General features: G+C 45.5%; 3 protein-coding genes and 1 long non-coding RNA gene across 6 annotated transcripts; 2 read left to right on the plus strand and 2 right to left on the minus strand.

The window, feature by feature from the left end:
- Positions 1-840: 840 nt before the first annotated feature.
- Positions 841-69,763, plus strand: LOC123786621 (uncharacterized). 3 transcript variants are annotated; one of them, XM_087865701.1, is made up of 20 exons: positions 841-1,221; positions 33,280-33,411; positions 37,727-37,748; positions 39,472-39,560; positions 39,794-39,871; positions 40,206-40,316; positions 40,906-40,969; positions 41,137-41,275; positions 43,296-43,397; positions 44,069-44,129; positions 44,234-44,269; positions 44,349-44,416; positions 44,540-44,634; positions 47,246-47,399; positions 47,990-48,072; positions 49,696-49,849; positions 50,440-50,522; positions 52,127-52,280; positions 52,871-52,953; positions 69,537-69,763. In XM_087865701.1, the coding sequence occupies exons 1-20, from the start codon at positions 1,216-1,218 to the stop codon at positions 69,545-69,547; spliced, it is 1,725 nt and encodes a 574-aa protein (XP_087721827.1). In that variant the 5' UTR covers positions 841-1,215; the 3' UTR covers positions 69,548-69,763. The 3 variants fall into 3 exon arrangements, with proteins under 3 accessions (XP_087721827.1, XP_087721816.1, XP_087721820.1); XM_087865690.1 differs by lacking the exon at positions 841-1,221 and adding an exon at positions 24,028-24,563; XM_087865694.1 differs by lacking the exon at positions 841-1,221 and adding an exon at positions 28,271-28,975.
- LOC148110523 (uncharacterized) lies at positions 60,460-63,597 on the plus strand. Its single transcript, XM_087865747.1, has 2 exons — positions 60,460-60,601; positions 61,507-63,597. The coding sequence occupies exon 2, from the start codon at positions 62,294-62,296 to the stop codon at positions 63,224-63,226; it is 933 nt and encodes a 310-aa protein (XP_087721873.1). The 5' UTR covers positions 60,460-60,601; positions 61,507-62,293; the 3' UTR covers positions 63,227-63,597.
- Positions 64,042-66,775, minus strand: LOC148110524 (uncharacterized). Its single transcript, XR_015726218.1, has 2 exons — positions 66,692-66,775; positions 64,042-64,217 (listed from the first exon to the last, which is right to left on the minus strand). It is a non-coding gene; the product is annotated as an uncharacterized LOC148110524 (long non-coding RNA).
- Positions 69,764-69,797: 34 nt separating the features above from the next.
- LOC123786619 (uncharacterized) lies at positions 69,798-198,467 on the minus strand. The gene is made up of 29 exons (XM_087865597.1): positions 198,340-198,467; positions 194,003-194,024; positions 192,212-192,300; positions 191,903-191,980; positions 191,454-191,564; positions 190,801-190,864; positions 190,494-190,632; positions 188,372-188,473; positions 187,640-187,700; positions 187,500-187,535; positions 187,353-187,420; positions 187,135-187,229; positions 186,114-186,196; positions 184,445-184,526; positions 118,619-118,770; positions 117,950-118,032; positions 114,575-114,698; positions 81,367-81,498; positions 77,030-77,051; positions 75,218-75,306; positions 74,907-74,984; positions 74,461-74,571; positions 73,808-73,871; positions 73,502-73,640; positions 71,380-71,481; positions 70,648-70,708; positions 70,508-70,543; positions 70,361-70,428; positions 69,798-70,237 (listed from the first exon to the last, which is right to left on the minus strand). The coding sequence occupies exons 4-29, from the start codon at positions 191,948-191,950 to the stop codon at positions 69,871-69,873; spliced, it is 2,517 nt and encodes an 838-aa protein (XP_087721723.1). The 5' UTR covers positions 191,951-191,980; positions 192,212-192,300; positions 194,003-194,024; positions 198,340-198,467; the 3' UTR covers positions 69,798-69,870.
- Positions 198,468-225,502: the final 27,035 nt, after the last annotated feature.

Consider the following 225,502-nt stretch of genomic DNA (forward strand, 5'->3'; position numbering starts at 1 on the left):
CAGTTTCCATGTTGAGGGATGGGCAGGGAAGAGGCCAGTGACAGGAGACCCATTCCTCCCTCACCACGCAGGAGGAGTTGGGTGTATGTGTCTGTTGCTTCTTAGGTCCTTTACTCCAGTCCATTCTGCACCAGAGCTCCTGGATCATGCAAAGCCCTCCTTCTTCCCAGGTTGTTGAAGCAGCCATCCTCCAGAAGCATTGGGGTCATGGCTGGGCCAAGGTGTCAAGGTCTGTCTGTCCACATTCTGCCCTGGAGAGGCAGTTACCCGCCTCAGGTCAGCCTGAGCTTCCTTCGTAAATGGGATTGTCATGCCCTGTGCGCAGGGACTGGGCCGAATGATGGCAGGAGAGAGGGGGAGACAGGAGAGGTGGTCCCCTGTGGTGGTCCTGGACAGGACTGAACAGAGCAGAAGGTCTGAGGGCCTGGGGAGAGATAGAGAAAGAGACTGTCAGGGAGAGGGACACTGAGTGGGTGTTGGGGGGATTGGGCAAGTCCTGGAAAGTGAGAGGAACCAAGAGAGGGAGAGGGGGTAGAGAAAAGCAGAGACAAAGAGGAGTTGGAAGGATGAAAAGCAGTTGCTGGTCTAGGTGTGTGGAGGTGGACCATGGACCAGGGGGGTGGAGGTCTAGGTAGGTGCTCTGAGCATTGGGACCGGAGAAGGCGGGAATCCAGGACGTCAGATTTCCCTGAGCCCAAAGCTCCGACCTCTCTGGGGCAGAGCTGTGCAGAGGCCATTTCACTTGGGAAGATGGGCACCCCTCCTTTTCATGGCGTTGTGGGGCCGAGCCTCACGATCTGTCATGGAGAGAGATGGCTTGGATGGACCAGAGCACACTCAGTCCCTCCATCTGAGGGGTCATGACTTTGAGCATTGCAGGGAATACCAGGAAGGCCAGCAGAGGGCGCGCGCGCACCTCCAACAGGAAGGGGGCGGTTTCTCTGCGTGCGCAGCCACGGCCAGCAGAGGGCGCGCCAATGGCCTTTTCTGACCCAAGGCGCCTCAGAGCAGGAAGGGCTCCAGAAGCCTCCCAAGAATCTGGCCCCTCTCTGGCTGCAGGGGATAGAGCGCCAAAGCTGCGGTTTCAGTAGGTTCGGCCCCCACCCTGGGAAGACCCTGGGGCCTTTGCAGCAACTTGTCGCCTCCCGAGGTAGAGGAAGAAGCTGCCTTGTTGGCTGAGTGCTGAGGGGGCGGCTCTGGGCGGCTTCCCAGGACATGCTGGTAAGTGAGCAGCACAGTCGCTTGCATTTTGAGGGCTGTTCCCCTGGTTCAGTCCTCATTTTCCCTGCGGGTATTTGAACAGACCTGTTTTACTCAGGGATCCGTGGCTTGAGGGGTCCCGCGACACCACATCAGAGATGCTGTGGTTGGCTTGTTACAGATGCAGGCTTGTTTCTGGGGAGAAATCCTGAGCCAAATTCAGAGGAATGGGAGCCGCTTTCAGTGGGGACTTGAATGCACTAACTGCTGACTCTCAGGACTTCCTAAAAGAATGAGCTGGGGTCCCACTTCCCTAATTCTGCTGGAACCTGAGACCCAGGTAGAAACACAAACTGCCCTCCATTTTGTAACCTTAAAGGTAGAAACTCTGAGGGATTTATCAGCCGAAGTTGGTTTTGTTTGGGAAGGAAGAAGAATAGAATGTAGGACAAAGAAGCAGTGACTAACCCTTAGGCACATTGGGGAGCATCAGAGAGGCTCACTGTTTTCAGGCGAAAAGGGGGCAGTTTAGAAGGCTGTTAGGAACCAAAAGTCCATTGGAGGCATCTGGTAGTTCAAATCATTGTGGCTTCTCATGGTTGAGTCCTGTTGGGAGGTGGGGGCTGGGGGGAGGGGATGGAGAGATGAGAATAGAGTTCCTGTAGCTGGAATAGTGGAGTATTCACGTGCGAGGTCAAGTCCATGTCTTCCTGTTGGGTCCCCAGTTTATTCAGAGTGATAGTGTGTCCGAGCTCCCCCTGCCAAAACCTCCTGACTGTTTTGTGGCATTTCCCGTTACGACTTTTCACATTTCCCCGTTCTGATCAAGATTTGCCTTGAGGAGCAAAATAAGTCCGTCAAAGACAGATACTATATGATTTTAGTCATTTGTGGAATTTATGAAATAAAACAAATGAGCAACGAGAAGAAAAAAGAGGCAAACCAAGAAAACAGCCTTTTTACTATAGAGAACAACCTGTTGGTAATCAGAGGGGAGATGTTTGGGGGGATGGGTTCAATAGGTGATAGGGATTAAGTCATGCATTTGTGATGAGCACCAGGTGTTGCCTACAAGTGTTGAATCACTAGACTGCACACCTGAAATGAATATAACTGTGAGGTAATTGTAATTTAAAAAACTTTAAAAAAGTTTCCATGGAAGAATTTTTTTTAAAGATTTTATTTGTGCGTGTGTGTATGAGAGAGAGAGAGAGAATCAGGCAGAGGGAGAAACAGGCTCCCCGCTGGGCAAGGAGCCCAGTGTGGGACTCAGTCCTAGGATACTGGGATCATGACTCACTGGATCATGAGCCAAAGGCAGATGCTTAACCGACTGAGCCACCCAGGTGTCCCTGGAAGAATTTCTGATCAGCAGTCAAGTTCTTTGTATTTAGTGGTTTTGTGTTTCAGTGCCAGCAAGGTCTTTTTCTGGTGGTGTGTCTCATGTTGGAGGAAATGTGCATCACAGTTGTAAACTACTCAAGTGACACTTGAAGAACTGGGAAGGTTAGAAGGGAGAAACTCTCATGTACTTCCTGTGTGAAGTCTGTATCTGCTCGAGATTGAGACCAGTGAGCCAGCATCACCTCACTGGGGACACTGTTTCTACAAAGGATTGACAGACAGCAAGTACAGAATCAAAAGCAAGATGACAATTCCAAACCATGTGTTGGTTCTAACCCAGGACCCTAGGTTTGAAAGGAGTCAACTGAAAATATTTATTGGCAGTTGTTTACCTGAAGACAGGTTTCTCCCTATGAAGGCAAACCCGGAGTCACGTGTGCCTCCTGGAAGTGTCTTCCTCAAGTGTCTGGGAGCAAAATAGTGAAATACTGCGAGAATGCACTAAATGAAATCACTGAGTACATCTGGGAATACAGATACACTGGGGAACATGAAGCATTAGAGAACTTGTTGCAAGAATAGGAATACTTCCGGGACATTTCAAAACAGTATTGTTATCTCAAAAGAGCTGTTTAAAACTCCATGTGTTATCAGTAATGGTCTGTTATGTTATAAATTCAGAAACCATGCATTTGGATTAGAATCCGGATGTTCAAACTATGTAATTATATAAGTATAGCACCATTTATTTATTCTGCTTTTGGTGAATAATTGTTTCCAGTTTTTTGTTATTCTGAACAATGCTGCAATGGACATTCTCACACGTTTCCTGGTGTGTAGGTTCAAGATTTTCAATAGGGCATATACATTTTCTAGTATTGGAATTTCTGGTTTGTAAGAATGAACGTGTAGAGTTTTGCAAGATAATGCAGAGTATCTTTCAAAATAGTTGTACCAATTGTACTTGTCCCAGTACTGCATAGATTTCCTATCTTCACCAATAACTGGTCTTGCCAAGCTTAATTTTTTGCCAACCTGATGAATGTAAAAGGGTTACTCTTTGTGGCCTTAAGGTGAATTTTTATGATTATTATTGAGGTTGAACATTTTTCATGTTTTTATTCACCACTAGGATTTTTTTCTTCCATAAAATTCTAGTTTTGCCATTGGGCTATTTGCTTTTCTCTTTTTGTTATGTAGGAATTAGCTTTTCAAATATTCTGGATATTGATCTGTGGTTGGTTGTGCGTGTTATGAATAAAACATTCTTTGTTATCAGTTTTTGAATTCAGATAGCTGAGTTAAAATAATGAAGACTACCTAGATTTCAGAATCTGTTTGGTTCCTGATTTTCATATAAAAGTTAGCTGGAGTTTGAATGATAAAGTATAATTCAAAGATTTCATTCAAATATTCTTGTTTCCTGGGACGCCTGTATCTTTTTCTGGTTTCTAATTTAATTTTTCTCTAAGGTATCTTTTTGTTAGCAAAAGTTCTTTTCCTTTTTTTTTTAAGATTTTATTTATTTATTTGACAGAGAAAGAGAGAGCCCGTGAGAGAGGGAACACAAGCAGACGGAGTGGGAGAGGAAGAGGCAGGCTCCCAGCAGAGCAGGGAGCCTGATGCAGGGCTGGATGTGGGGCTGCATCCCAGGACTCTGGGATCACGCCCTGAGCTGAAGGCAGACGCTCAACGACTGAGACACCCAGGCATCCCAGCAAAAATTCTTAATTTTAACGTTGTCATGCTTACCAATTTTCTTTCTGAAGAATGCTTTTTTGCCTTGGTGAAGAAGTATTTTCTTATCCTGGGATCATAAAGATATCTTTCTATATATTCTTCTGCAAGTTTAACCAGTTTTATCTTTCATTTTGAAGTCGGTAAATCCATTGGAAATTAGATTTTGTGTATGGCAGGAGATAGAGATCTACCATGTGGATGACCAGTTGTCCTGACATCATGTATTTCATACACCATTCCCCAGTGATCTGTAGTGCCCCCTGTGTCATGGATGAAGTTCTCATACATTTGTGATTCTGGTCTGGGTGCACTAGTGGTAGTCATTAGTCTCCCAGCATGAATAACACCCTATCCTAAATCTTACAGCTTCATAATAATTCTTGATATCTGGTGGGGCAGTTCTCCTTTCCTTATTCCTTTTTTTCCCCCCTAAAGATTTTATTTACTTATTTTTGTGCACATGGGAGGGGGTGCAGAGGGAGAAGCAGGCTCCCGCCGAGCAGGGAACCCGATGTGGGACTGGATCCCAGGACCTGGGATCATGACCCGAGCCGAAGGCAGATGCTTAACCGAATGAGGCCACCCAGGCGCCCTCCCCTTTCCTTTTTCTTCAGAAGCATCTTGGCTGTCTATGGGTCTTTGCTCTTCCGTATCAAGGTTAGAATTAGCCTGTCATATTTCTTGCAAACTCATATTGGGATATTAATTGCTGCTGCATAAAATATACAAGGCAATTGGAAAAGTATTGACATTTTTTTATGATTTTGAATTTCTCTGTCTATAAACACGGCATGGTTTTTTTTTTTCATTTGTCTTTAATGTTTTTAATAAATTAAAAATTCTGTTTCTTTAAAGAAACCAAACAAAAACAAAACAAACAAAAGGAATCAGGGTGCAGTTAATAGTTTAGGTAAAAGAAAGACTTTTGAATTCTGAAACTTCTAAAACTCTAGAAATGCTCACAAGATAAAAATGAGGCTATTTCTGGAAAGGTCATACTCCAAAGAGGTTTCCTCCTTTTGCAAGAGACTGGGAAATGCAGAAAAAGGCATGTTCCTTGCACAAAAGAGGTAGGAGGAGCAACAGTGAGAAAAGGAATGCAGGCCTGGTCCGGACATGTGGGGGAAAGCTGTCTCCCCAGATGTTTTCTCTTTCAATTTGGGAAGTATTTATGTTCTCGTGACCAGATGGTGTCCAGGTCCAGTCAGGGTCTGGTGCCTTCTTTAAATGTGTCCCGTGGACCCAAGAGCCCATTCCCTGGGATTTGGCAGCACAAGGTTTGGTTAGCAGTATCCGATAAGGTCCTCTCAAGGGAGGTTGAAGAGAATCTCTGTGGAAGTGTCTTTCCCAAGAGAAAGAATCCCCAGCTTGCAGGGTGTGATGGTCAAGATAATTATCCCCTGGGAGTGGACACTGAAAAGATTGCTCTGCTACAACAATGTTCATTTTGATAGAAGCAACTAGATCTTTGCATTATTGAAATATATCCCCTTTTCTCAACTCCAGGTCAAAAGGGGGCAGAGGTCAAATGCATGGATGTCCAGTGACTATCTCCAAGGTTGGGAGTCAGAGCTCCAAAGGGGATGGCCTTGAGATTTAGAAGAAGTATTGGCAATGCCTTTGGCCCAGGTCATTGGAAAGTCTCTGCAGATTTTGCCAATTGGGTCCCCAGTGTTGCCATTATGGTGTTGGACCAGTTGTGAGGTTAGGGGATAGTAATGTACAATGAAAGTATTGTAAAACCGGCCAAAGATCACAAACTCAGTGAAATGCCTGCACGGTAGAATGGGTTTTCTGGTCATTGTGGTGTTCAAGAGAGCTTTTCCCGGAGAGAGAATTTTTTCTAACAGGATTTTAGCCACAGAAGAGTCATTGGCCTTTCTACAAGGGAAAGCTGTGGTCCAGTGAGATAACATAGGCACATTGACTAACACAAACTTATTTCCATGAGATGAGAAAGTTGCATGAAATCCAGTTGCCAAATCTCAAATGGTTCATTGAGCAGTCTAAAATGCCCAGGGGAGGTATGGATTTGTTTTCCAGGATCGTATTTTGGACAAGTGGGACAAGCAAGGTTGGCACTTTCTGCAGTCTTCTTAGCATTTCCCCACCAATACTGGTTCATCAACCCTATCAGTTTGTCAGTAGACCAATGGTTTAATATTTGTACAGTTGTCAGGAGTGGGAATTTTAGAATTTTGGAGATGGCCATATTGTTATTTGATCCAAACCAGAATTCTCTCTTTTTATCAACTAGTCATCAGATTCCCAACATTGTTTCTCCTTGTCTGGGCCCTGTTGTTGGCCATGTCTGCTCAATTTTTCCCAATTGTCAGTTGGTAGGACATCCCTTCAGAACATGACAGAGGTCTGGCTCTCGGTGTCCTTTTGAGTAGCTTTTTTTGGGCAGAACTATAAGCCAGGTGGTTTCCTTTGGCCTCCAGAAAGTCAAGTGCAGAATATCCCTGGGACCTTAATAATAGCTAGATCTGCAGGCAAAAGCATGGCATCTGATGAATTTTAGACCTAGCAGCCATTTTTTAATCTCATCCCCATTGTAAGGAAGGAAACCTCATTTCTTCCATAATATTCCAAAACCATGAGCTAGCTATCCAAAGCATATACCGAGTATCACCTTACATGTTTGCAGTGCTGCCCTCGGCTACAATAGAAGCTGCCTTAAGGACACAGAACTCATCCTGCTGGGCTGAAGTAGCCAGAGGGAAAGGTGCTGCCTCAGTGTCCTCAAAGGGAGTTGTGGTAGCTTAGCTGGCGAGATATTTATCATTTTCCTCCTCTAAGTAAGAACCATCAGGAAAGCATGAAAAGTGTGCTTTGGTTAGAGCAATTTGCTGAAAATTGTCACAGGGAGTCAACAGGTGACCTGTCGGTGTGAAGTGGCTGTGGGGGGGTTTCATCTGTGAAGGAGGGGAGAAGGGTGGCTGGGTTGAGGCTTTTGGAACCAGAAAGAGTTATGTGAGGAGTGGTACCAGGAGGATTTCATAGGAGGTGAGGTGACTGTCTGGAAAATGTTGAGTGTGAGGAGAGTTCAGAAGGGCTTCTACTACATGGGGTGCAGGGATGGTTAAAGGGGATGGTGTGATGAATTCTTCAGTGGCCTTATCCCAGAGGGCAGTGGCAGGAATGGCTCTGAGGCAGGTGGGTATCCCCCAGCCATAGCATCTACCTGTTGACTCTTATACCTTGTGGGATGATGGTGGTCCTTGTGTTTTGGGGTGAGCACTGCAAGGACATTCCCTTCCGTATCAGAGAGATGAAAAAGGGAAGTTGGTCATTAGGAGTTCCAAGGGCAGGGGCTAATGGTAGACTTTTGTTTAAAGTTTCAAAGCGGTGTCATCCCCCTCTTTCTGAATAATTGTGTTAGGTTTCTCATGTTTTAGTAAAATGTATAGCAGCTGAGCCTTAAAAGAGAAGTTTGGAATCCACTGTTGACAGTAGCTGGCCAGTCCAGGAAAGCCTGGTCATTGGTGCTTAGTTTTAGGTTGTGGGAAATTGAGGATGCCTTGAGTCTACCTGGATCCAGGTACTGTCCTTGTTCTGAGATCAGGTGACCTAAATACCTAAGCTGAGTTTGAGCAAACTGCAGTTTTTCTTTGGAGACTGCATGACCCTTTTAAGGCCAAAAGTTTTCCCAGGTGGATGCTGTCTTCCTGTGAAGAGGTGTGAGGAGGGGAGCAGAGATGCCAATCATCTACATATTGTAACAAAGGAGACACAGCACACTCACTATCATGTGGTGGGCAAAATGGGTGAAGGGGAGAGGGAGATATAGGCCTCCAGTAATGAAATGAGTAAGTCATGGGAATAAAAAGCAGAGCATAAGGAATACAGTCAATGATGGTTCGTAGTGATGTAATGGGATAGACGGTAGCTATACTCATAGTGAATATAGCCTAATGTATAAAGTTATAGAATCACTAAGTTGTACACCTGAAACTAATGTAATATTGTGTGTCAACTGTAGTCAAAAAAAAAAAAAAGTTGGGGGGCGCCTGGGTGGCACAGTGGTTAAGCAACTGCCTTTGGCTCAGGGCGTGATCCCGGTGTTATGGGATCGAGCCCCACATCAGGCTCCTCCGCTATGAGTCTGCTTCTTCCTCTCCCACTCCCCCTGCTTGTGTTCCCTCTCTCGCTGGCTGTCTCTATCTCTGTCAAATAAATAAATAAAACCTTTAAAAAAAAAAGTTGGAAATGTGGGATCTATTTAGATCCTCAGGAGATTTAACTTCAAAGGGGCAGGTTTCAAGAGGTTTAGGAGAGGAGGAAGCAGAGAGAGCTTCAGAGGAAAAGGAAGGTTTGGTAAAAGGAAAAGAGGGAGAGAGGCCTTAGCAAAGTATTAACATCAAGGCAGTTGAGTCCCTAGAGGAATGTCACTCTGCCTGTTTCAAGGACTTGGGCTCTAGGAAGTAAGGAAATTTAACAATTTTTCTTCTGTCTTTGTTTCCCACATCAGATAAGAGTGTGGGAGCAGAGGAGATGAGAGGGTGCAGAGATAACAGAGGGAGATGGTGCTGGAGGTGGGGCCTGAGGTGTGGCCTGAGCACAATGTGGTTGCCTCCCCTCCTTAGACAAAGAAAGTGGGGGAGGAGAAGAAGAGGACTCAGAAGCCCTGTTTTGTCTCTTTAATTGTATGCTTGCATCATTTATTTAATTTTTTAAAATTATTTATTTGACAGAGACAGAGCACAGGCAGGGAGAGTGGCAGGCAGAGGGAGAGGGAGAAGCAGGCTCCCCACTGAGCAGGGAGACTGATGGGGAACTCAGCTCAGGACCCTGGGATGAAGACCTGAGCAGAAGGCAGACTCTCACTTGACTGAGCCACCCCGTCGCCCCCTCATTTAGTTTACAAATTGTATTTGGAGAGATGCAATTTTCGATTCTTGTTAGCATTTGGCAGCTTCCAAATACCTATTGTAATCGGTATCCTGTTTTGTCAATTTTAGAACCATGGCAGTCCATTCAGGTGTGAGAAAATTAAGGTTGGGATGATCAAAAGTTCCTCATCATGGCCATTGAAGTTGTCAATTATTTCAGGTTAGGTCAGTCCATTTATTTAAAAATATGCCTCCAGAGGGACCATAATTTGTTTTTTTTTTCTCATATTGCCCCCTTATTTTATTTTATTTTGTTTTATTTATTTTTTATTTTTTTTAATGATTTTTTATTATATTATGTTAGTCACCATAAGTACATCCCCGGTTTCCGATGTAAAGTTCGATGATTCGTTAGTTGCTTATAACCCCCAGTGCAACATGCAATATGTGCCCTCCTTACTACCCATCACCGGTCTATCCCATTCCCCCACCACCCTCCCCTGTGAGGCCCTCAGTTTGTTTCTCATAGTCCATAGTCTCTCATGTTTCATTCCCTCTTGTGATTACCCCCCTTTCTTTATCCCTTTCTTCCCCTAGCGATCATCCTAGTTCTTATGTTCCACAGATGAGAGAAATCATATGATAATTGTCTTTCTCTGCTTGACTTATTTCACTTAGCATTATCTGCTCCAGTGCCGTCCATGTTGCAGCAAATGTTGAGAACTCGTTCTTTCTGATAGCGGAGTAATATTCCATTGTATATATGGACCACAACTTCTTAATCCAGTCATCTGTTGAAGGGCATCTCGGCTCCTTCCACGATTTAGCTATTGTGGACAATGCTGCTATGAACATTGGGGTGCATATGGCCCTTCTCTTCACTACATCTGTATCTTTGTGGTAAACACCCAGTAGTGCAATGGCTGGATCATAGGGTAGCTCAATTTTGAACTTTTTAAGGGACCTCCACACTGTTTTCGGGAGTGGCTGTACCAACTTGCATTCCCACCAACAATGTAGGAGGGATCCCCTTTCTCCACATCCTCTCCAACAATTGTTGTTTCTTGCCTTGTCTATTTTTGCCATTCTAACTGGCGTAAGGTGGTATCTCAGTGTGGTTTTGGTTTGAATTTCCCTGATGGCTAAGGATTTTGAACATTTTTTCGTGTGTCTGTTAGCCATTTGTATGTCATCATTGGAAAAGTGTCTGTTCGTATCTTCTGCCCATTTTTTTATTTATTTGTTTCTCGTGTATTGAGTTTGAGAAGTTCTTTGTAGATCTTGGATACCAGTCTTTTATCTGTAGCATCATTTGCAGATATCTTCTCCCATTCCGTGGGCTGCCTCTTAGATTTTTTTGACTGTTTCCTTGGCTGTGCAGAAGCTTTTTATCTTGATGAAGTCCCATAAGTTCATTTTATCTTTTGTTTCTCCTGCCTTTGGAGATGTGTCATGAAAAAGTTTGCTTTGGCCGATGTCATAGAGGCTGCTGCCTATGTTCTCCTCTAGAATTCTGATGGATTCCTGTCTCACATCAAGGTCTTTCATCCACTTGGAGTTTATGTTTGTGTATGGTGTGAGAGATTGGTCAAGTTTCATTCTTTTGTATGTAGCTGTCCAATTTTCCCAGCACCATTTATTGAAGAGACTGTCTTTTTTCCACCGGATGTTTTTTCCTGCTTTATCAAAGATTAGTTGCCCAAAGAGCCGAGGGTCCATTTCTGGGTTCTCTATTCTGTTCCATTGGTCTATGTGTCTGTTTTTGTGCCAGTACCATGCTGTCTTTGAATTCACAGCTTTGTAGTACCGCTCGAAATCCGGTATTGTGATGCCCCCAATTTGTTTTTCCTTTTCAGCAGTTCCTTGGAGATTTGGGGCCTTTTCTGGTTCCATACAAATTTAAAGACTATTTTTAAACATAAAACCATCCAGTGTCCCCATGGGTGAAATGCCCTAAAGCATTTTGATGACTGGGATCCCATTTCTTATAAAAGAATTTCAAGGCCATCCTGTTTCCAGAAGGAATCATACCAAAGGCCAGCCCAGTTTCAGAGAGAACAGTTCAGTCCCAAACAGACCAGAGACTGAAGGCTAGTGCAGTTCCAACAGGCACAGTCCCAAAGGGAAGAGTGCAGTTGCAAAGGGGAATAGGACCAAAGCCTACACAATTGCAACTGACAGAGTTCCCACTGGAAGGGTCTGCTTTTAAAAGGACTCAGATTGAGGGCTAGCCCAATTCCATTAGGAGCAGTCCCATTCCCAACAGGAATTAGACTAAAGACTGCACAGATCCTTCAGGAAGAATCTGAATCAGACCTGAAGGCCAAACAAGTACACTCAGGGGTGATTAAAAAAAAAAAAAAAGACCATCAATAGATCCCAGGTAAAGCTTGGAGAGCTCAGACACAGGGTATGAAGCTTGAAATCTAGGAGAAAACTTGGCCTCAAAACCCCAGGTCAGAGGCACCTGGGTGTCAGTGAGTTAAGTGTCTGACTTGATTTCAGCTCAGGTCTTGATCTTAGGGTCCTGGGATTGAGCCCTGGGTTGGGCTTCCCCACTCAGCATGGAATCTGCAGGTGCGCGCTCTCTCTCTCTCTCTCTGTCTCTCTCTCCTCCCCCTCCTTCTACCTGTCCACTGGCTTTTGCTTTCTGTCTCAAAGAAAATAAATCTTAAAAAAAAATTATCAGGAACACTTCTAAATATGGAGAAGATTGTACTAAGCAGAGTTTTTGAATCTGTTTTGGAAGAAAAAACATGTTATTTTTTTAATTTTTAATTTTTATTTTATTATTTTATTATACTATTTTTTTTAAAAGATTCTATTTATTCATTTGACAGAGAGAGAGACAGCCAGCGAGAGAGGGAACACAAGCAGGGCGAGTGGGAGAGGAAGAAGCAGGCTCATAGCGGAGGAGCCTGATGTGGGGCTCGATCCCATAACGCCGGGATCATGCCCTGAGCCGAAGGCAGATGCGCAATGACTGAGCCACCCTGGCGCCCCTATGATAATATTTTTTTATTATGTTAGTCACCATACAGTACATCCCTGGTTTTTAGATGTAAAGCTCGATGATTCATTAGTTGCATATAACACCCAAAAATGGTGCTTGCATCCACCAATTCATACATTTCCAATTTATTCACTTTTCTCTTTTGTTTATTTTCTAATTCACATATATTCATATATCTTCCTGTTTGTTTGTTTTTTTTTAAGATTTCGTTTATTCCTTAGGGAGAGAGAGTGTGAGCAGGAGGGAGAGGCAGAGGGAGAAACAGAGTCCCCATTGAGCTGGGAGCCCAATGCAGGACTCCATCCAGGACCCTGAGAGCATGAACGGAGCCAAAAGCAGATGCTTAACTGACTGAGCCACCCAGGCACCCCTGTATCTTCCTAAGTTGTACATTCATAACACATACTGTCATGCCTCCTTCCTGTGACTTGTAAGACAAGAAGATAGGCCTTCTAAGGAGAATGCAGCTTTGTATAACTTCAGGATTTGTTGTTGTAGGTTATTACTAACTTTTTCCACACAGGTGAAAATATCTTCCCACATTGACTAGTCATTTAAAAAAGGAATGTATCTGTATCAGTGTGATGTCATTTCATCATAGTGTATTTCATTTGATATTTTAACTATGTAGTAAATATAGGTATATTTTAGACATAAGACTCCCCCCCCCATTTCATTTAATTTGAAAAGAGGTATATATCCTATGTGTGCAATTTTAAGGTTTGCACATTTGAAATCATAAATGGAGACCTTTTGCGTATGAAATTAAGGTAATTTGCTGAATAAGATGCAAGGGGGCATAATCATTTGGGGGGAAGAAATAATGGCTTATACTGCACAGACCTGCTATAGTTACTCAATTATATATCTGGATAGGGGCAATAATAGGACAATACCCCCATTTTTTTTTCCAATTTATGAATGATTTCAGAAACTAAATGTGTCACATTTTCATTCCAAGATAAAGCAATCAACAAATCTGTTGTGCCATTATTCTTTAAATTTTTTTTATTCATGTATAAGTAAGTGTTATATTAGTGTCAGGTGTGCAATATGATTCTACCACTGTATACATGACTCTGTGCTCATCACCATCAGTGTCCTCTTAATCCCCTTCATCTTTTTCACCCATCCCCCCACCCACCTCTCCTCTGTCAACCATCAGTTTGTTCTCTGTATTTAAGAGTCTGTTTGGATTCATCTTTTTTCTTTGTTTATTAAATTCCAGATATGAGTGAAATCACATGGTATTTGTCTCTCTCTGACTTCTTTCGCTTAGCATTATATCTTCTAGATCCATCCATGTTGTTGCAAATGGCAAGATCTCAACTTCTTTTTAATATCTGAGTAATGTTTTATTGAATATATACTACATCTTCTATATCCACTAATGTATGGACGGACACTTGGGTTGCCTCTGTATCTTGGCTGTGGTAATAATGCCTCAGTTAATGTAGGGGTGCATCTCTCTTCTCAAATTAGTGTTTTCATTTACCTTGGGTAAATGCCCACTGTGGAATTACTGGATTGTATGGTATTTAGAAATTTTGTGAGGAACCCACATCTTGTTTTCCGTAGTGGCTGTATCAGTTTGCATTCCCACCAGCAGTGCATGAGGGTACCTTTTCCTCCAATCCTCAACAACACTTGTTATTTCTTGTGTTTTTTCTTCTACCCCTTATGATGTGTGTGAGATGATATCTTATTCTGATTTGAATTTCCCCCATGATTAGTGAAAGTAAGCATCTTTTCAGGTGTCTGTTGACCATCTGTATTTCTTTAGAGAGAAATGTCTATTCATGTCCTCTGCTTATTTTTAATTGGATACTTTGGGGTTTTTTTGGTGTGGCATTGTATAAGTTCTATATGTATTTTGGATATTAACTTCTTATTAGACACATCATTTGCAAACATCTCGCATTCAGTATATTGCCTTTGTGTTTTGTTGGTAGCTTCCTTCACTGAGCAAAAGTTAATATTTTGTTGTAATCCCAGTTAATTAATTTTGCTTTTGTGGCCCTTGCCAGAGGAGACCTAGCTTAGAAAATTGTTCCCATAGCTGATGTCAAAAAAATTACTGCATGTATTCTTTTAGGAATTTTATGGTTTCAGGTCTCACATGTGGGTCTTTAATCCATTTTGAGTCTATTTTTGTGGGTGGTGTAAGGAAGTGGTTGGTTTCATTGTTTTGTGGGTGGGCGTCCAGTTTTTCCAGCACCATTTGTTGAAGAGACAAGTCTTTTCCCCATTGTGTATTCTGGTCTCCTTTGTCATGGATGAATTGACCATATAAAGATGGGGTTATTTCTGGACTGTCCTATTCCATTGATCTGTGTATTCATTTTTGTGCCAGGTCATATTGTTTTGATTATTACAGAGTTATAGTATGTCTTGAAATCTGGAATTGTGATACCTCCAGTTTTGTTCTTTTTCAAGATTGTTTTGGTCATTCAGGGTCTTTGTGTTCTGTACAAATTTTAAGATTCTTTATTCTGGTTGAGTGAAAAACTGCTGTTGGTATTTTGATAGGGATTGCATTAAATCTGTGGGTTCCCTCAGGTGGCAGGGACATTTTAATATTGGTTCTCCCAATTGATGAACATGGAATTTGCTCATGGATTTGCTTCTGTCATCTTCAGTTTCTTTCGCCAGTGTTGGATAGCTTTCAGAGTACAGGCATTTCACCTCCTTGGTTCAGTTGATTGCTAGGTATTTTAAACTTTATGGTGCAACTGTCAACAGGACTGTTTTCTTAATTTTGGTTTCTATAACTTCATTAGGAGCATATACAAATGCAACATATATAAATTTTGTATCCTGAAGCTTTACTGAATTTATTGATTGCTTCTAGGAGTTTTTTTGGTAGAGTCTTTAGGGTTTTCTCTGTATAGTCTCATGTCATAGTCTCATGTCATCTACAGATAGGGAAAATTTTGTTTTTTTCATTACCAATATGAGTGCCTTTTATTTCTTCTTGTCTGATCGCTGTGTCTAGGACTCAGTAATATGTCGAGTAAATGTGGTGAGAGTGGACATGTTTGTCTTGCTCCTGAACCTAGAGTGAAAGCTCTCAGTTTTTCAGCACTGAGGGTGATGTTAGCCATGGGTTTTTCATAGCTGACCTTTATTCTGTTGAGGTATGTTTCCTCTATTGCTACTTCGTTGAGCATTTTAATAATGAATAGATGTTGTCCTCGTTAAATGATTTTTCTTCATCTATTGACATGATCATATAGTTGTTTTTCTGTCTCTTGTTACTATGATCTGTCGCCTTGATTTGTGCATATTGACCCACCCTCGCATCCCTGGAAGAAATCCCACTTGACCGGGGGGAATGGTTTTTGTTTTTTAATGCCCTGTTGGATTCAGTTTGCTAAAATTTTGTTGGGAATTTTTGCATCTAGTTTCATCAGAGATACTGGCCTTTAGTTTCCTTATTTTGTAGTGTGTTTATCTGGTTTGAGCATCAGGGTCATGCTGGCCTCATAGAATGAATTTGGAAGCTTATCCTTCTCTTCTGTATTTTAGAATAGTTTGAGAAGAATAGGTATTAAATGTTCCTTAATTATTTGGTGGAATTCAGTTGTGAAACCATCCAGTCCTCATCTTTTGGATCAGAGGTTTTTGATTACTGATTCAATTTCATTGCTAGTAATTGGTCTGTTCCAATTTTCTGTTCTTCATTCCATTTTAGAAGCTTATATGTTTCTAGCAATTGATCAATTTCTTGTAGGTTGTCTTATTTGTTGGCAGATAAGTGTTCATAATGTTCTCTTATGATCCTATGTGTTCTTGTGATGTTGGTTGTTAATTCACCTCTTACATTTTTGATTTTATTTATTTTTGTCCTCTCCTTTTTTTAAAAACATATATTTAAATTCATTTAATTAACATAGACGGTATCATTGGTTTCAGACTTACAGGTCTGTCATTCATCAGTCTTATATTAACATCCAGTGCTCATTACATCACATGCCCTACTCAATGTCCATGACCCAATTACCCCATCCCTCCACCCCCCCTCCCCTCCAGCAAACCTCAGTCGGCTTCCTATGATTAAGAGTCTCTTATGGTTTGTTGCCCTCTCTAGTTTTGTCTTCTTTTAACCTCTTTCCTCTCTCCCCCTATGATCCTCTCTTTTGTTTCTTAAATTCCAAATACTAGTGAGATCATATGATAATTGTCTTTCTCTGATTGACTTTTTTTGCTCAGCATAATACCCTCTTTCAATCCACATCACTGTAAATGGCAAGATTTCACTTTTGATGGCTGCATAATATTCCATCTTAGCTATCTATCTATCTATGTATCTATCCATCTATATATATCACGTCTTCTTTATCCATTCAATATGTGTCGATGGACATCTGGGCTCCTTTCATAGATAGTCTTTGTGGACATTGCTGGTATAAACACTGGTGCCCCTTCAGATCAGTACATTTGTATCTATGGGGTAAATACCCAGTAGTGCGATGGCTGAGTCATAGGGTAGCTCTATTTTCAATTTTTTGTGGAACCTCGGTACTGTTTTCCAGAGTGGCTGCACCAGCTTGCATTCCCACCAACAGTGGAAGAGAGCTCCCCTTTCTCCACATCCTTGCCAACATCTGTCGTGTCCTGACTTGTTAATTTTAACCATTCTGACTGGTGTAAGGTGGTATCACATTGTGGTTTTGATTTGTATTTCCCTGATGCCAAGTGATGTGGAGCATTTTTTCATGTGTCTGTTGGCCGTTTGGATGTCTTCTTTGGAGAAATGTCTGTTCATGTCTTCTGCCCGTTTCTTGAGTGGATTACTTGTTCTTTGGGTGTTGAGTTTGATAAGTTCTTTACAGATTGTGGATACTAGCCCTTTATCTGATATGTCATTTGCAAATATCTTCTCCTATTCTGTTGGTTGTCTTTTGGTTTTGTCAACTGTTTCGTTTGCTGTGCAAAAGCTTTTTATCTTGATGCAGTCCCAATAGTTCATTTTTGCCTTTGCATCCCTTGCCTTTGGAAATGTGTCTAGCAAGAAGTTGCTGTGGCCGTGGTCACAGAGGTTACTGCCTGTGTCCTCCTCTAGGATTTTGATGGTTTCCTATCTCACATTTAGGTCTTTTATCCAGTTTAAGAATGGTGTAAGGAAATGGTCCACTTTCTTTCTTTTCTGCCTGTGGCTGTCCAATTTTCTCAACACCATTTGCTGAAAAGACTATCTTTTTTCCATTGGATATTCTTTCCTGCTTTGTCAAAGTTTAGTTGACCATATTGCTGAGGGTCCATTTCTGGGCTCTCTATTCTGTTCCATTGATTTATGTGTCTGTTTTTCTGCCAGTACCATACTGTCTCGTTGACTACAGCTTTATAAGACAGCTTGAAGTCCGGAATTGTGATGCCACCAGCTTTGGTTTTCTTTTACAACATTCTTTTGGCTATTTGGGGTCTTTTCTGGTTCCATACAATTTTTAGGATTATTTCTTCTAGCTCTGTGAAAAAAGTTGATGGTATTTGATAGGGATTGCATTGAATGTAGAGATTGCTCTAGGTAGCATAAACATTTTAATAATATATGTTCTTCCAATCCATGATCATGGAACGTTTTCCCGTGTGTGTGTGTGTGTGTGTGTGTGTGTGTGTGTGTGTGTGTCTTTCTCAATTTCTTTCATGAGTGTTCTGTAGTTTTCGGAGGATAGATCCTTTGCCTCTTCGTTTAAGTTATTCCTAGGTATCTTATGGTTTTGGGTTCAATTGTATATGGCTTCGACTCCTTAATTTCTCTTTCTTCTGTGTCATTGTTAGTGTATAGAAATGCAATTGATTTCTGTGCTTGATTTAAACGTGCCACTTTGCCGAGTTCCAGTATGAGTTCTGGCAATTTGGGGGTGGAGTCTTTTGGGTATCAGCATCATGTCGTTTGTGAAGAGTGAGTTTGACTTTTTCTTTGCCAATGCCTTTTATTTCCTTTTGCTGTATGATTGCTGAGGCTAGGGCTTCTAGCGCTATGTTGAACAGCATTGGTGATAGTGGACGTCCCTGCCATGTTCCTGACCTTAGGGGACAAGCTCTCAGTTTTTACCCATGCAGAATGAATGGGCTTTTCCTAGGTGGCTTTTATGATATTGAGGTATGTTTTGTCTATCCCTACACTGTGAAGAGTTTTAATCAAGAAAGGATGCTGTACCTGTCAAATGCTTTTTCTGTATCTATTGAGAGGGTCATGTGGTTCTTGTCCTTTCTTTTATTAATGTTGTGTACCCCATTGATTGGTTTGTGCTGGTTGAGCCACCCTTGCAGCCCAGGAATAAATCCCACTTGGTCATGGTGAATAATCCTTTTAATGGACTGCTGGATCGTATTGGCTAGTATTTTGGTGAGAATTTTTGCGTCCATGTTCATCAGGGATATTGGTATGTAATTTTCCTTCTTGGTGAGGTCTTTATCCGGTTTTGGGATCAAGCTAATGCTGGCCTCATAGAAAGACCTTGGAAGAAGACTTTAGTTCTTTAAATGTTTGGTAGAATTCCCCTGGGAAGCCATCTGGTCTGTGCTCTTATTTGTTGGGAGATTTGTGATTATTGCTTCAATTTCCTTGCTGGTTATGGGTCTGTTCAGGTTTTCTTTTTCTTCTTAGTTCAGTTTTGGTAGTTCAGACATCTCTAGGGATGCTTCCATTTCTTCCAGATTGCCTAATTTGTTGGCATGTAGTTGCACATAATATGTTCTTATAATTGTTTGTATTTCTTTGGTGTTGATTGTGGCTCTCCTCTTTCATTCATGATTTTCTTTATTTGGGTCCTTTCTCTTTTGGTAAGTCTGGGCAGAGGTTTATCAATCTTACTAATTCTTTCAAAAGAACCGGCTTCTTCTTTCATTGATCTGTTCTACTGTTCTTTTGGTTTCTATTTCCTTGATTTCTGCCTTAATCCTTATTATTTCTCTTCTCCTGCTGGGTTTAGGCTTTATTTGCTGTTCTTTCTTCAGTGCCTTTAGGTGTCAGGGTAGGCTGCATTTTGAGACCTTTCTTGTTCTTTGAGAAAGGCTTGTAGTGCTATATGCTTCCCTCTTAGGCCTGCCTTTGCTGCTTCTCAAAGGTCTTCAATAGTTGTATTTTCATTTTCATTTGTTTCCATGAATTTTTAAAATTCTTGTTTAATTTCCTGGTTAACCCATTCATTCTTTAGCACGATGCTCTTTAGCCTCCATGTATTTGAATTCTTTCCAACTTTCCTCTTGTGATTGAGTTCCAGTTTCAAAGCATTGTGGTCCCACAATATGCAGGGAATGATCCCAGTCTTTTGGTACCAGTAGAGAAATGATTTGTGACCCAGTATGTGATCTTTTCTGGAGAATGTTCCATGTGCACATGAGAAGAATGTGTATTCTGTTGCTTTAGTTTGGAATGTTCTGAATATATCTGTGAAGTCCGTCTGGTCCAGTGTGTCATTCAATGTCCTTGTTTCCTTGTTGATCTTCTGCTTAGATGATCTGTACATGGCAGTGAGTGGGGTGTTAAATTCCCCTACTATTATTGTATTATTGTCCATGTGTTTCTTTGATTTTGTTATTAATTGGCTTATATAATCGGCTGCTCCCCTGTTCAGGGCATAAATATTTACAATTGTTAGATCTTGTTGGATGGACCCTTTAATTATGGTATAGTGTCCTTCCTCATCCCTTATCACAGCCTTGATTTGAAATCTATTTGTCTGATATAAGGATTGCCACCCCAGCTTTCTTTTGATGTCCATTAGCATGATAAATGGTTTTCCACCCCCTCACTTTGAATCTGGAGGTGTCTTTGGGTCTGAAATGAGTCTCTTGCAGACAGCATATGGATGGGTCTTGCTTTTTTCTCCAATCTGATACCCTTTGTCTTTTGATTGGGACATTTAGCCCGTTTACATTCAGAGTAATTATTGAACGATATGAATTTAGTGCCATTGTATTATCTGTAAAGTCACTGTTTCTGCCTCATTTATCCTAGCACTTAGAACCTCCATTTTTTATTGCATCTCATTAATAGCCTTTTTGATTTCGAGTTGGTTAGATTTTAGTTCTTTTATTTCTCCAGAAAGGGATTCTGTAGTGTCTTCTATGCTTTTTTCAAGCCCAGCTAGTTATCTCTATTGAACTCTACTTCCAACATCTGACTTACGTCCATACTGATTAGGGACCTGGCAATCAGCACTGCCTCTTGTTCTCTTTTTTGAGGTGAGTTTTTCCATCTTGTCATTTGGTGCAGTGAAGAATAGATGAGTGAGAGAACAAAATACTAAAACGGCAACAACGACCCCAAAGAAATATACACCGAACGATACTCTGGATCCTGTGTGTATTTTGGTCTGTTTGTTAGAAAACTAGATCCCAAAATCGTAAAGAAAGAAAAACTTACATATGTACCAAAATAAAATTGAATACAATGGAAAGATAGAATGTAACCGTACAAATGGAAATTAAAAGACAAAAACCAAAGAGGAAAAAAAAGGGAAAATAAAAGAATATACACTGATAGGTGAACAGAACACTATATCCTGAGTGTATTTTGGTCAGTTTGTTAGAAGAAACTACATCTCAAAATTGTAAAGAAAGAAAAGCATATTTATATATACAAAAATTAAACAGATTGAAAAGATAGAATGTATCTGTAAAGATGAAAATTTAAAGAGACTTTAAGAAAACAAAATGAATAAACAAAAAAAAAGAAGAAGAAGAAGAAGAGGGGGAAAAAAGAGAATATGATCAGACAGGTGAAGAGAACTGAACCATACACTAGATTCTGGTTGTATTTTGGTCTGTTAGAGGAAACTGCATCCCAAAATTGTAAAGAAAAAAACTTGAGTATTTACAAAAACAAAATTAAATACAGTGAAAGGATAGAATGTAACTGTACAAATGAAAATTTAAAAAGATTTTTAAGAAAGAGTTGATGAAATAAGAAATGGGTTGAAAAATGAAAGAGAAAAAAAATTAAAATTGAAAGACTCGAGATTCCTGGGGAAACAACCATGAATTCTATATACTATATTCCCCTAGTGCTGAAGTTTTGCAGTTCTCAATGATTGGTATACTCGGTCTTGAATGGATATTCTTGGAGATCTTGGGGAGGGGCCTGTTGCCTTGATTCTCAGGTATTTTTGTCAGGGCTGAATTGTAGCGCCCTTGCCAGGGTCCTGGCTAAGTAATCTGGTCTAGTTTGCTCTATGTGGCTTTTGTTCCCTGAAGGGTTTCTGCCCAGCTTTAGCGGATGTGAGAATGAAAATGGGGGCCTCCCAAACTCCAGTCCCGGATCCGGGAACTCGGGGACCCACCCCTGAGTGCTACCTCAGGGAAAAGCAGTCAATCATTCCTATCTCCCTGGTCTCCGCCCGCTCTCTGTGCTCACCCAGCCTGTGACTGAGCATCTGTATCTCAAGCCTGGATGCCACTGGTGTCTCTAAACCCTGCAGACTCCTGCAGTGCACACCCTGAGCTGTTCCTCCCTGGGGAGGAATGGGGGATTCTGCTGGTTCTGCCATTTGCTGGGCCCCTGCTCAGAGAGCGGTTGCCTGACCATTCTGCAGTTCATGGTATATGGCATCCCTGAGCTAAGAGCCCACTCCTGGGCTCACTGATTCCAGGTGGCTCCCTGCTCCGATGTCTGCGAGCTCTGCCACACTCAGGCACCCCTGTTATTTCTGTGACCCCGGGGATCCCGAGACCACACTAACCCACCTAGGATTCTGCCCTGTTTTGCCACCTGGGCACCTTTCAGGCAGGGACATCCCTCACTGGAGCAGACTTCTAAAAGCTCTGATTTTGTGCTACATTTCTCTACCACTTTCTTGTAGCCAACTAACAGAGGTTCCCTCCCCCTGCAGTTTATCTTCCCGCATATCACCTCAGATTCACTTCACACCTCCTACGTTGGAGAAGGTGGTCACTTGTTCTATTTGGAGAGTTGCAGCTATTCTTTTATTCCATCTTGTGTTGCGTTCACAGATGTTCCAATGGTTTGATAGCTATCTAGCTGAATTCCAGGAACCGTATGAAATTAAGGTCTTCTGTTCCTCCTCCATCTTGGATTCTCTCCAGGAATACATTTTAAATCGCAACCCAATATGTTTATAGATACATAACAAAGAAGAGTTAATAGAATAATATTTATTCTAGCCTGCAATACGTTATGATGGACTTTATTCTACTTCATTTGTCTTTGATGCCATTTGCAACCTATGAAAATGCCCAACAATAGAGAAATGATTAAATTATTCATGGTATTTAATATTATATAACTTAAAAACATGATGCAGGTAGTTATTTGTAACATGGAAAAAACACAGTATCTTGTTGAGAGGGAAAGGGCTGTGAATGAATGTAAATATTATGCTATTTGTTGAAAAACAAAGTTTGAAAGGATACACGGGCCAAAAATTTAACATGTCCTTCTTTCGTAATAATACGTTCCTGTGCTTTCTGAATGTCTACCTTCGAAACATAAAGGCATGCAGCTAATATTTATTGAACATTTACTATGTGTGCCAGGCACTGGACTCAAAGCTTTACATGTATTACTGTTTCATTTCAGCCCCTCCAAACCTGAGATGGTATAACCGTCTATTTTGCAGAGTGGAAATGGAGGCTCAAAGACTCACAGTAAACTGCCTGAGGTTGGAGTGAAGAAAAGGGCAGATCTGGAGCTCAAAGCCATGTGTATCTGACAACAGAGTTCATGCTTTGCATGTTAGGCTGTGCTGCCTCATAGAGAGTAGACCGGAGGGTGCCTGCCAGTTAGCATGGGCCAGATGTTACTGTGTGTAACTAGTAGCCCTGTGTCTTAGCAGCTTCTAACGAGGGAAGTATCTTTCTTGCTCCTGCCAGACACCCACATGGTCTTCCTGGGACCAGGATAAAAGCAGACCCACCGTAGGTAACTGCCAGGTGCTATATGAGATGGACAGAGGGGATGCCAGACTCAGTTGTCCCAAGTGTTCTGTTTGAGGTGGCACCCCTCACTCCCACTCACATCTCACTGGCCAGAGCACGTCACAGGGATGCATCTAACTTCCAGGGTCAGATGACACCCTGACATGCTTGGTGGAGCCTACTGGGGCCACCACATGGTGCCACCTCTTCTAGGGGACTGTGCAGGGGCAGAGGAGGTGCATGGGGCATTGGTAGGAAATGACAGCTGGACTAAGTCAGGATGAGTTTGCTTTATCCTTGACCAGGTGGAATTTGTCTCAGAACCGCCCAAAACCATCACTGGCAAGATTAAAAGGAGTGACCTTTGGAAAAAGGAGTTCAGTCAGATGTAATCAGCAAAACCCTCAGAAACCACTGTGTCATCTTTGCCAAATCCCTGGCTGCCTCAGTTTCCCCACTATGGAGAGTGTGAGGGGGGGAGTGTTGGACGTTGATTTGTAAGAGCACCACATTTCAGCATTTTTGTTCTTTTAAATTAATGTCAGTTACTCTCCTGCTTCCAAGTCCCCGAGTGAGCGCTCAGAATGTGGCTGGGGTAATAAACGGATATCAGCATCCAAGGGGACTTGTGTTGTGCTTTTATTCTGTGAATGAACCAGTGCCAAATGCTGTCCCTCCATGATTCTCCCCAAGCCCCAGCAGAGAGGACTCTCGGGCCAGATTCTCCTCCTGGTTCCAGGGGCCCTGGGTGACTCCTTTTGTCTATTCAACAACCAGGACACAGAGATCTGGGGAGGGACCCTTCCTTGGCCCCAGGTGTCCACCTCTGCCTGGCTTGCCCATGCCCTGCTAGAGGGTGAGGTCAAGGCCAGAGCTAGTGAGGTGGCTGGGGAAGGGGAAGGGGCCGAGGGCAGCCCAGCCTGGTGAGTCCACTTGGCTGCCAGACCATTCTTCACTGCTCCATCCAGCCTCCCATGGATCTGCTCCCTTTGCTGCCTCTGAATGCTGCTGCTGCTGCTGTTGCTTCCAGATGCCAGCCTTTATCAGCACAGGTGTGGGAGGGATCTGCCCTGTGGGGACCCAGGAATCCTGTAAGACTCCTCCAGTCCTTTCCAGGGGTGCCCAATCCCCCATTCCTTCCAAGGTAAGCCCAGGAGCTGCATTTCTCAGCCCTCCCTAGGGGACCCCACTCACTCACCCTTCCCAGGGCCCAGGAATCCCTCAGCCTCGCCAGGGGCCCATAACTCTGTCCACTCTTCATGACCTCCTCCTGCCATCTGGAGCCTGAGAGATGATGTGTGCAAAGCACGCGACTTAGCACAGGCCTGACACAGGAGGGACCTGTGGTTGTCACCAGTGCAACACTGGTGTGACATAACAGCTGACGTGAGGCACCAGATCTGGGAGACACTTGCCCCATGGAGACGATGATACTGATGTCCAAAGGTGCTCAGCATGTGTCTTTCACTTGGCCTCCGCACAGTTACGGACACAGGCGTGGACACTCGCAGTTCACTGAAGGAAACCAGCCCAGGGTCACACAGCTGGTAAGCAGCACAGCTGGATCTCAAACTCTCGGCTCCCGGCCCTGTCTCCAGGGGCCACGAAGGGCTTTGTGGATGGGAGGCTGACACTGGCTTTGGGGACACTTTTCACCTCCATGAGTGATCTCACCTGTTTGATGCCCCCAAACTCTGTTCACTGCTTCTTCTTTCCCTGCTCCCTGTTCCAGTTATAATCAGGTGACCCTGGCCATCCTTCATGGAATTCCCTAGTCCCCCTTATAGCCTGGGCCTCTCTCTGTTCACTTTTGGGCTAGTCTGACTCCACCCCTTCTGTACCTGGTCTCTCCTTCTATAACCAGGACAGCCCAACTCTGGGGCTCTTGAGGCCTGCAATGGCATCTAAACAGAATTTAATACTAATGTTTTGTGATCCTTCTTTTGTTTTTGTTCGCTTGTTTTTTTATCGTTTCTCTATATTTATGTTAAAGATACTGTTTTCCTAGTTTAGCAGAGCTAGAATGGTTCCTATTTACAAGAAATTTGCAAAATAATGAAGTGGTGTTTTGTAGAGCACTGATTTTCAGCTGCCTTGGGCCTGAATGAGTTGGGGAAACATTGTGTTAGTCCTAGAGAGAAACAGTTTAGGAAGTGCCGCTCAGGACAGGGCCCAGGAGAGATGATCACAGGGGTTCATCGAGTAACCTGGGCCCCTGGATCTCCCAGGAGAGAAGCTGGTGAACGTTTTCTCTTAAAATGCTCTCATTCCTGGAGGTCCCAGGAGATCCCATGAGAGTCAGCTTGGATTGATTCCCTGTGTGGTTCATAACGTAAAGCCCAAGCTAATGGGTAGGAGGGTCATAGAGATAAGTGACAGATCTACCGCTGTTTGCAGTATTAAAATGTCTTGGTCAATTAGGGATGATTTTGAGACCGTACAATCTTCTCACACCAATATTCCAGGAATTTCTGTCCAGAAGACGTATTTGATTATAATTTTATGATGCTCATTTCACTGAGTTCCAACATCGCTCTTTTTCTTTGGGATTTCTTTACTCTTATTTACAGAGTTACTTCTCAAATTCTAAACATACGGGAATTTCTAGTTAGCTTTTTATAGTGATTTCTAGCCCATTTTATTACCAAAATGTACTCTGTGTGATTTCACTCCCTGGAAACATTGAAATTTCCCCTGTGGACAAAATAAATCGGGTGTATTTTTGTAACTGCACCCTGTGTGCCTACAGTTAATGTGTCCTCCACAGTGGTATAAGGATGTGGACAGATATGTGGAGATAGCTGTGGGATTCAGATGGTTTGCTTTCAGGACCTACATCTTATGGATGTTCAATCTGCACTGAGTTGCTGAGAGGGGGCTGAAACCTCCCACCCTGCTTGAGTATTTGATTGTTGTTGCAGTTCTATCCTCCTTTGTTTTTTATGTTGTTCAGCCAATGGCCCTAGGACGGGAGTTGGGAAAGGAAGGAGAGAGCGCCCAGAAGAAGGAAATACATAGCCATCCAAGCCTCACTCAAAAGAATAGAAAAATCTAAAATGCAGTTTTTATATTCTCACCTCCAGAAGCTGGAACAGCAACAGAGGGACGGGCCTAATCCACGCATGAGGAAACAGTTGACCAAGATTAGAGCAGAAATCAATGAATTAGAAACCAGGAGTACAGTGGAGCAGATCAACAGAACTAGAAGCTGGTTCTTTGAGAGAATCAATAAAATTGACAAACCGCTGGCAAGACTTATCCAAAAGAATAGAGAAAGGATCCAAATTAATAAAATTATGAATGAAAAAGGAGAGTTCACAACCAACACCAATGAAATTGGAAGGATTATTAGAAACATTTATCAACAGCTCTATGCCAATAAATTAAGCAATCTGGAAGAGATGGAGGCCTTCCTGGAAACCTATAAACTACCAAGACTGAAACAGGAAGAAATTGATTTTTTAAACAGGCCAATTAATTATGAAGAGATTGAGTCAGTGCTAAACAACCTTCCAAATAACAAAACTCCAGGCCCGTACGGTTTTCCTGGGGAATTCTACCAAACAGTCAAAGAAGGAATAATACCTATTCTCCTAAAGCTATTTCAAAAAATAGAAACAGAAGGAAAGCTACCAGACTCATTCTATGAGGCCAATATTACCTTGATCCCCAAACCAGGCAAAGACCCCATCAAAAAGGAGAATTACAGACCGATTTCCCTAATGAATATGGATGCCAAAATCCTCAACAAGATCCTGGCTAATAGAATCCAACAGTACATTAAAAGGATTATCCATGATGACCAGGTGGGATTCATACCTGGGATGCAAGCGTGGTTCAACATTTGCAAATCGATCAACGTGATACATCATATCAACAAGAAAAGACTCAGGAACCATATGAGCCTCTCAATTGATGCAGAAAAAGCATTTGACAAAATACAGCATCCTTTCCTGATTAAAACCCTTCAGAGTGTAGGGATAGAGGGTACATTCCTCAATCTCATAAAAACCATCTATGAAAAGCCTACAGCAAATATCATTCTCAATGGGGAAGAGCTGGAAGCCTTTCCCTGAAGATGAGGAACACGACAAGGATGCCCACTCTCGCCACTATTATTCAACATAGTACTAGATCCTTGCAACAGCAATCAGACAACAAAAAGGGATAAAAGGTATCCAAATTGGCAAGGAAGAAGTCAAAATGTCTCTCTTCACAGATGACATGATACTCTATATGGAAAACCCAAAAGAATCCACTCCCAAACTACTAGAAGTTATAGAGCCATTCAGTAATGTGGCGGGATACAAAATCAATGCTCAGAAATCAGTTGCATTTCTATACACAAATACTGAGACTGAAGAAAGAGAACTTAGGGAATCCATCCCATTTACAATAGCACCAAAAACCATACGTTACGTTGGAATTAACTTAACCAGAGACGTAAAGGGCCTATATTCTAGAAACTATAAGTCACTCTTGAAAGACATTGAGGAAGACACAAAAAGATGGAAAACTATTCCATGCTCATGGATCAGAAGAATTAACCTAGTTAAAATGTCCATGCTACCCAGAGCAATCTACACTTTCATTGCTATCCCGCTCAAAACACTGATGACATTTTTCAAAGAACTGGAACAAATAGTCCTTAAATTTGTATGGAACCAGAAAAGGCCCCGGATCACCAAGGAACTGTTGAAAAGGAAAAACAAAGCTGGGGGCATCACATTGCCGGATTTTGAGCTGTTCTACAAAACTATGATCACAAAGACAGCATGGTACTGGCACAAAAACAGACACATAGACCAATGGAACAGAGTAGAGACTCCAGAAATGGACCCTCGACACTTTGGGCAACTAATCTTTGATATAGCAGGAAAAAACATCCAGTGGAAAAAAGACAGTCTCTTCAATAAATGGTGCTGGGAAAATTGGACAGCTACATGCAAAAGAATGAAACTTGACCAATCTCTCACACCATACACAAAAATAAACTCCAAATGGATGAAAGACCTTGATGTGAGACAGGAATCTATCAGAATCCTAGAGGAGAACATAGGCAGCAACCTCTACGACATCAGCCAAAGCAACCTTTTTCATGACACATCTCCAAAGGCAAGAGAAACAAAAGATAAAATGAACTTGTGGGACTTCATCAAGATAAAAAGCTTCGGCACAGCCAAGGAAACAGTCAAAAAAACTAAGAGCCCACGGAATGGGAGAATATATTTGCAAATGATGCTACAGATAAAAGACTGGTATCCAAGATCTACAAAGAAGTTCTCAAACTGAATATGTGAGAAACAAATCATAAAATGGGCAGAAGATAGGAACAGACACTTTTTCAATGAAGACATACAAATGGCTAACAGACACATGAAAAAATGTTCAAAATCATTAGCCATCAGGGAAACTCAAATCAAAACCACACTGAGATACCACCTTATGCCAGTTAGAATGGCAAAAATAACAAGGCGAGAAACAACAATTGGTGGAGAGGATGTGGAGAAAGGGGAAACCTCCTACATTGTTGGTAGGAACGCAAGTTGGTACAGCCACTCTGGAAAACAGTGTGGAAGTCCCTTAAAAAGTTAAAAATTGAGGTACCCTATGACCCAGCCATTGCACTACTGGGTATTTACCCCAAAGATGCAGACGTAGTGAAGAGAAGGGCCATATGCACCCCAATGTTCATAGCAGAATTGTCCACAATAGCTAAATCGTGGAAGGAACCGAGATGCCCTTCAACAGATGACTGGATTAAGAAGTTGTGGTCCATATATACAATGGAATATTACTCCGCTATCAGAAAGAACGAGTTCTCAACACTTACTGCAACATGGACGGCACTGCAGGAGACAATGCTAAGTGAAATAAGTCAAGCAGAGAAAGACAATTATCTTATGGTTTCTCTCATCTATGGAAGATAAGAACTAGGATGATCGCTAAGGGAAGAAAGGTATAAAGAATGGGGGGTAATCAGAAGGGGGAATGAAGCATGAGAGACTGTGGACTCTGAGAAACAAACTGAGGGCCTCAGAGGGGAGGGGGTGGGGGAATTGGATAGACTGGTGATGGGTAGTAAGGAGGGCGCGTATAGCATGGTGCACTGGGTGTTATACGCAACTAATGAATTATCAAACTTTACATCAGAAACCAGGGATGTACTGTATGGTGACTAACATAATATAATTAAAAAACATTAAAATTAAATAAATGAATACATAAATAAAAAATAGAAAAAAAGAGGGAACAGGGACCTGGGTTGGGAGGGAGCAGAAACAAGAAGGTCTGCCAACGTTCCAGAGAAGACCTGTCGTTGGGATGGTGTGTGGTGAGACGACAGTTGGGAAGGGGATACTTACAAACGAGGTCACACGGGGTGTCCATTATGATGTACCAGGGGCAAAGGCAGCTGATCGGTCGAGAGAAAGTATACAGCCTCTGTGTTGCTAAGGATACCTTCAGTCAGGTTAAGGCTTGGAAGGAGGTGGATCCTCCTCCAATCGTTTAACCTGCTACTGTATCCTGCTGACCTAGTGATTTACTAACCTGCTGACCTACTAACCTTTCTGAACCCTCCTGCCTCCCCTTGAGTACTTGATCTGACCCTGACACTGTCCGAGACCTCCTCTTGTCCTGACAAACACCTTCCCCAACCCTACCCTCTATTTCCACCTTACCCCCATCCCTATTTACCACCCTATCCCCTCCCACCACTCCCTACCCCACCCCCCCCCACTCCCACAACACCCCCGATCTCCACCTCCTCCCTGGTGCCCCAGTGTCCCTTGAAAGGACCAAGACATGAAGGTGCAGAGACTGTTCTGGCTGCTCTTGTTCCGGTGTCCCGGTTCCCCAAACCCAAATCTGAGTAAACATGGCACTTCAGTGGTGTCTTCCTTCTTTTCTTTTTTTTCAAGATTTGATTTATTTGAGAGAGAGAAAGGGCACAGGTGCAGAGGGAAGGGCAGAGGGTGAGGGACAGAGAGAATCCCAAGCCAGCTGTGTGGTGAGCCCAGAGCCTAAAGAGGGGCTCAATCTCAGGACCATGAGATCACGACTTGATCCAAACCAAGACTTTGTCACTTAACTGACTGAGCCACCCAGGTGCCCCAAAGCTGCTGGTAGTGTCTTCCTTCCTAGTGGGTTCTTTGACACGGTGGTTAAATAACAGCTTTTTCCTGGGGTTCTTGATGGGAACTTCAGAAGACCTTCACATTTCCCTGAAGACCGAGCACCACAGGGCAGGTTTCTCGGTCAGCCTGAAGGGGTTGTGGCCACAACTGTCCACACCAAGTTCTACATCCTGTCTGCGCTGCTTGGTCCAAAAACCACAGTGCTGGCAGGATGGAAACCTGAAAATACTAGGTTTATGGTGTCAAGAAGGAAGGATTTGTGAAGATACGAAAAGCCATTGAGCTCTTTGTCTTAAAGAGGGGGCTTAGATGATATGTACATTATATCTCATTAAAATTGTCCTTAAAAATGTCAGGAACTCGAATTTAATAGGAACTATGGGTATTAGACTGGCTTCTGGAAGCCCGGTGAAGCTGCTGCTTCAAGCCTTGTAAGTTTAGGGTCCATCTTATGTGTAGTTTGTTTTCCTATCAGCACATTGTTGATATTTGTGGAGTTTGGCAGCCCTGGGAACAAAGATATCTCAAGCATTGGTGTTGGGACTAGAGTGTTAAAAAGTGAAATGTCCTGGGCGCCTGAGTAGCGCAGTCATTAAAGCGTCTGCCTTCGGCTCAGGGCGTGATCCCGGCGTACCGGGATCGAGTCCCACATCGGGCTCCTCCGCTATGAGCCTGCTTCTTCCTCTCCCATTCCCCCTGCTGTGTTCCCTCTCTCACTGGCTGTCTCTCTGTCACTCTGTCACATAAATAAATAAAATCTTTAAAAAAAAAAAAAAGTGAAATGTCCTTTGTGCTCCATGCTTCCTGGTTTGTTGACTTTTAACAAGTTCTGAGTCAGCCCTTTCCTTCTGGTCTTGGAGGCTGTCCCCAGGGACTCTGTGTCCCACCAGGTCCATGGGAGCCCTGAGATGCCCAGCAGACACTAAGTGACCTTATTCTGCTGAGACATCTGTCATGGGAAAATCACTAGGAGTGGTGGGATCAGGAAGTGAATGAGTTGTCGTCCTTTCTTAGGCCAAGTATGTACAGAGTGTTGATTTCCCCAAAGTAAAAAGGTCCTGAACGTCCTTAGGATTGTCCAAATATAAAGAAATACCTGGTTTCCAGTGTGAATATTTCATTTTGTCATTAAAAAGTAAAACCTGTACCCTCAGGAGAGAAAGAAAGAGACAGACAGGGAACACCCCTAGAAATAAGTAGACTTCTTTAGATTGGCTTGCACCAGATTCTTACAGAGAGATCTGGAAAGTGTCAGTAGTCAGGAAGGATCCTTATACTGAGGCAGAATCATTCCACACAAATACCTCCAGTCAAAATAGACTCTGTTCTGTTTCTTTTGAGTCTTCAAAGGAGGACATTTCTTGGTAGTCTTGATTGGAATTATTCCCCTCTACCCAGTCATCGTCTCAACTGCATCAGTTCAGCTTTCTCACCCTGCCTCATTTCTGGGCTCTTGCATGAACTAACTGGTCTTGCATTTCCCACCTCCACCTGCTCATGGCCACTGTCTCTGAAAACCTAGTGTTATTGGCCCCATTGGATGTCATCCAGTTAAGAGTCAGCTGCTGGTCAGCATCCAGACAGCTGCCAGATGTACCGAGTGCCCACGACTGGGGGTGTTTTACATTCATGACAAGATGGCCTCTGTCTTGTGTGCAATTGATCCCCGTGATCAACCATAGTGCTGACAGCTACTGCTCTCTTTCAGACAGTGGCTATTCAAAGACAGTGTATGTTTCCACCAGCACACATTTTCCTGACCTCAGCAGTGAGGGCTGAAGATGGAAATGTTATAGATTTCAGGGGCTACTTTCTAGAGAGTTGTGTTTGCACAAAATTCAAGCTTGGTGTGAGTTAGTACAAATTGCATCATGAACGTCTTTTCTCCTGAAATACTTATAACTCTAGTTTTTGTAAAATGAGATGTGTTCTTTATTTTGGGGTCCATCTCTAGGAATTTAGTATTCTTTTAGAATTCAGGGGCCTCTGGATGGTTCATGCAGTTAAACGTCTACCTTAGGCTTGGGTCATGATCCCAGGGTCCTGGGATTGAGCCCTGTCTGGCTTCCTGTTCAGAGGCAGTCGGCTTCCTCCTTTCCCTCTGCCCCTCCCCCAGCTCATGCTCTCTCTCTTTCAAATAAATAAATGCAATCTTTTATTTTAATGTTTTCTCTCTTTAAAAAGTTAAATTTTATAATTGCTACTGACTGATTTAGTTACAATACTAAGAAATAGGAACATGGATTCCTTTCATTGGCTTTTTGGAGATAGGTGTTCGAGTAACTAAAACCTCACAGATATCCTCAAAATATACAAGATCACCTGATGATGCAAATCTTTATGTACTTCAGAAATCTGATGTTTTGGACTGTGATTCAGAAACAAAGTGAGCATTGAAAGAAAACATCAATGTTTTCAGAAACCAAACAATAACTATAATTTATTTTTGTTGGAATAACAATCCCATGTTATATTAATGAGTTAATGAGAAACCTCCTGTCTGTCTCACTTATGTCCTTATCTGAACATCTGTCCATATAACATTCTCATTTTTATCTCTAGTACATGTTTTATTCTTGCTTTCTCTTGTTTTTCCATACATGTTGGGTGTATTTTTTGAAATGTTCCAAAGGAGTTTATCCAGGTCCTTCATGGATGTACAATAGAAGTCACTGACTTCTTACCTACTCTAAGTTTACATTTACTTGCATTGTCTATTTTATTTTGACTTATAAATTCTTAAGTTCTGTTAGCTATAGAAAAAATATCTGCAATGTGCTTGTAGGGAAAATAAAATCTCTTAAGATTTGCCTATTAGATTTTTCCTGCAGCTTCCATGTTGTATGATCACAACATCTTTTTAAAGAATACAGTTTGTTGATATTTGACATAGGTAAGCAGCAATGAAACCATCACCAAGTAAGAGAGCAAACACACTCATCAGTCCCCAAAGTTGGCCCCTGCTCCTTTGTAATCCCTCTGTGCTCCTTCTCCTCCAGGAGGAGGCAGTTGAGAGGTGTGCTTACTTCCTGGAGGCTGGTGGGGAGTCTGTGAAGTTGATTCCTTGTGACATATACATTGTGAATGTCGTTGAGATTCTTCATTATCTCAAATGTTATTTCAGCTTGTCCACGTTGTGCCTGACCGTTTCATTCTCGGCCTTGATGGGGCTGGAGTTCTGTGGAACTTTCCCATTCTTACTGGCTATTTGGGCATTTGTGCCTTTCTCATTTACATCTGGAGAACCGTCCTCGCTGTAAGTATACCAAAGTACCTGATATACTTTTATTCATAAATAAGCAGAAAATTTTATAGTCACTGGACATTTTTATATCCATTCAGTACTAAAAATTTCCCTCTAATAATGTCAATTTTGATTATCACCTAGATTGAAATAGTTTTAAATTTCTTTTTTTTGGAACATTACACAGTATTTTATTTTCTTTAATGTTTTTTTTTTATTATGTTAGTCACCATGCACATCCCTGGTTTTTGATGTAAAGTTCGATGATTCTTTAGTTGCGTATAACACCCAGTGCACCATGCAAAACATGCCCTCCTTACTACCCATCACCAGCCTATCCCATTCCCCCACCCGTCTCCCCTCTGAAGCCCTCAGTTTGTTTCTCAGAGTCCATAGTCTCCCATGCTTCATTCCCCCTTCCGATTACCCCCCCCTTTCTTTATCCCTTTCTTCCCCTAGCGATCATCCTAGTTCTTATGTTCCATAGATGAGAGAAACCATATGATAATTGTCTTTCTCTGCTTGACTTATTTCACTTAGCATTATCTCCTCCAGTGCCGTCCATGTTGCAGCAAGTGTTGAGAATTAGTTCTTTCTGATAGCGGAGTAATATTCCATTGTATATATGGACCACAACTTCTTAATCCAGTCATCTGTTGAAGGGCATCTCGGTTCCTTCCACGATTTGGCTATCGTGGACAATGCTGCTATGAGCATTGGGGTTCATATGGCCCTTCTCTTCACTACGTTTGTATCTTTGGGGTAAATACTCAGTAGTGCAATGGCTGGATCATAGGGTAGCTCAATTTTTAACTTTTTAAGGGACCTCCACACTGTTTTTGGGAGTGGCTGTACCAACTTGCATTCCCACCAACAATGTAGGAGGGATCCCCTTTCTGCACATCCTCTCCAGCAATTGTTGTCTCTTGCCTTGTCAGTTTTTGCCATTGTAACTGGCGTAGGGTGGTATCTTAGTGTGGTTTTGATTTGAGTTTCCCTGATGGCTAATGATTTTGAACATTTTTTCATGTGTCTGTTAGCCATTTGTATGTCCTCACTGGAAAAGTGTCTGTTCATATCTTCGGCCCATTTTATGATTTGTTTACTTGTTTCTCGCCTATTGAGTTTGAGAAGTTCTTTGCAGATCTTGGATACCAGTCTTTTATCTGTAGTATCTTTTGCAAATATATTCTCCCATTCCGTGGGCTGCCTCTTAGTTTTCTTGACTGTTTCCTTGGCTGTGCCGAAGCTTTTTATCTTGATGAAGTCCCACAAGTTCATTTTATCTTTTGTTTCTCTTGCCTTTGGAGATGTGTCATGAAAAAGGTTGCTTTGGCCAAAATAGTTTTAAATTTCTATTGAGGTGCCTTCTTGATCCATACGTGTGTTTTTCTTTATGTTCAAGCATAATTAGCAAACGGTGTAATATTAGTTTCAGGTGTACAACATGATTCAACAATCCTATACATTTCTCAGTGCTCATCACAATAAGTGTACTCTCAATCCCTTTCACCTCTTTCACCCTTCCCTCCTCTTACCCTCCAACCCATGTGTTCTTCAGAAGTGTGTTGTTTAATCTCCATTGTTTGGTCATTCTCCAGCTATCTTTATGTTCTTGATGTCTAGTTTGAGTGATTTGTGGTCTGAGAACATACTTCCTGTGGTTTCTATTCCTTTGGTTGTTCAGATGTATCTTATGGCCCCGAGTATGGCCTCTCTCAGTGACTTTTCCATGGGAGATTGTGAAGAATGTCTGTACTTCTGTTGTTGAATGAAGTATTCTGCAGATGTTAATGGATGCCGTGGATTGGTGATGCTGTTCAGTTCACCTGTGTTCTCATGGAACTTCTGTATCTGCTGGATCTGTCAATGACCGATAAGAGGATTTTGAATTCTCCAGCAGTAGGAGTGGATTCATCTATTCCCACCAGCAATATTTTCAGTTTCTGCCTCATGTACTTTGACTCTCTGTTGTTAATGCACGCACATTAGAAATTGTTATGTCTTTTTGGAGAATTGACCCCTTTACCATTGAAGTAATGACTGTCACTACCCCTGACAGTTTTCCTTACCCTGTAGTGTGTTTTGAAGGATCATTTCAATGGCCGGGTTTCTAGTTTGATGTTTCTTTTAACACTGTAAACATTTTGTCCTTCTTGATGGCATGGTTTCTGAGAAGTGTGATGTAGTTCTTATCCTTGTTCCTCTTGGGTAAGGTGTTATTGCTCCCCTCCACCTCCTTCAGACACCTAGCCCAACCCCTGCTCCAGATTTCCAGAATTGTTTCTTTGTCTTTAATGATCTGTAGCTGAATAGTCTAGATCAGGCATTGTTAGTGTTTTTTGTTTGTTAGTTGTTTGTGTGTTTGTTTTGGTATTTATCTGGCTTTCGATGTTTTGAGCTTCCTGGATCTGTGATTTGGTGACTATATTAATTTTGGAAAATCCTCAGTCATTGCTTCAAATATCTCTCCCTTCTCTCCTGTAGGAATAGGTATTCCTATAATTTGTGTGTTACATGTTTTGTATTTGTCCCACTAGTCTTGGATTTTCTGTGCCGTCTTTGTAATTTTTGTCTTTGTGTTCTCTTTTGGAATTTTCTACTGGAATTTCTTTAGGCTCAATGATTCTTTCCTCTGGTATGTTGAGTCTGTTAAGGAACCCATCAAAGGCATTCTTGATTTCTGCTATGGTGTTGTTGTCTAGAATTACATTAAAATCTTAGAGTTTCATCTCTCTGTGTACATTCACCATCTCTTCTTCCTATTGTCCATTTTATTCTGAGATCCAGTATCATACATGGAAGGGACTTGTAATTCCTAGCCTGCTTAATCCCATCATCTCTGCCACGGGAAGTGTGTTTCTAATGCTTGCTGTTGTGGTTTTTACCTGTAGTGTGCCCTGTAAGGTTGTGTTGAAAGGTAGGTATTGTGTCCTAGTAAAGAAACTTAGATAAGTGGACTTTAGGGTGATGTTTTCTACTTAACTGGCTAGGGGTTAGACTGAGTTTACTCCCAGGTGAGACAGGGAGGAGAGAGCACTGGAGTTGAGTATTTGCCCTCAGCTCTATTGCTTAGTCTTTGGGAAACCCCCAATTAGGCTGTGGTGACATATTTCACTTGAGGGCAGACCTTTCTGAGAAGAACAGAAAGCTTTTGAGTTTATTTCTAAATGGGAATTTTCTCCCTGTCCCGGCCAATGGAGAAAGCTTCCCTTCAGAAAGAAAACAAAAATATTAAGTATTTGGTGTGCCCCATCCATCTTTTCACTTTTCCCGCCTGTGGGGCTGGGTGACAAGGGCCACGGAAGCTCAGAGGTTCCTAAGCAGCACGTGAAATTAATGGAATAGCCATGATTTTCTGTTTGCCCTCCACTGATGCACATTCCCCAACAACATTATCATGACTGGCTTGTTGATAGTGTGCTGATATTCCAATATCCTGGCAAGATTTGGGGGCTGGCCTCAGCCTCTCATCATCCTGTAAAACTTTTGAACGGGGAAATATGCTAATGGTGTCAAAATGGGGTCTTGCCTAGATTTTATTGAGCTATAATTTATCTGGGTGACTCGATTCTGGGGAGCCTGGTTCCCCTTTTTCGAAACATCAGCTGTCATTTCTGTTGTTGCTCATGCTTCATCACTCGCCACGTGCCACTCTTTTTCTCGTCGATGGCTTTCATTTCTTTTTGATGACCCTCCATTTGTAGTAGTCTGGGAAAATTCATAACACCTTGTGTGCTGTAACTGCATGTGAATTCAGCAAATAGCCAAGTCTTTGTAAGATTTCAGAAAGGCTTTCTAGAGAAGGCAAGAAGCATATCTTTCTCAGAGTTTTTGCTTGTTCGCCTTCCTCCCTACCGGCCTGCCTTCCTTTCTTTCTTCCTTCCTTCCATTTTATATCTTTCAGGATTGAACAATAATCCCAGGTTCTAAACTTCAGTGTGGATATTGGTTACAAAACAGTTAGGGAAACGATGAATTAATGATTATTTTTTAAATGTCCACCCGATCCCTTGTCAAAATTGAATAGGGTGAACGTTCATTTAATAGAATGTGAATAGATTTTGAGGTAAAACGTAAGTTATACACCTTTGTGCTCTTTATCAAAAATGAATTGTGAACTATGATGACTCAGAGAAAGTCATAGATGAGTTTCATAGTTAGAAATGCTAATTTTGTCTTCTTTCTAATCCTGTGAATTCATTCTGCTAAGTAAAATGATTACTGTAACTTCTTTGGATTACTATTTCAGTATTTATCTGAACTGTAGATTTTTTCTAGTAATATGTTTTGACATCAAACTTAATTTTGTTTCTTCCACTCTTAGATTGCCCCTCGACAATATGAAGGTAAGATTTCTGGCTTTAGTTTTCTTTGTAATAAATTCTCAGTACCGGTGTTTGATGTGGGTGTAATTTGACTAGGGATAAATGTGGTGACTTCTGATGTCTAATTGACTTGTTAAGTCTTGAAAATCTTTCTCTTCTCCATGTGGAGTCTAAGCGATAATGTGGAGGGTGTTGCCATCTCTTAGGAGACCAGGAGGAGGAACACCTCATGGGAGGAGGGAGAACAAAAAGGGTGTAATTTTGCAGAGAGAAGTTTAGGAGGCAAGTGAGGATAGGAGCCTGAGGTCTGGAGTGGGTACTTTGCCATGACCTGGCTCTTGGTGAAATGTGATGATGAGAAAACACTCTGAGTCTATCAAGCAGGCTACACTTGGAGAAGAAGACAGGTATTGCCAGGCAGAGTGTGTGTCACAAGAGAGGTTTAAAGCATGCTTTTGAGTTTGAAGTGGAGGGAGCCTTTCCTGCCAGGGGAGAAGGAGTGGAAAGGAACGTGTGCCAGGGGTGGTAATGTATTGTGTCCGGGCCTCATGGATTGTGGTGATTCCATGGTGCTGTCTGACGGCCGAGGTGGCTGCCTGGCCCTTAGCAAACCCTCGAATGCTGGTGTTTGTCCCTGTGAGTGCAGCAGTGGTGGTGGTGAGAAGAGAGATCTCGGGGCACGAGAGCACTCACATTGGGCCAATAGAAGAGAATCTGCACTTGAGGTAAGATGAGAGACTTATTATTTTTTGAAAGATTTGGTTTATTCACTTGACAGAGAGAGAGCACAAGCAGGCAGAGTGGAAGGCAGAGGGAGAGGGCGAAGCAGGCTCCCAGTTGAGCAGAGAGCTGGATGTGGGACTGGATCCCAGGGCCCCGGGATCATGACCTGAGCTGAAGGCAGTCACTTAACCAACTGAGGCACCCAGGTGCCCCAAGATGAGAGAATTAAGTGCCTGTTAGAGGAGTCTGTGTTCTAGAGCTTACAGGTGTTATCCACTTGTGATAGGGAGCTTCATGAGGGTTGTTTTCCCTTAAGGATGGAGGGTGGCATTCTCAAGTTGGGCTGAGAAAACCTTGTGTTCCAGGGAGTGTGAGTTACCAGGCACTCCAGAGACTCTGTGTAACATGGAGAGTGTACCCAAGTGTGTTTGATTCCAAAGATCTGGTCCTCCAGAGCCCCCAGCCTGGGGTTCCTGAAAGGCAATCTGTGAGCAGCAGGAAGTCATGGAAGGCCTTTGAGTAGCCACTCAGTTGACATTTTGAGCTTTCCTTGTGTGGAATTCCAAGTAGGACCTGGAAGTAGACGTGGCGCTGAGCAGGAGCAAAGGATGGTTTTGTTCATTTTGGGTTGTTTGCAGGGACCTACTTACGTACCTTAATCATTGGAGGAGAGAGATGTTAGTTGAAAGGATGCTTGATTTTTCTGTTACATCTCTGGTGATGACATAAGTATTTGCAGTGATTGAATTTTCCAAGAATGATGCTTACAGATGGGAGAAAAATAGAAGACATTTGATTGTGTTTCTCTATTTCTGAAAACATTTTAAGTAGGAATCTCCCTGAAATAGGTTGTCTTAGGTTTCAAATGCTGCTAAACCTTGCTTTTTCAGGCACAATGGGAATGCTATCAAGTTAGTTACACCCAAGTGTCCAAGAATGTGTCTCTGGGGCTATTACAGTGGGATTATTCGATGTCACTGGTTTTGCTAATTATCTTAGAAATTCTTTTTTCTCCTTTTAGTTACTTTACAACAAATAGCTGAAAAGATCCATCGGCTTAAAAATGAAAACAGGGAACTTGCTAAAGAAATATCCATTTGGGAGGAGAAGGTATCAGTGCCCTTTCAAATATTTTTTGTGATTTCATTTTGGTTACTTCCCCCTCTGGTAGTTCATCCTATTGACCTATTTCACGTGACCCACAAATGATCGCGATTCAAGAGAAGCTTCACAAGTGTAGAGCACTGCCTCTCTATCCGAGAAAGGAGTCACACAGCGTTAGATAGCTTTGTCTAACACTCTGCTATTTTTGAATTCTGATTCCCTTTTCGTATATTTTATAGATCAGGGAAAGAAAGAAACATCGCGCAGAAATGAAGAGAGAACATCAGTTTCTCTCTGACAAAATTCTTAAATTGAAGGTAAGGATCCCTTCTTTGCCTGAATTGTGTTCTAACAACAGAAATAAAAGTAATGAATTATTATTATTATTATTATTATTATTATTATTATTATTATTTTAAAGATTGATTTGCGAGAGAGAAAGAGCGAGTGGAGGGGGGCAGAGGGAGAGAGAGAATCCCAAGGAGACTCCATGCTGAGTGTGTAGGCTGACGCAGGGGTCAGTCCCATGACTCTGAGGTGGGGACTGGAGCCAAAATGAAAGCAGGAGTTGGACCTACTGCGACACCCAGATGCCACCCATGTGCCCTAAGTAATGAATTATTATTACTCATTCAATATGTTTTGTTGAAGGAGAACATCGGAAAGGTTGAACGGGTTAATGCAAATTTAAATGTCGCCCTTCATTTCAAGCGGACTATGTTGCAAGCTATGAGAGAGAAGAATGTCAAGAATGAGGACATGGTAAGAGTTGGCTGTTGAGATTTACCTTAACGTGGCTCAGGAGGCTTTTGGTCATTGGGTGAGGGGAGGGCAGCGTATTCGCTTGCTGTTTACCACAGTAGAGAGTGGGCATCTGGGAACTGAAACTCCTACCGAACAGTGAGCTGGAATTTCACTTAGGACCATCACGATGAGGTCTGCTATTTCAAGGACTAGGAAGTATGGTTTATTTCACAGCTAGGTAATTATCACATCGTTCAGCCCTGCCCTCCAAGATATGTAGAAAATCCCACAAGATACTTGAGTTATGAAGGGTGATAGCCAGCCAAATTGTATAGTCCCTTCCTCTCAATGCTGAAGAGAGAATTTTCAATGTTAATAGGGGAAGATATGTACATATATAATTTATGTATATAATTAGGTATATGTGTTTGTGTGTGTTTGTGTATATGTGTGTATACAAAAGTGTGGGTCTCCTTACTTTCTCCTTGTTCTATTTATGCCTCAAGGGCTTTCTTTGTTGCACTGCATGATCCCGTTCTGTTAGGTGCACTCACATTGTTCTGTGATCATGATTTCTTGAATGTCTTTCCTCATATCCGTCTTCAAGGCCCAAGATGCATTGGAGGATGAAGAGCAGGGAGCCTTGGAGTCCAAAAAACGTGTACTGAAGGGTATGTTATTTTAGGGAAAGAAATCCCCAGATGCTGGCAATGAGTTTGCATTGGGAAGGGAAAGAATGCCTTCCTGCCTTCAAGGTCTTGCCCTTCTCCTTTCCCCAACAAAACCAAATTCTCAGGTCCCATGCCCACTCATACAAAAGAAAACTCATCCTTTACAGAAAGCAAAAAGGTCCTGGAACAGAAGTGCAAAGCCCTGAGTTCTTTGAAAGCAGCTAAGGAAGTGGAATTGAAGCTGCTAAGGAAGAAATTGGGTATCGTGGTGGATTTCTCTGAACGAAGAAAAGTGGCTGCCGAAGAGTAAGCTATTCCTGTGTTAATCGTCACAAACACTGTTGTATGAATTTATGTGGCAGCCAGGCTAGATAGTTGTAGTTCGTTGGGAATTGGATCTAGAGTATTTTTGCCAAATGCATTCTGTAGAAGTACCTGCCCTTCCTACCTTGATCTGTGCAACCTGCATTTTTGTTTCTGTTCCAACTGCTTGTCACACGTTGTGGTGTGATTCATTGGGGCAGAAGAGGGAAGGTACCAGCACTAATCAGCTTGATACCTGGATCCCCTCTGGGTCCATCTACATTGTCCTTTTGGTTTCAGTCTCATCACATGTTCTCATCAGCCCTGAATTCAGTCAGTTTCTTGTTCAGTACCAGACTTGGGTCAAGAATGTGTAGAGAAAAATGGAATTCTCTTGCTGCAGAAACAATGGGAATTTCTTTGTGGAAAGTGGGTTGGGGCTCCAGCAATACTGGATCCCTTCATCCAGTGTACAACCAAAATCGTTCACTGTGGCCCAATCCTAAGAAGGCCGGGGTATTTCCTGTCCACCTGATTTTGTAGGTGTAACTCTCCTGCGTCCCAAGCAAAGCCTGCAGTTTCACTAGGGGCTCACCTTTGCTGGCTGACCCTGAACAGCACTTGTTTCCTTCTAAGGCTGTGCTCATAAAGTCGTTCAGTTTCTTTGCAGTTCACTTGCCTGTTCCAGAACTCATTGATGAGCCCTGGGGAGCTTGGCTCCCACTGCCAGGTTGGCTTTCTCCTGGGCTTCCTTCTTCTGCATCTGGTTCTCCTGTTTCTTCATGCGCTCCTTAGAAGTTGGGTGCATTCACTCACGAGTTTCCACTTTTGTACAGTACTTCCTCTATTTTCCTCAGGAGGAGAAAGTTCTCAGGACCTTAGAGTCCCTCATTCATGCTGAAAAGCAAAACTGTTCCCCCTCTTCCCTGGAGACTCAGCTTTGTGCTAATCCTTCCCACACCGGGGGTGGGGGCCGCTCTGTCTCACTGGCATCTTGGTTCTGTTCATTGGTAAGTTCTTTCTGGGGCAGGTACAGTGTCCTGACCACCTTTCTCTCTTCAACACCTCACAGCTGAACCACTACATTACAGCCACTCCACAGAGCATGTGCTGAAGGATTGCCTGAGAGACCAGAAGCAAATGCATGAGTCCTTCTCTGTCTAGAGCTTTTGTCTCAGTTTCTAAGAGTCTTTTTGCATGTGATTCTTGAGTAAATCAAGAATCACATTGAAACACTTTAAATCAACACCATGAACAAAAGAGTCTGAGGGCGACACAGGAAACCAGCCTTTCTAAGCATCGCTCTTTGCTGCTTTCACTATCAGTGGACTCTGTTAAAGTAGGTTGACTCCATGCAGTTGATAGTTGTCCATCTGACATCTGTTGCCTGGAGATAACACCCTGACTGTGTGACAGTTCACATCATTTTATACTTCAGGACATACCGTCAGCACTAAGATTGGCCTTTTCCTCCACCAGGATCTTTGAAGGAGGAAGCAGGGGTTGTACTTCTAAACCCTAGAGATGTCTGGGAGTGAGTTGCCATGCTGATGAAGCCGTACTCTGGAAGGCTTCCTTTTGGGCTGTCCGTGTCGGGCACAGCCTTGGTCTGAGGATCGGGGCTCCCCATGGAGGTGTAAGACTAATGATGGTCTCCTGCTTCATCCAAATAGTTTTCAGGCCTAGTTTCTCACTTTGAACTGAAATGAGCCTTCACCATCTCAGAGAAAGAAAGACCTATTCTGAGAGGGCACAAAGTGCAGTGTTATTTGGTGACTTGGTGATGAATGAATTGAAGTAGAGAAGTACAAAGACAGCTCTGATTGCAGGGGACGTGGCAGCAGCCAGAATCTGATTTTTCTTTAGCCCTAAATGGGGCCTTCAGTTCATTTCCCTGATGGTGTTCACAGTCTGTGCATTTATGGAAGCCATTCAAATCTAGGCCGCAAGTGTGCTGGGAGGAAAAACGGCAGAAAATCTGGACCTTGGCTACTGGTCTATGTATATACCTTTCCCATTTTAGGAAGCTGGAAAAGACACTTTATGAACTGGAGGCAACAAAGAATCAGCTGTCAGATGCCGAGGAAAATCTGAAAGTAACCAAAGAAGAAATGGACAAGTACAAGTGAGTTCAGACACCATACTAGCGGCTCCTGAAATCCTTGTTTACTTTGAATTTTTCACCTTTGTACAATGTCTAGACTCAACAAGTAATATAAACAAAAATTCAGGGGACATATCCAGAAAGAATTAACAGACCCAAAGAGATAAGTTTTAGAAAGAGCAAAACAACCATGTTAGTAAACACGTCCTGATAACCAGCGCTGGCCTGACTCTGTGGGAACTTGTTCCACGCCAGAGTCCCTGGTTGTGGTGTCAATGGTGGTCATCTTGAGGAAAGCAGTTTGTCGTAGGATGAATCCTACCCATAAACACGGTAGTGCCATCTGATGGCGCTGGTCTTTGCAACCCTGGCAAACGTGGCGAGGATAGAAGTTAAAGGAGAATAGAGCTTCATGACGAAAGATACTTGTCATGTGATAAATTAGGGAAAGATTGAAAACGGGTAAGGAAATTATATCAACTCTGAACCCTGCATGTGTGGAGAAATGAGTAAGGAAAGGATGTGACAATAGCTTTGATCCTGCTGTCCACGTATAGTCATGTGGAAGTGTTTCCTGTGTCAGGATCAATTGGATGAGGGGACAGATAACTGGAGGACGGCCACATGGGCCGATGATTTAAAATCACACCCAATATTGGGCTTTATCTGACGAAAGCAATTGTACCTGACAGACAACAGATCGGAAAGATGCAAGACCAGCTGCAGGAGGCAGAGCTCACCTTTGAACGCAAGGTAACCTGAGCTGTGCCCCAACAGGCCCCTTACCGCCTCCTGCAGGGGACGGAAGTGGCCCTTAGATCCCTGAACATGCGCTTTTGGTGTGTTGGCTTTTTCAGATCGCAGTTCATGAAAAGAATGCTGTAGGGAATTGGGTAAGTGTTTTCTTTTCCCTGCTCTCCATTTGGGGCACAGTCCGGCACAACTGAAGATGGGTGGGTTTTTCTCCCGCAGATCAAGGCTCGGGTTTGGGAGCGGAAGATACAGCAGCAGAGAAGGGAGAACGCCTACATGATACACAGGTGTGCGAGTCTGATGTGCCTTTTTACGGGTGTTTTGAGGGGTGACAACTACACTGTTTGGTGTCCAGTAGAGGACGTGGTGATGTAATTCTTATAGACGTCTGCTCTTTCTCTGTATTCAAGACTGCGCATGATGGAAGGAGAGATGCTGCCTGAGGGATGCATGAGGCAGGAAGCGATGCTGGGAAGACCTGAGATGTGGAGCCCTCCACGGAGAGGTAGGGAGCGCGCTGTGAAACAGGGCAGCCTGACTTCTGCTGGGAAAGCACACGGTGTCCTTCCCATTCCTGTGGGTGGTCATTGTGTGTCCTGGAGAGAATCACGAGCAGTACCTACGGACAGCAGGTTGTCTGAAGGGGTGACAGGTGGGTGTTTTCCTCAGATTCCCCCAGGCAGCAGGGCACCTGTCCCTGTGACAGGCGGAGCTCACGCCCGTCCCCTCACTGCAGAACCTCCCCCGCCCCCCACCACCGCCCAACTGAAGAGATGAGCCTGGAGGAGTCATGAGCCCCAGCTTCCTTCCCACCTTGACTCAGTGGTAAAGAGTCTTTGAGAAAAGAAAAAGACTATTTGAAAAAAAGTCATTTATTTATTTATTCTTTATGGAGGTTCCTTTATTTTGGTTTTCTTTGCAATCTGCAGTACTGCATTTATCAGTGAGATGTGTGCATTTTACTCCTGTAATGTTATCATTATGATGTCACAGCTTTACTTCTCAATCTCCTATTGTTTCTTTGCTCCCGACTATACGATCAGTCTACTCCATTTCTTCTGTTAAATATTTCCATAATAGCCAGTCACACATGCTAGGCCTCATCTGTAGACTGAAAGATTGAACCATGAGCCTGTGGCTTGAGGAAGAATGCATGCTGTTCATTTTGAGGGTTTATTCATTTGTAGCTGGTTTCCCCGGAGCAGTCTACTGCTGTTGCCTTAGCTATGAAAGCACCTGAAGCAGGTGGGGGACAGTGGTCCCTTCCTAGAGGGGGAGGGGCGGGTGTCCCCCTTGTCATCAGGGGTCAGGAGAGACATGAGGGAAATGCTCTGTGTCTAGGAAGGGACACGAAAGTGGGAGAGGGTGGGACGTGGTGGGGGAGGGTTTGGAGGGCTGGGTTGAATTCTGCACAGTCAATGTCAGTCTGAATCCACCTCCATGCATTCTAGGGCATTGGTCTGATGCTGAACCTGGTGGGGCTCCCATAAGGAACAACGGCACTGAGCCTAATAGAGACCCTGGGATGTACAAGTTAACTACTGTGGACTTTTCCACTTTTTTCAGAAACTTCCACTTTTGAGCAACACCCTGTCCTGGCCTTGCGTCTATTGGGTGGGTCGTCCAGTTTGTCTGTGGCGTCATTCACCTCTCAAAATACAAGCAGTTCACACAGGGGCTGACAGGCTTCTCCATTACAAATCGTCATCTTTGGGGGCCTCTCCCGAAGCCACAGGTGGTTAGAGGTGAAGGATGGCAGAACACTCACTGTGTGTGTCTGTGTGTGTGTGTGTGTGTGTGTGTGTGTGTACCCCTGCTCACCCATAGCGCACAAGGGGGAAATAACTCAACGAAGATGACAGCTCACTGCACACTGAAGTCTCTGGGCTGCCTGACTCCCATTGGGGTAGGTTTAGGTGCGATAGGTATTGTGTTCGTATTGCAGTTAGATGATTAACCTGTGACAAGGTCTGTGGTCATCCTCACGACAGGAAACCAGGGGAAGCTCTCCGTCCACTTTTTATTATCTGCTATGCGGATTGGAATGTGCTTAGATAGGCCATGTTTTGTAAGTCACCCCTGTTTTACTTCTGCTGGTAAACGTGCTATACAGAATCCCTATACTTGTACCCTTTCCACAACTATTTTGAAAGATCAAAGCTGTTAGTGTCGTGTCACAAAACACACTCTGACACACACTTTCTGAAGGGGAGACGTCAGCGATTATCCGCATAACCGGTGCCCCACAAGCCCTTCAGTTGGGCTTCTAGGAGCAGGTCATTTGGTCCTAAGTCACAGTGAGAGCAGGTTTCTTCTCTCATCACGCGTTCTCGAGTTGTCCATCGGAAAGCGTATACAGTTTTGTGGATTCCCTAACTTACGCTTCCCATCGTAATTTCCTATTGGACAAAATTACTCTGGAACTCAGTGTGCTGAAATGTCTGAGTGACTGTGTTTTAAGATAAGCACAGCTGCTGAGTTATATAAGGGTTATTGGTATCACGTTCCTTTTGGAAAACACTTTTCCAATTCCCCTGTCAGATCACAGGCCCCTAATTCCTCAAGTGTGTTTGTGGCTATGGCCAGAAACTGCAGAGAGCAGAAGACCCTTGTGTCAGGAAGTGAGGCAGCGTGGGGACAGTCAGGGGCTTGCAGGCAAAGGATTCACCTCGAGTGGCTCGGATTCCTGAGAAGAAAGGGCAGTTTCATCACATTCTCTCTCTTGTTAACAAACCAAAATATTCTGTGTGGTTGAGGAGGAAAGATGAAGTGTTGTCCAGGATCCCGATGCCTCCGTGTCTGGAATGTCCTCCCTCACTAGTTTGCCATGCTCCTTTTTCATCTTTGAAGATGCTACTTCTTGCTAGTGAACATTGGAAGACATGGTTAGAGATGTTTGGAGACAGTAGGTTATTCCTGTAATATCCATTCCCCTCTCCCCCCTTGTTATAGTTGGCAGCAGTGGGGAGGGGTCAAGTTCTCTAGCATGGATGCGGCTCTGCTGGAACGTGGTATTGGAGAAGGAGGCAGATGCTGAGAGCTCTTTCCTTGGGTTTCATATCTTGGTGTTACAACTTCTGTCTGTCTCACCAAATTATTTCCCTGTCTGTCTGCAGGTGGGTCCAGATGTGAGAGGGTTTCCTCGGCCCAACTGCATGCCCTCCCATATGGACCAAACTTTACCAGGCTTCATTGGCTGTGGACCACCTCAGCCTCCTCCACCTTGGTGGACATACGGGCCTCCCCCACCCCTCGTTCACCCACCATGTGGTAAGATGATCTGGATTGCATGATGTGAGTTGTAGCGCGTATTCATCATGTAACTTCTGGTGTCGGTGGAGAAGATGTTTAGGAGGTACCACGAGGCTTTGCAATGCAAGGATCAACCTGAGTGAGGACACAGGAACATTCCTCAACTTTCTGTGGACATCCATTTCGTGGACTGTCTCGTTTCACCATACAGAACTGGGCACCAGGGGTCTGCCATTGAGAAGAAGTGTGACATTGTGCAATAGACAGACATAAAAGCATTGCCCAGGTGCCCTGCACAGACATGATGTTTTGGGCTCTTGGCTTAATGGAGCACAGTCTTTACATCACTTGCATGTGTGGAGGCCCCAGTTGTCCAGCGTTATTGATTAGTTCTGAAATAATCTCTACTGTGCGGAGTGGTCATCTCCCCAAGGGTGAGGGACTGGTCTCTCCTTTGTCCACAGAGGTCAGCGGAGACCTGTGAGAAACGCTCTGCATCTGGAAGGGACCTGAGAGTGGGAGAGTAGAACAGGCTGGGGCAGGTGTAGAGCTTTGGCTTGAATCTTGCGTGGCCAACACCCGTCTGAATCCACCTCTGTCTCTTCTAGGGCCTCGGTCCAATTCAGAAACCTGTGGCGCTCAAGGGGACAAAGGTGGCACCGTGCCCAAGAAGGACCCAGAGAAGGACAAGGTAAATACGGTGGCTGTTTCCAGTTGTAACCATTTCTGGAATCCTGTTCCTGTCTGGGCAGCACCGTGTCCTGGCCTTGTGTCTGTTGGGTGGGTCATCCAGTTTGTCTGTGGCGTCGTTCACCTCTCAAATACAAGCAGTTCACGCAGGGGCTGACAGGCTTCTCCGTTACAAATCATCATCTTTGGGGGCCTCTCCCAAAGCCACAGGTGATTAGAGGTGAAGGATGGCAGAATACTCACTGTCTGTGTGTCTTGTGTGTGTTTGTGTGTGTGTGTGTGTGTGTGTGTGTGTGTGTGTGTGTGTGTGTTTGTGTACCCCTGCTCACCCATAGCGCACGTGGGGGAAATAACTCAAGGAAGCTGACAGATCACTGCACACTGAAGTCTCTGGGCTGCCTGATTCCCACTGGGGTATGTACAGGTGCGATACGTATTGTGTTCGTATTGCGGTTAGATGATTAACCTGTGACAAGGTCTGTGGTCATCCTCACGACTGGAAACTAGGGGAAGCTCTCTGTGCATTTTTTATTATCTGCTTTGCGGTTTGGAATGTGCTTAGATAGGCCATGTTTCGTAAGTCATCCCTGTTTTACTTCTGCTGGTAAACGTGCTATACAGAATCCCTCTCCTTGTACCCTTTCCACAACTATTTTGCATGATCAGAGCTGTTACTGTCGTGTCGCAAAACACACTGTGACACACACTTTCTGAAGGGGGGATGTTAGCGATTATCTGCATGACCGGTGCCCCACAAGCCCTTCGGTTGGGCTTCTAGGAGCAGGTCGTTCGGTCCTAAGTCACAGTGAGAGCAGGTTTCTTCTCTCATCACACGTTCTCGAGTTTTCCATCGGAAAGCATATACAGTTTTGTGGATTCTCTAACCTATGCTTCCCATCGTAATTTCCTATTGGACAAAATTACTCTGGAACTCAGTGTGCTGAAATGTCCGAGTGACTGTGTTTTAAGATAAGCACAGCTGCTGAGTTATATAAGGGTTATTGGTATCACGTTCCTTTTGGAAAACACTTTTCCAATTCCCCTGTCAGATCACAGGCCCCTAATTCCTCAAGTGTGTTTGTGGCCATGGACAGAAACTGCAGAGAGCAGAAGACCCTTGTGTCAGGAAGTGAGGCAGCGTGGGGACAGTCAGGGGCTTGCAGGCAAAGGATTCACCTCGAGTGGCTCGGATTCCTGAGAAGAAAGGGCAGTTTCATCACATTCTCTCTCTTGTTAACAAACCAAATATTCTGTGTGGTTGAGGAGGAAAGATGAAGTGTTGTCCAGGATCCCGATGCCTCCGTGTCTGGAGTGTCCTGCCTTCACTAGTTTGCCATGCTCCTTTTTCATCTTTGAAGATGCTACTTCTTGCTAGTGACCATTGGCAGACATGGTTAGTGTTGTTTGGTGACAGTAGGTTATTCCTGTAATATCCATTCCCCTCTCCCCCCTTGTTATAGTTGGCAGCAGTGGGGAGGGGTCAAGTTCTCTAGCACGGATGCGGCTCTGCTGGAACGTGGTATTGGAGAAGGAGGCAGATGCTGAGAGCTCTTTCTTTGGGTTTCATCTCTTGGTGTTACAACTTCTGTCTGTCTCACCAAACTATTTTCCTGTCTGTCTGCAGGTGGGTCCAGATGTGAGAGGGTTTCCTCGGCCCACCTGCATGCCCTGCCCTATGGACCAAACTTTACCAGGCTTCATTGGCTGTGGGCCACCTCAGCCTCCTCCACCTTGGTCGACATGCGGGCCTCCCCTGCCCCTCGTTCCTCCACCATGTGGTAAGATGATCTGGATTGCATGATGTGAGTTGTAGCACGTATTCATCGTGTGACTACATGTGTCGGTGGAGAAGATGTAGAGGAGGTACCACGAGGCTTTGCAATGCAAGGATCAACCTGAGTGAGGACACAGGAACATTCCTCAACTTTCTGTGGACATCCATTTCGTGGACTGTCTCCTTTCACCATACAGAACTGGGCAGCAGGGGTCTGCCATTGAGAAGAAGTGTGACATTGTGCAATAGACAGACATAAAAGCATTGCCCAGGTGCACTGCACAGACATGATGTTTTGGGCTCTTGGCTTAATGGAGCACAGTCTTTACATCACTTGCATGTGTGGAGGCCCCAGTTGTCTAGCGTTATTGATTACTTATGAAATCATCTCTACTGTGCGGAGTGGTCATATCCCCAAGGGTGAGGGACTGGTCTCTCCTTTGTCCACAGAGGTCAGCGGAGACCTGTGAGAAACGCTCTGTATCTGGAAGGGACCTGAGAGTGGGAGAGTAGAACAGGCTGGGGCAGGTGTAGAGCTTTGGCTTGAATCTTGCGTGGTCAACACCCGTCTTAATCTACCTCTGTCTCTTCTAGGGCCTCGGTCCAATTCAGAAACCTGTGGCGCTCAAGGAGACAAAGGTGGCACCGTGCCCAAGAAGGACCCAGAGAAGGACAAGGTAAATACGGTGGCTGTTTCCAGTTGTAACCATTTCTGGAATCCTGTTCCTGTCTGGGCAGCACCGTGTCCTGGCCTTGTGTCTGTTGGGTGTGTCATCCAGTTTGTCTGTGGCGTCGTTCACCTCTCAAATACAAGCAGTTCACGCAGGGGCTGACAGGCTTCTCCGTTACAAATCATCATCTTTGGGGGCCTCTCCCAAAGCCACAGGTGGTTAGAGGTGAAGGATGGCAGAATACTCACTGTCTGTGTGTCTTGTGTGTGTCTTGTGTGTGTGTGTGTGTGTGTGTGTTTGTGTACCCCTGCTCACCCATAGCGCACGTGGGGGAAATAACTCAAGGAAGCTGACAGCTCACTGCACACTGAAGTCTCTGGGCTGCCTGATTCCCACTGGGGTATGTACAGGTGCGATACGTATTGTGTTCGTATTGCGGTTAGATGATTAACCTGTGACAAGGTCTGTGGTCATCCTCACGACTGGAAACTAGGGGAAGCTCTCTGTGCATTTTTTATTATCTGCTTTGCGGTTTGGAATGTGCTTAGATAGGCCATGTTTCGTAAGTCATCCCTGTTTTACTTCTGCTGGTAAACGTGCTATACAGAATCCCTCTCCTTGTACCCTTTCCACAACTATTTTGCATGATCAGAGCTGTTACTGTCGTGTCGCAAAACACACTGTGACACACACTTTCTGAAGGGGGGATGTTAGCGATTATCTGCATGACCGGTGCCCCACAAGCCCTTCGGTTGGGCTTCTAGGAGCAGGTCGTTCGGTCCTAAGTCACAGTGAGAGCAGGTTTCTTCTCTCATCACACGTTCTCGAGTTTTCCATCGGAAAGCATATACAGTTTTGTGGATTCTCTAACCTATGCTTCCCATCGTAATTTCCTATTGGACAAAATTACTCTGGAACTCAGTGTGCTGAAATGTCCGAGTGACTGTGTTTTAAGATAAGCACAGCTGCTGAGTTATATAAGGGTTATTGGTATCACGTTCCTTTTGGAAAACACTTTTCCAATTCCCCTGTCAGATCACAGGCCCCTAATTCCTCAAGTGTGTTTGTGGCCATGGACAGAAACTGCAGAGAGCAGAAGACCCTTGTGTCAGGAAGTGAGGCAGCGTGGGGACAGTCAGGGGCTTGCAGGCAAAGGATTCACCTCGAGTGGCTCGGATTCCTGAGAAGAAAGGGCAGTTTCATCACATTCTCTCTCTTGTTAACAAACCAAATATTCTGTGTGGTTGAGGAGGAAAGATGAAGTGTTGTCCAGGATCCCGATGCCTCCGTGTCTGGAGTGTCCTGCCTTCACTAGTTTGCCATGCTCCTTTTTCATCTTTGAAGATGCTACTTCTTGCTAGTGACCATTGGCAGACATGGTTAGTGTTGTTTGGTGACAGTAGGTTATTCCTGTAATATCCATTCCCCTCTCCCCCCTTGTTATAGTTGGCAGCAGTGGGGAGGGGTCAAGTTCTCTAGCACGGATGCGGCTCTGCTGGAACGTGGTATTGGAGAAGGAGGCAGATGCTGAGAGCTCTTTCTTTGGGTTTCATCTCTTGGTGTTACAACTTCTGTCTGTCTCACCAAACTATTTTCCTGTCTGTCTGCAGGTGGGTCCAGATGTGAGAGGGTTTCCTCGGCCCACCTGCATGCCCTGCCCTATGGACCAAACTTTACCAGGCTTCATTGGCTGTGGGCCACCTCAGCCTCCTCCACCTTGGTCGACATGCGGGCCTCCCCTGCCCCTCGTTCCTCCACCATGTGGTAAGATGATCTGGATTGCATGATGTGAGTTGTAGCACGTATTCATCGTGTGACTACATGTGTCGGTGGAGAAGATGTAGAGGAGGTACCACGAGGCTTTGCAATGCAAGGATCAACCTGAGTGAGGACACAGGAACATTCCTCAACTTTCTGTGGACATCCATTTCGTGGACTGTCTCCTTTCACCATACAGAACTGGGCAGCAGGGGTCTGCCATTGAGAAGAAGTGTGACATTGTGCAATAGACAGACATAAAAGCATTGCCCAGGTGCACTGCACAGACATGATGTTTTGGGCTCTTGGCTTAATGGAGCACAGTCTTTACATCACTTGCATGTGTGGAGGCCCCAGTTGTCTAGCGTTATTGATTACTTATGAAATCATCTCTACTGTGCGGAGTGGTCATATCCCCAAGGGTGAGGGACTGGTCTCTCCTTTGTCCACAGAGGTCAGCGGAGACCTGTGAGAAACGCTCTGTATCTGGAAGGGACCTGAGAGTGGGAGAGTAGAACAGGCTGGGGCAGGTGTAGAGCTTTGGCTTGAATCTTGCGTGGTCAACACCCGTCTTAATCTACCTCTGTCTCTTCTAGGGCCTCGGTCCAATTCAGAAACCTGTGGCGCTCAAGGAGACAAAGGTGGCACCGTGCCCAAGAAGGACCCAGAGAAGGACAAGGTAAATACGGTGGCTGTTTCCAGTTGTAACCATTTCTGGAATCCTGTTCCTGTCTGGGCAGCACCGTGTCCTGGCCTTGTGTCTGTTGGGTGGGTCATCCAGTTTGTCTGTGGCATCGTTCACCTCTCAAATACAAGCAGTTCACGCAGGGGCTGACAGGCTTCTCCGTTACAAATCATCTTTGGGGGCCTCTCCCAACGCCACAGGTGGTTGGAGGTGAAGGATGTCAGAACACTCACTGTGTGTGTGTCTTGTGTGTGTGTGTGTGTGTGTGTGTGTGTGTGTTTGTGTACCCCTGCTCACCCATAGCGCACGTGAGGGAAATAACTCAAGGAGGATGACAGCTCACTGCACACGGAAGTCTCTGGGCTGCCTGACTGCCATTGGAGTACGTTCTGGTGTGATAGGTATTGTGTTCGTATTGCGGTTAGATGATTAACCTCTGACAAGATCTGTGGTCGTCCTCACGACTGGAAACTAGGGGAAGCTCCGTGCATTTTTTATTTTCTGCTTTGTGGTGGAATTGGTTAGATAGGCTATGTTTCGTAAGTCATCCCTTTTTTACTTCTGCTGGTAAACATGCTGTACAGAATCCCTCTCCTTGTACCCTTTCCACAACTATTTTGCATGATCAAAGCTGTTAGTGTCGTGCCGCAAAACAGACTCTGACACACACGTTCTGAAGGGGGGACGTCAGTGATTATCTGCTGACCAGTGCCCCAAAGGTCCTTCAGTTGGGCTTCTAGGAGCAGGTCGTTTGGTCCTAAGTCACAGTGAGAGCAGGTTTCTTCTCTCATCACACGTTCTCGACTTTTCCATCGGAAAGCGTATACAGTTTTGTTGATTTTCTAACTTATGCTTCCCATCTTAATTTCCTGTTGGATTAAATTACTCTGGAACTCAGTGTGCTGAAATGTCTGAGTGACTGTGTTTTAAGATAAGCACAGCTACTGAGATATATAAGGGTTATTGGTATCACGTTCCTTTTGGAAAACACTTTTCCAATTCCCCTGTCAGATCACAGGCCCCTAATTCCTCAAGTGTGTTTGTGGCCATGGACAGAAACTGCAGAGAGCAGAAGACCCTTGTGTCAGGAAGTGAGGCAGCGTGGGGACAGTCAGGGGCTTGCAGGCAAAGGATTCACCTCGAGTGGCTCGGATTCCTGAGAAGAAAGGGCAGTTTCATCACATTCTCTCTCTTGTTAACAAACCAAAATATTCTGTGTGGTTGAGGAGGAAAGATGAAGTGTTGTCCAGGATCCCGATGCCTCCGTGTCTGGAGTGTACTGCCTCACTAGTTTGCCATGGTCCTTTTTCATCTTTGAAGATGCTACTTGTTGCTAGTGAATGTCAGAGGACATGGTTAGTGATGTTTGGTGACAGTAGGTTATTCCTGTAATATCCATTCCCCTCTCCCCCCTTGTTATAGTTGGCAGCAGTGGGGAGGGGTCAAGTTCTCTAGCACGGATGCGGCTCTGCTGGAACGTGGTATTGGAGAAGGAGGCAGATGCTCAGAGCTCTTTCTTTGGGTTTCATCTCTTGGTGTTACAACTTCTGTCTGTCTTACGAAACTATTTTCCTGTCTGTCTGCAGGTGGGTCCTGATGTGAGAGGCTTTCCTCAGCCCACCTGCATGCCCTCCCCTATAGGCCAAACTATACCAGGCTTCATTGGCTTTGGGCCACCTCAGCCTTCTCCACCTTTGTCGACAAGGGAGGCAACCACATTGTGCTCAGGCCACACCTCAGGCCCCACCTGCAGCACCATCTCCCTCTGTTATCTCTGCACCCTCTCATCTCCTCTGCTCCCACACTCTTATCTGATGTGGGAAACAAAGAAGAAAAATTGTTAAATTTCCTTACTTCCTAGAGCCCAAGTCCTTGAAACAGGCAGAGTGACATTCCTCTAGGGACTCAACTGCCTTGATGTTAATACTTTGCTAAGGCCTCTCTCCCTCTTTTCCTTTTACCAAACCTTCCTTTTCCTCTGAAGCTCTCTCTGCTTCCTCCTCTCCTAAACCTCTTGAAACCTGCCCCTTTGAAGTTAAATCTCCTGAGGATCTAAATAGATCCCACATTTCCAACTTTTTTTTTTAAAGGTTTTATTTATTTATTTGACAGAGATAGAGACAGCCAGCGAGAGAGGGAACACAAGCAGGGGGAGTGGGAGAGGAAGAAGCAGGCTCATAGCGGAGGAGCCTGATGTGGGGCTCGATCCCATAACACCGGGATCACACCCTGAGCCGAAGGCAGTTGCTTAACCACTGTGCCACCCAGGCGCCCCCCAACTTTTTTTTTTTTTGACTACAGTTGACACACAATATTACATTAGTTTCAGGTGTACAACTTAGTGATTCTATAACTTTATACATTAGGCTATATTCACTACGAGTATAGCTACCGTCTATCCCATTACATCACTACGAACCATCATTGACTGTATTCCTTATGCTCTGCTTTTTATTCCCATGACTTACTCATTTCATTACTGGAGGCCTATATCTCCCTCTCCCCTTCACCCATTTTGCCCACCACATGATAGTGAGTGTTCTGTGGCCTCTCCTCCTTTGTTACAATATGTAGATGATTGGCATCTCTGCTCCCCTCCTCACACCTCTTCACAGGAAGACAGCATCCACCTGGGAAAACTTTTGGCCTTAAAAGGGTCATGCAGTCCCCAAAGAAAAACTGCAGTTTGCTCAAACTCAGCTTAGGTATTTAGGTCACCTGATCTCAGAACAAGGACAGTACCTGGATCCAGGTAGACTCAAGGCATCCTCAATTTCCCACAACCTAAAACTAAGCACCAATGACCAGGCTTTCCTGGACTGGCCAGCTACTGTCAACAGTGGATTCCAAACTTCTCTTTTAAGGCTCAGCTGCTATACATTTTACTAAAACATGAGAAACCTAACACAATTATTCAGAAAGAGGGGGATGACACCGCTTTGAAACTTTAAACAAAAGTCTACCATTAGCCCCTGCCCTTGGAACTCCTAATGACCAACTTCCCTTTTTCATCTCTCTGATACGGAAGGGAATGTCCTTGCAGTGCTCACCCCAAAACACAAGGACCACCATCATCCCACAAGGTATAAGAGTCAACAGGTAGATGCTATGGCTGGGGGATACCCGCCTGCCTCAGAGCCATTCCTGCCACTGCCCTCTGGGATAAGGCCACTGAAGAATTCATCACACCATCCCCTTTAACCATCCCTGCACCCCATGTAGTAGAAGCCCTTCTGAACTCTCCTCACACTCAACATTTTCCAGACAGTCACCTCACCTCCTATGAAATCCTCCTGGTTACCACTCCTCACATAACTCTTTCTGGTTCCAAAAGCCTCAACCCAGCCACCCTTCTCCCCTCCTTCACAGATGAAACCCCCCCACAGCCACTTCACACCGACAGGTCACCTGTTGACTCCCTGTGACAATTTTCAGCAAACTGCTCTAACCAAAGCACACTTTTCATGCTTTCCTGATGGTTCTTACTTAGAGGAGGAAAATGATAAATATCTCGCCAGCTAAGCTACCACAACTCCCTTTGAGGACACTGAGGCAGCACCTTTCCCTCTGGCTACTTCAGCCCAGCAGGATGAGTTCTGTGTCCTTAAGGCAGCTTCTATTGTAGCCGAGGGCAGCACTGCAAACATGTAAGGTGATACTCGGTATATGCTTTGGATAGCTAGCTCATGGTTTTGGAATATTATGGAAGAAACGAGGTTTCCTTCCTTACAATGGGGATGAGATTAAAAATGGCTGCTAGGTCTACAATTCATCAGATGCCATGCTTTTGCCTGCAGATCTAGCTATTATTAAGGTCCCAGGGATATTCTGCACTTGACTTTCTGGAGGCCAAAGGAAACCACCTGGCTTATAGTTCTGCCCAAAAAAAGCTGCTCAAAAGGACACCGAGAGCCAGACCTCTGTCATGTTCTGAAGGGATGTCCTACCAACTGACAATTGGGAAAAATTGAGCAGACATGGCCAACAACAGGGCCCAGACAAGGAGAAACAATGTTGGGAATCTGATGACTAGTTGATAAAAAGAGAGAATTCTGGTTTGGATCAAATAACAATATGGCCATCTCCAAAATTCTAAAATTCCCACTCCTGACAACTGTACAAATATTAAACCATTGGTCTACTGACAAACTGATAGGGTTGATGAACCAGTATTGGTGGGGAAATGCTAAGAAGACTGCAGAAAGTGCCAACCTTGCTTGTCCCACTTGTCCAAAATACGATCCTGGAAAACAAATCCATACCTCCCCTGGGCATTTTAGACTGCTCAATGAACCATTTGAGATTTGGCAACTGGATTTCATGCAACTTTCTCATCTCATGGAAATAAGTTTGTGTTAGTCAATGTGCCTATGTTATCTCACTGGACCACAGCTTTCCCTTGTAGAAAGGCCAATGACTCTTCTGTGGCTAAAATCCTGTTAGAAAAAATTCTCTCTCCGGGAAAAGCTCTCTTGAACACCACAATGACCAGAAAACCCATTCTACCGTGCAGGCATTTCACTGAGTTTGTGATCTTTGGCCGGTTTTACAATACTTTCATTGTACATTACTATCCCCTAACCTCACAACTGGTCCAACACCATAATGGCAACACTGGGGACCCAATTGGCAAAATCTGCAGAGACTTTCCAATGACCTGGGCCAAAGGCATTGCCAATACTTCTTCTAAATCTCAAGGCCATCCCCTTTGGAGCTCTGACTCCCAACCTTGGAGATAGTCACTGGACATCCATGCATTTGACCTCTGCCCCCTTTTGACCTGGAGTTGAGAAAAGGGGATATATTTCAATAATGCAAAGATCTAGTTGCTTCTATCAAAATGAACATTGTTGTAGCAGAGCAATCTTTTCAGTGTCCACTCCCAGGGGATAATTATCTTGACCATCACACCCTGCAAGCTGGGGATTCTTTCTCTTGGGAAAGACACTTCCACAGAGATTCTCTTCAACCTCCCTTGAGAGGACCTTATCGGATACTGCTAACCAAACCTTGTGCTGCCAAATCCCAGGGAATGGGCTCTTGGGTCCACGGGACACATTTAAAGAAGGCACCAGACCCTGACTGGACCTGGACACCATCTGGTCACGAGAACATAAATACTTCCCAAATTGAAAGAGAAAACATCTGGGGAGACAGCTTTCCCCCACATGTCCGGACCAGGCCTGCATTCCTTTTCTCACTGTTGCTCCTCCTACCTCTTTTGTGCAAGGAACATGCCTTTTTCTGCATTTCCCAGTCTCTTGCAAAAGGAGGAAACCTCTTTGGAGTATGACCTTTCCAGAAATAGCCTCATTTTTATCTTGTGAGCATTTCTAGAGTTTTAGAAGTTTCAGAATTCAAAAGTCTTTCTTTTACCTAAACTATTAACTGCACCCTGATTCCTTTTGTTTGTTTTTGTTTTGTTTTTGTTTGGTTTCTTTAAAGAAACAGAATTTTTAATTTATTAACAACATTAAAGACAAATGAAAAAAAAACCATGCCGTGTTTATAGACAGAGAAATTCAAAATCATAAAAAAATGTCAATACTTTTCCAATTGCCTTGTATATTTTATGCAGCAGCAATTAATATCCCAATATGAGTTTGCAAGAAATATGACAGGCTAATTCTAACCTTGATACGGAAGAGCAAAGACCCATAGACAGCCAAGATGCTTCTGAAGAAAAAGGAAAGGGGAGGGCGCCTGGGTGGCCTCATTCGGTTAAGCATCTGCCTTCGGCTCAGGTCATGATCCCAGGTCCTGGGATCCAGTCCCACATCGGGTTCCCTGCTCGGCGGGAGTCTGCTTCTCCCTCTGCACCCCCTCCCATGTGCACAAAAATAAGTAAATAAAATCTTTAGGGGGGAAAAAAAGGAATAAGGAAAGGAGAACTGCCCCACCAGATATCAAGAATTATTATGAAGCTATAAGATTTAGGATAGGGTGTTATTCATGCTGGGAGACTAATGACTACCACTAGTGCACCCAGACCAGAATCACAAATGTATGAGAACTTCATCCATGACACAGGGGGCACTACAGATCACTGGGGAATGGTGTATGAAATACATGATGTCAGGACAACTGGTCATCCACATGGTAGATCTCTATCTCCTGCCATACACAAAATCTAATTTCCAATGGATTTACCGACTTCAAAATGAAAGATAAAACTGGTTAAACTTGCAGAAGAATATATAGAAAGATATCTTTATGATCCCAGGATAAGAAAATACTTCTTCACCAAGGCAAAAAAGCATTCTTCAGAAAGAAAATTGGTAAGCATGACAACGTTAAAATTAAGAATTTTTGCTGGGATGCCTGGGTGTCTCAGTCGTTGAGCGTCTGCCTTCAGCTCAGGGCGTGATCCCAGAGTCCTGGGATGCAGCCCCACATCCAGCCCTGCATCAGGCTCCCTGCTCTGCTGGGAGCCTGCCTCTTCCTCTCCCACTCCGTCTGCTTGTGTTCCCTCTCTCACGGGCTCTCTCTTTCTCTGTCAAATAAATAAATAAAATCTTAAAAAAAAAAGGAAAAGAACTTTTGCTAACAAAAAGATACCTTAGAGAAAAATTAAATTAGAAACCAGAAAAAGATACAGGCGTCCCAGGAAACAAGAATATTTGAATGAAATCTTTGAATTATACTTTATCATTCAAACTCCAGCTAACTTTTATATGAAAATCAGGAACCAAACAGATTCTGAAATCTAGGTAGTCTTCATTATTTTAACTCAGCTATCTGAATTCAAAAACTGATAACAAAGAATGTTTTATTCATAACACGCACAACCAACCACAGATCAATATCCAGAATATTTGAAAAGCTAATTCCTACATAACAAAAAGAGAAAAGCAAATAGCCCAATGGCAAAACTAGAATTTTATGGAAGAAAAAAATCCTAGTGGTGAATAAAAACATGAAAAATGTTCAACCTCAATAATAATCATAAAAATTCACCTTAAGGCCACAAAGAGTAACCCTTTTACATTCATCAGGTTGGCAAAAAATTAAGCTTGGCAAGACCAGTTATTGGTGAAGATAGGAATTCTATGCAGTACTGGGACAAGTACAATTGGTACAACTATTTTGAAAGATACTCTGCATTATCTTGCAAAACTCTACACGTTCATTCTTACAAACCAGAAATTCCAATACTAGAAAATGTATATGCCCTATTGAAAATCTTGAACCTACACACCAGGAAACGTGTGAGAATGTCCATTGCAGCATTGTTCAGAATAACAAAAAACTGGAAACAATTATTCACCAAAAGCAGAATAAATAAATGGTGCTATACTTATATAATTACATAGTTTGAACATCCGGATTCTAATCCAAATGCATGGTTTCTGAATTTATAACATAACAGACCATTACTGATAACACATGGAGTTTTAAACAGCTCTTTTGAGATAACAATACTGTTTTGAAATGTCCCGGAAGTATTCCTATTCTTGCAACAAGTTCTCTAATTCTTCATGTTCCCCAGTGTATCTGTATTCCCAGATGTACTCAGTGATTTCATTTAGTGCATTCTCGCAGTATTTCACTATTTTGCTCCCAGACACTTGAGGAAGACACTTCCAGGAGGCACACGTGACTCCGGGTTTGCCTTCATAGGGAGAAACCTGTCTTCCTTCAGGTAAACAACTGCCAATAAATATTTTCAGTTGACTCCTTTCAAACCTAGGGTCCTGGGTTAGAACCAACACATGGTTTGGAATTGTCATCTTGCTTTTGATTCTGTACTTGCTGTCTGTCAATCCTTTGTAGAAACAGTGTCCCCAGTGAGGTGATGCTGGCTCACTGGTCTCAATCTCGAGCAGATACAGACTTCACACAGGAAGTACATGAGAGTTTCTCCCTTCTAACCTTCCCAGTTCTTCAAGTGTCACTTGAGTAGTTTACAACTGTGATGCACATTTCCTCCAACATGAGACACGCCACCAGAAAAAGACCTTGCTGGCACTGAAACACAAAACCACTAAATACAAAGAACTTGACTGCTGATCAGAAATTCTTCCAGGGACACCTGGGTGGCTCAGTCGGTTAAGCATCTGCCTTTGGCTCATGATCCAGTGAGTCATGATCCCAGTATCCTAGGACTGAGTCCCACACTGGGCTCCTTGCCCAGCGGGGAGCCTGTTTCTCCCTCTGCCTGATTCTCTCTCTCTCTCTCTCTCTCATACACACACGCACAAATAAAATCTTTAAAAAAAATTCTTCCATGGAAACTTTTTTAAAGTTTTTTAAATTACAATTACCTCAGTTATACTCATTTCAAGTGTGCAATCTAGTGATTCAACACTTGTAGGCAACACCTGGTGCTCATCACAAATGCATGACTTAATCCCTATCACCTATTGAACCCATCCCCCCAAACATCTCCCCTCTGATTACCAACAGGTTGTTCTCTATAGTAAAAAGGCTGTTTTCTTGGTTTGCCTCTTTTTTCTTCTCGTTGCTCATTTGTTTTATTTCATAAATTCCACAAATGACTAAAATCATATAGTATCTGTCTTTGACGGACTTATTTTGCTCCTCAAGGCAAATCTTGATCAGAACGGGGAAATGTGAAAAGTCGTAACGGGAAATGCCACAAAACAGTCAGGAGGTTTTGGCAGGGGGAGCTCGGACACACTATCACTCTGAATAAACTGGGGACCCAACAGGAAGACATGGACTTGACCTCGCACGTGAGTACTCCACTATTCCAGCTACAGGAACTCTATTCTCATCTCTCCATCCCCTCCCCCCAGCCCCCACCTCCCAACAGGACTCAACCATGAGAAGCCACAATGATTTGAACTACCAGATGCCTCCAATGGACTTTTGGTTCCTAACAGCCTTCTAAATTGCCCCCTTTTCGCCTGAAAACAGTGAGCCTCTCTGATGCTCCCCAATGTGCCTAAGGGTTAGTCACTGCTTCTTTGTCCTACATTCTATTCTTCTTCCTTCCCAAACAAAACCAACTTCGGCTGATAAATCCCTCAGAGTTTCTACCTTTAAGGTTACAAAATGGAGGGCAGTTTGTGTTTCTACCTGGGTCTCAGGTTCCAGCAGAATTAGGGAAGTGGGACCCCAGCTCATTCTTTTAGGAAGTCCTGAGAGTCAGCAGTTAGTGCATTCAAGTCCCCACTGAAAGCGGCTCCCGTTCCTCTGAGTTTGGCTCAGGATTTCTCCCCAGAAACAAGCCTGCATCTGTAACAAGCCAACCACAGCATCTCTGATGTGGCGTCGCGGGACCCCTCAAGCCACGGATCCCTGAGTAAAACAGGTCTGTTCAAATACCCGCAGGGAAAATGAGGACTGAACCAGGGGAACAGCCCTCAAAATGCAAGCGACTGTGCTGCTCACTTACCAGCATGTCCTGGGAAGCCGCCCAGAGCCGCCCCCTCAGCACTCAGCCAACAAGGCAGCTTCTTCCTCTACCTCGGGAGGCGACAAGTTGCTGCAAAGGCCCCAGGGTCTTCCCAGGGTGGGGGCCGAACCTACTGAAACCGCAGCTTTGGCGCTCTATTCCCTGCAGCCAGAGAGGGGCCAGATCCTTGGGGGCTTCCGGAGCCCTTCCTGCTCTGAGGCGCCTTGGGTCAGAAAAGGCCATGGCGCGCCCTCTGCTGGCCGTGGCTGCGCACGCAGAGAAACCGCCCCCTTCCTGTTGGAGGTGCGCGCGCGCCCTCTGCTGGCCTCCCTGGGAATCCCTGCAATGCTCAAAGTCATGACGCCTCAGAGGAGGGACAGAGGGTGCTCTGGTCCATCCAAGCCATCTCTCTCCATGATAGATCCTAGGGTTCGGCCCCACAATGCAAAAGGAGGGGTCCCCATCTTCCCAAGGGAAACGTCCTCTGCACAGCTCTGCCCCAGAGAGGTCGGAGGTTTGGGCTCAGGGAAATCTGACGCCCTGGATTCCCGCCTTCTCCAGTCCCAACGCTCAGAGTACCTAACTAGACCTCCTCCCCCCTGGTCCATGGTCCACCTCCACACACCTAGACCAGCAACTGCTTTTCATCCTTCCAACTCCTCTTTGTCTCTGCTTTTCTCTACCCCCTCTCCCTCTCTTGGTTCCTCTCACTTTCCAGGATTTGCCCAATCCCCCCACCACCCACTCAGTGTCCCTCTCCCTGACAGTCTCTTTCTCTATCTCTCCCCAGGCCCTCAGGCCTTCTGCTCTGTGCAGCCCTGTTCAGGACCACCACAGAGGACCACCTCTCCTGTCTCCCCCTCTCACCTGCCATCATTCCGCCCTGGCCCTGCGCACAGGGCATGACAATCCCATTTACAAAGTCTGCTCAGGCTGACCTTGACTGTAGCAGGGCAGTTACCCACCTCTCCAGGGCAGAATGTGGACAGACAGACCTTGACACCTTGGCCCAGCCATGACCCCAAGGCTGCTGGAGGATGTCTTCTTCCACAACCTGGAGAGAAGGAGGGCTTTGCACGATCCAGGAGCTCTGGTGCAGAATGGACTGGAGTAAAGGACCTAAGAAGCAACAGACACATACACCCAACTCCTGCGTGGTGAGAGAGGAATGGGTCTCCTGTCACTGGCCTCTTCCCTGCCCATCCCTCAACATGGAAACTGTGGGGGATTATGGGGCATCAGGGGTCTTACCAAGAACACTGCCACCATCAGCGACCCTCAGAGCCCACCTGCTGTTGTGAGGCAGCTGGTGAGGTGAAACCAGTGCACAAAACCTGGATTAATGCAGGGCCTCCTCACCGGTCTCCCGGGGCCACTACTGACCCTTCATACATTCCTCACCATAACAACAGACCACTGCCTGGGGATAGACACCTATCCTGCTGATCACCACACACCCCCAAAACAAGCAGACACCATGTACTCAAGGGTATCTATCACCAGAGTTAATACAACCACCAACAGATCTAAATACAGGGTGTGTCCACCTGCCCAGAAGGACTGCTTGGGCCCCTTGCAGTAAAGATGCCACAAAGGGTAATCTTGCTACTATCCTCCATCACCACCACTGCTGCCAGTTTGTTTCTGTGTGTACAGGATTCACACTGTGCTCTTGGAGGGGAGTGACTGTAGGTCCTTGTGAAGGCAGACGCTGACACACAGACAGAACCATGAAAGGTTTATTGGGGGGATACGAGGAGAGACAGAGCACAGGGGACAGGATGGGCAGGGAAGGCATTCAGACCATTAGGCTCATCTGACACCTTTACAACATATATACTCTGCACAGCCTGGTTGTTACCGCTCAGGGAGATCTTCAAACTTCAAACTGACTGTCCTGTAAGTCAAACAGATTTTGGATTATTTCAATGGGATCTTATGTTCTGCCATATGCAATTTGCCTCCTATAGTATATCTGAGGCCTTGGATGAACACCTGAGTGTGTGGCTGCCTCTGTGAGTCTATATGTAATAGAAAATAATTGTCTTCACATCTCAGACATCAATGTCTGAATGTACCCATTCTCAAAAGTATCTTTTATTTCCTTCTTGGCTAGGACCTGAAATTTAATAGAAAAAAAGGAGGTCATTTCTTTGTTGTTGAAATGAGGATCGCAGCTATCTGGGCTGAGATGTTCTACTGCAAGTGCAATTTCAAGGTCTTAAAGGAATACCTTTTGATGATCATCTGCATGGAGCTATTTTTTTAAACAGTGAGTAGGGTGAGTGGCCAAAATCCCAGATATTTGGCACATTCTTTTTTTTTTTTTTTTTTTGAAACAGAGAGAAAAAAACAAAGACAGAGAAAGGGTAAACTTGTGAGCGAATAGGGAAGGGGGAAAAGGAGAGGGAGAGAGAGAAACCCTAAGGGTCTCCACACTCAGCGTCAAACCCGACCTGGGACTCAATCTCAGAACCTTGAGATCACAACCTCAGCGGAAATCAAGAGTCCAATGTTTAACCGCCTGAGCCACCCAGGGGCCCCTGCAGATTCTTTATGTACTTCAACTCCTGTGCCTCTAATGACCTCAGAAACCAATATTCTCCCCATTTCAAAGAAAACAAAGCTGAGTCTCTGAGTAGGCCCCACGGAGAGCTGGCATTCGGGCTGAGACATCAGCAACACAGGCAAATCCGCAGGATACTGTGGCAGAAGTTCTGGGAGATGCAAAGCTGCAGGCGGGGAGGGGACTCAGATGCAGAGGGTGGTGACAGGGCTCGAGCTAGGGCGGCTCCTGGTCAACCCCGAATTCCCCACTAAGAGCCTCACTCAGGCTGAAGTCAAGGCAGCAGCTCTCTGATCTCAGTACTGTCTTCACTTTCTCACACGGGGGCACACAAACTGAGGCAGACAAGAATCCCCAAAGAACCAAGTTAAATTTCCCACATCTCCACGGCATTCTTTCACACAGTTCAGAACCTTCAGAAATTTAGGGAAACAATATTTTTATAGATTATGAATGAACAGCTTTATGCCAACAATGACATTTTCACGCAAATAACTGCATTATTCACACTGTGTGACAGACACACGCAGCAACTCGGTGTGGACCTCACTCTGCCTTCACACTCACTGCTTAAGCTGCTGGCCTGCCAGGAATGGCCTCCGCTCTACCTGAGAGAGACCATCCACTCCCCTGAGCACCTCCATCCTGCTTCTCATTCAAAGTCTCCTGTTTCTGTGTGACCCACGGCTCCCTCTCCTGTCCTTCAGATACATCGCTGGTGCTTCCCTTATACGGAACACAACGTCTGTGTGGTTTAATGAACGTGTCCCTCCCTTCTCTCAGACACCCTAAATTCCTAACGTTAAGACTAGACCTCATTCCTTCCAGAGCACAGTATATGGTCTCTGTACACCATCCGTGCGCACACCTGCTGTGCCGAGCTCTAGGAGAAGAGAGGCTCTCCTTCGCCGCAAAGGGACCTGCCAACCACCTCAGTAGGAGTGAAAGATGAAGTCCATCAAATGGATCTCCTGAGCAACTTGGAGAAAGTGATCACGTCCTCAGCAACATTCACTCCCCCACGACATGAGACGCCTGCACGCAGGACCGCTATTCCTCATGGGGGACGCACCAGCGTCTATCTCTGACCCACGCCACAGAAAAGAAAGAGGACGAGCCCATAGGAAGTGACTGAGCCACATTCCCACAAAACCTCCACACCTGCCTCCAGCATCTGCCACTGTCTCTCATTCTCACCTCCCTGAGCCGACAAGAGGGCTTCCCCCAAGTATCCACAGGTTGCAGAGGATGGGGCAGACCCCAACCCTAATGATGAATCAAGGGACCACAGCCCTGCTTCAGTGGTTTACGTAACTAATGAAATGTCAGCTCAAACTCAACACACTGCACATGAAGTGAGAGGTGTTTCATCCCTCCAGGAACAACAAATGTGGACTCTGGACATGCACAACAGTAAGAAATACATGTCTGCCATTGTGCAATAGAGACACTTCCTTCACACCAATGGCACCTGCCCCACTGCTCAGTGTATGGAAATAGTTAAGCACAAAGCATGTATGACGTGAGAACTTCAGGATGTAACAGTGTCCCCAGCCGGGTTTCCCTTGCAATGTCAAGACCTCAGCACAAACTTTGCATTTGTTCCACCCACACATCCCTAAGGTGACGAACTGGAAACACAGAAGCCTGTAGGCTCCGGCATGAAGACCTGGCATTTGAAAGGTAAAAGGCACCACACACAGATCCCAAGATATACCCAACAGATACAAGGCCACACACGGTTCTGCCCAGACAGGAACAGGATTCCAGAAATGGTTACAACTGGAAACAGCCACCGTATTTACCTTGTCTTTCTCTGGGACCTCCTTGGGAGCGGTGCCACTCTTGTCCCCTTGAGCGCCACAGGCTTCTGAATGGGACCGAGGCCCTAGAGGAGACAGAGGTGGATTCAGACGGGTGTTGACCACACAGGATGAAAACCCAAGCCTCTACACCTGCCCCAGCCTGTTCCACTCTCCCACTCTCAGGTCCCTTCCACATGCAGAGCGTTTCTCACAGGTCTCCACTGACCTCTGTGAACAAAGGAGAGACCACTCCCTCACCCTTGACGATATGACAACTCTGCACAGTAGAGATGATTTCATAACTAATCAATAATGCTAGACAACTGCGGCCTCCACAGGTGCAGGTGATGTGAAGACTGTGCTCCATTAAGCCAAGAGCCCAAAACATCATGTCTGTGCAGGGCACCTGGGCAATGCTTTTATGTCTGTCTATTGCACAATGTCACACTTCTTCTCAATGGCAGACCCCTGCTGCCCAGGTCTGTATGGTGAAACGAGACAGTCCACGAAATGGATGTCCACAGAAAGTTGAGGAATGTTCCTGTGTCCTCACTCAGGTTGATCCTTGCATTGCAAAGCCTCGTGGTACCTCCTCTACATCTTCGCCACCGACACAAGTAGTCACAAGATGTATACGCGTTACAACTCACATCATGCAATCCAGATCATCTTACCACATGGTGGCGGAACGAGGGGCAGGGGAGGCCCGCATGTCGACCAAGGTGGAGGAGGCTGAGGTGGCCCACAGCCAATGAAGCCTGGTAAAGTTTGGTCCATAGGGCAGGGCATGCAGGTGGGCCGAAGAAACCCTCTCACATCTGGACCCACCTGCAGACAGACAGGAAAATAGTTTGGTAAGACAGACAGAAGTTATAAAACCAAGAGATGAAACCCAAAGAAAGAGCTCTCACCACCTGGCTCCTTCTCCAATACCACGTTCCAGCAGAGCCGCGTCCGAGCTAGAGAACTTGAACCCTCCCCACTGCTGCCAACTATAACAAGGGGGGAGAGGGGAATGGATATTACAGGAATAACCGACTGTCACCAAACATCACTAACCATGTCTGCCAATGTTCACTAGCAAGAAGTAGCATCTTCAAAGATGAAAAAGGAGCATGGCAAACTAGTGAGGCTGGACACTCCAGACACGGAGGCATCGGGATCCTGGACAACACTTCATCTTTCCTCCTCAACCACACAGAATATTTTGGTTTGTTAACAAGAGAGAGAATGTGATGAAACTGCCCTTTCTTCTCAGGAATCCGAGCCACTCGAGGTGAATCCTTTGCCTGCAAGCCCCTGACTGTCCCCACGCTGCCTCACTTCCTGACACAAGGGTCTTCTGCTCTCTGCAGTTTCTGGCCATGGCCACAAACACACTTGAGGAATTAGGGGCCTGTGATCTGACAGGGGAATTGGAAAAGTGTTTTCCAAAAGGAACGTGATACCAATAACCCTTCTATAACTCAGCAGCTGTGCTTATCTTAAAACACAGTCACTCGGACATTTCAGCACACTGAGTTCCAGAGTAATTTTGTCCAATAGGAAATTAAGATGGGAAGCATAAGTTAGAGAATTCACAAAACTGTACACGCTTTCCGATGGAAAACTCCAGAACGTGTGATGAGAGAAGAAACCTGCTCTCACTGTGACTTAGGACCAAACGACCTGCTCCTAGAAGCCCAACGGAAGGGCTTTTGGGGCACCGGTTATGCGGATAATCGCTAACGTCCCCCCTTCAGAAAGTGTGTGTCAAAGCGTGTTTTGCGACACGACACTAACAGCTTTGATCATGCAAAATAGTTGTTGAAAGGGTACAAGGAGAGGGATTCTGTATAGCACGTTTACCAGCAGAAGTGAAACAGGGGTGACTTACGAAACATGGCCTATCTAAGCACATTCCAAACCGCAAAGCAGATAATAAAAAGTGGACGGAGAGCTTCCCCTAGTTTCCAGTCGTGAGGATGACCACAGACCTTGTCACAGGTTAATCATCTAACCGGAATACGAACACAATACCTATCGCACCTAAACCTACCCCAATGGGAGTCAGGCAGCCCAGAGACTTCAGTGTGCAGTGAGCTGTCATCTTCGTTGAGTTATTTCCCCCTTGTGTGCTATGGGTGAGCAGGGGTACACACACACACACACACACACACACACACACACACACACACAGACACACACAGTGAGTGTTCTGCCATCCTTCACCTCTAACCACCTGTGGCTTCGGGAGAGGCCCCCAAAGATGACGATTTGTAATGGAGAAGCCTGTTAGCCCCTGTGTGAACTGCTTGTATTTTGAGAGGTGAATGACGCCACAGACAAACTGGACGACCCACCCAATAGACGCAAGGCCAGGACAGGGTGTTGCTCAAAAGTGGAAGTTTCTGAAAAAAGTGGAAAAGTCCACAGTAGTTAACTTGTACATCCCAGGGTCTCTATTAGGCTCAGTGCCGTTGTTCCTTATGGGAGCCCCACCAGGTTCAGCATCAGACCAATGCCCTAGAATGCATGGAGGTGGATTCAGACTGACATTGACTGTGCAGAATTCAACCCAGCCCTCCAAACCCTCCCCCACCACGTCCCACCCTCTCCCACTTTCGTGTCCCTTCCTAGACACAGAGCATTTCCCTCATGTCTCTCCTGACCCCTGATGACAAGGGGGACACCCGCCCCTCCCCCTCTAGGAAGGGACCACTGTCCCCCACCTGCTTCAGGTGCTTTCATAGCTAAGGCAACAGCAGTAGACTGCTCCGGGGAAACCAGCTACAAATGAATAAACCCTCAAAATGAACAGCATGCATTCTTCCTCAAGCCACAGGCTCATGGTTCAATCTTTCAGTCTACAGATGAGGCCTAGCATGTGTGACTGGCTATTATGGAAATATTTAACAGAAGAAATGGAGTAGACTGATCGTATAGTCGGGAGCAAAGAAACAATAGGAGATTGAGAAGTAAAGCTGTGACATCATACTGATAACATTACAGGAGTAAAATGCACACATCTCACTGATAAATGCAGTACTGCAGATTGCAAAGAAAACCAAAATAAAGGAACCTCCATAAAGAATAAATAAATAAATGACTTTTTTTCAAATAGTCTTTTTCTTTTCTCAAAGACTCTTTACCACTGAGTCAAGGTGGGAAGGAAGCTGGGGCTCATGACTCCTCCAGGCTCATCTCTTCAGTTGGGCGGTGGTGGGGGGCGGGGGAGGTTCTGCAGTGAGGGGACGGGCGTGAGCTCCGCCTGTCACAGGGACAGGTGCCCTGCTGCCTGGGGGAATCTGAGGAAAACACCCACCTGTCACCCCTTCAGACAACCTGCTGTCCGTAGGTACTGCTCGTGATTCTCTCCAGGACACACAATGACCACCCACAGGAATGGGAAGGACACCGTGTGCTTTCCCAGCAGAAGTCAGGCTGCCCTGTTTCACAGCGCGCTCCCTACCTCTCCGTGGAGGGCTCCACATCTCAGGTCTTCCCAGCATCGCTTCCTGCCTCATGCATCCCTCAGGCAGCATCTCTCCTTCCATCATGCGCAGTCTTGAATACAGAGAAAGAGCAGACGTCTATAAGAATTACATCACCACGTCCTCTACTGGACACCAAACAGTGTAGTTGTCACCCCTCAAAACACCCGTAAAAAGGCACATCAGACTCGCACACCTGTGTATCATGTAGGCGTTCTCCCTTCTCTGCTGCTGTATCTTCCGCTCCCAAACCCGAGCCTTGATCTGCGGGAGAAAAACCCACCCATCTTCAGTTGTGCCGGACTGTGCCCCAAATGGAGAGCAGGGAAAAGAAAACACTTACCCAATTCCCTACAGCATTCTTTTCATGAACTGCGATCTGAAAAAGCCAACACACCAAAAGCGCATGTTCAGGGATCTAAGGGCCACTTCCGTCCCCTGCAGGAGGCGGTAAGGGGCCTGTTGGGGCACAGCTCAGGTTACCTTGCGTTCAAAGGTGAGCTCTGCCTCCTGCAGCTGGTCTTGCATCTTTCCGATCTGTTGTCTGTCAGGTACAATTGCTTTCGTCAGATAAAGCCCAATATTGGGTGTGATTTTAAATCATCGGCCCATGTGGCCGTCCTCCAGTTATCTGTCCCCTCATCCAATTGATCCTGACACAGGAAACACTTCCACATGACTATACGTGGACAGCAGGATCAAAGCTATTGTCACATCCTTTCCTTACTCATTTCTCCACACATGCAGGGTTCAGAGTTGATATAATTTCCTTACCCGTTTTCAATCTTTCCCTAATTTATCACATGACAAGTATCTTTCGTCATGAAGCTCTATTCTCCTTTAACTTCTATCCTCGCCACGTTTGCCAGGGTTGCAAAGACCAGCGCCATCAGATGGCACTACCGTGTTTATGGGTAGGATTCATCCTACGACAAACTGCTTTCCTCAAGATGACCACCATTGACACCACAACCAGGGACTCTGGCGTGGAACAAGTTCCCACAGAGTCAGGCCAGCGCTGGTTATCAGGACGTGTTTACTAACATGGTTGTTTTGCTCTTTCTAAAACTTATCTCTTTGGGTCTGTTAATTCTTTCTGGATATGTCCCCTGAATTTTTGTTTATATTACTTGTTGAGTCTAGACATTGTACAAAGGTGAAAAATTCAAAGTAAACAAGGATTTCAGGAGCCGCTAGTATGGTGTCTGAACTCACTTGTACTTGTCCATTTCTTCTTTGGTTACTTTCAGATTTTCCTCGGCATCTGACAGCTGATTCTTTGTTGCCTCCAGTTCATAAAGTGTCTTTTCCAGCTTCCTAAAATGGGAAAGGTATATACATAGACCAGTAGCCAAGGTCCAGATTTTCTGCCGTTTTTCCTCCCAGCACACTTGCGGCCTAGATTTGAATGGCTTCCATAAATGCACAGACTGTGAACACCATCAGGGAAATGAACTGAAGGCCCCATTTAGGGCTAAAGAAAAATCAGATTCTGGCTGCTGCCACGTCCCCTGCAATCAGAGCTGTCTTTGTACTTCTCTACTTCAATTCATTCATCACCAAGTCACCAAATAACACTGCACTTTGTGCCCTCTCAGAATAGGTCTTTCTTTCTCTGAGATGGTGAAGGCTCATTTCAGTTCAAAGTGAGAAACTAGGCCTGAAAACTATTTGGATGAAGCAGGAGACCATCATTAGTCTTACACCTCCATGGGGAGCCCCGATCCTCAGACCAAGGCTGTGCCCGACACGGACAGCCCAAAAGGAAGCCTTCCAGAGTACGGCTTCATCAGCATGGCAACTCACTCCCAGACATCTCTAGGGTTTAGAAGTACAACCCCTGCTTCCTCCTTCAAAGATCCTGGTGGAGGAAAAGGCCAATCTTAGTGCTGACGGTATGTCCTGAAGTATAAAATGATGTGAACTGTCACACAGTCAGGGTGTTATCTCCAGGCAACAGATGTCAGATGGACAACTATCAACTGCATGGAGTCAACCTACTTTAACAGAGTCCACTGATAGTGAAAGCAGCAAAGAGCGATGCTTAGAAAGGCTGGTTTCCTGTGTCGCCCTCAGACTCTTTTGTTCATGGTGTTGATTTAAAGTGTTTCAATGTGATTCTTGATTTACTCAAGAATCACATGCAAAAAGACTCTTAGAAACTGAGACAAAAGCTCTAGACAGAGAAGGACTCATGCATTTGCTTCTGGTCTCTCAGGCAATCCTTCAGCACATGCTCTGTGGAGTGGCTGTAATGTAGTGGTTCAGCTGTGAGGTGTTGAAGAGAGAAAGGTGGTCAGGACACTGTACCTGCCCCAGAAAGAACTTACCAATGAACAGAACCAAGATGCCAGTGAGACAGAGCGGCCCCCACCCCCGGTGTGGGAAGGATTAGCACAAAGCTGAGTCTCCAGGGAAGAGGGGGAACAGTTTTGCTTTTCAGCATGAATGAGGGACTCTAAGGTCCTGAGAACTTTCTCCTCCTGAGGAAAATAGAGGAAGTACTGTACAAAAGTGGAAACTCGTGAGTGAATGCACCCAACTTCTAAGGAGCGCATGAAGAAACAGGAGAACCAGATGCAGAAGAAGGAAGCCCAGGAGAAAGCCAACCTGGCAGTGGGAGCCAAGCTCCCCAGGGCTCATCAATGAGTTCTGGAACAGGCAAGTGAACTGCAAAGAAACTGAACGACTTTATGAGCACAGCCTTAGAAGGAAACAAGTGCTGTTCAGGGTCAGCCAGCAAAGGTGAGCCCCTAGTGAAACTGCAGGCTTTGCTTGGGACGCAGGAGAGTTACACCTACAAAATCAGGTGGACAGGAAATACCCCGGCCTTCTTAGGATTGGGCCACAGTGAACGATTTTGGTTGTACACTGGATGAAGGGATCCAGTATTGCTGGAGCCCCAACCCACTTTCCACAAAGAAATTCCCATTGTTTCTGCAGCAAGAGAATTCCATTTTTCTCTACACATTCTTGACCCAAGTCTGGTACTGAACAAGAAACTGACTGAATTCAGGGCTGATGAGAACATGTGATGAGACTGAAACCAAAAGGACAATGTAGATGGACCCAGAGGGGATCCAGGTATCAAGCTGATTAGTGCTGGTACCTTCCCTCTTCTGCCCCAATGAATCACACCACAACGTGTGACAAGCAGTTGGAACAGAAACAAAAATGCAGGTTGCACAGATCAAGGTAGGAAGGGCAGGTACTTCTACAGAATGCATTTGGCAAAAATACTCTAGATCCAATTCCCAACGAACTACAACTATCTAGCCTGGCTGCCACATAAATTCATACAACAGTGTTTGTGACGATTAACACAGGAATAGCTTACTCTTCGGCAGCCACTTTTCTTCGTTCAGAGAAATCCACCACGATACCCAATTTCTTCCTTAGCAGCTTCAATTCCACTTCCTTAGCTGCTTTCAAAGAACTCAGGGCTTTGCACTTCTGTTCCAGGACCTTTTTGCTTTCTGTAAAGGATGAGTTTTCTTTTGTATGAGTGGGCATGGGACCTGAGAATTTGGTTTTGTTGGGGAAAGGAGAAGGGCAAGACCTTGAAGGCAGGAAGGCATTCTTTCCCTTCCCAATGCAAACTCATTGCCAGCATCTGGGGATTTCTTTCCCTAAAATAACATACCCTTCAGTACACGTTTTTTGGACTCCAAGGCTCCCTGCTCTTCATCCTCCAATGCATCTTGGGCCTTGAAGACGGATATGAGGAAAGACATTCAAGAAATCATGATCACAGAACAATGTGAGTGCACCTAACAGAACGGGATCATGCAGTGCAACAAAGAAAGCCCTTGAGGCATAAATAGAACAAGGAGAAAGTAAGGAGACCCACACTTTTGTATACACACATATACACAAACACACACAAACACATATACCTAATTATATACATAAATTATATATGTACATATCTTCCCCTATTAACATTGAAAATTCTCTCTTCAGCATTGAGAGGAAGGGACTATACAATTTGGCTGGCTATCACCCTTCATAACTCAAGTATCTTGTGGGATTTTCTACATATCTTGGAGGGCAGGGCTGAACGATGTGATAATTACCTAGCTGTGAAATAAACCATACTTCCTAGTCCTTGAAATAGCAGACCTCATCGTGATGGTCCTAAGTGAAATTCCAGCTCACTGTTCGGTAGGAGTTTCAGTTCCCAGATGCCCACTCTCTACTGTGGTAAACAGCAAGCGAATACGCTGCCCTCCCCTCACCCAATGACCAAAAGCCTCCTGAGCCACGTTAAGGTAAATCTCAACAGCCAACTCTTACCATGTCCTCATTCTTGACATTCTTCTCTCTCATAGCTTGCAACATAGTCCGCTTGAAATGAAGGGCGACATTTAAATTTGCATTAACCCGTTCAACCTTTCCGATGTTCTCCTTCAACAAAACATATTGAATGAGTAATAATAATTCATTACTTAGGGCACATGGGTGGCATCTGGGTGTCGCAGTAGGTCCAACTCCTGCTTTCATTTTGGCTCCAGTCCCCACCTCAGAGTCATGGGACTGACCCCTGCGTCAGCCTACACACTCAGCATGGAGTCTCCTTGGGATTCTCTCTCTCCCTCTGCCCCCCTCCACTCGCTCTTTCTCTCTCGCAAATCAATCTTTAATAATAATAATAATAATAATAATAATAATAATAATAATAATAATTCATTACTTTTATTTCTGTTGTTAGAACACAATTCAGGCAAAGAAGGGATCCTTACCTTCAATTTAAGAATTTTGTCAGAGAGAAACTGATGTTCTCTCTTCATTTCTGCGCGATGTTTCTTTCTTTCCCTGATCTATAAAATATACGAAAAGGGAATCAGAATTCAAAAATAGCAGAGTGTTAGACAAAGCTATCTAACGCTGTGTGACTCCTTTCTCGGATAGAGAGGCAGTGCTCTACACTTGTGAAGCTTCTCTTGAATCGCGATCATTTGTGGGTCACGTGAAATAGGTCAATAGGATGAACTACCAGAGGGGGAAGTAACCAAAATGAAATCACAAAAAATATTTGAAAGGGCACTGATACCTTCTCCTCCCAAATGGATATTTCTTTAGCAAGTTCCCTGTTTTCATTTTTAAGCCGATGGATCTTTTCAGCTATTTGTTGTAAAGTAACTAAAAGGAGAAAAAAGAATTTCTAAGATAATTAGCAAAACCAGTGACATCGAATAATCCCACTGTAATAGCCCCAGAGACACATTCTTGGACACTTGGGTGTAACTAACTTGATAGCATTCCCATTGTGCCTGAAAAAGCAAGGTTTAGCAGCATTTGAAACCTAAGACAACCTATTTCAGGGAGATTCCTACTTAAAATGTTTTCAGAAATAGAGAAACACAATCAAATGTCTTCTATTTTTCTCCCATCTGTAAGCATCATTCTTGGAAAATTCAATCACTGCAAATACTTATGTCATCACCAGAGATGTAACAGAAAAATCAAGCATCCTTTCAACTAACATCTCTCTCCTCCAATGATTAAGGTACGTAAGTAGGTCCCTGCAAACAACCCAAAATGAACAAAACCATCCTTTGCTCCTGCTCAGCGCCACGTCTACTTCCAGGTCCTACTTGGAATTCCACACAAGGAAAGCTCAAAATGTCAACTGAGTGGCTACTCAAAGGCCTTCCATGACTTCCTGCTGCTCACAGATTGCCTTTCAGGAACCCCAGGCTGGGGGCTCTGGAGGACCAGATCTTTGGAATCAAACACACTTGGGTACACTCTCCATGTTACACAGAGTCTCTGGAGTGCCTGGTAACTCACACTCCCTGGAACACAAGGTTTTCTCAGCCCAACTTGAGAATGCCACCCTCCATCCTTAAGGGAAAACAACCCTCATGAAGCTCCCTATCACAAGTGGATAACACCTGTAAGCTCTAGAACACAGACTCCTCTAACAGGCACTTAATTCTCTCATCTTGGGGCACCTGGGTGCCTCAGTTGGTTAAGTGACTGCCTTCAGCTCAGGTCATGATCCCGGGGCCCTGGGATCCAGTCCCACATCCAGCTCTCTGCTCAACTGGGAGCCTGCTTCGCCCTCTCCCTCTGCCTTCCACTCTGCCTGCTTGTGCTCTCTCTCTGTCAAGTGAATAAACCAAATCTTTCAAAAAATAATAAGTCTCTCATCTTACCTCAAGTGCAGATTCTCTTCTATTGGCCCAATGTGAGTGCTCTCGTGCCCCGAGATCTCTCTTCTCACCACCACCACTGCTGCACTCACAGGGACAAACACCAGCATTCGAGGGTTTGCTAAGGGCCAGGCAGCCACCTCGGCCGTCAGACAGCACCATGGAATCACCACAATCCATGAGGCCCGGACACAATACATTACCACCCCTGGCACACGTTCCTTTCCACTCCTTCTCCCCTGGCAGGAAAGGCTCCCTCCACTTCAAACTCAAAAGCATGCTTTAAACCTCTCTTGTGACACACACTCTGCCTGGCAATACCTGTCTTCTTCTCCAAGTGTAGCCTGCTTGATAGACTCAGAGTGTTTTCTCATCATCACATTTCACCAAGAGCCAGGTCATGGCAAAGTACCCACTCCAGACCTCAGGCTCCTATCCTCACTTGCCTCCTAAACTTCTCTCTGCAAAATTACACCCTTTTTGTTCTCCCTCCTCCCATGAGGTGTTCCTCCTCCTGGTCTCCTAAGAGATGGCAACACCCTCCACATTATCGCTTAGACTCCACATGGAGAAGAGAAAGATTTTCAAGACTTAACAAGTCAATTAGACATCAGAAGTCACCACATTTATCCCTAGTCAAATTACACCCACATCAAACACCGGTACTGAGAATTTATTACAAAGAAAACTAAAGCCAGAAATCTTACCTTCATATTGTCGAGGGGCAATCTAAGAGTGGAAGAAACAAAATTAAGTTTGATGTCAAAACATATTACTAGAAAAAATCTACAGTTCAGATAAATACTGAAATAGTAATCCAAAGAAGTTACAGTAATCATTTTACTTAGCAGAATGAATTCACAGGATTAGAAAGAAGACAAAATTAGCATTTCTAACTATGAAACTCATCTATGACTTTCTCTGAGTCATCATAGTTCACAATTCATTTTTGATAAAGAGCACAAAGGTGTATAACTTACGTTTTACCTCAAAATCTATTCACATTCTATTAAATGAACGTTCACCCTATTCAATTTTGACAAGGGATCGGGTGGACATTTAAAAAATAATCATTAATTCATCGTTTCCCTAACTGTTTTGTAACCAATATCCACACTGAAGTTTAGAACCTGGGATTATTGTTCAATCCTGAAAGATATAAAATGGAAGGAAGGAAGAAAGAAAGGAAGGCAGGCCGGTAGGGAGGAAGGCGAACAAGCAAAAACTCTGAGAAAGATATGCTTCTTGCCTTCTCTAGAAAGCCTTTCTGAAATCTTACAAAGACTTGGCTATTTGCTGAATTCACATGCAGTTACAGCACACAAGGTGTTATGAATTTTCCCAGACTACTACAAATGGAGGGTCATCAAAAAGAAATGAAAGCCATCGACGAGAAAAAGAGTGGCACGTGGCGAGTGATGAAGCATGAGCAACAACAGAAATGACAGCTGATGTTTCGAAAAAGGGGAACCAGGCTCCCCAGAATCGAGTCACCCAGATAAATTATAGCTCAATAAAATCTAGGCAAGACCCCATTTTGACACCATTAGCATATTTCCCCGTTCAAAAGTTTTACAGGATGATGAGAGGCTGAGGCCAGCCCCCAAATCTTGCCAGGATATTGGAATATCAGCACACTATCAACAAGCCAGTCATGATAATGTTGTTGGGGAATGTGCATCAGTGGAGGGCAAACAGAAAATCATGGCTATTCCATTAATTTCACGTGCTGCTTAGGAACCTCTGAGCTTCCGTGGCCCTTGTCACCCAGCCCCACAGGCGGGAAAAGTGAAAAGATGGATGGGGCACACCAAATACTTAATATTTTTGTTTTCTTTCTGAAGGGAAGCTTTCTCCATTGGCCGGGACAGGGAGAAAATTCCCATTTAGAAATAAACTCAAAAGCTTTCTGTTCTTCTCAGAAAGGTCTGCCCTCAAGTGAAATATGTCACCACAGCCTAATTGGGGGTTTCCCAAAGACTAAGCAATAGAGCTGAGGGCAAATACTCAACTCCAGTGCTCTCTCCTCCCTGTCTCACCTGGGAGTAAACTCAGTCTAACCCCTAGCCAGTTAAGTAGAAAACATCACCCTAAAGTCCACTTATCTAAGTTTCTTTACTAGGACACAATACCTACCTTTCAACACAACCTTACAGGGCACACTACAGGTAAAAACCACAACAGCAAGCATTAGAAACACACTTCCCGTGGCAGAGATGATGGGATTAAGCAGGCTAGGAATTACAAGTCCCTTCCATGTATGATACTGGATCTCAGAATAAAATGGACAATAGGAAGAAGAGATGGTGAATGTACACAGAGAGATGAAACTCTAAGATTTTAATGTAATTCTAGACAACAACACCATAGCAGAAATCAAGAATGCCTTTGATGGGTTCCTTAACAGACTCAACATACCAGAGGAAAGAATCATTGAGCCTAAAGAAATTCCAGTAGAAAATTCCAAAAGAGAACACAAAGACAAAAATTACAAAGACGGCACAGAAAATCCAAGACTAGTGGGACAAATACAAAACATGTAACACACAAATTATAGGAATACCTATTCCTACAGGAGAGAAGGGAGAGATATTTGAAGCAATGACTGAGGATTTTCCAAAATTAATATAGTCACCAAATCACAGATCCAGGAAGCTCAAAACATCGAAAGCCAGATAAATACCAAAACAAACACACAAACAACTAACAAACAAAAAACACTAACAATGCCTGATCTAGACTATTCAGCTACAGATCATTAAAGACAAAGAAACAATTCTGGAAATCTGGAGCAGGGGTTGGGCTAGGTGTCTGAAGGAGGTGGAGGGGAGCAATAACACCTTACCCAAGAGGAACAAGGATAAGAACTACATCACACTTCTCAGAAACCATGCCATCAAGAAGGACAAAATGTTTACAGTGTTAAAAGAAACATCAAACTAGAAACCCGGCCATTGAAATGATCCTTCAAAACACACTACAGGGTAAGGAAAACTGTCAGGGGTAGTGACAGTCATTACTTCAATGGTAAAGGGGTCAATTCTCCAAAAAGACATAACAATTTCTAATGTGCGTGCATTAACAACAGAGAGTCAAAGTACATGAGGCAGAAACTGAAAATATTGCTGGTGGGAATAGATGAATCCACTCCTACTGCTGGAGAATTCAAAATCCTCTTATCGGTCATTGACAGATCCAGCAGATACAGAAGTTCCATGAGAACACAGGTGAACTGAACAGCATCACCAATCCACGGCATCCATTAACATCTGCAGAATACTTCATTCAACAACAGAAGTACAGACATTCTTCACAATCTCCCATGGAAAAGTCACTGAGAGAGGCCATACTCGGGGCCATAAGATACATCTGAACAACCAAAGGAATAGAAACCACAGGAAGTATGTTCTCAGACCACAAATCACTCAAACTAGACATCAAGAACATAAAGATAGCTGGAGAATGACCAAACAATGGAGATTAAACAACACACTTCTGAAGAACACATGGGTTGGAGGGTAAGAGGAGGAAAGGGTGAAAGAGGTGAAAGGGATTGAGAGTACACTTATTGTGATGAGCACTGAGAAATGTATAGGATTGTTGAATCATGTTGTACACCTGAAACTAATATTACACCGTTTGCTAATTATGCTTGAACATAAAGAAAAACACACGTATGGATCAAGAAGGCACCTCAATAGAAATTTAAAACTATTTTGGCCAAAGCAACCTTTTTCATGACACATCTCCAAAGGCAAGAGAAACAAAAGATAAAATGAACTTGTGGGACTTCATCAAGATAAAAAGCTTCGGCACAGCCAAGGAAACAGTCAAGAAAACTAAGAGGCAGCCCACGGAATGGGAGAATATATTTGCAAAAGATACTACAGATAAAAGACTGGTATCCAAGATCTGCAAAGAACTTCTCAAACTCAATAGGCGAGAAACAAGTAAACAAATCATAAAATGGGCCGAAGATATGAACAGACACTTTTCCAGTGAGGACATACAAATGGCTAACAGACACATGAAAAAATGTTCAAAATCATTAGCCATCAGGGAAACTCAAATCAAAACCACACTAAGATACCACCCTACGCCAGTTACAATGGCAAAAACTGACAAGGCAAGAGACAACAATTGCTGGAGAGGATGTGCAGAAAGGGGATCCCTCCTACATTGTTGGTGGGAATGCAAGTTGGTACAGCCACTCCCAAAAACAGTGTGGAGGTCCCTTAAAAAGTTAAAAATTGAGCTACCCTATGATCCAGCCATTGCACTACTGAGTATTTACCCCAAAGATACAAACGTAGTGAAGAGAAGGGCCATATGAACCCCAATGCTCATAGCAGCATTGTCCACGATAGCCAAATCGTGGAAGGAACCGAGATGCCCTTCAACAGATGACTGGATTAAGAAGTTGTGGTCCATATATACAATGGAATATTACTCCGCTATCAGAAAGAACTAATTCTCAACACTTGCTGCAACATGGACGGCACTGGAGGAGATAATGCTAAGTGAAATAAGTCAAGCAGAGAAAGACAATTATCATATGGTTTCTCTCATCTATGGAACATAAGAACTAGGATGATCGCTAGGGGAAGAAAGGGATAAAGAAAGGGGGGGGTAATCGGAAGGGGGAATGAAGCATGGGAGACTATGGACTCTGAGAAACAAACTGAGGGCTTCAGAGGGGAGACGGGTGGGGGAATGGGATAGGCTGGTGATGGGTAGTAAGGAGGGCATGTTTTGCATGGTGCACTGGGTGTTATACGCAACTAAAGAATCATCGAACTTTACATCAAAAACCAGGGATGTGCATGGTGACTAACATAATAAAAAAAAAACATTAAAGAAAATAAAATACTGTGTAATGTTCCAAAAAAAAGAAATTTAAAACTATTTCAATCTAGGTGATAATCAAAATTGACATTATTAGAGGGAAATTTTTAGTACTGAATGGATATAAAAATGTCCAGTGACTATAAAATTTTCTGCTTATTTATGAATAAAAGTATATCAGGTACTTTGGTATACTTACAGCGAGGACGGTTCTCCAGATGTAAATGAGAAAGGCACAAATGCCCAAATAGCCAGTAAGAATGGGAAAGTTCCACAGAACTCCAGCCCCATCAAGGCCGAGAATGAAACGGTCAGGCACAACGTGGACAAGCTGAAATAACATTTGAGATAATGAAGAATCTCAACGACATTCACAATGTATATGTCACAAGGAATCAACTTCACAGACTCCCCACCAGCCTCCAGGAAGTAAGCACACCTCTCAACTGCCTCCTCCTGGAGGAGAAGGAGCACAGAGGGATTACAAAGGAGCAGGGGCCAACTTTGGGGACTGATGAGTGTGTTTGCTCTCTTACTTGGTGATGGTTTCATTGCTGCTTACCTATGTCAAATATCAACAAACTGTATTCTTTAAAAAGATGTTGTGATCATACAACATGGAAGCTGCAGGAAAAATCTAATAGGCAAATCTTAAGAGATTTTATTTTCCCTACAAGCACATTGCAGATATTTTTTCTATAGCTAACAGAACTTAAGAATTTATAAGTCAAAATAAAATAGACAATGCAAGTAAATGTAAACTTAGAGTAGGTAAGAAGTCAGTGACTTCTATTGTACATCCATGAAGGACCTGGATAAACTCCTTTGGAACATTTCAAAAAATACACCCAACATGTATGGAAAAACAAGAGAAAGCAAGAATAAAACATGTACTAGAGATAAAAATGAGAATGTTATATGGACAGATGTTCAGATAAGGACATAAGTGAGACAGACAGGAGGTTTCTCATTAACTCATTAATATAACATGGGATTGTTATTCCAACAAAAATAAATTATAGTTATTGTTTGGTTTCTGAAAACATTGATGTTTTCTTTCAATGCTCACTTTGTTTCTGAATCACAGTCCAAAACATCAGATTTCTGAAGTACATAAAGATTTGCATCATCAGGTGATCTTGTATATTTTGAGGATATCTGTGAGGTTTTAGTTACTCGAACACCTATCTCCAAAAAGCCAATGAAAGGAATCCATGTTCCTATTTCTTAGTATTGTAACTAAATCAGTCAGTAGCAATTATAAAATTTAACTTTTTAAAGAGAGAAAACATTAAAATAAAAGATTGCATTTATTTATTTGAAAGAGAGAGAGCATGAGCTGGGGGAGGGGCAGAGGGAAAGGAGGAAGCCGACTGCCTCTGAACAGGAAGCCAGACAGGGCTCAATCCCAGGACCCTGGGATCATGACCCAAGCCTAAGGTAGACGTTTAACTGCATGAACCATCCAGAGGCCCCTGAATTCTAAAAGAATACTAAATTCCTAGAGATGGACCCCAAAATAAAGAACACATCTCATTTTACAAAAACTAGAGTTATAAGTATTTCAGGAGAAAAGACGTTCATGATGCAATTTGTACTAACTCACACCAAGCTTGAATTTTGTGCAAACACAACTCTCTAGAAAGTAGCCCCTGAAATCTATAACATTTCCATCTTCAGCCCTCACTGCTGAGGTCAGGAAAATGTGTGCTGGTGGAAACATACACTGTCTTTGAATAGCCACTGTCTGAAAGAGAGCAGTAGCTGTCAGCACTATGGTTGATCACGGGGATCAATTGCACACAAGACAGAGGCCATCTTGTCATGAATGTAAAACACCCCCAGTCGTGGGCACTCGGTACATCTGGCAGCTGTCTGGATGCTGACCAGCAGCTGACTCTTAACTGGATGACATCCAATGGGGCCAATAACACTAGGTTTTCAGAGACAGTGGCCATGAGCAGGTGGAGGTGGGAAATGCAAGACCAGTTAGTTCATGCAAGAGCCCAGAAATGAGGCAGGGTGAGAAAGCTGAACTGATGCAGTTGAGACGATGACTGGGTAGAGGGGAATAATTCCAATCAAGACTACCAAGAAATGTCCTCCTTTGAAGACTCAAAAGAAACAGAACAGAGTCTATTTTGACTGGAGGTATTTGTGTGGAATGATTCTGCCTCAGTATAAGGATCCTTCCTGACTACTGACACTTTCCAGATCTCTCTGTAAGAATCTGGTGCAAGCCAATCTAAAGAAGTCTACTTATTTCTAGGGGTGTTCCCTGTCTGTCTCTTTCTTTCTCTCCTGAGGGTACAGGTTTTACTTTTTAATGACAAAATGAAATATTCACACTGGAAACCAGGTATTTCTTTATATTTGGACAATCCTAAGGACGTTCAGGACCTTTTTACTTTGGGGAAATCAACACTCTGTACATACTTGGCCTAAGAAAGGACGACAACTCATTCACTTCCTGATCCCACCACTCCTAGTGATTTTCCCATGACAGATGTCTCAGCAGAATAAGGTCACTTAGTGTCTGCTGGGCATCTCAGGGCTCCCATGGACCTGGTGGGACACAGAGTCCCTGGGGACAGCCTCCAAGACCAGAAGGAAAGGGCTGACTCAGAACTTGTTAAAAGTCAACAAACCAGGAAGCATGGAGCACAAAGGACATTTCACTTTTTTTTTTTTTAAAGATTTTATTTATTTATGTGACAGAGTGACAGAGAGACAGCCAGTGAGAGAGGGAACACAGCAGGGGGAATGGGAGAGGAAGAAGCAGGCTCATAGCGGAGGAGCCCGATGTGGGACTCGATCCCGGTACGCCGGGATCACGCCCTGAGCTGAAGGCAGACGCTTTAATGACTGCGCTACTCAGGCGCCCAGGACATTTCACTTTTTAACACTCTAGTCCCAACACCAATGCTTGAGATATCTTTGTTCCCAGGGCTGCCAAACTCCACAAATATCAACAATGTGCTGATAGGAAAACAAACTACACATAAGATGGACCCTAAATTTACAAGGCTTGAAGCAGCAGCTTCACCGGGCTTCCAGAAGCCAGTCTAATACCCATAGTTCCTATTAAATTCGAGTTCCTGACATTTTTAAGGACAATTTTAATGAGATATAATGTACATATCATCTAAGCCCCCTCTTTAAGACAAAGAGCTCAATGGCTTTTCGTATCTTCACAAATCCTTCCTTCTTGACACCATAAACCTAGTATTTTCAGGTTTCCATCCTGCCAGCACTGTGGTTTTTGGACCAAGCAGCGCAGACAGGATGTAGAACTTGGTGTGGACAGTTGTGGCCACAACCCCTTCAGGCTGACCGAGAAACCTGCCCTGTGGTGCTCGGTCTTCAGGGAAATGTGAAGGTCTTCTGAAGTTCCCATCAAGAACCCCAGGAAAAAGCTGTTATTTAACCACCGTGTCAAAGAACCCACTAGGAAGGAAGACACTACCAGCAGCTTTGGGGCACCTGGGTGGCTCAGTCAGTTAAGTGACAAAGTCTTGGTTTGGATCAAGTCGTGATCTCATGGTCCTGAGATTGAGCCCCTCTTTAGGCTCTGGGCTCACCACACAGCTGGCTTGGGATTCTCTCTGTCCCTCACCCTCTGCCCTTCCCTCTGCACCTGTGCCCTTTCTCTCTCTCAAATAAATCAAATCTTGAAAAAAAAGAAAAGAAGGAAGACACCACTGAAGTGCCATGTTTACTCAGATTTGGGTTTGGGGAACCGGGACACCGGAACAAGAGCAGCCAGAACAGTCTCTGCACCTTCATGTCTTGGTCCTTTCAAGGGACACTGGGGCACCAGGGAGGAGGTGGAGATCGGGGGTGTTGTGGGAGTGGGGGGGGTGGGGTAGGGAGTGGTGGGAGGGGATAGGGTGGTAAATAGGGATGGGGGTAAGGTGGAAATAGAGGGTAGGGTTGGGGAAGGTGTTTGTCAGGACAAGAGGAGGTCTCGGACAGTGTCAGGGTCAGATCAAGTACTCAAGGGGAGGCAGGAGGGTTCAGAAAGGTTAGTAGGTCAGCAGGTTAGTAAATCACTAGGTCAGCAGGATACAGTAGCAGGTTAAACGATTGGAGGAGGATCCACCTCCTTCCAAGCCTTAACCTGACTGAAGGTATCCTTAGCAACACAGAGGCTGTATACTTTCTCTCGACCGATCAGCTGCCTTTGCCCCTGGTACATCATAATGGACACCCCGTGTGACCTCGTTTGTAAGTATCCCCTTCCCAACTGTCGTCTCACCACACACCATCCCAACGACAGGTCTTCTCTGGAACGTTGGCAGACCTTCTTGTTTCTGCTCCCTCCCAACCCAGGTCCCTGTTCCCTCTTTTTTTCTATTTTTTATTTATGTATTCATTTATTTAATTTTAATGTTTTTTAATTATATTATGTTAGTCACCATACAGTACATCCCTGGTTTCTGATGTAAAGTTTGATAATTCATTAGTTGCGTATAACACCCAGTGCACCATGCTATACGCGCCCTCCTTACTACCCATCACCAGTCTATCCAATTCCCCCACCCCCTCCCCTCTGAGGCCCTCAGTTTGTTTCTCAGAGTCCACAGTCTCTCATGCTTCATTCCCCCTTCTGATTACCCCCCATTCTTTATACCTTTCTTCCCTTAGCGATCATCCTAGTTCTTATCTTCCATAGATGAGAGAAACCATAAGATAATTGTCTTTCTCTGCTTGACTTATTTCACTTAGCATTGTCTCCTGCAGTGCCGTCCATGTTGCAGTAAGTGTTGAGAACTCGTTCTTTCTGATAGCGGAGTAATATTCCATTGTATATATGGACCACAACTTCTTAATCCAGTCATCTGTTGAAGGGCATCTCGGTTCCTTCCACGATTTAGCTATTGTGGACAATTCTGCTATGAACATTGGGGTGCATATGGCCCTTCTCTTCACTACGTCTGCATCTTTGGGGTAAATACCCAGTAGTGCAATGGCTGGGTCATAGGGTACCTCAATTTTTAACTTTTTAAGGGACTTCCACACTGTTTTCCAGAGTGGCTGTACCAACTTGCGTTCCTACCAACAATGTAGGAGGTTTCCCCTTTCTCCACATCCTCTCCACCAATTGTTGTTTCTCGCCTTGTTATTTTTGCCATTCTAACTGGCATAAGGTGGTATCTCAGTGTGGTTTTGATTTGAGTTTCCCTGATGGCTAATGATTTTGAACATTTTTTCATGTGTCTGTTAGCCATTTGTATGTCTTCATTGAAAAAGTGTCTGTTCCTATCTTCTGCCCATTTTATGATTTGTTTCTCACATATTCAGTTTGAGAACTTCTTTGTAGATCTTGGATACCAGTCTTTTATCTGTAGCATCATTTGCAAATATATTCTCCCATTCCGTGGGCTGCCTCTTAGTTTTTTTGACTGTTTCCTTGGCTGTGCCGAAGCTTTTTATCTTGATGAAGTCCCACAAGTTCATTTTATCTTTTGTTTCTCTTGCCTTTGGAGATGTGTCATGAAAAAGGTTGCTTTGGCTGATGTCGTAGAGGTTGCTGCCTATGTTCTCCTCTAGGATTCTGATAGATTCCTGTCTCACATCAAGGTCTTTCATCCATTTGGAGTTTATTTTTGTGTATGGTGTGAGAGATTGGTCAAGTTTCATTCTTTTGCATGTAGCTGTCCAATTTTCCCAGCACCATTTATTGAAGAGACTGTCTTTTTTCCACTGGATGTTTTTTCCTGCTATATCAAAGATTAGTTGCCCAAAGTGTCGAGGGTCCATTTCTGGAGTCTCTACTCTGTTCCATTGGTCTATGTGTCTGTTTTTGTGCCAGTACCATGCTGTCTTTGTGATCATAGTTTTGTAGAACAGCTCAAAATCCGGCAATGTGATGCCCCCAGCTTTGTTTTTCCTTTTCAACAGTTCCTTGGCGATCCGGGGCCTTTTCTGGTTCCATACAAATTTAAGGACTATTTGTTCCAGTTCTTTGAAAAATGTCATCAGTGTTTTGAGCGGGATAGCAATGAAAGTGTAGATTGCTCTGGGTAGCATGGACATTTTAACTAGGTTAATTCTTCTGATCCATGAGCATGGAATAGTTTTCCATCTTTTTGTGTCTTCCTCAATGTCTTTCAAGAGTGACTTATAGTTTCTAGAATATAGGCCCTTTACGTCTCCGGTTAAGTTAATTCCAAGGTAACGTATGGTTTTTGGTGCTATTGTAAATGGGATGGATTCCCTAAGTTCTCTTTCTTCAGTCTCAGTATTTGTGTATAGAAATGCAACTGATTTCTGAGCATTGATTTTGTATCCCGCCACATTACTGAATGGCTCTATAACTTCTAGTAGTTTGGGAGTGGATTCTTTTGGGTTTTCCATATAGAGTATCATGTCATCTGTGAAGAGAGACATTTTGACTTCTTCCTTGCCAATTTGGATACCTTTTATCCCTTTTTGTTGTCTGATTGCTGTTGCAAGGATCTAGTACTATGTTGAATAATAGTGGCGAGAGTGGGCATCCTTGTCGTGTTCCTCATCTTCAGGGAAAGGCTTCCAGCTCTTCCCCATTGAGAATGATATTTGCTGTAGGCTTTTCATAGATGGTTTTTATGAGATTGAGGAATGTACCCTCTATCCCTACACTCTGAAGGGTTTTAATCAGGAAAGGATGCTGTATTTTGTCAAATGCTTTTTCTGCATCAATTGAGAGGCTCATATGGTTCCTGAGTCTTTTCTTGTTGATATGATGTATCACGTTGATCGATTTGCAAATGTTGAACCACGCTTGCATCCCAGGTATGAATCCCACCTGGTCATCATGGATAATCCTTTTAATGTACTGTTGGATTCTATTAGCCAGGATCTTGTTGAGGATTTTGGCATCCATATTCATTAGGGAAATCGGTCTGTAATTCTCCTTTTTGAGGGGGTCTTTGCCTGGTTTGGGGATCAAGGTAATATTGGCCTCATAGAATGAGTCTGGTAGCTTTCCTTCTGTTTCTATTTTTTGAAATAGCTTTAGGAGAATAGGTATTATTCCTTCTTTGACTGTTTGGTAGAATTCCCCAGGAAAACCGTACGGGCCTGGAGTTTTGTTATTTGGAAGGTTGTTTAGCACTGACTCAATCTCTTCATAATTAATTGGCCTGTTTAAAAAATCAATTTCTTCCTGTTTCAGTCTTGGTAGTTTATAGGTTTCCAGGAAGGCCTCCATCTCTTCCAGATTGCTTAATTTATTGGCATAGAGCTGTTGATAAATGTTTCTAATAATCCTTCCAATTTCATTGGTGTTGGTTGTGAACTCTCCTTTTTCATTCATAATTTTATTAATTTGGATCCTTTCTCTATTCTTTTGGATAAGTCTTGCCAGCGGTTTGTCAATTTTATTGATTCTCTCAAAGAACCAGCTTCTAGTTCTGTTGATCTGCTCCACTGTACTCCTGGTTTCTAATTCATTGATTTCTGCTCTAATCTTGGTCAACTGTTTCCTCATGCGTGGATTAGGCCCGTCCCTCTGTTGCTGTTCCAGCTTCTGGAGGTGAGAATATAAAAACTGCATTTTAGATTTTTCTATTCTTTTGAGTGAGGCTTGGATGGCTATGTATTTCCTTCTTCTGGGCGCTCTCTCCTTCCTTTCCCAACTCCCGTCCTAGGGCCATTGGCTGAACAACATAAAAAACAAAGGAGGATAGAACTGCAACAACAATCAAATACTCAAGCAGGGTGGGAGGTTTCAGCCCCCTCTCAGCAACTCAGTGCAGATTGAACATCCATAAGATGTAGGTCCTGAAAGCAAACCATCTGAATCCCACAGCTATCTCCACATATCTGTCCACATCCTTATACCACTGTGGAGGACACATTAACTGTAGGCACACAGGGTGCAGTTACAAAAATACACCCGATTTATTTTGTCCACAGGGGAAATTTCAATGTTTCCAGGGAGTGAAATCACACAGAGTACATTTTGGTAATAAAATGGGCTAGAAATCACTATAAAAAGCTAACTAGAAATTCCCGTATGTTTAGAATTTGAGAAGTAACTCTGTAAATAAGAGTAAAGAAATCCCAAAGAAAAAGAGCGATGTTGGAACTCAGTGAAATGAGCATCATAAAATTATAATCAAATACGTCTTCTGGACAGAAATTCCTGGAATATTGGTGTGAGAAGATTGTACGGTCTCAAAATCATCCCTAATTGACCAAGACATTTTAATACTGCAAACAGCGGTAGATCTGTCACTTATCTCTATGACCCTCCTACCCATTAGCTTGGGCTTTACGTTATGAACCACACAGGGAATCAATCCAAGCTGACTCTCATGGGATCTCCTGGGACCTCCAGGAATGAGAGCATTTTAAGAGAAAACGTTCACCAGCTTCTCTCCTGGGAGATCCAGGGGCCCAGGTTACTCGATGAACCCCTGTGATCATCTCTCCTGGGCCCTGTCCTGAGCGGCACTTCCTAAACTGTTTCTCTCTAGGACTAACACAATGTTTCCCCAACTCATTCAGGCCCAAGGCAGCTGAAAATCAGTGCTCTACAAAACACCACTTCATTATTTTGCAAATTTCTTGTAAATAGGAACCATTCTAGCTCTGCTAAACTAGGAAAACAGTATCTTTAACATAAATATAGAGAAACGATAAAAAAACAAGCGAACAAAAACAAAAGAAGGATCACAAAACATTAGTATTAAATTCTGTTTAGATGCCATTGCAGGCCTCAAGAGCCCCAGAGTTGGGCTGTCCTGGTTATAGAAGGAGAGACCAGGTACAGAAGGGGTGGAGTCAGACTAGCCCAAAAGTGAACAGAGAGAGGCCCAGGCTATAAGGGGGACTAGGGAATTCCATGAAGGATGGCCAGGGTCACCTGATTATAACTGGAACAGGGAGCAGGGAAAGAAGAAGCAGTGAACAGAGTTTGGGGGCATCAAACAGGTGAGATCACTCATGGAGGTGAAAAGTGTCCCCAAAGCCAGTGTCAGCCTCCCATCCACAAAGCCCTTCGTGGCCCCTGGAGACAGGGCCGGGAGCCGAGAGTTTGAGATCCAGCTGTGCTGCTTACCAGCTGTGTGACCCTGGGCTGGTTTCCTTCAGTGAACTGCGAGTGTCCACGCCTGTGTCCGTAACTGTGCGGAGGCCAAGTGAAAGACACATGCTGAGCACCTTTGGACATCAGTATCATCGTCTCCATGGGGCAAGTGTCTCCCAGATCTGGTGCCTCACGTCAGCTGTTATGTCACACCAGTGTTGCACTGGTGACAACCACAGGTCCCTCCTGTGTCAGGCCTGTGCTAAGTCGTGTGCTTTGCACACATCATCTCTCAGGCTCCAGATGGCAGGAGGAGGTCATGAAGAGTGGACAGAGTTATGGGCCCCTGGCGAGGCTGAGGGATTCCTGGGCCCTGGGAAGGGTGAGTGAGTGGGGTCCCCTAGGGAGGGCTGAGAAATGCAGCTCCTGGGCTTACCTTGGAAGGAATGGGGGATTGGGCACCCCTGGAAAGGACTGGAGGAGTCTTACAGGATTCCTGGGTCCCCACAGGGCAGATCCCTCCCACACCTGTGCTGATAAAGGCTGGCATCTGGAAGCAACAGCAGCAGCAGCAGCATTCAGAGGCAGCAGAGGGAGCAGATCCATGGGAGGCTGGATGGAGCAGTGAAGAATGGTCTGGCAGCCAAGTGGACTCACCAGGCTGGGCTGCCCTCGGCCCCTTCCCCTTCCCCAGCCACCTCACTAGCTCTGGCCTTGACCTCACCCTCTAGCAGGGCATGGGCAAGCCAGGCAGAGGTGGACACCTGGGGCCAAGGAAGGGTCCCTCCCCAGATCTCTGTGTCCTGGTTGTTGAATAGACAAAAGGAGTCACCCAGGGCCCCTGGAACCAGGAGGAGAATCTGGCCCGAGAGTCCTCTCTGCTGGGGCTTGGGGAGAATCATGGAGGGACAGCATTTAGCACTGGTTCATTCACAGAATAAAAGCACAACACAAGTCCCCTTGGATGCTGATATCCGTTTATTACCCCAGCCACATTCTGAGCGCTCACTCGGGGACTTGGAAGCAGGAGAGTAACTGACATTAATTTAAAAGAACAAAAATGCTGAAATGTGGTGCTCTTACAAATCAACGTCCAACACTCCCCCCCTCACACTCTCCATAGTGGGGAAACTGAGGCAGCCAGGGATTTGGCAAAGATGACACAGTGGTTTCTGAGGGTTTTGCTGATTACATCTGACTGAACTCCTTTTTCCAAAGGTCACTCCTTTTAATCTTGCCAGTGATGGTTTTGGGCGGTTCTGAGACAAATTCCACCTGGTCAAGGATAAAGCAAACTCATCCTGACTTAGTCCAGCTGTCATTTCCTACCAATGCCCCATGCACCTCCTCTGCCCCTGCACAGTCCCCTAGAAGGGGTGGCACCATGTGGTGGCCCCAGTAGGCTCCACCAAGCATGTCAGGGTGTCATCTGACCCTGGAAGTTAGATGCATCCCTGTGACGTGCTCTGGCCAGTGAGATGTGAGTGGGAGTGAGGGGTGCCACCTCAAACAGAACACTTGGGACAACTGAGTCTGGCATCCCCTCTGTCCATCTCATATAGCACCTGGCAGTTACCTACGGTGGGTCTGCTTTTATCCTGGTCCCAGGAAGACCATGTGGGTGTCTGGCAGGAGCAAGAAAGATACTTCCCTCGTTAGAAGCTGCTAAGACACAGGGCTACTAGTTACACACAGTAACATCTGGCCCATGCTAACTGGCAGGCACCCTCCGGTCTACTCTCTCTGAGGCAGCACAGCCTAACATGCAAAGCATGAACTCTGTTGTCAGATACACATGGCTTTGAGCTCCAGATCTGCCCTTTTCTTCACTCCAACCTCAGGCAGTTTACTGTGAGTCTTTGAGCCTCCATTTCCACTCTGCAAAATAGACGGTTATACCATCTCAGGTTTGGAGGGGCTGAAATGAAACAGTAATACATGTAAAGCTTTGAGTCCAGTGCCTGGCACACATAGTAAATGTTCAATAAATATTAGCTGCATGCCTTTATGTTTCGAAGGTAGACATTCAGAAAGCACAGGAACGTATTATTACGAAAGAAGGACATGTTAAATTTTTGGCCCGTGTATCCTTTCAAACTTTGTTTTTCAACAAATAGCATAATATTTACATTCATTCACAGCCCTTTCCCTCTCAACAAGATACTGTGTTTTTTCCATGTTACAAATAACTACCTGCATCATGTTTTTAAGTTATATAATATTAAATACCATGAATAATTTAATCATTTCTCTATTGTTGGGCATTTTCATAGGTTGCAAATGGCATCAAAGACAAATGAAGTAGAATAAAGTCCATCATAACGTATTGCAGGCTAGAATAAATATTATTCTATTAACTCTTCTTTGTTACGTATCTATAAACATATTGGGTTGCGATTTAAAATGTATTCCTGGAGAGAATCCAAGATGGAGGAGGAACAGAAGACCTTAATTTCATACGGTTCCTGGAATTCAGCTAGATAGCTATCAAACCATTGGAACATCTGTGAACGCAACACAAGATGGAATAAAAGAATAGCTGCAACTCTCCAAATAGAACAAGTGACCACCTTCTCCAACGTAGGAGGTGTGAAGTGAATCTGAGGTGATATGCGGGAAGATAAACTGCAGGGGGAGGGAACCTCTGTTAGTTGGCTACAAGAAAGTGGTAGAGAAATGTAGCACAAAATCAGAGCTTTTAGAAGTCTGCTCCAGTGAGGGATGTCCCTGCCTGAAAGGTGCCCAGGTGGCAAAACAGGGCAGAATCCTAGGTGGGTTAGTGTGGTCTCGGGATCCCCGGGGTCACAGAAATAACAGGGGTGCCTGAGTGTGGCAGAGCTCGCAGACATCGGAGCAGGGAGCCACCTGGAATCAGTGAGCCCAGGAGTGGGCTCTTAGCGCAGGGATGCCATATACCATGAACTGCAGAATGGTCAGGCAACCGCTCTCTGAGCAGGGGCCCAGCAAATGGCAGAACCAGCAGAATCCCCCATTCCTCCCCAGGGAGGAACAGCTCAGGGTGTGCACTGCAGGAGTCTGCAGGGTTTAGAGACACCAGTGGCATCCAGGCTTGAGATACAGATGCTCAGTCACAGGCTGGGTGAGCACAGAGAGCGGGCGGAGACCAGGGAGATAGGAATGATTGACTGCTTTTCCCTGAGGTAGCACTCAGGGGTGGGTCCCCGAGTTCCCGGATCCGGGACTGGAGTTTGGGAGGCCCCCATTTTCATTCTCACATCCGCTAAAGCTGGGCAGAAACCCTTCAGGGAACAAAAGCCACATAGAGCAAACTAGACCAGATTACTTAGCCAGGACCCTGGCAAGGGCGCTACAATTCAGCCCTGACAAAAATACCTGAGAATCAAGGCAACAGGCCCCTCCCCAAGATCTCCAAGAATATCCATTCAAGACCGAGTATACCAATCATTGAGAACTGCAAAACTTCAGCACTAGGGGAATATAGTATATAGAATTCATGGTTGTTTCCCCAGGAATCTCGAGTCTTTCAATTTTAATTTTTTTTCTCTTTCATTTTTCAACCCATTTCTTATTTCATCAACTCTTTCTTAAAAATCTTTTTAAATTTTCATTTGTACAGTTACATTCTATCCTTTCACTGTATTTAATTTTGTTTTTGTAAATACTCAAGTTTTTTTCTTTACAATTTTGGGATGCAGTTTCCTCTAACAGACCAAAATACAACCAGAATCTAGTGTATGGTTCAGTTCTCTTCACCTGTCTGATCATATTCTCTTTTTTCCCCCTCTTCTTCTTCTTCTTCTTTTTTTTTGTTTATTCATTTTGTTTTCTTAAAGTCTCTTTAAATTTTCATCTTTACAGATACATTCTATCTTTTCAATCTGTTTAATTTTTGTATATATAAATATGCTTTTCTTTCTTTACAATTTTGAGATGTAGTTTCTTCTAACAAACTGACCAAAATACACTCAGGATATAGTGTTCTGTTCACCTATCAGTGTATATTCTTTTATTTTCCCTTTTTTTTCCTCTTTGGTTTTTGTCTTTTAATTTCCATTTGTACGGTTACATTCTATCTTTCCATTGTATTCAATTTTATTTTGGTACATATGTAAGTTTTTCTTTCTTTACGATTTTGGGATCTAGTTTTCTAACAAACAGACCAAAATACACACAGGATCCAGAGTATCGTTCGGTGTATATTTCTTTGGGGTCGTTGTTGCCGTTTTAGTATTTTGTTCTCTCACTCATCTATTCTTCACTGCACCAAATGACAAGATGGAAAAACTCACCTCAAAAAAGAGAACAAGAGGCAGTGCTGATTGCCAGGTCCCTAATCAGTATGGACGTAAGTCAGATGTTGGAAGTAGAGTTCAATAGAGATAACTAGCTGGGCTTGAAAAAAGCATAGAAGACACTACAGAATCCCTTTCTGGAGAAATAAAAGAACTAAAATCTAACCAACTCGAAATCAAAAAGGCTATTAATGAGATGCAATAAAAAATGGAGGTTCTAAGTGCTAGGATAAATGAGGCAGAAACAGTGACTTTACAGATAATACAATGGCACTAAATTCATATCGTTCAATAATTACTCTGAATGTAAACGGGCTAAATGTCCCAATCAAAAGACAAAGGGTATCAGATTGGAGAAAAAAGCAAGACCCATCCATATGCTGTCTGCAAGAGACTCATTTCAGACCCAAAGACACCTCCAGATTCAAAGTGAGGGGGTGGAAAACCATTTATCATGCTAATGGACATCAAAAGAAAGCTGGGGTGGCAATCCTTATATCAGACAAATAGATTTCAAATCAAGGCTGTGATAAGGGATGAGGAAGGACACTATACCATAATTAAAGGGTCCATCCAACAAGATCTAACAATTGTAAATATTTATGCCCTGAACAGGGGAGCAGCCGATTATATAAGCCAATTAATAACAAAATCAAAGAAACACATGGACAATAATACAATAATAGTAGGGGAATTTAACACCCCACTCACTGCCATGTACAGATCATCTAAGCAGAAGATCAACAAGGAAACAAGGACATTGAATGACACACTGGACCAGACGGACTTCACAGATATATTCAGAACATTCCAAACTAAAGCAACAGAATACACATTCTTCTCATGTGCACATGGAACATTCTCCAGAAAAGATCACATACTGGGTCACAAATCATTTCTCTACTGGTACCAAAAGACTGGGATCATTCCCTGCATATTGTGGGACCACAATGCTTTGAAACTGGAACTCAATCACAAGAGGAAAGTTGGAAAGAATTCAAATACATGGAGGCTAAAGAGCATCGTGCTAAAGAATGAATGGGTTAACCAGGAAATTAAACAAGAATTTTAAAAATTCATGGAAACAAATGAAAATGAAAATACAACTATTGAAGACCTTTGAGAAGCAGCAAAGGCAGGCCTAAGAGGGAAGCATATAGCACTACAAGCCTTTCTCAAAGAACAAGAAAGGTCTCAAAATGCAGCCTACCCTGACACCTAAAGGCACTGAAGAAAGAACAGCAAATAAAGCCTAAACCCAGCAGGAGAAGAGAAATAATAAGGATTAAGGCAGAAATCAAGGAAATAGAAACCAAAAGAACAGTAGAACAGATCAATGAAAGAAGAAGCCGGTTCTTTAGAAAGAATTAGTAAGATTGATAAACCTCTGCCCAGACTTACCAAAAGAGAAAGGACCCAAATAAAGAAAATCATGAATGAAAGAGGAGAGCCACAATCAACACCAAAGAAATACAAACAATTATAAGAACATATTATGTGCAACTACATGCCAACAAATTAGGCAATCTGGAAGAAATGGAAGCATCCCTAGAGATGTCTGAACTACCAAAACTGAACTAAGAAGAAAAAGAAAACCTGAACAGACCCATAACCAGCAAGGAAATTGAAGCAATAATCACAAATCTCCCAACAAATAAGAGCACAGACCAGATGGCTTCCCAGGGGAATTCTACCAAACATTTAAAGAACTAAAGTCTTCTTCCAAGGTCTTTCTATGAGGCCAGCATTAGCTTGATCCCAAAACCGGATAAAGACCTCACCAAGAAGGAAAATTACATACCAATATCCCTGATGAACATGGACGCAAAAATTCTCACCAAAATACTAGCCAATACGATCCAGCAGTCCATTAAAAGGATTATTCACCATGACCAAGTGGGATTTATTCCTGGGCTGCAAGGGTGGCTCAACCAGCACAAACCAATCAATGGGGTACACAACATTAATAAAAGAAAGGACAAGAACCACATGACCCTCTCAATAGATACAGAAAAAGCATTTGACAGGTACAGCATCCTTTCTTGATTAAAACTCTTCACAGTGTAGGGATAGACAAAACATACCTCAATATCATAAAAGCCACCTAGGAAAAGCCCATTCATTCTGCATGGGTAAAAACTGAGAGCTTGTCCCCTAAGGTCAGGAACATGGCAGGGACGTCCACTATCACCAATGCTGTTCAACATAGCGCTAGAAGCCCTAGCCTCAGCAATCATACAGCAAAAGGAAATAAAAGGCATTGGCAAAGAAAAAGTCAAACTCACTCTTCACAAACGACATGATGCTGATACCCAAAAGACTCCACCCCCAAATTGCCAGAACTCATACTGGAACTCGGCAAAGTGGCACGTTTAAATCAAGCACAGAAATCAATTGCATTTCTATACACTAACAATGACACAGAAGAAAGAGAAATTAAGGAGTCGAAGCCATATACAATTGAACCCCAAACCATAAGATACCTAGGAATAACTTAAACGAAGAGGCAAAGGATCTATCCTCCGAAAACTACAGAACACTCATGAAAGAAATTGAGAAAGACACACACACACACACACACACACACACACACACACACACACACGGGAAAACGTTCCATGATCATGGATTGGAAGAACATATATTATTAAAATGTTTATGCTACCTAGAGCAATCTCTACATTCAATGCAATCCCTATCAAATACCATCAACTTTTTTCACAGAGCTAGAAGAAATAATCCTAAAAATTGTATGGAACCAGAAAAGACCCCAAATAGCCAAAAGAATGTTGTAAAAGAAAACCAAAGCTGGTGGCATCACAATTCCGGACTTCAAGCTGTCTTATAAAGCTGTAGTCAACGAGACAGTATGGTACTGGCAGAAAAACAGACACATAAATCAATGGAACAGAATAGAGAGCCCAGAAATGGACCCTCAGCAATATGGTCAACTAAACTTTGACAAAGCAGGAAAGAATATCCAATGGAAAAAAGATAGTCTTTTCAGCAAATGGTGTTGAGAAAATTGGACAGCCACAGGCAGAAAAGAAAGAAAGTGGACCATTTCCTTACACCATTCTTAAACTGGATAAAAGACCTAAATGTGAGATAGGAAACCATCAAAATCCTAGAGGAGGACACAGGCAGTAACCTCTGTGACCACGGCCACAGCAACTTCTTGCTAGACACATTTCCAAAGGCAAGGGATGCAAAGGCAAAAATGAACTATTGGGACTGCATCAAGATAAAAAGCTTTTGCACAGCAAACGAAACAGTTGACAAAACCAAAAGACAACCAACAGAATAGGAGAAGATATTTGCAAATGACATATCAGATAAAGGGCTAGTATCCACAATCTGTAAAGAACTTATCAAACTCAACACCCAAAGAACAAGTAATCCACTCAAGAAACGGGCAGAAGACATGAACAGACATTTCTCCAAAGAAGACATCCAAACGGCCAACAGACACATGAAAAAATGCTCCACATCACTTGGCATCAGGGAAATACAAATCAAAACCACAATGTGATACCACCTTACACCAGTCAGAATGGTTAAAATTAACAAGTCAGGACACGACAGATGTTGGCAAGGATGTGGAGAAAGGGGAGCTCTCTTCCACTGTTGGTGGGAATGCAAGCTGGTGCAGCCACTCTGGAAAACAGTACCGAGGTTCCACAAAAAATTGAAAATAGAGCTACCCTATGACTCAGCCATCGCACTACTGGGTATTTACCCCATAGATACAAATGTACTGATCTGAAGGGGCACCAGTGTTTATACCAGCAATGTCCACAAAGACTATCTATGAAAGGAGCCCAGATGTCCATCGACACATATTGAATGGATAAAGAAGACGTGATATATATAGATGGATAGATACATAGATAGATAGATAGCTAAGATGGAATATTATGCAGCCATCAAAAGTGAAATCTTGCCATTTACAGTGATGTGGATTGAAAGAGGGTATTATGCTGAGCAAAAAAAGTCAATCAGAGAAAGACAATTATCATATGATCTCACTAGTATTTGGAATTTAAGAAACAAAAGAGAGGATCATAGGGGGAGAGAGGAAAGAGGTTAAAAGAAGACAAAACTAGAGAGGGCAACAAACCATAAGAGACTCTTAATCATAGGAAGCCGACTGAGGTTTGCTGGAGGGGAGGGGGGGTGGAGGGATGGGGTAATTGGGTCATGGACATTGAGTAGGGCATGTGATGTAATGAGCACTGGATGTTAATATAAGACTGATGAATGACAGACCTGTAAGTCTGAAACCAATGATACCGTCTATGTTAATTAAATGAATTTAAATATATGTTTTTAAAAAAAGGAGAGGACAAAAATAAATAAAATCAAAAATGTAAGAGGTGAATTAACAACCAACATCACAAGAACACATAGGATCATAAGAGAACATTATGAACACTTATCTGCCAACAAATAAGACAACCTACAAGAAATTGATCAATTGCTAGAAACATATAAGCTTCTAAAATGGAATGAAGAACAGAAAATTGGAACAGACCAATTACTAGCAATGAAATTGAATCAGTAATCAAAAACCTCTGATCCAAAAGATGAGGACTGGATGGTTTCACAACTGAATTCCACCAAATAATTAAGGAACATTTAATACCTATTCTTCTCAAACTATTCTAAAATACAGAAGAGAAGGATAAGCTTCCAAATTCATTCTATGAGGCCAGCATGACCCTGATGCTCAAACCAGATAAACACACTACAAAATAAGGAAACTAAAGGCCAGTATCTCTGATGAAACTAGATGCAAAAATTCCCAACAAAATTTTAGCAAACTGAATCCAACAGGGCATTAAAAAACAAAAACCATTCCCCCCGGTCAAGTGGGATTTCTTCCAGGGATGCGAGGGTGGGTCAATATGCACAAATCAAGGCGACAGATCATAGTAACAAGAGACAGAAAAACAACTATATGATCATGTCAATAGATGAAGAAAAATCATTTAACGAGGACAACATCTATTCATTATTAAAATGCTCAACGAAGTAGCAATAGAGGAAACATACCTCAACAGAATAAAGGTCAGCTATGAAAAACCCATGGCTAACATCACCCTCAGTGCTGAAAAACTGAGAGCTTTCACTCTAGGTTCAGGAGCAAGACAAACATGTCCACTCTCACCACATTTACTCGACATATTACTGAGTCCTAGACACAGCGATCAGACAAGAAGAAATAAAAGGCACTCATATTGGTAATGAAAAAAACAAAATTTTCCCTATCTGTAGATGACATGAGACTATGACATGAGACTATACAGAGAAAACCCTAAAGACTCTACCAAAAAAACTCCTAGAAGCAATCAATAAATTCAGTAAAGCTTCAGGATACAAAATTTATATATGTTGCATTTGTATATGCTCCTAATGAAGTTATAGAAACCAAAATTAAGAAAACAGTCCTGTTGACAGTTGCACCATAAAGTTTAAAATACCTAGCAATCAACTGAACCAAGGAGGTGAAATGCCTGTACTCTGAAAGCTATCCAACACTGGCGAAAGAAACTGAAGATGACAGAAGCAAATCCATGAGCAAATTCCATGTTCATCAATTGGGAGAACCAATATTAAAATGTCCCTGCCACCTGAGGGAACCCACAGATTTAATGCAATCCCTATCAAAATACCAACAGCAGTTTTTCACTCAACCAGAATAAAGAATCTTAAAATTTGTACAGAACACAAAGACCCTGAATGACCAAAACAATCTTGAAAAAGAACAAAACTGGAGGTATCACAATTCCAGATTTCAAGACATACTATAACTCTGTAATAATCAAAACAATATGACCTGGCACAAAAATGAATACACAGATCAATGGAATAGGACAGTCCAGAAATAACCCCATCTTTATATGGTCAATTCATCCATGACAAAGGAGACCAGAATACACAATGGGGAAAAGACTTGTCTCTTCAACAAATGGTGCTGGAAAAACTGGACGCCCACCCACAAAACAATGAAACCAACCACTTCCTTACACCACCCACAAAAATAGACTCAAAATGGATTAAAGACCCACATGTGAGACCTGAAACCATAAAATTCCTAAAAGAATACATGCAGTAATTTTTTTGACATCAGCTATGGGAACAATTTTCTAAGCTAGGTCTCCTCTGGCAAGGGCCACAAAAGCAAAATTAATTAACTGGGATTACAACAAAATATTAACTTTTGCTCAGTGAAGGAAGCTACCAACAAAACACAAAGGCAATATACTGAATGCGAGATGTTTGCAAATGATGTGTCTAATAAGAAGTTAATATCCAAAATACATATAGAACTTATACAATGCCACACCAAAAAAACCCCAAAGTATCCAATTAAAAATAAGCAGAGGACATGAATAGACATTTCTCTCTAAAGAAATACAGATGGTCAACAGACACCTGAAAAGATGCTTACTTTCACTAATCATGGGGGAAATTCAAATCAGAATAAGATATCATCTCACACACATCATAAGGGGTAGAAGAAAAAACACAAGAAATAACAAGTGTTGTTGAGGATTGGAGGAAAAGGTACCCTCATGCACTGCTGGTGGGAATGCAAACTGATACAGCCACTACGGAAAACAAGATGTGGGTTCCTCACAAAATTTCTAAATACCATACAATCCAGTAATTCCACAGTGGGCATTTACCCAAGGTAAATGAAAACACTAATTTGAGAAGAGAGATGCACCCCTACATTAACTGAGGCATTATTACCACAGCCAAGATACAGAGGCAACCCAAGTGTCCGTCCATACATTAGTGGATATAGAAGATGTAGTATATATTCAATAAAACATTACTCAGATATTAAAAAGAAGTTGAGATCTTGCCATTTGCAACAACATGGATGGATCTAGAAGATATAATGCTAAGCGAAAGAAGTCAGAGAGAGACAAATACCATGTGATTTCACTCATATCTGGAATTTAATAAACAAAGAAAAAAGATGAATCCAAACAGACTCTTAAATACAGAGAACAAACTGATGGTTGACAGAGGAGAGGTGGGTGGGGGGATGGGTGAAAAAGATGAAGGGGATTAAGAGGACACTGATGGTGATGAGCACAGAGTCATGTATACAGTGGTAGAATCATATTGCACACCTGACACTAATATAACACTTACTTATACATGAATAAAAAAATTTAAAGAATAATGGCACAACAGATTTGTTGATTGCTTTATCTTGGAATGAAAATGTGACACATTTAGTTTCTGAAATCATTCATAAATTGGAAAAAAAAATGGGGGTATTGTCCTATTATTGCCCCTATCCAGATATATAATTGAGTAACTATAGCAGGTCTGTGCAGTATAAGCCATTATTTCTTCCCCCCAAATGATTATGCCCCCTTGCATCTTATTCAGCAAATTACCTTAATTTCATATGCAAAAGGTCTCCATTTATGATTTCAAATGTGCAAACCTTAAAATTGCACACATAGGATATATACCTCTTTTCAAATTAAATGAAATGGGGGGGGAGTCTTATGTCTAAAATATACCTATATTTACTACATAGTTAAAATATCAAATGAAATACACTATGATGAAATGACATCACACTGATACAGATACATTCCTTTTTTAAATGACTAGTCAATGTGGGAAGATATTTTCACCTGTGTGGAAAAAGTTAGTAATAACCTACAACAACAAATCCTGAAGTTATACAAAGCTGCATTCTCCTTAGAAGGCCTATCTTCTTGTCTTACAAGTCACAGGAAGGAGGCATGACAGTATGTGTTATGAATGTACAACTTAGGAAGATACAGGGGTGCCTGGGTGGCTCAGTCAGTTAAGCATCTGCTTTTGGCTCCGTTCATGCTCTCAGGGTCCTGGATGGAGTCCTGCATTGGGCTCCCAGCTCAATGGGGACTCTGTTTCTCCCTCTGCCTCTCCCTCCTGCTCACACTCTCTCTCCCTAAGGAATAAACGAAATCTTAAAAAAAAAACAAACAGGAAGATATATGAATATATGTGAATTAGAAAATAAACAAAAGAGAAAAGTGAATAAATTGGAAATGTATGAATTGGTGGATGCAAGCACCATTTTTGGGTGTTATATGCAACTAATGAATCATCGAGCTTTACATCTAAAAACCAGGGATGTACTGTATGGTGACTAACATAATAAAAAAATATTATCATAGGGGCGCCAGGGTGGCTCAGTCATTGCGCATCTGCCTTCGGCTCAGGGCATGATCCCAGCGTTATGGGATCGAGCCCCACATCAGGCTCCTCCGCTATGAGCCTGCTTCTTCCTCTCCCACTCGCCCTGCTTGTGTTCCCTCTCTCGCTGGCTGTCTCTCTCTCTGTCAAATGAATAAATAAAATCTTTTAAAAAAATAGTATAATAAAATAATAAAATAAAAATTAAAAATTAAAAAAATAACATGTTTTTTCTTCCAAAACAGATTCAAAAACTCTGCTTAGTACAATCTTCTCCATATTTAGAAGTGTTCCTGATAATTTTTTTTTTAAGATTTATTTTCTTTGAGACAGAAAGCAAAAGCCAGTGGACAGGTAGAAGGAGGGGGAGGAGAGAGAGACAGAGAGAGAGAGAGAGAGCGCGCACCTGCAGATTCCATGCTGAGTGGGGGAGCCCAACCCAGGGCTCAATCCCAGGACCCTAAGATCAAGACCTGAGCTGAAATCAAGTCAGACACTTAACTCACTGACACCCAGGTGCCTCTGACCTGGGGTTTTGAGGCCAAGTTTTCTCCTAGATTTCAAGCTTCATGCCCTGTGTCTGAGCTCTCCAAGCTTTACCTGGGATCTATTGATGGTCTTTTTTTTTTTTTTTTTAATCACCCCTGAGTGTACTTGTTTGGCCTTCAGGTCTGATTCAGATTCTTCCTGAAGGATCTGTGCAGTCTTTAGTCTAATTCCTGTTGGGAATGGGACTGCTCCTAATGGAACTGGGCTAGCCCTCAATCTGAGTCCTTTTAAAAGCAGACCCTTCCAGTGGGAACTCTGTCAGTTGCAATTGTGTAGGCTTTTGTCCTATTCCCCTTTGCAACTGCACTCTTCCCTTTGGGACTGTGCCTGTTGGAACTGCACTAGCCTTCAGTCTCTGGTCTGTTTGAGACTGAACTGTTCTCTCTGAAACTGGGCTGGCCTTTGGTATGATTCCTTCTGGAAACAGGATGGCCTTGAAATTCTTTTATAAGAAATGGGATCCCAGTCATCAAAATGCTTTAGGGCATTTCACCCATGGGGACACTGGATGGTTTTATGTTTAAAAATAGTCTTTAAATTTGTATGGAACCAGAAAAGGCCCCAAATCTCCAAGGAACTGCTGAAAAGGAAAAACAAATTGGGGGCATCACAATACCGGATTTCGAGCGGTACTACAAAGCTGTGAATTCAAAGACAGCATGGTACTGGCACAAAAACAGACACATAGACCAATGGAACAGAATAGAGAACCCAGAAATGGACCCTCGGCTCTTTGGGCAACTAATCTTTGATAAAGCAGGAAAAAACATCCGGTGGAAAAAAGACAGTCTCTTCAATAAATGGTGCTGGGAAAATTGGACAGCTACATACAAAAGAATGAAACTTGACCAATCTCTCACACCATACACAAACATAAACTCCAAGTGGATGAAAGACCTTGATGTGAGACAGGAATCCATCAGAATTCTAGAGGAGAACATAGGCAGCAGCCTCTATGACATCGGCCAAAGCAAACTTTTTCATGACACATCTCCAAAGGCAGGAGAAACAAAAGATAAAATGAACTTATGGGACTTCATCAAGATAAAAAGCTTCTGCACAGCCAAGGAAACAGTCAAAAAAATCTAAGAGGCAGCCCACGGAATGGGAGAAGATATCTGCAAATGATGCTACAGATAAAAGACTGGTATCCAAGATCTACAAAGAACTTCTCAAACTCAATACACGAGAAACAAATAAATAAAAAAATGGGCAGAAGATACGAACAGACACTTTTCCAATGATGACATACAAATGGCTAACAGACACACGAAAAAATGTTCAAAATCCTTAGCCATCAGGGAAATTCAAATCAAAACCACACTGAGATACCACCTTACGCCAGTTAGAATGGCAAAAATAGACAAGGCAAGAAACAACAATTGTTGGAGAGGATGTGGAGAAAGGGGATCCCTCCTACATTGTTGGTGGGAATGCAAGTTGGTACAGCCACTCCCGAAAACAGTGTAGAGGTCCCTTAAAAAGTTCAAAATTGAGCTACCCTATGATCCAGCCATTGCACTGCTGGGTGTTTACCACAAAGATACAGATGTAGTGAAGAGAAGGGCCATATGCACCCCAATGTTCATAGCAGCATTGTCCACAATAGCTAAATCGTGGAAGGAGCCGAGATGCCCTTCAACAGATGACTGGATTAAGAAGTTGTGGTCCATATATACAATGGAATATTACTCCGCTATCAGAAAGAACGAGTTCTCAACATTTGCTGCAACATGGACGGCACTGGAGCAGATAATGCTAAGTGAAATAAGTCAAGCAGAGAAAGACAATTATCATATGATTTCTCTCATCTGTGGAACATAAGAACTAGGATGATCACTAGGGCAAGAAAGGGATAAAGAAAGGGGGGTAATCACAAGGGGGAATGAAACATGAGAGACTATGGACTATGAGAAACAAACTGAGGGCCTCACAGGGGAGGGTGGTGGGGGAATGGGATAGACCGGTGATGGGTAGTAAGGAGGGCACATATTGCATGTTGCACTGGGGGTTATAAGGAACTAACGAATCATCGAACTTTACATCGGAAACCGGGGATGTACTTATGGTGACTAACATAATATAATAAAAAATCATTAAAAAAAAATAAAAAATAAATAAAACAAAATAAAATAAAATAAGGGGGCAATATGAGAAAAAAAAAACAAATTATGGTCCCTCTGGAGGCATATTTTTAAATAAATGGACTGACCTAACCTGAAATAATTGACAACTTCAATGGCCATGATGAGGAACTTTTGATCATCCCAACCTTAATTTTCTCACACCTGAATGGACTGCCATGGTTCTAAAATTGACAAAACAGGATACTGATTACAATAGGTATTTGGAAGCTGCCAAATGCTAACAAGAATCGAAAATTGCATCTCTCCAAATACAATTTGTAAACTAAATGAGGGGACGACGGGGTGGCTCAGTCAAGTGAGAGTCTGCCTTCTGCTCAGGTCTTCATCCCAGGGTCCTGAGCTGAGTTCCCCATCAGTCTCCCTGCTCAGTGGGGAGCCTGCTTCTCCCTCTCCCTCTGCCTGCCACTCTCCCTGCCTGTGCTCTGTCTCTGTCAAATAAATAATTTTAAAAAATTAAATAAATGATGCAAGCATACAATTAAAGAGACAAAACAGGGCTTCTGAGTCCTCTTCTTCTCCTCCCCCACTTTCTTTGTCTAAGGAGGGGAGGCAACCACATTGTGCTCAGGCCACACCTCAGGCCCCACCTCCAGCACCATCTCCCTCTGTTATCTCTGCACCCTCTCATCTCCTCTGCTCCCACACTCTTATCTGATGTGGGAAACAAAGACAGAAGAAAAATTGTTAAATTTCCTTACTTCCTAGAGCCCAAGTCCTTGAAACAGGCAGAGTGACATTCCTCTAGGGACTCAACTGCCTTGATGTTAATACTTTGCTAAGGCCTCTCTCCCTCTTTTCCTTTTACCAAACCTTCCTTTTCCTCTGAAGCTCTCTCTGCTTCCTCCTCTCCTAAACCTCTTGAAACCTGCCCCTTTGAAGTTAAATCTCCTGAGGATCTAAATAGATCCCACATTTCCAACTTTTTTTTTTAAAGGTTTTATTTATTTATTTGACAGAGATAGAGACAGCCAGCGAGAGAGGGAACACAAGCAGGGGGAGTGGGAGAGGAAGAAGCAGGCTCATAGCGGAGGAGCCTGATGTGGGGCTCGATCCCATAACACCGGGATCACACCCTGAGCCGAAGGCAGTTGCTTAACCACTGTGCCACCCAGGCGCCCCCCAACTTTTTTTTTTTTTTTGACTACAGTTGACACACAATATTACATTAGTTTCAGGTGTACAACTTAGTGATTCTATAACTTTATACATTAGGCTATATTCACTACGAGTATAGCTACCGTCTATCCCATTACATCACTACGAACCATCATTGACTGTATTCCTTATGCTCTGCTTTTTATTCCCATGACTTACTCATTTCATTACTGGAGGCCTATATCTCCCTCTCCCCTTCACCCATTTTGCCCACCACATGATAGTGAGTGTTCTGTGGCCTCTCCTCCTTTGTTACAATATGTAGATGATTGGCATCTCTGCTCCCCTCCTCACACCTCTTCACAGGAAGACAGCATCCACCTGGGAAAACTTTTGGCCTTAAAAGGGTCATGCAGTCCCCAAAGAAAAACTGCAGTTTGCTCAAACTCAGCTTAGGTATTTAGGTCACCTGATCTCAGAACAAGGACAGTACCTGGATCCAGGTAGACTCAAGGCATCCTCAATTTCCCACAACCTAAAACTAAGCACCAATGACCAGGCTTTCCTGGACTGGCCGGCTACTGTCAACAGTGGATTCCAAACTTCTCTTTTAAGGCTCAGCTGCTATACATTTTACTAAAACATGAGAAACCTAACACAATTATTCAGAAAGAGGGGGATGACACCGCTTTGAAACTTTAAACAAAAGTCTACCATTAGCCCCTGCCCTTGGAACTCCTAATGACCAACTTCCCTTTTTCATCTCTCTGATACGGAAGGGAATGTCCTTGCAGTGCTCACCCCAAAACACAAGGACCACCATCATCCCACAAGGTATAAGAGTCAACAGGTAGATGCTATGGCTGGGGGATACCCGCCTGCCTCAGAGCCATTCCTGCCACTGCCCTCTGGGATAAGGCCACTGAAGAATTCATCACACCATCCCCTTTAACCATCCCTGCACCCCATGTAGTAGAAGCCCTTCTGAACTCTCCTCACACTCAACATTTTCCAGACAGTCACCTCACCTCCTATGAAATCCCCCTGGTACCACTCCTCACATAACTCTTTCTGGTTCCAAAAGCCTCAACCCAGCCACCCTTCTCCCCTCCTTCACAGATGAAACCCCCCCACAGCCACTTGACACCGACAGGTCACCTGTTGACTCCCTGTGACAATTTTCAGCAAACTGCTCTAACCAAAGCACACTTTTCATGCTTTCCTGATGGTTCTTACTTAGAGGAGGAAAATGATAAATATCTCGCCAGCTAAGCTACCACAACTCCCTTTGAGGACACTGAGGCAGCACCTTTCCCTCTGGCTACTTCAGCCCAGCAGGATGAGTTCTGTGTCCTTAAGGCAGCTTCTATTGTAGCCGAGGGCAGCACTGCAAACATGTAAGGTGATACTCGGTATATGCTTTGGATAGCTAGCTCATGGTTTTGGAATATTATGGAAGAAACGAGGTTTCCTTCCTTACAATGGGGATGAGATTAAAAATGGCTGCTAGGTCTAAAATTCATCAGATGCCATGCTTTTGCCTGCAGATCTAGCTATTATTAAGGTCCCAGGGATATTCTGCACTTGACTTTCTGGAGGCCAAAGGAAACCACCTGGCTTATAGTTCTGCCCAAAAAAAGCTACTCAAAAGGACACCGAGAGCCAGACCTCTGTCATGTTCTGAAGGGATGTCCTACCAACTGACAATTGGGAAAAATTGAGCAGACATGGCCAACAACAGGGCCCAGACAAGGAGAAACAATGTTGGGAATCTGATGACTAGTTGATAAAAAGAGAGAATTCTGGTTTGGATCAAATAACAATATGGCCATCTCCAAAATTCTAAAATTCCCACTCCTGACAACTGTACAAATATTAAACCATTGGTCTACTGACAAACTGATAGGGTTGATGAACCAGTATTGGTGGGGAAATGCTAAGAAGACTGCAGAAAGTGCCAACCTTGCTTGTCCCACTTGTCCAAAATACGATCCTGGAAAACAAATCCATACCTCCCCTGGGCATTTTAGACTGCTCAATGAACCATTTGAGATTTGGCAACTGGATTTCATGCAACTTTCTCATCTCATGGAAATAAGTTTGTGTTAGTCAATGTGCCTATGTTATCTCACTGGACCAAAGCTTTCCCTTGTAGAAAGGCCAATGACTCTTCTGTGGCTAAAATCCTGTTAGAAAAAATTCTCTCTCCGGGAAAAGCTCTCTTGAACAGCACAATGACCAGAAAACCCATTCTACCGTGCAGGCATTTCACTGAGTTTGTGATCTTTGGCCGGTTTTACAATACTTTCATTGTACATTACTATCCCCTAACCTCACAACTGGTCCAACACCATAATGGCAACACTGGGGACCCAATTGGCAAAATCTGCAGAGACTTTCCAATGACCTGGGCCAAAGGCATTGCCAATACTTCTTCTAAATCTCAAGGCCATCCCCTTTGGAGCTCTGACTCCCAACCTTGGAGATAGTCACTGGATATCCATGCATTTGACCTCTGCCCCCTTTTGACCTGGAGTTGAGAAAAGGGGATATATTTCAATAATGCAAAGATCTAGTTGCTTCTATCAAAATGAACATTGTTGTAGCAGAGCAATCTTTTCAGTGTCCACTCCCAGGGGATAATTATCTTGACCATCACACCCTGCAAGCTGGGGATTCTTTCTCTTGGGAAAGACACTTCCACAGAGATTCTCTTCAACCTCCCTTGAGAGGACCTTATCGGATACTGCTAACCAAACCTTGTGCTGCCAAATCCCAGGGAATGGGCTCTTGGGTCCACGGGACACATTTAAAGAAGGCACCAGACCCTGACTGGACCTGGACACCATCTGGTCACGAGAACATAAATACTTCCCAAATTGAAAGAGAAAACATCTGGGGAGACAGCTTTCCCCCACAAGTCCGGACCAGGCCTGCATTCCTTTTCTCACTGTTGCTCCTCCTACCTCTTTTGTGCAAGGAACATGCCTTTTTCTGCATTTCCCAGTCTCTTGCAAAAGGAGGAAACCTCTTTGGAGTATGACCTTTCCAGAAATAGCCTCATTTTTATCTTGTGAGCATTTCTAGAGTTTTAGAAGTTTCAGAATTCAAAAGTCTTTCTTTTACCTAAACTATTAACTGCACCCTGATTCCTTTTGTTTGTTTTTGTTTTGTTTTTGTTTGGTTTCTTTAAAGAAACAGAATTTTTAATTTATTAACAACATTAAAGACAAATGAAAAAAAAAACCATGCCGTGTTTATAGACAGAGAAATTCAAAATCATAAAAAAATGTCAATACTTTTCCAATTGCCTTGTATATTTTATGCAGCAGCAATTAATATCCCAATATGAGTTTGCAAGAAATATGACAGGCTAATTCTAACCTTGATACGGAAGAGCAAAGACCCATAGACAGCCAAGATGCTTCTGAAGAAAAAGGAAAGGGGAGGGCGCCTGGGTGGCCTCATTCGGTTAAGCATCTGCCTTCGGCTCAGGTCATGATCCCAGGTCCTGGGATCCAGTCCCACATCGGGTTCCCTGCTCGGCGGGAGTCTGCTTCTCCCTCTGCACCCCCTCCCATGTGCACAAAAATAAGTAAATAAAATCTTTAGGGGGGAAAAAAAGGAATAAGGAAAGGAGAACTGCCCCACCAGATATCAAGAATTATTATGAAGCTATAAGATTTAGGATAGGGTGTTATTCATGCTGGGAGACTAATGACTACCACTAGTGCACCCAGACCAGAATCACAAATGTATGAGAACTTCATCCATGACACAGGGGGCACTACAGATCACTGGGGAATGGTGTATGAAATACATGATGTCAGGACAACTGGTCATCCACATGGTAGATCTCTATCTCCTGCCATACACAAAATCTAATTTCCAATGGATTTACCGACTTCAAAATGAAAGATAAAACTGGTTAAACTTGCAGAAGAATATATAGAAAGATATCTTTATGATCCCAGGATAAGAAAATACTTCTTCACCAAGGCAAAAAAGCATTCTTCAGAAAGAAAATTGGTAAGCATGACAACGTTAAAATTAAGAATTTTTGCTGGGATGCCTGGGTGTCTCAGTCGTTGAGCGTCTGCCTTCAGCTCAGGGCGTGATCCCAGAGTCCTGGGATGCAGCCCCACATCCAGCCCTGCATCAGGCTCCCTGCTCTGCTGGGAGCCTGCCTCTTCCTCTCCCACTCCGTCTGCTTGTGTTCCCTCTCTCACGGGCTCTCTCTTTCTCTGTCAAATAAATAAATAAAATCTTAAAAAAAAAAGGAAAAGAACTTTTGCTAACAAAAAGATACCTTAGAGAAAAATTAAATTAGAAACCAGAAAAAGATACAGGCGTCCCAGGAAACAAGAATATTTGAATGAAATCTTTGAATTATACTTTATCATTCAAACTCCAGCTAACTTTTATATGAAAATCAGGAACCAAACAGATTCTGAAATCTAGGTAGTCTTCATTATTTTAACTCAGCTATCTGAATTCAAAAACTGATAACAAAGAATGTTTTATTCATAACACGCACAACCAACCACAGATCAATATCCAGAATATTTGAAAAGCTAATTCCTACATAACAAAAAGAGAAAAGCAAATAGCCCAATGGCAAAACTAGAATTTTATGGAAGAAAAAAATCCTAGTGGTGAATAAAAACATGAAAAATGTTCAACCTCAATAATAATCATAAAAATTCACCTTAAGGCCACAAAGAGTAACCCTTTTACATTCATCAGGTTGGCAAAAAATTAAGCTTGGCAAGACCAGTTATTGGTGAAGATAGGAATTCTATGCAGTACTGGGACAAGTACAATTGGTACAACTATTTTGAAAGATACTCTGCATTATCTTGCAAAACTCTACACGTTCATTCTTACAAACCAGAAATTCCAATACTAGAAAATGTATATGCCCTATTGAAAATCTTGAACCTACACACCAGGAAACGTGTGAGAATGTCCGTTGCAGCATTGTTCAGAATAACAAAAAACTGGAAACAATTATTCACCAAAAGCAGAATAAATAAATGGTGCTATACTTATATAATTACATAGTTTGAACATCCGGATTCTAATCCAAATGCATGGTTTCTGAATTTATAACATAACAGACCATTACTGATAACACATGGAGTTTTAAACAGCTCTTTTGAGATAACAATACTGTTTTGAAATGTCCCGGAAGTATTCCTATTCTTGCAACAAGTTCTCTAATTCTTCATGTTCCCCAGTGTATCTGTATTCCCAGATGTACTCAGTGATTTCATTTAGTGCATTCTCGCAGTATTTCACTATTTTGCTCCCAGACACTTGAGGAAGACACTTCCAGGAGGCACACGTGACTCCGGGTTTGCCTTCATAGGGAGAAACCTGTCTTCCTTCAGGTAAACAACTGCCAATAAATATTTTCAGTTGGCTCCTTTCAAACCTAGGGTCCTGGGTTAGAACCAACACATGGTTTGGAATTGTCATCTTGCTTTTGATTCTGTACTTGCTGTCTGTCAATCCTTTGTAGAAACAGTGTCCCCAGTGAGGTGATGCTGGCTCACTGGTCTCAATCTCGAGCAGATACAGACTTCACACAGGAAGTACATGAGAGTTTCTCCCTTCTAACCTTCCCAGTTCTTCAAGTGTCACTTGAGTAGTTTACAACTGTGATGCACATTTCCTCCAACATGAGACACGCCACCAGAAAAAGACCTTGCTGGCACTGAAACACAAAACCACTAAATACAAAGAACTTGACTGCTGATCAGAAATTCTTCCAGGGACACCTGGGTGGCTCAGTCGGTTAAGCATCTGCCTTTGGCTCATGATCCAGTGAGTCATGATCCCAGTATCCTAGGACTGAGTCCCACACTGGGCTCCTTGCCCAGCGGGGAGCCTGTTTCTCCCTCTGCCTGATTCTCTCTCTCTCTCTCTCTCTCATACACACATGCACAAATAAAATCTTTAAAAAAAATTCTTCCATGGAAACTTTTTTAAAGTTTTTTAAATTACAATTACCTCAGTTATACTCATTTCAAGTGTGCAATCTAGTGATTCAACACTTGTAGGCAACACCTGGTGCTCATCACAAATGCATGACTTAATCCCTATCACCTATTGAACCCATCCCCCCAAACATCTCCCCTCTGATTACCAACAGGTTGTTCTCTATAGTAAAAAGGCTGTTTTCTTGGTTTGCCTCTTTTTTCTTCTCGCTGCTCATTTGTTTTATTTCATAAATTCCACAAATGACTAAAATCATATAGTATCTGTCTTTGACGGACTTATTTTGTTCCTCAAGGCAAATCTTGATCAGAACGGGGAAATGTGAAAAGTCGTAACGGGAAATGCCACAAAACAGTCAGGAGGTTTTGGCAGGGGGAGCTCGGACACACTATCACTCTGAATAAACTGGGGACCCAACAGGAAGACATGGACTTGACCTCGCACGTGAATACTCCACTATTCCAGCTACAGGAACTCTATTCTCATCTCTCCATCCCCTCCCCCCAGCCCCCACCTCCCAACAGGACTCAACCATGAGAAGCCACAATGATTTGAACTACCAGATGCCTCCAATGGACTTTTGGTTCCTAACAGCCTTCTAAACTGCCCCCTTTTCGCCTGAAAACAGTGAGCCTCTCTGATGCTCCCCAATGTGCCTAAGGGTTAGTCACTGCTTCTTTGTCCTACATTCTATTCTTCTTCCTTCCCAAACAAAACCAACTTCGGCTGATAAATCCCTCAGAGTTTCTACCTTTAAGGTTACAAAATGGAGGGCAGTTTGTGTTTCTACCTGGGTCTCAGGTTCCAGCAGAATTAGGGAAGTGGGACCCCAGCTCATTCTTTTAGGAAGTCCTGAGAGTCAGCAGTTAGTGCATTCAAGTCCCCACTGAAAGCGGCTCCCGTTCCTCTGAATTTGGCTCAGGATTTCTCCCCAGAAACAAGCCTGCATCTGTAACAAGCCAACCACAGCATCTCTGATGTGGTGTCGCAGGACCCCTCAAGCCACGGATCCCTGAGTAAAACAGGTCTGTTCAAATACCCGCAGGGAAAATGAGGACTGAACCAGGGGAACAGCCCTCAAAATGCAAGCGACTGTGCTGCTCACTTACCAGCATGTCCTGGGAAGCCGCCCAGAGCCGCCCCCTCAGCACTCAGCCAACAAGGCAGCTTCTTCCTCTACCTCGGGAGGCGACAAGTTGCTGCAAAGGCCCCAGGGTCTTCCCAGGGTGGGGGCCGAACCTACTGAAATGGCAGCTTTGGCGCTCTATTCCCTGCAGCCAGAGAGGGGCCGGATCCTTGGGGGCCTTCCAGAGCCCTTCCTGCTCTGAGGCGCCCTGTGTCAGAAAAGGCCACGGCGCGCCCTCTGCTGGCCGTGGCTGCGCACGCAGAGAAACCGCCCCCTTCCTGTTGGAGGTGCGCGCGCGCCCTCTGCTGGCCTCCCTGGGAATCCCTGCAATGCTCAAAGTCATGACCCCTCAGATGGAGGGACAGAGGGTGCTCTGTTCCACCCAAGCCATCTCTCTCCATGATAGAGTCTAGGGTTCGGCCCCACAATGCAAAAGGAGGGGTCCCCATCTTCCCAAGGGAAACGTCCTCTGCACAGCTCTGCCCCAGAGAGGTCGGAGGTTTGGGCTCAGGGAAATCTGACGCCCTGGATTCCCGCCTTCTCCAGTCCCAAAGCTCAGAGTAGCTACCTAGACCTCCTCCCCCCTGGTCCATGGTCCACCTCCACACACCTAGACCAGCAACTGCTTTTCATCCTTCCAACTCCTCTTTGTCTCTGCTTTTCTCTACCCCCTCTCCCTCTCTTGGTTCCTCTCACTTTCCAGGATTTGCCCAATCCCCCCACCACCCACTCAGTGTCCCTCTCCCTGACATTCTCTTTCTCTATCTCTCCCTGGGCCCTCAGGCCTTCTGCTCTGTGCAGCCCTGTCCAGGACCACCACAGAGGACCACCTCTCCTGTCTCCCCCTCTCTCCTGCCATCATTCCGCCCTGGCCCTGCGCACAGGGCATGACAATCCCATTTACAAAGGCTGCTCAGGCTGACCTTGGCTGTAGCAGGGCAGTTACCCGCCTCTCCAGGGCAGAATGTGGACAGACAGACCTTGACACCTTGGCCCAGCCATGACCCCAAGGCTGCTGGAGGATGTCTTCTTCCACAACCTGGAGAGAAGGAGGGCTTTGCACGATCCAGGAGCTCTGGTGCAGAATGGACTGGAGTAAAGGACCTAAGAAGCAACAGACACATACACCCAACTCCTGCGTGGTGAGAGAGGAATGGGTCTCCTGTCACTGGCCTCTTCCCTGCCCATCCCTCAACATGGAAACTGTGGAGGATTATGGGGCATCAGGGGTCTTACCAAGAACACTGCCACCATCAGCGACCCTCAGAGCCCACCCGCTGTTGCGAGGCAGCTGGTGAGGTGAAACCAGTGCACAAAACCTGGATTAATGCAGGGCCTCCTCACCGGTCTCCCGGGGCCACAACTGACCCTTCATACATTCCTCACCATCACAACAGACCACTGCCTGGGGACAGACACCTATCCTGCTGATCACCACACACCCCCAAAACAAGCAGACACCATGTACTCAAGGGTATCTATCACCAGAGTTAATACAACCACCAACAGATCTAAATACAGGGTGTGTCCACCTGCCCAGAAGGACTGCTTGGGCCCCTTGCAGTAAAGATGCCACAAAGGGTAATCTTGCTACTATCCTCCATCACCACCACTGCTGCCAATTTGTTTCTGTGTGTACAGGATTCACACTGTGCTCTTGGAGGGGAATGACTGTAGGTCCTCGTGAAGGCAGACGCTGACACACAGACAGAACCATGAAAGGTTTATTGGGGGGATACGAGGAGAGACAGAGCACAGGGGACAGGATGGGCAGGGAAGGCATTCAGACCATTAGGCTCATCTGACACCTTTACAACATATATACTCTGCATAGCCTGGTTGTTACCGCTCAGGGAGATCTTCAAACTTCAAACTGACTGTCCTGTAAGTCAAACAGATTTTGGATTATTTCAATGGGATCTTATGTTCTGCCATATGCAATTTGCCTCCTATAGTATATCTGAGGCCTTGGATGAACACCTGAGTGTGTGGCTGCCTCTGTGAGTCTATATGTAATAGAAAATAATTGTCTTCACATCTCAGACATCAATGTCTGAATGTACCCATTCTCAAAAGTATCTTTTATTTCCTTCTTGGCTAGGACCTGAAATTTAATAGAAAAAAAGGAGGTCATTTCTTTGTTGTTGAAATGAGGATCGCTGCTATCTGGGCTGAGATGTTCTACTCCAAGTGAAATTTCAAGGTCTTAAATGAACACCTTTTGATGATCATCTGCATGGAGCTATTTTTTTAAACAGTGAGTAGGGTGAGTGGCCAAAATCCCAGATATTTGGCACATTCTTTTTTTTTTTTTTTTTTTGAAACAGAGAGAAAAAAACAAAGACAGAGAAAGGGTAAACTTGTGAGTGAACAGGGAAGGCGGAAAAGGAGAGGGAGAGAGAGAAACCCTAAGGGTCTCCACACTCAGCGTCAAACCCGACCTGGGACTCAATCTCAGAACCTTGAGATCACAGCCTCAGCGGAAATCAAGAGTCCAATGTTTAACCGCCTGAGCCACCCAGGGGCCCCTGCAGATTCTTTATGTACTTCAACTCCTGTGCCTCTAATGACCTCAGAAACCAATATGCTCCAGGTTTCAAAGAAAACAAAGCTGAGGTTCTGAGTAGGCCCCACGGAGAGCTGGCATTCGGGCTGAGACATCAGCAACACAGGCAAATCCGCAGGATACTGTGGCAGAAGTTCTGGGAGATGCAAAGCTACAGGCAGGGAGGGGACTCAGATGCAGAGGGTGGTGACAGGGCTCGAGCTAGGGCGGCTCCTGGTCAACCCCGAATTCCCCACTAAGAGCCTCACTCAGGCTGAAGCCAAGGCAGCAGCTCTCTGATCTCAGTACTGTCTTCACTTTCTCACACGGGCGCACACAAACTGAGGCAGACAAGAATCCCCAAAGAACCAAGTTAAATTTCCCACATCTCCACGGCATTCTTTCACACAGTTCAGAACTTTCAAAAATTTAGGGAAACAATAACCTTTATAGATTATGAATGAACAGCTTTATGCCAACAATGACATTTTCACGCAAATAACTGCATTATTCACACTGTGTGACAGACACACGCAGCAACTCGGTGTGGACCTCACTCTGCCTTCACACTCACTGCTTAAGCTGCTGGCCTGCCAGGAATGGCCTCCGCTCTACCTGAGAGAGACCATCCACTCCCCTGAGCACCTCCATCCTGCTTCTCATCCACAGTCTCCTGTTTCTGTGTGACCCACGGCTCCCTCTCCTGTTCTTCAGATACATCGCTGGTGCTTCCCTTATAAGGAACACAACGTCTGTGTGGTTTAATGAACGTGTCCCTCCCTTCTCTCAGACACCCTAAATTCCTAACGTTAAGAATAGACCTCATTCCTTCCAGAGCGCAGGATATGGTCTCTGTACAACATCCGTGCGCACACCTGCTGTGCCGAGCTCTAGGAGAAGAGAGGCTCTCCTTCACCGCAAAGGGACCTGCCAACCACCTCAGTAGGAGTGAAAGATGAAGTCCATCAAATGGATCTCCTGAGCAACTTGGAGAAAGTGATCACGTCCTCAGCAACATTCACTCCCCCACGACATGAGACGCCTGCACGCAGGACCGCTATTCCTCATGGGGGACGCACCAGCGTCTATCTCTGACCCACGCCACAGAAAAGAAAGAGGACGAGCCCATAGGAAGTGACTGAGCCACATTCCCACAAAACCTCCACACCTGCCTCCAGCATCTGCCACTGTCTCTCATTCTCACCTCCCTGAGCCGACAAGAGGGCTTCCCCCAAGTATCCACAGGTTGCAGAGGATGGGGCAGACCCCAACCCTAATGATGAATCAAGGGACCACAGCCCTGCTTCAGTGGTTTACGTAACTAATGAAATGTCAGCTCAAACTCAACACACTGCACATGAAGTGAGAGGTGTTTCATCCCTCCAGGAACAACAAATGTGGACTCTGGACATGCACAACAGTAAGAAATACATGTCTGCCATTGTGCAATAGAGACACTTCCTTCACACCAATGGCACCTGCCCCACTGCTCAGTGTATGGAAATAGTTAAGCACAAAGCATGTATGACGTGAGAACTTCAGGATGTAACAGTGTCCCAGCCGGGTTTCCCATGCAATGTCAAGACCTCAGCACAAGTCTGCCTTTGTTCCACCCAAACATCCCTAAGGTGACGATCTGGAAACACAGAAGCCTGTAGGCTCTGGCATGAAGACATGGCATTTGAAAGATAAACGGCACCACACACAGATCCCAAGATATACCCAACAGATACAAGGCCACACACGGTGCTGCCCAGACAGGAACAGGATTGCAGAAATAGTTACAACGGGAAACAGCCACCGTATTTACCTTGTCCTTCTCTGGGACCTCCTTGGGAGCGGTGCCACTGTTGTCCCCTTGAGCGCCACAGGCTTCTGAATGGGACTGAGGCCCTAGAAGAGACAGAGGTGGATTAAGAAGGGTGTTGACCACGCATGATTCAAGCCAAGCTTCTACACCTGCCCCAGCCTGTTCTACACTCCCACTCTCAGGTCCATCCACATGCAGAGCGTTTCTCACATGTCTCCCCTGACCTCTGTGGACAAAGGAGAGACCACTCCCTCACCCTTGATGATATGACAACTCTGCACAATAGAGATGATTTAATAACTAATCAATAACGCTAGACAACTGCGGCCTCACCACGTGTAAGTGATGTGAAGACTGTGCTCCATTAAGCCAAGAGCCCAAAACATCATGTCTGTGCAGGGCACCTGGGCAATGCTTTTATGTCTGTCTATTGCACATTGTCACACTTCTCAATGGCAGACCCCTGCTGCCCAGTTCTATATAGAGAAACGAGACAGCCCACGAAATGGATGTCCACAGAAAGTTGAGGAATGTTCCTGTGTCCTCACTCAGGTTGATCCTTGCATTGCAAAGCCTCGTGGTACCTCCTCTATATCTTCTCCACCGACACAAGTAGTCACATGATGAATACGCGCTACAACTCACATCATGCAATCCAGATCATCTTACCACATGGTGGCGGAACGAAGGGCGAGCGAGGCCCGCATGACGACCAAAGTGGAGGAGGGTGAGGTGGCCCACAGCCAATGAAGCCTGGTAATGTGGCCCGTAAGGGAGGACATGCAGGTTGGCCAAGGAAACCTTCTCACATCTGGACCCACCTGCAGACAGACAGGAAAATAGTTTGGTGAGACAGACAGAAGTTGTAACACCAAGAGATGAAACCCAAAGAAAGAGCTCTCAGCATCTGCCTCCTTCTCCAATACCACGTTCCAGCAGAGCCGCATCCGTGCTAGAGAACTTGACCCCTCCCCACTGCTGCCAACTATAACAAGGGGGGAGAGGGGAATGGATATTACAGGAATAACCTACTGTCACCAAACATCACTAACCATGTCTGCCAATGGTCACTAGCAAGAAGTAGCATCTTCAAAGATGAAAAAGGAGCATGGCAATCTAGTGAAGGCAGGACACTCCAGACACGGAGGCATCGGGATCCTGGACAACACTTCATCTTTCCTCCTCAACCACACAGAATATTTTGGTTTGTTAACAAGAGAGAGAATGTGATGAAACTGCCCTTTCTTCTCAGGAATCCGAGCCACTCGAGGTGAATCCTTTGCCTGCAAGCCCCTGACTGTCCCCACGCTGCCTCACTTCCTGACACAAGGGTCTTCTGCTCTCTGCAGTTTCTGGCCATGGCCACAAACACACTTGAGGAATTAGGGGCCTGTGATCTGACAGGGGAATTGGAAAAGTGTTTTCCAAAAGGAACGTGATACCAATAACCCTTCTATAACTCAGCAGCTGTGATTATCTTAAAACACAGTCACTCGGACATTTCAGCACACTGAGTTCCAGAGTAATTTTGTCCAATAGGAAATTACGATGGGAAGCATAGGTTAGAGAATCCACAAAACTGTATATGCTTTCCGATGGAAAACTCGAGAACGTGTGATGAGAGAAGAAACCTGCTCTCACTGTGACTTCGGACCAAACGACCTGCTCCTAGAAGCCCAACCGAAGCGCTTGTGGGGCACCGGTCATGCAGATAATCGCTAACATCCCCCCTTCAGAAAGTGTGTGTCACAGTGTGTTTTGCGACACGACACTAACAGCTGTGATCATGCAAAATAGTTGTGGAAAGGGTACAAGGAGAGGGATTCTGTATAGCACGTTTACCAGCAGAAGTAAAACAGGGATGACTTACGAAACATGGCCTATCTAAGCACATTCCAAACCGCAAAGCAGATAATAAAAAATGCACGGAGAGCTTCCCCTAGTTTCCAGTCGTGAGGATGACCACAGACCTTGTCACAGGTTAATCATCTAACCGCAATACGAACACAATAGGTATCGCACCTGTACATACCCCAGTGGGAATCAGGCAGCCCAGAGACTTCAGTGTGCAGTGAGCTGTCAGCTTCCTTGAGTTATTTCCCCCACGTGCGCTATGGGTGAGCAGGGGTACACAAACACACACACACACACACACACACACACACACAAACACACACAAGACACACACACAGTGAGTGTTCTGCCATCCTTCACCGCTAACCACCTGTGGCTTTGGGAGAGGCCCCCAAAGATGATGATTTGTAACGGAGAATCCTGTCAGCCCCTGCGTGAACTGCTTGTATTTGAGAGGTGAACGACGCCACAGACAAACTGGATGACCCACCAAACAGACACAAGGCCAGGACACGGTGCTGCCCAAACAGGAACAGGATTCCAGAAATGGTTACAACTGGAAACAGCCACCGTATTTACCTTGTCCTTCTCTGGGTCCTTCTTGGGCACGGTGCCACCTTTGTCCCCTTGAGCGCCACAGGTTTCTGAATTGGACCGAGGCCCTAGAAGAGACAGAGGTGGATTCAGACGGGTGTTGGCCACGCAAGATTCAAGCCAAGGCTCTACACCTGCCCCAGCCTGTTCTACTCTCCCACTCTCAGGTCCCTTCCAGATGCAGAGCGTTTCTCACAGGTCTCCGCTGACCTCTGTGGACAAAGGAGAGACCAGTCCCTCACCCTTGGGGATATGACCACTCCGCACAGTAGAGATGATTTCAGAACTAATCAATAACGCTGGACAACTGGGGCCTCCACACATGCAAGTGATGTAAAGACTGTGCTCCATTAAGCCCAGAGCCCAAAACATCATGTCTGTGCAGGGCACCTGGGCAATGCTTTTATGTCTGTCTATTGCACAATGTCACACTTCTTCTCAATGGCAGACCCCTGCTGCCCAGTTCTGTATGGTGAAACGAGACAGTCCACGAAATGGATGTCCACAGAAAGTTGAGGAATGTTCCTGTGTCCTCACTCAGGTTGATCCTTGCATTGCAAAGCCTCGTGGTACCTCCTCTACATCTTCTCCACCGACACATGTAGTCACACGATGAATACGCGCTACAACTCACATCATGCAATCCAGATCATCTTACCACATGGTGGCGGAACGAGGGGCAGGGGAGGCCCGCATGTCGACCAAGGTGGAGGAGGCTGAGGTGGCCCACAGCCAATGAAGCCTGGTAAAGTTTGGTCCATAGGGCAGGGCATGCAGGTGGGCCGAGGAAACCCTCTCACATCTGGACCCACCTGCAGACAGACAGGAAAATAGTTTGGTGAGACAGACAGAAGTTGTAACACCAAGAGATGAAACCCAAAGAAAGAGCTCTCAGCATCTGCCTCCTTCTCCAATACCACGTTCCAGCAGAGCCGCATCCTTGCTAGAGAACTTGACCCCTCCCCACTGCTGCCAACTATAACAAGGGGGGAGAGGGGAATGGATATTACAGGAATAACCTACTGTCACCAAACATCACTAACCATGTCTGCCAATGGTCACTAGCAAGAAGTAGCATCTTCAAAGATGAAAAAGGAGCATGGCAAACTAGTGAAGGCAGGACACTCCAGACACGGAGGCATCGGGATCCTGGACAACACTTCATCTTTCCTCCTCAACCACACAGAATATTTTGGTTTGTTAACAAGAGAGAGAATGTGATGAAACTGCCCTTTCTTCTCAGGAATCCGAGCCACTCGAGGTGAATCCTTTGCCTGCAAGCCCCTGACTGTCCCCACGCTGCCTCACTTCCTGACACAAGGGTCTTCTGCTCTCTGCAGTTTCTGGCCATGGCCACAAACACACTTGAGGAATTAGGGGCCTGTGATCTGACAGGGGAATTGGAAAAGTGTTTTCCAAAAGGAACGTGATACCAATAACCCTTCTATAACTCAGCAGCTGTGCTTATCTTAAAACACAGTCACTCGGACATTTCAGCACACTGAGTTCCAGAGTAATTTTGTCCAATAGGAAATTAAGATGGGAAGCATAAGTTAGAGAATCCACAAAACTGTATATGCTTTGCGGTGGAAAACTCGAGAACGTGTGATGAGAGAAGAAACCTGCTCTCACTGTGACTTCGGACCAAACGACCTGCTCCTAGAAGCCCAACCGAAGGGCTTGTGGGGCACCGGTCATGCAGATAATCGCTAACATCCCCCCTTCAGAAAGTGTGTGTCACAGTGTGTTTTGCGACACGACACTAACAGCTTTGATCAGGCAAAATAGTTGTGGAAAGGGTACAAGGAGAGGGATTCTGTATAGCACGTTTACCAGCAGAAGTAAAACAGGGATGACTTACGAAACATGGCCTATCTAAGCACATTCCAAACCGCAAAGCAGATAATAAAAAATGCACAGAGAGCTTCCCCTAGTTTCCAGTCGTGAGGATGACCACAGACCTTGTCACAGGTTAATCATCTAACCGCAATAACGAACACAATAGGTATCGCACCTGTACATACCCCAGTGGGAATCAGGCAGCCCAGAGACTTCAGTGTGCAGTGAGCTGTCAGCTTCCTTGAGTTATTTCCCCCACGTGCGCTATGGGTGAGCAGGGGTACACAAACACACACACACACACACACACACACACACACACACACAAACACACACAAGACACACACACAGTGAGTGTTCTGCCATCCTTCACCGCTAACCACCTGTGGCTTTGGGAGAGGCCCCCAAAGATGATGATTTGTAACGGAGAATCCTGTCAGCCCCTGCGTGAACTGCTTGTATTTGAGAGGTGAACGACGCCACAGACAAACTGGATGACCCACCCAACAGACACAAGGCCAGGACACGGTGCTGCCCAAACAGGAACAGGATTCCAGAAATGGTTACAACTGGAAACAGCCACCGTATTTACCTTGTCCTTCTCTGGGTCCTTCTTGGGCACGGTGCCACCTTTGTCCCCTTGAGCGCCACAGGTTTCTGAATTGGACCGAGGCCCTAGAAGAGACAGAGGTGGATTCAGACGGGTGTTGGCCACGCAAGATTCAAGCCAAGGCTCTACACCTGCCCCAGCCTGTTCTACTCTCCCACTCTCAGGTCCCTTCCAGATGCAGAGCGTTTCTCACAGGTCTCCGCTGACCTCTGTGGACAAAGGAGAGACCAGTCCCTCACCCTTGGGGATATGACCACTCCGCACAGTAGAGATGATTTCAGAACTAATCAATAACGCTGGACAACTGGGGCCTCCACACATGCAAGTGATGTAAAGACTGTGCTCCATTAAGCCCAGAGCCCAAAACATCATGTGTGTGCAGGGCACCTGGGCAATGCTTTTATGTCTGTCTATTGCACAATGTCACACTTCTTCTCAATGGCAGACCCCTGCTGCCCAGTTCTGTATGGTGAAACGAGACAGTCCACGAAATGGATGTCCACAGAAAGTTGAGGAATGTTCCTGTGTCCTCACTCAGGTTGATCCTTGCATTGCAAAGCCTCGTGGTACCTCCTCTACATCTTCTCCACCGACACATGTAGTCACACGATGAATACGCGCTACAACTCACATCATGCAATCCAGATCATCTTACCACATGGTGGCGGAACGAGGGGCAGGGGAGGCCCGCATGTCGACCAAGGTGGAGGAGGCTGAGGTGGCCCACAGCCAATGAAGCCTGGTAAAGTTTGGTCCATAGGGCAGGGCATGCAGGTGGGCCGAGGAAACCCTCTCACATCTGGACCCACCTGCAGACAGACAGGAAAATAGTTTGGTGAGACAGACAGAAGTTGTAACACCAAGAGATGAAACCCAAAGAAAGAGCTCTCAGCATCTGCCTCCTTCTCCAATACCACGTTCCAGCAGAGCCGCATCCTTGCTAGAGAACTTGACCCCTCCCCACTGCTGCCAACTATAACAAGGGGGGAGAGGGGAATGGATATTACAGGAATAACCTACTGTCACCAAACATCACTAACCATGTCTGCCAATGGTCACTAGCAAGAAGTAGCATCTTCAAAGATGAAAAAGGAGCATGGCAAACTAGTGAAGGCAGGACACTCCAGACACGGAGGCATCGGGATCCTGGACAACACTTCATCTTTCCTCCTCAACCACACAGAATATTTTGGTTTGTTAACAAGAGAGAGAATGTGATGAAACTGCCCTTTCTTCTCAGGAATCCGAGCCACTCGAGGTGAATCCTTTGCCTGCAAGCCCCTGACTGTCCCCACGCTGCCTCACTTCCTGACACAAGGGTCTTCTGCTCTCTGCAGTTTCTGGCCATGGCCACAAACACACTTGAGGAATTAGGGGCCTGTGATCTGACAGGGGAATTGGAAAAGTGTTTTCCAAAAGGAACGTGATACCAATAACCCTTCTATAACTCAGCAGCTGTGCTTATCTTAAAACACAGTCACTCGGACATTTCAGCACACTGAGTTCCAGAGTAATTTTGTCCAATAGGAAATTAAGATGGGAAGCATAAGTTAGAGAATCCACAAAACTGTATATGCTTTGCGGTGGAAAACTCGAGAACGTGTGATGAGAGAAGAAACCTGCTCTCACTGTGACTTCGGACCAAACGACCTGCTCCTAGAAGCCCAACCGAAGGGCTTGTGGGGCACCGGTCATGCAGATAATCGCTAACATCCCCCCTTCAGAAAGTGTGTGTCACAGTGTGTTTTGCGACACGACACTAACAGCTTTGATCAGGCAAAATAGTTGTGGAAAGGGTACAAGGAGAGGGATTCTGTATAGCACGTTTACCAGCAGAAGTAAAACAGGGATGACTTACGAAACATGGCCTATCTAAGCACATTCCAAACCGCAAAGCAGATAATAAAAAATGCACAGAGAGCTTCCCCTAGTTTCCAGTCGTGAGGATGACCACAGACCTTGTCACAGGTTAATCATCTAACCGCAATAACGAACACAATACGTATCGCACCTGTACATACCCCAGTGGGAATCAGGCAGCCCAGAGACTTCAGTGTGCAGTGAGCTGTCAGCTTCCTTGAGTTATTTCCCCCACGTGCGCTATGGGTGAGCAGGGGTACACAAACACACACACACACACACACACACACACACACACACACACACACAAACACACACAAGACACACACACAGTGAGTGTTCTGCCATCCTTCACCTCTAACCACCTGTGGCTTTGGGAGAGGCCCCCAAAGATGATGATTTGTGACGGAGAAGCCTGTCAGCCCCTGCGTGAACTGCTTGTATTTGAGAGGTGAACGACGCCACAGACAAACTGGATGACCCACCCAACAGACACAAGGCCAGGACACGGTGCTGCCCAGACAGGAACAGGATTCCAGAAATGGTTACAACTGGAAACAGCCACCGTATTTACCTTGTCCTTCTCTGGGTCCTTCTTGGGCACGGTGCCACCTTTGTCCCCTTGAGCGCCACAGGTTTCTGAATTGGACCGAGGCCCTAGAAGAGACAGAGGTGGATTCAGACGGGTGTTGGCCACGCAAGATTCAAGCCAAAGCTCTACACCTGCCCCAGCCTGTTCTACTCTCCCACTCTCAGGTCCCTTCCAGATGCAGAGCGTTTCTCACAGGTCTCCGCTGACCTCTGTGGACAAAGGAGAGACCAGTCCCTCACCCTTGGGGATATGACCACTCCGCACAGTAGAGATGATTTCAGAACTAATCAATAACGCTGGACAACTGGGGCCTCCACACATGCAAGTGATGTAAAGACTGTGCTCCATTAAGCCCAGAGCCCAAAACATCATGTGTGTGCAGGGCACCTGGGCAATGCTTTTATGTCTGTCTATTGCACAATGTCACACTTCTTCTCAATGGCAGACCCCTGCTGCCCAGTTCTGTATGGTGAAACGAGACAGTCCACGAAATGGATGTCCACAGAAAGTTGAGGAATGTTCCTGTGTCCTCACTCAGGTTGATCCTTGCATTGCAAAACCTCGTGGTACCTCCTCTACATCTGCTCCACCGACACATGTAGTCACACGATGAATACGCGCTACAACTCACATCATGCAATCCAGATCATCTTACCACATGGTGGCGGAACGAGGGGCAGGGGAGGCCCGCATGTCGACCAAGGTGGAGGAGGCTGAGGTGGCCCACAGCCAATGAAGCCTGGTAAAGTTTGGTCCATAGGGCAGGGCATGCAGGTGGGCCGAGGAAACCCTCTCACATCTGGACCCACCTGCAGACAGACAGGAAAATAGTTTGGTGAGACAGACAGAAGTTGTAACACCAAGAGATGAAACCCAAAGAAAGAGCTCTCAGCATCTGCCTCCTTCTCCAATACCACGTTCCAGCAGAGCCGCATCCGTGCTAGAGAACTTGACCCCTCCCCACTGCTGCCAACTATAACAAGGGGGGAGAGGGGAATGGATATTACAGGAATAACCTACTGTCACCAAACATCACTAACCATGTCTGCCAATGGTCACTAGCAAGAAGTAGCATCTTCAAAGATGAAAAAGGAGCATGGCAAACTAGTGAAGGCAGGACACTCCAGACACGGAGGCATCGGGATCCTGGACAACACTTCATCTTTCCTCCTCAACCACACAGAATATTTTGGTTTGTTAACAAGAGAGAGAATGTGATGAAACTGCCCTTTCTTCTCAGGAATCCGAGCCACTCGAGGTGAATCCTTTGCCTGCAAGCCCCTGACTGTCCCCACGCTGCCTCACTTCCTGACACAAGGGTCTTCTGCTCTCTGCAGTTTCTGGCCATGGCCACAAACACACTTGAGGAATTAGGGGCCTGTGATCTGACAGGGGAATTGGAAAAGTGTTTTCCAAAAGGAACGTGATACCAATAACCCTTCTATAACTCAGCAGCTGTGTTTATCTTAAAACACAGTCACTCAGACATTTCAGCACACTGAGTTCCAGAGTAATTTAGTCCAATAGGAAATTACGATGGGAAGCATAAGTTAGAGAATCCACAAAACTGTATATGCTTTCCGATGGAAAACTCGAGAACGTGTGATGAGAGAAGAAACCTGCTCTCACTGTGACTTCGGACCAAACGACCTGCTCCTAGAAGCCCAACCGAAGGGCTTGTGGGGCACCGGTCATGCAGATAATCGCTAACATCCCCCCTTCAGAAAGTGTGTGTCACAGTGTGTTTTGCGACACGACACTAACAGCTCTGACCATGCAAAATAGTTGTGGAAAGGGTACAAGGAGAGGGATTCTGTATAGCACGTTTACCAGCAGAAGTAAAACAGGGATGACTTACAAAACATGGCCTATCTAAGCACATTCCAAACCGCAAAGCAGATAATAAAAAATGCACGGAGAGCTTCCCCTAGTTTCCAGTCGTGAGGATGACCACAGACCTTGTCACAGGTTAATCATCTAACCGCAATACGAACACAATAGGTATCGCACCTGTACATACCCCAGTGGGAATCAGGCAGCCCAGAGACTTCAGTGTGTAGTGAGCTGTCAGCTTCCTTGAGTTATTTCCCCCACGTGCGCTATGGGTGAGCAGGGGTACACAAACACACACACACGCACACACACACACAAGACACACACACAGTGAGTGTTCTGCCATCCTTCACCTCTAACCACCTGTGGCTTTGGGAGAGGCCCCCAAAGATGATGATTTGTAACGGAGAAGCCTGTCAGCCCCTGCGTGAACTGCTTGTATTTGAGAGGTGAACGACGCCACAGACAAACTGGATGACCCACCCAACAGACACAAGGCCAGGACACGGTGCTGCCCAGACAGGAACAGGATTCCAGAAATGGTTACAACTGGAAACAGCCACCGTATTTACCTTGTCCTTCTCTGGGTCCTTCTTGGGCACGGTGCCACCTTTGTCCCCTTGAGCGCCACAGGTTTCTGAATTGGACCGAGGCCCTAGAAGAGACAGAGGTGGATTCAGACGGGTGTTGGCCACGCAAGATTCAAGCCAAAGCTCTACACCTGCCCCAGCCTGTTCTACTCTCCCACTCTCAGGTCCCTTCCAGATGCAGAGCGTTTCTCACAGGTCTCCGCTGACCTCTGTGGACAAAGGAGAGACCAGTCCCTCACCCTTGGGGATATGACCACTCCGCACAGCAGAGATGATTTCAGAACTAATCAATAACGCTGGACAACTGGGGCCTCCACACATGCAAGTGATGTAAAGACTGTGCTCCATTAAGCCCAGAGCCCAAAACATCATGTCTGTGCAGGGCACCTGGGCAATGCTTTTATGTCTGTCTATTGCACAATGTCACACTTCTTCTCAATGGCAGACCCCTGCTGCCCAGTTCTGTATGGTGAAACGAGACAGTCCACGAAATGGATGTCCACAGAAAGTTGAGGAATGTTCCTGTGTCCTCACTCAGGTTGATCCTTGCATTGCAAAGCCTCGTGGTACCTCCTCTACATCTTCTCCACCGACACATGTAGTCACACGATGAATACGCGCTACAACTCACATCATGCAATCCAGATCATCTTACCACATGGTGGCGGAACGAGGGGCAGGGGAGGCCCGCATGTCGACCAAGGTGGAGGAGGCTGAGGTGGCCCACAGCCAATGAAGCCTGGTAAAGTTTGGTCCATAGGGCAGGGCATGCAGGTGGGCCGAGGAAACCCTCTCACATCTGGACCCACCTGCAGACAGACAGGAAAATAGTTTGGTGAGACAGACAGAAGTTGTAACACCAAGAGATGAAACCCAAAGAAAGAGCTCTCAGCATCTGCCTCCTTCTCCGATACCACGTTCCAGCAGAGCCGCATCCGTGCTAGAGAACTTGACCCCTCCCCACTGCTGCCAAGTATAACAAGGGGGGAGAGGGGAATGGATATTACAGGAATAACCTACTGTCACCAAACATCACTAACCATGTCTGCCAATAGTCACTAGCAAGAAGTAGCATCTTCAAAGATGAAAAAGGAGCATGGCAAACTAGTGAAGGCAGGACACTCCAGACACGGAGGCATCGGGATCCTGGACAACACTTCATCTTTCCTCCTCAACCACACAGAATATTTTGGTTTGTTAACAAGAGAGAGAATGTGATGAAACTGCCCTTTCTTCTCAGGAATCCGAGCCACTCGAGGTGAATCCTTTGCCTGCAAGCCCCTGACTGTCCCCACGCTGCCTCACTTCCTGACACAAGGGTCTTCTGCTCTCTGCAGTTTCTGGCCATGGCCACAAACACACTTGAGGAATTAGGGGCCTGTGATCTGACAGGGGAATTGGAAAAGTGTTTTCCAAAAGGAACGTGATACCAATAACCCTTCTATAACTCAGCAGCTGTGCTTATCTTAAAACACAGTCACTCGGACATTTCAGCACACTGAGTTCCAGAGTAATTTTGTCCAATAGGAAATTAAGATGGGAAGCATAAGTTAGAGAATCCACAAAACTGTATATGCTTTCCGATGGAAAACTCGAGAACGTGTGATGAGAGAAGAAACCTGCTCTCACTGTGACTTCGGACCAAACGACCTGCTCCTAGAAGCCCAACCGAAGGGCTTGTGGGGCACCGGTCATGCAGATAATCGCTAACATCCCCCCTTCAGAAAGTGTGTGTCACAGTGTGTTTTGCGACACGACACTAACAGCTTTGATCATGCAAAATAGTTGTGGAAAGGGTACAAGGAGAGGGATTCTGTATAGCACGTTTACCAGCAGAAGTAAAACAGGGATGACTTACGAAACATGGCCTATCTAAGCACATTCCAAACCGCAAAGCAGATAATAAAAAATGCACGGAGAGCTTCCCCTAGTTTCCAGTCGTGAGGATGACCACAGACCTTGTCACAGGTTAATCATCTAACCGCAATACGAACACAATACGTATCGCACCTGTACATACCCCAGTGGGAATCAGGCAGCCCAGAGACTTCAGTGTGCAGTGAGCTGTCAGCTTCCTTGAGTTATTTCCCCCACGTGCGCTATGGGTGAGCAGGGGTACACAAACACACACACACACACACACAAACACACACAAGACACACACACAGTGAGTGTTCTGCCATCCTTCACCTCTAACCACCTGTGGCTTTGGGAGAGGCCCCCAAAGATGATGATTTGTAACGGAGAAGCCTGTCAGCCCCTGCGTGAACTGCTTGTATTTGAGAGGTGAACGACGCCACAGACAAACTGGATGACCCACCCAACAGACACAAGGCCAGGACACGGTGCTGCCCAGACAGGAACAGGATTCCAGAAATGGTTACAACTGGAAACAGCCACCGTATTTACCTTGTCCTTCTCTGGGTCCTTCTTGGGCACGGTGCCACCTTTGTCCCCTTGAGCGCCACAGGTTTCTGAATTGGACCGAGGCCCTAGAAGAGACAGAGGTGGATTCAGACGGGTGTTGGCCACGCAAGATTCAAGCCAAAGCTCTACACCTGCCCCAGCCTGTTCTACTCTCCCACTCTCAGGTCCCTTCCAGATGCAGAGCGTTTCTCACAGGTCTCCGCTGACCTCTGTGGACAAAGGAGAGACCAGTCCCTCACCCTTGGGGATATGACCACTCCGCACAGTAGAGTTGATTTCAGAACTAATCAATAACGCTGGACAACTGGGGCCTCCACACATGCAAGTGATGTAAAGACTGTGCTCCATTAAGCCCAGAGCCCAAAACATCATGTCTGTGCAGGGCACCTGGGCAATGCTTTTATGTCTGTCTATTGCACAATGTCACACTTCTTCTCAATGGCAGACCCCTGCTGCCCAGTTCTGTATGGTGAAACGAGACAGTCCACGAAATGGATGTCCACAGAAAGTTGAGGAATGTTCCTGTGTCCTCACTCAGGTTGATCCTTGCATTGCAAAGCCTCGTGGTACCTCCTCTACATCTTCTCCACTGACACATGTAGTCACACGATGAATACGCGCTACAACTCACATCATGCAATCCAGATCATCTTACCACATGGTGGCGGAACGAGGGGCAGGGGAGGCCCGCATGTCGACCAAGGTGGAGGAGGCTGAGGTGGCCCACAGCCAATGAAGCCTGGTAAAGTTTGGTCCATAGGGCAGGGCATGCAGGTGGGCCGAGGAAACCCTCTCACATCTGGACCCACCTGCAGACAGACAGGAAAATAGTTTGGTGAGACAGACAGAAGTTGTAACACCAAGAGATGAAACCCAAAGAAAGAGCTCTCAGCATCTGCCTCCTTCTCCAATACCACGTTCCAGCAGAGCCGCATCCGTGCTAGAGAACTTGACCCCTCCCCACTGCTGCCAACTATAACAAGGGGGGAGAGGGGAATGGATATTACAGGAATAACCTACTGTCACCAAACATCACTAACCATGTCTGCCAATGGTCACTAGCAAGAAGTAGCATCTTCAAAGATGAAAAAGGAGCATGGCAAACTAGTGAAGGCAGGACACTCCAGACACGGAGGCATCGGGATCCTGGACAACACTTCATCTTTCCTCCTCAACCACACAGAATATTTTGGTTTGTTAACAAGAGAGAGAATGTGATGAAACTGCCCTTTCTTCTCAGGAATCCGAGCCACTCGAGGTGAATCCTTTGCCTGCAAGCCCCTGACTGTCCCCACGCTGCCTCACTTCCTGACACAAGGGTCTTCTGCTCTCTGCAGTTTCTGGCCATGGCCACAAACACACTTGAGGAATTAGGGGCCTGTGATCTGACAGGGGAATTGGAAAAGTGTTTTCCAAAAGGAACGTGATACCAATAACCCTTCTATAACTCAGCAGCTGTGTTTATCTTAAAACACAGTCACTCGGACATTTCAGCACACTGAGTTCCAGAGTAATTTAGTCCAATAGGAAATTACGATGGGAAGCATAAGTTAGAGAATCCACAAAACTGTATATGCTTTCCGATGGAAAACTCGAGAACGTGTGATGAGAGAAGAAACCTGCTCTCACTGTGACTTCGGACCAAACGACCTGCTCCTAGAAGCCCAACCGAAGGGCTTGTGGGGCACCGGTCATGCAGATAATCGCTAACATCCCCCCTTCAGAAAGTGTGTGTCACAGTGTGTTTTGCGACACGACACTAACAGCTCTGATCATGCAAAATAGTTGTGGAAAGGGTACAAGGAGAGGGATTCTGTATAGCACGTTTACCAGCAGAAGTAAAACAGGGATGACTTACGAAACATGGCCTATCTAAGCACATTCCAAACCGCAAAGCAGATAATAAAAAATGCACGGAGAGCTTCCCCTAGTTTCCAGTCGTGAGGATGACCACAGACCTTGTCACAGGTTAATCATCTAACCGCAATACGAACACAATACGTATCGCACCTGTACATACCCCAGTGGGAATCAGGCAGCCCAGAGACTTCAGTGTGCAGTGAACTGTCAGCTTCCTTGAGTTATTTCCCCCACGTGCGCTATGGGTGAGCAGGGGTACACAAACACACACACACGCACACACACACACAAACACACACAAGACACACACACAGTGAGTGTTCTGCCATCCTTCACCTCTAACCACCTGTGGCTTTGGGAGAGGCCCCCAAAGATGATGATTTGTAACGGAGAAGCCTGTCAGCCCCTGCGTGAACTGCTTGTATTTGAGAGGTGAACGACGCCACAGACAAACTGGATGACCCACCCAACAGACACAAGGCCAGGACACGGTGCTGCCCAGACAGGAACAGGATTCCAGAAATGGGTACAACTGGAAACAGCCACCGTATTTACCTTGTCCTTCTCTGGGTCCTTCTTGGGCACGGTGCCACCTTTGTCCCCTTGAGCGCCACAGGTTTCTGAATTGGACCGTGGCCCTAGAAGAGACAGAGGTGGATTCAGACGGGTGTTGGCCACGCAAGATTCAAGCCAAAGCTCTACACCTGCCCCAGCCTGTTCTACTCTCCCACTCTCAGGTCCCTTCCAGATGCAGAGCGTTTCTCACAGGTCTCCGCTGACCTCTGTGGACAAAGGAGAGACCAGTCCCTCACCCTTGGGGAGATGACCACTCCGCACAGTAGAGATGATTTCAGAACTAATCAATAACGCTGGACAACTGGGGCCTCCACACATGCAAGTGATGTAAAGACTGTGCTCCATTAAGCCCAGAGCCCAAAACATCATGTGTGTGCAGGGCACCTGGGCAATGCTTTTATGTCTGTCTATTGCACAATGTCACACTTCTTCTCAATGGCAGACCCCTGCTGCCCAGTTCTGTATGGTGAAACGAGACAGTCCACGAAATGGATGTCCACAGAAAGTTGAGGAATGTTCCTGTGTCCTCACTCAGGTTGATCCTTGCATTGCAAAGCCTCGTGGTACCTCCTCTACATCTTCTCCACCGACACATGTAGTCACACGATGAATACGCGCTACAACTCACATCATGCAATCCAGATCATCTTACCACATGGTGGCGGAACGAGGGGCAGGGGAGGCCCGCATGTCGACCAAGGTGGAGGAGGCTGAGGTGGCCCACAGCCAATGAAGCCTGGTAAAGTTTGGTCCATAGGGCAGGGCATGCAGGTGGGCCGAGGAAACCCTCTCACATCTGGACCCACCTGCAGACAGACAGGAAAATAGTTTGGTGAGACAGACAGAAGTTGTAACACCAAGAGATGAAACCCAAAGAAAGAGCTCTCAGCATCTGCCTCCTTCTCCAATACCACGTTCCAGCAGAGCCGCATCCGTGCTAGAGAACTTGACCCCTCCCCACTGCTGCCAACTATAACAAGGGGGGAGAGGGGAATGGATATTACAGGAATAACCTACTGTCACCAAACATCACTAACCATGTCTGCCAATGGTCACTAGCAAGAAGTAGCATCTTCAAAGATGAAAAAGGAGCATGGCAAACTAGTGAAGGCAGGACACTCCAGACACGGAGGCATCGGGATCCTGGACAACACTTCATCTTTCCTCCTCAACCACACAGAATATTTTGGTTTGTTAACAAGAGAGAGAATGTGATGAAACTGCCCTTTCTTCTCAGGAATCCGAGCCACTCGAGGTGAATCCTTTGCCTGCAAGCCCCTGACTGTCCCCACGCTGCCTCACTTCCTGACACAAGGGTCTTCTGCTCTCTGCAGTTTCTGGCCATGGCCACAAACACACTTGAGGAATTAGGGGCCTGTGATCTGACAGGGGAATTGGAAAAGTGTTTTCCAAAAGGAACGTGATACCAATAACCCTTCTATAACTCAGCAGCTGTGATTATCTTAAAACACAGTCACTCGGACATTTCAGCACACTGAGTTCCAGAGTAATTTTGTCCAATAGGAAATTAAGATGGGAAGCATAAGTTAGAGAATCCACAAAACTGTATATGCTTTCCGATGGAAAACTCGAGAACGTGTGATGAGAGAAGAAACCTGCTCTCACTGTGACTTAGGACCAAACGACCTGCTCCTAGAAGCCCAACTGAAGGGCTTGTGGGGCACCGGTCATGCAGATAATCGCTAACATCCCCCCTTCAGAAAGTGTGTGTCACAGTGTGTTTTGCGACACGACACTAACAGCTCTGACCATGCAAAATAGTTGTGGAAAGGGTACAAGGAGAGGGATTCTGTATAGCACGTTTACCAGCAGAAGTAAAACAGGGATGACTTACGAAACATGGCCTATCTAAGCACATTCCAAACCGCAAAGCAGATAATAAAAAATGCACGGAGAGCTTCCCCTAGTTTCCAGTCGTGAGGATGACCACAGACCTTGTCACAGGTTAATCATCTAACCGCAATACGAACACAATACGTATCGCACCTGTACATACCCCAGTGGGAATCAGGCAGCCCAGAGACTTCAGTGTGTAGTGAGCTGTCAGCTTCCTTGAGTTATTTCCCCCACGTGCGCTATGGGTGAGCAGGGGTACACAAACACACACACACGCACACACACACACAAACACACACAAGACACACACACAGTGAGTGTTCTGCCATCCTTCACCTCTAACCACCTGTGGCTTTGGGAGAGGCCCCCAAAGATGATGATTTGTAACGGAGAAGCCTGTCAGCCCCTGCGTGAACTGCTTGTATTTGAGAGGTGAACGACGCCACAGACAAACTGGATGACCCACCCAACAGACACAAGGCCAGGACACGGTGCTGCCCAGACAGGAACAGGATTCCAGAAATGGTTACAACTGGAAACAGCCACCGTATTTACCTTGTCCTTCTCTGGGTCCTTCTTGGGCACGGTGCCACCTTTGTCCCCTTGAGCGCCACAGGTTTCTGAATTGGACCGAGGCCCTAGAAGAGACAGAGGTGGATTCAGACGGGTGTTGGCCACGCAAGATTCAAGCCAAAGCTCTACACCTGCCCCAGCCTGTTCTACTCTCCCACTCTCAGGTCCCTTCCAGATGCAGAGCGTTTCTCACAGGTCTCCGCTGACCTCTGTGGACAAAGGAGAGACCAGTCCCTCACCCTTGGGGAGATGACCACTCCGCACAGTAGAGATGATTTCAGAACTAATCAATAACGCTGGACAACTGGGGCCTCCACACATGCAAGTGATGTAAAGACTGTGCTCCATTAAGCCCAGAGCCCAAAACATCATGTGTGTGCAGGGCACCTGGGCAATGCTTTTATGTCTGTCTATTGCACAATGTCACACTTCTTCTCAATGGCAGACCCCTGCTGCCCAGTTCTGTATGGTGAAACGAGACAGTCCACGAAATGGATGTCCACAGAAAGTTGAGGAATGTTCCTGTGTCCTCACTCAGGTTGATCCTTGCATTGCAAAGCCTCGTGGTACCTCCTCTACATCTTCTCCACCGACACATGTAGTCACACGATGAATACGCGCTATAACTCACATCATGCAATCCAGATCATCTTACCACATGGTGGCGGAACGAGGGGCAGGGGAGGCCCGCATGTCGACCAAGGTGGAGGAGGCTGAGGTGGCCCACAGCCAATGAAGCCTGGTAAAGTTTGGTCCATAGGGCAGGGCATGCAGGTGGGCCGAGGAAACCCTCTCACATCTGGACCCACCTGCAGACAGACAGGAAAATAGTTTGGTGAGACAGACAGAAGTTGTAACACCAAGAGATGAAACCCAAAGAAAGAGCTCTCAGCATCTGCCTCCTTCTCCAATACCACGTTCCAGCAGAGCCGCATCCGTGCTAGAGAACTTGACCCCTCCCCACTGCTGCCAACTATAACAAGGGGGGAGAGGGGAATGGATATTACAGGAATAACCTACTGTCACCAAACATCACTACCCATGTCTGCCAATGGTCACTAGCAAGAAGTAGCATCTTCAAAGATGAAAAAGGAGCATGGCAAACTAGTGAAGGCAGGACACTCCAGACACGGAGGCATCGGGATCCTGGACAACACTTCATCTTTCCTCCTCAACCACACAGAATATTTTGGTTTGTTAACAAGAGAGAGAATGTGATGAAACTGCCCTTTCTTCTCAGGAATCCGAGCCACTCGAGGTGAATCCTTTGCCTGCAAGCCCCTGACTGTCCCCACGCTGCCTCACTTCCTGACACAAGGGTCTTCTGCTCTCTGCAGTTTCTGGCCATGGCCACAAACACACTTGAGGAATTAGGGGCCTGTGATCTGACAGGGGAATTGGAAAAGTGTTTTCCAAAAGGAACGTGATACCAATAACCCTTCTATAACTCAGCAGCTGTGCTTATCTTAAAACACAGTCACTCGGACATTTCAGCACACTGAGTTCCAGAGTAATTTTGTCCAATAGGAAATTAAGATGGGAAGCATAAGTTAGAGAATCCACAAAACTGTATATGCTTTCCGATGGAAAACTCGAGAACGTGTGATGAGAGAAGAAACCTGCTCTCACTGTGACTTAGGACCAAACGACCTGCTCCTAGAAGCCCAACTGAAGGGCTTGTGGGGCTCCGGTCATGCAGATAATCGCTAACATCCCCCCTTCAGAAAGTGTGTGTCACAGTGTGTTTTGCGACACGACACTAACAGCTCTGACCATGCAAAATAGTTGTGGAAAGGGTACAAGGAGAGGGATTCTGTATAGCACGTTTACCAGCAGAAGTAAAACAGGGATGACTTACGAAACATGGCCTATCTAAGCACATTCCAAACCGCAAAGCAGATAATAAAAAATGCACGGAGAGCTTCCCCTAGTTTCCAGTCGTGAGGATGACCACAGACCTTGTCACAGGTTAATCATCTAACCGCAATACGAACACAATACGTATCGCACCTGTACATACCCCAGTGGGAATCAGGCAGCCCAGAGACTTCAGTGTGTAGTGAGCTGTCAGCTTCCTTGAGTTATTTCCCCCACGTGCGCTATGGGTGAGCAGGGGTACACAAACACACACACACGCACACACACACACAAACACACACAAGACACACACACAGTGAGTGTTCTGCCATCCTTCACCTCTAACCACCTGTGGCTTTGGGAGAGGCCCCCAAAGATGATGATTTGTAACGGAGAAGCCTGTCAGCCCCTGCGTGAACTGCTTGTATTTGAGAGGTGAACGACGCCACAGACAAACTGGATGACCCACCCAACAGACACAAGGCCAGGACACGGTGCTGCCCAGACAGGAACAGGATTCCAGAAATGGTTACAACTGGAAACAGCCACCGTATTTACCTTGTCCTTCTCTGGGTCCTTCTTGGGCACGGTGCCACCTTTGTCCCCTTGAGCGCCACAGGTTTCTGAATTGGACCGAGGCCCTAGAAGAGACAGAGGTGGATTCAGACGGGTGTTGGCCACGCAAGATTCAAGCCAAAGCTCTACACCTGCCCCAGCCTGTTCTACTCTCCCACTCTCAGGTCCCTTCCAGATGCAGAGCGTTTCTCACAGGTCTCCGCTGACCTCTGTGGACAAAGGAGAGACCAGTCCCTCACCCTTGGGGATATGACCACTCCGCACAGTAGAGATGATTTCAGAACTAATCAATAACGCTGGACAACTGGGTCCTCCACACATGCAAGTGATGTAAAGACTGTGCTCCATTAAGCCCAGAGCCCAAAACATCATGTGTGTGCAGGGCACCTGGGCAATGCTTTTATGTCTGTCTATTGCACAATGTCACACTTCTTCTCAATGGCAGACCCCTGCTGCCCAGTTCTGTATGGTGAAACGAGACAGTCCACGAAATGGATGTCCACAGAAAGTTGAGGAATGTTCCTGTGTCCTCACTCAGGTTGATCCTTGCATTGCAAAGCCTCGTGGTACCTCCTCTACATCTTCTCCACCGACACATGTAGTCACACGATGAATACGCGCTACAACTCACATCATGCAATCCAGATCATCTTACCACATGGTGGCGGAACGAGGGGCAGGGGAGGCCCGCATGTCGACCAAGGTGGAGGAGGCTGAGGTGGCCCACAGCCAATGAAGCCTGGTAAAGTTTGGTCCATAGGGCAGGGCATGCAGGTGGGCCGAGGAAACCCTCTCACATCTGGACCCACCTGCAGACAGACAGGAAAATAGTTTGGTGAGACAGACAGAAGTTGTAACACCAAGAGATGAAACCCAAAGAAAGAGCTCTCAGCATCTGCCTCCTTCTCCAATACCACGTTCCAGCAGAGCCGCATCCGTGCTAGAGAACTTGACCCCTCCCCACTGCTGCCAACTATAACAAGGGGGGAGAGGGGAATGGATATTACAGGAATAACCTACTGTCACCAAACATCACTACCCATGTCTGCCAATGGTCACTAGCAAGAAGTAGCATCTTCAAAGATGAAAAAGGAGCATGGCAAACTAGTGAAGGCAGGACACTCCAGACACGGAGGCATCGGGATCCTGGACAACACTTCATCTTTCCTCCTCAACCACACAGAATATTTTGGTTTGTTAACAAGAGAGAGAATGTGATGAAACTGCCCTTTCTTCTCAGGAATCCGAGCCACTCGAGGTGAATCCTTTGCCTGCAAGCCCCTGACTGTCCCCACGCTGCCTCACTTCCTGACACAAGGGTCTTCTGCTCTCTGCAGTTTCTGGCCATGGCCACAAACACACTTGAGGAATTAGGGGCCTGTGATCTGACAGGGGAATTGGAAAAGTGTTTTCCAAAAGGAACGTGATACCAATAACCCTTCTATAACTCAGCAGCTGTGCTTATCTTAAAACACAGTCACTCGGACATTTCAGCACACTGAGTTCCAGAGTAATTTTGTCCAATAGGAAATTAAGATGGGAAGCATAAGTTAGAGAATCCACAAAACTGTATATGCTTTCCGATGGAAAACTCGAGAACGTGTGATGAGAGAAGAAACCTGCTCTCACTGTGACTTAGGACCAAACGACCTGCTCCTAGAAGCCCAACTGAAGGGCTTGTGGGGCTCCGGTCATGCAGATAATCGCTAACATCCCCCCTTCAGAAAGTGTGTGTCACAGTGTGTTTTGCGACACGACACTAACAGCTCTGACCATGCAAAATAGTTGTGGAAAGGGTACAAGGAGAGGGATTCTGTATAGCACGTTTACCAGCAGAAGTAAAACAGGGATGACTTACGAAACATGGCCTATCTAAGCACATTCCAAACCGCAAAGCAGATAATAAAAAATGCACGGAGAGCTTCCCCTAGTTTCCAGTCGTGAGGATGACCACAGACCTTGTCACAGGTTAATCATCTAACCGCAATACGAACACAATACGTATCGCACCTGTACATACCCCAGTGGGAATCAGGCAGCCCAGAGACTTCAGTGTGTAGTGAGCTGTCAGCTTCCTTGAGTTATTTCCCCCACGTGCGCTATGGGTGAGCAGGGGTACACAAACACACACACACGCACACACACACACAAACACACACAAGACACACACACAGTGAGTGTTCTGCCATCCTTCACCTCTAACCACCTGTGGCTTTGGGAGAGGCCCCCAAAGATGATGATTTGTAACGGAGAAGCCTGTCAGCCCCTGCGTGAACTGCTTGTATTTGAGAGGTGAACGACGCCACAGACAAACTGGATGACCCACCCAACAGACACAAGGCCAGGACACGGTGCTGCCCAGACAGGAACAGGATTCCAGAAATGGTTACAACTGGAAACAGCCACCGTATTTACCTTGTCCTTCTCTGGGTCCTTCTTGGGCACGGTGCCACCTTTGTCCCCTTGAGCGCCACAGGTTTCTGAATTGGACCGAGGCCCTAGAAGAGACAGAGGTGGATTCAGACGGGTGTTGGCCACGCAAGATTCAAGCCAAGGCTCTACACCTGCCCCAGCCTGTTCTACTCTCCCACTCTCAGGTCCCTTCCAGATGCAGAGCGTTTCTCACAGGTCTCCGCTGACCTCTGTGGACAAAGGAGAGACCAGTCCCTCACCCTTGGGGAGATGACCACTCCGCACAGTAGAGATGATTTCAGAACTAATCAATAACGCTGGACAACTGGGGCCTCCACACATGCAAGTGATGTAAAGACTGTGCTCCATTAAGCCCAGAGCCCAAAACATCATGTGTGTGCAGGGCACCTGGGCAATGCTTTTATGTCTGTCTATTGCACAATGTCACACTTCTTCTCAATGGCAGACCCCTGCTGCCCAGTTCTGTATGGTGAAACGAGACAGTCCACGAAATGGATGTCCACAGAAAGTTGAGGAATGTTCCTGTGTCCTCACTCAGGTTGATCCTTGCATTGCAAAGCCTCGTGGTACCTCCTCTACATCTTCTCCACCGACACATGTAGTCACACGATGAATACGCGCTACAACTCACATCATGCAATCCAGATCATCTTACCACATGGTGGCGGAACGAGGGGCAGGGGAGGCCCGCATGTCGACCAAGGTGGAGGAGGCTGAGGTGGCCCACAGCCAATGAAGCCTGGTAAAGTTTGGTCCATAGGGCAGGGCATGCAGGTGGGCCGAGGAAACCCTCTCACATCTGGACCCACCTGCAGACAGACAGGAAAATAGTTTGGTGAGACAGACAGAAGTTGTAACACCAAGAGATGAAACCCAAAGAAAGAGCTCTCAGCATCTGCCTCCTTCTCCAATACCACGTTCCAGCAGAGCCGCATCCGTGCTAGAGAACTTGACCCCTCCCCACTGCTGCCAACTATAACAAGGGGGGAGAGGGGAATGGATATTACAGGAATAACCTACTGTCACCAAACATCACTAACCATGTCTGCCAATGGTCACTAGCAAGAAGTAGCATCTTCAAAGATGAAAAAGGAGCATGGCAAACTAGTGAAGGCAGGACACTCCAGACACGGAGGCATCGGGATCCTGGACAACACTTCATCTTTCCTCCTCAACCACACAGAATATTTTGGTTTGTTAACAAGAGAGAGAATGTGATGAAACTGCCCTTTCTTCTCAGGAATCCGAGCCACTCGAGGTGAATCCTTTGCCTGCAAGCCCCTGACTGTCCCCACGCTGCCTCACTTCCTGACACAAGGGTCTTCTGCTCTCTGCAGTTTCTGGCCATGGCCACAAACACACTTGAGGAATTAGGGGCCTGTGATCTGACAGGGGAATTGGAAAAGTGTTTTCCAAAAGGAACGTGATACCAATAACCCTTCTATAACTCAGCAGCTGTGCTTATCTTAAAACACAGTCACTCGGACATTTCAGCACACTGAGTTCCAGAGTAATTTTGTCCAATAGGAAATTAAGATGGGAAGCATAAGTTAGAGAATCCACAAAACTGTATATGCTTTGCGGTGGAAAACTCGAGAACGTGTGATGAGAGAAGAAACCTGCTCTCACTGTGACTTAGGACCAAACGACCTGCTCCTAGAAGCCCAACCGAAGGGCTTGTGGGGCACAGGTCATGCAGATAATCGCTAACATCCCCCCTTCAGAAAGTGTGTGTCACAGTGTGTTTTGCGACACGACACTAACAGCTTTGATCAGGCAAAATAGTTGTGGAAAGGGTACAAGGAGAGGGATTCTGTATAGCACGTTTACCAGCAGAAGTAAAACAGGGATGACTTACAAAACATGGCCTATCTAAGCACATTCCAAACCGCAAAGCAGATAATAAAAAATGCACAGAGAGCTTCCCCTAGTTTCCAGTCGTGAGGATGACCACAGACCTTGTCACAGGTTAATCATCTAACCGCAATAACAAACACAATAGGTATCGCACCTGTACATACCCCAGTGGGAATCAGGCAGCCCAGAGACTTCAGTGTGCAGTGAGCTGTCAGCTTCCTTGAGTTATTTCCCCCACGTGCGCTATGGGTGAGCAGGGGTACACAAACACACACACACACACACACACACACACACACACAAACACACACAAGACACACACACAGTGAGTGTTCTGCCATCCTTCACCGCTAACCACCTGTGGCTTTGGGAGAGGCCCCCAAAGATGATGATTTGTAACGGAGAAGCCTGTCAGCCCCTGCGTGAACTGCTTGTATTTGAGAGGTGAACGACGCCACAGACAAACTGGATGACCCACCCAACAGACACAAGGCCAGGACACGGTGCTGCCCAGACAGGAACAGGATTCCAGAAATGGTTACAACTGGAAACAGCCACCGTATTTACCTTGTCCTTCTCTGGGTCCTTCTTGGGCACGGTGCCACCTTTGTCCCCTTGAGCGCCACAGGTTTCTGAATTGGACCGAGGCCCTAGAAGAGACAGAGGTGGATTCAGACGGGTGTTGGCCACGCAAGATTCAAGCCAAGGCTCTACACCTGCCCCAGCCTGTTCTACTCTCCCACTCTCAGGTCCCTTCCAGATGCAGAGCGTTTCTCACAGGTCTCCGCTGACCTCTGTGGACAAAGGAGAGACCAGTCCCTCACCCTTGGGGAGATGACCACTCCGCACAGTAGAGATGATTTCAGAACTAATCAATAACGCTGGACAACTGGGGCCTCCACACATGCAAGTGATGTAAAGACTGTGCTCCATTAAGCCCAGAGCCCAAAACATCATGTGTGTGCAGGGCACCTGGGCAATGCTTTTATGTCTGTCTATTGCACAATGTCACACTTCTTCTCAATGGCAGACCCCTGCTGCCCAGTTCTGTATGGTGAAACGAGACAGTCCACGAAATGGATGTCCACAGAAAGTTGAGGAATGTTCCTGTGTCCTCACTCAGGTTGATCCTTGCATTGCAAAGCCTCGTGGTACCTCCTCTACATCTTCTCCACAGACACATGTAGTCACACGATGAATACGCGCTACAACTCACATCATGCAATCCAGATCATCTTACCACATGGTGGCGGAACGAGGGGCAGGGGAGGCCCGCATGTCGACCAAGGTGGAGGAGGCTGAGGTGGCCCACAGCCAATGAAGCCTGGTAAAGTTTGGTCCATAGGGCAGGGCATGCAGGTGGGCCGAGGAAACCCTCTCACATCTGGACCCACCTGCAGACAGACAGGAAAATAGTTTGGTGAGACAGACAGAAGTTGTAACACCAAGAGATGAAACCCAAAGAAAGAGCTCTCAGCATCTGCCTCCTTCTCCAATACCACGTTCCAGCAGAGCCGCATCCGTGCTAGAGAACTTGACCCCTCCCCACTGCTGCCAACTATAACAAGGGGGGAGAGGGGAATGGATATTACAGGAATAACCTACTGTCACCAAACATCACTAACCATGTCTGCCAATGGTCACTAGCAAGAAGTAGCATCTTCAAAGATGAAAAAGGAGCATGGCAAACTAGTGAAGGCAGGACACTCCAGACACGGAGGCATTGGGATCCTGGACAACACTTCATCTTTCCTCCTCAACCACACAGAATATTTTGGTTTGTTAACAAGAGAGAGAATGTGATGAAACTGCCCTTTCTTCTCAGGAATCCGAGCCACTCGAGGTGAATCCTTTGCCTGCAAGCCCCTGACTGTCCCCACGCTGCCTCACTTCCTGACACAAGGGTCTTCTGCTCTCTGCAGTTTCTGGCCATGGCCACAAAAACACTTGAGGAATTAGGGGCCTGTGATCTGACAGGGGAATTGGAAAAGTGTTTTCCAAAAGGAACGTGATACCAATAACCCTTCTATAACTCAGCAGCTGTGCTTATCTTAAAACACAGTCACTCGGACATTTCAGCACACTGAGTTCCAGAGTAATTTTGTCCAATAGGAAATTAAGATGGGAAGCATAAGTTAGAGAATCCACAAAACTGTATATGCTTTGCGGTGGAAAACTCGAGAACGTGTGATGAGAGAAGAAACCTGCTCTCACTGTGACTTAGGACCAAACGACCTGCTCCTAGAAGCCCAACCGAAGGGCTTGTGGGGCACCGGTCATGCAGATAATCGCTAACATCCCCCCTTCAGAAAGTGTGTGTCACAGTGTGTTTTGCGACATGACACTAACAGCTTTGATCAGGCAAAATAGTTGTGGAAAGGGTACAAGGAGAGGGATTCTGTATAGCACGTTTACCAGCAGAAGTAAAACAGGGATGACTTACGAAACATGGCCTATCTAAGCACATTCCAAACCGCAAAGCAGATAATAAAAAATGCACGGAGAGCTTCCCCTAGTTTCCAGTCGTGAGGATGACCACAGACCTTGTCACAGGTTAATCATCTAACCGCAATAACGAACACAATAGGTATCGCACCTGTACATACCCCAGTGGGAATCAGGCAGCCCAGAGACTTCAGTGTGCAGTGAGCTGTCAGCTTCCTTGAGTTATTTCCCCCACGTGCGCTATGGGTGAGCAGGGGTACACAAACACACACACACACACACACACACACACAAACACACACAAGACACACACACAGTGAGTGTTCTGCCATCCTTCACCTCTAACCACCTGTGGCTTTGGGAGAGGCCCCCAAAGATGATGATTTGTGACGGAGAAGCCTGTCAGCCCCTGCGTGAACTGCTTGTATTTGAGAGGTGAACGACGCCACAGACAAACTGGATGACCCACCCAACAGACACAAGGCCAGGACACAGTGCTGCCCAGACAGGAACAGGATTCCAGAAATGGTTACAACTGGAAACAGCCACCGTATTTACCTTGTCCTTCTCTGGGTCCTTCTTGGGCACGGTGCCACCTTTGTCCCCTTGAGCGCCACAGGTTTCAGAATTGGACCGAGGCCCTAGAAGAGACAGAGGTGGATTCAGACGGGTGTTGGCCACGCAAGATTCAAGCCAAAGCTCTACACCTGCCCCAGCCTGTTCTACTCTCCCACTCTCAGGTCCCTTCCAGATGCAGAGCGTTTCTCACAGGTCTCCGCTGACCTCTGTGGACAAAGGAGAGACCAGTCCCTCACCCTTGGGGAGATGACCACTCCGCACAGTAGAGATGATTTCAGAACTAATCAATAATGCTGGACAACTGGGGCCTCCACACATGCAAGTGATGTAAAGACTGTGCTCCATTAAGCCCAGAGCCCAAAACATCATGTGTGTGCAGGGCACCTGGGCAATGCTTTTATGTCTGTCTATTGCACAATGTCACACTTCTTCTCAATGGCAGACCCCTGCTGCCCAGTTCTGTATGGTGAAACGAGACAGTCCACGAAATGGATGTCCACAGAAAGTTGAGGAATGTTCCTGTGTCCTCACTCAGGTTGATCCTTGCATTGCAAAGCCTCGTGGTACCTCCTCTACATCTTCTCCACCGACACATGTAGTCACACGATGAATACGCGCTACAACTCACATCATGCAATCCAGATCATCTTACCACATGGTGGCGGAACGAGGGGCAGGGGAGGCCCGCATGTCGACCAAGGTGGAGGAGGCTGAGGTGGCCCACAGCCAATGAAGCCTGGTAAAGTTTGGTCCATAGGGCAGGGCATGCAGGTGGGCCGAGGAAACCCTCTCACATCTGGACCCACCTGCAGACAGACAGGAAAATAGTTTGGTGAGACAGACAGAAGTTGTAACACCAAGAGATGAAACCCAAAGAAAGAGCTCTCAGCATCTGCCTCCTTCTCCAATACCACGTTCCAGCAGAGCCGCATCCGTGCTAGAGAACTTGACCCCTCCCCACTGCTGCCAACTATAACAAGGGGGGAGAGGGGAATGGATATTACAGGAATAACCTACTGTCACCAAACATCACTAACCATGTCTGCCAATGGTCACTAGCAAGAAGTAGCATCTTCAAAGATGAAAAAGGAGCATGGCAAACTAGTGAAGGCAGGACACTCCAGACACGGAGGCATCGGGATCCTGGACAACACTTCATCTTTCCTCCTCAACCACACAGAATATTTTGGTTTGTTAACAAGAGAGAGAATGTGATGAAACTGCCCTTTCTTCTCAGGAATCCGAGCCACTCGAGGTGAATCCTTTGCCTGCAAGCCCCTGACTGTCCCCACGCTGCCTCACTTCCTGACACAAGGGTCTTCTGCTCTCTGCAGTTTCTGGCCATGGCCACAAACACACTTGAGGAATTAGGGGCCTGTGATCTGACAGGGGAATTGGAAAAGTGTTTTCCAAAAGGAACGTGATACCAATAACCCTTCTATAACTCAGCAGCTGTGCTTATCTTAAAACACAGTCACTCGGACATTTCAGCACACTGAGTTCCAGAGTAATTTTGTCCAATAGGAAATTAAGATGGGAAGCATAAGTTAGAGAATCCACAAAACTGTATATGCTTTGCGGTGGAAAACTCGAGAACGTGTGATGAGAGAAGAAACCTGCTCTCACTGTGACTTAGGACCAAACGACCTGCTCCTAGAAGCCCAACCGAAGGGCTTGTGGGGCACCGGTCATGCAGATAATCGCTAACATCCCCCCTTCAGAAAGTGTGTGTCACAGTGTGTTTTGCGACACGACACTAACAGCTTTGATCATGCAAAATAGTTGTGGAAAGGGTACAAGGAGAGGGATTCTGTATAGCACGTTTACCAGCAGAAGTAAAACAGGGATGACTTACGAAACATGGCCTATCTAAGCACATTCCAAACCGCAAAGCAGATAATAAAAAATGCACGGAGAGCTTCCCCTAGTTTCCAGTCATGAGGATGACCACAGACCTTGTCACAGGTTAATCATCTAACCGCAATATGAACACAATACGTATCGGACCTGTACATACCCCAGTGGCAATCAGGCAGCCCAGAGACCTCAGTGTGCAGTGAGCTGTCAGCTTCCTTGAGTTATTTCCCCCACGTGCGCTATGGGTGAGCAGGGGTACACAAACACACACACACACACACACACACACACACACACAAACACACACAAGACACACACACAGTGAGTGTTCTGCCATCCTTCACCTCTAACCACCTGTGGCTTTGGGAGAGGCCCCCAAAGATGATGATTTGTGACGGAGAAGCCTGTCAGCCCCTGCGTGAACTGCTTGTATTTGAGAGGTGAACGACGCCACAGACAAACTGGATGACCCACCCAACAGACACAAGGCCAGGACACGGTGCTGCCCAGACAGGAACAGGATTCCAGAAATGGTTACAACTGGAAACAGCCACCGTATTTACCTTGTCCTTCTCTGGGTCCTTCTTGGGCACGGTGCCACCTTTGTCCCCTTGAGCGCCACAGGTTTCTGAATTGGACCGAGGCCCTAGAAGAGACAGAGGTGGATTCAGACGGGTGTTGGCCACGCAAGATTCAAGCCAAGGCTCTACACCTGCCCCAGCCTGTTCTACTCTCCCACTCTCAGGTCCCTTCCAGATGCAGAGCGTTTCTCACAGGTCTCCGCTGACCTCTGTGGACAAAGGAGAGACCAGTCCCTCACCCTTGGGGAGATGACCACTCCGCACAGTAGAGATGATTTCAGAACTAATCAATAACACTGGACAACTGGGGCCTCCACACATGCAAGTGATGTAAAGACTGTGCTCCATTAAGCCCAGAGCCCAAAACATCATGTGTGTGCAGGGCACCTGGGCAATGCTTTTATGTCTGTCTATTGCACAATGTCACACTTCTTCTCAATGGCAGACCCCTGCTGCCCAGTTCTGTATGGTGAAACGAGACAGTCCACGAAATGGATGTCCACAGAAAGTTGAGGAATGTTCCTGTGTCCTCACTCAGGTTGATCCTTGCATTGCAAAGCCTCGTGGTACCTCCTCTACATCTTCTCCACCGACACATGTAGTCACACGATGAATACGCGCTACAACTCACATCATGCAATCCAGATCATCTTACCACATGGTGGCGGAACGAGGGGCAGGGGAGGCCCGCATGTCGACCAAGGTGGAGGAGGCTGAGGTGGCCCACAGCCAATGAAGCCTGGTAAAGTTTGGTCCATAGGGCAGGGCATGCAGGTGGGCCGAGGAAACCCTCTCACATCTGGACCCACCTGCAGACAGACAGGAAAATAGTTTGGTGAGACAGACAGAAGTTGTAACACCAAGAGATGAAACCCAAAGAAAGAGCTCTCAGCATCTGCCTCCTTCTCCAATACCACGTTCCAGCAGAGCCGCATCCGTGCTAGAGAACTTGACCCCTCCCCACTGCTGCCAACTATAACAAGGGGGGAGAGGGGAATGGATATTACAGGAATAACCTACTGTCACCAAACATCACTAACCATGTCTGCCAATGGTCACTAGCAAGAAGTAGCATCTTCAAAGATGAAAAAGGAGCATGGCAAACTAGTGAAGGCAGGACACTCCAGACACGGAGGCATCGGGATCCTGGACAACACTTCATCTTTCCTCCTCAACCACACAGAATATTTTGGTTTGTTAACAAGAGAGAGAATGTGATGAAACTGCCCTTTCTTCTCAGGAATCCGAGCCACTCGAGGTGAATCCTTTGCCTGCAAGCCCCTGACTGTCCCCACGCTGCCTCACTTCCTGACACAAGGGTCTTCTGCTCTCTGCAGTTTCTGGCCATGGCCACAAACACACTTGAGGAATTAGGGGCCTGTGATCTGACAGGGGAATTGGAAAAGTGTTTTCCAAAAGGAACGTGATACCAATAACCCTTCTATAACTCAGCAGCTGTGCTTATCTTAAAACACAGTCACTCGGACACTTCAGCACACTGAGTTCCAGAGTAATTTTGTCCAATAGGAAATTAAGATGGGAAGCATAAGTTAGAGAATCCACAAAACTGTATATGCTTTGCGGTGGAAAACTCGAGAACGTGTGATGAGAGAAGAAACCTGCTCTCACTGTGACTTAGGACCAAACGACCTGCTCCTAGAAGCCCAACCGAAGGGCTTGTGGGGCACCGGTCATGCAGATAATCGCTAACATCCCCCCTTCAGAAAGTGTGTGTCACAGTGTGTTTTGCGACACGACACTAACAGCTTTGATCATGCAAAATAGTTGTGGAAAGGGTACAAGGAGAGGGATTCTGTATAGCACGTTTACCAGCAGAAGTAAAACAGGGATGACTTACGAAACATGGCCTATCTAAGCACATTCCAAACCGCAAAGCAGATAATAAAAAATGCACGGAGAGCTTCCCCTAGTTTCCAGTCGTGAGGATGACCACAGACCTTGTCACAGGTTAATCATCTAACCGCAATACGAACACAATACGTCTCGCACCTGTACATACCCCAGTGGCAATCAGGCAGCCCAGAGACTTCAGTGTGCAGTGAACTGTCAGCTTCCTTGAGTTATTTCCCCCACGTGCGCTATGGGTGAGCAGGGGTACACACACACACACACACACACACACACACACACACAAACACACACAAGACACACACACAGTGAGTGTTCTGCCATCCTTCACCGCTAACCACCTGTGGCTTTGGGAGAGGCCCCCAAAGATGATGATTTGTAACGGAGAAGCCTGTCAGCCCCTGCGTGAACTGCTTGTATTTGAGAGGTGAACGACGCCACAGACAAACTGGATGACCCACCCAACAGACACAAGGCCAGGACACGGTGCTGCCCAGACAGGAACAGGATTCCAGAAATGGGTACAACTGGAAACAGCCACCGTATTTACCTTGTCCTTCTCTGGGTCCTTCTTGGGCACAGTGCCACCTTTGTCCCCTTGAGCGCCACAGGTTTCTGAATTGGACCGAGGCCCTAGAAGAGACAGAGGTGGATTCAGACGGGTGTTGGCCACGCAAGATTCAAGCCAAAGCTCTACACCTGCCCCAGCCTGTTCTACTCTCCCACTCTCAGGTCCCTTCCAGATGCAGAGCGTTTCTCACAGGTCTCCGCTGACCTCTGTGGACAAAGGAGAGACCAGTCCCTCACCCTTGGGGAGATGACCACTCCGCACAGTAGAGATGATTTCAGAACTAATCAATAACGCTGGACAACTGGGGCCTCCACACATGCAAGTGATGTAAAGACTGTGCTCCATTAAGCCCAGAGCCCAAAACATCATGTGTGTGCAGGGCACCTGGGCAATGCTTTTATGTCTGTCTATTGCACAATGTCACACTTCTTCTCAATGGCAGACCCCTGCTGCCCAGTTCTGTATGGTGAAACGAGACAGTCCACGAAATGGATGTCCACAGAAAGTTGAGGAATGTTCCTGTGTCCTCACTCAGGTTGATCCTTGCATTGCAAAGCCTCGTGGTACCTCCTCTACATCTTCTCCACTGACACATGTAGTCACACGATGAATACGCGCTACAACTCACATCATGCAATCCAGATCATCTTACCACATGGTGGCGGAACGAGGGGCAGGGGAGGCCCGCATGTCGACCAAGGTGGAGGAGGCTGAGGTGGCCCACAGCCAATGAAGCCTGGTAAAGTTTGGTCCATAGGGCAGGGCATGCAGGTGGGCCGAGGAAACCCTCTCACATCTGGACCCACCTGCAGACAGACAGGAAAATAGTTTGGTGAGACAGACAGAAGTTGTAACACCAAGAGATGAAACCCAAAGAAAGAGCTCTCAGCATCTGCCTCCTTCTCCAATACCACGTTCCAGCAGAGCCGCATCCGTGCTAGAGAACTTGACCCCTCCCCACTGCTGCCAACTATAACAAGGGGGGAGAGGGGAATGGATATTACAGGAATAACCTACTGTCACCAAACATCACTAACCATGTCTGCCAATGGTCACTAGCAAGAAGTAGCATCTTCAAAGATGAAAAAGGAGCATGGCAAACTAGTGAAGGCAGGACACTCCAGACACGGAGGCATCGGGATCCTGGACAACACTTCATCTTTCCTCCTCAACCACACAGAATATTTTGGTTTGTTAACAAGAGAGAGAATGTGATGAAACTGCCCTTTCTTCTCAGGAATCCGAGCCACTCGAGGTGAATCCTTTGCCTGCAAGCCCCTGACTGTCCCCACGCTGCCTCACTTCCTGACACAAGGGTCTTCTGCTCTCTGCAGTTTCTGGCCATGGCCACAAACACACTTGAGGAATTAGGGGCCTGTGATCTGACAGGGGAATTGGAAAAGTGTTTTCCAAAAGGAACGTGATACCAATAACCCTTCTATAACTCAGCAGCTGTGCTTATCTTAAAACACAGTCACTCGGACATTTCAGCACACTGAGTTCCAGAGTAATTTTGTCCAATAGGAAATTAAGATGGGAAGCATAAGTTAGAGAATCCACAAAACTGTATATGCTTAGCGGTGGAAAACTCGAGAACGTGTGATGAGAGAAGAAACCTGCTCTCACTGTGACTTAGGACCAAACGACCTGCTCCTAGAAGCCCAACCGAAGGGCTTGTGGGGCACCGGTCATGCAGATAATCGCTAACATCCCCCCTTCAGAAAGTGTGTGTCACAGTGTGTTTTGCGACACGACACTAACAGCTTTGATCATGCAAAATAGTTGTGGAAAGGGTACAAGGAGAGGGATTCTGTATAGCACGTTTACCAGCAGAAGTAAAACAGGGATGACTTACGAAACATGGCCTATCTAAGCACATTCCAAACCGCAAAGCAGATAATAAAAAATGCACGGAGAGCTTCCCCTAGTTTCCAGTCGTGAGGATGACCACAGACCTTGTCACAGGTTAATCATCTAACCGCAATATGAACACAATACGTATCGGACCTGTACATACCCCAGTGGGAATCAGGCAGCCCAGAGACTTCAGTGTGCAGTGAGCTGTCAGCTTCCTTGAGTTATTTCCCCCACGTGCGCTATGGGTGAGCAGGGGTACACAAACACACACACACACACACACACACACACAAACACACACAGTGAGTGTTCTGCCATCCTTCACCTCTAACCACCTGTGGCTTTGGGAGAGGCCCCCAAAGATGATGATTTGTGACGGAGAAGCCTGTCAGCCCCTGCGTGAACTGCTTGTATTTGAGAGGTGAACGACGCCACAGACAAACTGGATGACCCACCCAACAGACACAAGGCCAGGACACAGTGCTGCCCAGAGAGGAACAGGATTCCAGAAATGGTTACAACTGGAAACAGCCACCGTATTTACCTTGTCCTTCTCTGGGTCCTTCTTGGGCACGGTGCCACCTTTGTCCCCTTGAGCGCCACAGGTTTCAGAATTGGACCGAGGCCCTAGAAGAGACAGAGGTGGATTCAGACGGGTGTTGGCCACGCAAGATTCAAGCCAAAGCTCTACACCTGCCCCAGCCTGTTCTACTCTCCCACTCTCAGGTCCCTTCCAGATGCAGAGCGTTTCTCACAGGTCTCCGCTGACCTCTGTGGACAAAGGAGAGACCAGTCCCTCACCCTTGGGGAGATGACCACTCCGCACAGTAGAGATGATTTCAGAACTAATCAATAACGCTGGACAACTGGGGCCTCCACACATGCAAGTGATGTAAAGACTGTGCTCCATTAAGCCCAGAGCCCAAAACATCATGTGTGTGCAGGGCACCTGGGCAATGCTTTTATGTCTGTCTATTGCACAATGTCACACTTCTTCTCAATGGCAGACCCCTGCTGCCCAGTTCTGTATGGTGAAACGAGACAGTCCACGAAATGGATGTCCACAGAAAGTTGAGGAATGTTCCTGTGTCCTCACTCAGGTTGATCCTTGCATTGCAAAGCCTCGTGGTACCTCCTCTACATCTTCTCCACCGACACATGTAGTCACACGATGAATACGCGCTACAACTCACATCATGCAATCCAGATCATCTTACCACATGGTGGCGGAACGAGGGGCAGGGGAGGCCCGCATGTCGACCAAGGTGGAGGAGGCTGAGGTGGCCCACAGCCAATGAAGCCTGGTAAAGTTTGGTCCATAGGGCAGGGCATGCAGGTGGGCCGAGGAAACCCTCTCACATCTGGATCCACCTGCAGACAGACAGGAAAATAGTTTGGTGAGACAGACAGAAGTTGTAACACCAAGAGATGAAACCCAAAGAAAGAGCTCTCAGCATCTGCCTCCTTCTCCAATACCACGTTCCAGCAGAGCCGCATCCGTGCTAGAGAACTTGACCCCTCCCCACTGCTGCCAACTATAACAAGGGGGGAGAGGGGAATGGATATTACAGGAATAACCTACTGTCACCAAACATCACTACCCATGTCTGCCAATGGTCACTAGCAAGAAGTAGCATCTTCAAAGATGAAAAAGGAGCATGGCAAACTAGTGAAGGCAGGACACTCCAGACACGGAGGCATCGGGATCCTGGACAACACTTCATCTTTCCTCCTCAACCACACAGAATATTTTGGTTTGTTAACAAGAGAGAGAATGTGATGAAACTGCCCTTTCTTCTCAGGAATCCGAGCCACTCGAGGTGAATCCTTTGCCTGCAAGCCCCTGACTGTCCCCACGCTGCCTCACTTCCTGACACAAGGGTCTTCTGCTCTCTGCAGTTTCTGGCCATGGCCACAAACACACTTGAGGAATTAGGGGCCTGTGATCTGACAGGGGAATTGGAAAAGTGTTTTCCAAAAGGAACGTGATACCAATAACCCTTCTATAACTCAGCAGCTGTGCTTATCTTAAAACACAGTCACTCGGACACTTCAGCACACTGAGTTCCAGAGTAATTTTGTCCAATAGGAAATTAAGATGGGAAGCATAAGTTAGAGAATCCACAAAACTGTATATGCTTTGCGGTGGAAAACTCGAGAACGTGTGATGAGAGAAGAAACCTGCTCTCACTGTGACTTAGGACCAAACGACCTGCTCCTAGAAGCCCAACCGAAGGGCTTGTGGGGCACCGGTCATGCAGATAATCGCTAACATCCCCCCTTCAGAAAGTGTGTGTCACAGTGTGTTTTGCGACACGACACTAACAGCTTTGATCATGCAAAATAGTTGTGGAAAGGGTACAAGGAGAGGGATTCTGTATAGCACGTTTACCAGCAGAAGTAAAACAGGGATGACTTACGAAACATGGCCTATCTAAGCACATTCCAAACCGCAAAGCAGATAATAAAAAATGCACGGAGAGCTTCCCCTAGTTTCCAGTCGTGAGGATGACCACAGACCTTGTCACAGGTTAATCATCTAACCGCAATATGAACACAATACGTATCGGACCTGTACATACCCCAGTGGGAATCAGGCAGCCCAGAGACTTCAGTGTGCAGTGAGCTGTCAGCTTCCTTGAGTTATTTCCCCCACGTGCGCTATGGGTGAGCAGGGGTACACAAACACACACACACACACACACACACACACAAACACACACAAGACACACACACAGTGAGTGTTCTGCCATCCTTCACCTCTAACCACCTGTGGCTTTGGGAGAGGCCCCCAAAGATGATGATTTGTGACGGAGAAGCCTGTCAGCCCCTGCGTGAACTGCTTGTATTTGAGAGGTGAACGACGCCACAGACAAACTGGATGACCCACCCAACAGACACAAGGCCAGGACACAGTGCTGCCCAGAGAGGAACAGGATTCCAGAAATGGTTACAACTGGAAACAGCCACCGTATTTACCTTGTCCTTCTCTGGGTCCTTCTTGGGCACGGTGCCACCTTTGTCCCCTTGAGCGCCACAGGTTTCAGAATTGGACCGAGGCCCTAGAAGAGACAGAGGTGGATTCAGACGGGTGTTGGCCACGCAAGATTCAAGCCAAAGCTCTACACCTGCCCCAGCCTGTTCTACTCTCCCACTCTCAGGTCCCTTCCAGATGCAGAGCGTTTCTCACAGGTCTCCGCTGACCTCTGTGGACAAAGGAGAGACCAGTCCCTCACCCTTGGGGAGATGACCACTCCGCACAGTAGAGATGATTTCAGAACTAATCAATAACGCTGGACAACTGGGGCCTCCACACATGCAAGTGATGTAAAGACTGTGCTCCATTAAGCCCAGAGCCCAAAACATCATGTGTGTGCAGGGCACCTGGGCAATGCTTTTATGTCTGTCTATTGCACAATGTCACACTTCTTCTCAATGGCAGACCCCTGCTGCCCAGTTCTGTATGGTGAAACGAGACAGTCCACGAAATGGATGTCCACAGAAAGTTGAGGAATGTTCCTGTGTCCTCACTCAGGTTGATCCTTGCATTGCAAAGCCTCGTGGTACCTCCTCTACATCTTCTCCACCGACACATGTAGTCACACGATGAATACGCGCTACAACTCACATCATGCAATCCAGATCATCTTACCACATGGTGGCGGAACGAGGGGCAGGGGAGGCCCGCATGTCGACCAAGGTGGAGGAGGCTGAGGTGGCCCACAGCCAATGAAGCCTGGTAAAGTTTGGTCCATAGGGCAGGGCATGCAGGTGGGCCGAGGAAACCCTCTCACATCTGGACCCACCTGCAGACAGACAGGAAAATAGTTTGGTGAGACAGACAGAAGTTGTAACACCAAGAGATGAAACCCAAAGAAAGAGCTCTCAGCATCTGCCTCCTTCTCCAATACCACGTTCCAGCAGAGCCGCATCCGTGCTAGAGAACTTGACCCCTCCCCACTGCTGCCAACTATAACAAGGGGGGAGAGGGGAATGGATATTACAGGAATAACCTACTGTCACCAAACATCACTAACCATGTCTGCCAATGGTCACTAGCAAGAAGTAGCATCTTCAAAGATGAAAAAGGAGCATGGCAAACTAGTGAAGGCAGGACACTCCAGACACGGAGGCATCGGGATCCTGGACAACACTTCATCTTTCCTCCTCAACCACACAGAATATTTTGGTTTGTTAACAAGAGAGAGAATGTGATGAAACTGCCCTTTCTTCTCAGGAATCCGAGCCACTCGAGGTGAATCCTTTGCCTGCAAGCCCCTGACTGTCCCCACGCTGCCTCACTTCCTGACACAAGGGTCTTCTGCTCTCTGCAGTTTCTGGCCATGGCCACAAACACACTTGAGGAATTAGGGGCCTGTGATCTGACAGGGGAATTGGAAAAGTGTTTTCCAAAAGGAACGTGATACCAATAACCCTTCTATAACTCAGCAGCTGTGCTTATCTTAAAACACAGTCACTCGGACACTTCAGCACACTGAGTTCCAGAGTAATTTTGTCCAATAGGAAATTAAGATGGGAAGCATAAGTTAGAGAATCCACAAAACTGTATATGCTTTGCGGTGGAAAACTCGAGAACGTGTGATGAGAGAAGAAACCTGCTCTCACTGTGACTTAGGACCAAACGACCTGCTCCTAGAACCCCAACCGAAGGGCTTGTGGGGCACCGGTCATGCAGATAATCGCTAACATCCCCCCTTCAGAAAGTGTGTGTCACAGTGTGTTTTGCGACACGACACTAACAGCTTTGATCATGCAAAATAGTTGTGGAAAGGGTACAAGGAGAGGGATTCTGTATAGCACGTTTACCAGCAGAAGTAAAACAGGGATGACTTACGAAACATGGCCTATCTAAGCACATTCCAAACCGCAAAGCAGATAATAAAAAATGCACGGAGAGCTTCCCCTAGTTTCCAGTCATGAGGTTGACCACAGACCTTGTCACAGGTTAATCATCTAACCGCAATATGAACACAATACGTATCGGACCTGTACATACCCCAGTGGGAATCAGGCAGCCCAGAGACTTCAGTGTGCAGTGAGCTGTCAGCTTCCTTGAGTTATTTCCCCCACGTGCGCTATGGGTGAGCAGGGGTACACAAACACACACACACACACACACACACACACAAACACACACAAGACACACACACAGTGAGTGTTCTGCCATCCTTCACCTCTAACCACCTGTGGCTTTGGGAGAGGCCCCCAAAGATGATGATTTGTAACGGAGAAGCCTGTCAGCCCCTGCATGAACTGCTTGTATTTGAGAGGTGAACGACGCCACAGACAAACTGGATGACCCACCCAACAGACACAAGGCCAGGACACGGTGCTGCCCAGACAGGAACAGGATTCCAGAAATGGTTACAACTGGAAACAGCCACCGTATTTACCTTGTCCTTCTCTGGGTCCTTCTTGGGCACGGTGCCACCTTTGTCCCCTTGAGCGCCACAGGTTTCAGAATTGGACCGAGGCCCTAGAAGAGACAGAGGTGGATTCAGACGGGTGTTGGCCACGCAAGATTCAAGCCAAGGCTCTACACCTGCCCCAGCCTGTTCTACTCTCCCACTCTCAGGTCCCTTCCAGATGCAGAGCGTTTCTCACAGGTCTCCGCTGACCTCTGTGGACAAAGGAGAGACCAGTCCCTCACCCTTGGGGAGATGACCACTCCGCACAGTAGAGATGATTTCAGAACTAATCAATAACGCTGGACAACTGGGGCCTCCACACATGCAAGTGATGTAAAGACTGTGCTCCATTAAGCCCAGAGCCCAAAACATCATGTGTGTGCAGGGCACCTGGGCAATGCTTTTATGTCTGTCTATTGCACAATGTCACACTTCTTCTCAATGGCAGACCCCTGCTGCCCAGTTCTGTATGGTGAAACGAGACAGTCCACGAAATGGATGTCCACAGAAAGTTGAGGAATGTTCCTGTGTCCTCACTCAGGTTGATCCTTGCATTGCAAAGCCTCGTGGTACCTCCTCTACATCTTCTCCACCGACACATGTAGTCACACGATGAATACGCGCTACAACTCACATCATGCAATCCAGATCATCTTACCACATGGTGGCGGAACGAGGGGCAGGGGAGGCCCGCATGTCGACCAAGGTGGAGGAGGCTGAGGTGGCCCACAGCCAATGAAGCCTGGTAAAGTTTGGTCCATAGGGCAGGGCATGCAGGTGGGCCGAGGAAACCCTCTCACATCTGGACCCACCTGCAGACAGACAGGAAAATAGTTTGGTGAGACAGACAGAAGTTGTAACACCAAGAGATGAAACCCAAAGAAAGAGCTCTCAGCATCTGCCTCCTTCTCCAATACCACGTTCCAGCAGAGCCGCATCCGTGCTAGAGAACTTGACCCCTCCCCACTGCTGCCAACTATAACAAGGGGGGAGAGGGGAATGGATATTACAGGAATAACCTACTGTCACCAAACATCACTAACCATGTCTGCCAATGGTCACTAGCAAGAAGTAGCATCTTCAAAGATGAAAAAGGAGCATGGCAAACTAGTGAAGGCAGGACACTCCAGACACGGAGGCATCGGGATCCTGGACAACACTTCATCTTTCCTCCTCAACCACACAGAATATTTTGGTTTGTTAACAAGAGAGAGAATGTGATGAAACTGCCCTTTCTTCTCAGGAATCCGAGCCACTCGAGGTGAATCCTTTGCCTGCAAGCCCCTGACTGTCCCCACGCTGCCTCACTTCCTGACACAAGGGTCTTCTGCTCTCTGCAGTTTCTGGCCATGGCCACAAACACACTTGAGGAATTAGGGGCCTGTGATCTGACAGGGGAATTGGAAAAGTGTTTTCCAAAAGGAACGTGATACCAATAACCCTTCTATAACTCAGCAGCTGTGCTTATCTTAAAACACAGTCACTCGGACATTTCAGCACACTGAGTTCCAGAGTAATTTTGTCCAATAGGAAATTAAGATGGGAAGCATAAGTTAGAGAATCCACAAAACTGTATATGCTTTGCGGTGGAAAACTCGAGAACGTGTGATGAGAGAAGAAACCTGCTCTCACTGTGACTTAGGTCCAAACGACCTGCTCCTAGAACCCCAACCGAAGGGCTTGTGGGGCACCGGTCATGCAGATAATCGCTAACATCCCCCCTTCAGAAAGTGTGTGTCACAGTGTGTTTTGCGACACGACACTAACAGCTTTGATCATGCAAAATAGTTGTGGAAAGGGTACAAGGAGAGGGATTCTGTATAGCACGTTTACCAGCAGAAGTAAAACAGGGATGACTTACGAAACATGGCCTATCTAAGCACATTCCAAACCGCAAAGCAGATAATAAAAAATGCACGGAGAGCTTCCCCTAGTTTCCAGTCATGAGGATGACCACAGACCTTGTCACAGGTTAATCATCTAACCGCAATATGAACACAATACGTATCGGACCTGTACATACCCCAGTGGGAATCAGGCAGCCCAGAGACTTCAGTGTGCAGTGAGCTGTCAGCTTCCTTGAGTTATTTCCCCCACGTGCGCTATGGGTGAGCAGGGGTACACAAACACACACACACACACACACACACACACAAACACACACAAGACACACACACAGTGAGTGTTCTGCCATCCTTCACCTCTAACCACCTGTGGCTTTGGGAGAGGCCCCCAAAGATGATGATTTGTGACGGAGAAGCCTGTCAGCCCCTGCGTGAACTGCTTGTATTTGAGAGGTGAACGACGCCACAGACAAACTGGATGACCCACCCAACAGACACAAGGCCAGGACACGGTGCTGCCCAGACAGGAACAGGATTCCAGAAATGGTTACAACTGGAAACAGCCACCGTATTTACCTTGTCCTTCTCTGGGTCCTTCTTGGGCACGGTGCCACCTTTGTCCCCTTGAGCGCCACAGGTTTCTGAATTGGACCGAGGCCCTAGAAGAGACAGAGGTGGATTCAGACGGGTGTTGGCCACACAAGATTCAAGCCAAAGCTCTACACCTGCCCCAGCCTGTTCTACTCTCCCACTCTCAGGTCCCTTCCAGATGCAGAGCGTTTCTCACAGGTCTCCGCTGACCTCTGTGGACAAAGGAGAGACCAGTCCCTCACCCTTGGGGAGATGACCACTCCGCACAGTAGAGATGATTTCAGAACTAATCAATAACGCTGGACAACTGGGGCCTCCACACATGCAAGTGATGTAAAGACTGTGCTCCATTAAGCCCAGAGCCCAAAACATCATGTGTGTGCAGGGCACCTGGGCAATGCTTTTATGTCTGTCTATTGCACAATGTCACACTTCTTCTCAATGGCAGACCCCTGCTGCCCAGTTCTATATGGTGAAACGAGACAGTCCACGAAATGGATGTCCACAGAAAGTTGAGGAATGTTCCTGTGTCCTCACTCAGGTTGATCCTTGCATTGCAAAGCCTCGTGGTACCTCCTCTACATCTTCTCCACCGACACATGTAGTCACACGATGAATACACGCTACAACTCACATCATGCAATCCAGATCATCTTACCACATGGTGGCGGAACGAGGGGCAGGGGAGGCCCGCATGTCGACCAAGGTGGAGGAGGCTGAGGTGGCCCACAGCCAATGAAGCCTGGTAAAGTTTGGTCCATAGGGCAGGGCATGCAGGTGGGCCGAGGAAACCCTCTCACATCTGGACCCACCTGCAGACAGACAGGAAAATAGTTTGGTGAGACAGACAGAAGTTGTAACACCAAGAGATGAAACCCAAAGAAAGAGCTCTCAGCATCTGCCTCCTTCTCCAATACCACGTTCCAGCAGAGCCGCATCTGTGCTAGAGAACTTGACCCCTCCCCACTGCTGCCAACTATAACAAGGGGGGAGAGGGGAATGGATATTACAGGAATAACCTACTGTCACCAAACATCACTAACCATGTCTGCCAATGGTCACTAGCAAGAAGTAGCATCTTCAAAGATGAAAAAGGAGCATGGCAAACTAGTGAAGGCAGGACACTCCAGACACGGAGGCATCGGGATCCTGGACAACACTTCATCTTTCCTCCTCAACCACACAGAATATTTTGGTTTGTTAACAAGAGAGAGAATGTGATGAAACTGCCCTTTCTTCTCAGGAATCCGAGCCACTCGAGGTGAATCCTTTGCCTGCAAGCCCCTGACTGTCCCCACGCTGCCTCACTTCCTGACACAAGGGTCTTCTGCTCTCTGCAGTTTCTGGCCATGGCCACAAACACACTTGAGGAATTAGGGGCCTGTGATCTGACAGGGGAATTGGAAAAGTGTTTTCCAAAAGGAACGTGATACCAATAACCCTTCTATAACTCAGCAGCTGTGCTTATCTTAAAACACAGTCACTCGGACATTTCAGCACACTGAGTTCCAGAGTAATTTTGTCCAATAGGAAATTAAGATGGGAAGCATAAGTTAGAGAATCCACAAAACTGTATATGCTTAGCGGTGGAAAACTCGAGAACGTGTGATGAGAGAAGAAACCTGCTCTCACTGTGACTTAGGACCAAACGACCTGCTCCTAGAAGCCCAACCGAAGGGCTTGTGGGGCACCGGTCATGCAGATAATCGCTAACATCCCCCCTTCAGAAAGTGTGTGTCACAGTGTGTTTTGCGACACGACACTAACAGCTTTGATCAGGCAAAATAGTTGTGGAAAGGGTACAAGGAGAGGGATTCTGTATAGCACGTTTACCAGCAGAAGTAAAACAGGGATGACTTACGAAACATGGCCTATCTAAGCACATTCCAAACCGCAAAGCAGATAATAAAAAATGCACGGAGAGCTTCCCCTAGTTTCCAGTCGTGAGGATGACCACAGACCTTGTCACAGGTTAATCATCTAACCGCAATATGAACACAATACGTATCGCACCTGTACATACCCCAGTGGCAATCAGGCAGCCCAGAGACTTCAGTGTGCAGTGAGCTGTCAGCTTCCTTGAGTTATTTCCCCCACGTGCGCTATGGGTGAGCAGGGGTACACAAACACACACACACACACACACACACACACACAAACACACACAGTGAGTGTTCTGCCATCCTTCACCTCTAACCACCTGTGGCTTTGGGAGAGGCCCCCAAAGATGATGATTTGTGACGGAGAAGCCTGTCAGCCCCTGCGTGAACTGCTTGTATTTGAGAGGTGAACGACGCCACAGACAAACTGGATGACCCACCCAACAGACACAAGGCCAGGACACAGTGCTGCCCAGAGAGGAACAGGATTCCAGAAATGGTTACAACTGGAAACAGCCACCGTATTTACCTTGTCCTTCTCTGGGTCCTTCTTGGGCACGGTGCCACCTTTGTCCCCTTGAGCGCCACAGGTTTCAGAATTGGACCGAGGCCCTAGAAGAGACAGAGGTGGATTCAGACGGGTGTTGGCCACGCAAGATTCAAGCCAAGGCTCTACACCTGCCCCAGCCTGTTCTACTCTCCCACTCTCAGGTCCCTTCCAGATGCAGAGCGTTTCTCACAGGTCTCCGCTGACCTCTGTGGACAAAGGAGAGACCAGTCCCTCACCCTTGGGGAGATGACCACTCCGCACAGTAGAGATGATTTCAGAACTAATCAATAACGCTGGACAACTGGGGCCTCCACACATGCAAGTGATGTAAAGACTGTGCTCCATTAAGCCCAGAGCCCAAAACATCATGTGTGTGCAGGGCACCTGGGCAATGCTTTTATGTCTGTCTATTGCACAATGTCACACTTCTTCTCAATGGCAGACCCCTGCTGCCCAGTTCTGTATGGTGAAACGAGACAGTCCACGAAATGGATGTCCACAGAAAGTTGAGGAATGTTCCTGTGTCCTCACTCAGGTTGATCCTTGCATTGCAAAGCCTCGTGGTACCTCCTCTACATCTTCTCCACCGACACATGTAGTCACACGATGAATACGCGCTACAACTCACATCATGCAATCCAGATCATCTTACCACATGGTGGCGGAACGAGGGGCAGGGGAGGCCCGCATGTCGACCAAGGTGGAGGAGGCTGAGGTGGCCCACAGCCAATGAAGCCTGGTAAAGTTTGGTCCATAGGGCAGGGCATGCAGGTGGGCCGAGGAAACCCTCTCACATCTGGACCCACCTGCAGACAGACAGGAAAATAGTTTGGTGAGACAGACAGAAGTTGTAACACCAAGAGATGAAACCCAAAGAAAGAGCTCTCAGCATCTGCCTCCTTCTCCAATACCACGTTCCAGCAGAGCCGCATCCGTGCTAGAGAACTTGACCCCTCCCCACTGCTGCCAACTATAACAAGGGGGGAGAGGGGAATGGATATTACAGGAATAACCTACTGTCACCAAACATCACTAACCATGTCTGCCAATGGTCACTAGCAAGAAGTAGCATCTTCAAAGATGAAAAAGGAGCATGGCAAACTAGTGAAGGCAGGACACTCCAGACACGGAGGCATCGGGATCCTGGACAACACTTCATCTTTCCTCCTCAACCACACAGAATATTTTGGTTTGTTAACAAGAGAGAGAATGTGATGAAACTGCCCTTTCTTCTCAGGAATCCGAGCCACTCGAGGTGAATCCTTTGCCTGCAAGCCCCTGACTGTCCCCACGCTGCCTCACTTCCTGACACAAGGGTCTTCTGCTCTCTGCAGTTTCTGGCCATGGCCACAAACACACTTGAGGAATTAGGGGCCTGTGATCTGACAGGGGAATTGGAAAAGTGTTTTCCAAAAGGAACGTGATACCAATAACCCTTCTATAACTCAGCAGCTGTGCTTATCTTAAAACACAGTCACTCGGACACTTCAGCACACTGAGTTCCAGAGTAATTTTGTCCAATAGGAAATTAAGATGGGAAGCATAAGTTAGAGAATCCACAAAACTGTATATGCTTTGCGGTGGAAAACTCGAGAACGTGTGATGAGAGAAGAAACCTGCTCTCACTGTGACTTAGGACCAAACGACCTGCTCCTAGAAGCCCAACCGAAGGGCTTGTGGGGCACCGGTCATGCAGATAATCGCTAACATCCCCCCTTCAGAAAGTGTGTGTCACAGTGTGTTTTGCGACACGACACTAACAGCTTTGATCATGCAAAATAGTTGTGGAAAGGGTACAAGGAGAGGGATTCTGTATAGCACGTTTACCAGCAGAAGTAAAACAGGGATGACTTACGAAACATGGCCTATCTAAGCACATTCCAAACCGCAAAGCAGATAATAAAAAATGCACGGAGAGCTTCCCCTAGTTTCCAGTCATGAGGATGACCACAGACCTTGTCACAGGTTAATCATCTAACCGCAATACGAACACAATACGTATCGGACCTGTACATACCCCAGTGGGAATCAGGCAGCCCAGAGACTTCAGTGTGCAGTGAGCTGTCAGCTTCCTTGAGTTATTTCCCCCACGTGCGCTATGGGTGAGCAGGGGTACACAAACACACACACACACACACACACACACACAAACACACACAAGACACACACACAGTGAGTGTTCTGCCATCCTTCACCTCTAACCACCTGTGGCTTTGGGAGAGGCCCCCAAAGATGATGATTTGTGACGGAGAAGCCTGTCAGCCCCTGCGTGAACTGCTTGTATTTGAGAGGTGAACGACGCCACAGACAAACTGGATGACCCACCCAACAGACACAAGGCCAGGACACGGTGCTGCCCAGACAGGAACAGGATTCCAGAAATGGTTACAACTGGAAACAGCCACCGTATTTACCTTGTCCTTCTCTGGGTCCTTCTTGGGCACGGTGCCACCTTTGTCCCCTTGAGCGCCACAGGTTTCTGAATTGGACCGAGGCCCTAGAAGAGACAGAGGTGGATTCAGACGGGTGTTGGCCACACAAGATTCAAGCCAAAGCTCTACACCTGCCCCAGCCTGTTCTACTCTCCCACTCTCAGGTCCCTTCCAGATGCAGAGCGTTTCTCACAGGTCTCCGCTGACCTCTGTGGACAAAGGAGAGACCAGTCCCTCACCCTTGGGGAGATGACCACTCCGCACAGTAGAGATGATTTCAGAACTAATCAATAACGCTGGACAACTGGGGCCTCCACACATGCAAGTGATGTAAAGACTGTGCTCCATTAAGCCCAGAGCCCAAAACATCATGTGTGTGCAGGGCACCTGGGCAATGCTTTTATGTCTGTCTATTGCACAATGTCACACTTCTTCTCAATGGCAGACCCCTGCTGCCCAGTTCTATATGGTGAAACGAGACAGTCCACGAAATGGATGTCCACAGAAAGTTGAGGAATGTTCCTGTGTCCTCACTCAGGTTGATCCTTGCATTGCAAAGCCTCGTGGTACCTCCTCTACATCTTCTCCACCGACACATGTAGTCACACGATGAATACGCGCTACAACTCACATCATGCAATCCAGATCATCTTACCACATGGTGGCGGAACGAGGGGCAGGGGAGGCCCGCATGTCGACCAAGGTGGAGGAGGCTGAGGTGGCCCACAGCCAATGAAGCCTGGTAAAGTTTGGTCCATAGGGCAGGGCATGCAGGTGGGCCGAGGAAACCCTCTCACATCTGGACCCACCTGCAGACAGACAGGAAAATAGTTTGGTGAGACAGACAGAAGTTGTAACACCAAGAGATGAAACCCAAAGAAAGAGCTCTCAGCATCTGCCTCCTTCTCCAATACCACGTTCCAGCAGAGCCGCATCTGTGCTAGAGAACTTGACCCCTCCCCACTGCTGCCAACTATAACAAGGGGGGAGAGGGGAATGGATATTACAGGAATAACCTACTGTCACCAAACATCACTAACCATGTCTGCCAATGGTCACTAGCAAGAAGTAGCATCTTCAAAGATGAAAAAGGAGCATGGCAAACTAGTGAAGGCAGGACACTCCAGACACGGAGGCATCGGGATCCTGGACAACACTTCATCTTTCCTCCTCAACCACACAGAATATTTTGGTTTGTTAACAAGAGAGAGAATGTGATGAAACTGCCCTTTCTTCTCAGGAATCCGAGCCACTCGAGGTGAATCCTTTGCCTGCAAGCCCCTGACTGTCCCCACGCTGCCTCACTTCCTGACACAAGGGTCTTCTGCTCTCTGCAGTTTCTGGCCATGGCCACAAACACACTTGAGGAATTAGGGGCCTGTGATCTGACAGGGGAATTGGAAAAGTGTTTTCCAAAAGGAACGTGATACCAATAACCCTTCTATAACTCAGCAGCTGTGCTTATCTTAAAACACAGTCACTCGGACATTTCAGCACACTGAGTTCCAGAGTAATTTTGTCCAATAGGAAATTAAGATGGGAAGCATAAGTTAGAGAATCCACAAAACTGTATATGCTTTCCGGTGGAAAACTCGAGAACGTGTGATGAGAGAAGAAACCTGCTCTCACTGTGACTTAGGACCAAACGACCTGCTCCTAGAAGCCCAACCGAAGGGCTTGTGGGGCACCGGTCATGCAGATAATCGCTAACATCCCCCCTTCAGAAAGTGTGTGTCACAGTGTGTTTTGCGACACGACACTAACAGCTTTGATCAGGCAAAATAGTTGTGGAAAGGGTACAAGGAGAGGGATTCTGTATAGCACGTTTACCAGCAGAAGTAAAACAGGGATGACTTACGAAACATGGCCTATCTAAGCACATTCCAAACCGCAAAGCAGATAATAAAAAATGCACGGAGAGCTTCCCCTAGTTTCCAGTCGTGAGGATGACCACAGACCTTGTCACAGGTTAATCATCTAACCGCAATACGAACACAATAGGTATCGCACCTGTACATACCCCAGTGGGAATCAGGCAGCCCAGAGACTTCAGTGTGCAGTGAGCTGTCAGCTTCCTTGAGTTATTTCCCCCACGTGCGCTATGGGTGAGCAGGGGTACACAAACACACACACACACACACACACACACACAAACACACACAAGACACACACACAGTGAGTGTTCTGCCATCCTTCACCTCTAACCACCTGTGGCTTTGGGAGAGGCCCCCAAAGATGATGATTTGTGACGGAGAAGCCTGTCAGCCCCTGCGTGAACTGCTTGTATTTGAGAGGTGAACGACGCCACAGACAAACTGGATGACCCACCCAACAGACACAAGGCCAGGACACAGTGCTGCCCAGAGAGGAACAGGATTCCAGAAATGGTTACAACTGGAAACAGCCACCGTATTTACCTTGTCCTTCTCTGGGTCCTTCTTGGGCACGGTGCCACCTTTGTCCCCTTGAGCGCCACAGGTTTCAGAATTGGACCGAGGCCCTAGAAGAGACAGAGGTGGATTCAGACGGGTGTTGGCCACGCAAGATTCAAGCCAAAGCTCTACACCTGCCCCAGCCTGTTCTACTCTCCCACTCTCAGGTCCCTTCCAGATGCAGAGCGTTTCTCACAGGTCTCCGCTGACCTCTGTGGACAAAGGAGAGACCAGTCCCTCACCCTTGGGGAGATGACCACTCCGCACAGTAGAGATGATTTCAGAACTAATCAATAACGCTGGACAACTGGGGCCTCCACACATGCAAGTGATGTAAAGACTGTGCTCCATTAAGCCCAGAGCCCAAAACATCATGTGTGTGCAGGGCACCTGGGCAATGCTTTTATGTCTGTCTATTGCACAATGTCACACTTCTTCTCAATGGCAGACCCCTGCTGCCCAGTTCTGTATGGTGAAACGAGACAGTCCACGAAATGGATGTCCACAGAAAGTTGAGGAATGTTCCTGTGTCCTCACTCAGGTTGATCCTTGCATTGCAAAGCCTCGTGGTACCTCCTCTACATCTTCTCCACCGACACATGTAGTCACACGATGAATACGCGCTACAACTCACATCATGCAATCCAGATCATCTTACCACATGGTGGCGGAACGAGGGGCAGGGGAGGCCCGCATGTCGACCAAGGTGGAGGAGGCTGAGGTGGCCCACAGCCAATGAAGCCTGGTAAAGTTTGGTCCATAGGGCAGGGCATGCAGGTGGGCCGAGGAAACCCTCTCACATCTGGACCCACCTGCAGACAGACAGGAAAATAGTTTGGTGAGACAGACAGAAGTTGTAACACCAAGAGATGAAACCCAAAGAAAGAGCTCTCAGCATCTGCCTCCTTCTCCAATACCACGTTCCAGCAGAGCCGCATCCGTGCTAGAGAACTTGACCCCTCCCCACTGCTGCCAACTATAACAAGGGGGGAGAGGGGAATGGATATTACAGGAATAACCTACTGTCACCAAACATCACTAACCATGTCTGCCAATGGTCACTAGCAAGAAGTAGCATCTTCAAAGATGAAAAAGGAGCATGGCAAACTAGTGAAGGCAGGACACTCCAGACACGGAGGCATCGGGATCCTGGACAACACTTCATCTTTCCTCCTCAACCACACAGAATATTTTGGTTTGTTAACAAGAGAGAGAATGTGATGAAACTGCCCTTTCTTCTCAGGAATCCGAGCCACTCGAGGTGAATCCTTTGCCTGCAAGCCCCTGACTGTCCCCACGCTGCCTCACTTCCTGACACAAGGGTCTTCTGCTCTCTGCAGTTTCTGGCCATGGCCACAAACACACTTGAGGAATTAGGGGCCTGTGATCTGACAGGGGAATTGGAAAAGTGTTTTCCAAAAGGAACGTGATACCAATAACCCTTCTATAACTCAGCAGCTGTGCTTATCTTAAAACACAGTCACTCGGACACTTCAGCACACTGAGTTCCAGAGTAATTTTGTCCAATAGGAAATTAAGATGGGAAGCATAAGTTAGAGAATCCACAAAACTGTATATGCTTTGCGGTGGAAAACTCGAGAACGTGTGATGAGAGAAGAAACCTGCTCTCACTGTGACTTAGGACCAAACGACCTGCTCCTAGAAGCCCAACCGAAGGGCTTGTGGGGCACCGGTCATGCAGATAATCGCTAACATCCCCCCTTCAGAAAGTGTGTGTCACAGTGTGTTTTGCGACACGACACTAACAGCTTTGATCATGCAAAATAGTTGTGGAAAGGGTACAAGGAGAGGGATTCTGTATAGCACGTTTACCAGCAGAAGTAAAACAGGGATGACTTACGAAACATGGCCTATCTAAGCACATTCCAAACCGCAAAGCAGATAATAAAAAATGCACGGAGAGCTTCCCCTAGTTTCCAGTCATGAGGATGACCACAGACCTTGTCACAGGTTAATCATCTAACCGCAATACGAACACAATACGTATCGGACCTGTACATACCCCAGTGGGAATCAGGCAGCCCAGAGACTTCAGTGTGCAGTGAGCTGTCAGCTTCCTTGAGTTATTTCCCCCACGTGCGCTATGGGTGAGCAGGGGTACACAAACACACACACACACACACACACACACACACAAACACACACAAGACACACACACAGTGAGTGTTCTGCCATCCTTCACCTCTAACCACCTGTGGCTTTGGGAGAGGCCCCCAAAGATGATGATTTGTAACGGAGAAGCCTGTCAGCCCCTGCGTGAACTGCTTGTATTTGAGAGGTGAACGACGCCACAGACAAACTGGATGACCCACCCAACAGACACAAGGCCAGGACACGGTGCTGCCCAGACAGGAACAGGATTCCAGAAATGGTTACAACTGGAAACAGCCACCGTATTTACCTTGTCCTTCTCTGGGTCCTTCTTGGGCACGGTGCCACCTTTGTCCCCTTGAGCGCCACAGGTTTCTGAATTGGACCGAGGCCCTAGAAGAGACAGAGGTGGATTCAGACGGGTGTTGGCCACACAAGATTCAAGCCAAAGCTCTACACCTGCCCCAGCCTGTTCTACTCTCCCACTCTCAGGTCCCTTCCAGATGCAGAGCGTTTCTCACAGGTCTCCGCTGACCTCTGTGGACAAAGGAGAGACCAGTCCCTCACCCTTGGGGAGATGACCACTCCGCACAGTAGAGATGATTTCAGAACTAATCAATAACGCTGGACAACTGGGGCCTCCACACATGCAAGTGATGTAAAGACTGTGCTCCATTAAGCCCAGAGCCCAAAACATCATGTGTGTGCAGGGCACCTGGGCAATGCTTTTATGTCTGTCTATTGCACAATGTCACACTTCTTCTCAATGGCAGACCCCTGCTGCCCAGTTCTATATGGTGAAACGAGACAGTCCACGAAATGGATGTCCACAGAAAGTTGAGGAATGTTCCTGTGTCCTCACTCAGGTTGATCCTTGCATTGCAAAGCCTCGTGGTACCTCCTCTACATCTTCTCCACCGACACATGTAGTCACACGATGAATACACGCTACAACTCACATCATGCAATCCAGATCATCTTACCACATGGTGGCGGAACGAGGGGCAGGGGAGGCCCGCATGTCGACCAAGGTGGAGGAGGCTGAGGTGGCCCACAGCCAATGAAGCCTGGTAAAGTTTGGTCCATAGGGCAGGGCATGCAGGTGGGCCGAGGAAACCCTCTCACATCTGGACCCACCTGCAGACAGACAGGAAAATAGTTTGGTGAGACAGACAGAAGTTGTAACACCAAGAGATGAAACCCAAAGAAAGAGCTCTCAGCATCTGCCTCCTTCTCCAATACCACGTTCCAGCAGAGCCGCATCTGTGCTAGAGAACTTGACCCCTCCCCACTGCTGCCAACTATAACAAGGGGGGAGAGGGGAATGGATATTACAGGAATAACCTACTGTCACCAAACATCACTAACCATGTCTGCCAATGGTCACTAGCAAGAAGTAGCATCTTCAAAGATGAAAAAGGAGCATGGCAAACTAGTGAAGGCAGGACACTCCAGACACGGAGGCATCGGGATCCTGGACAACACTTCATCTTTCCTCCTCAACCACACAGAATATTTTGGTTTGTTAACAAGAGAGAGAATGTGATGAAACTGCCCTTTCTTCTCAGGAATCCGAGCCACTCGAGGTGAATCCTTTGCCTGCAAGCCCCTGACTGTCCCCACGCTGCCTCACTTCCTGACACAAGGGTCTTCTGCTCTCTGCAGTTTCTGGCCATGGCCACAAACACACTTGAGGAATTAGGGGCCTGTGATCTGACAGGGGAATTGGAAAAGTGTTTTCCAAAAGGAACGTGATACCAATAACCCTTCTATAACTCAGCAGCTGTGCTTATCTTAAAACACAGTCACTCGGACATTTCAGCACACTGAGTTCCAGAGTAATTTTGTCCAATAGGAAATTAAGATGGGAAGCATAAGTTAGAGAATCCACAAAACTGTATATGCTTAGCGGTGGAAAACTCGAGAACGTGTGATGAGAGAAGAAACCTGCTCTCACTGTGACTTAGGACCAAACGACCTGCTCCTAGAAGCCCAACCGAAGGGCTTGTGGGGCACCGGTCATGCAGATAATCGCTAACATCCCCCCTTCAGAAAGTGTGTGTCACAGTGTGTTTTGCGACACGACACTAACAGCTTTGATCAGGCAAAATAGTTGTGGAAAGGGTACAAGGAGAGGGATTCTGTATAGCACGTTTACCAGCAGAAGTAAAACAGGGATGACTTACGAAACATGGCCTATCTAAGCACATTCCAAACCGCAAAGCAGATAATAAAAAATGCACGGAGAGCTTCCCCTAGTTTCCAGTCGTGAGGATGACCACAGACCTTGTCACAGGTTAATCATCTAACCGCAATATGAACACAATACGTATCGGACCTGTACATACCCCAGTGGGAATCAGGCAGCCCAGAGACTTCAGTGTGCAGTGAGCTGTCAGCTTCCTTGAGTTATTTCCCCCACGTGCGCTATGGGTGAGCAGGGGTACACAAACACACACACACACACACACACACACACACAAACACACACAGTGAGTGTTCTGCCATCCTTCACCTCTAACCACCTGTGGCTTTGGGAGAGGCCCCCAAAGATGATGATTTGTGACGGAGAAGCCTGTCAGCCCCTGCGTGAACTGCTTGTATTTGAGAGGTGAACGACGCCACAGACAAACTGGATGACCCACCCAACAGACACAAGGCCAGGACACAGTGCTGCCCAGAGAGGAACAGGATTCCAGAAATGGTTACAACTGGAAACAGCCACCGTATTTACCTTGTCCTTCTCTGGGTCCTTCTTGGGCACGGTGCCACCTTTGTCCCCTTGAGCGCCACAGGTTTCAGAATTGGACCGAGGCCCTAGAAGAGACAGAGGTGGATTCAGACGGGTGTTGGCCACGCAAGATTCAAGCCAAAGCTCTACACCTGCCCCAGCCTGTTCTACTCTCCCACTCTCAGGTCCCTTCCAGATGCAGAGCGTTTCTCACAGGTCTCCGCTGACCTCTGTGGACAAAGGAGAGACCAGTCCCTCACCCTTGGGGAGATGACCACTCCGCACAGTAGAGATGATTTCAGAACTAATCAATAACGCTGGACAACTGGGGCCTCCACACATGCAAGTGATGTAAAGACTGTGCTCCATTAAGCCCAGAGCCCAAAACATCATGTGTGTGCAGGGCACCTGGGCAATGCTTTTATGTCCGTCTATTGCACAATGTCACACTTCTTCTCAATGGCAGACCCCTGCTGCCCAGTTCTGTATGGTGAAACGAGACAGTCCACGAAATGGATGTCCACAGAAAGTTGAGGAATGTTCCTGTGTCCTCACTCAGGTTGATCCTTGCATTGCAAAGCCTCGTGGTACCTCCTCTACATCTTCTCCACCGACACATGTAGTCACACGATGAATACGCGCTACAACTCACATCATGCAATCCAGATCATCTTACCACATGGTGGCGGAACGAGGGGCAGGGGAGGCCCGCATGTCGACCAAGGTGGAGGAGGCTGAGGTGGCCCACAGCCAATGAAGCCTGGTAAAGTTTGGTCCATAGGGCAGGGCATGCAGGTGGGCCGAGGAAACCCTCTCACATCTGGACCCACCTGCAGACAGACAGGAAAATAGTTTGGTGAGACAGACAGAAGTTGTAACACCAAGAGATGAAACCCAAAGAAAGAGCTCTCAGCATCTGCCTCCTTCTCCAATACCACGTTCCAGCAGAGCCGCATCCGTGCTAGAGAACTTGACCCCTCCCCACTGCTGCCAACTATAACAAGGGGGGAGAGGGGAATGGATATTACAGGAATAACCTACTGTCACCAAACATCACTAACCATGTCTGCCAATGGTCACTAGCAAGAAGTAGCATCTTCAAAGATGAAAAAGGAGCATGGCAAACTAGTGAAGGCAGGACACTCCAGACACGGAGGCATCGGGATCCTGGACAACACTTCATCTTTCCTCCTCAACCACACAGAATATTTTGGTTTGTTAACAAGAGAGAGAATGTGATGAAACTGCCCTTTCTTCTCAGGAATCCGAGCCACTCGAGGTGAATCCTTTGCCTGCAAGCCCCTGACTGTCCCCACGCTGCCTCACTTCCTGACACAAGGGTCTTCTGCTCTCTGCAGTTTCTGGCCATGGCCACAAACACACTTGAGGAATTAGGGGCCTGTGATCTGACAGGGGAATTGGAAAAGTGTTTTCCAAAAGGAACGTGATACCAATAACCCTTCTATAACTCAGCAGCTGTGCTTATCTTAAAACACAGTCACTCGGACATTTCAGCACACTGAGTTCCAGAGTAATTTTGTCCAATAGGAAATTAAGATGGGAAGCATAAGTTAGAGAATCCACAAAACTGTATATGCTTTGCGGTGGAAAACTCGAGAACGTGTGATGAGAGAAGAAACCTGCTCTCACTGTGACTTAGGACCAAACGACCTGCTCCTAGAACCCCAACCGAAGGGCTTGTGGGGCACCGGTCATGCAGATAATCGCTAACATCCCCCCTTCAGAAAGTGTGTGTCACAGTGTGTTTTGCGACACGACACTAACAGCTTTGATCATGCAAAATAGTTGTGGAAAGGGTACAAGGAGAGGGATTCTGTATAGCACGTTTACCAGCAGAAGTAAAACAGGGATGACTTACGAAACATGGCCTATCTAAGCACATTCCAAACCGCAAAGCAGATAATAAAAAATGCACGGAGAGCTTCCCCTAGTTTCCAGTCATGAGGATGACCACAGACCTTGTCACAGGTTAATCATCTAACCGCAATATGAACACAATACGTATCGGACCTGTACATACCCCAGTGGGAATCAGGCAGCCCAGAGACTTCAGTGTGCAGTGAGCTGTCAGCTTCCTTGAGTTATTTCCCCCACGTGCGCTATGGGTGAGCAGGGGTACACAAACACACACACACACACACACACACACAAACACACACAAGACACACACACAGTGAGTGTTCTGCCATCCTTCACCTCTAACCACCTGTGGCTTTGGGAGAGGCCCCCAAAGATGATGATTTGTAACGGAGAAGCCTGTCAGCCCCTGCGTGAACTGCTTGTATTTGAGAGGTGTACGACGCCACAGACAAACTGGATGACCCACCCAACAGACACAAGGCCAGGACACGGTGCTGCCCAGACAGGAACAGGATTCCAGAAATGGTTACAACTGGAAACAGCCACCGTATTTACCTTGTCCTTCTCTGGGTCCTTCTTGGGCACGGTGCCACCTTTGTCCCCTTGAGCGCCACAGGTTTCTGAATTGGACCGAGGCCCTAGAAGAGACAGAGGTGGATTCAGACGGGTGTTGGCCACACAAGATTCAAGCCAAAGCTCTACACCTGCCCCAGCCTGTTCTACTCTCCCACTCTCAGGTCCCTTCCAGATGCAGAGCGTTTCTCACAGGTCTCCGCTGACCTCTGTGGACAAAGGAGAGACCAGTCCCTCACCCTTGGGGAGATGACCACTCCGCACAGTAGAGATGATTTCAGAACTAATCAATAACGCTGGACAACTGGGGCCTCCACACATGCAAGTGATGTAAAGACTGTGCTCCATTAAGCCCAGAGCCCAAAACATCATGTCTGTGCAGGGCACCTGGGCAATGCTTTTATGTCTGTCTATTGCACAATGTCACACTTCTTCTCAATGGCAGACCCCTGCTGCCCAGTTCTATATGGTGAAACGAGACAGTCCACGAAATGGATGTCCACAGAAAGTTGAGGAATGTTCCTGTGTCCTCACTCAGGTTGATCCTTGCATTGCAAAGCCTCGTGGTACCTCCTCTACATCTTCTCCACCGACACATGTAGTCACACGATGAATACACGCTACAACTCACATCATGCAATCCAGATCATCTTACCACATGGTGGCGGAACGAGGGGCAGGGGAGGCCCGCATGTCGACCAAGGTGGAGGAGGCTGAGGTGGCCCACAGCCAATGAAGCCTGGTAAAGTTTGGTCCATAGGGCAGGGCATGCAGGTGGGCCGAGGAAACCCTCTCACATCTGGACCCACCTGCAGACAGACAGGAAAATAGTTTGGTGAGACAGACAGAAGTTGTAACACCAAGAGATGAAACCCAAAGAAAGAGCTCTCAGCATCTGCCTCCTTCTCCAATACCACGTTCCAGCAGAGCCGCATCCGTGCTAGAGAACTTGACCCCTCCCCACTGCTGCCAACTATAACAAGGGGGGAGAGGGGAATGGATATTACAGGAATAACCTACTGTCACCAAACATCACTAACCATGTCTGCCAATGGTCACTAGCAAGAAGTAGCATCTTCAAAGATGAAAAAGGAGCATGGCAAACTAGTGAAGGCAGGACACTCCAGACACGGAGGCATCGGGATCCTGGACAACACTTCATCTTTCCTCCTCAACCACACAGAATATTTTGGTTTGTTAACAAGAGAGAGAATGTGATGAAACTGCCCTTTCTTCTCAGGAATCCGAGCCACTCGAGGTGAATCCTTTGCCTGCAAGCCCCTGACTGTCCCCACGCTGCCTCACTTCCTGACACAAGGGTCTTCTGCTCTCTGCAGTTTCTGGCCATGGCCACAAACACACTTGAGGAATTAGGGGCCTGTGATCTGACAGGGGAATTGGAAAAGTGTTTTCCAAAAGGAACGTGATACCAATAACCCTTCTATAACTCAGCAGCTGTGCTTATCTTAAAACACAGTCACTCGGACACTTCAGCACACTGAGTTCCAGAGTAATTTTGTGCAATAGGAAATTAAGATGGGAAGCATAAGTTAGAGAATCCACAAAACTGTATATGCTTTCCGATGGAAAACTCGAGAACGTGTGATGAGAGAAGAAACCTGCTCTCACTGTGACTTAGGACCAAACGACCTGCTCCTAGAAGCCCAACCGAAGGGCTTGTGGGGCACCGGTCATGCAGATAATCGCTAACATCCCCCCTTCAGAAAGTGTGTGTCACAGTGTGTTTTGCGACACGACACTAACAGCTTTGATCATGCAAAATAGTTGTGGAAAGGGTACAAGGAGAGGGATTCTGTATAGCACGTTTACCAGCAGAAGTAAAACAGGGATGACTTACGAAACATGGCCTATCTAAGCACATTCCAAACCGCAAAGCAGATAATAAAAAATGCACGGAGAGCTTCCCCTAGTTTCCAGTCGTGAGGATGACCACAGACCTTGTCACAGGTTAATCATCTAACCGCAATACGAACACAATAGGTATCGCACCTGTACATACCCCAGTGGCAATCAGGCAGCCCAGAGACTTCAGTGTGCAGTGAGCTGTCAGCTTCCTTGAGTTATTTCCCCCACGTGCGCTATGGGTGAGCAGGGGTACACACACACACACACACACACACACACACACACACACACACACAAACACACACAAGACACACACACAGTGAGTGTTCTGCCATCCTTCACCGCTAACCACCTGTGGCTTTGGGAGAGGCCCCCAAAGATGATGATTTGTAACGGAGAAGCCTGTCAGCCCCTGCGTGAACTGCTTGTATTTGAGAGGTGAACGACGCCACAGACAAACTGGATGACCCACCCAACAGACACAAGGCCAGGACACGGTGCTGCCCAGACAGGAACAGGATTCCAGAAATGGTTACAACTGGAAACAGCCACCGTATTTACCTTGTCCTTCTCTGGGTCCTTCTTGGGCACGGTGCCACCTTTGTCCCCTTGAGCGCCACAGGTTTCTGAATTGGACCGAGGCCCTAGAAGAGACAGAGGTGGATTCAGACGGGTGTTGGCCACGCAAGATTCAAGCCAAAGCTCTACACCTGCCCCAGCCTGTTCTACTCTCCCACTCTCAGGTCCCTTCCAGATGCAGAGCGTTTCTCACAGGTCTCCGCTGACCTCTGTGGACAAAGGAGAGACCAGTCCCTCACCCTTGGGGAGATGACCACTCCGCACAGTAGAGATGATTTCAGAACTAATCAATAACGCTGGACAACTGGGGCCTCCACACATGCAAGTGATGTAAAGACTGTGCTCCATTAAGCCCAGAGCCCAAAACATCATGTGTGTGCAGGGCACCTGGGCAATGCTTTTATGTCTGTCTATTGCACAATGTCACACTTCTTCTCAATGGCAGACCCCTGCTGCCCAGTTCTGTATGGTGAAACGAGACAGTCCACGAAATGGATGTCCACAGAAAGTTGAGGAATGTTCCTGTGTCCTCACTCAGGTTGATCCTTGCATTGCAAAGCCTCGTGGTACCTCCTCTACATCTTCTCCACCGACACATGTAGTCACACGATGAATACGCGCTACAACTCACATCATGCAATCCAGATCATCTTACCACATGGTGGCGGAACGAGGGGCAGGGGAGGCCCGCATGTCGACCAAGGTGGAGGAGGCTGAGGTGGCCCACAGCCAATGAAGCCTGGTAAAGTTTGGTCCATAGGGCAGGGCATGCAGGTGGGCCGAGGAAACCCTCTCACATCTGGACCCACCTGCAGACAGACAGGAAAATAGTTTGGTGAGACAGACAGAAGTTGTAACACCAAGAGATGAAACCCAAAGAAAGAGCTCTCAGCATCTGCCTCCTTCTCCAATACCACGTTCCAGCAGAGCCTCATCCGTGCTAGAGAACTTGACCCCTCCCCACTGCTGCCAACTATAACAAGGGGGGAGAGGGGAATGGATATTACAGGAATAACCTACTGTCACCAAACATCACTAACCATGTCTGCCAATGGTCACTAGCAAGAAGTAGCATCTTCAAAGATGAAAAAGGAGCATGGCAAACTAGTGAAGGCAGGACACTCCAGACACGGAGGCATCGGGATCCTGGACAACACTTCATCTTTCCTCCTCAACCACACAGAATATTTTGGTTTGTTAACAAGAGAGAGAATGTGATGAAACTGCCCTTTCTTCTCAGGAATCCGAGCCACTCGAGGTGAATCCTTTGCCTGCAAGCCCCTGACTGTCCCCACGCTGCCTCACTTCCTGACACAAGGGTCTTCTGCTCTCTGCAGTTTCTGGCCATGGCCACAAACACACTTGAGGAATTAGGGGCCTGTGATCTGACAGGGGAATTGGAAAAGTGTTTTCCAAAAGGAACGTGATACCAATAACCCTTCTATAACTCAGCAGCTGTGCTTATCTTAAAACACAGTCACTCGGACATTTCAGCACACTGAGTTCCAGAGTAATTTTGTCCAATAGGAAATTAAGATGGGAAGCATAAGTTAGAGAATCCACAAAACTGTATATGCTTTCCGATGGAAAACTCGAGAACGTGTGATGAGAGAAGAAACCTGCTCTCACTGTGACTTAGGACCAAACGACCTGCTCCTAGAAGCCCAACCGAAGGGCTTGTGGGGCACCGGTCATGCAGATAATCGCTAACATCCCCCCTTCAGAAAGTGTGTGTCACAGTGTGTTTTGCGACACGACACTAACAGCTTTGATCATGCAAAATAGTTGTGGAAAGGGTACAAGGAGAGGGATTCTGTATAGCACGTTTACCAGCAGAAGTAAAACAGGGATGACTTACGAAACATGGCCTATCTAAGCACATTCCAAACCGCAAAGCAGATAATAAAAAATGCACGGAGAGCTTCCCCTAGTTTCCAGTCGTGAGGATGACCACAGACCTTGTCACAGGTTAATCATCTAACCGCAATACGAACACAATAGGTATCGCACCTGTACATACCCCAGTGGCAATCAGGCAGCCCAGAGACTTCAGTGTGCAGTGAGCTGTCAGCTTCCTTGAGTTATTTCCCCCACGTGCGCTATGGGTGAGCAGGGGTACACACACACACACACACACACACACACACACACAAACACACACAAGACACACACACACAGTGAGTGTTCTGCCATCCTTCACCGCTAACCACCTGTGGCTTTGGGAGAGGCCCCCAAAGATGATGATTTGTAACGGAGAAGCCTGTCAGCCCCTGCGTGAACTGCTTGTATTTGAGAGGTGAACGACGCCACAGACAAACTGGATGACCCACCCAACAGACACAAGGCCAGGACACGGTGCTGCCCAGACAGGAACAGGATTCCAGAAATGGTTACAACTGGAAACAGCCACCGTATTTACCTTGTCCTTCTCTGGGTCCTTCTTGGGCACGGTGCCACCTTTGTCCCCTTGAGCGCCACAGGTTTCTGAATTGGACCGAGGCCCTAGAAGAGACAGAGGTGGATTCAGACGGGTGTTGGCCACGCAAGATTCAAGACAAAGCTCTACACCTGCCCCAGCCTGTTCTACTCTCCCACTCTCAGGTCCCTTCCAGATGCAGAGCGTTTCTCACAGGTCTCCGCTGACCTCTGTGGACAAAGGAGAGACCAGTCCCTCACCCTTGGGGAGATGACCACTCCGCACAGTAGAGATGATTTCAGAACTAATCAATAACGCTGGACAACTGGGGCCTCCACACATGCAAGTGATGTAAAGACTGTGCTCCATTAAGCCCAGAGCCCAAAACATCATGTGTGTGCAGGGCACCTGGGCAATGCTTTTATGTCTGTCTATTGCACAATGTCACACTTCTTCTCAATGGCAGACCCCTGCTGCCCAGTTCTGTATGGTGAAACGAGACAGTCCACGAAATGGATGTCCACAGAAAGTTGAGGAATGTTCCTGTGTCCTCACTCAGGTTGATCCTTGCATTGCAAAGCCTCGTGGTACCTCCTCTACATCTTCTCCACCGACACATGTAGTCACACGATGAATACGCGCTACAACTCACATCATGCAATCCAGATCATCTTACCACATGGTGGCGGAACGAGGGGCAGGGGAGGCCCGCATGTCGACCAAGGTGGAGGAGGCTGAGGTGGCCCACAGCCAATGAAGCCTGGTAAAGTTTGGTCCATAGGGCAGGGCATGCAGGTGGGCCGAGGAAACCCTCTCACATCTGGACCCACCTGCAGACAGACAGGAAAATAGTTTGGTGAGACAGACAGAAGTTGTAACACCAAGAGATGAAACCCAAAGAAAGAGCTCTCAGCATCTGCCTCCTTCTCCAATACCACGTTCCAGCAGAGCCGCATCCGTGCTAGAGAACTTGACCCCTCCCCACTGCTGCCAACTATAACAAGGGGGGAGAGGGGAATGGATATTACAGGAATAACCTACTGTCACCAAACATCACTAACCATGTCTGCCAATGGTCACTAGCAAGAAGTAGCATCTTCAAAGATGAAAAAGGAGCATGGCAAACTAGTGAAGGCAGGACACTCCAGACACGGAGGCATCGGGATCCTGGACAACACTTCATCTTTCCTCCTCAACCACACAGAATATTTTGGTTTGTTAACAAGAGAGAGAATGTGATGAAACTGCCCTTTCTTCTCAGGAATCCGAGCCACTCGAGGTGAATCCTTTGCCTGCAAGCCCCTGACTGTCCCCACGCTGCCTCACTTCCTGACACAAGGGTCTTCTGCTCTCTGCAGTTTCTGGCCATGGCCACAAACACACTTGAGGAATTAGGGGCCTGTGATCTGACAGGGGAATTGGAAAAGTGTTTTCCAAAAGGAACGTGATACCAATAACCCTTCTATAACTCAGCAGCTGTGCTTATCTTAAAACACAGTCACTCGGACACTTCAGCACACTGAGTTCCAGAGTAATTTTGTCCAATAGGAAATTAAGATGGGAAGCATAAGTTAGAGAATCCACAAAACTGTATATGCTTTGCGGTGGAAAACTCGAGAACGTGTGATGAGAGAAGAAACCTGCTCTCACTGTGACTTAGGACCAAACGACCTGCTCCTAGAAGCCCAACCGAAGGGCTTGTGGGGCACCGGTCATGCAGATAATCGCTAACATCCCCCCTTCAGAAAGTGTGTGTCACAGTGTGTTTTGCGACACGACACTAACAGCTTTGATCATGCAAAATAGTTGTGGAAAGGGTACAAGGAGAGGGATTCTGTATAGCACGTTTACCAGCAGAAGTAAAACAGGGATGACTTACGAAACATGGCCTATCTAAGCACATTCCAAACCGCAAAGCAGATAATAAAAAATGCACGGAGAGCTTCCCCTAGTTTCCAGTCGTGAGGATGACCACAGACCTTGTCACAGGTTAATCATCTAACCGCAATACGAACACAATAGGTATCGCACCTGTACATACCCCAGTGGCAATCAGGCAGCCCAGAGACTTCAGTGTGCAGTGAGCTGTCAGCTTCCTTGAGTTATTTCCCCCACGTGCGCTATGGGTGAGCAGGGGTACACACACACACACACACACACACACACACACACACACACACAAACACACACAAGACACACACACAGTGAGTGTTCTGCCATCCTTCACCGCTAACCACCTGTGGCTTTGGGAGAGGCCCCCAAAGATGATGATTTGTAACGGAGAAGCCTGTCAGCCCCTGCGTGAACTGCTTGTATTTGAGAGGTGAACGACGCCACAGACAAACTGGATGACCCACCCAACAGACACAAGGCCAGGACACGGTGCTGCCCAGACAGGAACAGGATTCCAGAAATGGTTACAACTGGAAACAGCCACCGTATTTACCTTGTCCTTCTCTGGGTCCTTCTTGGGCACGGTGCCACCTTTGTCCCCTTGAGCGCCACAGGTTTCTGAATTGGACCGAGGCCCTAGAAGAGACAGAGGTGGATTCAGACGGGTGTTGGCCACACAAGATTCAAGCCAAAGCTCTACACCTGCCCCAGCCTGTTCTACTCTCCCACTCTCAGGTCCCTTCCAGATGCAGAGCGTTTCTCACAGGTCTCCGCTGACCTCTGTGGACAAAGGAGAGACCAGTCCCTCACCCTTGGGGAGATGACCACTCCGCACAGTAGAGATGATTTCAGAACTAATCAATAACGCTGGACAACTGGGGCCTCCACACATGCAAGTGATGTAAAGACTGTGCTCCATTAAGCCCAGAGCCCAAAACATCATGTGTGTGCAGGGCACCTGGGCAATGCTTTTATGTCTGTCTATTGCACAATGTCACACTTCTTCTCAATGGCAGACCCCTGCTGCCCAGTTCTGTATGGTGAAACGAGACAGTCCACGAAATGGATGTCCACAGAAAGTTGAGGAATGTTCCTGTGTCCTCACTCAGGTTGATCCTTGCATTGCAAAGCCTCGTGGTACCTCCTCTACATCTTCTCCACCGACACATGTAGTCACACGATGAATACGCGCTACAACTCACATCATGCAATCCAGATCATCTTACCACATGGTGGCGGAACGAGGGGCAGGGGAGGCCCGCATGTCGACCAAGGTGGAGGAGGCTGAGGTGGCCCACAGCCAATGAAGCCTGGTAAAGTTTGGTCCATAGGGCAGGGCATGCAGGTGGGCCGAGGAAACCCTCTCACATCTGGACCCACCTGCAGACAGACAGGAAAATAGTTTGGTGAGACAGACAGAAGTTGTAACACCAAGAGATGAAACCCAAAGAAAGAGCTCTCAGCATCTGCCTCCTTCTCCAATACCACGTTCCAGCAGAGCCGCATCCGTGCTAGAGAACTTGACCCCTCCCCACTGCTGCCAACTATAACAAGGGGGGAGAGGGGAATGGATATTACAGGAATAACCTACTGTCACCAAACATCACTAACCATGTCTGCCAATGGTCACTAGCAAGAAGTAGCATCTTCAAAGATGAAAAAGGAGCATGGCAAACTAGTGAAGGCAGGACACTCCAGACACGGAGGCATCGGGATCCTGGACAACACTTCATCTTTCCTCCTCAACCACACAGAATATTTTGGTTTGTTAACAAGAGAGAGAATGTGATGAAACTGCCCTTTCTTCTCAGGAATCCGAGCCACTCGAGGTGAATCCTTTGCCTGCAAGCCCCTGACTGTCCCCACGCTGCCTCACTTCCTGACACAAGGGTCTTCTGCTCTCTGCAGTTTCTGGCCATGGCCACAAACACACTTGAGGAATTAGGGGCCTGTGATCTGACAGGGGAATTGGAAAAGTGTTTTCCAAAAGGAACGTGATACCAATAACCCTTCTATAACTCAGCAGCTGTGCTTATCTTAAAACACAGTCACTCGGACACTTCAGCACACTGAGTTCCAGAGTAATTTTGTCCAATAGGAAATTAAGATGGGAAGCATAAGTTAGAGAATCCACAAAACTGTATATGCTTTGCGGTGGAAAACTCGAGAACGTGTGATGAGAGAAGAAACCTGCTCTCACTGTGACTTAGGACCAAACGACCTGCTCCTAGAACCCCAACCGAAGGGCTTGTGGGGCACCGGTCATGCAGATAATCGCTAACATCCCCCCTTCAGAAAGTGTGTGTCACAGTGTGTTTTGCGACACGACACTAACAGCTTTGATCATGCAAAATAGTTGTGGAAAGGGTACAAGGAGAGGGATTCTGTATAGCACGTTTACCAGCAGAAGTAAAACAGGGATGACTTACGAAACATGGCCTATCTAAGCACATTCCAAACCGCAAAGCAGATAATAAAAAATGCACGGAGAGCTTCCCCTAGTTTCCAGTCGTGAGGATGACCACAGACCTTGTCACAGGTTAATCATCTAACCGCAATACGAACACAATACGTATCGCACCTGTACATACCCCAGTGGCAATCAGGCAGCCCAGAGACTTCAGTGTGCAGTGAGCTGTCAGCTTCCTTGAGTTATTTCCCCCACGTGCGCTATGGGTGAGCAGGGGTACACACACACACACACACACACACACACACACACACACACAAACACACACAAGACACACACACAGTGAGTGTTCTGCCATCCTTCACCGCTAACCACCTGTGGCTTTGGGAGAGGCCCCCAAAGATGATGATTTGTAACGGAGAAGCCTGTCAGCCCCTGCGTGAACTGCTTGTATTTGAGAGGTGAACGACGCCACAGACAAACTGGATGACCCACCCAACAGACACAAGGCCAGGACACGGTGCTGCCCAGACAGGAACAGGATTCCAGAAATGGTTACAACTGGAAACAGCCACCGTATTTACCTTGTCCTTCTCTGGGTCCTTCTTGGGCACGGTGCCACCTTTGTCCCCTTGAGCGCCACAGGTTTCTGAATTGGACCGAGGCCCTAGAAGAGACAGAGGTGGATTCAGACGGGTGTTGGCCACGCAAGATTCAAGCCAAAGCTCTACACCTGCCCCAGCCTGTTCTACTCTCCCACTCTCAGGTCCCTTCCAGATGCAGAGCATTTCTCACAGGTCTCCGCTGACCTCTGTGGACAAAGGAGAGACCAGTCCCTCACCCTTGGGGAGATGACCACTCCGCACAGTAGAGATGATTTCAGAACTAATCAATAACGCTGGACAACTGGGGCCTCCACACATGCAAGTGATGTAAAGACTGTGCTCCATTAAGCCCAGAGCCCAAAACATCATGTGTGTGCAGGGCACCTGGGCAATGCTTTTATGTCTGTCTATTGCACAATGTCACACTTCTTCTCAATGGCAGACCCCTGCTGCCCAGTTCTGTATGGTGAAACGAGACAGTCCACGAAATGGATGTCCACAGAAAGTTGAGGAATGTTCCTGTGTCCTCACTCAGGTTGATCCTTGCATTGCAAAGCCTCGTGGTACCTCCTCTACATCTTCTCCACCGACACATGTAGTCACACGATGAATACGCGCTACAACTCACATCATGCAATCCAGATCATCTTACCACATGGTGGCGGAACGAGGGGCAGGGGAGGCCCGCATGTCGACCAAGGTGGAGGAGGCTGAGGTGGCCCACAGCCAATGAAGCCTGGTAAAGTTTGGTCCATAGGGCAGGGCATGCAGGTGGGCCGAGGAAACCCTCTCACATCTGGACCCACCTGCAGACAGACAGGAAAATAGTTTGGTGAGACAGACAGAAGTTGTAACACCAAGAGATGAAACCCAAAGAAAGAGCTCTCAGCATCTGCCTCCTTCTCCAATACCACGTTCCAGCAGAGCCGCATCCGTGCTAGAGAACTTGACCCCTCCCCACTGCTGCCAACTATAACAAGGGGGGAGAGGGGAATGGATATTACAGGAATAACCTACTGTCACCAAACATCACTAACCATGTCTGCCAATGGTCACTAGCAAGAAGTAGCATCTTCAAAGATGAAAAAGGAGCATGGCAAACTAGTGAAGGCAGGACACTCCAGACACGGAGGCATCGGGATCCTGGACAACACTTCATCTTTCCTCCTCAACCACACAGAATATTTTGGTTTGTTAACAAGAGAGAGAATGTGATGAAACTGCCCTTTCTTCTCAGGAATCCGAGCCACTCGAGGTGAATCCTTTGCCTGCAAGCCCCTGACTGTCCCCACGCTGCCTCACTTCCTGACACAAGGGTCTTCTGCTCTCTGCAGTTTCTGGCCATGGCCACAAACACACTTGAGGAATTAGGGGCCTGTGATCTGACAGGGGAATTGGAAAAGTGTTTTCCAAAAGGAACGTGATACCAATAACCCTTCTATAACTCAGCAGCTGTGCTTATCTTAAAACACAGTCACTCGGACATTTCAGCACACTGAGTTCCAGAGTAATTTTGTCCAATAGGAAATTAAGATGGGAAGCATAAGTTAGAGAATCCACAAAACTGTATATGCTTTGCGGTGGAAAACTCGAGAACGTGTGATGAGAGAAGAAACCTGCTCTCACTGTGACTTAGGACCAAACGACCTGCTCCTAGAAGCCCAACCGAAGGGCTTGTGGGGCACCGGTCATGCAGATAATCGCTAACATCCCCCCTTCAGAAAGTGTGTGTCACAGTGTGTTTTGCGACACGACACTAACAGCTTTGATCAGGCAAAATAGTTGTGGAAAGGGTACAAGGAGAGGGATTCTGTATAGCACGTTTACCAGCAGAAGTAAAACAGGGATGACTTACGAAACATGGCCTATCTAAGCACATTCCAAACCGCATAGCAGATAATAAAAAGTCGACGGAGAGCTTCCCCTGGTTTCCAGTCGTGAGGATGACCACAGACCTTGTCACAGGTTAATTATCTAACTCCAATACGAACACAATACCTATCGCACCTAAACCTACCCCGATGGGAGTCAGGCAGCCCAGAGACTTCAATGTGCAGTGAGCTGTCATGTTCCTTGAGTTATTTCCCCGTTGTGCACTATGGGTGAGCAGGGGTACACACACACACACACACACACACACACACACACACACACACACAGTGAGTGTTCTGCCATCCTTCACCTGTAACCACCTGTGGCTTTGGGAGAGGCCCCCAAAGATGATGATTTGTAACGGAGAAGCCTGTCAGCCCCTGGGTGAGCTTATTGTGTTTTGAGAGGTGAACGACGCCACAGACAAACTGGACGACCCACCCAACAGACACAAGGCCAGGACACGGTGTTGCTCAAAATCGGAAGTTTCTGGAAAAAGTGGAAAAGGCCACGGTAGTTACCTTGTACATCCCAGGGTGTCTATTAGGCTCAGTGCCGTTGTTCCTCATGGGTGCCCCATCAGCTTCAGCATCAGACCAATGCCCTAGAATGCATGGAAGTTTATTCAGACTGTAATTGTGCAGAATTCAACCCAACCCTCCAAACCCTCCCCCACCACGTCCCACCCTCTCCCACTTTCGGGTCCCTTCCTAGACACAGAGCATTTCCCTCATGTCTCTGCTGACCCCTGATGACAAGGGGGACACCTGCCCCTCCCCCTCGAGGAAGGGACCACCGTCCTCCATCTGCTTCAGGTGCTTTCATAGCTAAAGAAACAGCAGTAGACTGCTCCGGGGAAACCAACTACGAATGAATAAACCCTCAAAATGAACAGCATGCATTCTTCCTCAAGCCACAGGCTCATGGTTCAATCTTTCAGTCTACAGATGAGGCCTAGCATGTGTGACTGACTATTATGGAAATATTTAACAGAAGAAATGGAGTAGACTGATCGTATAGTCGGGAGCAAAGAAACAATAGGAGATTGAGAAGTAAAGCTGTGACATCATACTGATAACATTACAGGAGTAAAATGCACACATCTCACTGATAAATGCAGTACAGCAGATTGCAAAGAAAACCAAAATAAAGGAACCTCCATAAAGAGTAAATAAATGACTTTTTTTCAAATAGTCTTTTTCTTTTCTCAAAAACTCTTTACCACTGAGTCAAGGTGGGAAGGAAGCTGGGGCTCATGACTCCTCCAGGCCCATCTCTTCAGTTGGGCGGTGGTGGGGGGCGGGGGAGGTTCTGCAGTGATGGGACGGGCGTGAGCTCCGCCTGTCACAGGGACAGGTGCCCTGCTGCCTGGGGGAATCTGAGGAAAACACCCACCTGTCACCCCTTCAGACAACCTGCTGTCCGTAGGTACTGCTTGTGATTCTCTCCAGGACACACAATGACCACCCACAGGAATGGGAAGGACACCGTGTGCTTTCCCAGCAGAAGTCAGGCTGCCCTGTTTCACAGCGCGCTCCCTACCTCTCCGTGGAGGGCTCCACATCTCAGGTCTTCCCAGCATCGCTTCCTGCCTCATGCATCCCTCAGGCAGCATCTGTCCTTTCATCATGCGCAGTCTTGAATACAGAGAAAGAGCAGACGTCTATAAGAATTACATCACCACGTCCTCTACTGGACACCAAACAGTGTAGTTGTCACCCCTCAAAACACCCGTAAAAAGGCACATCAGACTCGCACACCTGTGTATCATGTAGGCGTTCTCCCTTCTCTGCTGCTGTATCTTCCGCTCCCAAACCCGAGCCTTGATCTGCGGGAGAAAAACCCACCCATCTTCAGTTGTGCCAGACTGTGCCCCAAATGGAGAGCAGGGAAAAGAAAACACTTACCCAATTCCCTACAGCATTCTTTTCATGAACTGCGATCTGAAAAAGCCAACACACCAAAAGCGCATGTTCAGGGATCTAAGGGCCACTTCCGTCCCCTGCAGGAGGCGGTAAGGGGCCTGTTGGGGCACAGCTCAGGTTACCTTGCGTTCAAAGGTGAGCTCTGCCTCCTGCAGCTGGTCTTGCATCTTTCCGATCTGTTGTCTGTCAGGTACAATTGCTTTCGTCAGATAAAGCCCAATATTGGGTGTGATTTTAAATCATCGGCCCATGTGGCCGTCCTCCAGTTATCTGTCCCCTCATCCAATTGATCCTGACACAGGAAACACTTCCACATGACTATACGTGGACAGCAGGATCAAAGCTATTGTCACATCCTTTCCTTACTCATTTCTCCACACATGCAGGGTTCAGAGTTGATATAATTTCCTTACCCGTTTTCAATCTTTCCCTAATTTATCACATGACAAGTATCTTTCGTCATGAAGCTCTATTCTCCTTTAACTTCTATCCTCGCCACGTTTGCCAGGGTTGCAAAGACCAGCGCCATCAGATGGCACTACCGTGTTTATGGGTAGGATTCATCCTACGACAAACTGCTTTCCTCAAGATGACCACCACTGACACCACAACCAGGGACTCTGGCGTGGAACAAGTTTCCACAGAGTCAGGCCAGCGCTGGTTATCAGGACATGTTTACTAACATGGTTGTTTTGCTCTTTCTAAAACTTATCTCTTTGGGTCTGTTAATTCTTTCTGGATATGTCCCCTGAATTTTTGTTTATATTACTTGTTGAGTCTAGACATTGTACAAAGGTGAAAAATACAAAGTAAACAAGGATTTCAGGAGCCGCTAGTATGGTGTCTGAACTCACTTGTACTTGTCTATTTCTTCTTTGGTTACTTTCAGATTTTCCTCGGCATCTGACAGCTGATTCTTTGTTGCCTCCAGTTCATAAAGTGTCTTTTCCAGCTTCCTAAAATGGGAAAGGTATATACATAGACCAGTAGCCAAGGTCCAGAATTTCTGCCGTTTTTCCTCCCAGCACACTTGCGGCCTAGATTTGAATGGCTTCCATAAATGCACAGACTGTGAACACCATCAGGGAAATGAACTGAAGGCCCCATTTAGGGCTAAAGAAAAATCAGATTCTGGCTGCTGCCACGTCCCCTGCAATCAGAGCTGTCTTTGTACTTCTCTACTTCAATTCATTCATCACCAAGTCACCAAATAACACTGCACTTTGTGCCCTCTCAGAATAGGTCTTTCTTTCTCTGAGATGGTGAAGGCTCATTTCAGTTCAAAGTGAGAAACTAGGCCTGAAAACTATTTGGATGAAGCAGGAGACCATCATTAGTCTTACACCTCCATGGGGAGCCCCGATCCTCAGACCAAGGCTGTGCCCGACACGGACAGCCCAAAAGGAAGCCTTCCAGAGTACGGCTTCATCAGCATGGTAACTCACTCCCAGACATCTCTAGGGTTTAGAAGTACAACCCCTGCTTCCTCCTTCAAAGATTCTGGTGGAGGAAAAGGCCAATCTTAGTGCTGACGGTATGTCCTGAAGTATAAAATGATGTGAACTGTCACACAGTCAGGGTGTTATCTCCAGGCAACAGATGTCAGATGGACAACTATCAACTGCATGGAGTCAACCTACTTTAACAGAGTCCACTGATAGTGAAAGCAGCAAAGAGCGATGCTTAGAAAGGCTGGTTTCCTGTGTCGCCCTCAGACTCTTTTGTTCATGGTGTTGATTTAAAGGGTTTCAATGTGATTCTTGATTTACTCAAGAATCACATGCAAAAAGACTCTTAGAAACTGAGACAAAAGCTCTAGACAGAGAAGGACTCATGCATTTGCTTCTGGTCTCTCAGGCAATCCTTCAGCACATGCTCTGTGGAGTGGCTGTAATGTAGTGGTTCAGCTGTGAGGTGTTGAAGAGAGAAAGGTGGTCAGGACACTGTACCTGCCCCAGAAAGAACTTACCAATGAACAGAACCAAGATGCCAGTGAGACAGAGCGGCCCCCACCCCCGGTGTGGGAAGGATTAGCACAAAGCTGAGTCTCCAGGGAAGAGGGGGAACAGTTTTGCTTTTCAGCATGAATGAGGGACTCTAAGGTCCTGAGAACTTTCTCCTCCTGAGGAAAATAGAGGAAGTACTGTACAAAAGTGGAAACTCGTGAGTGAATGCACCCAACTTCTAAGGAGCGCATGAAGAAACAGGAGAACCAGATGCAGAAGAAGGAAGCCCAGGAGAAAGCCAACCTGGCAGTGGGAGCCAAGCTCCCCAGGGCTCATCAATGAGTTCTGGAACAGGCAAGTGAACTGCAAAGAAACTGAACGACTTTATGAGCACAGCCTTAGAAGGAAACAAGTGCTGTTCAGGGTCAGCCAGCAAAGGTGAGCCCCTAGTGAAACTGCAGGCTTTGCTTGGGATGCAGGAGAGTTACACCTACAAAATCAGGTGGACAGGAAATACCCCGGCCTTCTTAGGATTGGGCCACAGTGAACGATTTTGGTTGTACACTGGATGAAGGGATCCAGTATTGCTGGAGCCCCAACCCACTTTCCACAAAGAAATTCCCATTGTTTCTGCAGCGAGAGAATTCCATTTTTCTCTACACATTCTTGACCCAAGTCTGGTACTGAATAAGAAACTGACTGAATTCAGGGCTGATGAGAACATGTGATGAGACTGAAACCAAAAGGACAATGTAGATGGACCCAGAGGGGATCCAGGTATCAAGCTGATTAGTGCTGGTACCTTCCCTCTTCTGCCCCAATGAATCACACCACAACGTGTGACAAGCAGTTGGAACAGAAACAAAAATGCAGGTTGCACAGATCAAGGTAGGAAGGGCAGGTACTTCTACAGAATGCATTTGGCAAAAATACTCTAGATCCAATTCCCAACGAACTACAACTATCTAGCCTGGCTGCCACATAAATTCATACAACAGTGTTTGTGACGATTAACACAGGAATAGCTTACTCTTCGGCAGCCACTTTTCTTCGTTCAGAGAAATCCATCACGATACCCAATTTCTTCCTTAGCAGCTTCAATTCCACTTCCTTAGCTGCTTTCAAAGAACTCAGGGCGTTGCACTTCTGTTCCAGGACCTTTTTGCTTTCTGTAAAGGATGAGTTTTCTTTTGTATGAGTGGGCACGTGACCTGAGAATTTGGTTTTGTTGGGGAAAGGAGAAGGGCAAGACCTTGAAGGCAGGAAGGCATTCTTTGCCTTCCCAGTGCAAACTCATTGCCAGCATCTGGGGATTTCTTTCCCTAAAAATAACATACCCTTCAGTACACGTTTTTTGGACTCCAAGGCTCCCTGCTCTTCATCCTCCAATGCATCTTGGGCCTTGAAGACGGATATGAGGAAAGACATTCAAGAAATCATGATCACAGAACAATGTGAGTGCACCTAACAGAACGGGATCATGCAGTGCAACAAAGAAAGCCCTTGAGGCATAAATAGAACAAGGAGAAAGTAAGGAGACCCACACTTTTGTATACACACATATACACAAACACACACAAACACATATACCTAATTATATACATAAATTATATATGTACATATCTTCCCCTAAAAACATTGAAAATTCTCTCTTCAGCATTGAGAGGAAGGGACTATACAATTTGGCTGGCTATCACCCTTCATAACTCAAGTATCTTGTGGGATTTTCTACATATCTTGGAGGGCAGGGCTGAACGATGTGATAATTACCTAGCTGTGAAATAAACCATACTTCCTAGTCCTTGAAATAGCAGACCTCATCGTGATGGTCCTAAGTGAAATTCCAGCTCACTGTTCAGTAGGAGTTTCAGTTCCCAGATGCCCACTCTCTACTGTGGTAAACAGCAAGCGAATACACGGCCCTCCCCTCACCCAATGACCAAAAGCCTCCTGAGCCACTTTAAGGTAAATCTCAACAGCCAACTCTTACCATGTCCTCATTCTTGACATTCTTCTCTCTCATAGCTTGCAACATAGTCCGCTTGAAATGAAGGGCGACACTTAAATTTGCATTAACCCGTTCAACCTTTCCGATGTTCTCCTTCAACAAAACATATTGAATGAGTAATAATAATTCATCACTTAGGGCACGTGGGTGGCATCTGGGTGTCGCAGTAGGTCCAACTCCTGCTTTCATTTTGGCTCCAGTCCCCACCTCAGAGTCATGGGACTGACCCCTGCGTCAGCCTACACACTCAGCATGGAGTCTGCTTGGGATTCTCTCTCTCCCTCTGCCCCCCTCCACTCGCTCTTTCTCTCTCGCAAATCAATCAATCTTTATAATAATAATAATAATAATAATAATAATAATAATAATAATAATTCATTACTTTTATTTCTGTTGTTAGAACACAATTCAGGCAAAGAAGGGATCCTTACCTTCAATTTAAGAATTTTGTCAGAGACAAACTGATGTTCTCTCTTCATTTCTGCGCGATGTTTCTTTCCTTCCCTGATCTATAAAATATACGAAAAGGGAATCAGAATTCAAAAATAGCAGAGTGTTAGACAAAGCTATCTAACGCTGTGTGACTCCTTTCTCGGATAGAGGCAGTGCTCTACACTTGTGAAGCTTCTCTTGAATCGCGATCATTTGTGGGTCACGTGAAATAGGTCAATAGGATGAACTACCAGAGGGGGAAGTAACCAAAATGAAATCACAAAAAATATTTGAAAGGGCACTGATACCTTCTCCTCCCAAATGGATATTTCTTTAGCAAGTTCCCTGTTTTCATTTTTAAGCCGATGGATCTTTTCAGCTATTTGTTGTAAAGTAACTAAAAGGAGAAAAAAGAATTTCTAAGATAATTAGCAAAACCAGTGACATCGAATAATCCCACTGTAATAGCCCCAGAGACACATTCTCGGACACTTGGGTGTAACTAACTTGATAGCATTCCCATTGTGCCTGAAAAAGCAAGGTTTAGCAGCATTTGAAACCTAAGACAACCTATTTCAGGGAGATTCCTACTTAAAATGTTTTCAGAAATAGAGAAACACAATCAAATGTCTTCTATTTTTCTCCCATCTGTAAGCATCATTCTTGGAAAATTCAATCACTGCAAATACTTATGTCATCACCAGAGATGTAACAGAAAAATCAAGCATCCTTTCAACTAACATCTCTCTCCTCCAATGATTAAGGTACGTAAGTAGGTCCCTGCAAACAACCCAAAATGAACAAAACCATCCTTTGCTCCTGCTCAGCGCCACGTCTACTTCCAGGTCCTACTTGGAATTCCACACAAGGAAAGCTCAAAATGTCAACTGAGTGGCTACTCAAAGGCCTTCCATGACTTTCTGCTGCTCACAGATTGCCTTTCAGGAACCCCAGGCTGGGGGCTCTGGAGGACCAGATCTTTGGAATCAAACACACTTGGGTACACTCTCCATGTTACACAGAGTCTCTGGAGTGCCTGGTAACTCACACTCCCTGGAACACAAGGTTTTCTCAGCCCAACTTGAGAATGCCACCCTCCATCCTTAAGGGAAAACAACCCTCATGAAGCTCCCTATCACAAGTGGATAACACCTGTAAGCTCTAGAACACAGACTCCTCTAACAGGCACTTAATTCTCTCATCTTGGGGCACCTGGGTGCCTCAGTTGGTTAAGTGACTGCCTTCAGCTCAGGTCATGATCCCGGGGCCCTGGGATCCAGTCCCACATCCAGCTCTCTGCTCAACTGGGAGCCTGCTTCGCCCTCTCCCTCTGCCTTCCACTCTGCCTGCTTGTGCTCTCTCTCTGTCAAGTGAATAAACCAAATATTTCAAAACCTCAAGTGCAGATTCTCTTCTATTGGCCCAATGTGAGTGCTCTCGTGCCCCGAGATCTCTCTTCTCACCACCACCACTGCTGCACTCACAGGGACAAACACCAGCATTCGAGGGTTTGCTAAGGGCCAGGCAGCCACCTCGGCCGTCAGACAGCACCATGGAATCACCACAATCCATGAGGCCCAGACACAATACATTACCACCCCTGGCACACGTTCCTTTCCACTCCTTCTCCCCTGGCAGGAAAGGCTCCCTCCACTTCAAACTCAAAAGCATGCTTTAAACCTCTCTTGTGACACACACTCTGCCTGGCAATACCTGTCTTCTTCTCCAAGTGTAGCCTGCTTGATAGACTCAGAGTGTTTTCTCATCGTCACATTTCACCAAGAGCCAGGTCATGGCAAAGTACCCACTCCAGACCTCAGGCTCCTACCCTCACTTGCCTCCTAAACTTCTCTCTGCAAAATTACACCCTTTTTGTTCTCCCTCCTCCCATGAGGTGTTCCTCCTCCTGGTCTCCTAAGAGATGGCAACACCCTCCACATTATCACTTAGACTCCACATGGAGAAGAGAAAGATTTTCAAGACTTAACAAGTCAATTAGACATCAGAAGTCACCACATTTATCCCTAGTCAAATTACACCCACATCAAACACCGGTACTGAGAATTTATTACAAAGAAAACTAAAGCCAGAAATCTTACCTTCATATTGTCGAGGGGCAATCTAAGAGTGGAAGAAACAAAATTAAGTTTGATGTCAAAACATATTACTAGAAAAAATCTACAGTTCAGATAAATACTGAAATAGTAATCCAAAGAAGTTACAGTAATCATTTTACTTAGCAGAATGAATTCACAGGATTAGAAAGAAGACAAAATTAGCATTTCTAACTATGAAACTCATCTATGACTTTCTCTGAGTCATCATAGTTCACAATTCATTTTTGATAAAGAGCACAAAGGTGTATAACTTACGTTTTACCTCAAAATCTATTCACATTCTATTAAATGAACGTTCACCCTATTCAATTTTGACAAGGGATCGGGTGGACATTTAAAAAATAATCATTAATTCATCGTTTCCCTAACTGTTTTGTAACCAATATCCACACTGAAGTTTAGAACCTGGGATTATTGTTCAATCCTGAAAGATATAAAATGGAAGGAAGGAAGAAAGAAAGGAAGGCAGGCCGGTAGGGAGGAAGGCGAACAAGCAAAAACTCTGAGAAAGATATGCTTCTTGCCTTCTCTAGAAAGCCTTTCTGAAATCTTACAAAGACTTGGCTATTTGCTGAATTCACATGCAGTTACAGCACACAAGGTGTTATGAATTTTCCCAGACTACTACAAATGGAGGGTCATCAAAAAGAAATGAAAGCCATCGACGAGAAAAAGAGTGGCACGTGGCGAGTGATGAAGCATGAGCAACAACAGAAATGACAGCTGATGTTTCGAAAAAGGGGAACCAGGCTCCCCAGAATCGAGTCACCCAGATAAATTATAGCTCAATAAAATCTAGGCAAGACCCCATTTTGACACCATTAGCATATTTCCCCATTCAAAAGTTTTACAGGATGATGAGAGGCTGAGGCCAGCCCCCAAATCTTGCCAGGATATTGGAATATCAGCACACTATCAACAAGCCAGTCATGATAATGTTGTTGGGGAATGTGCATCAGTGGAGGGCAAACAGAAAATCATGGCTATTCCATTAATTTCACGTGCTGCTTAGGAACCTCTGAGCTTCCGTGGCCCTTGTCACCCAGCCCCACAGGCGGGAAAAGTGAAAAGATGGATGGGGCACACCAAATACTTAATATTTTTGTTTTCTTTCTGAAGGGAAGCTTTCTCCATTGGCCGGGACAGGGAGAAAATTCCCATTTAGAAATAAACTCAAAAGCTTTCTGTTCTTCTCAGAAAGGTCTGCCCTCAAGTGAAATATGTCACCACAGCCTAATTGGGGGTTTCCCAAAGACTAAGCAATAGAGCTGAGGGCAAATACTCAACTCCAGTGCTCTCTCCTCCCTGTCTCACCTGGGAGTAAACTCAGTCTAACCCCTAGCCAGTTAAGTAGAAAACATCACCCTAAAGTCCACTTATCTAAGTTTCTTTACTAGGACACAATACCTACCTTTCAACACAACCTTACAGGGCACACTACAGGTAAAAACCACAACAGCAAGCATTAGAAACACACTTCCCATGGCAGAGATGATGGGATTAAGCAGGCTAGGAATTACAAGTCCCTTCCATGTATGATACTGGATCTCAGAATAAAATGGACAATAGGAAGAAGAGATGGTGAATGTACACAGAGAGATGAAACTCTAAGATTTTAATGTAATTCTAGACAACAACACCATAGCAGAAGTCAAGAATGCCTTTGATGGGTTCCTTAACAGACTCAACATACCAGAGGAAAGAATCATTGAGCCTAAAGAAACTCCAGTAGAAAATTCCAAAAGAGAACACAAAGACAAAAATTACAAAGACGGCACAGAAAATCCAAGACTAGTGGGACAAATACAAAACATGTAACACACAAATTATAGGAATACCTATTCCTACAGGAGAGAAGGGAGAGATATTTGAAGCAATGACTGAGGATTTTCCAAAATTAATATAGTCACCAAATCACAGATCCAGGAAGCTCAAAACATCGAAAGCCAGATAAATACCAAAACAAACACACAAACAACTAACAAACAAAAAACACTAACAATGCCTGATCTAGACTATTCAGCTACAGATCATTAAAGACAAAGAAACGATTCTGGAAATCTGGAGCAGGGGTTGGGCTAGGTGTCTGAAGGAGGTGGAGGGGAGCAATAACACCTTACCCAAGAGGAACAAGGATAAGAACTACATCACACTTCTCAGAAACCATGCCATCAAGAAGCACAAAATGTTTACAGTGTTAAAAGAAACATCAAACTAGAAACCCGGCCATTGAAATGATCCTTCAAAACACACTACAGGGTAAGGAAAACTGTCAGGGGTAGTGACAGTCATTACTTCAATGGTAAAGGGGTCAATTCTCCAAAAAGACATAACAATTTCTAATGTGCGTGCATTAACAACAGAGAGTCAAAGTACATGAGGCAGAAACTGAAAATATTGCTGGTGGGAATAGATGAATCCACTCCTACTGCTGGAGAATTCAAAATCCTCTTATTGGTCATTGACAGATCCAGCAGATACAGAAGTTCCATGAGAACACAGGTGAACTGAACAGCATCACCAATCCACGGCATCCATTAACATCTGCAGAATACTTCATTCAACAACAGAAGTACAGACATTCTTCACAATCTCCCATGGAAAAGTCACTGAGAGAGGCCATATTTGGGGCCATAAGATACATCTGAACAACCAAAGGAATAGAAATCACAGGAAGTATGTTCTCAAGCCACAAATGACTCAGACTAGACATCAAGAACAGAAAGATAGCTGGAGAATGACCAAACAATGGAGATTAAACAACACACTTCTGAAGAACACATGGGTTGGAGGGTAAGAGGAGGGAAGGGTGAAAGAGGTGAAGGGGATTGAGAGTACACTTATTGTGATGAGCACTAAGAAATGTATAGGATTGTTGAATCATGTTGTACACCTGAAACTAATATTACACCGTTTGCTAATTATGCTTGAACATAAAGAAAAACACACATATGGATCAAGAAGGCACCTCAACAGAAATTTAAAACTATTTTGGCCAAAGCAACCTTTTTCATGACACATCTCCAAAGGCAAGAGAAACAAAAGATAAAATGAACTTGTGGGACTTCATCAAGATAAAAAGCTTCGGCACAGCCAAGGAAACAGTCAAAAAAACTAAGAGGCAGCCCACAGAATGGGAGAATATATTTGCAAAGGATACTACAGATAAAAGACTGGTATCCAAGATCTGCAAAGAACTTCTCAAACTCAATAGGCGGGAAACAAGTAAACAAATCATAAAATGGGCCGAAGATATGAACAGACACTTTTCCAGTGAGGACATACAAAGGGCTAACAGACACACGAAAAAATGTTCAAAATCATTAGCCATCAGAGAAACTCAAATCAAAACCACACTAAGATACCACCCTACGCCAGTTACAATGGCAAAAACTGACAAGGCAAGAGACAACAATTGCTGGAGAAGATGTGCAGAAAGGGGATCCCTCCTACATTGTTGGTGGGAATGCAAGTTGGTACAGCCACTCTGGAAAACAGTGTGGAGGTCCCTTAAAAAGTTAAAAATTGAACTACCCTATGATCCAGCCATTGCACTACTGAGTATTTACCCCAAAGATACAAACATAGTGAAGAGAAGGGCCATATGAACCCCAATGCTCATAGCAGCATTGTCCACGATAGCCAAATCGTGGAAGGAACCGAGATGCCCTTCAACAGATGACTGGATTAAGAAGTTGTGGTCCACATATACAATGGAATATTACTCCGCTATCAGAAAGAACGAATTCTCAACATTTGCTGCAACATGGACGGCACTGGAGGAGATAATGCTAAGTGAAATAAGTCAAGCAGAGAAAGACAATTATCATATGGTTTCTCTCATCTATGGAACATAAGAACTAGGATGATCGCTAGGGGAAGAAAGGGATAAAGAAAGGGGGGGTAATCGGAAGGGGGAATGAAGCATGAGAGACTATGGACTCTGAGAAACAAACTGAGGGCTTCAGAGGGTAGGGGAGTGGGGGAATGGGATAGGCTGGTGATGGGTAGTAAGGAGGGCATGTTTTGCATGGTGCGCTGGGTGTTATACGCAACTAATGAATCATCGAACTTTACATCAAAAACCAGGGATGTACTGTATGGTGACTAACATAATAAAAAAAAAATTAAGGAAAATAAAATACTGTGTAATGTTCCAAAAAAAAGAAATTTAAAACTATTTCAATCTAGGTGATAATCAAAATTGACATTATTAGAGGGAAATTTTTAGTGCTGAATGGATATAAAAATGTCCAGTGACTATAAAATTTTCTGCTTATTTATGAATAAAAGTATATCAGGTACTTTGGTATACTTACAGCGAGGACGGTTCTCCAGATGTAAATGAGAAAGGCACAAATGCCCAAATAGCCAGTAAGAATGGCAAAGTTCCACAGAACTCCAGCCCCATCAAGGCCGAGAATGAAACGGTCAGGCACAATGCGGACAAGCTGAAATAACATTTGAGATAATGAAGAATCTCAACGACATTCACAATGTATATGTCACAAGGAATCAACTTCACAGACTCCCCACCAGCCTCCAGGAAGTAAGCACACCTCTCAACTGCCTCCTCCTGGAGGAGAAGGAGCACAGAGGGATTACAAAGGAGCAGGGGCCAACTTTGGGGACTGATGAGTGTGTTTGCTCTCTTACTTGGTGATGGTTTCATTGCTGCTTACCTATGTCAAATATCAACAAACTGTATTCTTTAAAAAGATGTTGTGATCATACAACATGGAAGCTGCAGGAAAAATCTAATAGGCAAATCTTAAGAGATTTTATTTTCCCTACAAGCACATTGCAGATATTTTTTCTATAGCTAACAGAACTTAAGAATTTATAAGTCAAAATAAAATAGACAATGCAAGTAAATGTAAACTTAGAGTAGGTAAGAAGTCAGTGACTTCTATTGTACATCCATGAAGGACCTGGATAAACTCCTTTGGAACATTTCAAAAAATACACCCAACATGTATGGAAAAACAAGAGAAAGCAAGAATAAAACATGTACTAGAGATAAAAATGAGAATGTTATATGGACAGATGTTCAGATAAGGACATAAGTGAGACAGACAGGAGGTTTCTCATTAACTCATTAATACAACATGGGATTGTTATTCCAACAAAAATAAATTATAGTTATTGTTTGGTTTCTGAAAACATTGATGTTTTCTTTCAATGCTCACTTTGCTTCTGAATCACAGTCCAAAACATCAGATTTCTGAAGTACATAAAGATTTGCATCATCAGGTGATCTTGTATATTTTGAGGATATCTGTGAGGTTTTAGTTACTCGAACACCTATCTCCAAAAAGCCAATGAAAGGAATCCATGTTCCTATTTCTTAGTATTGTAACTAAATCAGTCAGTAGCAATTATAAAATTTAACTTTTTAAAGAGAGAAAACATTAAAATAAAAGATTGCATTTATTTATTTGAAAGAGAGAGAGCATGAGCTGGGGGAGGGGCAGAGGGAAAGGAGGAAGCCGACTGCCTCTGAGCAGGAAGCCGGACAGGGCTCAATCCCAGGACCCTGGGATCATGACCCAAGCCTAAGGTAGACGTTTAACTGCATGAACCATCCAGAGGCCCCTGAATTCTAAAAGAATACTAAATTCCTAGAGATGGACCCCAAAATAAAGAACACATCTCATTTTACAAAAACTAGAGTTATAAGTATTTCAGGAGAAAAGACGTTCACGATGCAATTTGTACTAACTCACACCAAGCTTGAATTTTGTGCAAACACAACTCTCTAGAAAGTAGCCCCTGAAATCTATAACATTTCCATCTTTAGCCCTCACTGCTGAGGTCAGGAAAATGTGTGCTGGTGGAAACATACACTGTCTTTGAATAGCCACTGTCTGAAAGAGAGCAGTAGCTGTCAGCACTATGGTTGATCACGGGGATCAATTGCACACAAGACAGAGGCCATCTTGTCATGAATGTAAAACACCCCCAGTCGTGGGCACTCGGTACATCTGGCAGCTGTCTGGATGCTGACCAGCAGCTGACTCTTAACTGGATGACATCCAACGGGGCCAATAACACTAGGTTTTCAGAGACAGTGGCCATGAGCAGGTGGAGGTGGGAAATGCAAGACCAGTTAGTTTATGCAAGAGCCCAGAGATGAGGCAGGGTGAGAAAGCTGAACTGATGCAGTTGAGATGATGACTGGGTAGAGGGGAATAATTCCAATCAAGACTACCAAGAAATGTCCTCCTTTGAAGACTCAAAAGAAACAGAACAGAGTCTATTTTGACTGGAGGTATTTGTGTGGAATGATTCTGCCTCAATATAAGGATCCTTCCTGACTACTGACACTTTCCAGATCTCTCTGTAAGAATCTGGTGCAAGCCGATCTAAAGAAGTCTACTTATTTCTAGGGGTGTTCCCTGTCTGTCTCTTTCTTTCTTTCTCTCCTGAGGGTACAGGTTTTACTTTTTAATGACAAAATGAAATATTCACACTGGAAACCAGGTATTTCTTTATATTTGGACAATCCTAAGGACGTTCAGGACCTTTTTACTTTGGGGAAATCAACACTCTGTACATACTTGGCCTAAGAAAGGACGACAACTCATTCACTTCCTGATCCCACCACTCCTAGTGATTTTCCCATGACAAATGTCTCAGCAGAATAAGGTCACTTAGTGTCTGCTGGGCGTCTCAGGGCTCCCATGGACCTGGTGGGACACAGAGTCCCTGGGGACAGCCTCCAAGACCAGAAGGAAAGGGCTGACTCAGAACTTGTTAAAAGTCAACAAACCAGGAAGCATGGAGCACAAAGGACATTTCACTTTTTTTTTTTAAAGATTTTATTTATTTATGTGACAGAGTGACAGAGAGACAGCCAATGAGAGAGGGAACACAGCAGGGGGAATGGGAGAGGAAGAAGCAGGCTCATAGCGGAGGAGCCCGATGTGGGACTCGATTCCGGTACGCCGGGATCACGCCCTGAGCCGAAGGCAGATGCTTTAACGACTGCGCTACTCAGGCGCCCAGGACATTTCACTTTTTAACACTCTAGTCCCAACACCAATGCTTGAGATATCTTTGTTCCCAGGGCTGCCAAACTCCACAAATATCAACAATGTGCTGATAGGAAAACAAACTACACATAAGATGGACCCTAAACTTACAAGGCTTGAAGCAGCAGCTTCACCGGGCTTCCAGAAGCCAGTCTAATACCCATAGTTCCTATTAAATTCGAGTTCCTGACATTTTTAAGGACAATTTTAATGAGATATAATGTACATATCATCTAAGCCCCCTCTTTAAGACAAAGAGCTCAATGGCTTTTCGTATCTTCACAAATCCTTCCTTCTTGACACCATAAACCTAGTATTTTCAGGTTTCCATCCTGCCAGCACTGTGGTTTTTGGACCAAGCAGCGCAGACAGGATGTAGAACTTGGTGTGGACAGTTGTGGCCACAACCCCTTCAGGCTGACCGAGAAACCTGCCCTGTGGTGCTCGGTCTTCAGGGAAATGTGAAGGTCTTCTGAAGTTCCCATCAAGAACCCCAGGAAAAAGCTGTTATTTAACCACCGTGTCAAAGAACCCACTAGGAAGGAAGACACTACCAGCAGCTTTGGGGCACCTGGGTGGCTCAGTCAGTTAAGTGACAAAGTCTTGGTTTGGATCAAGTCGTGATCTCATGGTCCTGAGATTGAGCCCCTCTTTAGGCTCTGGGCTCACCACACAGCTGGCTTGGGATTCTCTCTGTCCCTCACCCTCTGCCCTTCCCTCTGCACCTGTGCCCTTTCTCTCTCTCAAATAAATCAAATCTTAAAAAAAAGAAAAGAAGGAAGACACCACTGAAGTGCCATGTTTACTCACATTTGGGTTTGGGTAACTGGGACATTGGAGCAAGAGAAGCCAGAAGAGCAGCCTCTGCATCTTCATCTCCTGGCGCTTTCAAGGGGTGCTGGGGCACCAGGGAGGAGGTGGAGATCGGGGGTGGTGTGGAAGTGGGGGTGGGTGGGGTAGGGAGTGGTGGGAGGGGATAGGGTGGTAAATAGGGATGGGGGTAAGGTGGAAATAGAGGGTAGGATTGGGGAAGGCGTTTGTCAGGACAAGAGGAGGTCTGGGACAGTGTCAGGGTCAGATCAAGTACTCAAGGGGAGGCAGGAGGGTTCAGAAAGGTTAGTAGGTCAGCAGGTTAGTAAATCACTAGGTCAGCAGGATACAGTAGCAGGTTAAACGATTGGAGGAGGATCCACCTTCTTCCAAGCCTTAACCTGACTGAAGGTATCCTTAGCAACACAGAGGCTGTATACTTTCTCTCGACCAATCAGCTGCCTTTGCCCCTGGTACATCATAATGGACACCCCGTGTGACCTCGTTTGTAAGTATCCCCTTCCCAACTGTCGTCTCACCACACACCATCCCAACGACAGGTCTTCTCTGGAACTTTGGCAGACCTTCTTGTTTCTGCTCCCTCCCAACCCAGGTCCCTGTTCCCTCTATTTTTCTATTTTTTATTTATGTATTTATTTATTTAATTTTAATGTTTTTTAATTATATTATGTTAGTCACCATACAGTACATCCCTGGTTTCTGATGTAAAGTTTGATAATTCATTAGTTGCGTATAACACCCAGTGCACCATGCTATACGCGCCCTCCTTACTACCCATCACCAGTCTATCCAATTCCCCCACCCCCTCCCCTCTGAGGCCCTCAGTTTGTTTCTCAGAGTCCATAGTCTCTCATGCTTCATTCCCCCTTCTGATTACCCCCCATTCTTTATACCCTTCTTCCCTTAGCGATCATCCTAGTTCTTATGTTCCATAGATGAGAGAAACCATATGATAATTGTCTTTCTCTGCTTGACTTATTTCACTTAGCATTGTCTCCTGCAGTGCCGTCCATGTTGCAGTAAGTGTTGAGAACTCGTTCTTTCTGATAGCGGAGTAATATTCCATTGTATATATGGACCACAACTTCTTAATCCAGTCATCTGTTGAAGGGCATCTCGGATCCTTCCACGATTTAGCTATTGTGGACAATTCTGCTATGAACATTGGGGTGCATATGGCCCTTCTCTTCACTACGTCTGCATCTTTGGGGTAAATACCCAGTAGTGCAATGGCTGGGTCATAGGGTACCTCAATTTTTAACTTTTTAAGGGACTTCCACACTGTTTTCCAGAGTGGCTGTACCAACTTGCGTTCCTACCAACAATGTAGGAGGTTTCCCCTTTCTCCACATCCTCTCCACCAATTGTTGTTTCTCGCCTTGTTATTTTTGCCATTCTAACTGGCATAAGGTGGTATCTCAGTGTGGTTTTGATTTGAGTTTCCCTGATGGCTAATGATTTTGAACATTTTTTCATGTGTCTGTTAGCCATTTGTATGTCTTCATTGAAAAAGTGTCTGTTCCTATCTTCTGCCCATTTTATGATTTGTTTCTCACGTATTCAGTTTGAGAACTTCTTTATAGATCTTGGATACCAGTCTTTTATCTGTTGCATCATTTGCAAATATATTCTCCCATTCCGTGGGCTGCCTCTTAGTTTTTTTGACTGTTTCCTTGGCTGTGCAGAAGCTTTTTATCTTGATGAAGTCCCACAAGTTCATTTTATCTTTTGTTTCTCTTGCCTTTGGAGATGTGTCATGAAAAAGGTTGCTTTGGCCGATGTCGTAGAGGTTGCTGCCTATGTTCTCCTCTAGGATTTTGATGGATTCCTGTCTCACATCAAGGTCTTTCATCCATTTGGAGTTTATTTTTGTGTATGGTGTGAGAGATTGGTCAAGTTTCATTCTTTTGCATGTAGCTGTCCAATTTTCCCAGCACCATTTATTGAAGAGACTGTCTTTTTTCCACTGGATGTTTTTTCCTGCTATATCAAAGATTAGTTGCCCAAAGAGTCGAGGGTCCATTTCTGGAGTCTCTACTCTGTTCCATTGGTCTATGTGTCTGTTTTTGTGCCAGTACCATGCTGTCTTTGTGATCATAGGTTTGTAGAACAGCTCAAAATCCAGCAATGTGATGCCCCCAGCTTTGTTTTTCCTTTTCAACAGTTCCTTGGCGATCCGGGGCCTTTTCTGGTTCCATACAAATTTAAGGACTATTTGTTCCAGTTCTTTGAAAAATGTCATCAGTGTTTTGAGCGGGATAGCAATGAAAGTGTAGATTGCTCTGGGTAGCATGGACATTTTAACTAGGTTAATTCTTCTGATCCATGAGCATGGAATAGTTTTCCATCTTTTTGTGTCTTCCTCACTGTCTTTCAAGAGTGACTTATAGTTTCTAGAATATAGGCCCTTTACGTCTCTGGTTAAGTTAATTCCAACGTAACGTATGGTTTTTGGTGCTATTGTAAATGGGATGGATTCCCTAAGTTCTCTTTCTTCAGTCTCAGTATTTGTGTATAGAAATGCAACTGATTTCTGAGCATTGATTTTGTATCCCGCCACATTACTGAATTGCTCTATAACTTCTAGTGGTTTGGGAGTGGATTCTTTTGGGTTTTCCATATAGAGTATCATGTCATCTGCGAAGAGAGACATTTTGACTTCTTCCTTGCCAATTTGGATACCTTTTATCCCTTTTTGTTGTCTGATTGCTGTTGCAAGGACTTCTAGTACTATGTTGAATAATAGTGGCGAGAGTGGGCATCCTTGTCGTGTTCCTCATCTTCAGGGAAAGGCTTCCAGCTTTTCCCCATTGAGAATGATATTTGCTGTAGGCTTTTCATAGATGGTTTTTATGAGATTGAGGAATGTACCCTCTATCCCTACACTCTGAAGGGTTTTAATCAGGAAAGGATGCTGTATTTTGTCAAATGCTTTTTCTGCATCAATTGAGAGGCTCATATGGTTCCTGAGTCTTTTCTTGTTGATATGATGTATCACGTTGATCGATTTGCCAATGTTGAACCACGCTTGCATCCCAGGTAGGAATCCCACCTGGTCATCATGGATAATCCTTTTAATGTACTGTTGGATTCTATTAGCCAGGATCTTGTTGAGGATTTTGGCATCCATATTCATTAGGGAAATCGGTCTGTAATTCTCCTTTTTGAGGGGGTCTTTGCCTGGTTTGGGGATCAAGGTAATATTGGCCTCATAGAATGAGTCTGGTAGCTTTCCTTCTGTTTCTATTTTTTGAAATAGCTTTAGGAGAATAGGTATTATTCCTTCTTTGACTGTTTGGTAGAATTCCCCAGGAAAACCGTACGGGCCTGGAGTTTTGTTATTTGGAAGGTTGTTTAGCACTGACTCAATCTCTTCATAATTAATTGGCCTGTTTAAAAAATCAATTTCTTCCTGTTTCAGTCTTGGTAGTTTATAGGTTTCCAGGAAGGCCTCCATCTCTTCCAGATTGCTTAATTTATTGGCATAGAGCTGTTGATAAATGTTTCTAATAATCCTTCCAATTTCATTGGTGTTGGTTGTGAACTCTCCTTTTTCATTCATAATTTTATTAATTTGGATCCTTTCTCTATTCTTTTGGATAAGTCTTGCCAGCGGTTTGTCAATTTTATTGATTCTCTCAAAGAACCAGCTTCTAGTTCTGTTGATCTGCTCCACTGTACTCCTGGTTTCTAATTCATTGATTTCTGCTCTAATCTTGGTCAACTGTTTCCTCATGCGTGGATTAGGCCCGTCCCTCTGTTGCTGTTCCAGCTTCTGGAGGTGAGAATATAAAAACTGCATTTTAGATTTTTCTATTCTTTTGAGTGAGGCTTGGATGGCTATGTATTTCCTTCTTCTGGGCGCTCTCTCCTTCCTTTCCCAACTCCCGTCCTAGGGCCATTGGCTGAACAACATAAAAAACAAAGGAGGATAGAACTGCAACAACAATCAAATACTCAAGCAGGGTGGGAGGTTTCAGCCCCCTCTCAGCAACTCAGTGCAGATTGAACATCCATAAGATGTAGGTCCTGAAAGCAAACCATCTGAATCCCACAGCTATCTCCACATATCTGTCCACATCCTTATACCACTGTGGAGGACACATTAACTGTAGGCACACAGGGTGCAGTTACAAAAATGCACCCGATTTATTTTGTCCACAGGGGAAATTTCAATGTTTCCAGGGAGTGAAATCACACAGAGTACATTTTGGTAATAAAATGGGCTAGAAATCACTATAAAAAGCTAACTAGAAATTCCCGTATGTTTAGAATTTGAGAAGTAACTCTGTAAATAAGAGTAAAGAAATCCCAAAGAAAAAGAGCGATGTTGGAACTCAGTGAAATGAGCATCATAAAATTATAATCAAATATGTCTTCTGGCCAGAAATTCCTGGAATATTGGTGTGAGAAGATTGTACGGTCTCAAAATCATCCCTAATTGACCAAGACATTTTAATACTGCAAACAGCGGTAGATCTGTCACTTATCTCTATGACCCTCCTACCCATTAGCTTGGGCTTTACGTTATGAGCCACACAGGGAATCAATCCAAGCTGACTCTCATGGGATCTCCCGGGACCTCCAGGAATGAGAGCATTTTAAGAGAAAACGTTCACCAGCTTCTCTCCTGGGAGATCCAGGGGCCCAGGTTACTCGATGAACCCCTGTGATCATCTCTCCTGGGCCCTGTCCTGAGCGGCACTTCCTAAACTGTTTCTCTCTAGGACTAACACAATGTTTCCCCAACTCATTCAGGCCCAAGGCAGCTGAAAATCAGTGCTCTACAAACCACCACTTCATTATTTTGCAAATTTCTTGTAAATAGGAACCATTCTAGCTCTGCTAAACTAGGAAAACAGTATCTTTAACATAAATATAGAGAAACGATAAAAAAACAAGCGAACAAAAACAAAAGAAGGATCACAAAACATTAGTATTAAATTCTGTTTAGATGCCGCTGCCCACCTCAAGAGCCCCAGAGTTGGGCTGTCCTGGTTATAGAAGGAGAGACCAGCTACAGAAGGGATGGAGTCAGACTAGCCCAAAAGTGAACAGAGAGAGGCCCAGGCTATAAGGGGGACTAGGGAATTCCATGAAGGATGGCCAGGGTCACCTGATTATAACTGGAACAGGGAGCAGGGAAAGAAGAAGCAGTGAACAGAGTTTGGGGGCATCAAACAGGTGAGATCACTCATGGAGGTGAAAAGTGTCCCCAAAGCCAGTGTCAGCCTCCCATCCACAAAGCCCTTCGTGGCCCCTGGAGACAGGGCCAGGAGCCGAGAGTTTGAGATCCAGCTGTGCTGCTTACCAGCTGTGTGACCCTGGGCTGGTTTCCTTCAGTGAACTGCGAGTGTCCACGCCTGTGTCCGTAACTGTGCGGAGGCCAAGTGAAAGACACATGCTGAGCACCTTTGGACATCAGTATCATCGTCTCCATGGGGCAAGTGTCTCCCAGATCTGGTGCCTCACGTCAGCTGTTATGTCACACCAGTGTTGCACTGGTGACAACCACAGGTCCCTCCTGTGTCAGGCCTGTGCTAAGTCGTGTGCTTTGCACACATCATCTCTCAGGCTCCAGATGGCAGGAGGAGGTCATGAAGAGTGGACAGAGTTATGGGCCCCTGGCGAGGCTGAGGGATTCCTGGGCCCTGGGAAGGGTGAGTGAGTGGGGTCCCCTAGGGAGGGCTGAGAAATGCAGCTCCTGGGCTTACCTTGGAAGGAATGGGGGATTGAGCACCCCTGGAAAGGACTGGAGGAGTCTTACAGGATTCCTGGGTCCCCACAGGGCAGATCCCTCCCACACCTGTGCTGATAAAGGCTGGCATCTGGAAGCAACAGCAGCAGCAGCAGCATTCAGAGGCAGCAGAGGGAGCAGATCCATGGGAGGCTGGATGGAGCAGTGAAGAATGGTCTGGCAGCCAAGTGGACTCACCAGGCTGGGCTGCCCTCGGCCCCTTCCCCTTCCCCAGCCACCTCACTAGCTCTGGCCTTGACCTCACCCTCTAGCAGGGCATGGGCAAGCCAGGCAGAGGTGGACACCTGGGGCCAAGGAAGGGTCCCTCCCCAGATCTCTGTGTCCTGGTTGTTGAATAGACAAAAGGAGTCACCCAGGGCCCCTGGAACCAGGAGGAGAATCTGGCCCGAGAGGCCTCTCTGCTGGGGCTTGGGGAGAATCATGGAAGGACAGCATTTAGCACTGGTTCATTCACAGAATAAAAGCACAACACAAGTCCCCTTGGATGCTGATATCCGTTTATTACCCCAGCCACATTCTGAGCGCTCACTCGGGGACTTGGAAGCAGGAGAGTAACTGACATTAATTTAAAAGAACAAAAATGCTGAAATGTGGTGCTCTTACAAATCAACGTCCAACACTCCCCCCCTCACACTCTCCATAGTGGGGAAACTGAGGCAGCCAGGGATTTGGCAAAGATGACACAGTGGTTTCTGAGGGTTTTGCTGATTACATCTGACTGAACTCCTTTTTCCAAAGGTCACTCCTTTTAATCTTGCCAGTGATGGTTTTGGGCGGTTCTGAGACAAATTCCCCCTGGTCAAGGATAAAGCAAACTCATCCTGACTTAGTCCAGCTGTCATTTCCTACCAATGCCCCATGCACCTCCTCTGCCCCTGCACAGTCCCCTAGAAGGGGTGGCACCATGTGGTGGCCCCAGTAGGCTCCACCAAGCATGTCAGGGTGTCATCTGACCCTGGAAGTTAGATGCATCCCTGTGATGTGCTCTGGCCAGTGAGATGTGAGTGGGAGTGAGGGGTGCCACCTCAAACAGAACACTTGGGACAACTGAGTCTGGCATCCCCTCTGTCCATCTCATATAGCACCTGGCAGTTACCTACGGTGGGTCTGCTTTTATCCTGGTCCCAGGAAGACCATGTGGGTGTCTGGCAGGAGCAAGAAAGATACTTCCCTCGTTAGAAGCCGCTAAGACACAGGGCTACTAGTTACACACAGTAACATCTGGCCCATGCTAACTGGCAGGCACCCTCCGGTCTACTCTCTATGAGGCAGCACAGCCTAACATGCAAAGCATGAACTCTGTTGTCAGATACACATGGCTTTGAGCTCCAGATCTGCCCTTTTCTTCACTCCAACCTCAGGCAGTTTACTGTGAGTCTTTGAGCCTCCATTTCCACTCTGCAAAATAGACGGTTATACCATCTCAGGTTTGGAGGGGCTGAAATGAAACAGTAATACATGTAAAGCTTTGAGTCCAGTGCCTGGCACACATAGTAAATGTTCAATAAATATTAGCTGCATGCCTTTATGTTTCGAAGGTAGACATTCAGAAAGCACAGGAACGTATTATTACGAAAGAAGGACATGTTAAATTTTTGGCCCGTGTATCCTTTCAAACTTTGTTTTTCAACAAATAGCATAATATTTACATTCATTCACAGCCCTTTCCCTCTCAACAAGATACTGTGTTTTTTCCATGTTACAAATAACTACCTGCATCATGTTTTTAAGTTATATAATATTAAATACCATGAATAATTTAATCATTTCTCTATTGTTGGGCATTTTCATAGGTTGCAAATGGCATCAAAGACAAATGAAGTAGAATAAAGTCCATCATAACGTATTGCAGGCTAGAATAAATATTATTCTATTAACTCTTCTTTGTTATGTATCTATAAACATATTGGGTTGCGATTTAAAATGTATTCCTGGAGAGAATCCAAGATGGAGGAGGAACAGAAGACCTTAATTTCATACGGTTCCTGGAATTCAGCTAGATAGCTATCAAACCATTGGAACATCTGTGAACGCAACACAAGATGGAATAAAAGAATAGCTGCAACTCTCCAAATAGAACAAGTGACCACCTTCTCCAACGTAGGAGGTGTGAAGTGAATCTGAGGTGATATGCGGAAAGATAAACTGCAGGGGGAGGGAACCTCTGTTAGTTGGCTACAAGAAAGTGGTAGAGAAATGTAGCACAAAATCAGAGCTTTTAGAAGTCTGCTCCAGTGAGGGATGTCCCTGCCTGAAAGGTGCCCAGGTGGCAAAACAGGGCAGAATCCTAGGTGGGTTAGTGTGGTCTCGGGATCCCCGGGGTCACAGAAATAACAGGGGTGCCTGAGTGTGGCAGAGCTCGCAGGCATCGGAGCAGGGAGCCACCTGGAATCAGTGAGCCCAGGAGTGGGCTCTTAGCTCAGGGATGCCATATACCATGAACTGCAGAATGGCCAGGCAACCGCTCTCTGAGCAGGGGCCCAGCAAATGGCAGAACCAGCAGAATCCCCCATTCCTCCCCAGGGAGGAACAGCTCAGGGTGTGCACTGCAGGAGTCTGCAGGGGTTAGAGACACCAGTGGCATCCAGGCTTGAGATACAGATGCTCAGTCACAGGCTGGGTGAGCACAGAGAGCGGGCGGAGACCAGGGAGATAGGAATGATTGACTGCTTTTCCCTGAGGAAGCACTCAGGGGTGGGTCCCCGAGTTCCCGGATCCGGGACTGGAGTTTGGGAGGCCCCCATTTTCATTCTCACATCCGCTAAAGCTGGGCAGAAACCCTTCAGGGAACAAAAGCCACATAGAGCAAACTAGACCAGATTACTTAGCCGGGACCCTGGCAAGGGCGCTACAATTCAGCCCTGACAAAAATACCTGAGAATCAAGGCAACAGGCCCCTCCCCAAGATCTCCAAGAATATCCATTCAAGACCGAGTATACCAATCATTGAGAACTGCAAAACTTCAGCACTAGGGGAATATAGTATATAGAATTCATGGTTGTTTCCCCAGGAATCTCGAGTCTTTCAATTTTAATTTTTTTTCTCTTTCATTTTTCAACCCATTTCTTATTTCATCAACTCTTTCTTAAAAATCTTTTTAAATTTTCATTTGTACAGTTACATTCTATCCTTTCACTGTATTTAATTTTGTTTTTGTAAATACTCAAGTTTTTTTCTTTACAATTTTGGGATGCAGTTTCCTCTAACAGACCAAAATACAACCAGAATCTAGTGTATGGTTCAGTTCTCTTCACCTGTCTGATCATATTCTCTTTTTTCCCCCCTCTTCTTCTTCTTCTTCTTTTTTTTTTTTTGTTTATTCGTTTTGTTTTCTTAAAGTCTCTTTAAATTTTCATCTTTACAGATACATTCTATCTTTTCAATCTGTTTAATTTTTGTATACATAAATATGCTTTTCTTTACAATTTTGAGATGTAGTTTCTTCTAACAAACTGACCAAAATACACTCAGGATATAGTGTTCTGTTCACCTATCAGTGTATATTCTTTTATTTTCCCTTTTTTTCCACTTTGGTTTTTGTCTTTTAATTTCCATTTGTACGGTTACATTCTATCTTTCCATTGTATTCAATTTTATTTTGGTACATATGTAAGTTTTTCTTTCTTTACGATTTTGGGATCTAGTTTTCTAACAAACAGACCAAAATACACACAGGATCCAGAGTATCGTTCGGTGTATATTTCTTTGGGGTCGTTGTTGCCGTTTTAGTATTTTGTTCTCTCACTCATCTATTCTTCACTGCACCAAATGACAAGATGGAAAAACTCACCTCAAAAAAGAGAACAAGAGGCAGTGCTGATTGCCAGGTCCCTAATCAGTATGGACGTAAGTCAGATGTTGGAAGTAGAGTTCAATAGAGATAACTAGCTGGGCTTGAAAAAAGCATAGAAGACACTACAGAATCCCTTTCTGGAGAAATAAAAGAACTAAAATCTAACCAACTCGAAATCAAAAAGGCTATTAATGAGATGCAATAAAAAATGGAGGTTCTAAGTGCTAGGATAAATGAGGCAGAAACAGTGACTTTACAGATAATACAATGGCACTAAATTCATATCGTTCAATAATTACTCTGAATGTAAACGGGCTAAATGTCCCAATCAAAAGACAAAGGGTATCAGATTGGAGAAAAAAGCAAGACCCGTCCATATGCTGTCTGCAAGAGACTCATTTCAGACCCAAAGACACCTCCAGATTCAAAGTGAGGGGGTGGAAAACCATTTATCATGCTAATGGACATCAAAAGAAAGCTGGGGTGGCAATCCTTATATCAGACAAATAGATTTCAAATCAAGGCTGTGATAAGGGATGAGGAAGGACACTATACCATAATTAAAGGGTCCATCCAACAAGATCTAACAATTGTAAATATTTATGCCCTGAACAGGGGAGCAGCCGATTATATAAGCCAATTAATAACAAAATCAAAGAAACACATGGACAATAATACAATAATAGTAGGGGAATTTAACACCCCACTCACTGCCATGTACAGATCATCTAAGCAGAAGATCAACAAGGAAACAAGGACATTGAATGACACACTGGACCAGACGGACTTCACAGATATATTCAGAACATTCCAAACTAAAGCAACAGAATACACATTCTTCTCATGTGCACATGGAACATTCTCCAGAAAAGATCACATACTGGGTCACAAATCATTTCTCTACTGGTACCAAAAGACTGGGATCATTCCCTGCATATTGTGGGACCACAATGCTTTGAAACTGGAACTCAATCACAAGAGGAAAGTTGGAAAGAATTCAAATACATGGAGGCTAAAGAGCATCGTGCTAAAGAATGAATGGGTTAACCAGGAAATTAAACAAGAATTTTAAAAATTCATGGAAACAAATGAAAATGAAAATACAACTATTGAAGACCTTTGAGAAGCAGCAAAGGCAGGCCTAAGAGGGAAGCATATAGCACTACAAGCCTTTCTCAAAGAACAAGAAAGGTCTCAAAATGCAGCCTACCCTGACACCTAAAGGCACTGAAGAAAGAACAGCAAATAAAGCCTAAACCCAGCAGGAGAAGAGAAATAATAAGGATTAAGGCAGAAATCAAGGAAATAGAAACCAAAAGAACAGTAGAACAGATCAATGAAAGAAGAAGCCGGTTCTTTTGAAAGAATTAGTAAGATTGATAAACCTCTGCCCAGACTTACCAAAAGAGAAAGGACCCAAATAAAGAAAATCATGAATGAAAGAGGAGAGCCACAATCAACACCAAAGAAATACAAACAATTATAAGAACATATTATGTGCAACTACATGCCAACAAATTAGGCAATCTGGAAGAAATGGAAGCATCCCTAGAGATGTCTGAACTACCAAAACTGAACTAAGAAGAAAAAGAAAACCTGAACAGACCCATAACCAGCAAGGAAATTGAAGCAGTAATCACAAATCTCCCAACAAATAAGAGCACAGACCAGATGGCTTCCCAGGGGAATTCTACCAAACATTTAAAGAACTAAAGTCTTCTTCCAAGGTCTTTCTATGAGGTCAGCATTAGCTTGATCCCAAAACCGGATAAAGACCTCACCAAGAAGGAAAATTACATACCAATATCCCTGATGAACATGGACGCAAAAATTCTCACCAAAATACTAGCCAATACGATCCAGCAGTCCATTAAAAGGATTATTCACCATGACCAAGTGGGATTTATTCCTGGGCTGCAAGGGTGGCTCAACCAGCACAAACCAATCAATGGGGTACACAACATTAATAAAAGAAAGGACAAGAACCACATGACCCTCTCAATAGATACAGAAAAAGCATTTGACAGGTACAGCATCCTTTCTTGATTAAAACTCTTCACAGTGTAGGGATAGACAAAACATACCTCAATATCATAAAAGCCACCTAGGAAAAGCCCATTCATTCTGCATGGGTAAAAACTGAGAGCTTGTCCCCTAAGGTCAGGAACATGGCAGGGACGTCCACTATCACCAATGCTGTTCAACATAGCGCTAGAAGCCCTAGCCTCAGCAATCATACAGCAAAAGGAAATAAAAGGCATTGGCAAAGAAAAAGTCAAACTCACTCTTCACAAACGACATGATGCTGATACCCAAAAGACTCCACCCCCAAATTGCCAGAACTCATACTGGAACTCGGCAAAGTGGCACGTTTAAATCAAGCACAGAAATCAATTGCATTTCTATACACCAACAATGACACAGAAGAAAGAGAAATTAAGGAGTCGAAGCCATATACAATTGAACCCCAAACCATAAGATACCTAGGAATAACTTAAACGAAGAGGCAAAGGATCTATCCTCCGAAAACTACAGAACACTCATGAAAGAAATTGAGAAAGACACACACACACACACACACACACATACACACACACACACACAAAGGGAAAACGTTCCATGATCATGGATTGGAAGAACATATATTATTAAAATGTTTATGCTACCTAGAGCAATCTCTACATTCAATGCAATCCCTATCAAATACCATCAACTTTTTTCACAGAGCTAGAAGAAATAATCCTAAAAATTGTATGGAACCAGAAAAGACCCCAAATAGCCAAAAGAATGTTGTAAAAGAAAACCAAAGCTGGTGGCATCACAATTCCGGACTTCAAGCTGTCTTATAAAGCTGTAGTCAACGAGACAGTATGGTACTGGCAGAAAAACAGACACATAAATCAATGGAACAGAATAGAGAGCCCAGAAATGGACCCTCAGCAATATGGTCAACTAAACTTTGACAAAGCAGGAAAGAATATCCAATGGAAAAAAGATAGTCTTTTCAGCAAATGGTGTTGAGAAAATTGGACAGCCACAGGCAGAAAAGAAAGAAAGTGGACCATTTCCTTACACCATTCTAAAACTGGATAAAAGACCTAAATGTGAGATAGGAAACCATCAAAATCCTAGAGGAGGACACAGGCAGTAACCTCTGTGACCACGGCCACAGCAACTTCTTGCTAGACACATTTCCAAAGGCAAGGGATGCAAAGGCAAAAATGAACTATTGGGACTGCATCAAGATAAAAAGCTTTTGCACAGCAAACGAAACAGTTGACAAAACCAAAAGACAACCAACAGAATAGGAGAAGATATTTGCAAATGACATATCAGATAAAGGGCTAGTATCCACAATCTGTAAAGAACTTATCAAACTCAACACCCAAAGAACAAGTAATCCACTCAAGAAACGGGCAGAAGACATGAACAGACATTTCTCCAAAGAAGACATCCAAACGGCCAACAGACACATGAAAAAATGCTCCACATCACTTGGCATCAGGGAAATACAAATCAAAACCACAATGTGATACCACCTTACACCAGTCAGAATGGTTAAAATTAACAAGTCAGGACACGACAGATGTTGGCAAGGATGTGGAGAAAGGGGAGCTCTCTTCCACTGTTGGTGGGAATGCAAGCTGGTGCAGCCACTCTGGAAAACAGTACCGAGGTTCCACAAAAAATTGAAAATAGAGCTACCCTATGACTCAGCCATCGCACTACTGGGTATTTACCCCATAGATACAAATGTACTGATCTGAAGGGGCACCAGTGTTTATACCAGCAATGTCCACAAAGACTATCTATGAAAGGAGCCCAGATGTCCATCGACACATATTGAATGGATAAAGAAGACGTGATATATATAGATGGATAGATACATAGATAGATAGATAGCTAAGATGGAATATTATGCAGCCATCAAAAGTGAAATCTTGCCATTTACAGTGATGTGGATTGAAAGAGGGTATTATGCTGAGCAAAAAAAGTCAATCAGAGAAAGACAATTATCATATGATCTCACTAGTATTTGGAATTTAAGAAACAAAAGAGAGGATCATAGGGGGAGAGAGGAAAGAGGTTAAAAGAAGACAAAACTAGAGAGGGCAACAAACCATAAGAGACTCTTAATCATAGGAAGCTGACTGAGGTTTGCTGGAGGGGAGGGGGGGTGGAGGGATGGGGTAATTGGGTCATGGACATTGAGTAGGGCATGTGATGTAATGAGCACTGGATGTTAATATAAGACTGATGAATGACAGACCTGTAAGTCTGAAACCAATGATACCTTCTATGTTAATTAAATGAATTTAAATATATGTTTTTTAAAAAAGGAGAGGACAAAAATAAATAAAATCAAAAATGTAAGAGGTGAATTAACAACCAACATCACAAGAACACATAGGATCATAAGAGAACATTATGAACACTTATCTGCCAACAAATAAGACAACCTACAAGAAATTGATCAATTGCTAGAAACATATAAGCTTCTAAAATGGAATGAAGAACAGAAAATTGGAACAGACCAATTACTAGCAATGAAATTGAATCAGTAATCAAAAACCTCTGATCCAAAAGATGAGGACTGGATGGTTTCACAACTGAATTCCACCAAATAATTAAGGAACATTTAATACCTATTCTTCTCAAACTATTCTAAAATACAGAAGAGAAGGATAAGCTTCCAAATTCATTCTATGAGGCCAGCATGACCCTGATGCTCAAACCAGATAAACACACTACAAAATAAGGAAACTAAAGGCCAGTATCTCTGATGAAACTAGATGCAAAAATTCCCAACAAAATTTTAGCAAACTGAATCCAACAGGGCATTAAAAAACAAAAACCATTCCCCCCGGTCAAGTGGGATTTCTTCCAGGGATGCGAGGGTGGGTCAATATGCACAAATCAAGGCGACAGATCATAGTAACAAGAGACAGAAAAACAACTATATGATCATGTCAATAGATGAAGAAAAATCATTTAACGAGGACAACATCTATTCATTATTAAAATGCTCAACGAAGTAGCAATAGAGGAAACATACCTCAACAGAATAAAGGTCAGCTATGAAAAACCCATGGCTAACATCACCCTCAGTGCTGAAAAACTGAGAGCTTTCACTCTAGGTTCAGGAGCAAGACAAACATGTCCACTCTCACCACATTTACTCGACATATTACTGAGTCCTAGACACAGCGATCAGACAAGAAGAAATAAAAGGCACTCATATTGGTAATGAAAAAAACAAAATTTTCCCTATCTGTAGATGACATGAGACTATGACATGAGACTATACAGAGAAAACCCTAAAGACTCTACCAAAAAAACTCCTAGAAGCAATCAATAAATTCAGTAAAGCTTCAGGATACAAAATTTATATATGTTGCATTTGTATATGCTCCTAATGAAGTTGTAGAAACCAAAATTAAGAAAACAGTCCTGTTGACAGTTGCACCATAAAGTTTAAAATACCTAGCAATCAACTGAACCAAGGAGGTGAAATGCCTGTACTCTGAAAGCTATCCAACACTGGCGAAAGAAACTGAAGATGACAGAAGCAAATCCATGAGCAAATTCCATGTTCATCAATTGGGAGAACCAATATTAAAATGTCCCTGCCACCTGAGGGAACCCACAGATTTAATGCAATCCCTATCAAAATACCAACAGCAGTTTTTCACTCAACCAGAATAAAGAATCTTAAAATTTGTGCAGAACACAAAGACCCTGAATGACCAAAACAATCTTGAAAAAGAACAAAACTGGAGGTATCACAATTCCAGATTTCAAGACATACTATAACTCTGTAATAATCAAAACAATATGACCTGGCACAAAAATGAATACACAGATCAATGGAATAGGACAGTCCAGAAATAACCCCATCTTTATATGGTCAATTCATCCATGACAAAGGAGACCAGAATACACAATGGGGAAAAGACTTGTCTCTTCAACAAATGGTGCTGGAAAAACTGGACGCCCACCCACAAAACAATGAAACCAACCACTTCCTTACACCACCCACAAAAATAGACTCAAAATGGATTAAAGACCCACATGTGAGACCTGAAACCATAAAATTCCTAAAAGAATACATGCAGTAATTTTTTTGACATCAGCTATGGGAACAATTTTCTAAGCTAGGTCTCCTCTGGCAAGGGCCACAAAAGCAAAATTAATTAACTGGGATTACAACAAAATATTAACTTTTGCTCAGTGAAGGAAGCTACCAACAAAACACAAAGGCAATATACTGAATGCGAGATGTTTGCAAATGATGTGTCTAATAAGAAGTTAATATCCAAAATACATATAGAACTTATACAATGCCACACCAAAAAAACCCCAAAGTATCCAATTAAAAATAAGCAGAGGACATGAATAGACATTTCTCTCTAAAGAAATACAGATGGTCAACAGACACCTGAAAAGATGCTTACTTTCACTAATCATGGGGGAAATTCAAATCAGAATAAGATATCATCTCACACACATCATAAGGGGTAGAAGAAAAAACACAAGAAATAACAAGTGTTGTTGAGGATTGGAGGAAAAGGTACCCTCATGCACTGCTGGTGGGAATGCAAACTGATACAGCCACTACGGAAAACAAGATGTGGGTTCCTCACAAAATTTCTAAATACCATACAATCCAGTAATTCCACAGTGGGCATTTACCCAAGGTAAATGAAAACACTAATTTGAGAAGAGAGATGCACCCCTACATTAACTGAGGCATTATTACCACAGCCAAGATACAGAGGCAACCCAAGTGTCCGTCCATACATTAGTGGATATAGAAGATGTAGTATATATTCAATAAAACATTACTCAGATATTAAAAAGAAGTTGAGATCTTGCCATTTGCAACAACATGGATGGATCTAGAAGATATAATGCTAAGCGAAAGAAGTCAGAGAGAGACAAATACCATGTGATTTCACTCATATCTGGAATTTAATAAACAAAGAAAAAAGATGAATCCAAACAGACTCTTAAATACAGAGAACAAACTGATGGTTGACAGAGGAGAGGTGGGTGGGGGGATGGGTGAAAAAGATGAAGGGGATTAAGAGGACACTGATGGTGATGAGCACAGAGTCATGTATACAGTGGTAGAATCATATTGCACACCTGACACTAATATAACACTTACTTATACATGAATAAAAAAATTTAAAGAATAATGGCACAACAGATTTGTTGATTGCTTTATCTTGGAATGAAAATGTGACACATTTAGTTTCTGAAATCATTCATAAATTGGAAAAAAAAATGGGGGTATTGTCCTATTATTGCCCCTATCCAGATATATAATTGAGTAACTATAGCAGGTCTGTGCAGTATAAGCCATTATTTCTTCCCCCCAAATGATTATGCCCCCTTGCATCTTATTCAGCAAATTACCTTAATTTCATATGCAAAAGGTCTCCATTTATGATTTCAAATGTGCAAACCTTAAAATTGCACACATAGGATATATACCTCTTTTCAAATTAAATGAAATGGGGGGGGGAGTCTTATGTCTAAAATATACCTATATTTACTACATAGTTAAAATATCAAATGAAATACACTATGATGAAATGACATCACACTGATACAGATACATTCCTTTTTTAAATGACTAGTCAATGTGGGAAGATATTTTCACCTGTGTGGAAAAAGTTAGTAATAACCTACAACAACAAATCCTGAAGTTATACAAAGCTGCATTCTCCTTAGAAGGCCTATCTTCTTGTCTTACAAGTCACAGGAAGGAGGCATGACAGTATGTGTTATGAATGTACAACTTAGGAAGATACAGGGGTGCCTGGGTGGCTCAGTCAGTTAAGCATCTGCTTTTGGCTCCGTTCATGCTCTCAGGGTCCTGGATGGAGTCCTGCATTGGGCTCCCAGCTCAATGGGGACTCTGTTTCTCCCTCTGCCTCTCCCTCCTGCTCACACTCTCTCTCCCTAAGGAATAAACGAAATCTTAAAAAAAAAACAAACAGGAAGATATATGAATATATGTGAATTAGAAAATAAACAAAAGAGAAAAGTGAATAAATTGGAAATGTATGAATTGGTGGATGCAAGCACCATTTTTGGGTGTTATATGCAACTAATGAATCATCGAGCTTTACATCTAAAAACCAGGGATGTACTGTATGGTGACTAACATAATAAAAAAATATTATCATAGGGGCGCCAGGGTGGCTCAGTCATTGCGCATCTGCCTTCGGCTCAGGGCATGATCCCAGCGTTATGGGATCGAGCCCCACATCAGGCTCCTCCGCTATGAGCCTGCTTCTTCCTCTCCCACTCGCCCTGCTTGTGTTCCCTCTCTCGCTGGCTGTCTCTCTCTCTGTCAAATGAATAAATAAAATCTTTTAAAAAAATAGTATAATAAAATAATAAAATAAAAATTAAAAATTAAAAAAATAACATGTTTTTTCTTCCAAAACAGATTCAAAAACTCTGCTTAGTACAATCTTCTCCATATTTAGAAGTGTTCCTGATAATTTTTTTTTTAAGATTTATTTTCTTTGAGACAGAAAGCAAAAGCCAGTGGACAGGTAGAAGGAGGGGGAGGAGAGAGAGACAGAGAGAGAGAGAGAGAGCGCGCACCTGCAGATTCCATGCTGAGTGGGGGAGCCCAACCCAGGGCTCAATCCCAGGACCCTAAGATCAAGACCTGAGCTGAAATCAAGTCAGACACTTAACTCACTGACACCCAGGTGCCTCTGACCTGGGGTTTTGAGGCCAAGTTTTCTCCTAGATTTCAAGCTTCATGCCCTGTGTCTGAGCTCTCCAAGCTTTACCTGGGATCTATTGATGGTCTTTTTTTTTTTTTTTTTAATCACCCCTGAGTGTACTTGTTTGGCCTTCAGGTCTGATTCAGATTCTTCCTGAAGGATCTGTGCAGTCTTTAGTCTAATTCCTGTTGGGAATGGGACTGCTCCTAATGGAACTGGGCTAGCCCTCAATCTGAGTCCTTTTAAAAGCAGACCCTTCCAGTGGGAACTCTGTCAGTTGCAATTGTGTAGGCTTTGGTCCTATTCCCCTTTGCAACTGCACTCTTCCCTTTGGGACTGTGCCTGTTGGAACTGCACTAGCCTTCAGTCTCTGGTCTGTTTGAGACTGAACTGTTCTCTCTGAAACTGGGCTGGCCTTTGGTATGATTCCTTCTGGAAACAGGATGGCCTTGAAATTCTTTTATAAGAAATGGGATCCCAGTCATCAAAATGCTTTAGGGCATTTCACCCATGGGGACACTGGATGGTTTTATGTTTAAAAATAGTCTTTAAATTTGTATGGAACCAGAAAAGGCCCCAAATCTCCAAGGAACTGCTGAAAAGGAAAAACAAATTGGGGGCATCACAATACCGGATTTCGAGCGGTACTACAAAGCTGTGAATTCAAAGACAGCATGGTACTGGCACAAAAACAGACACATAGACCAATGGAACAGAATAGAGAACCCAGAAATGGACCCTCGGCTCTTTGGGCAACTAATCTTTGATAAAGCAGGAAAAAACATCCGGTGGAAAAAAGACAGTCTCTTCAATAAATGGTGCTGGGAAAATTGGACAGCTACATACAAAAGAATGAAACTTGACCAATCTCTCACACCATACACAAACATAAACTCCAAGTGGATGAAAGACCTTGATGTGAGACAGGAATCCATCAGAATTCTAGAGGAGAACATAGGCAGCAGCCTCTATGACATCGGCCAAAGCAAACTTTTTCATGACACATCTCCAAAGGCAGGAGAAACAAAAGATAAAATGAACTTATGGGACTTCATCAAGATAAAAAGCTTCTGCACAGCCAAGGAAACAGTCAAAAAAATCTAAGAGGCAGCCCACGGAATGGGAGAAGATATCTGCAAATGATGCTACAGATAAAAGACTGGTATCCAAGATCTACAAAGAACTTCTCAAACTCAATACACGAGAAACAAATAAATAAAAAAATGGGCAGAAGATACGAACAGACACTTTTCCAATGATGACATACAAATGGCTAACAGACACACGAAAAAATGTTCAAAATCCTTAGCCATCAGGGAAATTCAAATCAAAACCACACTGAGATACCACCTTACGCCAGTTAGAATGGCAAAAATAGACAAGGCAAGAAACAACAATTGTTGGAGAGGATGTGGAGAAAGGGGATCCCTCCTACATTGTTGGTGGGAATGCAAGTTGGTACAGCCACTCCCGAAAACAGTGTAGAGGTCCCTTAAAAAGTTCAAAATTGAGCTACCCTATGATCCAGCCATTGCACTGCTGGGTGTTTACCACAAAGATACAGATGTAGTGAAGAGAAGGGCCATATGCACCCCAATGTTCATAGCAGCATTGTCCACAATAGCTAAATCGTGGAAGGAGCCGAGATGCCCTTCAACAGATGACTGGATTAAGAAGTTGTGGTCCATATATACAATGGAATATTACTCCGCTATCAGAAAGAACGAGTTCTCAACATTTGCTGCAACATGGACGGCACTGGAGCAGATAATGCTAAGTGAAATAAGTCAAGCAGAGAAAGACAATTATCATATGATTTCTCTCATCTGTGGAACATAAGAACTAGGATGATCACTAGGGCAAGAAAGGGATAAAGAAAGGGGGGTAATCACAAGGGGGAATGAAACATGAGAGACTATGGACTATGAGAAACAAACTGAGGGCCTCACAGGGGAGGGTGGTGGGGGAATGGGATAGACCGGTGATGGGTAGTAAGGAGGGCACATATTGCATGTTGCACTGGGGGTTATAAGGAACTAACGAATCATCGAACTTTACATCGGAAACCGGGGATGTACTTATGGTGACTAACATAATATAATAAAAAATCATTAAAAGAATAAAAAATAAATAAAACAAAATAAAATAAAATAAGGGGGCAATATGAGAAAAAAAAAAACAAATTATGGTCCCTCTGGAGGCATATTTTTAAATAAATGGACTGACCTAACCTGAAATAATTGACAACTTCAATGGCCATGATGAGGAACTTTTGATCATCCCAACCTTAATTTTCTCACACCTGAATGGACTGCCATGGTTCTAAAATTGACAAAACAGGATACCGATTACAATAGGTATTTGGAAGCTGCCAAATGCTAACAAGAATCGAAAATTGCATCTCTCCAAATACAATTTGTAAACTAAATGAGGGGGCGACGGGGTGGCTCAGTCAAGTGAGAGTCTGCCTTCTGCTCAGGTCTTCATCCCAGGGTCCTGAGCTGAGTTCCCCATCAGTCTCCCTGCTCAGTGGGGAGCCTGCTCTTCCCTCTCCCTCTGCCTGCCACTCTCCCTGCCTGTGCTCTGTCTCTGTCAAATAAATAATTTTAAAAAATTAAATAAATGATGCAAGCATACAATTAAAGAGACAAAACAGGGCTTCTGAGTCCTCTTCTTCTCCTCCCCCACTTTCTTTGTCTAAGGAGGGGAGGCAACCACATTGTGCTCAGGCCACACCTCAGGCCCCACCTCCAGCACCATCTCCCTCTGTTATCTCTGCACCCTCTCATCTCCTCTGCTCCCACACTCTTATCTGATGTGGGAAACAAAGACAGAAGAAAAATTGTTAAATTTCCTTACTTCCTAGAGCCCAAGTCCTTGAAACAGGCAGAGTGACATTCCTCTAGGGACTCAACTGCCTTGATGTTAATACTTTGCTAAGGCCTCTCTCCCTCTTTTCCTTTTACCAAACCTTCCTTTTCCTCTGAAGCTCTCTCTGCTTCCTCCTCTCCTAAACCTCTTGAAACCTGCCCCTTTGAAGTTAAATCTCCTGAGGATCTAAATAGATCCCACATTTCCAACTTTTTTTTTTAAAGGTTTTATTTATTTATTTGACAGAGATAGAGACAGCCAGCGAGAGAGGGAACACAAGCAGGGGGAGTGGGAGAGGAAGAAGCAGACTCATAGCGGAGGAGCCTGATGTGGGGCTCGATCCCATAACACCGGGATCACGCCCTGAGCCAAAGGCAGTTGCTTAACCACTGTGCCACCCAGGCGCCCCCCAACTTTTTTTTTTTTTTGACTACAGTTGACACACAATATTACATTAGTTTCAGGTGTACAACTTAGTGATTCTATAACTTTATACATTAGGCTATATTCACTACGAGTATAGCTACCATCTATCCCATTACATCACTACGAACCATCATTGACTGTATTCCTTATGCTCTGCTTTTTATTCCCATGACTTACTCATTTCATTACTGGAGGCCTATATCTCCCTCTCCCCTTCACCCATTTTGCCCACCACATGATAGTGAGTGTGCTGTGTCTCCTTTGTTACAATATGTAGATGATTGGCATCTCTGCTCCCCTCCTCACACCTCTTCACAGGAAGACAGCATCCACCTGGGAAAACTTTTGGCCTTAAAAGGGTCATGCAGTCTCCAAAGAAAAACTGCAGTTTGCTCAAACTCAGCTTAGGTATTTAGGTCACCTGATCTCAGAACAAGGACAGTACCTGGATCCAGGTAGACTCAAGGCATCCTCAATTTCCCACAACCTAAAACTAAGCACCAATGACCAGGCTTTCCTGGACTGGCCAGCTACTGTCAACAGTGGATTCCAAACTTCTCTTTTAAGGCTCAGCTGCTATACATTTTACTAAAACATGAGAAACCTAACACAATTATTCAGAAAGAGGGGGATGACACCGCTTTGAAACTTTAAACAAAAGTCTACCATTAGCCCCTGCCCTTGGAACTCCTAATGACCAACTTCCCTTTTTCATCTCTCTGATACGGAAGGGAATGTCCTTGCAGTGCTCACCCCAAAACACAAGGACCACCATCATCCCACAAGGTATAAGAGTCAACAGGTAGATGCTATGGCTGGGGGATACCCACCTGCCTCAGAGCCATTCCTGCCACTGCCCTCTGGGATAAGGCCACTGAAGAATTCATCACACCATCCCCTTTAACCATCGCTGCACCCCATGTAGTAGAAGCCCTTCTGAACTCTCCTCACACTCAACATTTTCCAGACAGTCACCTCACCTCCTATGAAATCCCCCTGGTACCACTCCTCACATAACTCTTTCTGGTTCCAAAAGCCTCAACCCAGCTACCCTTCTCCCCTCCTTCACAGATGAAACCCCCCCACAGCCACTTCACACCGACAGGTCACCTGTTGACTCCCTGTGACAATTTTCAGCAAATTGCTCTAACCAAAGCACAGTTTTCATGCTTTCCTGATGGTTCTTACTTAGAGGAGGAAAATGATAAATATCTCGCCAGCTAAGCTACCACAACTCCCTTTGAGGACACTGAGGCAGCACCTTTCCCTCTGGCTACTTCAGCCCAGCAGGATGAGTTCTGTGTCCTTAAGGCAGCTTCTATTGTAGCCGAGGGCAGCACTGCAAACATGTAAGGTGATACTCGGTATATGCTTTGGATAGCTAGCTCATGGTTTTGGAATATTATGGAAGAAACGAGGTTTCCTTCCTTACAATGGGGATGAGATTAAAAAATGGCTGCTAGGTCTAAAATTCATCAGATGCCATGCTTTTGCCTGCAGATCTAGCTATTATTAAGGTCCCAGGGATATTCTGCACTTGACTTTCTGGAGGCCAAAGGAAACCACCTGGCTTATAGTTCTGCCCAAAAAAAGCTACTCAAAAGGACACCGAGAGCCAGACCTCTGTCATGTTCTGAAGGGATGTCCTACCAACTGACAATTGGGAAAAATTGAGCAGACATGGCCAACAACAGGGCCCAGACAAGGAGAAACAATGTTGGGAATCTGATGACTAGTTGATAAAAAGAGAGAATTCTGGTTTGGATCAAATAACAATATGGCCATCTCCAAAATTCTAAAATTCCCACTCCTGACAACTGTACAAATATTAAACCATTGGTCTACTGACAAACTGATAGGGTTGATGAACCAGTATTGGTGGGGAAATGCTAAGAAGACTGCAGAAAGTGCCAACCTTGCTTGTCCCACCTGTCCAAAATACGATCCTGGAAAACAAATCCATACCTCCCCTGGGCATTTTAGACTGCTCAATGAACCATTTGAGATTTGGCAAC

The sequence above is a fragment of the Ursus americanus genome, chromosome 2 (assembly GCF_024610735.1).
Source record: "Ursus americanus isolate L20-20 chromosome 2, mUrsAme1.1.p, whole genome shotgun sequence".
Lineage (NCBI taxonomy): Eukaryota > Metazoa > Chordata > Mammalia > Carnivora > Ursidae > Ursus > Ursus americanus.

Coding starts and splice junctions, on each gene's coding strand:
- LOC148110523 (XM_087865747.1), top strand. CDS start 62,294: ATGCAAGCGACTGTGCTGCTCACTTACCAGCATGTCCTGGGAAGCCGC.
- LOC123786619 (XM_087865597.1), bottom strand. CDS start 191,950: ATGAAGAGAGAACATCAGTTTGTCTCTGACAAAATTCTTAAATTGAAG. Junction 114,699..117,949: donor AGGTCCCAGAGAAGGACAAG/GTAAATACGGTG, acceptor GTTGCTTCTTAG/GTCCTTTACTCCAGTCCATT. Junction 74,985..75,217: donor TATCCATTTGGGAGGAGAAG/GTATCAGTGCCC, acceptor TATATTTTATAG/ATCAGGGAAAGAAAGAAACA.
- LOC123786621 (XM_087865690.1), top strand. CDS start 24,435: ATGGAGACGATGATACTGATGTCCAAAGGTGCTCAGCATGTGTCTTTC. Junction 33,412..37,726: donor TCTGGAGAACCGTCCTCGCT/GTAAGTATACCA, acceptor TTCCACTCTTAG/ATTGCCCCTCGACAATATGA. Junction 50,523..52,126: donor AGGACCCAGAGAAGGACAAG/GTAAATACGGTG, acceptor GTCTGTCTGCAG/GTGGGTCCAGATGTGAGAGG.